We start from the raw sequence: 234,105 nt of genomic DNA on the forward strand, positions 1-234,105 counted from the left end.
TGAAATCATCTGGCCAACGAACTCAGGCGAGATTTTGGTACACTTAAAGTGTATACCAAATTTGAGGTCGATTAATTAAAATTTACTCAAGTTATCGTCGAGACAACTTTTTTGTCTACAGACATACAGACATACATACATACATACATACATACATACAGACAAACATTTGTTTAAAACCTATTTTTTTGGCATCAGGATGTCTTGAAACGTGGAGATTCACAAGAATTAGATATTGGTCAAAATCGGGCAAATGTAATACTTTCTCATTATGATGAGAATGTAAAAACAAATTTTTAATTAAAAAAATTCAAAAAAAAAAAAAAAAAATAAAATTCGAAATATTATGAGTAAGTTACTTTAATTTATGTTAATTGAAGGTGGTTTAAAGAGAAATAATACATATTTGAACACATTTTTTCAAAATAAAGTGATTTTGCTCTGCATTTTACCCATTTTTCATAGGTTTTTGTCATTTTTTGTCTTTTTTTAAAAAAGTGGTATAACTTTTTTGTTTTAATCGCTATTAAAAATTGTCAAAAGAAAAAAGTGTTTATTTTTAGTCGTAATTTTCGAAAAAAAATTAAAAAAATTTTTTTTTTGAAAAATGTGAATTTTTGAAATTTTTAAAAACTCAAAATTTGAATAATTTTGTTGATTTTTGATGAAATCATCTGGCCAACGAACTCAGGCGAGATTTTGGTACACTTAAAGTGTATACCAAATTTGAGGTCGATTAATTAAAATTTACTCAAGTTATCGTCGAGACAACTTTTTTGTCTACAGACATACAGACATACATACATACATACATACATACATACAGACAAACATTTGTTTAAAACCTATTTTTTTGGCATCAGGATGTCTTGAAACGTGGAGATTCACAAGAATTAGATATTGGTCAAAATCGGGCAAATGTAATACTTTCTCATTATGATGAGAATGTAAAAACAAATTTTTAATTAAAAAAATTCAAAAAAAAAAAAAAAAAATAAAATTCGAAATATTATGAGTAAGTTACTTTAATTTATGTTAATTGAAGGTGGTTTAAAGAGAAATAATACATATTTGAACACATTTTTTCAAAATAAAGTGATTTTGCTCTGCATTTTACCCATTTTTCATAGGTTTTTGTCATTTTTTGTCTTTTTTTAAAAAAGTGGTATAACTTTTTTGTTTTAATCGCTATTAAAAATTGTCAAAAGAAAAAAGTGTTTATTTTTAGTCGTAATTTTCGAAAAAAAATTAAAAAAATTTTTTTTTTGAAAAATGTGAATTTTTGAAATTTTTAAAAACTCAAAATTTGAATAATTTTGTTGATTTTTGATGAAATCATCTGGCCAACGAACTCAGGCGAGATTTTGGTACACTTAAAGTGTATACCAAATTTGAGGTCGATTAATTAAAATTTACTCAAGTTATCGTCGAGACAACTTTTTTGTCTACAGACATACAGACATACATACATACATACATACATACATACAGACAAACATTTGTTTAAAACCTATTTTTTTGGCATCAGGATGTCTTGAAACGTGGAGATTCACAAGAATTAGATATTGGTCAAAATCGGGCAAATGTAATACTTTCTCATTATGATGAGAATGTAAAAACAAATTTTTAATTAAAAAAATTCAAAAAAAAAAAAAATAAAATAAAATTCGAAATATTATGAGTAAGTTACTTTAATTTATGTTAATTGAAGGTGGTTTAAAGAGAAATAATACATATTTGAACACATTTTTTCAAAATAAAGTGATTTTGCTCTGCATTTTACCCATTTTTCATCGGTTTTTGTCATTTTTTGTCTTTTTTTAAAAAAGTGGTATAACTTTTTTGTTTTAATCGCTATTAAAAATTGTCAAAAGAAAAAAGTGTTTATTTTTAGTCGTAATTTTCGAAAAAAAATTAAAAAAATTTTTTTTTTGAAAAATGTGAATTTTTGAAATTTTTAAAAACTCAAAATTTGAATAATTTTGTTGATTTTTGATGAAATCATCTGGCCAACGAACTCAGGCGAGATTTTGGTACACTTAAAGTGTATACCAAATTTGAGGTCGATTAATTAAAATTTACTCAAGTTATCGTCGAGACAACTTTTTTGTCTACAGACATACAGACATACATACATACATACATACATACATACAGACAAACATTTGTTTAAAACCTATTTTTTTGGCATCAGGATGTCTTGAAACGTGGAGATTCACAAGAATTAGATATTGGTCAAAATCGGGCAAATGTAATACTTTCTCATTATGATGAGAATGTAAAAACAAATTTTTAATTAAAAAAATTCAAAAAAAAAAAAAAAAAAATAAAATTCGAAATATTATGAGTAAGTTACTTTAATTTATGTTAATTGAAGGTGGTTTAAAGAGAAATAATACATATTTGAACACATTTTTTCAAAATAAAGTGATTTTGCTCTGCATTTTACCCATTTTTCATAGGTTTTTGTCATTTTTTGTCTTTTTTTAAAAAAGTGGTATAACTTTTTTGTTTTAATCGCTATTAAAAATTGTCAAAAGAAAAAAGTGTTTATTTTTAGTCGTAATTTTCGAAAAAAAATTAAAAAAATTTTTTTTTTGAAAAATGTGAATTTTTGAAATTTTTAAAAACTCAAAATTTGAATAATTTTGTTGATTTTTGATGAAATCATCTGGCCAACGAACTCAGGCGAGATTTTGGTACACTTAAAGTGTATACCAAATTTGAGGTCGATTAATTAAAATTTACTCAAGTTATCGTCGAGACAACTTTTTTGTCTACAGACATACAGACATACATACATACATACATACATACATACAGACAAACATTTGTTTAAAACCTATTTTTTTGGCATCAGGATGTCTTGAAACGTGGAGATTCACAAGAATTAGATATTGGTCAAAATCGGGCAAATGTAATACTTTCTCATTATGATGAGAATGTAAAAACAAATTTTTAATTAAAAAAATTCAAAAAAAAAAAAAAAAAATAAAATTCGAAATATTATGAGTAAGTTACTTTAATTTATGTTAATTGAAGGTGGTTTAAAGAGAAATAATACATATTTGAACACATTTTTTCAAAATAAAGTGATTTTGCTCTGCATTTTACCCATTTTTCATAGGTTTTTGTCATTTTTTGTCTTTTTTTAAAAAAGTGGTATAACTTTTTTGTTTTAATCGCTATTAAAAATTGTCAAAAGAAAAAAGTGTTTATTTTTAGTCGTAATTTTCGAAAAAAAATTAAAAAAATTTTTTTTTTGAAAAATGTGAATTTTTGAAATTTTTAAAAACTCAAAATTTGAATAATTTTGTTGATTTTTGATGAAATCATCTGGCCAACGAACTCAGGCGAGATTTTGGTACACTTAAAGTGTATACCAAATTTGAGGTCGATTAATTAAAATTTACTCAAGTTATCGTCGAGACAACTTTTTTGTCTACAGACATACAGACATACATACATACATACATACATACATACAGACAAACATTTGTTTAAAACCTATTTTTTTGGCATCAGGATGTCTTGAAACGTGGAGATTCACAAGAATTAGATATTGGTCAAAATCGGGCAAATGTAATACTTTCTCATTATGATGAGAATGTAAAAACAAATTTTTAATTAAAAAAATTCAAAAAAAAAAAAAAAAAATAAAATTCGAAATATTATGAGTAAGTTACTTTAATTTATGTTAATTGAAGGTGGTTTAAAGAGAAATAATACATATTTGAACACATTTTTTCAAAATAAAGTGATTTTGCTCTGCATTTTACCCATTTTTCATAGGTTTTTGTCATTTTTTGTCTTTTTTTAAAAAAGTGGTATAACTTTTTTGTTTTAATCGCTATTAAAAATTGTCAAAAGAAAAAAGTGTTTATTTTTAGTCGTAATTTTCGAAAAAAAATTAAAAAAATTTTTTTTTTGAAAAATGTGAATTTTTGAAATTTTTAAAAACTCAAAATTTGAATAATTTTGTTGATTTTTGATGAAATCATCTGGCCAACGAACTCAGGCGAGATTTTGGTACACTTAAAGTGTATACCAAATTTGAGGTCGATTAATTAAAATTTACTCAAGTTATCGTCGAGACAACTTTTTTGTCTACAGACATACAGACATACATACATACATACATACATACATACAGACAAACATTTGTTTAAAACCTATTTTTTTGGCATCAGGATGTCTTGAAACGTGGAGATTCACAAGAATTAGATATTGGTCAAAATCGGGCAAATGTAATACTTTCTCATTATGATGAGAATGTAAAAACAAATTTTTAATTAAAAAAATTCAAAAAAAAAAAAAAAAAATAAAATTCGAAATATTATGAGTAAGTTACTTTAATTTATGTTAATTGAAGGTGGTTTAAAGAGAAATAATACATATTTGAACACATTTTTTCAAAATAAAGTGATTTTGCTCTGCATTTTACCCATTTTTCATAGGTTTTTGTCATTTTTTGTCTTTTTTTAAAAAAGTGGTATAACTTTTTTGTTTTAATCGCTATTAAAAATTGTCAAAAGAAAAAAGTGTTTATTTTTAGTCGTAATTTTCGAAAAAAAATTAAAAAAATTTTTTTTTTGAAAAATGTGAATTTTTGAAATTTTTAAAAACTCAAAATTTGAATAATTTTGTTGATTTTTGATGAAATCATCTGGCCAACGAACTCAGGCGAGATTTTGGTACACTTAAAGTGTATACCAAATTTGAGGTCGATTAATTAAAATTTACTCAAGTTATCGTCGAGACAACTTTTTTGTCTACAGACATACAGACATACATACATACATACATACATACATACAGACAAACATTTGTTTAAAACCTATTTTTTTGGCATCAGGATGTCTTGAAACGTGGAGATTCACAAGAATTAGATATTGGTCAAAATCGGGCAAATGTAATACTTTCTCATTATGATGAGAATGTAAAAACAAATTTTTAATTAAAAAAATTCAAAAAAAAAAAAAAAAAATAAAATTCGAAATATTATGAGTAAGTTACTTTAATTTATGTTAATTGAAGGTGGTTTAAAGAGAAATAATACATATTTGAACACATTTTTTCAAAATAAAGTGATTTTGCTCTGCATTTTACCCATTTTTCATAGGTTTTTGTCATTTTTTGTCTTTTTTTAAAAAAGTGGTATAACTTTTTTGTTTTAATCGCTATTAAAAATTGTCAAAAGAAAAAAGTGTTTATTTTTAGTCGTAATTTTCGAAAAAAAATTAAAAAAATTTTTTTTTTGAAAAATGTGAATTTTTGAAATTTTTAAAAACTCAAAATTTGAATAATTTTGTTGATTTTTGATGAAATCATCTGGCCAACGAACTCAGGCGAGATTTTGGTACACTTAAAGTGTATACCAAATTTGAGGTCGATTAATTAAAATTTACTCAAGTTATCGTCGAGACAACTTTTTTGTCTACAGACATACAGACATACATACATACATACATACATACATACAGACAAACATTTGTTTAAAACCTATTTTTTTGGCATCAGGATGTCTTGAAACGTGGAGATTCACAAGAATTAGATATTGGTCAAAATCGGGCAAATGTAATACTTTCTCATTATGATGAGAATGTAAAAACAAATTTTTAATTAAAAAAATTCAAAAAAAAAAAAAAAAAAATAAAATTCGAAATATTATGAGTAAGTTACTTTAATTTATGTTAATTGAAGGTGGTTTAAAGAGAAATAATACATATTTGAACACATTTTTTCAAAATAAAGTGATTTTGCTCTGCATTTTACCCATTTTTCATAGGTTTTTGTCATTTTTTGTCTTTTTTTAAAAAAGTGGTATAACTTTTTTGTTTTAATCGCTATTAAAAATTGTCAAAAGAAAAAAGTGTTTATTTTTAGTCGTAATTTTCGAAAAAAAATTAAAAAAATTTTTTTTTTGAAAAATGTGAATTTTTGAAATTTTTAAAAACTCAAAATTTGAATAATTTTGTTGATTTTTGATGAAATCATCTGGCCAACGAACTCAGGCGAGATTTTGGTACACTTAAAGTGTATACCAAATTTGAGGTCGATTAATTAAAATTTACTCAAGTTATCGTCGAGACAACTTTTTTGTCTACAGACATACAGACATACATACATACATACATACATACATACAGACAAACATTTGTTTAAAACCTATTTTTTTGGCATCAGGATGTCTTGAAACGTGGAGATTCACAAGAATTAGATATTGGTCAAAATCGGGCAAATGTAATACTTTCTCATTATGATGAGAATGTAAAAACAAATTTTTAATTAAAAAAATTCAAAAAAAAAAAAAAAAAAATAAAATTCGAAATATTATGAGTAAGTTACTTTAATTTATGTTAATTGAAGGTGGTTTAAAGAGAAATAATACATATTTGAACACATTTTTTCAAAATAAAGTGATTTTGCTCTGCATTTTACCCATTTTTCATAGGTTTTTGTCATTTTTTGTCTTTTTTTAAAAAAGTGGTATAACTTTTTTGTTTTAATCGCTATTAAAAATTGTCAAAAGAAAAAAGTGTTTATTTTTAGTCGTAATTTTCGAAAAAAAATTAAAAAAATTTTTTTTTTGAAAAATGTGAATTTTTGAAATTTTTAAAAACTCAAAATTTGAATAATTTTGTTGATTTTTGATGAAATCATCTGGCCAACGAACTCAGGCGAGATTTTGGTACACTTAAAGTGTATACCAAATTTGAGGTCGATTAATTAAAATTTACTCAAGTTATCGTCGAGACAACTTTTTTGTCTACAGACATACAGACATACATACATACATACATACATACATACAGACAAACATTTGTTTAAAACCTATTTTTTTGGCATCAGGATGTCTTGAAACGTGGAGATTCACAAGAATTAGATATTGGTCAAAATCGGGCAAATGTAATACTTTCTCATTATGATGAGAATGTAAAAACAAATTTTTAATTAAAAAAATTCAAAAAAAAAAAAAAAAAATAAAATTCGAAATATTATGAGTAAGTTACTTTAATTTATGTTAATTGAAGGTGGTTTAAAGAGAAATAATACATATTTGAACACATTTTTTCAAAATAAAGTGATTTTGCTCTGCATTTTACCCATTTTTCATAGGTTTTTGTCATTTTTTGTCTTTTTTTAAAAAAGTGGTATAACTTTTTTGTTTTAATCGCTATTAAAAATTGTCAAAAGAAAAAAGTGTTTATTTTTAGTCGTAATTTTCGAAAAAAAATTAAAAAAATTTTTTTTTTGAAAAATGTGAATTTTTGAAATTTTTAAAAACTCAAAATTTGAATAATTTTGTTGATTTTTGATGAAATCATCTGGCCAACGAACTCAGGCGAGATTTTGGTACACTTAAAGTGTATACCAAATTTGAGGTCGATTAATTAAAATTTACTCAAGTTATCGTCGAGACAACTTTTTTGTCTACAGACATACAGACATACATACATACATACATACATACATACAGACAAACATTTGTTTAAAACCTATTTTTTTGGCATCAGGATGTCTTGAAACGTGGAGATTCACAAGAATTAGATATTGGTCAAAATCGGGCAAATGTAATACTTTCTCATTATGATGAGAATGTAAAAACAAATTTTTAATTAAAAAAATTCAAAAAAAAAAAAAAAAAAATAAAATTCGAAATATTATGAGTAAGTTACTTTAATTTATGTTAATTGAAGGTGGTTTAAAGAGAAATAATACATATTTGAACACATTTTTTCAAAATAAAGTGATTTTGCTCTGCATTTTACCCATTTTTCATAGGTTTTTGTCATTTTTTGTCTTTTTTTAAAAAAGTGGTATAACTTTTTTGTTTTAATCGCTATTAAAAATTGTCAAAAGAAAAAAGTGTTTATTTTTAGTCGTAATTTTCGAAAAAAAATTAAAAAAATTTTTTTTTTGAAAAATGTGAATTTTTGAAATTTTTAAAAACTCAAAATTTGAATAATTTTGTTGATTTTTGATGAAATCATCTGGCCAACGAACTCAGGCGAGATTTTGGTACACTTAAAGTGTATACCAAATTTGAGGTCGATTAATTAAAATTTACTCAAGTTATCGTCGAGACAACTTTTTTGTCTACAGACATACAGACATACATACATACATACATACATACATACAGACAAACATTTGTTTAAAACCTATTTTTTTGGCATCAGGATGTCTTGAAACGTGGAGATTCACAAGAATTAGATATTGGTCAAAATCGGGCAAATGTAATACTTTCTCATTATGATGAGAATGTAAAAACAAATTTTTAATTAAAAAAATTCAAAAAAAAAAAAAATAAAATAAAATTCGAAATATTATGAGTAAGTTACTTTAATTTATGTTAATTGAAGGTGGTTTAAAGAGAAATAATACATATTTGAACACATTTTTTCAAAATAAAGTGATTTTGCTCTGCATTTTACCCATTTTTCATCGGTTTTTGTCATTTTTTGTCTTTTTTTAAAAAAGTGGTATAACTTTTTTGTTTTAATCGCTATTAAAAATTGTCAAAAGAAAAAAGTGTTTATTTTTAGTCGTAATTTTCGAAAAAAAATTAAAAAAATTTTTTTTTTGAAAAATGTGAATTTTTGAAATTTTTAAAAACTCAAAATTTGAATAATTTTGTTGATTTTTGATGAAATCATCTGGCCAACGAACTCAGGCGAGATTTTGGTACACTTAAAGTGTATACCAAATTTGAGGTCGATTAATTAAAATTTACTCAAGTTATCGTCGAGACAACTTTTTTGTCTACAGACATACAGACATACATACATACATACATACATACATACAGACAAACATTTGTTTAAAACCTATTTTTTTGGCATCAGGATGTCTTGAAACGTGGAGATTCACAAGAATTAGATATTGGTCAAAATCGGGCAAATGTAATACTTTCTCATTATGATGAGAATGTAAAAACAAATTTTTAATTAAAAAAATTCAAAAAAAAAAAAAAAAAATAAAATTCGAAATATTATGAGTAAGTTACTTTAATTTATGTTAATTGAAGGTGGTTTAAAGAGAAATAATACATATTTGAACACATTTTTTCAAAATAAAGTGATTTTGCTCTGCATTTTACCCATTTTTCATAGGTTTTTGTCATTTTTTGTCTTTTTTTAAAAAAGTGGTATAACTTTTTTGTTTTAATCGCTATTAAAAATTGTCAAAAGAAAAAAGTGTTTATTTTTAGTCGTAATTTTCGAAAAAAAATTAAAAAAATTTTTTTTTTGAAAAATGTGAATTTTTGAAATTTTTAAAAACTCAAAATTTGAATAATTTTGTTGATTTTTGATGAAATCATCTGGCCAACGAACTCAGGCGAGATTTTGGTACACTTAAAGTGTATACCAAATTTGAGGTCGATTAATTAAAATTTACTCAAGTTATCGTCGAGACAACTTTTTTGTCTACAGACATACAGACATACATACATACATACATACATACATACAGACAAACATTTGTTTAAAACCTATTTTTTTGGCATCAGGATGTCTTGAAACGTGGAGATTCACAAGAATTAGATATTGGTCAAAATCGGGCAAATGTAATACTTTCTCATTATGATGAGAATGTAAAAACAAATTTTTAATTAAAAAAATTCAAAAAAAAAAAAATAAAATTCGAAATATTATGAGTAAGTTACTTTAATTTATGTTAATTGAAGGTGGTTTAAAGAGAAATAATACATATTTGAACACATTTTTTCAAAATAAAGTGATTTTGCTCTGCATTTTACCCATTTTTCATAGGTTTTTGTCATTTTTTGTCTTTTTTTAAAAAAGTGGTATAACTTTTTTGTTTTAATCGCTATTAAAAATTGTCAAAAGAAAAAAGTGTTTATTTTTAGTCGTAATTTTCGAAAAAAAATTAAAAAAATTTTTTTTTTGAAAAATGTGAATTTTTGAAATTTTTAAAAACTCAAAATTTGAATAATTTTGTTGATTTTTGATGAAATCATCTGGCCAACGAACTCAGGCGAGATTTTGGTACACTTAAAGTGTATACCAAATTTGAGGTCGATTAATTAAAATTTACTCAAGTTATCGTCGAGACAACTTTTTTGTCTACAGACATACAGACATACATACATACATACATACATACATACAGACAAACATTTGTTTAAAACCTATTTTTTTGGCATCAGGATGTCTTGAAACGTGGAGATTCACAAGAATTAGATATTGGTCAAAATCGGGCAAATGTAATACTTTCTCATTATGATGAGAATGTAATTAATTAACCCACTCTATTTAACAATATCTAGTTATTCAATGCTATTAATGTCGACAGAATTACCTGTATTGTCAAACTTCTTGGTGTTTAAAAGCATTTATTTTTTCTTTGGTCCTGAAATTCTTTTCTTCTACTGCAAAAAGGTGGGGAACATCAATGATTGTTGAATTAAAAATTGTTTAAAAAAATTTGTTGAAGCGACACAGATCCTTCTTCTAAGACGTCCAAGTTGGAACTGATTGTGCACGGAGGGGAGGTTTAACTTTTATACTTCGACTTTGTCTGCGAGTGACTCTGCCGTGCGCTGATTGGACCGGGCATTCACTGCGATAGACTGGTGGGGGGCTCTTGCCGCCAACGTCTATAAATATAGGTTGTTTTTTTTCAAGCGCTTCAGTAAGCAGTTGACTCTTCACGATATAGGATCTGTGCTGCTTAAAAAAAAATACTGGCTCAAACTTGTTCTCTTAATAACAGATGGCGCAACTAGTTTACTATAGCGTTATCTGTATATTTGTAATCTACTTGAAAGATTATTAATTATGAATAATATATTATTAAAGTGTTTGGAAATTTCAGGATACTTCAAACTATTTAATACTGACAGATTTTTTTTAATAATAACGAAGTGAATATTATTCATTGTTTTTCGTGTTAATTAATAAATTTGAACAATTAAGCTATAAATTCCCTTCCAATTGTCGTTATGTTCATTGTCAAAGTTTCGGAAGCATAGTGCTTATCGTGTGTGCGGATTAAATTGAGTTTTCTTTAAACTTGTTTAATTATCGAGTTCTTTATGAAATAGTGATGTGTGAATATATTTGTGAATGTTAAAATATATTATGATAAATAATAATATTTGTGAAATTTTAAAGATATTGATTATTAATATTCGATTAACCGTCATATTCGAGTATTTCCCCCACTCAGATGCCCTGAGCGCTCTTTCTGAGGTTCTAGCGCTGAGCCAATCAGGCCCAGTCGAGTCTAAACCACGGCGACTGTAGCGCCTCAGTTGCTGACTGGCAGTCGGAATGGTAGGTTGTAAATGTAAATGAGAGCTACAAAACTAATATTTGGTATTACTGGTACAAATTTGTTTGTTCTCTTAATAACAAATGGCGCAACTAGTTTACTATAGCGTTATTTAATTATATAATGTAAAGAAAATTATTAAAGTGTTTGGAAATTTCACTTAAAATTATTTAATATTTTAAGAATTGAGCTTCAATACCCTTCCGATTGTCGTTTATTGTTTTTCTCGAGTTGTTCCTTGCGAAATAGTGATGTGAATAAATTTCTGCAATTAAAATTATTGTCATGCGGATGTTTTTCAATTTTTTGAGTGATAATTACAATATCGTTTAGATCGCTTCAGTTTGATGTTTAAAATTTACGGGAAATATATTCTTAATTTTCGTAGTGTTAATTGAAGTGTGTGTGTGATATGAACAATGGATAAGGACATCCCAGGGACCCACGATTACTACATTGAAGCTTAGAAGGAGGGATAGCGGCTATGGTTTCGCGATAAGGAAGCAATCGGTGAGTTGTTTTTAACTAAACCCTTTTTTTATTTTAAGTACTATAGTGAGTTAAATTTTTTTTTTAATCCTCAATTAAGAGGGTTAATTAATATTTATTGTTTCGTGGCCCTGAATCGAAATCCTTTTATAAAGTTTTTTGACATCCGTTTACCGTTCATTGCTCCTAAATCGAAGTAGGTTTAGTTTAGCTTTGAGGAAGGTTTTTCACCTTAAAATGTAAAATAATATTTTTTTATTAAACTAATAATTATATTAAATTAAATATTAATTTTTATTATTAATAAATAATAATTTAATTAAATATAACAATTCAATTATTTTAATAAAAAAATAAATACTAACAAATTAAGTTTTTTTTACAACTTTTAATTATTTTTTTTTTAATTATTATTTGATTTGAATGTACACCATTGTCTGAGGAAAACATAAATGAACAATGATGTACACTCACAGAAAATAACTTTATTTACTATCAGTAAATGAACATCATATGCCAGTAAAATAGAAATTTACTATATCCTAAGAGATTTCTTTATCATTCGATGGTGAATTTTTTTTTAAAAATTCTTTTTTTAATTTATAATTGAAATTCAAATATCACAAATACTTTATAATAATTTGCTGTAAATTACATATTATTTAACATTTTCAAAAATTTTTACTTTTTTGAATAATTTTATTAAATTAAATATTAATTAAAATAAAATAAAAGGAGGGGTAAAATAAACATAATACATAAACGGCAATAACAATGATTTATTTATTTATATTTTTTAAAATAATAAGCTTTACATATAATTTGTCACGATCTGAAAAGTGACATAACAAATAATTTCCAATCTTATCAACATATTTTTTTTTATTTTCAACAATAACAACAAAAAATCGACCCACTCTTGTAATTATTAATATATTGTACAAATCTTCAATATCTTATTCGAAGTCTTACTTTCACAAAATATCTCTTGCTTTTTACATATACATTGGAAATTTTCTTTATACAATTTCAGTAAAACATTTTTAAATTGATTTTATTAAAAAAACATTATTATGTATTTCTTTTAAAATAAAAAATTTATTATTTTAAAAAAGAGAAAAAGGAATGATTGTATAATTAATTATTGGTAAAAATATTTAATGAGCTTACTTATTCTATAGTTGATTTTAAAAAATATTTAATTAATTTATTTATTTTTCAATGAAACCTAATTATTTATACAAAGTGCAGTCTATATTTTTAAAGCGAACACCTTCAAAGCTTTTATTTACTTATCTAGACGTCTATATATATAGGTATAGATATGCATTATGCAGTGTATATTTTTATTCTATAATTTTTCGTCTATCTATACTATATTTGGTAAAATGTAGTTATAGTGATATTAGAAATCCAAAGTTTATAGCACTATATCTAGTATCATTTTTTTTTAAATTTATAAAAGTATACCTACTTATAAGATTTCAAATTATTATTTTTTTTTCTTTACATTTAAAAGAGTTAAGACATTCAACACTAAGAAACAATATTTAAATAAATTTCTTTTTTGAATTTACATTTATAAATTTTTGGCTCAAAAGTAATATATATAAAGACGATTAATTTTTCAAAGAAATTAAAAATTTTTTTGAATATAATGATTGGAAATATAGTTATTGTAAATAATTAATTGAAATTTAGTGTAACTAGATACAGCAGCTGAGAACGTGGTACCTGCAATGCGCCAATCTAATTTCCACCTCACCCCACTTTCCGCGAGATACAATTTCGTTCTGCCTTTTTCACGGTCAAGTCTATGATCACATATAATAATTGAATTTTTAAATTTCTCTTGACAGTGTTGGACTGTGACAAAGGTCAATATATTTTAATTTACAAAATTTGTCACGAATTTTTTTTGTAGATTTATTTAATAAAATAAACATTTTTTATTTTAAAAATTTGTTAATTTTTAGTTGAATGTCTTTCTCTTAATTTTCTGAAAATGTATACACACACAAAAAAAATTAAAAGATAATATAAAAAAAATAATTTTTACAACATAATTTTATTATTAATTTTGTTGTAACTGAAATTTTGAAAGTTTAATATTTTTCACATAAAATATAAATTTATCAGAATTAGATAAAAAGAATTTGGGAGAATTTTTGTTTTATATCACACTAAAAATAACCTTTTTTTTCACGAACTATCAGAGAAATTATCTCATTTACATAGTTCGCTACATTTTACTAATCTACTTTCTGTATCACACGTGTCTTTCGCATAAGGAAATTTAATAGAGATTTATCTCTATATTTGCTTATTAATTTGCGCTTTTTTTTTTTAAATAAATATTTCCTACATTTTCATTCGGAGATGAGATAATTTTTAACATTTTTTTTTCCATATACTTAAAATCTATTTTATTAAAAATGATAAAATTATAGTTATATACTAATATTTAAAATAGTTATGAATTTACATATTTGACTTATTTCTTTTAACATTTTGTGATTGAGAATAATAATTAAAGATAAATTAAATTTTTTTCTCTCTATACTTATACATATATGTCAAAGTGATCCTTATTGGATAGATGAAAATTTGCTCTCAATAGTTTTTGATCTAGTGATTTGTCTTTTTGATCTATATATATTATACAATAAAAAAGCTCGATGGCTGCTTTTAATAAGCACATTTAAAATATTTTTCTAATGATTTCTGAATGCAAGCATCATATAGAGAATTAAATTTCAAACTTTTTAATATTATAGAATTTAATTAAAAAGAATTTTTTCTTTCATAATTTTGGATAATTTTTTTTTTTTTAATATTAAAAATATGTTTCAATAAATGCGCTATATCAAAATTTTTATAATAATTTGATTTTAACATAGATTATATATGAATTTCTAAAAAAATTAATTAGGTAACAAGTGTAATAAAATGATTGTTCTTTTTAATTATTTATTATATTTGTTTAATGAAAATTTTATTCTATGTATAGACGGCACTGCCAAAAAATTAGCAATCTTAAATATTTTTTAAAATTATTTTAAAGCATCAAGCACTTTTTACCTCATTTTTTTTTTTTTTTTTTATGCAAATTTTAAAATTTTTCTCTAAAATTATTCGTATAGTTTTTATTTATTATTACTATTATAAATTTTTTATGTGAAACTGATATTTCATTAACTGTGGTGCAAAATGTTTCGAGAAAAGTGTTTATTGAGCAAAATGTTAGACAAGAAAATTTTCCGTTTTATTGCAAAATGTTGTTTTTTTGCGTTATTCTTTTTGCCAACTAAAATATGAAAAAATATTTACTTCATTTCATTCGCTTCATGCATATCCTTATATAGTAATAAAGATATAAAATATCTCACTATTTTTTTTTTTTTATGTATTTACATATGCATATATGATTCGCGTTTTATTTTACGCTTTTCGGACTACGTATATGATATATATTTAAAAAAAAAGAAAATTTAAAAACTTATTTAGAATATAATCATTTTTTATATCTCTCTATATAATGGGTAAAATTTACTATCAGTCTAATTTCTAACACCCAGAATAACATAATCTCATATTGAGAGGAAAATAATTTTTCGTATATAGTTTTGAGCAATTAAACTTTTCCAAATGATTACATATATGTTTTATTCATTAAAATTTTTTTAATTAAAATTAGTTTTATAGCAAAAATTCTATTTTTGAATTAATGTATGCTTTTATATAATATTAATGGAAGTTTATTGAATTAGAACAATAATTACTTCTAGGCACTTTTCAATTTTGCCAAAGCTATGGGTTATAATAGGTTTTTATAGTTTTATATTTGAAAATTCAATAATCTGTTGAATTATATAAATATATTATATTAATAATTATTAAATAAAAATTTTTTTTACACAACATTTTTATAAAGAAAATCTATTTTTTATGCGGTATAAGAAAATTAATATTTTAATTAACTTTAATATAATATTGGAAATTAAAATTAATAAAAATGATTATATTTTAATAATAGGTTACAAAATAAAAAAAAATTTTTTCATGATTTTGCACCACTTACTTTATAAATTTTTAAATTATAAGTTTATGACCACTTAAGCTTATATTAATGATTTAAGCAAACATTAACTTAATCATATTACATTTTTTTATAATATAATATCGTTCGCATTAATATATATATAAATTTTAATACAAAGTTACGAGGCACCGCGTTTAAATTAAATTATTTTATGTGAATTGATATACATTTTATATATAGTATCATTTACCGAAAAAATGTTATCTAATTATTATTTTTTTTTTTTTTTGCATACATTTATTGATGTACAAAAAATATTTACTTAATTTCAATATTATTGTTATAGTCACTCTGAATAATCGGTAAATATATGTATATATAACTGTATATCAAAATTCACCACACTGATAACTACTCGTGTTAATTAATATTTGCTATTTATGGCCTTGGCACTCGTAGAATGCAGAAGCAAAGGCTCAGCACAATTATTTTTGGCAATTATTTTTAAACTTTTTTTTTTATCACCATTTTTGACGTTTAATGTCGTTTAATTTCGTTCCTATTTGATTTATACGAATATATATATTCAAATTGGAATTCATGTTCTTTCATAATTTTATAAATTTGTGCGCATATTTGAAAGCAATACAATTATGTTCGAATTAATAATGTGCCATATTTTAGTTGAGAATGTAAATTTTTTAATTGTAGCTAAGTTTTCAACTATATCAAAAGAAGAAATTTAAATATTAAATATATAAAAAATTTATTTCATTCAAAAAAATCGACTATTATCAAATAAATTTGCTTCAATATAAGAAATAATGATTATACAATATTGAAGTAATTAATTACAAAATTAACTATGTAAATTAAATAATTATAATTACATTGTTTTTAATCGTGTCTTTAAAACTATATCAGTCTTATGTGAAAAGTCTAAGAAAATAAATTCATAGTTGGAATAAAATTAAAATAAATTTTTTTTTTTAGAGATTGTGAGATATTGATTGTAATATTAATTGTGCGATCTTAAAAAAAAGATTTCAAATTAATGCCGAGCAATAATCATTATTAATTTTTAGATAGTAATTATAATTATTTAGTTGATCATTTACATGATATTAGTTTACATATTATATATATACATTATATAACATTCGTGAGCAGCTTTTATCGTGATAATGTTTCTGATTGTAGCCTCGCCTGCTGAGCTTATTAGTTAAAACTATTTTATACATCAGCCTAAACACGCGATAAGCAGTGATTCGTTTTTTTTTTTTTTGTATATCACGATTTTCGTTGATAGAAATAGTAAGGGAAAAATTTCTTATTATATATTTACACTGCTTTTTCTTATCCGCAACGCAAGTCAAATTTGCTTCATTTAAATTATATGTTTTAGAAGCGTGTGTGCCAGATGTAATATATATATATATATATATATATTTAGAAAATGGATTAACTTTTTTTATGATTGTAAGGAATAAATTATTATGCCAAATTGATATTATAAGTAAAATTTATGTTTAAAAAGAATTGTGATTTATCTTTTGTAATTTTTTATCAGGCTTGATGAATATTAATATTTTTTTTTTCATTCTTTATATTTCAAGTAAATATATACTGTAAAATTAATCTGATTTCCATTTTCGCATATATTATCTGGCCAATATTTTCCCAAATTTGATTTCAGTCTCAGAGGAACGAGAGAATCGAAGAAGAGTTAAGAATATTTTTTGAAGTTATCTCTTATATGGGATTTTAAGACTCGAAAGGTTCGAGTATAAGGCTCCATTTTATCACTTCGATTCTGAAGGCAGAATCATTTAGAGTATGTATCTCACGGTAATGAGACTTTATTATATAGGTAGTTTCAAGTTTCGACAATCCAATGCGATTTTAATGACAATTTTCTATATACTCAATTCCCATATAAACCACAAAATAGAGATCATTTTATACAATCATATTTCTATAAAGTTCTAAACTTTCCTCCGCATTTATACCACTTTTTATTATCATTCTCGTTATGCATTATATATAGAGAAATTCTTTTTAAAAAATAGAGAAATGAGTTTATTGTCTTTTAAATTTATAAGTAAACAAAAGAGGCGCATGATTTTTCCCAAAAAATTAAAAAATTCGAAATTTTAATTGATCGAATTACTTTAAGTCGATATTTTATTTGACCGAAATTCTAAATGATCGATATTTAAAGTGGTCGACATTTTATTTGGTCGATATTTTGTTTATTCGAAATTCTAAATAATCAATATATATAAAGTGGTCAACAATTTATTTAGTCGATATTTTATTTGGTCGAAATTTTAAATGATCGACATTTAAAGTGGTCGAAATTTTATTAGTTTGATATTTTGTTTGGTCGATATTCTAAATGAACGACATTTAAAGTGGTCGATATTTTATTTGTTCGATATTCTTAATGATAGAAATTTAGAAGCATCGAATTTTATATCAATCGAAATTTAATTTGGTCGATATTTTAAAAGCTTGACATTTTTTTTAGCTATACGAGTTTCCTCTCTATATGTTGTTATTATGATTTACATCAATAATTTCAAATTTCTCGCAAAATTTCAATGTACTTTACCGACAATCTACATAGAAAGGAAACTCGTATAGCTATAAAAAAAAGTGTCGAGCTTTTAAAATATCGACCAAATGAAATTTCGATGGATATAAAATTCGATGCTTCTAAATTTTTATCATTTAGAATATCGAACAAATAAAATATCGACCACTTTAAATGTCGTTCATTTTGAAATATTTACCAAACAAAATATCTAACTAATACAATTTCGACCACTTTAAATGTCGATCATTTTAGAATTTCGACAAAATAAAATGTCGACCACTTTAAATATCGACCATTTAGATTTTCAATCAAATAAAATATCGACTAAATAAAATGTCGACCTTTATAAATGTCGGTTATTTAGAATTTCGACCGAATAAAATGTCGACCTTCAATAAATGTCTATCATTTAGAATTTCGATAAAATAAAATATTGACTTAATAAAATATCGGCCACTTTAAATATCGATCATTTAGAATTTCGAATAAATAAAATATCGACCAAATAAAGGGACTCTCACACTTTTTTGGCTGCCTGCCTGCAGGTTACCATGGCAACGCACGAGTGTGAGTAAGACAGAAAATTTGAATATTCAAATTTTTAAATTTTCTGTTGCACTCACTCTCATGCGTTGCCATGGTAACCTGCAGGCAGCCAAAAAGGTGTGAGAGTGCCTTAAAATGTTGATCATTTTAAATATCGATCATTTAGAATTTCGTTCAAATAAAATATCGACTTAATGTAATTCGATCAATTAAATTTTCGACCTTTTTAATTTTTGGGAAAAATCATGGGCCTCAAACAAAAGAATTGAATATTGTCTTTTGTCAGATATTAAAGAAATACTGATTTTAAATTATCCAATATTGTGATTGTTAATTAATTATTATTGTGTGGTTCTTTGATTGTTTCTTTTTATTTCTGATTGTCTATAGTTTTGATGAAAATTTGTCATCTTCGATTGTTCTGTTTTAGATTATAAACCAATATTTTAATGAATTTTGAATTCTTCTTCAAGGGTTTGTTTGTTCATAGAATGATCATTTTTCTCTTTTTTTTTTTTTTTTTTATCACATTACCGTGAGATTATTCAGTAAATTCATCGTTGCTCGTCCCGTTGCGTGCAGACGCAGAAAAGGCAGTTTGGTTGACTGTATTATTGTGTACTTGCACTACTGTTACTACTTGAGGACATTTCTGATATTGGGGTCTCACTTTGTTGACGAATTCTTGATGGTGGAGGTAGGGGTAAATTGGCACTTTCAGGTAATGGGGGTAAAATATTTCGTTGAAATTGTCCTGAAATATTTCCAACTGGTTGATAGTTAGCAACAACAATTATTTTACCGCTCCTACTCCTTGCCTTTCCAACACCAAAGAGTCGGCTGCTGGCCCAGATCAGCTGCGTGAAATGACCTGCGCACAGGAGAACATTGGATCAGGAGACCATAATATGATAGAAAGAGAAATATATTATATGCATGTTGAGATTATGGGGAAAATCTATAGAAATTACAATGTGATTAATAGATTTTTTATAATTTTGATAATAATATAAAGATCGAATTTCTTCGTTTAGGAGATGAATATGGCTATGTTACATTAATTTTGTTTACATTCCCTGTTCCTTTTTTTTACAAAACTAAATTTTAAAACTTGAAAAGTACGTGTGAACAATATTAAAAAATATTTTCTGGATATTTTGTCTTTTCAGTTTTTTCCTGTTTAGGATTTGATTATTCTTTTTAATGATTAATTTAATATTCAAATATTTCACTTCTTTATAGTTAAATTTTAACATATTGATAACAATTTTTTTTTACAATACTGCAGAGATATTTTAAATTCAATTGACTTATCATTCTCACGAAAAAAAGGTCAGGGACATATCAATAACATAAACACAAAAGATTCAATATTTCGAAGTAGAAGGTTTTTTTTCACTTTGATGTTCTATAATAAAAATTTAAATTCATAAAATAAATGATATAGAAAAAACTATACATAAAATTCTGAAACTGAAAAAAAAAATTTATTTGAAATAATTCGTTATACTTGACTATTTATCAAATAAATATTTATTTGTATTAAATAATAATTTGATCTTAAATGATATATTTGAAGAAATTATTTTTTCAAATACAGTTTATTGAATTTAAATAAAAATTATTTGATTCAGTAAATATTTATTTGATACAATCAAATTTTTTTCAGTGTATAATAATTAGTTGTAATAAATCGACGTGTCAAAAAAAATTAATAAAATCGTAATAGGTTGATAAAATTGTTCCAAATTTAAAAAAAAAAATGGGCTCGTCCGGGATTTGAACCCGGGACCTCTCGCACCCAAAGCGAGAATCATACCCCTAGACCAACGAGCCGTTGTTATATATATTTTTTTAAATACTCATCCAATTCTTAATGATACATAAGCGAATGTCAATTTGTAATATTGCTATTTTTTAAATCTTTCTAAAATTCTCATTAAATTTATATTTCCACATTATTTAAAAGAGAAATTTTGCTTCTTAAGTTTCTTTTTAATATTTTGTAAAATAAAGTTTACCTGCATTTACGTTTGCATTTACGGGTTCCTTTAAGAAATCGTATTGTTTAACAGCAGAATACCAATAAGCTGCAACCTCTTGTCCTGCAACATCACAAGGCACACCTCCACCCGGTCGACAATATAAATTTTGTCCAACTTCACGTTCGTTACGATAATAAAATGTATTTGTATGAGCTAGATGATTCGCCCACGTTTGAGCATATTCACAGAGCTGTAACATTTATATTTACAAAATTAAAAGTGAAAATATTTTCTCGCTTTTGATTCTTCAAATGGTGAATAATAATTTTTTTTTTGATTATTATTATTATTTCTTAAAAAATTTTAATTTGACTATTATTACGTTTAGAATTTATTAATTCAAAAATTAATAGTTATTGAAAGAGCATTAAAATTTAATATTTGATTTGTCATTTTTCCGCTTGTTGTAAACTGTTTTTGTTTTCATTTGTTTTTGTGATTTGAAAGTGACAAACGTTGGGGGAAAAAAAACAAATGTTCACACGGTAAATATAGAATTTCAGTAGAGGTAAACATAATTTACGTTTATGACATTAACACTCTCTCTTTCTCTCTCTGACACTATATGTATATACATATAGGTGATGTCGTTTGTTAACGAGGAATGTTAACAGTAAATTCAAGAGTGCAGGTTTGATATCTGCAGTTGACATATGCTTTATATTGTATTATATATATTTTACCTGCGGTGACATTGTTAATGGTACAGCGTTATGTCGTTGTCGATAAACATTATGCCAGCACAAACATTCAGTTATAAATTCACTATCTCGCCAATTCGTTTCCAAATCGCTACTATCGTATGATATGCTCATTGGTCTATTACTCAAGATCTGCAACAAAAATTAGGACATATTTTCAAAAAGCAATTCATTTGTTTTAATCATTTATATTATATAATACATAGAGTAAAGTAACCGATAATTTGAATCAAATATTTTTTTTAAGGGGGGCTCCTACTTTATTCTCTAAATCTGAATTAGTAGTTTTCTACTACACTGAAAAAAAAATTCATTTCATTCAAATACCGGTATATTTGGTTATTATCAAATAAATATTTACTTGAATCAAATATTTCAGTATTTGAAGCAAATACCATTTATTTGATTCAAATAAGAAATATTTCATTCAAGTAAATATTTATTTGATAATAACCAAATACACCGGTATTTGAATCAAATAAATTTTTTTTTTCAGTGTAATAAAAGAGTGCGGATTCGTTTACCAATTAAATTAATAACAGTTTTGACTCTTTTTTAGTAGAAAACTACTAGTAAACGTAAATCGGCTTACTAATTTAAAATAGTAAAAAATACGATTTACTCCATTAATTAGTAGTTTTCTACTAAAAAAAAGAGTCAAAACTGTTACTAATTCAATTGTTAAACGAATCCGCACTCTTTCATTGGTAGAAAACTACTAAGTCAAGTTTAGAGAGTACAATGAAAATAATTTATTTGATTCAAATATACTCGATTACTTGCTCTCTTAATTTGAATCAGTGAAATTTCACTGGTGAAATAGCTAGAAGTCGGTTACTGAAATCATTTAGTAAAATTTTCACTGAAAATCAGTCATATATCACTGATTTCCAATGAAAATTTTACTAAATGAATCAGTCAATCTGTTTTACCCATTACCGATAATACAGATTGACTGATTCATTTAATGAAATTTTCACTGGACATCAGTGATATATGACTGATTTTCAGTGAAAATTTCATTAAATGATTCAGTAACCGACTTCTAGCTATTTCACCAGTGAAATTTCACTGATTCAAATTAAGAGAGTGACTATAATCAAATAAATATTTACATGAACCAAATAATTTTTATTTCAATCAATTAAATTTGTATTTGTTTTAAATATACATAAATTATTGATTCAAATATACAGTTTATTTAATGCAAATAAAAATTATTTGGTTCAAGTAAATATTTATTTGATAATAGTCAAGTAATCAAGTAATTGAATCAAATAATATTTTTTTTTAGTGTAGAAGGTCAAAAAATCACAGAAAAAATCTAGTCTCATTTTTGTTGCAACTCAAAATGAGTCAATGCTAAACGACATAGAAAGTGGCGCCACCAACCCGACTCATTTTTGTTGCACATCAAAATGAGCGGCCTACGACTCATTCTGAGTTTAGTTTTTTTTTTTGTGATGTGTATAAATTTTATAGTAATTTTTTGTCCCTCTATAAAGTTGGCGCCCCCTTTAATATATAGGAAATATTATTATAATTGCAGCAGCAAATTCCATGTATTTAATCTCACATATATTATTTTTCATCGATTTTTCGATTCTTCTTAATTTTAAACAGAACTTGTATCAAATATATAGTTTTTGAGGATTATTATATAAATGACAAAGTGTAGCTTATATGACATTTTGCATTTCGTGACCTGATCAAAACTCTAGTACTTCTTGAAAGGGGTCTTTCAATAAACTTTGACGTGACACGTTTAAAGTTTCCTTTGTTATATATCTATTCAATTCATTTCCGTTATATTGACTAAAATATATACAATTTTCACTATTGAGAAATGTTATAAGGGTACGCGTGTATATTTCTTGAAACGTTTCGCTAAAATAATTACAGTGGAACCTCGATTATCCGAACTAATCTATAGGCAAGGCCGTGTTCGGATAATCGAAAATTCGGATAATAGAGATTTTAATTTTTTTTTATAATTAAAGTAAAAAAATGTACAGTTGAACTATATATTTAACTTAATACATATGGTTTTAAATATACATAAGTATATACATATATGTGAATATATATTAATTAATAATATGTATATTAAAAACTCAGAAAATTCGTAAATTTTTAAGATTTTTTTGGCATAAATTTGCCAAAATCTCCCGCGAAAATATGAATGATAAAATAAATAGAGAAAACAAAATTTAAAATTCGGGAGACCAAAAAATAGTTCGGATAATAGAAGTTCGGATAATAGAGGGTTCGGATAATAGAGGTTCGGATAATCGAGGTTCCACTGTATTATTGTATACATTGAAAAAAGAAATTCTGGTTTTCTTGAGTTAACTTTAAATTCGGATAAATTGGTTCGGAAACAAATTTCGGTATGAAAAAAATATTTTCATTTATTTTTCTTCATTATGATTTCTTTAATTAATCAAGTTATTATTGAACTGTTTTTTTCAGTGCCGTTAGGAAGTGAATTAAAAAACAAAGATGACTGTAGTGAAAAGATAAAGTTATTGATGCAAATAAGTGCATTTGCACCGAATAATTGAAAATGTCACGTTTATCAGAATCCAATAAAATAATATTGTATCAGTAGAGAAAGTGTTGAAGCGGAAAGTATATATAATTTATTAATAAAAGTAATAATTAATTGCTTATCAATTTTTCACTAGAGGAAAATATTTATAAAAATTCATTTGAGCTATATTAGTTTCTTGAAAGGTGGGCTTCAAATCTATCAAGATCCATTTAAAGTGGAAGTTGTGTGAATTTATAATTATATGCAAACAGTTTGCATGTGAGATGGATTTTAAATGAATAGAGAAAATTACGTTTTGGTGAATTTTCCAGTTAAAATGACCCAGATAAAATATTTCAAAAAATTGTCTTCATTTTTCATCTTCACTATTTTGACATCAAAATATATTGTTCTCATTTTTAGCGCATATAAGATTTTGTTTTTTTTGGGTTTTTGTTTAGTTAAAGAAATTAAGGAAAAATTTATTTTTTTTTTAGTATTTTTATTATCATGATATGGTTTTTCAGACTAAATGTCACCTTATATATACCTATAAAAGGCAGGAGTTTCTTTCATAAAGAAGACTTGAGTTTCATGAATAGAAAAGTAGTCGTCATTAAGGCTTCTTTTTTCGGAAAAGTACTTTACACTTGACAATATATATGTATATAAAGTAAAGCTGTCTTAGACAATATGTTCTCTCTGGTGCTTTTTTTAAAATCAAGGATGATTATTATGTGACTGTATTTTTTTCCTTTTTTAAGGATTATTTTTTCAAGTCCTTTGAATTTTTATTTATCAAAGATAATTCACCTTCCTAAAATTTGGAAAATAAAAAGAAATTTTTCTATTTTCAGTAGAATTTGTGTGATAATGAAAAGGAAGCATTTATATGCAAATGTGACTGGACTATTCTAAAGTGTATTAATGGTTCTTTCATATAGATGAGAGGATATTATATATACCTTTGATATTAATGCGAAGAGAGATTGTTGTTGAGCTTTTTAAAATATTTCGTTTATTTTTATTAATTTTTTTGAAATATAATTGTTCTGTCAGAGTATATATATTAAAAAAAAGAGAAAGAGTTAATTCCCTCTTATATATCATTCTTTATTTATTTCATGAGCTAAATTTTTATTGTTCCCTCTTATATATACTATAAAAAAAGATTATATCAAAGCTCACGGGATTAAAGTTCATTGCAAAAAAAAAATAATGATAAAAAATGAAGAAAAATGTTCGCCGTGTCATTTTTTAAGTGTTTAATTCGACACTGTTTTAAAATTCTTTATTTTAAGAACGATTATTACATATAGTAAAGTATCAAAAAATTATTTTAATCTTTTATTTATGTATGAAATATTAATAATAGATAAATATGAATTGAATTATTAATTTTTTTTAAACGAAACATTTGTCTTTTACGCACACTTTCCCCTTCCATCACAGCAATTTAGTCGAGTTTTTGACTTTTAAGAACTATATTTTGATATAATCTTTTATTGCAGAACGAAAAGTTCAGTTAATTTCATTAAATTGAATTTTGTTGCGCACAAACATTTTTTTTTCTCGCACACAGTGAGTAGGGATTTCTAGTTCAAGTATATACATATATTCGTATATATATGTGACTTTAGGGAGAACGTAAAAAAACAGCAATTTTCTTTTATGACAAGAAATGCTCCATGCGCGACTTTTATTTTCGTGTCTTCTTTTTTTTTCTCTCTTACGAATCGTAAAAATTGATCAGTAAATGTGTTTTTACTTTATAATGACGTAAAAAAAAAAAAGTTTCGAAATTAAAATTTTTATGTATAAAAACATTTTAGTTTTTATGAATTGAAATAAATGTGTGTTGTTTTCGTTTAAATTTTAAAGGTTATCTTATTTAAATTAAAAATTCTTTTTGATCTATTATTATCTATAAAATTGTATTTAAATTTTATCGGTGAATTTAATTTTTAGAACAAATTTTTTCAAATTTGTTATTAGCACAAGTGTGTCATTGTTTTAAAAATATTTTCAATTAAAAATTTTTTACAATTTTTGGTTAAATAAAAATTCATCAAATTAATTATTCAATGATAATCGTATTATTATTATTTCTTTTTTTTTATTATCATACTTATCTATGCAATAGAAAATTATTTATTATTAATTTAAATAACAGTAGATTTAATTAAAATTCTATTATCCAATTTCTATATATAAAGCGTGTAATTTGCTTCAATTTTATAATTAGATCACACTAAGCATCATCAATTACGTTGTATATAAGGAAAATTCAAAATTAAAAAATGGCTAAAATGTTTTTATTGATATTTACAATTACCATAATTGTTGGCAGCAATGCTGATGTAAGTGTTAAAAAAAACATTAAACAATTTTATCTATAATTATTACAATTTATTTGTTTACATGAAATTTATTTTTTAGTCTCAAGTGGAAAGAGCAGTAAATTTTTTATTAATAAAATGCGGTGAAATTGAACATTTTATAGAACCAGTTAAAACTGATATTAAAAGACGTAGAGAAAATGTGGTAATTTATTTAAGTTAAATTGACATTAATAATAATAATAATAATAATAATAATAATAATAATAATAATAATCAGAAAATCATACAATTATTTAATAAATATAAATTCTCTGTTAAGGCTTTAGATGCTAATAAAGGTCACAATTTAAATAGGGAGTGTGTACAGGCGATAAAAGAAAACAATGATAGAATTAATCATCTTCTTAATGACAAAACGCTAAAAATTTCTGAATTGGAAAGATATGTTAGTGAAATTCGAACATATGTTGAAGATGTAAAAAATGTGAGTTTTTAATAATATAGGAATAATGAAGCAGAAAGTAGAATTTTTTTATTTTTTTAAATAATTTAAAAACATTAAAAATATTTTTTATATCTTTTTTAATAGAGTCATGAAAGATATGTAAAGCAACATAAAGAAGCAATACTTCAAACAATCCATGGAAAACAAAATGAAATAATCAATAAACTAAATTTTGCAAAAAGATTGAATATTAGATTTGTTACTGATTTGGCAACTCCACATCAACAGTTTGTCTTTATTCAAAATTGTTATAATAATTGAAGGAAATGGGAATATTTCTTTTATTATATAATTAACTATATAATATAATAATAATAATAATAATAATAATTTCCTATTATAAAATAATAATTATTTTAATACAAATATTTTTATAATAACTTTATAATAACAAATAAAAATAATGTTTTCTATTAAATATAATATAGTTTAGAAAAATAAATTGCTTTTATTTTAAAGATTCTATATATTTTCCGTTTTTTATCCCGATTTTTTAATCTGAGCTTTGGGTGTGTTTGGATTTCATTTTATATTAGGTTTATAGATTTTTTTTAGCAGATCTATGTTGGAAGAGAGTTAAAAAAATAATCTTGTTCAACAAATTTGTTGATTTGCGAATAGAAACTAAATATCCTTGTTCTATTTTATTTTAATGACAATTTTTATTTTCTGTTCGATCATCTCGCCATGCTTTTTTTTTATTGGCAGCGAATAAAATTTAAGTGTAAGATATATAACTTTGATTCCCATATATCCTGCGATGCCTTTGTATTCTCGTTTTATATACTCTATTTATCATTGCGATAATATATATTTTTATCGTTACGATATTTTTGCGTAAAGAGTTAATTTTTAATTTCATTTGTGAATTATTGGTAAAAAGGCATTTTTATAATAAAAAGCTTTTGACCAAAAAAAATTAAATTTTAACTTTTTTTTTTGGATGAAATAGAATTACAAAAATTACCAAAATTTATACACGAGTGGAAAAAATTCTTTTTTCACTTGAAATCCCTAAAAAGAATTTGAATTCCATGCAAACTTGATATATGTAATATATAAATTTTGAGCTCTCTGAGATAACAGATAAATTTGATATATAGATTATTGTAACAATGCATATATATGGAGAGACTGTATAATTCTGTTTCTGGCTCATGAAACAGGTTTTTCAAAGTTTATTACAGTAGCAAAAATTTTATTCAAAATTATCTCTTATTTTTTTTTTTTTAAAGAAAAATTTCCCACATATAGTAGATAAATGGAAAATAATCTTGTTTTGCAACAATAAAAACTTGTATAACTTTTGTCTCTTTTTCTCTTGCGAGAAACTTTGATCCTTTATATATATGTATTCCTAAATAGAGATATATAATGCTAAGCTTCTTATAAAAATTTACATAGAATATAAAAAAGAGAAAAATAAACGAAAGTGTTACCTAAAACAATATAATTGAAATTTTTAATTCTACATTTATTATAAAAATTTATTAAAATTTTTAGAAGTAGAAACAAAGTTTTCAAAACTTTTTTCAGCCTTGATAGTTTTTTTTCTAATTAAAGAATTAGATGTTTATTTTTTTTAAATTGTTCGTTAAATAATCCAAAAAAAAAGATATTACGGGAATTGTTTGATAGAGCCAAATAGAGAAAGAGAGAGACAGAGAGCGACAATTTGGGTCGATACTTTGGGTTCAGGTGCGGCTCTTTTGAATGTCTACCCCTTGAATATCCGCATTGCTGATGTTTTTTTTTTCAAAAAAATTTTTTAAAAAACGCTAAAATATGCGATTTATTAATTTAATGGCAGAAATGTTGACAAAATTTTGAATTAATTGGTTCTTTTTTGTTCCTCTGGATTAGGTCATCTTTTTTTTAAAAAAATTAGAATATATAAAATTGCGTAGGAAATTAAGATTTTTTTTATCCTTAAATTGTCTTTCTTCAAATTTTTTTTTTTTTGCATTATTTTGCTTTTTTTGTATTACTGATACATATATATACATCCATATAGTCTCGAAAATGGTTAAGAATGCCGAGTGTTGATAATAGTTGTTGTTGTTGGCTATCGTAAATTTTCCAATATTGGAAACGTCAAATACACACATATACCCCATTTATCGATGTTATACTCCTACCAAATATTGATATGAACTTTTCAATCATTTCCTCTTTTTTTTCATTTTAAAAAGTAAATTATAAACTTTAAATGAAAAAAAAGAAAAATTAATTAGTTGAGCATGTGGAAAATTTGCCATTAATTTTCCGCTAATTCCCAGTGACACTTATTTGCAGAACATGCTACACAGATCCAAAGTCATTAAATGTCCCATTCTGTCGGAAGCTGAGCCTGCGGTGTGTAGCTAATTTCTCGTTCAAGAGAGAACGAGTCAAACCTGAGCCTTAATTGTTCCGATTAAATTGCATACCTTTGTCGAATTTTCTGCTATGTGTCTTTTAAGTTACAAACGTTCAAATGAATAAAAAAAATTATTAAATTGTATCAATATTTTTGAAATTTTAGAAACAAAATTCTTTTTGAAAAAAAAATATAAACTGGATAGAAAATTAATATTCATTTGTAAAAAAAAAGGAATAACCTATTTGGCTTCATTTCAAATCAGAATGGTGCAGAAAACATGATTATTTTTCTTGTTTTATTTAATCTATATATTGACCAAGTATATAGGTACCAAAGGTTCGTTTAGAGAATGGGAAGAAGAGTATTTTTATAATTTATTATATTTTGATGATAAAATAGCAAGTCCTCACGCTACTGGAAAGATTCCAGGAAACAATATTTATTCGCGGTATATACATTTATAAAATCTGCTGGATTTTGGATATAATCCAAAAAGAAAAAAAAAATTGCAAACTTTTTCAATGTCACCAAGTTATATATTCGTAATGCTGCTTAAATTTTAAGTTTCTTTTTTTGATTTAGAAATAGAATTTTTTTTATATATCTTTTTGTATGCCAAAAGAATTAAAATTCTATTTTGTCAGCAATAATTTTTCTTTTTCTTTTGTTTCGAATTTTCTTTTCGCAAGGTTTTTAAATTTTTATATATAAATTATTTAAAAAAAAAAAAATTTCTATCCATTTCTTTTTAATGATCGTCATCATAATAATTTCCATGTTAATATTCACATATTCATCTGGTAAAAGAGAAAACTTGAGAAGTTCTCCAAAATACCTATAAAAAGTCGTTTTAACATTTCAAATTAAAAACATTTTTTATACGGATTAATTCGCTTGGAATATGTCGAATATAGGAAAATTATCATATATATTCGTGTTCACCTGACGTGAAAAGAATTTCTCTAAATGGGATGCAAATATAATTATAAATACATTAAACAGATATAAATGAGAATCTGCACAAAATAATGTTTTGGCCATGGAAAGCTCACGAGTTCTAAAGCTTTTCTAAAATTAATGCCGGAGCTTTCTCTCTCTTCTGACCAAATATCCATTAAAGCCAGTAAAATTAATGGTTTACTACGGAATGATAAGAAGTACGGATTTTTTTTTTGTGCTTCAGATGAATGTAACTCGTTTGCTTTTTTCAATAATTTATATTTAAATGCAATTTATATAAAATGATCTATTCTACACTGGAAAAAAAATTTTCAAATAATCGTTTACTTGAATATATTACCAAATAAATATTTACTTGAACCAAATAATTTTTATTTGAATTAAATAAATTGTATATATTTGAACCAATTTTGTCAAAAAAAAAAAAAAAAGCTTAAAAATATTGCGTGCGTTTTTATTTCTTGTATAAAGGCTAATCATAATTGCGTCATTCATACACACACATGTGCTAGTTTCATAAATATTCATAAGGCAATTTCAAAGTCACGAGACATCTGATTTTCGGGATAGACTTTACACAAACCTTCTCACCCTCGTTTCCATTAATTGCAATCTGATTTAAATTTAAGGTCAAGTAATAATCCACCGCACAGAATGTTGACTCAACTTGAGCACGTTCAAATTCCTTCATATGCGCAATTCCTATATCCATATCATATCAATTTTTTTTTATCTTTGAATTTTTATTAAAAAGCAAAACATAGACTGGAAAAAATTTTTATTTGATTCAAATAATATCAAATAAATATTTATTTGTATTGAATAATTATTTATTTGTATTAAATATAATATTATTATAATATTAAATTTGTATTTGTTTGAAATACAGAAATTATTGGTCAAGTATTCTCTAAATCTTAATTAGCACTCTCTAAATCTGAATTAGTAAAAATGTTTACTAATTTAAATTAGTGACTCACTTTTTGCTTTAGAATTAGTAAAATTTTACTAATTGTTAGTAAAAGTTACTAATAATTAGTAAAATTTTACTAATTCAGAAGCAAAAAGTGAGTCACTAATTCAAATTAGTAAACATTTTTTACTAATTCAGATTTAGAGAGTAGTTTTCTATAGAAAAACTACTAATTCACAGAAAATTAAAAGGCATTAAAATAAGCTGCAACGCTTATTATTTTAATCCAATTTTGCTTATTTTAATACCAAAATGGATTAAAATAAGCAAAATTGAATTAAAATAATAAGCGTTGCAGCTTATTTTAATGCCTTTTAATTTTATGTGTTCAGATTTAGAAAGTAACCGATTATTTGAGTAAAATAAATTTTTCATTCTGTGTAAATTAAATTTATTTATTTAATTACAATTTTGTAGAAAAAGAAAAACTATCATAAACACTCGTTAAATATTTAAAAAGTTGTTTTTATGAAATGTAAAATATTTTAAAAAAAATATAACTAAATTGATATACATATAGTTTTTGTAAAATACAAACTTTTTGAAGTTTCAACTAAAATATTAATATATATATAACTTGAACCGCACTCGGTGGATAGAGATTAAAAATTTAATGGCTTTCCTCGTAAATATTTTTACGATGCACGTGTTCATGCAAAGATCATTGATAAATATTAAAGTATTTAAACTCATTAATTATTAAGTTGCACATCTATTTTTAGTGAAAATTTTAGCTAATTCTGGAATTTTTTTTTCTTTCTACGATGATAAATTAGAAGCAATAAAAAAGATTTTTTTTAAAAAAAAATTGTAAAATATCTTCAAATCAGATGAACTTTAATAATAATGAGCTTTGCGTGAACATCTATATATCTTTGAGATTTTAACGAGGTAAAATATAAACCTCAAGTTGTCTTATCGATCAGTTCGAAGGGCGTTTGTATCTACTCTCGAATAAATTGTGGAAATGTTCCTTTAGATGTATAGGTCAAGGTCTATTATAACAAAACGATAGAAAAAAAATTTTTTCTTTTTTTGGTCCTAATCTGTATTGTGTATTGAAAATAGTGGGGGAAAAAAAATTCTCATATATATATTTTTTTTTCAAAAGAATTTAATTCTAATTTGCATTGATAGTAGATCGACCTTTATAATCTGACACGCACCACCTGAGAAAGGCTAGAAAATATTAATATAATAAAAATCGATGCTCGGTGGAAAAAAAAAATAATAAAAAAAAAGTCGAGCAATCACCTCTTTTAATCTTAAAATGTATATTATACATTACTCTATTTTATAACAACGACAAGGTACTCGTTTTAAAAACATGTTCATTGAAATATTTTCACATTTATTATTATATATATTCTCTTATATATACTGAAAAAAAATTGATTTGATTCAAATACTCGATTACTTGACTATTATCAAATAAATATTTATTTGTATCAAATAATAATTTTTTGAATCAATTAAATGGTATTTATCCCAAATACAGAAATTATTGGTTCAAATACAATTTTTTTTTATTAATTTAAATAAAAATTATTTGATACAAATAAATATTTATTTGATAATAGTCGAAAGTAATAAAATAAATTTTTTTTTCAGTGTACGGAATTAAAAAGTTTTGATTTAATTTTATCTCATCTTTTTTAAATTTGTTTTTGGAATTCAAATTTTTTCCAATCGATAATAATTGAGTTTCAATTCTGCTGTAGATATTCATTTGTTTCGGGTTTTGGTTGTCAGTGTGTGAGCAGAAAAAATATGGATGTTTCGAAAATATCAACTGTTATCTAGAATACAAAATACTGAATGGAATTTTTAATTACCCTCATATTTCTCACTGTTTGACATATTCGAGGTATAAAATATTAAATACAATTATGTTTCTTTTTTCACACACACACACATATATATGTAAATTTAAACTCATATGCGTGAATATTTTGCTGTTTTGTAGGAATGAATTTTTTTTCACCCCTTGTGACAAGAAAAATAATAATAAACAATTTTTGCAAATTTATATTAAAAACATGGGTGACGAGTGTAATATTATAAGTCATAGAATTGAAGATTTAGAAAATTTTCCACTCAAAGAATTAATAAAGAACGAGAAAGAAATTCATGTGAAAAGACATGTTCGCGAATGCCCATCTGGTGAACCAGGTGATGAGGAACTTCAAATTCCAAATGATATCAAAGATTTCCCAGAGGTATATAAAAAAAAAAAAAACTTGTCGAACATTATTAAAATTGCTAAAATGAAATCAATATTCTTTTCATATATTGATGAAATAATTAATATCAAAATGAAAATATGAATAATTTTTAAAATAGAATAAATAATGAAAAAATTGAAAATTAATTAACGTTTTGAAAAAATTAATTTCCTTAATTAATAATGTAATTAATAATGTATCTTTTTTTCACATGAAACAAAATTACAGTAAACATTCTATTTTTCATTAAATTTTAAATTGTTTATTTATTAACTGATTTTATAGATTCGTATTAACTGTCAATATTTCAAAGTGTATTTGCATTAGCGAAACTGAAAATTTAATTACATTGAATTGCATTACTTATTATGTTGGAACAGAATTTTAGTGCTTTATATATATATATATATAATAATAATTATATGGTACGTTAATTAATTTAATTGTAAATTGTTCACGATTCTCAATATAAAGTCGAATAATTTTCACATCAGTTTAAAATAATAATAGAGATTTTAATGTTTCAATATCGTGAGAAAAGCATCATTAAATATTTATTTCTTGTCACATTTATCTCTTTCGGAGTAAAAAAAAAAGAATTAAAGTTATATTTTATAAAAATAGAAATTATTTTTTTCATTATCATTATTCATTGTTTTCATTTTAAATTATCATAAACAATTATAATAAAATAATTATAAATATATTTATAATTGTAATAATATATTTACTATTATAAATAAATAATATAATAAAAAAAATTTCAAATCAAAATTTGAAAAGGTAAACGAGGCACATTCTCAAGAAAACGAAGTTTGTTCTAACGAAAAATTGAAATCCAATTCTCTAACATTTACACCAGAATTTATCGTTGAACGAGAAGAAACAACAAAAGCTAAAGTTTGCTTTGAGAATGTTGATTTAAAATCTCAGGATGATCAACTAAAAGAAATAATTAATCCACAACGTCTTAAGAAACCCTTTAGTTTTTCGTTTAATCCCATATTTAAAAAAAATATTCCCAAAGTTCAAAACACGGTAATAATATATATTTTAATTCAATTAAAATAACAAATTTTGTTGATATTGATAAATTTTTTTCTTTCTTTTATTTAAAAATATTTTATAATAGTAATTTCTTATGAAATGAAGTAACTCTTTAAAAAAATTAATCAAAGAGCTTGTATTTGCTTTTTAAAGAAAAAAAAAATGAATTTATAGACTTCTGAAGATGCGGTGATATCAATTCCGACAAATGAGCCATCAATGAGAGAAGAAATGGTGGAAAATCAACCAATTCAATCTCAAAATTTCTCCATTAATTTTTTCATACGAAATAGAACTCAAATTGCTGTTATCATTGCCAGCTTTGTCATTTGTACTGTTCTTATTGTTTACGTTTACCTTTAGTTTTTTTTTTTTTTTTTTTGTTTTTCTTTTCATTGACTTATAAAACAAAATATCAAAATTATTAATAAAATATAATACATATTTTTAGATTATTTAATTAACAAATTTTGCAAAAAAAATATGGTTTTAGATGAAAATTTGGAAAAAAAGTATTTTTTTTTTTACAAGAGAAATCATTTAGAATTTGATTATAATAGTTTACCTTGAGCCAAGTTCAAGTTTTCTTTCATTTTTCCTTGTGGAAAGAAAAACGCAAGATGGCACACAAGAATTTTAAATTTAAAACTTCGCGGTGCTGTGAATCGTTTTTTTTTTTCTCAAAAGAAAAATTTAACTGGAAAACCAACGCAGTGTGTGTATGTGTGTGTGTGAAAACTGGGTCTCGGTCGTATATATTTTATATGCCTTGGGGATGAAAATTTCTCTCGCCATTACGAGAAAATGTAGTAAACTTTCGAAGCGCGAGAAATTCTAGTAATAATAGATATCCAAAAAAAAAAAAAAAAAAAAAAAAAAAAAAAAAAAAAAACGCGAATGGGACAAAGATATTTGAAAATTTACATGATGTATATAAAATTGCCAATGTAGGAAAAATTGTTACATTTTCCAAATATAAATCTGCTTTTCTCGCAAAATGATTTCGCGTTTAAAAATATTTAAAAATTTGTTTTTTTTATTTAAGGAAAAATAGAAAAATTAAACAAAAAATTTAAATATATTTCTTTCTATAAGAAGATAATGGAGTTTCAATTAAATTTTGATTTTTTTCAATCTACTACACCGTCCGACAAAATTCAACTTTTTTTTTACCAATAAAAAAATCCAACATTTTTGGAAATTAGGACCCAAAAAAAAAAAAATACCCGTGTCTGACCGTTTTCCTAGATCAAGTCATTTGTGGTTTTTAGGGATGAAAACAGCCCCTAAATAAAAAGTAACAAGATATCTTTTAAAAATGATTAATATTTTATAAAACTTGGTATCTGGGGGTTTTCGGGGTCGCTGATTATTAATCTGATGTCAGATTTTCAAAATTCAAAATGGCGGTCAAAATTTTAAAAAGTTATTAAATTTTTTTTAAACCTTGATATCTAGGGGTTTTTTGGGTCGCTGATGACGAATCTGATGTTAAATTTTCAAAATGGCGGATATAAAATAAAAAATTAATAACTTTTTAAAATTTTGATCGCCATTTTGAATTTTGAAAATCTGACATCAGATTAATAATCAGCGACCCGGAAAACCCCCAGATACCAAGTTTTATAAAATATTAATAATTTTTAAAAGATATCTTGTCACTTTTCATTTAGGGATTGTTTTCATCTCTAAAAACCACAAACGACTTGATCTAGGCAAAACGGCCAGATACGGGTATTTTTTTTTTGGGTCCTAGTTTCCGAAAATGTGAAATTTGTTTGTGGGTCAAAAATTGTGTTGGACAGTGCTATATATCTTAGGGCTGAAAATTAAAACTTTGTTTTCTGTAAAAAGAAGATGTTTGGAATTGTTTTCTTTATTTTTATTTTCTTTTACAAAAGTTGATAAATTTTTTTTCAGAAAAAAAATTTTATTAACATAAAGTACTTAATGGATATACCACAGTAGTTTTCAGAAGTATAGAGATTTAAGATCTTATGATAATATAGGTTGTAAAATTCCTTGAGTGTAGTTTCTGTAGTCTCTGTGCACTTCATCTGATAAAAACAAACTTTTAAAGGTGCGAGATTTATGAGAAACCTCAATGGTATATTCCAGTTCTTCTATATACTCTTATAAATCTGAGTGTATCACAAGTTTTTATTAACAAATTTGCATTAATACTCGATATAGATTTGTTTTTTTGAGTCTGTGTTTTTTTTATAAATATTTCTTCAATATAGTTTGTTGCTTAACTTTCATTAATTTTCCCAAAGTTTGTATTTTCCCTCGAAGAATAAATTTAATTAGAATTGAAAAATACTCCCAATTTCTTTTTTTTTTTATTTTCTTCAAAATAAAATTTCTTTTCTATTTTAACGAAATTGAACCTTTGTAAATAAATGAAAAGAACAAATTGTCAGAAAAGCAAAGTTCCTTTGATTAACTGACAATGTGTTTAATTAGAAATGAATTCATGGGATACTTAGGAGTGAACTTTTAACTCAAATTGACTTTGTGAAAAGTTTTAAAGTTTTTGAATTTGTCGTTACCTCTGCGAACTTTATTGTATTCTTAGAAATATTTTTTGTTTTATTATTTGAATTTTCAATTTATTTCTATAATTTAGGAAATAGAAAATATTACCATTAAAAATTATTTTAAAATTTATTTATTTTTACTATATTTTATTATTATTTAATTAATTTTAACTTCGCAATAAAAAATTGTGTTTTTGTTTCGTTACAATTTAATTAGAAATAAATATCATATATTTACCATTCGTATTTTTATTTTTTCATTAAAGCATTAAAAAAGAAGTAAAAAAAATAAACCAATTTATCTATAAAAGTTATTTAAAATGGTATTAAAACTTTTTTTATTGCATATAGTTTTATAATTAACTTTTGATTGCAATTTGATAATTTTTTTTTTTCTTTCAAAAATGTGTATATTTTTTTTTCACCTATTAAAAGTTGAATTAATTTATTTTTTCAAATTAAATTTTTACACTCTATGATAAATTTGTTTACTTCTTTGGACAAAATTGAGAATTTTTTCGCAGAAATAACATCGCGAGAGAGAGAGAGAGAGTTTTAAATCGTTTCTGCTGTTCAGGAAATGATGTTTTCAATCATTGCAAAAATAAAATAAAACACTTTTCGTGTCGAACAAACTGAATAAAAATTTCTCTAGTTTGAAAAGTATTTATGCGTTGATAATAAAATTTAATTTTTTTTTTTTGAAAATGAAAAAATTTAAAAACGAAATTAAAATTTATGTTTCGCGTGCGGAGGAGGAAATAATGAAACGAAATTAAATTTTGATATTACTCAATAAAAGAATGAAAGATTCCCAAAAGCGATTTACGTCAATTTTATAAATGCTATAGACAACTAGACATTATTCCCTTTTATATATATATATATATATATATATATATATACCAAACTCTGGTTATCTGCATGATTTATAGACACTGAAAACCTCTTCTTTCCGGCAAGTTAGCGAGAGATGACTATGAAGTTTTTGGATAGATGCCAGCAAATCGATTGGCATCAACGTATCACGTCAATCTTTTGGCATTATATCAATTTGTTGGTGTATAATCGTGGAAAAAAATCTTTAGCTAAATTTCCATTTAACCGAATATTTTCATTTTATAAGAACTGTATTTAACTGAAATTTTTTATTTCATTTTTTTTTATTTATTTATTATAAATTCTTTTATTTTTAACAAATATTTAACTGACTCAAAAATTATTTGATTTCTATTAAATATTTATTTGATAATAAAGTAATTGATTATTTGAATGAAATAAATTTTTTTTCAGTTTATTATAAATAAAATTTGTTAAAGGGAAATTAAATGAAAATTTTGGTATACTTTAACTCTCTCCAAACAATCATAAATATACTCTCTAAATCTGAATTAGTAAAAATGTTTACTAATTTGAATTAGTGACTCACTTTTTGCTTCTCAATTAGTAAAATTCTACTAATTATTAGTAACTTTTACTAACAATTAGTAAAATTTTACTAATTCAGAAGCAAAAAGTGAGTCACTAATTCAAATTAGTAAACATTTTTACTAATTCCGATTTAGAAAGTAATCTATATAATTTTTTTTCTTTACTTTCACTAGAAAATTTTTTTTTTTTTTATCAAATCTGAAATAATATCACAATTTAGATGTTTTACTCGAAAAAAATTTATATTTTGTCAATATATAAAAAAATAATTTCGTATGTAAATGAATTTATCGGGGAAAAATTTGTGTATATAGAAAGTGATAATCTCGTGACTAGAGTGCATTAAAGTGCAAGAACCTCGTATCCACAGACACATAGAGTGCATTTCGTGGCAAGTTTCAAGAGTTTTAGACTCGCCAGTTGAATCAGGGTCAAGGTTATTTATATATACATTGAGATGCTCATATCTTTCATATATATATGTAATTTCCATTCTGGACCGGAAGTGCATGCGCGTCGTGATTGTGAACACAAAAAAAAAGTTGCGGCGAAAAAAATTTTGACATTTATATATAATTATTTTGTCCTAAATGTGAAGTTTATATTTAATGCTACCACGAAAACCCTTTTTTTTAAAAACCCTCTTCTTCTTTATCATTATCGTTTTTTTGAGGAAAAATTTGAAGATGACCTTTCAAACAAATTAAACCTCAACGATCGATAATTTCATACACGTGTCTATATATATGAGATACATCTCTGATATGTCAAAAAAAAAAAAAAAAATATTCCAAAGGCCAGAACATGGAACTACGAAGTTGATATTTATTTATATTTCATATATTGCAAATTTGATTGTTAAAGAGAAAAAATAGAATTGAAGGTGAATATAATTCAAGAAAATTTCTATTGTTCTTGACTTTTTTCCTTATTTATATATAGAAAAAGGAAATACAAAAAAAGCCGCTTATATTTATAAATATTTCCTAAAAGTCATTTATTTTCAATAAGTTTATATAGAATTAGTAAATAAAATATAATTGAATCTTAAAATTTTCAACTATCTTTTTTTTACTTTTATAACCCCTTTGAAAGAAAGGAAAAAAAGTACAGTATTAGCATTGTTTTATCATGTTACAAAAACATTAAGTTTTTCACAGTGCTAGGGTTTTGAAGATATTTTCCAGAAAGTAGAAAATAAAAAGTCGAAACGAGAAAAGTCTTGAGTCATGTATCACTGTTCACGTGAACGTGTGCTATATATATATATATATACTTTTTTCTTCCGGAAGAGACGCCCTGACCTTGTTCAATGGGCAACGTTAAGGTGGGTCGGACTTACTTTCCTGGTTATAGGGATGAGAGAAAATACATATAGGAAGACGAAGGTTGTATGGATGTGAAAAACGAGGCCACCCACGTGTACCATTCGAAAACGTGAATATTATATAAGCTTTACTTTCAGGTGTTCGCATCTCACACTTTCAAGGAAATTACTATTTTATTTTTATTGTCCTTCATCGAGAAATTTGTTTCATTTCAAAATATTTCAATTATTTTCTCATTTAAAGAAAAATTTTTCAGACAGTGTGTAAATTAAAGTTACATTCCCGAGGCGAAATTTAAGCCCTAATTTACAAGGAGTAAAGTAGAGTTAAACAGACCCTCTTTAGCTTCCTCAACTAGTCGCAAATTTCCCTTTCTTCCACGTTTGGATTTAAAGTAGGGTCTAAAAATTGATTAAAATATTGAAAATTTTGAAATTGCTCTAATTCTATTAATTTTTTGAAAACGCTTCAAAATATGTTAATTCCAGTTTTTAAAGGGTAATTAAAGAAATATTGTGTGAAGAAAAAATTCATTTTGCTTTAATCAAAATAATTAAAAGAGTTTTTTTTTTTGCATTTTTTTGTACTTTTTTAATCGAACTAGACCCTCTTTAGCTTCCTCAACCAGTCGCAAATTTACCTTTCTTCCACGTTTGGATTCAAAGGAGGGCCTACGGGAGTCTACAAGATTGTAAAGAGGGCCTATTTAGGTTCTAAGGGAAGCTAAAGAGGATTCAAATTTCGCCTCGGGTTTGTTTTTACTAACAATAACTAATTTTTATTTTCACAGTGCGTTACCTTTTTTGTCAAAAATGTTGATAGATTTATTCTTTTGATATTTAGAAAAATATCTTATAATTTTATGATATATTTTTTGTTTGAATTTGAAATAATAGAAACTTTTTAGAGGGAATTATATTTTTATGGATATAAATATACAGGGACAAATTGAAGTTACATGGGGGGTGGAAACAGTTTCTCCTTTCTCTTTAGTAAAGCTTTGTGTCTTCTTTAACAGCATCCATACACTTCCGTTTCGAGTATGGAACTCGGACTTGGCTATACCTATTTTGCATAATTAACTCATTTATCTTCTAGACACCCTGCGATACAAGTTCTCTTATGCTCCTCAGTTACTGAATTTCTATGGTAATCACATACCTACACTATACCCAATTCAAAATTTAGGTCATTCTCTTCAATTCCAGTTGTTACAACTGCAATACCGTACATATTACATCTGGTTCATTATAAATCTCTTGGTTTTTATTTATTTTTTTTAAATTTATATAATTATTTTATTATTCTAAACTTACACAGAAAATTAAAAAAAATAATGACGCTGAAGTTACCAACGTTGATTCGACGAATCGACGAACGAATTTTTTGTTTTCAGATTAGTTTAAAGGCCAAGAACCAATTTTTTTTAATTGAAACTTCTTTATTTTGGTCCCGAATACATCTTTAAATACTAAAAATCTTCAATTAAGGCGGGGAAATATTCAATCTTAGGAAAAAGAAAATTCTTTTCGTCAATTCAACGTTGGTAACTTCAGTGTCATAAAAAATAAGCGTTGCAGCTTATTTTAATGCCTTTTAATTTTCTGTGTATTTAATAAGATTGTAATATAGAAAAATTATTATCAGAATAATTTTGCACGCAAGGGGAATCGAACCCAGGATCCTTGGGACGTGAGCCGTGTACTTTGATCGCAAAGTCACAGATTCTATAATTAATAAGAAATATTTTCATTGAAATCACAGAAAATTAAATGGCATTAAAATAAGCTGCAACGTTTATTATTTTAATCCAATTTTGCTTATTTTAATCCATTTTGGTATTAAAATAAGCAAAATTAGATTAAAATAATAAGCGTTTCAACTTATTTTAATATCTTATAATTTTCTGTGATATTATTGAAAAATAAAAAGCAAAATTAATTATTATTTTCATTTGTCAATTTTATATTTAATTATTAATTTTTTGTATTTTCTGTTTGTGCATTTTTAAATTTTGTCTGTTAAAAAATTTTATTATATTAATAATAATTTTTTTGCTTTTGTTTCAGGTGAGTTCGAAATATATTTTATATCCAAAAAGTTGCGGTCTCAATAACAATTTGTAAGTTACTTTTAATTATATATTTTTAGGTTTTAACCTTACAAAGAATTTTCAATTAAGACATTAATTTTATCAAGCCCAAGTATAAAATCTCTAAATCTGAATTAGTATAAAAGTTTACTAATTTGAATTAGTGACTCATTTTTTGCTTCTTAATTTGTTAAATTTTACTAAAATTATTTGTAACTTTTACTAACAATTAGTAAAAATTTAACTAATTCTAAAGCAAAAAGTGAGTCACTAATTTAAATTAGTAAATTGAAATTTTTTCCTGATAATTTATACTAATTTATTATAAATCATTTTTAATTAATTAATTATACAAATATTTATACTTAATTTATTTTAAATATTTATAATTTATTTATTATAAATCATTTATAATTTATTTGTTTATTATAAATCATTTATAATTTATTCATTTATAACATAAATTATTTATAATTTATTTATTTTATTATAAATATTTATAAAACAAATAATATTATCCCATTAAAACTTAAACGCTTGACTCTCTTCTTGGTCTGACTAAAAACTGATTTGTACTACTGAGAATCTCACTATGACGAGAAGTAAAATACTGTAGCCATATTCTTATTGTTAATTACTATATAGAAAATAATTCTTATAAAATGTGAATGCTTGTTAATAATTATAGAAAATAATTTTGATGAAATTTTCTCGATTGTTAAAAATTTATAGTGTCTTTTTTAAATTGAGTTTTATATTTCATTCCCGGAGGAAATGTGAAATAATTCATTAGCTACTTTACGAATCAGCATCTCAATTAATCTTCGATAATACATTGAAGTTTCTCTCACTGTTTTAGCCGCGAATCTAATAGGGATTAAATTGAATATAATTGAATTTGAACAATTCGAGTTTTTTTTTTTTTTTTTTTTTTTTGAGGAAGAATTATTGTATAAATAAATATTATTTATTTATAATTAATTAATTATAATTAATTAAATAAAAAATAATGTTAATTTTTTTTTATTATTAAAATTACTTGAATATTATTAGCATTAGAATGTATATAATTTTAGGTGTGCATAAATTATATAGTATATATATATATATATATATATATATATTTTGTGAATAATAATTAATCCCCCTCGTAATGTTAAAATTAAGTTTAACTCACTTTCTTCCAAAGTTTCGGTCGATTGTCAAGTTCTTGAAGTTGTTCGGTATTCAACGCAACTGATGTTGAAGCCAATCCTCCTGCATCCATCACTGGATTAACTTTGCACAATTTTGATTGTTCCACTCTTTTTCTCAAATTCTCGAGTGCCTGTGCTTCCTCACGTTTTCGAGATGGAGGCCAATTTGGCCCGGAAATTTGAATAAAACTTATACTCGCACATGGATCTTCCTGCAAAATATGCATATAAAAATTGCATTCAATTTCTATTTTTTTCATTAGATATAAATTAAACTAATTAACATTATTAAAATATTAACTCAATTAGTAATAATTATTAATATTATAACTATTTATAATATAGTGAATAATAATAATAATAATAATAATAATAATAACTAAAACATTTATTAATTATATAAATAAATAAATGTTTTCTTAAATTAGGAATAAAAATATAATAATAGTATAATAATAAAAAGATGATGTAATGAGAGACCTTTTGATTGGTGTTTGAGGAACTTTGTTCTGCTTGAAATGCAGCTTGATTGAGCAATCGTCGACTGGCACTCGTTCGATTTCGATTAATTATTTCCTTTTGAATGGCATATTCAATAAAATAACTTTCAATTTCTTCATCGCGTTGAGATGCCGGTAGGAGCTCCGCTGTTTCATCGACGTCCGTCGCGACATTCATCTCGCGAAGCTCCATCGCAGCGGACTGAATTTAGAATCAGAGAGAGAGTAAAACGCTCAGCAACTTACACGCAACCCCCACCGTTTCCAAAACACCCCCTTTTCGTTTTTCACAATAACGACTGTTCGCCACCTCTTCCATTTTCCAAACTCCCTCTCTCTCTCTCTTAATCTTGTTTGCTTTTTTTTGTCGCCTGAGAAATTGACTTTTACTCTTTTTTTTCTTTTTTTTTTTTTATATAAAATGAAAATAAATTTTTTAAAGAATAGTGAAAATTTTATTGAATAACAGTAAATAAATGGTAAATTAAAAGAAAAAAATTTATTTGATTCAAATAATAATTTCAAATAAATATTTACTTGAATCAAATAATTTTTATTTGAAACATAATAATTTCAAATAAAAATTTAATTGAATCAAATAAATTTTATTTGAAACAATATAATTTCTGTATTTGAAATAAATTGACTCAAATAATAATTATTTAATACAAATAAATAATTAACCGATTATTATTTGAATTAAATTTTTTTTTTCAGTGTTAGTAGATTTTTTTTTTAAATTAAATTAAAAGATTTTGCTTTAAATTCTATAAATAAAGTTGTGTATTGTACTTTTAAATGAAATGGAATTTTTCTGTAACATGAAAGTGCACTTTCTTATATTATATAGACTTTTTTTCAACTTCAACACTATAACCTTTGATAAAAATTAAATCATTTCTTGAAAGGAAAAAAAGCCGTGGATAGTATTTTTGTTGTTGTTATTTGTTTTTTAAATTCGAATCAATTTAATTTCTTTCATTATAAAATTTAATAAAAAAAATGGTAATTTTGTAAAAATATTAATATTTTATATAATATTTTTATAATATTACTAAAATTTAATTAATTAATATTTAGAATAATTAAAAAAACGTTTTATACATATAGTAAGTTTTTATAATAATATAATAAAGAGAATTTTATTATAAAATTAAAAAAAGTTTATAATAAAATTTAAAAAATTATTATGTACAATATAATTAATTTTTAACTTGAGGAAAATTTTATTTTAACATTTGTGTAATGAAATTGTTTTAAATTTCAAATTATTTCCATTGCATGCAACGGGAAATACCAATTTGTACGACTTTAAAAATAAATTTATTATATTTCTTATATATATATATATATATATATATATATGTATAAAACGTTTTTCCTTCATGTTTTATTATTTCCTATTTAAAAGTTTATTTTAATTCTTTTATTCTAATAAATATTTATAAAATTCATAAATAATTAATTAATTATAATTCATTTATTATTATAATTATTTGTTATTATTTATTAATTATTTTATCAACCTAAAAGCAATCTTGTTTTTTCATTGGTGATAGATTATTTTTCCAAAAATCCATACGCTCTTTTAAAAAATTTCTTTTAAGTGTCACAGACGGTTCAGTGGCTTTGCCAATTTGCAAATAACTTTTATTTTTCACGTACGATACCCATAAATTGGATGGTTTTAAATTCTTCGATTTTGGTTTTCTGAAAAAAAAAATTTATTTTTACAATTCCGACTCTTGGAAATTTTTTTTTTTTTGATTATTTTTGTACCCATTTATAGCGAAACTAGTCCATAGATCCACCATTGTATCAATCATTGTTTCATCATTTTTACTATAATTTAAATTTGGTAAATAAAAACTTGATGGTGTTGCAGGAAATAAATAAGTTAGCTCATCTGTGTGACAAACGCCAATATTTAAATTGTTCTTTAATACATTTGAAGTGAAACTAAATGTTCCTCGATATTCAAAAGAATAAATATAAAATGGACTTTTAATATTATTCTCTAGAATTTCGAGTAAATTCGATTGTGGATAGAAGAAAAATGCATCGCTTATAAATTTAGTGATTCCTGAAATAAACTAGAAAAAAAAAGAGAAAAATTATTGAAAAATATTAACTTTCCCCAATAATAATTTTTAATAATAATAAATTTTTTTATATTAACACACTTACATCTTGCTTGGAACACAAAAATGTGCCATTAAAATAAAAATTTTTTATAAGAATTTTACATCTTTGAACATTTTTACATCCAAAATAATATTTTGATAAAAATTCGAAAAATTCATTTATTATTATTCTGATATAAAAATACCAATACATTTTTGAGTAAAGAACTGTAAATTAAAAATTTATATAATAAAAAAAAATTATTAAAGAAACAAATAAATATTACATATGAATATTATAATAATAATAATGATAAAATAATAACTTACATTGAGAAGCAATTAGACCTTCATCTTTCACTGTTCCGGAAATGAAGGGATAATCTTTAATTTTTCCATTTTCAATTAAATTTCGAGGAGTATCTGTAAGAAATGCTCCTTCTATTTTTGTTTCTTCTGTTGGTGTCCATGTTATTAAAGCATATCTAGCAAAATTTTCATAATTATGACTATCGTATAATAAATTGTCAATTTCTTTAAATCTTAAACATTTCACTATTTCAATGGTGGATGTTGTTGGACAAAACATTGTCATACCCAATGTTTTAATACATGTTTTTTTTAAATTTCTCGCTTGAAATCCCCATGGTAGTAGAGCATTTCCACTTTGCATAATGTACTGATGAAAAAGTCCTGGAAAAAAAAAATTTAATTTTTATCCTATAATTTCCATGAAATCAAATTTTTTAATTTTAAAATTTTTATTTTTAACAAAATTTCGCTATTATATATGAAAATTTGGTATGTTAAATTAATTCTTTTTTTATTATTTAGAAAATTTTATTCTTTTTAATGAAAATTAATTTTTAATTTACCATTTGATGTTTCTGATAATGCATGAAGATGAACACTAACAGCACCAGCACTTTCGCCAAAAATTGTCACTCTTTTAGAATCACCACCAAAATTATGAATATTTTTTTGTATCCATTTTAATGCAAGTTGTTGATCTTTTAAACCATAATTTCCCGATGATGCTGAATCGTCAGATTTTAAAAAACCCAATATTCCCAATCGATAATTCATACAAACATAAACAATATCCTTGTCTAATAAATAATTACCACTAAATGTTATGGTACTACAATTTCCGTTTATAAAATCACCACCATGAATCCATGCCATGACGGGAAGTAATTTTCCATTATTTGAATAATTCACCTATAGATGGAATTTTCACTATAATTTTTTTTTATTTATTTATTTAAAAAAACTATTTATTTACAAAAAAATTGAAAAAAATATTTTTATTTTTAATAATTTTTTTTTTTTACCATTGAATTAAATTCTAGTAAAGGTGTATAAACATTTAAAAATAAACAATCTTCTTTGCCAACATATTTTTTTGAATAATCCGTAAATTGTGGACATTGACTTCCATCTGTGGTGGCATTTCGAATCCCTTCCCACGGTTTAGCTGGTAAAGGATTTCGAAATCTATTTTGATAAAATATCGATTCAATATTTTTTTACATTTTCTCAAAAAAAGAATATTTTTTACACAATTAATTACTATTATTATATTTTTATTCTCAATTTAAGAAAACATTTATTTATTTATATAATTAATAAATGTTTAATTAATATTACCTCAATTCTCCAATGGGAGGTTGTGCATAAGGAATTCCTAAAAAATTAGAAATTTTTCTTCCCCTTCTTGTAATTTGAACACTTCCTTTTAAAAATCCCTCAGATATTTTAACTAATTGATCATCAGCAATTAACCACGAAATACACAATAAAAAATGAAAAAGAAACAATAATATTTTTATCAGTTTCATATAAAACATATTTAATTTCTTTTACAATTTTTTCTCCATTCGAGAAGCAAAAAAAATATTTAATAAAAATTCAACTTTTAAATTGATATCAAATATGTATTCTAAACAAAAATAAATAAAAACTAGATATTTTTTAAATAATATCGTTTACATAATTATAGATATTTAGTATTTAATTAAAAATGGCATTTGTAAAAAAATTTCTTGATGTTATGCAACAGAGTATAGTATAAAAGCGGTGCACTTTTTTTTATAATGCATTTTTTTTATTTTTTATTATTATTATGACAACACACATTAACTTGTTTATATAGAGAAAAAGAAATTTTTACTTTAAAAAAATATAATTGTTTCAAAATATAATATAATTTGCTATTTTATTGTCTAGAAAAAAAATGCAAAGCCAAAAAAAGAAAAATTATTTCACTATACTGACATTTGTAAATTTGTGTTAATGTCAATTCACATATACTATAAAAAAAATTAGTAATTAGTTTTCTATGTATTTTATGAACTATCGCACAATCAACTTATTTTCTGTCTTGGTCGTTTTTACAGCTGATAGTATAAAGTAATCTTGACATTTATAATACTTTAATAATATAGTTGAAAACAATTATTTAGAAATAATAATACTTGAAAAATTCATAAGAATTTTTTAAGCTCAAAATATTTTCAAAAAAAAAAAAAAACTTAGTCAATATCATTTTTATGAGTACATAATTCATTTTTATTGAATTATAGATTTAAAATACAATTTACTTTGATAAGAAATTGTGTAAAGGAAAAAAAAAAACATTTTTTGTATGTTCTCATAATTTTTTTCATTTCGATAATAATTTTATTCTTGAGGAAAAATTTTTGTTTGCATTTTAATTTTTTAATTATTTTCTTTTTTTTTTAACAAATATTTCGTAACATGAACAATTCAGAAATATTTATTTCTTTGTTGTCAAAAATTAAATAGGAAATTTAGTTTGCCAAAAATTCATTCGCTTTGGATAGAAAGAATTTGAAAGTGTGATTTTTGAATCGGTGTTATTATTAATATTTCCAATTTGAAGATGACTATTTTTTTCTATATTATACGGTTTCCAAATGTCAGGTGGATTCAATTTTTTTGATATTGGTTTTCTGGAAAAAACAATTTTCAAAAAGAGAATTAATATTAAATTTTTGAATTATCTCTATATCTGAATTATAGTAAAAAATTTTATCTGCGTATTTAAAAAAAAAAATAGATTTAAACAATGAAAAATTTGATACCCATTCGAAGCAAAGGAAGTCCATAGTTCCACCATTATTTCGCTCATTTGTAAATTTACATTTGAAAATGGAAATAAATAATCCACTTCAGAGCCATGAGCAACGCCATTATTTTGTGGTGAAAATGCAAAACCAAATGAATATAAATAATTAGAATTTCGCATTTTTGGTGTTGTTTTTTGTAGCATTCTCAATTCTGGATAAATAAATCCACCATCACTAAATGTGTCCGTTAGACCCTTCAAAAACTGAAATATATTTCTACAAATTATTGATAAATAATCACAAAAAATCGAAATTTATTAACTAGATTATGTAAAATAATAAGTTAATTAAGAAATATAAAAATTTATTATAATCACCTCAGTCTTTCCAGAGGAATTAAATGAATTATTAAAATAAAAATTTTCTATTTCTTCTACAAATACTTTGGTATTATTTAAATCAAGAAAAAAATCACCAACAAATGATAATAATTGTTCTAAATTATTTCTCATTAATTTATAAATTGTTTCATTTGCGTATAAACCTGAAAGTGAAAAGTCAAATAATTATGAATTTATAGAAGTTTTTCATTTCAATTATATATTTACTATTAGTAATTAATAATCCTTCATCACTGACAATTCCACTCATAAATGGTAAATCTTTCATTTGATTTTTTTCTATTAAATTTTTTGGACTGTCAATTAAAAATGCATCTTTCTCATCAGGTTCTATTGTTGGTGTCCATTGTACTGGTGCAAAACCTAAATTATTATTAAATGCCGAGCCTGTATTTAACAAAATTTCCGCATTTTTACCTCGTAAACAATTAACAAGAATTTGAGAACTATTATAGGGACAATTAACCATTTTTGCAATTTTTACCACTGGCTCTTTAAATTTTTCACTTTTTTGACATGACCAAGGACTCAGAGAGCTACCACTTTGAATAATGTACTGCTGAAAAAGTCCTGAAAATCATTGAAAATTTTGCTATTAAATAATATTTTATTTTTAATAATTAAAAATTATTAAATAAAAATATAACTTTACCATTATTTGCCTTTGAAATAGCGTGAAGACTGACACTTGCACCACCTGCACTTTCACCAAATAAAGTCACTTTATTTGGATTTCCACCAAATGCTTTGATATTTTTTTGAACCCATTTTAATGCAAGAACTTGATCTTTTAAACCAAAATTTCCTGATACTGTTGTATCGCCTAATGTAAAAAAGCCAAAAATTCCCAAACGATAATTAACAGTTACTAAAATAATGTCCTTATCTAAAAGATAATTTCCACTAAATATATTGCTTGTTCCTCCAATGAAACTACCACCATGAATCCAAATCATTACTGGTAATAAATTTTTCCTTCTTGTTCTTAATGGAGCGTAAACATTTAAAAATAAACAATCTTCATTTCCAATAGAACCATTAATAGACGGCTGTAGACATATATTTCGATAAAATGTTGCATCTCGATAATTACTCCAATTGCCAGCTGGTAAAGGATTTCGAAATCTGAAATTTTATTTTATTTTTTTAATTCTGAGAAATGGAAAAAAATATATATATTTTTTTTTACCTTAAATTTCCTATTGGAGGCTGAGCGTAGGGAAGACCAAGATATGCCGAATATCTTCTACCATTTCTCGATTTTAAAAAAGTACCTTTCAATTTCCCTTGAGAAATTTGTAATCGTGGTTCTGCATTTAATAATAAAGTGCACATAATATGTACAAGTAGTAATGAAATAAATTTTTTCATTTTAATTCTTTTTTTGGATTACAAAATTTAAACTTTATACCGGAGAGGAAAATAACTTCCTATTTGTAAGTAAAGTTACATATTTCACTAACGAATGAATTTATTTATTTATTTTTTTTAATAATGTTTCTTTATATCAACTCTTAATTGTCACAGACGTGCGACGTGTTTTTTAAAAAAGAAAACAACTGCAACTTTCCTGTGGTGTCTGTGAAAACAATTTTTTCATGCACGTAATCTTTTTTTATCTCATTGTTAAATAAGAAAATAGTTTATTGTCATTGTATGTATGCGGGTGTTTTTCATTTTTCTATTACACACTCTTAATAGCAATTAGTAGCGCAGATAATTGCAATTTGTCATAATTTTTTTTTAGATCATAAAAAAAAAATATTTTTATCTAATTGGGTTATGAAAAGTGAATTTAAAAAAAAATATTAATTAAAATAGTATCACGGAACTAGTTTCCTATAATAAATAATATTCAAAATGATTTATTAAAATTTTTGTATATTTATATTAAATATATATTTTTTTTGTAACATAGGATAATAATTACGTAACGTATAGCAAATGAGCTATAAATTTTCTATATAGGTAACAAATTTATTAATTTTACTCTATAAGGCAAACATGCGCGAGTAATAAATAATTAAATAGTAAATTTTTTTTTTTATAAATACTGTAAACGCGACAAAAGTACATAAATTTGTTGTATCTTATTTTCTTTTTTTAAATACTGAGAATAAAATATTCAATTAATAATTTATTATAAAATAATTAATCATTATTTAATAATAATTTGTATGACAAATTTTGTCAACAATGTTTTTTTAAATTGTTCGGTTCTTTTTATGATTAATTCAAAATTTTCTTAAATAATACCCATTAGAAAAAATATAAAATTTTGTGACTGTTTAAAAACACACGTGAAGTATTTCTTCATTATAATTAAATTAATTTAAAATTATGTCACTTAAAAACACTGATTAATTTTTTTCATTAAATATAATCGCACAAGTCAAAGATTTTTTTCATATACGTCACACATGAGTATTTAAAATATTCAATTTTTTTTTTGAGAGAGAGAAAGAGTTGATAAATTTTTTATATAAAAAATTACTTATTTATATTAATATATTAGAACTATTTTGTTATTTAAAAATATAAAAAGTTTTTCTGTTTAGAAAATAGATGATATTCTATTTAACAGATTATTGATAGAAAACTCTTTCACTCAGCCACCTTTTTATTAGAAAGGTATTTTTAATTTTAGATTATTATTATTATCTTGCGTCAGGTTTAGAAAATGGTTGAAGAGAACCCGGTTGAACCCAAGAAAATCCAATTGCTTTATTATCACCTTCCTGAATAAAGAGGAATTTATTTAATAATATAATTATTTTTTTAAAATAATTATTAAATTTCGAATTAATTGTAATATTTAATTCATTAATTATTGCGACTTTTTTCGAAGTAGTTTCTTTCGATGAAAATTTTGGTTTCAATAATAATAATAATGAAAATCTAACCTTTGGTTTATAGATATCTTGTCTAATTGGTCCATGAAGTTCTTTATCATAAGGACTAAAAGTTATATAATGTGGATCTTCACTTGTTGGTGAATTATAAACTTGATTAAGACTTTCTTTCACACAATTCTTGGCGCGTTCTCGAAATTCTTCGAAATTTGTTTCTAATCTGTAAAAATAAAACTATTTTCTCAAGAAGCAATTAAGCTTTCAAATTTTCAAGTATAAAATAATTTTTTTTTTTCTACTTACAAAAGAGATGCTTCTTCATTAATTGGCGTCATTTTGGAATCAACTTTCGTTAGGACTTTGGTAATATATTGAATTAATTGCCAAACACGATTATTTCTTCTATATTCGTCAAAACCCCAAATTGTATTTAATTCACCAGTTTCACTATTTATAAGTGGATGAAAGATTTTTGTTTGAAAAATAACGATCTGTAAATGATTTTTATTAAATAGAAAATAGAAAATAGAAAAAAAAAATGATATTCAACTCTCAAATAAAATTTAATTTTCTTTTTCTTACCGGACATCCTCCTTCGGGAAAATTTGACGGCAATGTTAATGTAAATCTAAAAACTCCTCCTTGATAAATACCTTGCCTTATAAATTGAACACCAAACCAAACTGAAAATTATTTTTTTTATAAATTATATAGAAAAAAATTTTTAATTGTTTTTTAAAATAAAACTCACTGAATGGATTTTTAGCGGACGGTATCACATAAATTCCTTTTAAATCTTGACTTCGTAGCAAATTACTAAAATGTAGGGAAAAAATATATTAATTAATACAAAAAAAGGACTTTTTACATTTAATAAAATTTATAAAAAAAAAAATAATTCCAACATGTATAAGTAATTTTATTTTAATAAAATTTATTAAGACTTACTATTCAGAAAGAATATTATATTCCTGAAGGAAAGCAGCATATTCTTTATTATTTTGAGATAAATTAGATTGATCAATTCTTTTCATTCCCAATTCTTCATTATTAGTATTTCCAGGTACAAGTTTTCTGTAAGATTCTTGTCTTGAAAAATGATCTTCACCATCATTTTCATTCTGTAATAATTGTATGTGACAATTATTTTCCATGAATTATATATAAATTTCTTTAGAAATCAATTCTTATTTAAGAAAAAAATCTTTTGTTATGTAAAAAAAAAACAGTAGTAATTATATAGAAAAATTTGAAACGCACATAAAATATAACCTCACTTTTTTTTAAGTTTATCAAAAAAAAACCCATATTTAATTTTAATTCATTACTCCAAATTACGGTTTATTTTTCAAATAAAAACTCATTTTCTTACCTTAATTCCGGACATTTTTTTTTTTTGAAAAAGTCTTGTAGATTTCCAAAATCACGAAAATAGATTAATCATTTTTTTTTCGACAATATTATATAATTGTGTAAAATCCGTTCTCTATATTCCACAATAGTTTTTATTAATAATAATCGTAATTGTTTTTTAATTGATTGTTTAAAACTAATAAAAATGTAATTTTTTTAGTCACAAACAAAAGTGACATTTAAAACATGTTATTTTTGACAATTCACTTTATATGTATATGTGAAGCAATTTGATTTTGTGTGAGTGTGATGGTAATAGTGGAAAATTCATTATCGACTCTAATTTATTATTATTTTATCATTTAAAACCACTTTAATTTAATAGTAAACATTTACCATTCAATGTGGTTATTATTATTATTACCAAGTTATTTATAAAGTATAGTTTAAAATCTGACAAAGAATTAAAAAAAAAAATTTTTATCCTAATTTTTAAATTAATCAAGATATTAAATTATTTACAAACATTTTTATAATAAAAATATGTCTAATATTATTGATAAAAATAATAAAATTTAAATTCTGATTAAAATCTACCTTTATTTCATATAAAATAATATTTTATGTAATAAAAATTTAATTTAATACTTTTTGTTCGATTTAATTTTTTTCTTTTTTTGAAATTTTATACGGAAAAATGTTTTAATAAAACATGGAGTATAGAATGTTCGACAATTTATTAAAAACAAAAACATTTAATGCTTTATGTAGAATTATTCATATGGTAGATATTAAAGATTCTTTCTAAAGTTTCAATTCGCTAACGTGTATAACTATGAAGTTTTTTTTTTCTTTAAGTTTTACTTCTCACAATTTTTATCATTATTATTATCATTATTATTATTATTATTATTATTATTATTATTATTATTATTATTATTATTATTATTATTATTATTATTATTATTATTATTATTATTATTATGACCATAAATGAAAATACTGTTAACTTTTATAAAGTCATCATTTATGGATATTTATTTTGATATGATTATAATAAAAAATCAACATGGTGTCATTTAAACAAGATATCCCCCTCAATTAGGCCCAATCATGTTTGATGTAAATTTTTGTTTTTATATATAATAATAATAATAAGGGTATTTATATTATATATGCATTTTATATATTACTGTTTGTAATTATTTTAATATATATATACAAATGCCCAGGTGTTCCCAATAAAGAGAAAGGAAAAACGTCTAATTAAAATGTTCGCGATTCTATTTCATATATATATATATATAATTATGTGTGTAGCATGGAAATACAATTAAAAGGACACAGATCTCATGATCTGTGTTTATTATATCGGATACTTCTTTGAATTACAAGTTTGGCTTTTAAAAAAAAATTTCTATTCGCTCTGATTAATATTGTAAAATTCTTATTAATGAACCATTCACGATGGGACCTTGCGGTTCGATTCTTGTAGTACACCAAGGAATTATATAGTATATATATATATATACTCTAAAAACTGGACGCCTATACAATTTTTTTTTTTTTTTTTTTTTAATGTATCAATAACACAATTTTTATTGGACACGAGCAACAACAAGATCCTAACAAATATCGGAAAATCACAAAATATTTTTCTCTGTTAAAATTTTTGAAATGAAAATTTTAAAAATCATAAAATTAAATTTAAAAAAAAATGTAAAAGAAAAATTTGATTAATTCAAATTTTATTTAATTAATTAATGTTTTTTTGTTCTCATCTGCATTAAAATTAGAAAAATTGTGATTTTCCGCCATAATTTTTCTTTCTTTTTTTTTTTTTAGCAGATTCTTATAATTTTCAAAAAAAAAAAAAAGAAACACGAGCGACATTGAATTTTTCCAGACATCATTAAATGGATTTTTAATATCCAAAAAAGAATTAATAGACATTCTTAAAACATTCATTTAAAACACATCACAATTCGCGTTATTTATTTGTTGTTGTTTTTCTTTTTTTTTTTTTTCTTAATCTCCTTTTGCAAATAGTGAATCTACAATCTATTGTTTTTCTTTCATTCAAATCAAAAAATGGAGAAACTTATATATAAATACATTATGAAGTTTTACTTTTGCAAATTTTTGCAATATTTGCCATTTAGAAAATGGAACATTCTATACAACATTCATTCTTTCATATATAGCATTTACATTATGCTTACCCAAAAAGTCCACAGTTTAAAAAAAAAGGACAAAATTTTTTGCTTGCATTTTTTTAGTGTAAATAATATATATATATATAATATTTATATATATATATATTTTTTTTTTGTATATGCATTAGTGTAAACTGTTAACGCGATAAATGACCTATATACAGACAAAAAATGGCCTAACAAGAGCAAGAGTCTTTGCCTCCTTGTTGTTCACTGTTCACTTGTAAATTATTGCGACCTGGTTGACTTGGATTATGTTGAACTCCAGATTCCGCAGCGTTCAAGTCCAATCTGTAATTGCAAAAATATTTTCACTATATTCGTAATAATAATTAATAATAACAGTAATAATAATAATACTTTAATTTAAAAAATTGCAAATTTTTCAAAACAAAAAGTTTAATTTAAATTTGAAAGCTAAAATTTGACAGCTTTTTAAAAATAAATTGACTTAGATTAATAAAAATGTGATTTATTAAAAATTATGTTTTGTTTAAAAAAATATATACTTTTATAATTAGACCGTGTTAAGTGACGATTGTTGTTAATCGCAAACAAAAAAAAAATAAGATTAATCTATTTCTGATAAATGGAAAGATATTCGAAAATTATCTTTTCCTTTTTTTTTTTTTTGCCAAATAATTAAAATTTACCTTCCATTAAAGAATCGTAGAAACAATAAATGTTTTCAACGATACTAAATCGAAGATAATAATTCAGTTTCTCGAAATAATAATTTTCATTAACGAACCTTCCATCAGCTATGCTTTGGAAAATTTTCTTTGCTGTTTCCAAGAATGCCTCTTCAACATTGTGTCCACTGAAAGTAAATAGTTTTTGATTTTACGATTAAATTAATAATATATAAATATATTCACAAAATAATACAATTATTAATATTATTTATAAAAATTTATCATCTGCAAATACTAACGTTTTTGCACTGGCTTCAACAAACATAAGACCATTTTCATCGGCAAATTGTTTCGCCTCCTCATAAGTCACGTCTCTTTGATCTTCTAGATCGCTTTTGTTTCCAATCATAAATATCACCTGTGAAATTAAACACAAAAATTATTTAATTAACTGATTCATTAATTAATTTTTGCAATTTTTTCGCATTTTCAACCAAAAGAATTTGATTTTCCATTTTTTGAAATTTTCTTTCGTTGACTAGAGAAGTGAAATTTGATTTTAAAAAAAATAAAGAAAGAAAGTATCCTTACAGTACTAGGGTTAGTGAGATTTCTAGTATCAGTAAGCCAGCTACTCAGGTGATTATAAGTGGAGCGACGAGTAGTGTCATATACCATCAGTGCACCTGCCGCGCCACGATAATATGACCTGAAAAAAAATATCATTTTATTTGTAAAGAATTTATTCACCTTTACTTTGCATTTTTTCAAAAAAAAAAAAAAAAATTTCTGTCAATCCATAAAACTGAGATTTACAATTTATTTAATCATATAAACAGATGAATAACCTCGTAACTGCTCGAAATCTTTCCTGTCCTGCAGTATCCCAAATCTGTAATTTTATTTTTTGTCCCGCTACTTCAATAATTCTAGTTCCAAATTCAACACCAATTGTATGTGGACAATCAGCCATAACTAAAATAAATTAATTTTAATTTATCTCTATAAAATCTATTTTTAAAATTTTATTTTTAATAATTTTTTTTTATCTCTTTTACTATTAAAAAAAAAATTAACTTACACTTTTTTTCCGTAAATTGATGAAGTAAACATGATTTTCCTACTCCCATATCACCTATGATGATATATTTGAAAATATATGAATAATTATAGGGACCCGCCGACATTTTGCACCTAAAATAATTAAGAGAAAAAAAATTTATTAATTTCTCTCTTTTAATTAAAAAATTTAATGTGAGTTATTTTTGTTCAACTCTTTAACTGGGTTTAGTGAAATATCAGAAAGATTAATTACTGACGAAATACGTAATCAATGCGATAATTAATCTGAGTGGTCCATTTTATTAAAATAATTAAATTTACATTAAAATTATATTAATGAGAAAAAATAATTAAATAAAATAACTAATTTAGAAGAATTTTTTTTTCAAAATGAATAAATAAAACAAAATTAATGTTATTTTAATGTTAAAATCAATTTCTTATCAATATGAATGTTAAAAACGTCATACGTATCAATATTTCATTATTATAAAAACCCGTGAATCATATTTAAAAAAAAATATTGACCAGAAGTTGTTTTAAAAACTATGTACTAATAAAGTACACAATATCAGTAGTATTTATTTATAAATAAGTGAGGCGCTATTTAATAAAAATTTAATTAAGAGGCAAAAAATCAATAATGTAATAACACTTTTAAATTAAAAAAAAATTTATAATTCTTTTTTTAAACGAACATATTTAGCGGCATATCCAATAATGAATTTACTAATGAATAATCAATTGAAATTAAATATTTCTTAGTAAATATGTAAACAATTATTAAAAAAAAAAAAGAAAGCAACTTGTAAAGAACAGTTAAACTTTCAAGAAAAGAAAATATTTCCAAAAGACATTATTTAATTATTCTATGACTAAAATTGTGACTCATTGCTGATTCTCTCTCTACAATTGCGAAGTAGATAATTATTATGAAGACACAATGAGAATTTGATTTTATGCTATACACATAACAAGAAATTAAATTCCAAATGATTGTAAATAAAAAAAAAAAGTATTGACAATAAATAATTTAAATAATAATAAATATTTTCACCGCGGAAAAATGTTTATATCCAGTTTTTCAAATTGATTCGTTATTTATCCTGTTATTAGAAATATAAATGAAAAACTGGCACACAGGATGACGGAAAGTGTAGATTCCTTACCTTTGTTTTCAAGGTCCCAGAAATATTGATATAAATCCTGTCCTTACGACTGGAAGTGATTGACAAATTAATTTTTACTTCATAAACACTTGATTTTATTCATCGACCGCACGATTATTAGCTGAATAATTTTTTAATAAAATTGAAATTTTTCAACAATCTTGAATAATATGGATACAATATGGCAGAACAAGTTAACATACACACACACTTGTTATATAGACACCCACGATGGCGACGGTGAAACGTCAAAACAACTGTCAAAAATTCGAACAATATACACGAAAAAGTATTTTTCACTGAATGCGGTTTTGCTTTAGCTTAGATAAACACTTGAAAGTAAAACAATATAATTCAATTTTAATAAATCTTCACTTTGCCGATAGATTATTTAATATATTCGTAAATTTTTATGAAAAAAAAATACAATACATATAACAACATAAGCAACTTACACTGTACGGCAATATCTGTCACTAATTTTCGGGTTCTAAAACACTTAATTGGTAAAAAATTCAGAAATCTATCAAGTCGTTTATTATTAATTGTTATCAAAGATAATTTTTAGCACAAAAAAACTATAATTTTATTTATAAAATTTTGCAATAAATTTTCTGTCTTGTTTATAAACATAACCTTAAAATTTGTTGTCCGAAATGGTATTATATGATTGGTTGTAGAAATGGAACCAATGAGAGATTAGGCAATAAGTAAACAGAGATTTCTATTGGTCAAATTGATTTGGACACGTGGCGGCGAAGATTTTGGTTTTTTATTTTAGGTTGGCAATAGTTGTGTGTCTTCTTCGTGTTCTGTGTTGACGCGGCAGACAATTTTGCAAATGTGCATTAAATAACATTTTTCTAAAAAAAAGTTTTGTTTTATAATAAAAAAAAAAAAATGAAGTGGTTTAGTGTGGGACTTTTTTTAATTGCATGGTGTAGTTACACGAATGCATATTTCATCCAGGTGGACGCACACGCGGAAGAATGCTTTTTCGAAAGAGTAGAATATGGAACCAAAATGGGTTAGTTTTCTCTTTTTACAATTTTATTGTTAAACATTGTTTCTTTTACTTTTAAATTTATTTCCAAAAATAACATTTGTAATTATGTTTATTACAAATTTTTTATATTATTTATTTTCGCCTAAATTTTCCAATTCATTTTTATTATTAATTTCGTCTTGGTTTTTATGTTCTTCGAAAAACTTTTCCGTTCTTTATTTCATTTTTATTTGAAATTGATTTTTTTTAGAAAAAGGAAAAAAAAATTGCAATATATTTAGGTGTGTGTTAATTCTTGTCTTAGGTTTATATATAATTAAAAATAGTTGATTAAATGTGGAAATTTTAAATCTCAGGTTTGATCTTTGAGATAGCGGAGGGTGGATTTTTGGATATTGATATGACAATAGTTGGTCCTGATGGAAAAGTTGTTCATCATGTTGAACAAGAGACAAGTGGAAAATATTCATTTTCGGCACAATTACCTGGAGTTTATACATATTGTTTCAGTAATATGAAAAGTACATTAACACCTAAGATTGTTATGTTCAATATGGAAGTTGGAGATCCACCAAAAGCACCAGGATTAGACACACATGCCGATGGTGTCGATGGAAATCATGTTAAATTAGATAAAATGGTCAGTGATCTCAGCAGAAGTTTATGGGGAGTTAAAAATGAACAAGAATATATGGAGGTATAAAAAAAAATTGATAAACAATATTTGGAATAAAATTGTATAGATAATTAATCTATTTTTTGAAATTAATGTTTTTTTTTTAAGGTTCGAGACAGAAATCACAGGGCAATAAATGAGAGTACAAATTTCCGAGTTGTTGTCTGGTCATTTTTCGAAGCGTCTGTTCTAGTTTGTATGTCTCTAGGTCAAGTTTATTATTTAAAGAGGTTTTTCGAAGTTAGAAGAGTTGTATAATATAATGTTTTTTTTTTTTTTTTTTTGTTATTTTAAGAGAATTAATTTATATAGTTTTGCGAATGTCGCAAAGTGTTTTTCTTTTTAGTTTAAAAAAGAATAATAGTTGGAAAAATCCTCAACTATTATTAATTTTTCCATTTGTAAGAGTGTGTATTACTTTTGTCATAGACTTTTTTTGGTGAAAAAAAAAAAACAACGCACGATTGATTTTCTCTGAAACATCTTGTATATATATTTCTAATAATTGAAAAATATTCTTATAAAACAAAACTTTTTTTTTTCATTTAGAACGAAAGTTTATATTAAAAAAAAATAATAAGATTGAAATAAAACAATTTGTAATTAACTTATCATAAACATTTGTTCTTTTTAATGGTTTGCGTTTAGACTTATTAACAAAAGAAAAAGTGATCTTTAAAATACATAGAAACAACAAAATGACATTGCTTTGAAATAAAAGCATAAAAATAATTTCTCGAAAAATTTCTATTGATATGTAATTTTTAAATTTTCTCACTAAGTAATAATAATAATAATAATAATAATAATAATAATTAAATGACGCTTTATAATTGAAGTTTATAATAAGTAAAAACGCAATCCAAAGAACTAAGTAACTTTTATCAAACCGTTGATTAGTTAATATCGTTTGATGAATAAAAAATTGGTTTTTCTTTAAGTTATATAATTTTTGTTCGCACCAGGGGGTTTTAAGTTTTCTGAATTATCACCTATATATAGTCAGCCTCAAGGTGTTTCTCATTCAATGAGCAAATTTTTCATATTTACTATAATACTTCTTCTTTTTTTTGAATTAATAATTCGAATTCTTTTCAATCATCTTCGGATGAACTGCTGAAGCCTTCATTGAAATTTAAATTTGCAGCTTCTCCATCTAAAATTACAAATAATTTTCATTTTTTTTCTTTTATTATTATTAATTTAAATTTAATTTTAAAATTACTTACCAATTGCTGCATCCAATGGACCAAAACGTTGTCCTTGCATTCGTAATATTCGAAGTAACCAAGCGGGAAAACCATTTTGTAAAACATAAATATCATTTTCATTTTCTCTATCATTTGCAAGTACATGAATCAACGGTTGAAGATCATCATTATCATTATCTTCAACAGCAATCATATTATTTCCCTCATCATCACGATTATTATTCGCTAAATCGCCATTTTCTAATTCTAATTCAAAAAATCCTTGCCTCGGTGCTTCTTCATTAATTGGCGATTCAGAATCAGAAATTCTATCATCATCTTCATCATCCTCATCCTCATCATCATCATCATCATCATTCTCAATACTTGGTGATTTAGAATTAGAAATTCTATCTTGTTCAATACTTGGTAAATCATATTCGGGTGTCATATCGTGTGCCGATGCAGAATTTGGATAACCAGAATCCATTATTTCAGGTGATGAACTATTTGGTGGTGTATCTAATATTATCTCCGATTCTGTTATTTCTGCTAAATCTAAAACTTTGGAAATATTTGAATTATCTCGACATTTTGCAAACATTTTTTCAAATTCCGGATAATCGCGAATTATTTCCATTTCCTGTATCACAGATTTAATTTCATTAGTATCGTTCGATTTTGAATTTATATTTTTTTTGGAAGACCCTTGTAATAAATCACTTGTATTATCTAATAACAATTTTCTATTCACTGAATCGGCAGTGTTATCATCTAATTTGCTTGTTTCATTTAATTTTAAAGCTATTGGTGTTGATTTGTACATTTCATCAATGGATGTCGACGATGTTGAGACATTATTAAAATTTGGTGGGGAAATTTGACTACTACTTTCAGAGAAATCTCGACTAACTGATTCTGGTGTTTCTAATCCTGTAAAAAAAAACAAAATTTTTAATACATTAAATTTATGACAAAAAAAGAAAAATTTGTTTACCTTCCCAAAGATCAGATTCATTTAAAATGTCTTCGCCTTTTAAATTCTTGCTCTTTAGATATTTTCTTCGTAATTCATCTTCAATTTCTTGAACAGTTCGAAATTGTATTGATGAAAAATTATCATCAACTCTTGGCTTCTTTGGTGGGAAATTCTCTTCACTATTTAATGATAAATTCTCATCTAATTTCGAACAATTTACCGAAGACGTGGCCGATAGTGTACTCTCAAAAGAGAGATTACTTAAATCTTGAAAACATGTTTTTGAATTATCATTACGCGATGATTCCAAATAAATACTGCATAAACTTCCTAATTCTTTTAAAGCAGTCCCTGATGTGTTGGGAGATTTTATTTGCTTACGATATGTTTTACGTGGTAATTTTTCATTTATCTCTGATTGATTTTCATAATCTAAATGCAAAAGTTTTTGATGTGCCAATTCTGTTGTGTTATCTAGTACATTTTTAAAATTAAAACAAAGAGAACTAGAACTAGAATTTATTGGATTTATCGATTGGGAAGAAATATTTTCTTCATTTCCAATACTAGTGGAAGATTCATTAGTTTCTTTTGAACAACTAGGCATTTCATTACAATTATTTTGTTCATTTAAAGTTTCAACTTCCACTTCTTCGTTTTGAATAACTGATGCAACGTCATTCCAATTTTCTTGTAAAAGTGAATCTCCTGTAATTTGTGAAGGAGGACCTGGTTCTAAATCCCAATCGTCTTCAATGTTTTCTTGATCGTTCCATGAAAATTCCAAATCATCCCAATTTTCACCGGAACTATTGTCAGAATCCGATCGTTCGGGTATTAAAACAACGTCTCCTTTTTCACGTGCAATAATTCTCCATCCATTTTGTTCCAAAAGTTCCTTTAAATATTCAACAGTGACACTATATTTTTTCAATGGATTCAATAATTTTTCCAATGGAATCTCCTCGGCATATTCCAAACAATACATGGCATAATTTCTTATATAATAAACAGTGTCATCTAAAATTTTTTGCTCATCTGAACGATTATCAACGTGATAGGGATATTCTTGAATAGTTATTATTTTAAATAGTCCCTCAACACCCGGATATTTAATTTCATTTGTTGTTGTTGTTAATCGTCGATGAAAAACTGCCATTTGAGAACAACATCCAAGATTTTCAGAACCTGCTGGACCTTCACAAATTCCACTGAATGACACTTCATAGTCTGGATATTGTAAAACAATATTCTCTGCCCTGAAATTAAAATTATTTTTTATTCTCTTTATTGAAAGAAAGAAAAGAAAACTAATTTCTATAATTTTTACCAATCTTGAAATTGTTCCCTCGTCCATTCGAATTTGTGATCGTAATGACGAAAACCGGGTTTATTGAATAATACATTAAAATCGGCATTTGGTGTTGTCATGATAGCAACTTGTGGTTTAATATAACCGAAAATATTATACGGTAAATCAGTCAATGTTTCGGGATATAAATGCTCTATTCTGAAAATTGAAAAAAAAAGTCACGAATTAATAAATTAATTAATAATAACAAAAATAATAGATTTACTTACAATTCTATACATATTACAGCGTCGGTTTTCTCAAGAAGTTTATCATTGTGCGTTACACTTCCTTCAATAACGCTTATTGTTAATGGTTTATCGCGTGTATGTAAATAATCAACATGAAGGGGATGTGCTTTCTTTTGACTCCATTCTAAAACTTCTTTATCAACATCAACACATAATATTTCTTCCACTCCAGGTGTATTTTTTAAATACACCATAAATCCAAGTTCCGAACATCCAAAATCGACGACCTTTTTGAAAAGAAAATTAAAAAAAAATAAAATAAACCTTAATTTATCAGATATTAAAAACTATTTTTAATATTCCAAAATTAGTTTAAGTCAAAAAAAAAAATAAATAAACGTAACTTCGCAATAAATCACGCTTTCTAACCTCAAAATTGTAAAAGTTTTTGCAAAATATCAATTTGAAATAAAATAATGCTATTGTAATAATAATAAAAGGCATTTTGTCTATAATTTTAAAAGAAGAAAATATAATTTTTAATTCAATATTTCATACCTTACGTATTTTTCCCTTATAACGAGCTTCCTCAAGGACTTTTTGTACCGAGACATATCTTTGAATATATGCTGGTGGAAAAAATTTAATACAATTTTCCATATCTTTTTCATCGTCCGATGTATCACCCGGTGGTTGGGCTAATCTACCTATTTCTTGATTTCGATCTCGAAATGATAAATTCATATTTGCATAAGGACATAATTCTTTGTCAACAATGTCGTGAGTTTGTTTACGACTTTTATATCGTGTATAAATTAATTTTCCAAATAAATATAGAACTTGAAATAGTACAATAATCATGACAATATAATTGTAAACACAATTTCACATTTCAGTTAAGTAATAAATAAAAATTTGACCAAAAAATTTTCCGGCTTCGTTTCTTGTTGTGCTTTTACTATTATTATTGTTTTCTTTCTGGCGGCAAATGTCACTTTAACTTGATTGGTAAATATCCTTTAAATCATCGTTCCAATCAGAAACGAATTTTATTTTGGTTCACCAATCAGAGACTTATTATTTTCAATAACATGGGAAATAATTATCCATTGGTTAATATTTCTCGGCGGGAATTTAAACGTTTTTTTTTTAAATTTAAGAGAATATTTTTATTTTTATTATTAAAAATAAGAATTTAATTAACAATTAAATTTTTCTTTTATATTTTCGGAAAATTCTAAAATATTTACAATTTTGATGGTTTTTTAGCGGAATGAACAATACCAGAAGAAATAAATTCATTAATTTCTTTAGAATTATAACCAAGTTGAGAAAGAATTTCAATAGAATGTTCTCCCTGCTCTGGAATTGCATTACGAATAACCGATGATATTCCAGGTGTTCTTGACAATTTTGGAGCAGGATTTGGAATTAAAGTATCATTATTGTTATGGAAAAAAGTTCCTCTTGCTTTATTATGCTGATGATTTTTCACTGTTTCTAATGTTAAAACAGGTGTGCAACAAGCATCAGAACCATCAAATATTTCACACCATTCTTTTTGTGTTTTTTCTTTAAAAATTTTTCCAAATTTCTCTTTTCCTTTCTCAAAATCATAAAAATGAGGACAATCATTTTCATTAAGATTTAATTTTTCTAATAAAATTGCATAAAATTTTGGTTCTATTGCACCAATAGACATATATTGTCCATCTTTTGTTTCATAAGTATTGTAAAAATGTGCTCCTGTATCTAGTCTAAAGATAAAAAATTCCTATGAAAAAATTATATAGACTTTTTTTTTTTAGTTTTTATATAATTAGAAAAAAAAACTTACACATTTTTCCCTCTAGGCTCTCCCCATAATGTGGGAACATTTTGTGATCTAAATATCCAACTTCCTAAATATGCTGTACCTTCAACCATATTTGCATCGATAATTTGTCCCATTTCAGTTTTTGTTCGTTCAAAAAGTGATAAAATTATTCCTAATGCACACATTAAACCTCCTCCTCCAAAATCACTTACCAAATTTACAGGTGGTATTGGCTTTTCATTGTAACGACCAATTAGCGAAAGAAGTCCTATTGAAAAAAAAAAAAAAAATTCATAAATTAATATTAACAAAAAAAAGAGTAGGCAAAATTAATAATGAGAATTTAATTGTATATTTATAGAAAAATAATTAAATAATGTGGAAAATAAAACTTTACCAGACAAGCTTAAATAATTGATATCGTGTCCAGCACAATCAGCAAAAGGCCCATTTTGTCCATAACCGGTTAATCGAGCGTAAATTAATTTCTTATTAAATGACATTAAATCATTAGGTCCAATTTTTAGTTTTTCCATTACTCCTTTTCTAAATGGATCTATAATCACATCACTTTCCATACTCAATTTTTTTACTATTTCAATTCCCTTTTCTTTTTTTAAATCCAAGGATATAGATTTTTTACCATTACTTAAACAATCAGATACAATAGATGTCCCAATCTGAAAAAAACAATGCTTTTAGTCTCCTTTAAAAAAATTTTAATTGTGGAAACAATTTATTAGAATAATAAAATTAAATTAGTCTTTTTTTCTTATAAAAAAAGAAAAATTAATTAAACTTACACGTTCAATTTTAATGACTGTTGCTCCAAAATCTGCTAAAATCATTCCACAAAATGGACCAGGAGCCAAACCTGCCATTTCTAAAACTTTTATTCCTTTTAAAGGCATTTTATTTATCTATTAAGTAGAATGAATTTAAAAACAATTTAATTTTCTTATTAAATAACAATTTTATTCCTTCTATTAAATTATTTTTCCCAAGAGTTGTAATAATTTTAGTACGACATTACTTGCAATTTATTGTACATTTGAGAGAACATTTAAAATTACATTATAAATTATTTATGATTCTTTAGTGATTTTATACAAAAGGTTAACAAATATACATAAATATAGGTTATGTTCATTTTCATTAATCTCCATGAGTGTTTTTCGACGGTCACTCGGTGTCAGTAGCCGGTGTCAACAGTCGTGCTCAATCTTGTGCTAAATGTAAATTTTTACCAGGTAAAAATTTGTAATTTAATGCTATTGAGCACGACTGTTGACACAGTGCAACACAGTACAAAGTGCGATTATTAAAAAAAGAACCAATTTATTTTTAATAGATAAACGAGTATTTTCAATTGAACAATTCAGTTTTCATTAAAAAAAAATAAAAAAAAAATTATTTAATGCTCAATAAAAGATAAAAATGCACCAACTTCATTCCCGCCTTTTTAAAATAAAATTCAAAAAATTCTTATAGCTTTTTAATTTGTTAATTGAATTTTTAATTTAAATGCAAATATCAAATAAATTAGAGTAAATTACTTTATTTACATTTATTTACAAATATTTTTCATCAGTAAAAAATAAAACATTTTTTTTTTTTTAACGATTAACAATATCTTGATCTAAACAATACAATCCTAATTCACCATATCGAAATGCTTTAATAAATAGTTCAGCAGCATACAAATAATTTGGTTTGACAATGATTTTATTTTCAAAATTTTTCAATTTTATCGTTTTATTTAAATTAATAGCTATTTGGCCAAGTACTTCCATTATATTATCATTTGGTTCAAGTAAATTAAATTTTTCCACATATTCAAATCGTCCTTGTTTATTTAACCAATATAATAAATAGTCTGCCATTTTTTCTGGACCAACTAAATGATCAAGTATACAGCCAGCCAATGATAATTTTAATCCACCTTCAATGTCTCTTATTTCGGGTGATAAAATTCCAGGCGTATCAATAAGATAAACATCATCGGTTATTTTTATTCTTGTCATAATTGAACGTGTTATACCGGCAACTGCGCCAACTGCCGCAGCATTTCGCTTTTTAAGATGATTATTACGTAAACGATTAATTAGCGATGATTTTCCAACATTTGGAATACCAACAATCATTATTGTAAATTCACTTTCATTCTCACGATTATAACGTTCTGAATTATTGATAAGTTTCATTGTTAATGGAAGGAGAGATTTCATACCTTTACATGTTTGATCTTTAAAATTAGTTAAAACAATATTTTCCATGCCTTCTTTTTTTAATTTTTCAATTGCCATATTTGTATATTGCATGTCGGTTAAATCTATTTTATTTAATACATAAATATGAGGTTTTATACCACTTAAAGTTGATTTTAATTCACGACAACGACCAGATAGAGGTACTCTTGCATCGGTTACTTCTATTATTAAATCAATATTTTTTAATTTTTGTTGCATTTTCCGTAAACTTTTGCCCATATGACCAGGAAACCATTGTAAAAAATCACCTTTCTCAGTTAAAAATGACTTTCGAAAACCTAACGTTACTTTATTTCTTATTATCGATGCCATTTTTTTTTTTTTTTTTTTTTTTTTTGTCTGAAAAAAGTATTTGTATTAAAAAAATATTATTAATTAATGATTTGCGTAAAATAAGTAAATGCCGAATGTATAAATATATAACCTTTTGTATATATTTAATCACTGTTTTTTTTTATAAATATATTTACTAGGCACTTTTAGATAACATCTTTTTTCAATTATTTTACTTTCATAGGTAAACAGAATGTAAATTATAAATTATAAATAATCACGTGTAATTTTGTATATACAAAATGACAAGTAAAACCTAACCTTAAAATATTTAAGGCCACCTGGTGGAAAATATTCTAACCTCAACTATTTGTAGATAAAGAAGAAATCTATTGGTAATTTAAGTCGATAAAAATGTAATTGATAGAGAGGTAAATTTGAAATATAACTTTCTTACGTGGGGTTTTTTTTTTTTAAAAAAACAACAAAAATTTATTTTCATAAGTGTTTATTCGCCATTCACTCGTAAACAGTTTTTTTTTTACATTGTCGTGAGAGCCGCGACCTTAATAACTGTCAATAGTTTAATAATTTTCTTAAATTCTGATAATATTTTATTATTAATTATTATAATAGGTACGATGGTTGCGTATTTTACATATTACATTTAATTCAATCGAAGGGAGTTGCGGGTGCGTCTGACTAATAAGCAACGTGATTAGTTTTTTTTTTTTTTTTTTTAAATTGTGCGCTCTCGATTCTTAAAAATTCTAATCTCGACACACATGGCACTGTAATGAATTTGAGCTCGCCAATAAAACAAAAATAATAACAATTTTTCGCAAAAAAAAGGTAAATATAATTTATTGTTAAACACTTACTCCAGTTGTTTAAAAAACCTAGGTTTTATTTTTTTTTTGCAGTTTTAGTGGCAGCTCAAAAAAAAAAACGAGTCTATTTGACACTTGACTGGCGAACGAATTATTAATAGAATACAATATATATATATATATATATATATTAATTAGGTTTTTTATTTTCACAACTTTATATCACTTACGTAATACAATTTCGAAATTTAATTCACTAACGAACCATTGGAGAAAAAATAATTCTTCCAACAGGAGATATATTTTTTTTTTCATTCTTTCTTCGCCTTTTTCTTTCGTTTTTCTTTTCTCTTTTCTCTCATCATCATCATCATCTTCTTCTTTTTTTTTTTTTTTTTGTTAAATAATCACAGACGTGTGCCAAACGTAGTAGGCTTTCAAAAATCTAACATTAAACACTATATATATGCATTTTACAATCTCGGATCATAATATTTAACAGACTTATTATCCGAATTGTATATTTATCAACTGGAGGGAAAAAATATGTCATCTCGAATTTTATTCAGAAACAGGAAGACATAATTTTGCCACTTTATATTCAGAGTCAGTTATAATTATTATAATTATTATTATTATTATTAATATTAGTATTAGAGAAATTAAAAAAAAAAATTGCAAGCACTTTTTAATTTCGACGAATTAATCTTAATTACAAAAAAAAAACTTATCTTAAAAATATTAAAATTAATTAGTGAACTAGAAAAGAAACGTTTTAAACGCACATTATATAATTTCCCTATAGAGACTACAAATTTTTCATTAATCTCCACACAATGATAAAATAAATTTTAAGGAACAAAAATAGAAAATATAATAAAAAAAAGAAAATAATTTCAAATACGCGTACAATGGTCATAACCTTGTACATAATTACATTAAACAAATTTTTTAATAGTGTTAAATATCAATAATTGTTTCAATCACTTAATCTTAAGGTCGGTTTATATATATATAGCATATAATATTAATATATATATTTTTTTTTTTCATATAAATATCTCACAAGCATTCTCTATTTACAAAAAATTACTTTCTCATCGTCAGTCTCTCTTTCTCTTACACTTTTCGAATTTTGCACTTTTTCAAAAATTAATTAATTTAATAGGAAAAAAAATTTTTAATTTCTAAAAATGATTTAAGATTAATTTTTAAAATACTCAATGATAAAAATAAACGATGTGTAGATATTTAACATATGAGAATTTTTTTTTTTGTCTCCTACACACATTTTTTAAAAAGATTAATAAGCGATTTGGACAATGGATTAACATGATTTTTTTCATGGTCACATTGGGTTCATGGACCCTAAAAAAAAAAACTACAGTCGAGACATTCAAAGAGTTAGTGTAAATATACGTCCCACGCATGATATATGCCAATTATAAAGGCATTTTTTGACGCGACCAGCTAAAAAAGAAAAATATTGAAAATAGAATCAAAAAAATTAATCTAAACGAAAAAAATCATTAAAGTTGATATTATATTTAATATACTAAAATTTCAATTTCCAACTTTATATAAATAAAGCAAGTGCCAGCACTTACATTTTGCCACATATTTACTATAAATCTTTTTTTCCCCCTTTTTTTTTTACATTATTTTGACCAACAATTGATTTTTATATTTCTAATAAAAAGAAAAAAGTGCAAAATTCGAAGTGTTTTCATGCCTCCAGTCTTTGAAAAAAAGAAATTAATTAAATTTGTTTATCAATATTCAAATTTAGGAAATAAAGCTTTTAAAAAAATGCCCAATATTAAAAAAGAAAGAAAATAGTGAGTAATATAAAAATAATTAGATACTCTTATTGAAAAATAATAATAAAGAGGCACATTCATTCGTTCATTTATACGTTAGCAAAGAAAGCCCTGTACATAATTATTTATATATATATATATAGGTATTTTTACAGACGTGACACGGTCCGAATGTGTATGTGTTATTTAAAAAGGCACTAACTCTCAATGATTCGAACTCAAGAAATGTACAAAACGAATCATCGAACACGCCGTCACGTCACCAGTAATATACCTACAGGGATCGTTTCATTTACAAATTCGATTTAAACGGTGTTTCTTTTTTTTTTTTTTTTAATTTCTGGGACGCAATATTCGATGCCTAACAATTTCATTTTTTTTTTTAAATTGCATAATTGGCATTTTGGCAGTCAAAAAGTTTAAATTCAATCTAATCTTAATTTGGCAACGCATGGCAGATGAGAATTATTTCCAATCATGTATACTGTAAAACACCATTTTTTTTTCTTCTTCTTTTTCTAAATACACACAGTTTTAAAATCTATTTCCCTCGGATAAATTTTTTTTAATATTAAAAAAAGCATATTCTTAATGCTCAGTAACATTTTTTTTTTGAAGCATTAAGTTTCATTCATTTAAAAAAAATAAATAAATAAATAAATTTGTTTTTTAAAAAAATATTCCAAAAAAAAAAAATTTTTTTTTGATTAAAATTACGTCCATTTTTTTTCAAAATAAATAGGTCTATTTGTCATTTTAAACGGTCCCTGAGTAGATACCATTCTAAAAGTTTATATATTTTACATGTATATGTAAATATATATATATATAAAGAAACTATCAATATTTTACGAATACACATTCTTTTTGTCACGGTATGCAACAAAAAAAGAATTTATTCAATTTTTCTCTGCATTGTTTTATAATTTTGAAAGAGAAAATTCAAATGATCATCCTTTCTTTGCGTTCGTTGACCGCGACTATACAGATCGACTCTCTTTCTCTCTCATTCTCTCTCTCTCTCTCTCTCTTTCATCTCGCGAATGTTGGCTCAAGAATCTTTGAGAATCCTTTCCCATCAAGTTGCACCGACCGTTCGAGGATTCGTCCTGCTTCTTCTTTTGCTTCTTTATATATATATACATATATAGTTAATGTCGAAAATTAAGCCGCTAGCGAGATGCAGAAAGTGGCCAATGCAATGACCGATACCGATATTATCGTCGAATCGGATGCTTTTGGTGTTTCTCCATTGCCATTACGATTTACATCTTGTGTTGGATCTACGAGAATTAAATTCCAATAAATTTAAAAATTATTTATAAAATTATTAAATTAATATTAATATTTTTAAATATTATAATATAAATTAATATTTTATTACATTTAAAAAATTTAATTTATTATATTTAAAAATAATTGTTTCATAAAAAAGTATTTCATAAAAAATAATGGATAAAAAAATATTTATACATAATGTAGTTGGACCCATTCCTGAGCCGGAAGACTCGTGTCCATCTTCATCATCACCCGCGTTGTCTTCATCTTCGTTATCACTATCGTCCGTATCGCGATCTCGTCCCGTCAATGTCCAACCTGCTCCACTGCCTGATCCATCAAAAGCCTCGTCAGCCAAAGGCATTCCAATATCAGGTGCAAGAGATAACTGTGATTGAACCACCTGTAAAGAAAAAAAAAAAAAAAAAACATCAAATTTTTATTCCCCTTTTTTTTGCCAATGGAAAAATCTTTTTAATCTATTTTCTTTTCTGTACCAATTACGGCGCGTTCATAAGAAATAACTATTATATTTAATATAACAGTTGCAAAATGATTAAAAAAAATTATTTTAATTTTTTTTTTATACAATTACTTATCATTTAAACAATTATTAATTTAATTAATTTGAGATCAAATTTTTTCCCTCGCTGTAATTGAAACATTTTTAAAATTTACATTGGCTTCAATTACAGAGGGCAAAGTATCTTCAAAATACACGTAATTTTTGGTCATCGAAACTGACACGAACGCGCCGTAATAGAAAATTAGTTTTAATTTCTCATATTTGTTTAAATAATCAATTTCTATAAAGTTAAATATTTTTTTTTAATATCTAAATAACATAAGCTTTTAGTTTAATAAGTCTTCAATTAACTTTATACAATAGAAATGTCAAATTTTCTATTTCAAAGGAATTTTGACTCGAATCGCGCCGTAATTAGTACATTTACCCTAAAAAAATTAAAATCCGTACAGAAAATCACAGTAAAAATAAAATTATAATTTATATAATTAATTCATTAATTGTATAATTAACTATAAAACTATAACTAAATTATATTATAATTAGAAAAATTGAAAAAAAAATTAAAAATTAATTATTAATATTATTATTTATTATTAATTAAAAATTAAATTTTTTTTTAAATAAAATAAAATAGAAAAAAATATTTATTTGATAATAGTCAAGGAAATAAAAAATTATTCTTAAAAATTTTAACACATTTTTTTAAATATAAAATTTGACAGATTGTCATTCATATATATATATAGGGCAACAATTTACCAATGTTTAAGAATATTTAAAAACTTTGATTTTTGGTACATTTGAGTAAGAATGCCCCATATACAATAGTTGAATGTCTGATTCGTAGCGCGTGGGAGATGTCTATACCTAATCGTCTGTTTTTGAGCTTGTCAATATATTGGTGTATAATTACATATGAAAAAAAAAAAATTCGAATGTGGGAAGCGTGAATCATTTATTTCTCATCTTGATATGGCAATATACAATAAACAAAAGTCAGAGACAATTTGTTCTGATCCAAAGTGCCTATAAGATGAATATCTCAAATTACTCTTTTGTAGATTTTATGACTTTTTAGCTAATACCATCCATATACGATATATGCTAATTTAGCCTCGACACCAAGCCAAGAAGTGCCACTTTATACTCTGTATATAATTCATTAGCATCGTCTCATAAAAGGTGTTAATTTTCTATATATGAAAAAAAAAAAAATTTTTTTTCTTCAATGTTCTATTAAAATTCTTTTCACTAATATTTAATTATTTATAGTTTTTTTTTTTATATAAAACTATTTAATATTTTTCAGACAATTATTTTTTAAACGAATTTTCATTTTTCGAATGAATTTTGAATTTCATTTTGACGAAATTTTTTTTTTTAATTTTACTAATTTTTAGGCACAAAATTTTTATTTATAAGGAATTCTAATTTAATTGAATTTTAATTAAGCATAACTCTCATTTAGAATTTGTTTCGAATTTTTAAATGCAAGAATTTCCAAATTCACCGAATCTTATAATTTGTACGAATTTTTATTTTTTATGAATTTTTATTTCAGACAAATGAAGAATCGTCGTTTTAAGAATTTCTGTAAATAAAAATTCAAACAAATAAAGTTACGGCGAATTAGAAATTTTTACGAATTTAAAATTTGTATCACTTAAAATTTTGTTGAATGAGAATAATGATAAATTAAAATTCTTTTGGGTAAAAAGAAAATTCAGTGAAATAAAAAATCGTCTAAAAAATAATTGTAAATAAAATTTTGTTAAATAAAATAAAAAAAAAAATAATAATAATAATAATAAACAAACCTGATTAATATGCCTTAATTGATCAATTAAAACACTGGTGTTGCCATTGTTATTGCCATGTTTGCTTAATCCAACGACTGCACTATTTAATGATGCTGATAACGTGAATTCTGGATTGTACTTCTGAGCAAGAAGACTTGAGTCGACGACGGTCTTTACGTACCTAAAATCATAAATTATGATAACAATTTTAGAATTATTTTTTATTCAAATGATAAATAACTAAATTTAGTTTTTTTTTCTTTAAGAAATTCCTTTAAGGATAAAGAATTCCATATAAAATAATTTGTTAATAACAATTACTATTTATTATTAAATTATTAAATTATTATTATTATTATTATTATTATTAAATTAAATTATTTGTAATAGTAAAGACATAAATTAATTACCTAACTGAATATTTAATGTAATTTTAATAATAATTTAAATAATTATTATACACCCAGAAATAATATTTGTTAATTAAAAATGAAAAAACTTTTGAATGAAAAAAATTTAAGCAAAAAAAATTAAAAGAAAATGATTTTTTTAAATCAACAAAAACTTTTTTTTCTCAGTGTATATGTTTGTAATTATATATAAAAATAGTGGCGATGAAAAAAATTAACTGCTCGAGTTTTGAATAGATTTAATCATGGGGAAAGCATGTTATTAAAGATCACTTGTAATTGAAACGACAATATATAAAAGTTCAGGTGTTGCGGCATCATTCTCCTATGTCACGGTCGCGCATCATCTTGTAATTATAGATTTTCATCTAATATAATACCACTCTTGAATGTACATATCCTTTCAATCAATTTATGGTTCACTTGAATGTACCACAAGAAACTTACATCGATCGTCAAATTAAATAAGCCGGCAAGGCACATCAGGTGCTGGTATAATTATTAACGTAATACTTGTTTTTTGTAATAATAAAAAAAAAAAAAAAACAAATTCAAAATAAATAGCCGCTGTTTTTGTTATATATAAAAATTTCTCATAGAATTTTAAAATATATAAAATAAATAAAAAAAGTTAACCTATATTAAAAAAGGAAAATAAATTTTTTTTAAATACAAACTTTTTGGAATTTGATCCAATATAAAGAAATCAGTACAAAGTAGCTAATCTACTTTTTTTTTTTTTTTTTTTCTTAATGTTTGATTTCATCTGATACATAAGGTGATTGACGTATGAAGGTTGAAAGGGTGTCTGGGGTCCAAAGAATACACAAGATCACGTCCAACTAGTTTTTGTCAAAGTCTTTATATATATATATATTTTCTGTCTCTTGTGCGGTCAATACTTTCAATCTCTCTTTCACGGCTATAGAACAAGAGTCCAATGGAGCAAATTACTTGTTAACAAGGAACGGAAGGTCGTCAACAAACGTTGTGAATAGCTCGTATTTAGTCTCTTCTTATATCCATCAAGTTAACGCCTCATATCTACATATATACATCAAAAATTTAATATTTTCTATCGTATTTGTTTTATTATTTTATTTAATTTTAAATTTGTATATGGAAAAAAAGAAGTTTATTATAAAATATATATATGAAATAATTTTTTAGTACAAGAAAAATTGTAAGAGGATTTTATTTAGCATATATGTAATTAAAATTTCATTTTTCTTTAAAAAGATATATAATTTATTTTGATGAATGTTCAGTATATTTTAGTAAAAAAAAAAAGAAAGATATCTTGAAGGATGTCGATTGACACCAAGAACGTCGCGAAAGCGTTTTCTATAAACGAGAAACAGGTTCCCAATATACTGAAATATATAACTACAGGTTATGAAATTTATTAAACCACTAGACTTTTTTTTTTTTTTTGAAAAATAGAGAAAATGTCCTTGTTGCAAGTATCGAGTTAGTTTATCAAATACTTTATTATAAACTAGATCCAATAAACTTATGATGTCAATCTTTTTTTCCGTTTTTACAAATTTAGAAAGAAAAAATGTTTTCGTTTTCAATTCGTTATGTTATTAATAATAATTCGCATTTCAAGGGACTGGAAAAAAATCCGATGTAAGCGTGAATGCGAATTATGCGGGTCCGATATACGTGGGTTTCTTTGTATTAAATTAAGTTTTAATCCTTAAAATAGCAGTTTTTTACCAAGTTTACAAAATCGAATTTCATTTGCGAGCGCTTTGTAATCATTAGTATTATTTCACATTAGGGTAAACATTTTTGAAAAATGAAAACATAAAAAATTACCGACATAAAAATCTACATTACCGACTGATGGTAAAACAGGAAAAACGAACATATCAAAAATTATCGACATAGAAATTTACATTACCGACAGGTGATAAAACAGGAAAAAATGAAAATATAAAAAATTACCGACATAGAAATCTACCATACCATCAGTCGGTAAAGTAAACTTCTATGTCAGTAATTTTTATATTTTCATTTTCCAAAAAACCGTTGTGCCATCAGTCGGTAAGGTAGATTCATGTGTCGGTAATTTTTTATATTTTCTTTTTCCAAAAAAAAGGTTTTTTTACCATCGGTCGGTAAGGTAGATTTCTATGTCAGTAATTTTTTTTGTATTTATATTTTTCAAAAAACTGTTTTGCCATCAATCGGTAAGCTAGATTTCTATGTGGGTAATTTTTTATATCATAATTTTCCTGTTTTACGGAAACGTGGATTTCACTGTAATATTAAAATGCAAAAAAGTGGAAAAAAAATAAAAAATTAAACCGTGGGACGGCCGTGTGGCTACTGTACTCGGTGATACTGACCCGAGTTCGATTCTTTCCGGATTTTTTTCGGAATTTAATTTTCGAATACATTTAAAAAATATTGAATTGTCTATGCTAATCGTATATTTTATTTGAAAAGACAGGTTTATGGGAGCAGAAGAAATGTTAATTTAAAAAAAAAAACATATAGTTATAAACAAAAAAAAAAAGGATCAAAGTACAAAGGTCAAGAAGAAAGAATATTTGAAAAGACATGATCACTGCGTGTGGAGAGAAACGACCCTTCCAAGTCCATGATTATTAATCAACGACAAGCGTGTCGGCACTTTCAAACGTAACATATATAACACATAGTGAATCTTTGGGAGTGATATATACAGGGCCGCAGCTGGGGGCCATGAAAACGAACCACATGAGACCAATCGACACCCTTTCGCCTCTATTTCTTTCTCTCTCTCTCTCTCTCTCTCTCTCTCTCTCTCAATTTCGATGACTCGCTTCTTTTATTATGATGAGATTATAAACTCTTTTTCACGGTTAAGCCGCGGATTTTTTTTAATTCTATTCATAAGATTACCACATGAATTAAATTTTATAGAAAAGTATTCATAATTTTTCGCGTTTATTACATAACAACAACAAAAATTATCTACTTCAATTAATTAATTAATCGATATATTTATACATAATCGATATATGATCAATATATCTAATTGTATAATCGATATATGATTGATATATTTATGGATAATCGATATATAATTGATGCAAAATAGATATATCGATAAATAATCGATACGTAATCGATGTGTAATCGAAATATTGTGTATTCGATACACAATCGGTACTACATCGATATACAATCGATGTAAAATCGATAGGTCGATAAATAATCGATGTAAAATCGATAAATAATTAATGTAACATCGATAAATGATCAATACAAAATCGATGTGTAACCAAAATATTGTTTATTCGATACATTATAATAATCGATTATTTTATTTGTGATTGAAACAAATACCATTTATAATTAAATCAAATAATAATTTTTTGCTGTTATAATATTAAATATATATATTTAATCAAATAACCGTTTATTTGAATCATTACAGTAAAATATATGAATTATTCGATTTTTTAAAACATATTTAGAAATGTCTAAATATATATATGAAAATTTGATTTAATGGAAATTCCGCTTAAATGGAAATTTAATCACATGAAAGTTGAAGCACATAAAATAAATTGAGAATTGTAAATTTATTTAAGTGAAAACTGTGATTTAATAATAATTTGATTATAAATGGATATTTTAAATGAATTATACTATCTCGCAGTTTTATGCACCTTGAGAAATTTTTTTGAAAAAATCGAGGAAAAAATTTCCTCTCAAAATAAATTTTTTTTATATTCTGCATGTGAAAAAATATATAATATATATAATTATTAATAAAAAATTACTAATAATTTTATTTTATTTTATTAATAAAATATTATTAATAAGAAATTAAAGATTATATAATTGTTTGATTCAATTTTTGAATGACAAGGATAACATAGAAATGTATACCCCTCAAAGTGTATACGTATATATATGAATTATTAGACGCTCATTGAAGCAATGAGACAGGACATTCAAGCGGCGGGGCAATTATTTGCGAACGTCGCTCGTAAAGGACTTAAATATTTGCCAGAGACGGTTTTGCATCGCTCGTTAATGCGCAAACACACAAAGGCCCTTTAAACAAACCTCGTTTATTCGTTGGGTATTTCGGTCAACATATATATATATATACATATATATTTAAAAGGACCGTGTTAAGCAACTTGTGAGACGATAAATCTTTGTCTATAAATCCTTCTTACTAATCGCTTATTATTTTATCTACATAATAAACTTGTTGACATTTTTTTTTTATTCTTTTTTTATTTTTATAAAAATCTCTTCTTGATTAAATTTTATTTAATTCAAAAGAAAGCAAACCAAAAAAATAAAAATTTTAATTTAAAAAAAGGAACATTTATTTAAATATATATATTATTTTTTGAATTTAAGATATATATGTAAAGTTTATTTTAGTTGATATAATAATGTTATATCTATGAAGAATATATTGGATTTCGCAGAAAATGCAAATTGCTCGACTGAGAAAATACGTGGCTGAAAAATGTTTCGATATATATATATATATATAGTTAACTTATATTGAGATTTATATATTTTGTGACACAACTTTAGTGAGAGTTCATTTCTTTTTTGCCTATGTGAAGTGGTATGAAAAGACTCCTGTATACGACTGAGAATAGGTTTTTATATACTCACGATAGAGGGAATAAATATACACATAAGTATGCCACTCGCGTGCCTCTTTCAAGTGCCAAAGCTTCCGCAAGGATATAGAAATCTTATTTAGTTGAATTCTCATATAATGAGATTCTATATATCCTTTTAATGTCCATTCAAAAATATGTTCATTCACTCTCTAAATCTGAATTAGTAAAAATGTTTACTAATTTGAATTAGTGACTCACTTTTTGCTTCTGAATTAGTAAAATTTTATTAATTATTAGTAAATTTGACTAACAATTAGTAAAATTTAACTAATTCAGAAGCAAAAAGTGAGTAACTAATTCAAATTAGTAAACATTTTTTACTAATTCAAATTTAGAGAGCACGTCTTTTTTTAAAAAAAAAAAAAAATTTTCCACCCTATGGTGTGCTAAAATGAAAAAAAAAATTATTTTTATTATTTGAATAAAAGTTTTTGTTGATTTAAAGAAATCTGTTTCCTTAATTTATTTTGCTTCGTAATCATTAGTATTATTTCACATTAGGGTAAACATTTTTGAAAAATGAAAATATAAAAAATTACTGACATAAAAATCTACATTAATGACTGATGGTAAAATAGGAAAAATGAACATACAAAAAATTACCGACATCGAAATTTATATTACCGACTGGTGATAAAACAGGAAAAATGAAAATATAAAAATTATCGACATAGAAATCTTTTTTTTTTAAAAAAGTCTTTTAAAAAAAAAAAAAAATTTCCACCCTATCGTGTGCTGAAATGAAAAAAAAATTTATTTTTATTATTTGAATAAAAGTTTTTGTTGATTTAAAGAAATCTGTTTCCTTAATTTATTTTGTTTCATTTAAAATAAAAACAGATATATATATATATATATATATATATATATATATATATATATATATATATATATATATATATTCATTGAGAATATAATTTTTGTTATTTGCTATGTGTGGGCCATAAATGATATTGATTTCTTTTTTAAAAATAATTAACTAATTAATATCCGGCCCTTTATACCTCGAAATAATAACACAGTATTTATATAATTAGACTGAAACATATATATATATATATATATATAAACGTCGAGTTAGGATATTTAAAATTGTAAATAGCCAACGTTTAACCTTTCTTTCTTCTTGTTCTCTTTTTTTTATTAATAACCAGAGAACTGCAATTTCTCTGGAATTTCAAATGTCAGTCGTAACGGAAATCATGAAAGTTGATCATTTCCGGGCTAATATTGCGATTGAAAGAGCAATTATCTCTGCAGTTTTCTATATAACTACGGCCCTTTAATCTCGCGTATTTTAGAGGATTTTATAAGACTTATATAGCGATGTGAAGCGTAATATTTAGGTTAGCATTATATCGTATTTTATCATCATATATGGTCAATATACCAAATAATTTATATCTTCGATCATTTATCTACTTTTAAAAAAGTGGGTTGAATTTATTAGAATTTTACTTCTTTTTCAACTTTTACTATAATTTCCTCTCATTTTAAGAATACTGATTTGACACTAAATTTCCATTAGCATAATATATTCAAGGTTGTAATATTCCTCTCATCGTTTTAAAAAAGGAATTATTATTCAGATATAATTATGAAGAATAATTTTTTCATTGATTTCTGAATATTTTGTGTTTTTCTTTTTAGATTCCTGTTTTTTTTTTTTTTTTGTTTCACTCATTTTTCATCGAGATTTCACATCACGTTCTGATACATGAATGAATATATATATAATATATATATATATATATATATATATATATATATATATGAGTTTTCTTTTTGCAGACTCACGATTCCTCATTCTCTTCCATTTCAACTGTCCTAATTTTCCAATGTTCTGGTATACTCGGTTCTTTCTGAAGAGATCTCATCGTAAAAATACAAAGAATGACGCAACAATTCAAGAAAATCTATATAACATTAACGAAATGTGCAGAGAGAAAAAGAAACAAAATAATATCATTTCAGAAAAAATATCATATCTAAAAGGACTAAAAATTTGCGAAATTTTCAATAATCGAGATAGGAGTAGGATAGAAATAGAAGAGTTATCCCCAGAAAGATACAAAAAATTTATGGAGCAATTTTTGATATTATCTATACAGCATCCAAGTCAAAAAAAAAAAAAAATACTTTTTGATAGAATACAACCAACTACAATGGAACAAAAATAACAATAACTACAAAATAAATTAAAGAATAAAATTTTATGTCTGAATGTTTAGGCACAATATATGTATATATATATATATATATGTGTGTGTCTTTGATCAATCATCGGAGGAAGCAGTGCGTTCATGTAACTTTACAAACAAGATGCAATCGATTATTTGTAATTATTAGCGGCGCCAAAGCGAATATAGCAATTTATCACTTGAATCGATCTATAGGCGATATATTGGATATATACATGCATATATACGATCAGAATTTATTGGTGTCAGCGCATTTACATTCGTTTCATATTACTTTATTACTGACAGTTGTGCGTTCTCGTAAATATTATAGATTCACAGGAAGTTATTAAACAAAAAATTTTTCCCAGTAATTAACAATATATAATGCTTGTTAATTACAAGTGAATTAAAAGTTTCACAAAATATTTCCGATTAAATATATAAATATCATAAATAATATATTCATTGAAATATTCTCTAAGGGACCTTAGATTCCAACAAATTTTAGGTTATGTTTAGTTTTACCTTGATTTTTTTTACTATTATTTTGTTAAATTTTACTAATTCAAAAGCAAAAACTGAGTCACTTAAATTAATTAAAATTTTTACTAATACAGATTTAGAGAGAAATTGTATGTTTCGATTTTGTATAATATATATATATATCATCTGGAACAAGCTTTTACTTGTGCGCGCTTCTGCCAGACAGCGTTGAGCGTGGAATAAAAAAATAGACAATAAATTAAAGAAGATTAGATAGTGACTATTCGCAACTAGCACATATATATATATATATATATATATAAATGAAGTAATATTCATACGTCCTCAAATAATGTTTATAAACTAAAAAGAAGAAATAAAATTGTGTTCTAATAATAGAAAGTGAGTGAGAGAGAGAGATAGTGGATGAGGTGAATAACAACAAAAATTGTCATCGTGACCTCGTCGCGAATATAATATAAAGAGATTTGGCTGCGTTTGCACTACGCAGCATCCAACGTCATGTATCTATATAGTCGAGTCTCGTCTGCGACACCGCGGCGCCCCCGAGGCCGCACCCGTAGATTTTACGTTTGCCAGACTCTTTGGCGGCTATGGACTGTGCCAATCCGTTCTTCCGATTAAATTTCTCCTCCACCTACTTCCATCTCTTATATTTGCCACTATCCGTTTATTCTTCTTCTTCTTCATACATCTCTCTCCTCTTTTCTCATATCATATCGTCACTTTTTTTCTTCTAGAGAAAGTGTTTCCTATTATTGCCAATTCTTTTTTTTTTTCTACTCTTCAACTACTTGTCAGTTTAGACATCAATTTTCAATTGATTCGAACTATTCTCGTAACTTAGATATATTACAGTACGATAAGACAATTATCTTATCAATATATAATTGATAATTTCCATTACTGGAATTATTTTCGTTTTAAAGTATATATAAATTCGGAATTTTTTTTTTTCCGAATTTATATTATTTTTATCTAAATCTTTTCACAAACAGGAGAAAAAATAGCAGTGATTTTTTTTTTGAAGAATTTTTAGACACTGAATTTTTATTTAATAGAATTCTTAAAACGTTGAATTTTTATTTGTCCGAAATTGCAAATGACCGAACAAAAAATCGACAGAAAGATTTCGGCGCTATTTTTAAAATCCATCAATCATGATTTTCTTGACAATATCATTTGTTTGGTGAATTTTAAAGCCGAACTTTTTCTCTCGATTGTTTCTTCGTCCATTTGCAATTTTGCGGACAAATAAAAATTCGATGTTTTAAGAATTCTGTAAAATAAAAATTCATCTAAAAAATAATTCTATATCTAATAAACCCACTTGAAAAGATTCCCCGGAAAGTACCCCCTGGAGGTTCTATTAGAATTCCGCCGGAAGTTCCAACGTAATTCCGTCGGAATTCCATCGGAGTTCCAAAGAATTTCCTATGGGATTCCGACAGAATTAGGACTCTAAAAATTTTGAAGAAAATAATCTGAATTCCGTCGGAAAGTGCCCCCTGGAGGTTCTATCAGAATTCCGCCGGAAGTTCCAACGTAATTCCGTCGGAATTCCATCGGAGTTCCAAAGAATTTCCTATAGGATTCCAACGGAATTAGGACTCTAAAAATTTTGAAAAAAATTAATCGGAATTCCGTCGGAATCCCGTCGAAAATTCTTTGGAACTCCAATGAAATTCCGACGGAATTACGTTGGAACTTCCGGCGGAATTCAGATTATTTTTTTCAAAATTTTTAGAGTCCTAATTCCGTTGGAATCCTATAGGAAATTCTTTGGAACTCCGATGGAATTCCGACGGAATTACGTTGGAACTTCCGGCGGAATTCTGATAAAACCTCCAGGGGGCACTTTCCGACGGAATTCAGATTATTTTCTTCAAAATTTTTAGAGTCCTAATTCTGTCGGAATCCCATAGGAAATTCTTTGGAACTCCGATGGAATTCCGACGGAATTACGTTGGAACTTCCGGCGGAATTCTGATAGAACCTCCAGGGGGCACTTTCCGACGGAATCTTTCCAAGTGGGAAAATTCTTTAAAATGAAAATTTTTAACTAATAATTTTTATAGGATAATTATGCGACCCCTCCTAAAAGAAATGATTAAACATCAATCGGAAACATTTGTCACGGATGAAAGTAATTTTAAAATAAATAAAGAAAACAATTTGGAAAAAAAGGGAGTGCATAAAATCTTTAACGATCACTCGATCAACAATGAATTATCCGTATTGGACACGTTTCGCTCGTTATAATTCCTGACACGTACGCGCGAATAGAAAGAACGCATTGAAGGAGAATATATATATATATATATATATATATATCGAAAAGAAATGTTTAATATAACGTCGTGCCATATCGACATTACAGGCAATAACGTATATAAACATTTCGAATATATTCCAAGAAGATGTCTGATTCATTCTTTCTTTTTCTCAATTTTCCACTTTCTGGAGTGAATTCACATAAAAAAGGGCAAAAAAAAAATGTGAATAATAATAATATTTGTAAAATAACACTTACTCTCCAACACGTTCTCCATTCCAACATTTTTCATCAGGATATTCCTCGCAAATGTTATCAGCCAGCGTCCCGTAAAAAGAGCGTGATCTAACGACACTCGCCAAAAAATTACCAAGCTGTGCGTGTAATTGTGTGGACCATGATGTTCGATGAGATGAAGAAAATGATTGTGGATGATTCGTTGCAATATTTACATGCTGCTCCAACATTGATGATGACGATCTTCCTGTTTTTATTATCGACGTAGTGGAACTTGATGGGAAATCTTTCATCGGTTGAAATTCCGGTCGACCACATGCCTTACGCACCTGAAAACAAAAATTTTTTTTTTCAAATTAATTAATTAATTCCATAATTACGTGTTTATTAATATTAAAAAAAACTGCGTTTTAAAAAAATAAATGTTAAAAATTATCTTGTTTGTGCATTGTATCACAATAATTTTAGATTTTAAAGGAAGGTTTAAAGAAATACAATCTTCTTCTTATCTACAGGACACGTGGCAAGTTTACACATTTATTCATTGCTGATAAAATGGGACGTGAGAATATGCCGTAAGAAAAAAAGGATTTCTTTTTAAACTTCATTATTTTCACACATTTTATAATAATTTAGTAAAATCTTGACTGTTTCATTTATCAATAAAAACGTGCGATCGAATTTTGTCTACACAAATTGTAAATTTTATTTTAAAAAAATCGAAAACGATAACATTATATAAAGTAGAAAGTTATATTAAAAAATTACCAACACAGAAATCTACCTCACCGACTGATGGTAAAACAGTTTTTTTTTTTGAAAAAAATAAAAATACAAAAAAAATTGCCGACATAGAAATCTACCTTGCCGACTGATGGAAAAACAGGATTTTGGAAAAAATTACAGTATAAAAAATTACCGACATATAAATCTACCTTACCGACTGACGGTAACGGAAATTTAAAAAATGAAAATATAAAAACCTACCGACTTAGAAATTTACCTTAATAATTGATAATAAAGAGCGTTTTTGTTGAAATTTTATCAACTTTTTGAAAACTGTTTGCCAACAGTCGGTAATTACAATTATTCGGTAAGGTAGATTTCTGCGTCGGTAATTTTTATATTTTTATTTCGAAGAAAATTACTATAATGTAGATTTCTGTGTTGGTAATTTTTATATTTTCAAAATTTTTCTTTACCAGCAGTCGGTAAGATAGATTTCTGTGTCGGTAATTTTTTATATTTCCATTTTTTAAAAAAAAACTTCTTTACCATCAGTCGGTAAGGTAAATTTCTAGGTCGGTAATTTTTTATATTTTTATTTTTCAAAGTTTTTTACCATCTTGTTAATTTTTTAACCATCTATGTATTTAAATATATTGTTAATATTTATTGATATTATCCAAAGTCGTTGGAAAATAACTCGACTGTTTTGCTTCTTATGCAACTCAAGGAAAAAGGGAATAACTGAGAGAGGGAGAGAGAGAGAGAGAGTGAGACAAGGGAATTAAGAGAGAAGATGGAAAGCGCAAGGGAATTAAGTCTCATTTACCTTACTAAGCACATAATCCTTAAAGTTTAAGGCATAAACAGTAAACCGGTGGTTAGACCCTCGACGTCTAATTAAGACAGTGAGCGTGGGCGTGCAACCACTGACGTGGGTCGTCTTGGTCGCAGATTTTATTTCTGATTTTTTTTTATTTCTACAACTCTCTCTCTCTCTCTCTCTTGCACTCTTTCGCGATGTCGTCTACCTCCGTGAAACAAGACGAACTAAAAGAAATTAAAAAAGAAAAGAGTCAACTCTGCAAGAGTTTCGCAGTGGTGGGATAAAGAAAAAGATAAAGATAGACGATACTGCGTGAGCGAGTTCGGAGAGCGCTGACAGGCGCAAGTGTTGATTCCACTTGAAAATTAATCAATGCAGAAATTTTATCGTTTTTCACGTCATTTGCTATATCGTTTTAACGCAAATTTTTCTTATAATCCAGAAAGTTGTTATTATTATTTTTTTTAAATTCACATACCTAAAACAAGCTATCAGTACAGGATATATGTTCTAATATAAAAAGTATAAAAAAAAACAAAAAAATTCCTATATCATGTGAAAGGAATTTTACACGAATAAAATAATATATTTATATACTTAATATCAATCTACTGGAATTATAATTTTATAAGCAAATGTACACATACTTAATTATGCTATAGCTAATGCATTTTCTGGTTTTTGCATCTTATTATCTTAAATGCATCTTTGATATAACATTATAAACTTTCTGTGTAACATGATTTTTAATTTATTTCTAGATAGAAGTTTATTTAGATAAAAAGTTAATGAGTAGACAAAAAAAAAAAATGATTGTCATATTGAAACTTTTCTATTTCTAATTATCGCAAAACTTGAGTATATAAAATAAATCAAAAACAAACGTCAACTTAATAAATGAAATGAAAAAATGAAATGAAATTTATGCAAAAAAAAAAAAAAGATTTAAAAAAATATAATATAGTGTAAATGGAAAACTTTTTACGAATTCTATATAATATACTCAAAGATCTTTTTGATAGAAAAAAAGTAGCTGAAGCGTCATCAAGAACTCATTAGAGAGCATTGAAAGAAAAGTGGTGTGTGCTTGAAAACGTTAAGCTTGAGGGGTATTACGAATTACTCGGTGGGGGGGTGAGAAAAAATGAAAAAAAAATCTGTTAAAATTACGTCAACTTTCATTTTTTTTTTCGGAAAATTTAAAGTGTAATCAATCAAGGTTTTTCCTGTTTAATCTTCTTTTATATCAGATAAAGTAATTATATTACTAACTTTAATAATATAATATTTAATTTGTGATAATTTCCCAAAAGACTTATTTCCTTCTTCCAAAAATTTTTTTTTCCTAAATATAATCTTTTTTTTCAATTTCACAACCCTAAAGATCGTAATATCATTTGATATATTGAATTTTCTACTATAGGAAATTTATTTTCCTCTAAATCAAATTCCCCGAAATAAATCAACTGGCTGATTCCTTTACTGCAAATGGGATTTGGCAATATGTTGAAGGGAGAATCTAAAACGTTCTTTGACGTTATATGTGTGTGTTACTTTTTTTCCGGTCCCTTGCTTTTTTCGCAAAAAAAAAAAAAAAAAAAAAATTGCTACAAATACTATCAAATTAGTACTGTTCTCCGTTACTAAATATATATGCGAATACTGACAAAATAATACAGGTTGCCAGTACAGAGCCAGTATTAAACTACTACTGCTCAACAGTACTAATTGGCAGCCAGTACTGGACCGGTATTGAATATTTATCCATTATTCAGACAATGTAGAATAAATACTGAACTTTGCCGATATTGAGCCAGTATATAGCCAGTATTTGTAGTAAACCAGTACCTGGCCCATACTGAATCAAGACTGTACTTCGCCAACTCTGAGCCAATACATAGCCAGGATTGAATCCATACGAGTACTTTGCTTGATTCTTCAACCAATAGTTGTCAGTACTTTATCTGAACTGAACTTGTAGTGAGCCAATGCAGACAGTATTTAATCCCTACTGATTGCCAGTTATACGCTAGTAAACAGCCAGCATTGAAACTATATTGTTCAACAGTAATTGTTGATCAGTCAATATGTGTTAAAATTTTTCCAGAATTAAAAAAATAATAAACCAATATAGAGACAGTATTTAATCCAAAGTGGTTGCCTCTTTTGCGCCAGGACTCAGCCAGTATTGCATCAAGTCTAATTTAGTAAAAGGGGAATTTTTTTTTGTTTTTATTCGTAAATCAAGAAACTTTGCACGAAAATTGTACATATTCATCTCACTTGGAAAGATTCCCCGGAAAGTGTCCCCTGGAGGTTCTATCAGAATTCCGCCGGAACTTCCAACGCAATTCCGTCGGAATTCCATCGGAGTTCCAAAGAATTTCCGCGATGGGATTCCGACGGAGTTCCGACGGAATTAGGACTCTAAAAATTTTGAAAAAAATTAATCGGAATTCCGTTGTAATCCCATCGGAAATTCTTTGGAACTCCGATGGAATTCCGACGGAATTACGTTGGAAGTTCCGGCGGAATTCTGATAGAACCTCCAGGGGGCACTTTCCGGGGAATCTTTCCAAGTGGGATATAACATTGCGTAAATGTGAATACTTTTGCAATGTGAATTTGTAAATTCAAAAAAAAAAAAAAAAAAAAGAAAAAAGGATTTGACGAAAGGTTGTGGATGCATTTAAGTTATCATCGCTTACGAAGGCCAACGCAATGCGGTGAACGAACGATAAGTGTCTCGGGGAGGATAAGAAAAAGCTCATTGCACGTGTAATATGATTCTTACTATTGTAACACTAATCACAGTGTGCTTCAAAGCAAGAATGTCCATTTATAATCTAAAAAAAAATTTTGCACGAGTGATACAATTTCTTTCTTTCTTTTTTTAAAGAATTGTTATTTAAAAATAAAATTTCTAATCTACATTCGGATGTATGTAGGCAAAAATAACACACTCCTCTTCTTTCTTTTTATATTATTATTTCCGTTTTAAAGTGTAAGGCAATCAGAATTTTTATGAGCTTTTTTATTAGTCTTTTTCTACTTTAAATTGCCTACGTCGCGAACGTATTATATATACAGCAGGGCATTTTCATATATATATATATATATACGTTAAACTGTAACATAACACAGGAGCTTTACAACTTACAAGGAAACTTTGTGTGAGGCAGTAAATTTCTCAGTATACCGTTCAAGCCCTATTTTTCATTCATGTACAAGTCATCGACCGCGAATAACTTAACTGAATGGCGAACATATACAGTGTATATTTGTGACCCGTTTAGTTTTTAAATAAATAAGTCATACGGATTTTATTGGTACAATAATATTTTTCCTATACTGATTTGTTGACTTCAGTTAAACATAATTAACATGTCAATAGAGTCCTCACGACAAAAAAGTTCAAAGGTTCAAACAAATGACATACATATATACATTAACTGAAACAAACGATAATTATTAAATTACTATTTAGATTTTGCAATTAACCAAATTTTTATTTGACCTAACTATTATTTAACCATTGTTATTGTTAAATCCAAATTTGATAGAACCAGTACTGAGTAAATATACAGACAGTATTTAATCCCTACTGGCTGCCAGTTTAACACCCAGCCAGTATTGAATCTGGTATTAATTAAATTACCATTTAACCGAATTTGCATTCAACGAAATTTTCTATGAGAAATTTTGTTATAAAATTCCAGTTGACTGAAGTTTCTATAGCTAATATAAGATATTTTGTTAATTTTTTTTGTCTGTGTCCCACCTGCCATTATTATGCACTTCTAAAACGGTTTCTAATAAACATGATGAATGATAGGATAACAGCCTATATATGTACACAATCTCTTGAATCTCCTGAACAAAAGTCTCTATTTGAAACCACACCCCTTGGTGAAGACAAAAAAAAAAATCCCCCGAAGCGCATACTGCGCCTTATCTTTTTCAAAAATCAAGTAACGATCTTGTTTTCAGACGCGCAAGAGGAGAATCCGGAACAAATGCGGTGGCCCCTAATCTCGACACTTTACATCACTCGATTATCAAGATACATGCGCGATGTAAAAAAAAAAAGGAAAAACGAGAGGAGAGTCATCGAGAGTAGTGTGGATAAGGGAAATCCTACAATATGTAAGTAGTTTGTTGTACATATAGCATATATGTAACCGGATCCTCTTCACTCTTTTATTCTTTCTCTCTCCCTCATTTGCACCCAGCTGATTGTGAGTCACACACACACACACAACCCTATAGAGTTATTATGAAAAAAGACAATCAGAACGGAAATCGGATCCTAATTTTTCCTGTGTGATGTTAAATTCGTGATTGGTGATTAGAATTAGATATACCTATATATTCACAGAAAATTAAATGGCATTAAAATAAGCTGCAACGCTTATTATTTTAATCCAATTTTGCTTATTTTAATCCATTTTGGTATTAAAATAAGCAAAATTGGATTAAAATAATAAGCGTTGCAGCTTATTTTAATGCCTTTTAATTTTCTGTGGTGGCATTAGTTACTGTGGCATTAGTTACTGCGACATTAGTTACTGCGGCATTAGTTACTGTGGCATTAGTTACTGTGGCATTAGTTATTACGGCATTAGTTACTGTGGCATTAGTTATTACGGCATTAGTTACTGCGGCATTAGTTATTGTGGCATTAGTTACTATGGCATTAGTTATTATCACAGAAAATTAAAAGGCATTAAAATAAGCTGCAACGCTTATTATTTTAATCCAATTTTGCTTATTTTAATCCATTTTGGTATTAAAATAAGCCAAGTAAAAATTAAATTCGGTAAAGAATAGGCCAAGGAAGAATTAGAAAAAATTAAGAGTAGAATAATAATCGGAACAGATAACAAATTAGACCAAATAAGAATTTTCTTAAAAAGAGATTAGGTAACAAGAATGAGGCTAAATAAAGATTAATCCTAATAGGAATTAGCTCAAGTAAGCATTAGAAAATGTAAAGTTTGGTATAAGAATTAGAAAAGATAAAGATTAGAACAAATAAGAATTAGACCGAATGGAGTTTAGGACAAATAAAAATTATATTATGTAATAAATTATGTAAAATTAAGTTTAAACCAGATAGAGAATCAGATCAAGCGTAACGATTAGAAGTAAGAATTAGATTAAATACAGAACAGACTAAGTGAAAATTATCCCATATAATTCAGCGAAAATTAGATTGGGTAAATATTAAATCATATCAAAATTAGGCTAAGTACGAATTAGGGCAAATAAAAATCAGACAAATATAACACAAAAAGTAAATATTAGGATTAGAATTAGGACAGATAAAGATTAAGCCTAATAAGAATTAGCAATTTCTCTAAACCCTTTAAGTGTGTGCAGTTTGCAAAGTAGGGTTTCTCGCAAATTTCAAAAGAAAATTACGAAATATTTCTCCATGACAAGAAAAAAAAACTGAAACAGCTGATTGTAATAAAAAAAAAAAAAAAAAAAAGATTGCGAATTATTGTTTCCATAGATGGTAAACGATGAGTTAAGAGAAAAAGAAAGACAATGAAGAGGAAGCGAAGAAAGGGCAAAAGTCCAGTTTTAACAGAGGGATAGTTTTCATGAGACACAAGGCCAAATGCAATGGAGAAAGAGAGAAAGAAAGAAAGAGAGAGAGAGAGATGGAATCTGTGGAGTGTTGGCGATATGGGATGAGTTGGTTTGGTCCATGCAAGGGAATGGTGAAAGGGAGACGAAGAAGAAGGCACACCATCACCACCCCATGGCGCGCCCATCGCATTCCTCGCATCCTTTTGCCACTGCTGCTTTGACTCTGCCGCTCTACTTCGGTTATTCCCTCCTCTTGCTTGCAACCTTTCGTTGGGAGTCAAGAATCAAACCTGATCGTATAGGTATTTGCAGGGTTCGACGGGCTCGTGCGGTCCTTGATCGGCTTCCGCTCAAAACTCAAGGGAACCTAAAACCCAGGGAGCAGACACTGTCTACCTCTCTCTCTCTCTCTCTCTCTCTTCCTCTCTCTACACCTTTATATATATATTCTTGTCAGACAAAAAGCCGCGTGCCAATTACTAGAACTCGAAATAGTTCCATTGATTTTATCAACTTTTAATTATTTTTTCTTAAAAAAAAAAAAAACCAGATTTATTTTAACCTTAAATTTATCCCAATTCTGATTGACAATATAACAATCATTACATTGACGTCATGTGTGGCTAAATTGATTGAACTCTGAACACCCTGAGTATATAATCGTTCATTCTCAATAATGTCGAACAGAGATATAATTTAATAAAAATCTAGCAGAGTCTAATATAAAAGTATGGTGTACACCTATTTTTAAAATACGAGAAGGATCTTTTGATGTTGGTTTATTTATTTTTATTTTTGTTGCATCGGCCCAGTTCGCGAGTCGAATTCACGCCAAGATAAACATAGCGGAAAACAAGTCGACTGGAAAATAATATATATATATATATATATATATATACTAGAAAGAAGAAGGAAATTTTCTGTGTGCGGTGAAAAAGAAACACCCCAAAACCATAATATTGAGAGTCACAATAAAAGGGAGTCTGCTTTTGCCCCTATATATCTATAAAAATATTTGGATTTTCCCTTTTCGAGAAAGTGTTTTTTTACCATAATTAATATGTCCCTAAATAGAAGAACTTTTTTTCGATTATTATTTATTAAAGGACATTAAGAAAAATGGTTATTGAAACAAATCAATTATATATGTTGACCTTAATTCCTTCGATAATAATTTGTCATCATTTTAATTTTTCGAAAAGAATAAACGTAATAAAACAAATTTTTATAGTTTCGTGAGTATATAGGGCAAATTTTTTTTTTTTTTTTTGGTCCAATATCTAGGCCAAAACAGAAAAATAGATCACGAAACATTATTTAAGATAAAGATAAAAACTAAGAGGATTACAATCCTAATTCATTGAGAGAGGATATAAATATATAAAGATCTTAAGGGGGGATTAAGAAAAATTATATCTTATCCATACGTGAATCTCTTCAATAAAATTGTGTTAATCGAATCAAAAACTTTTACTAACTCTGGAGATGACAGAGGGATACTATATATATATATATATATATATATATTAAAAAAAATAAAGAAAGAAAAACAATTGTTTTTCTTCTTCTTTTCTTATTGCATATATATATACATACATATTCCGTATACATTATTCTAGGTTGACGTGGAGAAATTGCATGTCGAGTGGCAAAACGTAACTCACTTCTGTCAGAAAGATATATCATATAAAATGATAAGAAAAGTAAATAACGCGATATATATAGAAATAGTGTATATTTAAAAAAAAAAAATAAATAATGTTAAAATGTGAAATTTTTTTTCAACAATTTTTTTTTTAAAGAAATGATAGAAAGAATTGAGATTCGAGTGTAGGTGAAATGCAATATCAACTTTTGCCCTGTCTTCCAATAATAGACCGATAACCTACATTTTTCTCCTCTTTATACACTTTTCTCCTTCCTCTAATATATATATATATATACATATATATATATATATATATATGACGCATCGCAAAGGAAGGGACCTTAAACGCAAAAAATTATAGGTTATGTTTTTTTTTTTAAAGTGAAAATATATCAAGTCTTAATACAAACCAATAATGTTAATGTATTCATTATATTTAAAATAATCAATAAAAACTGATTTATAGATATTATAGAAACAAAAAGAAACTTTTAATCGAGGTAAAACTATCGTAATCATAACCTATAATTCGTTTGGTTCTAAGGTCCCTTTCTTCGATATGTGACAATCCACAGTGAATGGAACCTTAGTTTCAAATGAATTTTAGGTTATGTTTAGTGATTGTTTTACCACGATTAAACGTTAATTTCTAATTATTAAAATCATTAATACTCTCTAAATCTGAATTAGTAAAAATGTTTACTAATTTGAATTAGTGACTTACTTTTTGCTTTTGAATTAGTTAAATTTTAATAATTGTTAGTAAAAGTTACTAAGGTGTCATTCATAAAGCATGTGATACTTTAGGGAGTAGGGAGGGGGGTCAGCAAAATATCACACTCCATATTAATCGGTATTGGAAAAAGCATCACAAGGGGGAGGGGGGGGGTGTTAAAATTCTGAAAAAATGTATCACATGCTTTATGGATGACCCCTTAATAATTAGTAAAATTTTACTAATTCAGAAGCAAGTTTATCGCATAAAAAAATCACTTTAAAAAATACAAACATAACCTAAAATTTGGTAGGAGCTAAGGTCCTAACAATTTTTAGGTTATGTTTATATTTTTTTAAAGTTAAAATTAAAAAGAAAAGTTAATATTAAAATTAAATAGACAAAAATTTGTTAGGACCTTAGCTCCTACCAAATTTTAGGTTATGTTTGTATTTTTTAATGTGATTTTTTTATGCGACAACGTTTACTTGATATTTGCGAATCTATAAAGAAAAAAGAAACAGAGATCCTATTTTCAAAACCTGTTTATCTCTCTCTCTCTCTTTCTTATCGAAGATTACCCTTTTAGCTTCTGTTACCCATTTCTTTCTTTCTTTCTTTCTTACCAACCTTGTTCTCTTTCTCACGCTAATGAATGGTCACGTTTACTCTCCGCAACTTATATATATGGTTTAAAGCGAAACAAGCCAATTCGTGCGACTACAAATACCAATAATGACTCTCGCGGTGTACATGTATACATATATATATATATAAAAGAGAGAAATAATTTGAGAATGGAAAAAGAGACAAAAAACAGGAAAGAAGAACAGGAAATAACAAAAGAGCAGTAAATGAAAAATGGAAAAAGATCCATTGAGAGATAGAGAGAGAAGTCTATTGTATAATATATATATGCATATACATGAGTTTGCAGGTCCGATTGGCTGGAAAAATAGTGGTTTGAAGCGTCAGTCACATGGCAACAGCAATCGCTCGTTCAAAGCTAACTCGTCCCTTCCCATTTGGTTACATATATATATATACTCCATCGCGGTCCAGCGATATATATTGACTGCACTCTAAAGCTGGTCAAATTCTCTAAAGAATCTGAAGAAAGAGATAGAAAAGTGAAGAAAGAGAGAAGGAAGAAGAAAAGGTATAGAGAAAAAGAAAAGAAGCAAATTTGAGAGAAAGGGAAAGACGGAAAAGAAGATTGCAAGTGAGGAAAAGAGATGAGAGGAAAAGAAAAAGAGAGAGAGAGAGAGAGCTCGATCACGGTACGTGCGAGTTCTTTCAGGTATAACAGGTTCGCCTGGCCTCCCTTTTTAAGAAAGCATCCCTCCCTGCCGCCCTCGCGTGCCAAACCCGACAACATTAAGGTTCGCTATATACGCAATTCAATGTGCTTTAGAAAAATTCCCCAACTTTTCAATCTTTTAATTATACGCATATTTTATTTATAAAAATTAATTAATTTCTAAGACTCACAGCACGAAAATTTTAATTCAAATTTTTTTTCAACCCCATGGGGAATCGAAACCCAGACGATGTAATACCTATTCTAAGCGCTTTAGCGACTACGACTACAGTAGACTATTGACTTCATGAACTGTAATTTGGAAAAATTTTAATATTTTCATTAGAATAAGATATTTTATTATATATGTTTAGTAAAAAATGCTTTTGATGTTAAATAATCAAAAATAAATCTTTAATAAAGCAAAAACTATCATGAACATAACCTAAAATTTTAAGCAGCTAAGCACCCTTTCACCGTGGAGCGTCACACATATTTATAAGATATAAATAAAAATAAATTTCCTTTTTATCCAAAGTAGAAAAATATTGTTTCTAAGTGCCATATATTGCATATAGAGAAAATATCAATGACAATATGAAAAGAAATCTGTGACAAGAAGAGGAGATGTTTCTAATGAGGACAAGAATAATAGATGAGAAAATAGATAATAAAAACATTGGAATGTTATATAGGAAAATAGAAGAAATATCTATATATTGTTGTAAAGAGAAAGAGAGAGAAAGAGAGAAACATATGAGGTGGCAGCTCGTACAAACTGCAAAACTATCCTGTTACATATATTCTCTTCTATTATCTCCTCTCTCTCTCTCTCTTTCTCTTCTACCTCCTTCTCTTTGGTTCAAGAGTCCTTTATTTCATTTTTCCCCCTAGTTTCGTACACTGTGCATTCTCTCTCGTCTTGCGTTCAATGCCCATCGGCTGAAGCGAGAGCCAGTCAGCCAGGCAACACGAGATATAAATCGCCCCACCACATGAAGGATATGCAGTTTCATGTTTTTTTTTTTTTTTTTGATAATGAACGATTCTCTCCTTTATGTTCCGATACAACCAAGAGAGAGAGAGAGAGAGAGAGAGAGAGAGAGAGAGAGAGAGAGAGAGGCAGAAAGAGGCGTTGCAATAGAACTAGGATCCTCCACCGGAAATTATTCTTCACAATTTCGTCTCATCCACGATTAGCCATCGCAAAATTTAAAAATCGATTTAACAAAGGGGAAGAATAAATTCAACTTATATACTTTAACCTTATATATATATATATATATATATTCGCGCCAACATCCATTATTTTTCACTGTAATTCTTAATTTTTTAAAGACTTGCAAGTATTAAAATTATTAAAACTTTATCTAAATTTTGAGGTTATGTTCAAGTCAAATGTCTACTTTCACGGCGCGAGGAGGACGTGACTTTAGCCAAAGGGTTATTTTCACGCCGCGGAAGAGACGTGACTTTAGCCAAATATCTATTTCCACGTCATAAAAATGACGTGACTTTAGCCAAAGGGTTATTTCCACGTCGTAAAATTGACGTGACTATAGCCAAAAGTCTATTTCCACGTCGTAAAAATGACGTGACTTTAGCCAAAAGTCTATTTCCACGTCATAAAAATGACGTGACTTTAGCCAAAAGTCTATTTTCACGCCGCGAAAGAGACGTGACTTTAGCCAGTACTTAACCAATAATAGCTGTTAGTATTAAAAAAAAGATTAACAGTTTTTGACCAATAATGGTATTGTCCGATTCTGCGAAAAAATATTTGCTTTCTCACATAACTATAAACTCTGTTAAAATATTTCTCATGTAAAAATGAGTAACAGAGCAATTAATTTAACCGAAAAAAAAGAAACTAAAAATTATGAAATACACTGGAGAAAGAAGAAGTGATCGTGAGCTCAATGTGCAAAATTTGTGATTTGCCTGCTGCTGTTGCTACTGTCAGACCAGCAGGCGCGAATAGCAACGACATTATTTCTCGCGCAGTCATGCCAAGAAACGTACATTATAAGAAATACCAAAAATACCATATAGAAAGCACAGCTGTTTTATATTAGCCGGTTTTAAGTAAGAAATAAAAAATCTCAATTATATAATCGCAATTCATTTTTTCAGTCTCCTATCAGTAACAAATTGCGAAATTTTTTTTTCTCTTATATAGAAAATTTAAAAAACAGAAAATACTAACAAGAATTTTTTTTTTTTATTTAATTCAAATAAATTATCAATTTGATTCGAATAAAAAAAATTTTCCCTTAGTGTATATATATATATATATAAAACTAAGTGCTGAGACTTTCCTTCGTTGCTTTTAAAAAATATGAAAAAGTTATCAAGATAGCTTGCCCGAAGCCCTTCAATTACACTAAATCATGAAAGCGTCAAGAATTTTGCTCAAGTTTACGTTCTATTGTCGATAAGGTAGGTAGAAGAAGACGAAGAAGAAAAAGTTATACAGCAAAAGAAAAAAAGAACCTAACCACTCAATATTATTTTTAAAAATGTGTTTTTTTTTGTAAAAGACTTTTACGTGTTTAATAAATTACAATTTTTTTCCCCATTTCTTCTTTTCATAAAGACAAATATCATATATTTAATTTAAATTTGAAAGCATATATTTATAAAATGCAAATATGATGCAATATAAAAAAATATGCGAGAAAAAAAAGTGACTTCAACTTTACAGAATTTTGAGGATTATCTCAGTAAATTTGTCACCGACTATTTTTACATAGCACTTTTTTTTATAAATTTTATATTATTGTTTTTTTTTTATTTTAATAGAAAAAAATACTACGACATTAATCTACCAGTAATAAGAATGAGTAATTTTAAAAACAAGTTTCTCTTTTTTATTTCTCTTTTTACCTATATATATATACGAAAGATTTATCAATTGTCTGTATAGATTAATAAATCCATTGGACACTTGATAAATTGAGAAATATCGAGAAAAAATATACGTATATGCATTTTGTTGATCGTCTAAGACGGAAATGAATTGATAGATGTTTTTATAGAAATACATATATGCTAATATAAAAAAATATAAAAAAGTTTCTCTTTTTTAAAAAAAAATTTTTTTTTTTTTTGCCTTGACAATATATAGATAAATTAATGGAAAAAACCTCCTCCCACCGCGAAAAGAAAAAAAGATAAAAAATAAAAACAAAGTAGAAATTAACGTTATAAAACTGTGCACGTAATTAAAGAGACTTTCCATTTAAATGGTATTTTTTGAAGTATATAATATGAGCGCGGTATTTGTATCAATGAAAAGAATTGGTTCAAGTTTTCAAAAGCATTCAAATTCAAATCAAGTCTTTTGAGATTTTTTGAGAAGCCTTGAACAAGGTCAGTGAGAGAAAAAAAAAAAAATTAAAAAACTTCTGTCCAAGAGGCAATTATTCTTCTCTTTTCAAATTGAAAAACGTGGGAATTTATTTTTACACGAATTCTTTTACGAGGCTTTTTAAATTCCATCATCGTGACTTGTGTATATATGTATGTTAAAAATCGAGTGTACACCTAAATTTTAAATAGAGCTCCAACTGGGACCTTACTATAGTTTTTCTAAATTCAAAAAAAAAATGTGTAAAATAAATTAACTAAAAAATTTCTTTTGTATTAAATAAAGTTGTTAACTAAGTAGAATTATTACTATTTTGCCTATCTTAAAATACCGACCTTAAAATAGGGCTCTAGTCAGGGCCAGTTTTCCTAGTTTGAGAAAAAAAAATTTAAATTAAGTTTTTATTATTTTTTAATTTATTGAAAAACTAAAAAGGTCCTTTCCAGTTTTTTTTTCTAAGTAAGGCAGAGGGCATCTTATTGGGCGCTGGTCAGTTTTTCCAACAAGGGCCACATCACATAATAGCGTAATTTATAGGAAAACTGATAAGGCTTAAACTAGTTTTTCCCTAAGTAGAGGGAATTAATTCAAAACAGTTAAATAAGTTGTCAGTTTTCCTGACTAGGGCGATACGGAAAACTGGAGAGTACCTCATTCCGTGTAGAAATTTTGAAAGGGCTCTGGCAGGGCTCACGTGGGGAAGCTTCAAATCCGCATGAAACAGGGAACCCGATTGGGACCACAGAAGAGCGCCCTACTTCAACCCGATTAAAATCGATTAAAACAGAAGCCCGATCAGGGCCTGGTTTGACCCCGGTCAGGTTCCCTGTTTTAGCCAGGTCAGGGCCAGGTTGGCGAATTTTTGCACAGGATATTTTAATTTCAACACGGGTACAAAAATTCTTTGTACTAGATTTTCAATACTTTTTTTTATGCCACATAATAGCATAATTTATAGGAAAACTATCAAGGCGCTATCGTGGCGCTGGATAGTTTCTCTATCAATAGGGAAAACTATCGAGAACCCTATATCAACTTTTCCACAAAAATTTGCTAAAAAAAAATTGTCAGATTCGCTAGAAATTCGTTACTTGGGGTATTTTAAAATCTATTTCAAATGAGATGATAGTATAACAATTGACGATAATTACAATTCTATAGTGAAAGTCCATATACGATCAAGGCGGTTGTTCGTGGATCTAGAATCAATGAATAATTGCATTTTGGAAATGTGGAATGAGCTCGAAGCAAAAGGTATGAATATATATATATATATATATAGTATCAGTATGAGGAAACCTCGATTCGCATCGTCGACTTTGCCACCCTCACCGGATACTTCTCGCGGTATATAAACCTCACGTGTTATGTGTGTGTTTAGCTCTCTCTTTCTCTCTCTGACTTTTCTGGCGGTGCTCCAGCCTCCTACGCGCGGTCGATATAATCATCGTCCAACATCGCCAACCGACTGCACCACGTTAGAGAGAGAGAGAGAGATAAATAGAGTGAGAGAGACTGTGGCAAACGCGAGGTGTGTTTGGACGATCTCAAAATCTCTCGACGTGAGCGAGAAACACCAGGAAAATAGAAAGAAAAAGAAAAACTGAGAGAGAGAGAGAGAGAGATTGGCACTGTGCCGTCTAGAATCAATGACCCGCGCCATTGGTATTTTGGTACTTAGAATCGCTGATGATATACCAAAAGCGCTTTACGTCGCATCCTCAGCATTCGCGCAATATTCAAAAAGCTGATGATGAGAATTACAGACGAAAAGGTGAAGAACACGCCTCTCAGTCTACCAGAATCGTCTCTCTAATTTTCTAATTTAAGACTCAAATTAGGCTAAATCATCGCCTAAGGCGCACGCTTCTTTCTTAGGCTCAATTTCGAGTAAGATAAATTTTTTTCAACCATTTTTTTTATTTGAAATTTAAATCAAATTTGTCATTTGTATACGAGAGAAAAAACAACAATTGAAACAAACTGACAACATAGATCTAATATACGAAATGGAATGGCATTGTCTATTTTGATTGTTACAGTGAAATTGTTCGCAAAATTTTAACTAGTCACAATGCGCCATATAAATCCGAGAAACGTATATATATGAAGAGAGAGAACACATTATTCGAGAATAATGACTTAACAGACCGAGTGTGCCGCCGACACGTGAGAAACTTGTTGCGAAATTCAATACTCAAACGCTTGATTCGATTTTTTTTTTTTTTTTTTGCATCTGATTCGCCGTCTGGAATTTTATATTCAAAGCGTCGCCACACAAGAAATCTGATAAAATTCTTCAAAGAAGATAATAATAATTAAATAAACTAAGATAAAGAGAAATATTAATTAATGTTAAATTTTATTTAAATCAATAATTTTAGAATGAAAAAAACATACATTTTTTTTTCTATCCTTAAAGTATAAAGCAATAAAACAAGCCTTTTTTTTTAAGGTGATAAATAAAATTGCGAATGAAAACGTTTAAAACTTTAAATGGAAGCTCAATACGAAAATGGAGAGCGCATCAAAAAAAGAAGAAAATACAATCAATTCAATAAAATAAAATTCAAGCAGTAAAATGTTTGATGGAAAACGTACAGTTAAAAAAAAATCTAAAAAAAATTTAATTTATTTAACTATTTTGCATAAAATATAAATCTTTTACATTATACGCAAATTCGATTGAATTCAAAAATTCTACAAAATATACGCGGCCTTCTTCATCCTTTCTTATAATACTTATTTTTATATTTTTTCCCTCATTTTTGATTCTCCTTCTTATTCTTCTACTCACGCGGTAGTCTACCTACTTCGGCGTCTATTCTTCTCTATATACTCTTTCTCTCTCTATATATATATCTCTCGTTGGCTTTTATGTAGCCCGTCTGGTCGTAATCTCTATATAGATCGACTGAATCTCTGTAAATTGGTTGTTCGGCATTTACCATTCTTAGAACGTTGCAGTTCGAGCGAGAAAAAAAATACACATTGTAAGAGACAACCCAAAAGAAAATTGTATTCTTATCAATTTTTCATATATATAATAATAGTTTTCAAACAAAATCGCAATTCAATTATTAATACACCAAGTTTGACCTATTTAACATAGGTATCTGTTCAGGGCCTCGTTAGTTTTCCTAGTTTGTAGAAAAAAAATGTAAATGAACGAGTCATATATTTGAAATATGAATTAATTCACAAAATAGGGTATTTTATAGGAATACTGACAAGGCTCTGGCTAGTTTTCCCTAAGTAGGGCATTGATTTGATTTTAGGGCACTAACAAGTTTTTCTGACTAGGTCCATACCAGAAACTGGACAACACTCTAGGGAACCCACATTTTAATATATAAAAACTGACTAGGCCTTGCATAGTTTTCCCTAAGTTTAGTAGGGCGCTACCTAGCTTTACTGACTAAAGATGGAGGAAAAAACAGCACCCCACAGGGCCTATATTTCAATTTCAAAACTAACTAGGCCCTGGACAGTTTTTCCTAAGTAGGACATTGATTTGATTTTAGAGCGCTAACTAGTTTTTCAGACTAGGGCCATACCAGAAACTGGACAACACTCTAGGGAACCCACATTTTAATATATAAAAACTGACTAGGCCTTGCATAGTTTTCCCTAAGTTTAGTAGAGCGCTACCTAGCTTTACTGACTAAAGATGGAGGAAAAAACAGCACCCCACAGGGCCTATATTTCAATTTCAAAACTAACTAGGCCTAGCCATTTTTTCCTAAGTAGGACATTGATTTGATTTTAGGGCGCTAACTAGTTTTTCAGACTAGGGCCATACCAGAAACTGGACAACACTCTAGGAAACCCACATTTTAATATATAAAAACTGACTAGGCCTTGCATAGTTTTCCCTAAGTTTAGTAGGGCGCTACCTAGCTTTACTGACTAAAGATGGAGGAAAAAACAGCACCCCACAGGGCCTATATTTCCATTTCAAAACTAACTCGGCCCTGGATAGTTTTTCCTAAGTAGGGCATTGATTGGAAATAGCATTACAGTTTTGTAGGGCGTTATCTAGTTTTTATATAGAAAAACTGACAAGGTTCCATAAAATATTTACAGGAAAATTCAATGTTTTTCTTCTATAATTGAATTTGAAATTTCTCTCTTTATATATTATTCTAAAAAGATAATGTGTTCATACGACTTTATATATTATTGTTGTTTTTCGAAAGAGAAAAAAAAGAGGACTGTTAAACGTTCTAACGAGAGTCAGAGTGTTATATATGAAAACTTTAACACAATCCCACGCGTTCGTTTTTACACAAAAAGTGAAGCGACAAAAGTTTGCCCAATGGGAAAACATGTACAGGCCCAAAGTGTAACTAGAGACATAAGTTTCACTTCCTGTATTCCCAGTTGTACTTCCGTGAGCCTCTGGAGGGTTCAACACACACACGCCAGTATAATTGTATATATAAAACGAACAAATATATAAGCCGTTATCTCGTGTTCTTTCACCGTACGCGAAAATTACTATCTCTCTTCTTCTCTTTCTCACTTTTATTATCACTCTCATCCATCTATTCTTATAGGTGCTTCTATATCTTCTATTTTTTTCTCTCCCATCCGCGTGAGAATTATAATAATGTCTTATTATTATTCTCGAGCCTCCTTGCATTTCTCTCTTTATATTGCATTCATCGCCATACATACAAAGACTTCTACTCTCTTTTTCTCTATATCTATATATTTATCCTTATTCAAACGGAAGTGAAGGAGCCTCTTAATCTACGGATTTGCGTCAATGAGTTTTCGTCTTAGCTTTTTTATTGTATATTTACATTGTAAATACTGTTTTAAAATAAAAATTCTTTATAAAATACGAATGCAATTAAAAAATTTGGATTTAACTGACAGTTTATAATAAACCCACAAAGTTCTCTTTATATTAGAAAAATACCTTTGCAAAGTAAATTCCAGGGAACAATCAAGACATATAATATATCGAGTATCAGATTTAAAGGCACACCGCTAGATCGATCTTTTCATCTATAGAAGACTATATAATATATGTAACCAGAGATTGGCTCTATAACGAATTGAATATGTCAGCTTTACAAAGTCTAATCCGCAAAAATGTTATATGCTTTAAAGTATTCCGCACTTGTCTGTCTTGTGGTGTTTAGAGATGTGTCTTATGGAAAATAAACGAGGCGCCGCTTCTCACTGATGTTCAACAATTTTTTAAGGTGAAAAAGAAACCACAATTCTTTATATATATATGAGGCAACACAGGTGCGCGGGTGTCTACTCTCGAAACTTTCAAAGGTATACACACATACAGACACAAACTAAGTGAGAGCTGTGTATCAATGGAGAGCAAGCGCCCATTGACATTTCTTCAGAGGAGAATTTCACGGTATGTATACGACCCCACATTTGCGGCGCCTGGGATCCCCCGTTATACACTCCACAGGTAGAGTATAGATATATATATTGAGAGACCCACAGGTATTGTCCTGGACCACACACCATTCAAAAAGAATAAAAAGAAACCAATTATATTATACATATACAGACAACCATATGTCGAGTGCAAACCAAAGTGTTTTCCTGATTCAGAATTTTCTTGAAAAATTTAGTTTCAATTCATTGGATAGAATTTTCAGAAGTGACAAATCCTGGCAGAATTTTCATTCAACAGAATATGAGCAATTCAAACAGAATGACAGAATTTGTCGCAAGTACTTTATAATTTTAAGAATATGGTTCTGTACAATCAACGTTCTGCCGTACTAATATTTTACCTATATATATTGAAAATTCTATCAAAATTTCTGTTGCAGATTTCTGTTATACACTGAAAAAAAAATTCTGGTTAGGCTATATTTAACATTACTTTCTAGTTATGTTAACCAGAATTCTAGTTGAATTAACTAGAATTCTCGTTAAAATAACCAGAATTCTGGTTAACCTAACCAGAATCAAAATGTTAAATATACCCTAACCAGAATTCTGGTTATTCTAACTAGAATTTTTTTTCAGTGTAGATGAAAATTTTGTTTAATCGAAGTTTTGTCCAGCGAAAAGTTTGGTACTTTCACCAAATTCTGTTCTCATATATTCTATTGAATGAAAAATTCTGCCAGGTAAGATTTGACACTTCTGAAAATTCTATCCAAAGAAAAATCCAGATCTGTCGGACGGAAATTTAGTACTCATAGAAATTAATATCTTCTGTTTTACTGTGTATATGATTTGTCATTATCATGAATCCTCAATAAGAGAATTCTGATCTATCGAAGCATTAAATAAATAGAATTCTAATTCTACGATTCGCTGAAATCCTAAAAAAAAAATAGAATTCTGAATCGAGAGAATCCTCAACATAGAGGAATAGGGAGCTTATATATATATATATATATATATATATATATATATATATATATATATATATATATATATATATATATATATATGAGAGCTACCTTAACGTCGTTAACGATCTACCTCAATCGTTGTTGCGTCCAAAGGAGCAAAGGCCAAGAGGAATGCAGACACGTAATGCACGCAGAATGTTGTCCGACCGCGAGAGGAATTATTAGAGGAATTGTGGGTCCCGAGAGACCCCCTGGCGGGCCCACCATCAATGCTCTCGCAGGTTCCGACAGGTCCAACCAGGTCCTAACAGGTAAGAAATTAAGTACCAAAAGAAGATCGAAATAGAAAAAAAAAATAAAGAGATGCCTGCCAAAAAACTAGCTTCAAAGTTTTCTCTGAACTTTCCGAAATTGTCTCTCCACCTCCCCCCCCTCCATTTTTTATGTCTTCGATTTCAAAATTTATAGTATTCTCTTCATCGGAAATACAAAATGTTTCCTTCCTAGTTGCCTCTCTGTCTCTTTCATTATTTTTTTTATCATATAGGAGATTAGAACAGAAATTTAAATCTTAAAACTGCAATAACTGTCTCTCAGACCGGATTATTTTTCCCTAGTTTTCTCATCTGCATATACAATTTCACACAAATGTTTGAAATACCGAAAACGTAGCTCTCTCTCTCTCTCTCTAACAACACCTAATTAGTCTCATTTTGTCACTTTCGAACAACAGAAGCCATTTGCTTCAAGTTTACAACTTTGAACGTTATCTCTAACAATAAGTCTAGATTATAATCTCTCTGTCTGTTACATTTAGAATATGTCTCAGAAGATGTTTCAAATCCTCAAAGATAAGGATTTGAGAAACAGTCAATGGAAATTTAATTAATTCATGTTGGAAAAATTAAAGAAATAGACTTGAAGTCTATGCCCTCACTGTCTGACTATTAATAACTTTACCTACTAAGATCACAGAAAATTAAAAGGCCTTAAAATAAGCTGCAACGCTTATTATTTTAATCCAATTTTGCTTATTTTAATAACAAAATGGATTAAAATAAGTAAAATTGGATTAAAATAATAAGCGTTGCAGCTTATTTTAATGCCTTTTAATTTTCTGTGGTGGCATTAGTTACTGTGGCATTAGTTACTGTGGCATTAGTTACTGCGGCATTAGTTACTGCGGCATTAGTTACTGTGGCATTAGTTACTGTGGCATTAGTTACTGTGGCATTAGTTACTGTGGCATTAGTTACTGTGGCATTAGTTACTGTGGCATTAGTTGCTGTGGCATTAGTTGCTGTGGCATTAATTGCTGTGGCATTAATTGCTGTGGCATTAGTTACTGTGGCATTAGTTCTTGTGGCATTAGTTACTGTGGCATTAGTTACTGTGGCATTAGTTACTGTGGCATTAGTTACTGTGGCATTAGTTACTGTGGCATTAGTTACTGTGGCATTAGTTACTGTGGCATTAGTTACTGTGGCATTAGTTACTGTGGCATTAGTTACTGTGGCATTAGTTACTGTGGAATTAGTTACTGTGGCAACAGTTACTATGGTAACAGTTAGTTACTATGGCATTAGTTATTATAGGAAAAAAGTCATTTTCTCTACTTTATTTGGAAACTGCTAACAGAAATCATTGTCCATTTAATATAAATTCCTTTTTTTTTGATAAAACAAAAATTGAGACATTCATAGTAAAAAAACATTTTTAGAAAATAAAATATTCGCCAAGTGAGAGGAGAATAAATTTTTTAATGTAAAATTTAAATAGCCGTGTATATAATGAGATCCAACGTCAAAATCATATGGTATGACAGTTTTATACCGACATATATCGTTTTGAGAGGTGGTAGGTACAAGAGGTGGATGCGAAAGGATTAAGTGGAAGTCTTTTACCTCCTCGCCCACAACGTTTTTCGCTGCGTCACTCAATATTGGCATTCCAACATTGAAGAGTATATATATACGTGCAGTAAATATATATATACAGGGTAATCATTAAGTTCCGCACTAGTAAAAAAAATTTTTATAGAAAAATCTAGAACTTAATTATTACCCTGTATAATAAATAATAATAATAATAATAATAATAATAAATATAATTGATACATCTATTTTATCAGCAATAAATTAATTTTGATATCGAAAAAGAATTCCACGATTTTTATGGTCGGATTACGGGGGTAACTTTTAATAACTAAAAATAACGAATGGAAAATACGCTCGTTTTCAAACTTCCGGTCCAATAATCCGACGTCACTTTGGTATACGAATCAATTTACGATAATAATCATTCTGAGAAAATTATTCATTATCACTCTCTCTCTCTGTCTCTTCTTCCAAAAGCTCATTTTCCTCTTCAATTATTAATTTCATCCGAAATATTGAACTTTTCTTTTCTATGATCAATTTCAATTTTCAAGCAAGAATCGTTTAAAAAAAAATAATTAATTTTGCAAAAAAAGAAATATTTTTTCCTTCTGAATGAATAAAATTATCACTAGTGCGCCAGTCTACGAAATATTTACTACTTTTCAAAGCACCCTCACCGCGATTTGATTTGGCAATATTTTTGTTAGTCTAAAGTTTCAGATAATCAACTTTTTTTGAAGTAAAACAATTATTTATATAAAATAAATTTTTGAAACGTATATTTGTTTATATAGACGAAAATATAAATAGATGATCGTTTGGTATATAGACACAATGTAATTTAGGCTTGGCAATTTTTAGCTGATTCAGAGAGAGAGAGAGAGAGAGAAAGAGAGTTGTTTTTTTGTTTGTTTTTCGACTGACCTTTTCCTCGAGTGCGGGCCCATTCTCCATTGCGTGCATAATGGCATCCGAAATGCGGGTGTCCAGCTGTCTGACCGCCTTTTCGGCGTTCAAGCCGAGAGGATCGCTAACACCGTCGACAGCAATAACCAGTCTTTCAACCGTTTCCACGTAACCGGACCACGCTAAATCGAGCTCCGATGCTGGTTCCGTCAGACAACCCCTGTCAAAGAATAATGTTCTTCAATTATATTCACAATTCTATACAAAAATATTCCATTTCAAAATCAAATTTCAGGGCAAAATTTCGTTTAAATCAAATGAAAATTCAAACAATTAGAATTAATAATCAAATGGAATTTCGGATAAATAATTCGACTAAATTTTAATTTTGTTAAATAAAACATTAATAGGAAATAAACACATTTCCACACTGAGAAAAATATGCTATTGAATCAACAGCATTTTTGCTAAAGGCATAAAAATCATTCTAAAGTATATGCTATAGAATTTGTAAAATATTATATAGATTTTATAGCATATGATTTTGAATCAATAATTTTTATGCCTTTGGTAGAAATGCTGTTGATTCAATAGCATATATTTTTCTCAGTGCATATATAAAAATAATATGCAGAAAAAATATGTACTCACCTAACAACATTTGTACAAAATCCTTTACACGGTCTAACAGACGATGAAATCCCTTTACACTTTGGACAATGTGTCATTCTTAATAATGCTCTATAGCAATTCGATTGATGATGACTAGTTCCTGAAAATAGTACACTATCGGTTTTATCCAATACTGTTTTACCAAGTGTCAATGCCTGTACAAGAACACGAGTTGCTTCTAAACTTTTTGCAACTGAACGTGAAATTTGCTTTGGTATATCGCCAAATGGTTGTATTTCATCCATTGTTTTATAAAGGCAATCCTTAAATTTTGATGTAAAATCCTGTTGACTTGGATTTACTGTACGATGATAGGCAATTGGAAAGAGTTGCATAAAAAATTCAGTAAAACGTTCTTGAAGCATATCACGTGACAATGGTTGTTGCAATGTATCAGGTGTATTTTTTGGCGAGACATAATCAACCATTGCTTGATAGAGTCCTATTATCGATGGTCTACTCAATACAGCTATTGATCGATAAACCTGATCAAAGAGAATCAATGTTTTATTCTCTGATTGACGAGCCAGCGCCATTACTGTTTCTGAAACAATACAAACATTTTATTCAGTTAAATAAATGTATTTATCATTTTTTTATTTCTTATATTTAATACAGAAAACAAGAAATATTAAATTTATTTATCCGGTTTAGTATTAAAAGAGTCTAAGAAAAACAATTTTGTATAATTCGTAAACTAAAGAATCATTAAAATCAAGTAGTATCATTAAAAATAGTTAGAGCATTAAAAAATATATCTGAAAATGGTAGGAAACATTTCAAGATGTTTGAATGGTGGCATTAAATGATTTTACAGCACTAATGATAGGCTTCAAAGATTGCAGCATGAGATGATATTAACGGATGATAAAATCATTATCAAATGGTACGTAGCAAAAGATGCAGAATATCTAAAAAAGAAATACTAAATTAATTTGGTATCACTAAATGATTCTATTATTGAAAAATGATAGCATATTAAAAGATGATAGTATTAAAGGATGGTGTAATTAGATGATAGGATTAGAAGACGCGGCATTATTAGAAAATACTATCATCAAAAGCAATAGTGAATCATTAAGTACTACTTTAGTACTATCAGAAGCTACTAATCAATTTGATTAGTAGTATTATGGTATACTATTAAAACCTGATGATATTAAATTTAACAACACTAAATGATAGTAGCATATTAAAAATAGTAGCATTAAAAGATGTTCATACTAAATGATTTTAAAATTATTAAACCCACATTAAATGGTAGAACCGTATTAAAAATTAATGTTCCTAATCTTTTTGAAATTAACGAATATCAACAAAAGATTCAAACATTAATTTGATTTTTAAACTTTGGAGATTTAATTATTTTTCAGAATGAATTTTGTTTTGCCTCTCACGGAGGCAGTGATTCGCCTTTTCGAGTTGTGCACTCGGGCAGATTATCGACATAACCACCCACTCGAGTGAGAGAGTTGCTCGAAAATACAATAAAGGAGGAAAGTCAACCGCATTCTTGAGTCTGCGATTCTGAATAGGCCATTGTCAAACGGGGGGGGAGCATTTCGTACTGCTGGTTTGGCGCATAATATAAAATAAGCACACGCACGTTGTTCATGTGCTTCAATCTTAAGATTCTGAGATCGCGATTCCTCTCTCTCTCTCTCTCTTTCTTTTAGAGACCCTTATATACTTCTGGAGCCTCTTCCATGATCTTGAATCTTGCTGTGTGGACAAGTCCGAGTTTCGAGTGCGAGAAAGAGAACTGACTTCCACCAAATGTGGGGGGGAAAGTGGACAAGAAAAAGAAAGGTCGAGAGCAAGATTCTTACGTGGGATTTTTATTGCTTCATTTGTCGCTACCTATCACATAAAACTAAACCAGAAGATTACACTTGTGTGTGCAGGGAAGATCCCGCATTCCTTTTTGGCTTCAACTTCTTAAAAATCCTTCAAGGACCATCAGATTTCTCTCCCAATAAAATTTCAACTCGATTTTTATATTTTAAATCCATTTGTTGGACAATCATAAATATTTTTGGTACAAATATTTTGAAATTAATATTTTTGATCGCATTAGTGATTGTTTAAAAGCGTCATAACCAAAGAACGCGAAAACCTGCGGCATCAGCTTCTCTGTTGCGGTCCCTGCGTCTCAGCGTGGTACAGTTCCCACGTACCTTTTACACCCCCCTTTTGGCCCTGTTTGACCAACACCAAACTAGAATTGGTATACATATACATATATATATATATAAAGAGAGACGGATTCACGAATGTGCAGCAGCATCTCTCTTTCTTTATCGCTCGTGCGATTCTCTCCCACACACGGTGGCGCTAAAATAAAATGACCAACGTGGAATGCCGAAGCTCCATGGCCCCGCCTGCTTGGGCTATGAAAGAAGAAGAACAAGAAGAAGATGGGTCCAACAAGAGAGCGAGAAAAAGAGAAAGGGAACCCGACGAGGACAACCTGTGAAAGAATACCGACACGATGAGAGAGAATAAGGAGAGATACACAGAATATAAAAGGGGGCGAGAAACGATGCTGTAACCAGAGAAAGAGATTGGTATTTGGCCTTAAGAGAAATAAGGGACTAGGGGCTAATTAAAAGGAACCTCTCTCTCACTCTCCAGATCCAAAAAATTTATTTTGCTTCACATTTTCATTATTTGAAAATCATTTATTTACCGAAAAATTTGCTTTTTGGAACAATATGGATTTTTTTAGTAATAAAATTTTCATCATAGAGAAAGAGAGAGGCAATAAAAAAAAAAACGATAAGATAGAAATCAAAGTATAAAGTGGCAAAAAGAGATAAATTTTAAGGCGGTCGAATCGATCGCGAAAGGCATAATTCTTCTCTCTGCTGCGCTCATTCTCTATTTTTCATTCTCTTCCCTTCTCTTTGATTCTTTCACACTTGGTTATTCTCTGGCTTCGATACGCTATAGCAACACCTTCTCTTCTCGATAACGAGTCTCGGTTTTTAGGGACCTCTTTAAAGGCCCCGCGGGAAATGTGTGCAGATAACATCGCACAGCGAGAGATCATCTTGTATGTGTATATATATATATATATATATATGCAGGCGAAATTGGAAAAACGTGGGAATATATATATAAATGACCAACAAAAATTTTGAACGCATGCGAGAAAAGGATGAATGGACCGTCGGACTGCTATTTAATTGGCCATGAATAATTGCGCCACTCTCTCGTTTCGTTCCAATTCGATTCATTTTATTAACAATATACCTTTTCATGATGTGAAACATCAACTTGAATATTATAAAATTCCCAATAAATATGATACTATTGTGTCAAACAATTCAATCAGAATAAAAAAAAAAAATTAATTTTACTAATGGAATACATTACAATTTTATTATATTTTTAAAAAATAATATGCTATTATTTTTAATGATATAGCATTAGGAAAGGTATAATGAAATTAGCACTAAAAAAGATGGAATTCAAAAATAAAAAGATGGTAGTATCATTAAAAGATAGTATTAAGAATAATATAACAGTAAAATGACAACAGAATTAAAGTGTCCTCTACTATTATAAAAGATTTTCATATACGTATAATTATCAAAGTCTAAAAGTCTTTACTATAATTTTCAAAGTTAAATGTGTCTCAGCGGCATATTAAAAATGTCCTGGAATCCTACCAAATCTCCTACAAAGTCTCATTTACCACAATTCTCCCGAGCTAACGCAAAAGCTCTTGAAATCTTTAATACTCCCTGCTTTAAACCATAAATCTCCTTAAATCACAGTTCCATTAACTTCTATTATTTCTGTCCTGTTTTAAGATTCTACATTTTCTCCATTCTTTATTTGATAGAACATAATTTTCAATCAGAATTGAAACTCTGCGGAGAAAGTCTGGAAATCAATTTTATACTATATAGTATATATGTATCAATTTTGATTCTTGTTCGCGAGTTACAAGTGGTTGGCAGAAAGCATTGCTTACATCCAATCAACGATAAGATACCAACTGGCGAAATTGCAGCTTCCCTTCGAAACTATACTATTAGTCTCAAGTACTTTTTGTGTGAGTGGCACTTGAATTAAAAAAAAAAAAAAAAAAAAAAAAATGAAAGTCACTCAAGATAAGATATAGAGATATATTACGTGTGTGACAAAGATGGAATAACTTGAGACCGAATCAACTTTGACGAAAGGTATATAATGATGAAATCAAAATTACGAAATTGAATAATACGAATTGAAACAACTATATTGGTATAATAATAAAAAAAAATTTAAATAAGGAATTTTTTTAAACGACATGTCCTCTTAATTAGCCTTTCGATTATAGGACTCGTGTTAAGACCAATAAAGCAAGAAGTTAATCCCAAGAAGGGAAAGCTTACTCGTGAGAAATATTCAAGTATATAATGTAATATGTATTTTATATATATATATATGTATACACATGCTGGCTGCGTGCGAAAATTATGGCTTCCGATCCTGAATCGCTTGTCGCGAGGGTTTCGCGTGGGATTAAGAGATTCCCGACTATCGTCGGAAGGTGACATGAACCAACTGTACAAGAATATGCTTTAAAGAATATTTCACTCAAGAATGATACTCTTTTTTTTTATATTAAAATACTTACAAAATTCTCACTAAAGTTTCTGTTATATATTTTTTTTTAATTACAAAAAAAGTTTCTGAGATTAAATACTAGAGATCGAGAGAAATATTAAAAAAAAAAAAAACAAGAAGCAAAATTTTTATTCAAAAAGAAACTCTTGGCAAGCATTGTACTGTTTTCTTTGATATAAACCATATCCCGAGGACTTTGCTTATACCACATTCTTTGGAAATCTGAACATTTCTCAAGTTTTGAAGATCAGAAGTTGCTTTCAAAGTTTTTTGAAGTAAAATTTAGAGCACATGTGCTAAATTATGCACTACAGTTTCTAATAAAATTCCTAAAGTGTTAAAACTATAGCAAAAGTAGAAAGAGAAGTAAAAGCAGAAGTAAAAACAGAAGAAAAAGCAGAAGTTAAAACAAAAGTAAAAGCAGAATCAGAAGTAGTAGGAAAATTAGAAAAAAAGAATCAGAAATAGTAGCAGAAGGAGAATCGGAAGGATTAGTAAAATTAGGAGGAGGAGGGACAGAAGTAACAGCAAAAACAAAAGGAGAAGTAGAAAAAATAGCAGCAGATAGAGAAGTAGAAACGGAAGTTAAAGCATAAGCAGCAACATAAGAAAAAGAAGAAACAAAATTAAAAGCATCAGAAGCAGTAGTAAAAGAAGAATGAAAAGCAGGAGGATTAGAAGCATTAGTAAAATTAAGAGGAACAGAATTAACAGCAGAAATAGAAGAATATTAAAATAGAAGCATAATTAAAAGCAGAAGACTCAAAATAAAAAGCAACAGCAGAAAACAGAAGCTGAAGTACCAATTTCTTTTTTTCCAGAACTAATATAGTACTTTCCATAAAAACCCACTATTAAAATGAGTCACCGCATGTCTCGCGCGTATTATATTATACCTTTTATTGATTCAGAAATGATGGCATGAAATTAAAATCATATTCAGAAAAGCATGACTCACGCATTGCGTTTCAAAAAAAAAAAATTGAAAGAAGAAAAAAAATAAAATTGTAGAAGATATGAAGAAGCCTCTCATTTACTTTATAGCTTTTTTTTGCTAATGATTCTCCACCCCAAGCGCTATATACACTGGAATCGACCGACCGTAACTTGCCATACACTCTTCGTAATTGTCTTGCATTCGAACCTAAAGAGCTATCTTCTCAAGTTAAGCGCGAAGGATAATCGATAAAACGAGCTCCACAAGCATATTCCATATAACGATATCCATACAGCCCGCGTATGAGAGAGAGAGAGAGAGGAAGTTAGAGAGTTCAAGTCAGAGTTATGCTCAGCTTATTGGCCCAACTTTAGAGTCGAGAGAGAGAGAGAGAGAGAGAGAAAATACATATAGATATTTCCTAGCCTAAAGCCGATTTGGAGTTCACTTGTTGAATTTTATTTCATCTCGATATAATTTTCACTCTGTCAAGGGTATTTACAACAATGTATTAGAGGGGGCGTGGAAAGGAAATGTCTCCTGGGGGATCAGGAAACAATTTCTCATAATATATTCTCTAAATTTGAATCAGCGATAAGTATACCACTGGTACCAATCAGCGGATATACGCTGAAAAATCAGTGAAATTCCACTAATTCATCAGTGCATATAAGCTGATTAGAATCAGTGGTATATACTTATAGCTGAGAATTAGCAAGATTCCGCTGATTCAAATTTAGAGAGTATCTTCTACGATTGGAATAAATTTGAATAGGCAGAAAAATTATCAATCATCAAAACCTTTTTGACAATACGAACTGTTTTTATCTGAGTCTAATTAAGAGGTTTATTCATTCTTTTTCTGATTTTTATCCTCACGTGTGTCTACATTAATGCCGTCATCTGGGGAAATGACGTACACGAGCCTAGAGGACCAATTGGATGCTGTTGTTGCACGTGTCGTTACCGAGGCAACCTGCTGGCTATGTGGGCGCACTTGTTCATACACGGAGGGTCTATTTTTGAAGTATTGCGGAAAATGTACTTCCTCTTTGCTTTCTTTCAATATTATTTTGACAAATATGTCAGATAATAGAAAATAAAAAATTCCACCGATTTTTTCTTCTCCAAAATAGCAATTATTGTATTCACAAATATAAATTGTTATTAAAGAGTAGAATTGTTAAATGAGGAACATGATTGGAAGAATTGGAATAAAATAACAGATAAAGAGAGAGAGAGAGATGACATTATGGACGTGAAACAGTTATTTTAATGGTCCATTCGACGTCCTGAATAGAATTTCTGGTCAACGAAATCACACGTAGACTTGTGTGCGGTTAGAAATGATCGACACTATAAATCCCCTTTGGGGTCGAAATTGTCACCACGTGACTATTATTTCTCAATCGTCTTACGAAACGTTTCTATTTCACATAAATCACACGAAATTCTTTTAAGTACAAAAAATTCAATGGAAAAATTTTAAATAAAATTATTAGTTATATATTATGTATCAAACATTTTTTGCTACAAGTTTTTTTAAAATAATTATTATTATAATATGCAAATATTATAACATCGAAAAGCTTTATAATAGCAGTGAGTAATAAACGGCGTTAATTTAACACTTAAAACTATGAGATAATACTTTGTAAGGAGACAAACTAATAAGAATATGTTATATGAACATGTGTATATGGCAACCAGCAGCACGCGAGATGAATGTGGGGCATTCGTTGATCCCCGAGAGTAGGAAACAAGCTATCTGTTAAATCGATTTCGCTTAATTACTCAGCTCTTTCTCTCGTGTCTTAATTTGACATAATAAATTTAAACGACTGATTAAAATCAACGACACCTGACATCTAATTTCAAATAACATAATTATTTTTACTACTAAAATATTAAATTACATCAATATAAATAATTCAAAATTATTTCTAATATAGAACTTTTTTATAAATATTTATATTTTAATAAATTAAAGTGTCATAATCAAGACCTTTGAATTGTCGATATGATTGAAAAATGTGACAAGATTGATAATAAACGCGAATGGAAATATGTGTTTATGTCATTGATGATTGAAGAAACAAATTCGTTTTATTTTCAATGTGACACAAACGGTTGCAGCTGTTGAATGGTCGTTTCTTTTGACTTATATATATGATATGGACTTTACCAACAATTGACTAATAATTGATGGTGTCATTGTTAGAAATTCGAGGCAGGATATTGTCAATGCAAATTAATAAAAGCCTATATACTTGATATTTCTTTTTTTTAATATTATTTTGATCCTCTCTGCATTTGATGACCTTAGATTGACCCAATTTCGCAAAAATATTATTTTACGCTAACATATAATAAAAAAAAAAAAACTGTGTTGCATTGAAGTCATTGATTTTTTTCTCCTATTCAAAAGAACTTTTTTAAAACTCGTCTAGACTAAAATGCAATTTTGCTCTGTCATTTATACCATCGACCTACTTTTATATTTATATCGAAAATAATAATTATGATATTGAATTTCAAATTTAAATGAATTTTAATCGAGTTCTTAAATTAGGATTGTTATTTGGAATTGAAAATTTCGACGATATATTTCTAATAATTTCTAATGTATACCTAAACTATGACGACTGTTTAGAACGATCGGTTAATTTAATAGTCAAAGTTGATAAATTCATTGGGAATAGATAACGATAAAATCTTAGGAAATCAAGTTTAATGGTTTTGGGTTTGCTAGAGATATATATATATATATATAACAACTTGAAACTCTTCCCGGGGGTGGTTTCGCGATATTCCAGTCAGGCAAACGCTCTTAACTGCCCCTAACCCTTCTTCGGTTACAACCCTGATTAGCACGAATCGATGTTAACTTTACCAATACAAAAGCTGTAGAGAGGGCAATTGGTTAAGTTTCTCCGCAGAGTATCCAAAACATAATCCATGTCATCGACAGTTTGTGAATTCCAAAATGCAAAGGATAAATAGGAACTATATATAAGCATTGTGAAAAAAATAAGCAAAAGTAGAAGCAGTAAAAATAGCACAATTAAAAGAAGCAGAAGTAGCAGCAGCAATAGAAATTGAAGAAGTTGCAGTAAAAGTATTAAAAGAAACAGAAGCGAAAACAAAAGTAGAAGCATTAGAAGTAGTAGCAAAATTAAGAATAGCAGAAGAAGAAGAAGCAGTTGTAAAAGTATTAGAAGAAGAAATATAAGTATCAGCAGAAACAAAAATAGAAGTATAGAAATAAAAGTCGAAGTAGCGACAAAATCAAAAATAGAAGCCAGAACAAAAACAAGTACAGTAAATTTAGAAGAAAAAAAAGAACGAAAATATAATCTAATTTGTCAAAAATTAGTTTCCATTAAGAAATAAGCCAACTTAAGTACCTACTAATTCTCACTGTATACAAAAAAATCCTTCCAAGAGATTATAAGTATAAGCATCTAAAACGAAGGGACAGATGTACCGAGCAAGAAAAATCGTAGGTGTGACTCTTGAAGCATATATGTCAACCTCTTTATCTTTTTATCTCAACACTACGCATATTTTGAGAAGAAAATTAAAAATAACAATGACGATGACCCACTTTATATATACAAAATTTTTATATTTTTGAAATTAAAAAACAGTACAAAATAACACTAGCCAAAGTAATTTATCGTAAAGAAACATGAATTCAAAAAAAAGCAAAACGAGTATATGAAAAGCAATCAAAGATGAATCGCATTTGTTTTTGTTATGAGTGAAACACGTGAGTGCATCACGTCGAGGCGAGAAAACACTCTCAAGAATCTTGTCACGAACTCGTTCGCAGGGACTAGGTATACGAGATGCGTATTTATCGATCATCGAACACGCAGAAACAAATCTCTTTTATAATATGTATATGTATATGCACTTATACTAGAAACCGACCATCAAGATAGCAAATGAAATCATGTGCTTTATATCTCGATGTATAATGATGATGATCATCATCGGGGAGAGAAGATCCTATATGTAATTCGTTTAACCCTTTATGAGCCTTAAGCAATTGTGAATCGCGTCTTTGAGGCGCCAGTGATTCTTTCACCCCTCTTTCTTTCTCTCTCTCTCTCTCTCTCTCTCTTTTTTTACTAACAATAATAATATATAATTGCTATATACTTGTAAATCAAATTTCCCTAACGCAAACTCTAATAACAATTTTACGACTTTTCTATATACTGTTTATCATATATACAATATATATTAATGAGAGCAATGTGTTCAGACTTTGACCTCTTTTAAAATATAATGTATCGGAAAAAGTTTTGTTTTCTTCATTTTTAAACGAAAAATAATGATGAAAATTTATATAATTGAGCTCGAAGATCATTTCATTGAACTAATTTTTTTTTCCCCCTTCTAAAATACCGTTAAAAATAAAATATTATTTCAATTTATTAAAATGTTTAATTATTAGTTTTCTATTAGAAAATTCTGTCTGGTGATCTAATTCATATCACAGAAAAAAAATTAACTTAGCAATATTTATATAATTTAAAATCATCAATTTTATAAAGAAATAGAAAATATTAAATAGATCGAGATATATGTGTCACAGTATTGAAAAATTAATTCCTTTTTTAATGAAAAGAAATGTAGATATTTCACATTTATATATAAAATGCGATAAATTTTGAAAAATATAAGTATAAAAATACATAACAATATTACATACATTGTTACTGAATATTTAAAATAAATCACATTTTAAAAAATGTTTAATTTTTAAATAATTATATAATGTAAAATATATTTAAATTTTTAAAAATTATTTTCTCATTTCTAGCCGTAATTCTTTATTTTTAAATTATATAATTCTATATTCCAAGCACGTTATTTTTAGTCCTTAATTAATATTTTAGTTTTTTATAAACAAAAGAAAAAAAATTGACTTTCTTTTTGAATTGCATTGCACGGACGCTCAATATGACGTAATTTAAAACAGCTTTTACTGTTTAGACATACACGTTAAAAAAAAATATATATATATATATATATATATAGTGTGTAAGTTTAAATGTATCTCTGTAACACTAACAGAGATTCTAAAATTAAATGAAACTAAATTTATAAAAGCACACACCAAGATACAATAATAATCATTCAAAATAAATTTCAATAAAATCAAAAATTTATATATTTTATATTTGAAAAAATTATTAAAAATTTTAATTACAAATAATGAGTATAAAATTTCTCATAAATATTTCTGTTAGAAAACTATTTTAGTGAATATTATTCAATAAAGCTCGACTTCTTGAAATATATATCTTAAATTTACTCTTTTAATAATTTCCACATTTCTAGGTATAATAAGTATAATGTTATAGTTTGTAAGTAAGTAAGTATATATGTTTAACCCCGAACATCTTAAATTCTCAGTAAGTGAATGTTGAAAATTGCTCTTGATTAAGGAGAGAGAGAGAGAGAGAGAAAGAGAGAAATGGTAGATCGATCGTTGCTTGAGGGATTTGAAAGAATTGGGGCAATTGGCACATGAAGTATAGTAACGTTGTTAAACGCCATTAAAGAATAACTGTCATTTTTATTTTATAATTTTTTAAATAGTTTTTTATGTATATTTTATTAAAACATTTTCTTTTATATAAAAGATAAAGATATAACTGGCCTTGATTTTAATTTTACTATTTATATGCAACTATAGTAATAATTATTCATTATTGCCATAGTTTATATGTAATTCAAATAAATTATATATTTGGTTCGAAAAAGGAACAATCTTTATCTACTCTCTAAATGTGAATTAGTAAAAATGTTTACTAATTTGAATTAGTGACTCACTTTTTGCTTCTAAATTAGTGAAAGCGTTAAAGCGCTTACTTTATAGATAATACGTTCGGTGTTCGATCCCCATCTAGGGTTAAAAAAAATTTTATTCTCAGATCTCAATGCAGAACGTATTGAATTTTAGAAATTATTTAAGGTAAATATTTTACAAAAATGATAAAGTAAAGAAATAAATTTTACATTAAAGCTAACCATCATAACTCTAGTGAAGTAAAAGCTGATTTGATTGGAATTTTAGCGTGTGGAGAATTGAGTAAAGTAGCAGAAAAGAGAAAACTCAGAGTTAGACGAGCTGATAGCAATGCAGCTATAGAATAATGCACACAGACATATAAACGAGTGAAGCTCTCGTGATATCGTCCCGCTAGCGTAGGTGTTTCGTTTCGGATTCAACATTCACGTCTCCTTTCCTTCTATATATACGTATTTACATATATACATGTATATGTATGATGCGGTTCGCGTGCCATCGAGAAACCGTCATGCTCGTTTCTAACATGTCCGGAGGGTGCACGACATCATGAGAGTACATCCCACACGAGATGAGAAATGCTTGATGGTCCATGAGAACGAGAAGATATACGACGTGTAAAATGAGATCTTCCCGTTCACGACAATAAGCAAGTTTATTATTTGCTCACTTTCAAGTATTATTACTATCCCATGCGAAAAGAAGAATTTTCCTTTCTATTTTTTTTTTTTTATGTCTTTCAGGATATTTCAGAAAGAAAATTTTTTTTTTTTCTTTGTATAACACCTACAAAAAAAACGCCTCTTTAATTTAAATGCAGCATTAGGTTGTTTATTTTTACGTTATGAAACTTTGCAGAAAAGTATACTTTCCTGCACTGGTTTTTTTTCAAACATTGCTGCTTCCTAAGCGGGAAAGTAAACTTTTCTGCACTATATTTTATAACTGTGCTGCATACCGTACAGAAAAGTATACTTTTTTAATTCTTTATTGTTTGCAACAGTTACTTTTCTGCCTCAAAGTTATATATAAAAAAATAGTGCAGAAAAATATACTTTTCTGCACAGTATATGCAGTTATAAAAACCAGTGCGGAAAAGTAAACTTTTTTTTGGACAGTATGCTTCAAAATTGTAAAATATAGTGCAGAAAAGTATTCTTTCCTTCGTAGTAAGCAAAGGGAGCGTTCACAAATTACGTAACGTTTTTTTTTAAATTTTGACCCCCCCCTCCCCATGTAACACGTTATTGAATACATTAGCGCCATTTTTTCTGCTGTCCGTAACAAAGTGCTTGACCCCCCCCCCTCCCCCAAAAAATGTTACGTAATTTTTGAACGCTCCCAAAGCTAAAAAAACAGTGCGGAAAAGTATACTTTTCTGCACAGTGTGTATTAGTTGAATAATTTTTAGTTATAAAAACAGTACAGCATTCTGTGCAAAAAAAATACTTTTCTGCACTGTTTTTATATAATTTAGAATTTTTTAAAAAAACATACTGTACAGAAAATTATAGTTTCCCGCACTGTTTTTTTTAAACTTTGCTTACTACGAAGGAAAGAATACTTTTCTACACTATATTTTATAATTTTAAAGCATATTATACAGAAAAGTTTACTTTTCCGCAATGGTTTTCATAACTGCATACTGTACAGAAAATTATACTTTCCCGCACTGTTTTTTTTAAACTTTGCTTACTACGAAGGAAAGAATACTTTTCTACACTATATTTTATAATTTTGAAGCATACTGTACAGAAAATTATACTTTCCCGCACTGTTTTTTAAACTATGCTTACTACGAAGGAAAGAATACTTTTCTGCACTATATTTTATAATTTTAAAGCATACTGTACAGAAAATTATACTTTCCCGCGCTGTTTTTTTAAACTTTGCTTACTACGAAGGAAAGAATACTTTTCTACACTATATTTTATAATTTTAAAGCATATTATACAAAAAAGTTTACTTTTCCGCACTGTTTTTTTTAAACTTTGCTTACTACGAAGGAAAGAATACTTTTCTACACTATATTTTATAATTTTAAAGCATACTGTACAGAAAATTATACTTTCCCGCACTGTTTTTTTTAAACTTTGCTTACTACGAAGGAAAGAATACTTTTCTGCACTATATTTTATAATTTTAAAGCATATTATATAGAAAAGTTTACTTTTCCGCACTGGTTTTCATAACTGCATATACTGTGCAGAAAAGTATATTTTTCTGCACTATTTTTTATAACTTTGACGCATACTGTGCAGTAAAGTACCTCTGCTGCAAAATAACGCAGAAAAAAAACATATAAGTTTCTTCATTAAGGCAACATAATTTTACATTTATTCTCTAAAATGGCGTTTTTTCTAAACAGATCTTACACAAAGTATATATAAATATAATTTTTACAAATGAAGATTATAACAGAGACAATATATGTTAGATGAGAGAAAAAAAAATGTAGAGAAATAAAAGTGAGATGAATTAATTGAGAGTGCTGGTTTTAGTTCTGGTCGGAAATCAGTCCTTGTAAAGAGGCGAATGGGGCTATTCGTGATGCCGTCACGCTGACTGCAAGAGAGCTATATAGGAAGGGGGATGTGCAATGGTGTGCAGGTTTGCTTTCTCGCAAGAGAAAAAGAGAGAAACAGTGAAAGAGAAAGAGAGAGAGAGAGACTCAACTCTCGACTAGCCCTATATGGTCTGGTCGCACAATGCAAGCTGCTTCGAAACCTGCGAACGCGAATTCGAATCGCGGTCCGATCAAATATCGCAATTAAGGGGCCCCGCGGTATCGTTATAACCTTTACATCAAAAAAACAAAATAAAGAACTACTACCAGCATACTAAAATTCTTTTTACAATTATTATTATTATACATTCCTTTCTCTAAACGTCTACAAAAAAAAAAAAAAAAAAAAAACAGTCGATCAATTGTTATTTAATATAATAAAACGCCCGTATGTTTTTTTTTTAGAAAAAAATTCATAAATTCTATTTAGTAAGAAAACTTGTATATAGCAAAAAACAAAATTCAAAAATATCAACAAAAATTGAAAAAGTCTTTTTGACTTTTATTTTGCGTATAAAAACATTTGAAACAAAATATCACGGAAATTTCTCACCGGAGCCTCAGTGGGCGATTTATACATTAAGAACGCCTACTTCTTGATTCATTACATGAAATTAAAATAAATAACTAAGTGCGAAGCGACATTTTAAAACCCTTGGTGGGTAGTTGAGAAAAAAAAAATTAAGAAACATATTTATTAAAAAAAAAAAAAAAAAACATTTACTTTACATTTTAACTTCGCTAAGAAAAACTTCATTTAGAAGCAAATATCGCAAGAATTCTAAAAGGAAAATAATATATATAGTAAAAAATAAAATTAAAAAACTATATTTGCAAAGTTGTTTCAAATAGAAAAAGAATAAACCTATATTTGTATAGAGAAAGAGAGAGAGAAGCGGGAGTAAAAAAGGAAGAATTAAAACGGATGTAATAAGCCATTAGATTCTCATTATATAGCTTTGAGCGGTAGTTTGCGAACAATTTCAATAAATTCTGGTTAATAGCAACAGCTGTATGTTTTTGTAAGAGTAATTTTCGAGAGTAAAGTGAAAGACTGCCACCTGAGTGTGGCAGCACCCTAAGTTATATGTTACTATACTTTTTTTTTTACAAACAGCAAGAGCGAAACAAGTCCGCCTTCACGCGCAGATCAACTCCTATATATATATATATATACATACTCTCAAGACACCCGGAAAGACTTCATTTTTTAAAATTATAATTTTCTCTAAATATATTACTTATCATTAAATTATTAGTTTTATTAATTTCCTATGTACAAGTTGTTCTATATAATCAATCTAAATTATGTCTAATCCACGCATTAACGTGTTATTTCCATGAAATTTAAATTTTCTCCATTTCTGTAATTTTTTTTTTCTTATTTTTGTATTTATTTATTATTTATACATTATTTTTATTATTTATTATTATATTTATTATTCATTATATTTTATTATTTTATATTTATTATTTTTGTATAATATATTAACACGTTCGAAATTAAACTACAAGTGTTAAATTAAAATTTAAAACCGAGAGGAATCGAACCCCAAACACATGACATAATGTAACACCTATATATAAGCGCTTTAACGACTACGACTATCGCCGATTGGAGAATTTAAAATATTCGAACTGTCTACAATAAAACTAAAAATGTTTTTACAATTAAATAATTATTAAAAATTAATTAAAAGTAATAATAAAAAATTAATTATTAATAATTAAATAATATTAAATAATTTTTTATGTATAGTTTCAAATTTAATAATCTAACTCTCTAAATCTGAATTAGTATTAAAAATGTTTACTAATTGAAATTAGTGACTCACTTTTTGCTTCTGAATTAGTAAAATTTTACTAATTATTATGAGTAACTTTTACTAACAATTAGTAAAATTTAACTAATTCTAAAGCAAAAAGTGAGTCACTAATTTCAATTAGTAAACATTTTTACTAATTCAGATTTAGAGAGAAATAAAGAATTAAAATTAAATTTAAAAAATTGCAGATAAGAAATATATGTAAATTTTTTTTTCAATTTACGTAAATCTGAAATTTATGTAAAATGCATATGTCGAAAAATGCGCGCTTCGATTTTCGATTCGTGTGCGCGAATGCAATTGGTTACTTAAAAATTCTACAATCATATATATATATATATATATACAGCGAAGACTTTTAGTATTCTAAGACGACTGCACACTGTCGTCAGCATTGGAAAAATTAAAATTTTTCACAATCGGTACATATCTCTCTTGAATTTATAAAAGCAAAAGTGAGATCAGCGGAAAATTTTTTCCTATACAATATATACTTATATATATATACGTTATATATATACATTATAAAAATATTTTAAAATCAGAACGATTTGATTTAAACAGTTTTCCTTTTTTCTCTATCTGGTAAGAAAAAAATTACGTGATCGAAATTCAAAATTTTCATTTGAATTTCTTATCTTTATTTCTATATATTCAATATTTCTTCTTTATCATATTTTATATCATTTTATTATATTTATATTTATTTTTAAAATAATTTATAATATTAGGTAAATTATTATTATATTATACCAAAATATAAATTTAATTATAATTTAAAAATTATTATAAAAAAAAAATGTAATAAAAAAAAAATAATGAGATTTCTTATATCAAAAGAACGTATTTCTAATATTGATTATATAAAAAATTGACGTGTCTTGAACATGAAATTAAACTGACCTCTGACGATAATGAAAATTCCTTGTGACATTTAATTTTTTTTTTTTTTTTTTATTTTAATTCTGCTCGGTGATTAAACTCTATATTTATCGCGCACTTTTTGTAAGTGAAACTCTCTTTGCAGTGTCAATTTTTTTTATTTTTAAATCAAACGAAAAAAGAGCTTGCAACATTTCCCAAATTAGTGACAATTTATTTTTAAAATGCTTTCTCTAGTTCGACGACCTCAACAACACATTACATTCGCAAATTTCGAGTCCTCTCTTGTCAATCAGAACTCTCGACTCTATTTATCTCAATCTCTCTCTCTCTCTATCTCATTCTTTTCGGTTACTTTTTTTATGTCGGCTCGATTAAACCCCCGAGGTTCAAAGTCTATACTCTAATTTAAAAAAGAATAGAATTTATTTTCCAGTACATGTGACCGTATAACAAAAAAAAATCCTCTCCATAAATCTCTCTAGAATGTCACGAAAAAGAAATGAAATTAAAAAAATTAAAAATAGAAATTTTGAAAACTAAAATATTTTTGCGAGAATTTTTAATTTTCAGAAAAGTAGGTAAATATATTCCCATAGCAATAAAAATTTATTTTCTATCATTTAAATTGATAATTTATTTATAAGAAAATAAATAAATTATTCAGAAGATTGAAAAAAAAACACCTTCTTAGAATGGGTGGGGGATAAATAAATTTTCCATAATGTTACTTTTATCTTGTGTGAGAGAAGAAGAAGAGAATAAATCAGGCAATTACTCTTGAAACTTCCCTAGCAACCCAACGACCTGATTTCACTTCCGTCAACTATTCTCAGAAAAGTGTATTTGCCTTAAAAATTCACGATTCTAATCCTGTGAAGTGATCTTTTTTTAAAAATTTTTTTTTATAAACAAAAACTCGATATCGATAAAATCGAAAAAATAATTTATTAAATAATTGTGGAAAAATAAACTAAATATTAAAAACTCGATATATAAAAATTATTATTAATTAAAAAGCAATTATATAAATTATATTTCAAAAAAAAAAAACATCCCCTTCTGTATGACCTAATTTTTTTCATTAAAATTTAAAAAAAAAACAAATCTACATAGCCTACGAACTTTTGACCTTACACAACAATCCAAAACAAATCGATATAAAAAATAAGAAACTATGTCAATTTTATATTTTCAGGTCAGTTAAATAAGTTTTTAAAAAGAAGTATATTTTTTTTAAAACTTTTCGACAAAAATTTGAAACAAATAATAGTCTTTGATGTACTTCATCTTTTTCGAGTGATCTTATTGTAAATTCTAATATATTTTCTTTAGTCGTACAAAAGGTAATTTTGTCTCTAAGGTGAGGTTTTTTTTTATTGCGTTTGGTAAGCTCTCGTCTTTTAAAGGTACTTTAGTAAAAAAAAAAAAACGGAAAAAAAGTTAGCTTTCGGCCATTTTGGTTCACTCTCTAATACCAAGCTTTTCATATACTATATATATATATAAGATGACATTGTGACATAGAAGACTCACCCCTTAAGGCATCCGCTGTGGTTGCCAAAAGACCCTGGAGACTTCGACTATGATGATGGATCAGGTTGTGAAAATCCGCTCTCGCCTGATGTTGAAGATGCTCCTCTGCCTCTCGATTGCAGCATTGTCCATTGCAGATTGCTGAAAGAAAAAAAAAACCCCCAAAAATTAGCAACAATTTATAATTTTTATTAAATTATTAAGCTAATAATGAAAAAAAAAAAGAGAGAGAAAAAAAAAGTTCGAACAATAAAATAGATTGTATTTCCGGCTTGCATATACAAGAGTTTGAAAAGAGGATTGAGAGAGAATTCGCATTCGCAATAAGGGAATAAAGTAGCGTCTCATTTCGCATTTTCAAGACGAGGTTTCAATTCAGATTCGCATTACAACGCTTCCTTTCCATCGTGTCAAAGTATTATCCGCACGAACAGTATCCATTTGCCTTCGTGTAATATTCATTCATTCTATTGCACGGTCATTCGTCCATTCATCGCTTTCTCGACTGGCCTCCTCTCTCTCTATTCACATATATATATATATATATATATATGATTCATTTTTATTTTTATTTTTTCTTTTATTCTCTCTTTTTCTTTACTTTTATCACGTTTGATACCGGACGATGATACAACATTTGAATATGCAATATCAGCTTTTAAAATAATCCTTAAAAAATAATCACACTATTTTATTTATATTCTTTTATATAAAAATCATTATTAAAAGATTAAAGTAGTTCAATAACTTAAACTTAAACTGAAGAAAGAAAAATTTATTTTGTCTCAAAATTCTGGTCGATATTTCAAGCAATCGAATATAAAAAAAAATTTTTTGATGTTTTTAACATATATAAACAACTAGCTGTCGCACCCGTCTTCGACGGTTATAATATTTAGATTTAATAAATTTTGAAATTTATAATTACATCCAACTATACGTGTTCTCCTGTATTAAAATATCTTTTTATAAATTTTTAATTATTATTTATTCAATTCAATTTAATTTTTTCACTGCTTTCATATATAAAATTTAATTATTTTCATTTTATTTAAAAGAAATTTTTCTATTAAAAATTTATTCTTCAAATAATTTTTAAAGTTTTTTGAAATTTTAATTTAAATTGTCTTGATTCAAATAATTTATATTTTCAATACTATAAAATTAAATACAATTTTAAATTATTTTCATTTTATTCTTCTAATTTTTAAACGATTTTAATTTTTTTAAATTTTAATTATAATAATAAAAATATTAATTTATTTTAATTATTCAAATAATTATAAGTATATATTTAAATTAAAATAATTTATTATAAATAGAAATTTTATAATAAATATTTAAAAAATTATTTTATTATTTTTATTCTTACATTTTTAAAAGAAATGCTCAATTTCAATACATTTTTCAATTACGATAATTTAAAAATTATGGTTATGGAATTTTTTAAATTGAAGACAATTTCACTCTTAATAACATCATTCATTTATAATTTTGACAGATTGAAGCATCTTCAAAAACAATATTTGAATTTTGTCGAAACAATAATAATACTATTCAATAATAATAATAATAATAATAATAATTTAAATATAATAATTATTAATTTCAAAGAGTAAAAAAGTAATTTTCGATTTTTTATTTTTACAATATCTGATTTCATATTCAGATTTGCAATTATTAATTTTAAAATTCTGATAAAATTCTTAAATTAAAATTCTTAAAATTTCTTGCTAAAAGCATACTTAATTGGTCACAAAATTTTAAATAAAGAACGTTTAGTAAAGAATTATCAAAAAATAAAAAATGTTAAATTTTAAAAATTTTTTGAAAGTGTCATATTTTTGTTTAAATTAATATTTTTCATTGGTGTGCAGCTAAGATTGCGTTTAATACCCAACAGACTAAAAACATTGTTTTACTTATAAAAAGTTGAACATAACGAATTCTTATATTACAATGTTATTAAAAAAATGGAAATTCAAAAATTTGATTTAGACTTTTAAATTCAGACTATTTACTTAATTTAATAAAAAAATTGATTGTATTTATGTGAAAAAATTAGGTACAAATAGTTTCAAATCAATCTGACAAAAAATAAAAAATTTGCATTTTTTTGATTTTTTTAAATTTTATGAAAAAATGTCATAACTTTCGTTCATGTTTATATTTTTTAATCAAATATGGCTAAGATTTTAAGTTACGTTAAGACTGAATATACTGCCAAGTTTCACCTCAATCGGTTGAGCCGTTTTAAAGTTGTGCCGGTACAAAATATTGACGACAGACAGACAGACAGACAGACAGAATTTTTATTTATGGCATATTTGTTATCTTTACTACTTAAAATGATAAACTATGCAAGAAAAAATTAATTTGGAGCAATGTACAGACAAAAGTCTGATTTTATTAATATAGATTATTATTAAATATTATTATTTGACAAGATAAATATAATTTTTTAAAATATTGTGTACATCTTTAAATTAGTAGTAAAATTTTATGTTTGCGGTTGGAAAATCAATTTTTAGTTTCAGTTTAAGTTATTGAATAAAAAGAAAAGAGATAAGGTAGAATAAATTTTTTAATTTTACAAAAAAAAAAAAAAAAAACTGTTGGTTTGATCAATCAAACATTTTTGTTGACCTATAACAAAAAAAAATTTGGTTGAGCTAACCAAACATTTTTGGTATGCCAACAAAAAGAATTCAACCAAATTTTCTGGTTGACTCAAACAAAAGTTTGGTTGCTTAAATACCAACAAAATTTTTTTATTGGCCCAACCAAATTTTGGTTGCTCTGACTAAACATTTTTCTCAGTGCGAAATTAATTAAAGTTTACAATTTGCGTGCGTAAATTATTACTAAAATAACATCTCTTACACAACAATGAGATAATTCTTCTCGCAATATTTTTAATTAAATTCAATTATTATTAAAATAAAAGAAGAAAATTACATGAAAAGGTTAATTTTTTTTTTTGTTTGTAGGTCAAATTAAACTTTTATTGGATGATTAAAGTTTTATTTGTCGCGTCACTTTTTGAGGTTAATTGCTAATTAGTATAGATAATTTATAATTGAATTATTATTAAAAAAATAGTTGTTTTTTTTTTGAATAATATCATGCAGATTCCAATCAGTTTAGTCATATTGTTAGGTGCGATTTTCTGATGGTTATTATTATTATTATCGAGGGATAATTGTATGTATAAGAACCCCTCGTTGAGCATGGGTTTCTACATCCTGAATAATTATCCTCATATATATATATATATATATATATATCATATACATCTATACTTCGCGTGATATGCTTTTGCAAATTCCAGGAAGGATTAATTTCTCGCGTGACATGCCTTTCATCCAATTGGCAGATCGTCGACTTTACACCAAAAGTCACGCACACTAGAAAAGTGAATTTTTGATTCTTTTACAAGTTCACTACCCATTTCTCTGTTTTTATCTTTTTTTTTTTCAAAATCTGAAACTTTGTTTTTTGTTTTACAATTTTTCTCCGTAAAAGCTTCTCACAATAAAAAGGAATCGTGACTTCTTTCCTTTTATCAAGAAAATAAAAATTATTCTTTTCAAATATAGCTTTAGTGTCTATGAATCAGAATTTTTTTTTTTTTTTTTTTTTGTTTAAAAAAATGTCAAAAAATTTATATTGAATGATTCGCAGTTATTTTTTTAAAAAAAGATACTTGAATATATATAAAACATTTCACAGTAAATTTACAAATGTGAGGTTTTAAAAAAGCTATTCTCTTTATATATTTCTCATGAAATCCAACAAAAATAAATTTGATTTGCCTGATGTCAAACTCGTAAAAAATTTTATTTGAATCGCAAAAATCTTTTTATATTGCGCACGCAAAGAAAGAAAAATTTATTTTGTCTCAAAATTCTGGTCGATATTTCAAGCAATTGATTTTTCAAGCAATTTATTTCATTATTTATTTATCAATTTAACATTGAATTTATATTTATCCAATTGAAATATTTATGGACTTTCACTGAAAAAAAAAATTCTGGTTATATTTAACATTACTTTCTAGTTATGTTAACCAGAATTCTAGTTGAATTAACTAGAATTCTCGTTAAAATAACCAGAATTCTGGTTAACCTAACTAGAATCAAAATGTTAAATATACCCTAACCAGAATTCTGGTTATTCTAACTAGAATTTTTTTTCAGTGTTGAAAAATCTCTCTGGGATCGAACCTCTGTTTTAAAACTGAAAGTCGGGAGCTCTGACCACTGGACTATACCCATATCCTTGTGAGAGATATAAAACTGTTCTCTTATAAGCTATGAGCTGAGAGCGAATCAAACTATTTGGTTGTCGCAACCAAATTTTGGTTAGAACAACAAACGATCATTTGGTTTCTTAGACCAAACTATTTTGTTGTGTTAACCAAGTTATTTTATTGTCGTAACTAAATTTTGGTTGGAATTTAAAAATGTTCAAATAATTTTGTTGGCCTAACCAAATGTTTGGTTGAGATAACCCTATGACTTTGTTTTAACCAACCAAAATTTGGTTACAAGAACCAAAATTGTCTAACCAAACAATTTTGTTGCAAACACTAAATTTTTTTTTCGCAGTGCGAAAGTATTTTTTTCATAATATAAAAAGAGGCTAAATATAGAAACTTGATGATAACGAATAGTAAATTAAAGATTTCTAATTGCAATGATTCACGATTCACCTAAAATCTCGTGGCCATGTAATACTCGGATTTTGCGGGTCAAAGGTCATGGATAGGTCTCGAACTATATATTCTATATAAGAGTCTCGCTAATGCGACCCTCGAGACATTCAAACATTTCTATATCTTCTCCTTCTTCATTTTCTTCATCACTATATACAATCTACTAAATTACAAACCGACCTATTTTAAATCTTTTGCCCTTTTACACTTGCATCCACCTATTTATACTATCTTTTTTTTTTATTTTTTTTTTCTTTTTGACGTGACGTCTAAGAAGTCAGTCAGAAAAATTGCTAAAATTTTGCACTGGAATAATATCCATCACAATAATTGATCAGAGTAAATCAATGATCTCTCTCCGAACTAATAAAAATGTTTACTAATTTGAATAAGTGACTCACTTTTTGCTTTAGAATTAGTTAAATTTTACTAATTGTTAGTAAAAGTTACTAATAATAATAATTAGTAGTAAAATTTTACTAATTCAGAAGCAAAAAGTGAGTCACTAATTCAAATTAGTGAACATATTTACTAACTCAGATTTAGAGAGTAATTGTTTTTGGATAAATCATTGACAATTTATTCTAATTTTATGCACTGAAAAAAAATTTATTTGATTCAAATACACTCGATTATACTTGACTATTATCAAATAAATATTTATTTGTATCAAATAATTATTATTTGAATCAATTAAATGGCATTTATTTCAAATACAGAAATTATTATACAATTTATTTAATTCAAATAAAAATTTATTTGGTTCAAGTAAATATTTATTTATAATAGACAAGTAATTAAACCGATTTTTTTTTCAGTGTAAGTACAAAATAAATAATAAAAATCTTATAAAATTTATTTTAATTCAAAAAAATGGTTGTCACGATCAAAATTCTCCGTCCGTGTAATAAATACAGAACCCTCACTTTAATTTTTATTTTAATACTATGGGCGCCAGTGCGCAAGCATTAATTAGAATTTTGATTTGAAAGAATTTTATTAGATATATAATTATATTTTAGACGAATTTTCATTTTTCGAATTAGAATTTGACACAATTTCTCTTTACACAAATTTTTATTGTACAAAATTTTTAAAACGCCGAATTTTTATTTATCCGAAATTGCAAATGGCCGAATAAACAATCAACAGAAATATTTCGGCGTACTTTTTTAAAATTGACCAATCACGATTTTCTTGATAATTTCTGATTGGTCAATTTTAAAAAAAGCGCAGTAATTTTTCTGATGATTGTTTGTTCGGCCATTTGCAATTTCGGACAAATAAAAATTCGGCGTTTTAAGAATTCTGTACAATAAAAATTCGTTTAAAGAAAAATTGTGTCGAATTACAATTCAAAAAATGAAAATTCACCTAAAAAATAATTATATCAATAAATTTCTTTCAAATCAAAATTCTATAACTAATGATTTTTATGGGATAAAGCGCCACCTAAATTTAAATTACTAACTAATTTTTAGTAAAATACTACACTAATTGAAAAAGATTTTAGTTACTAAAATTATATAGTAAAATGTTAAATGTAAATGTGGAACCGATGGCATAACAATAGAATATAATTTTACGCCGTAGCTGTACTCGACGTTTGTTAAAACCGATAAAGAACACTAGGAGCGCCACTTTTGTGTGTCACGTGACTCGCTAATTTGAATTACTTAGTAAAAATTGGCGCCATAAAAAAAATTCTTTCTAATTTTAATAAATTATTATTTTTGCATAAACATTCTATTATTAGTGAAAATTTATAAATATTATAATTATTTATAGTAGCAAAATATAAGAATTAGTTAATTAAACTGATTCTTTTTTCTCACGATTCAATTATAATTGAAAAAAACTGAATCACTTTAAATAATAAAAATATGTGCGAAAAATTATAACCCGCATTGTTAAATATAAAAAATTAATTTTTCCCTTTTTAAACATGAAAATAAATTAATATATTTTTTTTTATATATAAACAACGCGTAACGCTAATGAAGGTAATTACAACCTTTAATATTCTTTTCACGCAAAGAGTGTATATAAGAAACACTTCTTTTGCCTGATGCTTGTTTCATTGACGATGAGAACAGAATTCAAAAGTGCCTGCTTCTGTACTTATTTATTAGGCGTGAAATGTGCTTAAACGAGTTAAGTATGGTTATATGAGCCAGATAAAAATCTTAATTCGGTTTAACTAAATGATGTCGACCTTGAAAATCACGCAACATAATTTTAGGTGTCACTTTTAATTTTTATTTAAAATGATGATTTCTTATATTCCATCTCAAAAAAAAAAAGAAAAAATTGAATTTGTCTCCTCTCTTTTTTTGCAATAAGATTTTTTTTTACTTATACTTAAAAGAAGAGGGGAATTTAGAACAATGACATTTTACAATTTAAGTTGGAAAATCACGTCAGCATAATATATAAGTTTGCAAAACGTTTAAATTTATTTATGAGAGCGACCTATTTATTTGACTCATCAATTTACTTTAACTTGATGCAATTTACTTTAAATTTCGAAACGCGCGCGCAATATATATATATATATAAATATATAAACGCGCTTAAAAGTCAGGGTGCCATAATGAAGGGAGACGACAACGGGATGTTGGGAAGGTAAATGCTCCAAATTAAAACCGGCAATTGTCTGCACTTAAGTTCTGATGCGCGCAGCATCCCTCTCGGGTAATAATGTTACTACAACTTCCTTCTCATCTCTAATATCACTTCCCTTGGTCTTGATTCATCGAATTCGTTTTCATTCGTTAATTTCTCCTTCACTTAATCTTTTTCCCCTCTTATCTTCTTAAAAACAATTCACAATAATAATAATTGCAAAAAAAAAAAATTATTATTTTAAACATTTTTATAATAATTATTAGAATTAAACTCAATTTAATGATTAATTAATAGAAAAAAACACATTTTCCCATATTAGGTCACGTGGGAGGTTCCCACATACCCTTAAACAAATTTTTATTGTACAGAATTTTTAAAACGCCGAATTTTTATTTATCCGAAATTGCAAATGGCCGAATAAACAATTTCGGCGCGCTTTTTTAAAATTGACCATAATCACGATTTTCTTGATAATTTTTGATTGGTCAATTTTAAAAAAAGCGCCGTAATTTTTCTGATGATTGTTTGTTCGGCCATTTGCAATTTCGGACAAATAAAAATTCGGCGTTTTAAGAATTCTGTACAATAAAAATTCGTTTAAAGAAAAATTGTGTCGAATTACAATTTAAAAATTGAAAATTCATCTAAAAAATAATTATATCAATAAATTTCTTTCAAATCAAAATTCTATAACTAATTATTTTTATGGGATAATCATGAGGCCCCCTAAATTTAAATTACTAATTAATTTTTAGTAAAATACTACACTAATTGAAAAAGATTTTAGTTACTAAAATTATATAGTAGAATGTTAAATGTAAATGTGGAATCGATGGCATAACAATAGATTATAATTTTACGCCGTAGCTGTACTTGACGTTTGTTAAAACCGATAAAGAACACTAGGGGCGCCACTTTTGTGTGTCACGTGACTCACTAATTTGAATTAGTAAAAATTGGCGCCATAAAAAAAATTCTTTCTAATTTTAATAAATTATTATTTTTGCATAAACATTCTATTATTAGTGAAAAATTTATAAATATTATTATTATACTAATTAAGAAATCATAATTAAATTTTTTAAAAAACTGCTATTATTATATATTTGATGACATTGTCTCCAAAAGCGCCTTCTAGGAACGGTTTAGGAGAGAAAATTTTTTTTTGAAAAAATTGGAATCTTTGAATCATGCAAATTGGCGCTATTGCCCCGCGTATATAGAGTCGACATTCATATGCCTCGATACCTAACTTTTACCCTTGCTTAACCAAACCGAATGGAAGGTTTGCAAAAAAAAAAAAAAAACAAAAAAAAAAGAAGAGGTGGAAGAAAAAAAAATGAGAGGAAAGAACGAAAGGAAACGAGGGGTCGGTCAAACACTTTACGATGCGTCAGGACTGCGGGTGTGGCAAAGGATCTCATATATGTATATATAAGTCGCCCAACGTTGCCCTTTTCTCACGGTGTACCTCACAAGAACTTCATATATATATATACATATACATACATAGCGAGAATACAACGACTTTATGGGAATCTTTGATGGCAGTAAAGGCAAAAAATCGAACACTTTAAATTTTTTAAAATTTTAATCCTCAAAATTCGTCTATATTAAACTATGTTATTTATTACCTTTTTTATTTCCACCCCGCGTAAAATCTCTACAATTTCTGAGAAAGGCTAAGAAATTTTTTTTTCTTTCTCGTACTTTCGAAAGTTTAAAAAAAAATTTCCTTCCATTATGCCGAAAATAAAAAAAATGTATTAATTAAAAAAATTTTTTTAAAAATAAATTTAATATTATATATTAGAGTAAATTGCATCAAGAAAATTAAAAGTAAAAAAAAATTGTCTATATTCCTTTTTTGGTAATAATATATATTACATAATATATCAATTTTCTTTAAGAGTGAAAACTGGAGCACATCCAAAATTTATAAGGTTGTGTCATTTTTTTTTTTTTTTTTTTTTTTGCGATCGTTTGCCATTTTTAATGCTTGCGTCACCAAAATAAATCAGAAAATTTTTTACTTTCGTTAATACCAAATGTACATTGAATTAAATGAAACTAAACGAGAACCTGAGGATTTAATAGCCGGAAAGAGAGGAGACAGTATTTAGTGCGGATGTATCGTAAAAAGCCCTTTTTTTAAAAAAAAAAAAAGAAAAAAATATTTGAAACTGATACCAAAAGTAATAGTCTAAAAGAGAAGAGAAAATAAACGTTTAAAAAAAAACCCCATTTTTTTCACTTGAAAAAATCGAAAAAAATAAAATATAAAATAATACAAATCAATTAATTATTTGCATTATAAACACCAAATAGTGACAAAATGTTTTTTTTGTGACACCAAAAAAAATAGTTATTAAAACCGCGCGCGCGGTGATACTTTTCTTTCATTATTAGAAAAAAAGGGGGTAATTGTCAACAACTATTATCCCTATTGAAATTCCTAAAAGTAAACGACGATTGAATTTTTATTCGGTGTATATATATTTTCAAGGACAACCATTTAACTTCAGAAAGCCGAAAGAATTCGACCCTGAAAGAACTCGGAAAGAAAGAATGAAAGAAAGAGGCGCGAAACGTGAGAGAAACTCGCGCAGTCCAGAGAAACAATGCCGACACAAGATGAAAAAATAAAAAAAAAAAAAGGCAAAATAACAATGAAATACTCACTGTCTGCATTCCCAAGTGGTTCATCAAGCGTTATTATAGTTATATTTTGACTATCAAAAAATGTTTTAACACTATGACAATTATCAAACACACTGTCATTAATTTGTTTAATCGTTCGTCGAAAACGTGTGAATCCCACGATATTATTGCACAAACACAAAATAATCACCAGTAAAAATGGAATCGATATCACGAATTTCTTAAACATTTTGATGTTTTTTTTTTTTACAAAGTATTTAAAAAAGGGGAAAAGGGTGGTTTAAAGAGGTTAGTTCCTCCACCGGCACCGTGAATTCTTCTCGAGTGTCATTAACTATTTTTTTTTTTTTTTTTTTTGTTACGCCGGTTATCCTTTCGGTGATGCTGTCAAACAATAATTTGAATACGAGACATTAAACGCGAGATTGACATTTGAAGATGAAATTGTTATGCACACATACTGTTTAATCACTAAAACACTGACAACTCGCGAAATTTCCTTTCGCGGGCAAAAGGCACCTTCGCACACGAAGACACATGCACGCACGCATGCACGCACGTCGCGCGTCTTCGGATAACTCAATGCAACTGTGTGTCACCCTGGAACGAGTGAATTGAGGAACCCTCGGTTTATGAAACAGAAAATCACCGGGCTGAGGGAGAGAACATCTCAAAAACAATAAATAAACTAACTCAGTGCGACATCTCGTGTGATTCTTGAGAACTAACACTGTTGGTAAAATCGCAATCTACTTTATCAGTTGTCAAATTTTATTATATTTAATTTATCAAATCTTAATTAATTTCATAATTATTAAAATAGTAATTAATAATTAACTATAAATTTAAAAAATTATTTAAAATGTAACGTTTTTTTAATTTTCAAATTAAATTTTTTTTTTCAATTGTTTTTATTTAAAATTATTTATTTATCAATTTTATTAATAAGGAGTAAATTAAAAAATATTTTAAATGTCATTTTTTTATTTCGATTTATGCGAGGTTTTTGATAACGATGTTTACGTTGAAAAAAAAATAATCGAAGTAGTGTCAATAAATTGTAAAACAATGAAATTTCGTGACATAAATTCCCTTTTTACTGGCGTCATTAAAAAATCATTCAATTGTCAATAATTGTAACGAAGAAATCATGAAAAATTGTTTCTCAATTCACTCAAGTCAAAAATGAAAATTTGAACTAAATTGATGAAAATTTATAAAAATAGAAAAAAAAATTAATTAAATAATAGAAAAAAAATATTCTCTACCTTTTTTTTTGTTTTCTTACTACAAGAATGTGATTTTCGTTCTTGCTTGATTGACCTGGAAAATCCCAAGACTTTCATATTCTTCAATAACATCATTAATTTGATTACGATCAAATCCTTTGTTGGTACATCTTTCCATAATTTTCGAGACCTTAACTTCTTTATCAGTAGCAAGTTCTTTTATTAAATCATAAATTCTTTTAGTTGTTGTCGTTTGTGCATCTCTTGGTCCAATATTTTGTTCCGTACAATTAATTGAATGTTTTGACATTGCCAATAATCTATTTGCCTCTTCAACATCATCTTTATCAACTTCTTCAGATAATCGAAGACGAGCTAATGCTATTGCCAAACGTAATATACCCAAAAGATTTCTTGCCGATGTAAATGTTTTGTCTTTTTTATTACGAGCTTCTGATCGCATATCAACATAGCTTCCTGTAATTAAAAAAAAAATTAATTTTCTAATAATCAACAAAAAAGGCATAAATTATTTCATTCAATGAGAAAACAAAAGATGATTCTAACCAACAATAAAATCTGTTAAATCTTCAGGCACTGTTGGCGATATTTTTTTACACATTGCAATATATTTTCTCATTATACTCATGTCCAATGCTTCAACTTCTGTCACTGGTTGAGCAGAATGACGATGCACATATGTTATATGTTCAGCTAATCTGAAAATAAATAATATACAAAATTAAAGAATAGTAAAAAATAAATAAATAGTAAAAAAAGAAAAAAATTCTTTACTTGAGATCATTGTCGCGATCAGCACGATCTAAAATAAGCCAAAGTAAATCAAAACGTGACAATAGTGCAGGTGGAAGTTGAATATTTTGTTCAATTGTTCTTTTTGTATTGTAACGTCCATATGCTGGATTTGCTGCCGCTAAAATTGATACACGGGCATTTAAACGTGTCATTATTCCCGCTTTTGCAATAGATATTGTCTGTTGTTCCATAACTTCGTGAATTGATGTTCTATCGGCGTCAGCCATTTTATCAAATTCATCAATACAACAAACGCCTTGATCGGCCAATACAAGTGCACCACCTTCCAACATCATTTGACCAGTCAATGGATCTTTCATTACAGCTGCTGTTAAACCAACTCCCGATGAACCACGTCCCGTTGTATACTGTGATCTTGGCGATAATCTCGTTATAAACGACAATAATTGAGATTTTGCCACACCTGGATCTCCCATTAAACAAATATTTATATTTCCTGTTAACAAAAAAAATTTTAATTAAATATATTTATAAATTATTATTTTATTTATTTTTAATGAAAATCTTTTACTAAATTTTTTTTATCCATACCTCTGATTTTAATGTCACCTTTCTTCTTATCAGTTCCTCCAACGAGAAGTAAGAGAAGAGCTTTTTTCACATCTTCCATGCCATAAATTTCCGGCGCAATCGAACTTGCTAATTTATCATAAAAATCAGAACCTCTAAGCACAGCTAATTCTTCTGGCGTTAATACAGAATCCGAGTCATCTTTTGTTTCGGCATTACTCAAACAAACTACACTCTGGAAATTTATACAAAGAAAACATTTTTTTTATATTCTAAGAAACAAGAAAAAAAAAAGTTTCAAGTAAATTTAAAAAAAAAGGAAAACAAATATTTTAAATTATCTTTCTCACATGAGCATCGATGAAAGTTTCGCTGAGAAGTCCCGCTGCATTTCTTGCAGTAAAACCACTTTTGGTGAGAGGAAGAAATATTCCGGTGACAAGAACATGATCTCCTGGTTGACAGCATCTTGTGGTTTCTCCACGACAATAAATTGTCACCGATCTAGGAATATGACCAACTGGTACTTGATCGCTCTACAAAGAAGACAAATTATTAGAAAAAAAAAAATTTTAATCTCAAATTTTTCTAAATAAAAAAAAAAAATAGAAGAAAATTTCTCACATGTTCCTGCATTTTTACTTCTTGAAATTTGACAAACTTTGAACCTTTAGTTTGCATAACGAGTCTTCCACCTGATTTATTCACACGACAATCCTCAGTTGGACACGATTTAAGTGGCATAAAAGTCATAGAATTTATCTGTCAATTAACATTAATTATTATAATAACTTGAAAAAAAAATGCTAATTAAATTAGTTTAAAAAAATTTAATCAATGTTTTATCAAATTAAAATTATTAGAAATTCACTGTTTTAAACGATTATTTTAATAAAATGAAACTTCGATTTTTAAAAACGTAAAATTCTTACGCATTGATAAGTTTCAGCACCGCATTGATCACAAGTGTAAGTTGCAACAACAACCATTGGTTTCACTTCTGTACATCTGGTAATAATTCCTCGAACTGTTACAAGTTTACCAATTTGCTCGGCTTTTACATCACGAACCGATTGACCTTTTTCATTACCGAAATTTTTAAAGTAGACTTCACTGAAATAAAAAAAAAATTTATTTTCACTACTCTCTACATGTAAAATAATTCAAAACAAATGAATTTATAATAAACGATAGAAAAATTATATTAAAAATTAAAAAAAAAAACCTACAATCGACGCATAAGTTCTGGTGCATATCTATTCCTTGGATCTCTCTGTTCTCCAGGATGTTGATTACGTGCTTCCATAAGCATACGATGTTCAATATAAACATCTAAAGCATCCTTGGCAGGAACAGGTCTTTCTTTAAAATCAGGAAGTATATCTTGAATGAGCTGTTTGAAAAAAAAAAGTATTATTTTATAAAAATTATCAACCAATTTAAACATAAATCAATTTATTTAAAAGTTGAAATTAAAATTCCACCTCAAGAAGCATGTTGACGTATCTTCTTGTATTTGCAGCAACAATCGCAGCGAGATCATCATCAAATTCTTGAAGATCATCCAAATCAATTGTAAATGCAGTTTCTTCACGATGAGCAATTTTTGTAAGTTGCTCTCGATATTTAAATCTCTTGTCTCCAGTTTTGTCGTCCATTTTCATGAACTCTGTTAAAAAGAGTCTGAAGGTTTCTAAAAAATAAAAATTCGAGAAAATTAATTTACAAATTCTTTAAATATTCTAAAAAAAGAAAATTGTCTCATTTTAATTAAATTAAAAGAGGTTATTCTTTTGATATAGTCAAAAACTTGGAAATTATATTAAATAATTAATAATTAATTATACTTGTAAATTAAAATTTTTTTATAGGTTAAGTTTGAGTTCTTAAAATTCTACTCATTTTTAAGTAGAAATAAATATTTTTCTCTATTAAAATGATTAAAATTCAACAATTATTTATGAAATCAAATAACCTACAAATGTAATATTTTTGTAAACGACAAATTATTTGCAGGGAAATAATAAATCTCTCTTTTACGAATGCTAAAAAGTATCAAGAAAACAAAATTTTTGCAATTTTTTAATAAAATCAATTGTTTTCATATTATTCAGTATAAGAATGAAATATAATCGCTCTTTTTACATAAAATTTTCAGAGGGAATTTCTTTAGAAACATAAAAAAATAACTTACCTTTATCTTTATCAAAGTCTCGTAAAGTTCTTGGCGCCATGATGAATGTTAATACTTTGTTAGTTGTAAAATTAAAGTACAAAACAATTGAAAATTAATTCTAAATAAATAAACAGCACGTCTTTCAACAGTTTTTTCACTTCTTTGCCCTCAGCGTCTCTCCATTACTGTTTTCCACTGGCTTTTCCCGCTTAATTCGTCTCACTACTGCCAACATAAGCAGCGCGCGAAAACTGCTGATTTTGAAAAAAAAAAATATATTTTATAAAGTTACATTAAAAAAATAAGTAAATTTATATTAAAAATAGATAATAATGATAAATAGTGAAAAAATCTACAACAATAAATAAAAAAAAACCTTCGATTTTTTGGAAATTATTTATAATAAATTTTTTAGTGTTAATTTTTCAAGGTTGGCAATAAAGATAGCATTTCTCCGGAAATAGAGGCGCTACGAATCTCTAATTTCCTGTGTGAATTCAGATTAGACTGGGTTAAATTTTCCCCACGTGTTTTTATTTTGCAATTGTTTTGACATTTAATAATTATTAAAATCAAAAATAAAAATGGGAAAAGCAAAGAAAATTAAAGTATCGAAAGGAGACAAAAATATACCAAAACTTGGACTTGCTGAACAAATTGAAGATGATAAAGCAGTAAAAATGAAAAATAGAAAAAAAGTCAGAATTCGTAATGATGAAGACGAAGAGGTTAGAATATTTTCGATTTTTTTTTAAATTCATTTTTTTCTTTCTTTAAAAAACAATGATAAAAAATTAAATAAATTCACAGGTTGTTGATTCAGCGTTAACACAAAGAATTCTTTCACAAGCACGTAGACAACAAATGGAAATAGAAGAAGAACACGGTTTGGGAAATAGTTCGAAAAAAACAACAAAACGAATAACAAAACTTGGCGATGATCTTAGCGATTCAAATGATGAATTAAGTGATAATGATGAATTTCATAATAATGAATATTATGAGGATATTGTTATTAATGAAGAAGATGAGAAGGCATTACAAATGTTTATGGATCGTGATCGTGCACCAGCGCGAACACTTGCTGATATTATAATGGAAAAATTAACTGAGAAAAAAACTGAAATTGATACACAATTTTCTGATATTGGTTCAATGCAAATGCAAGATTTAGATCCACGTGTTGTAACAATGTATGAGGGTGTACGCGATGTACTTGCAAATTATCGTTCAGGTAAATTACCAAAGGCATTTAAAGTAATACCAAATTTACGTAATTGGGAACAAATTCTTTATATTACTGATCCATCAAAATGGTCAGCGGCTGCAATGTATCAAGCATCAAGAATATTTGCATCAAATATGAAAGATAATATGGCACAAAAATTTTATAATTTAGTTCTATTGCCACGTATACGTGATGATATTGAAGAATATAAAAGATTAAATTTTCATTTATATCAAGCGCTAATGAAGGCATTATATAAACCCGGTGCATTTATGAAGGGTTTTTTGGTTCCTTTATTGGAATCAGGAAATTGTACATTACGAGAAGCTGTTCTTATTGGTTCGGTAATTACAAAAAGATCGATACCAATTCTTCATTCAGCTGCGGCTATTTTAAAAATTGCCGAAATGGATTATACCGGGGCAAATAGTATATTTTTGAGAATATTTTTCGATAAAAAATACGCACTACCTTATCGTGTTGTCGATGGTGCTGTTTTTCATTTTCTCAGGTTAGTAAAACAAAAAAATTTATAAAAATAGAAAATAAAATTAAAAAATACCTTCACTTTTTTTTTTTGCAGATTTAGAAACGATCGACGTGTGTTACCCGTTTTGTGGCATCAAGCACTTTTAACGTTTGTTCAACGTTACAAAAGCGATATAAGCACCGAGCAAAAAGAATCCTTACTCGAATTATTAAAACATCAATCACATCCTGTAATTACACCCGAAGTACGTCGAGAATTGCAACATGCAAAATGTCGAGATTCCGAAATATCGGAACCTATTCCCGAACCAATGGCAGAATAATTTTTTTTTTTCAAAAAAAAAAAAAAATTCCTAAAACAAATGATTACAATGTTATTTTATTTTCATAATGAAAAATAAAAGCGAAAAAAAAAAATTCGATGCATTTTTATGATTAAGTATATTATAATACACGTACAAGTTTGACATATTTTCATTGTACATTAAATACGATTGAATAATAACACATCAAACACGCTCTCATTTACACTATGTGTTTTTTTTTCTTATGAAATTGAATCGTGTTTGCTCGAAAGATTTTTCGCTTATTTAAATAATTATAACGAAGAACAAAGTTTTCTTTTCTTTTTTTTGTAAAAAATAATATATGTCAGTTATTTTATGTACTTATGTATGTACAAATTTGAAACGAATAAATTAGGAAAAAAAACTACTTAACATAAATTACTACTTTATAAAATGGATGAAATTTTTGTTTTCAATACTTTATGATTAAAAGATAAAAAAATAAAAAAGGAAACAATACCTAGAATTTATAAGTATGTCATAAAATTTATATGATGGAAAAATAAAAAAAAACAGATGTGAATTTTGTGCAATGGCCAGAATTTTCACTACTACTATTTTTATAAAATACGTTTATCGATTTTTTTTTGTTCTCTCTAAGATATAGTTTGCAATATAACAGGATTTTTAACAGTTACTGTAATTTTTAAAATTACCTTTAAAATCAATACAATCTTGGGCAACAAATATTATCTCTTGTAAAAATAAAAATCTGTGAGTTGAATAGAAATTAAAAAAAAAAGAATATGGTGATTAAAAAAAAATTATACATTAATATACTTACTACGTTTTTTTTTGTTTTAAAATCCTCTTATAATTTTTCCTTATCGCGAGGTTATGCATTTTTTTCGAGGGGAGATCTCTTAAAAGTATATGCTTAAGTTTCGAGATTTTTTAACAACATTCATAGAAACATAGATGATGCATCGTCCACTATTTTTTTTTCTTTTTTTTTTTTTTTTTTTTTTTTTTTTTAAGTGCGACTAAAAAACTGAAATATTCTTATTGAGCATTTTACAAACCATTATGTTTAGCGTGCTCATTTTTTCTTGAAAAAGCTTGTAATACTTTTAGAACCCGCTGCCGCTTTTTGTCGTGCCAATTCTTTTTTCGATGGCGGCGGAGTCTTGAGAGGCTGCAAAAAAAAAAAAAAAGATTATTTTAATTGTTTAAAAAAAATAAATATTCAAGATAAAAGAAAAATTTATACTTTTTCAGGCTTTGTTAAATCAAGTGCTCCATTTCGTGGTAGTGATTCAGATTCTTGTGTATCTTTCTTGTGTCGTTTCTCATCAATCGAATCCTTTGGACTTGATAATTTTCGTTTCTTTTGTTCTAATTCATCGGGTAAATTAAGATGTTGTGCTAATTTTTTAGCAAGATCCTCAGCAAGATATTCCGATACAATACCGTGTGCGTATTTTAAATATTCTTGAAAAATTAGAATAAAGAAATTTTTATTAAAATTTATACAAATTTTTATTTTGAAAAGGAAATTTAAAAAAGAAAAAAAATTACCAGCTGTAGTTCCAGTATCATGTTTACTGCTCTTGACAAAATTTGCACTCACTGCACCCTGTGAAACGTGAATACCCTTTTGTTTTAAAATTTCAGCTACCCTATCGACTTTTTTCTGTAGCCATTCCATTGTCTTCTCTTCGTTAAATTTATAAGCTAATAACGATTCGTCACCCTTACGATCAGCCACCAATGTAAGTTTTAAATTGTGACATCGCGCTAAACGTGAAGTTTCTGGATAGTCTTCGTCTCGTAAAATTTGATCTAATGGCATTACTTGCTGTGACTAAAAAAGATAATTTTTTTTTTCGCTTAATTGAAAAAAATAATAATGTTAATTATAAATAAAAAAAAAAATTATTCTAATTTTACCTTTCTCAAATATGGAAGTACGAGAAAAATTGGATCTATAGGAGTTGATAAATGCATTTTTCCATCTGATTTAACGTGTTCATCAATAAACCATGATCTTTTGTTTTCATCAAACGTTATTACTTCCTGAATTGTTGTATCACCAGGACCAAATACAAACATTGCTGATTGATTTGATGATGGATGTCTCAATTTTACCATATCGGGTTGCTTACCATCTGCATTTTCCATTCCATCTGTAAAAATTAACAGAAAACTTTTTTTTTTACATCTATAAACATAAAATCATAAATAATTTCCACTTGAAAAAATGTTTATTATTGAAATTCACATTTGTTTTGATCATTTTTTTCTCTCTATTCAAATTATTTCATAAATAGTGAAATATTTTGTAATAAAAAAAAAATTATTGATATTTATATTAATAATTTTTTTGTTTTGTTTACATACCTTTCATAAGAAAAACCCAAGTATTAGCTCCTGGATGTGAATTCGCGGTTTTGACGCACTTTTTCGGAGACGCTTTAACGCGCGGCATCTTATAAAGAATATTATTGTTTTTCTTTATATCAAACTTATGAAATTCACTTTGCAAAATATATTTTAATTTTGCAAACACAACAGGATTTTGTTATAACTTTTCCAGGTAGAAATATATATTATAATCAATCTAGTCAGCCATTTTTGGCAACAAGAACCGGGCGCGGATGTTATAACAGCGTCTATTTTACAGTGGAAACTAAAAAACTTTTAATAAAAATATCTAACCGGCATCACATTCTCTTGAGACACTTGCAAGCTCCATAAAAATATTGTCACAGTCAATTATTGCACATAGACAAAAGTTTTTGTCAATTTGAAAATACAATGAATCTTTTCCTTTTAGTTGTGAGAGAGAATATTATAATATTATTTTCTTACAAGATTTCTGAATATCGAGCTCTGGCGTAAAAGATTGCAACTAAGGAGAAAGATAGTTTTTTTTTTCCTTTGAAAATTGCTTCAATAAATGAAAGCGTTATAGCGCAAGTCAAGATAGAAAATATTTCATATTCTTTATTATATGTATATCTATATTGTAAACGTGAGTCTTGATTTTTCAGTATTATCAATGAGAGAATAATTAGAAAATGAAGCTTTAAGTTTGTATTTTCATTTTTATTTTATGAAAATACAGGAGAATTTTATATTAAAAGTACTGTGCAACAATAAACTTGACAGCTGAAGCGTTATGATTGTTATTTATTTTTTTTTTTTGAGGTTATATAAAATCATGAATCCGGGAATCACCAGTGATGTACATACTAATTAGGAAAACCGGGATATTATTTTCCCCTCAATTTTTTTGCAATTACAAAGAAACAGAATTTGGACATTTAGCAAATCTTCTAGAAACAAATTCAATCAATTTTTTTAAACAATTTTTTACTATTGTAATAAATTAATTATGTTTTTTAAAATTTTTAAATCTATATCACATGGGAAATTATTTTTTCTCTATACACTCCTGTTTATCAGGAACAAAAGCGCCAAATGTATCAAGTGTCAGTTTGAAGAACTAATCTGCTGTTTCCATCGAACGATTTATTGTGATTATTATTGAAAAATTAAATAAAAAATTCTGTAATTAAAATTAAATCTCTTTCAATGACGTAGAAAGTGAATATAAAGTGAAAATAAAGTTTATTAAAAGAAATATTGCTTTTCATCGTAAACAATTTTTCTTTAACAAAGGTAAAATATTGATAATAGACGTTTGTTTTTATTATAACCTAAACTGTCAATAAGTGATTATTGTCGTCTTTTAGATATATTAAAAAAGTGAGTGTATATGTAATTTTTATGCACAATTTTTATTTAATAAAAGGCAGTTTTCATTGTGTTGGATAAATAATAATTTTGTTTATAAATTCATTACGTAACTTTATTAGTATACTTTGAGGGAGACTTTATACCTTATCAATTTGATTTACCTTTCAGATAGAATTTTTTTTTTCTTCCAACGCAAGAATACGATTACACACAAGAAAAAAAAAACAAATTATTCGTGTGCTTTGAAATATAATCGATCCAGTTTATTGTTCAGTAGAAAGAAACGTGTCTTATACAAAATAATTAAATATTAGCAGAAAAAATTTATATTAAAAGCACAGTGAAGTAAGTACTATTTGCATAAAAATAGTTCCTTTTTTTTGAAAGTTATTAATTTAATTTTGTAATAAAAAAAAAAAATAAACAAATTCTTGGAATTTAGAAATTATTTTTAATATAAAAGTTGCAGATATGTTGCAATGGACATACGAAGGTGTAAACAGTTCAATACCACGAAATCAAGGGCCAGAATGCGCCAATTATTTGAGTACGAAGAGAAAAATAATTGAAACATTTTTTGTATCGTTATTTATAATATTTTGCCTATCATGGGGTTTGAAACGTATGAAATTACCTAAACGAATACCTTATGTTAATCAAGATAGAACTGGTAAACATATTTTATTATTTGTCATGTCCCTTGTATTGGGAATGGAAATAGGATTTAAATTGACTAGTCGAACATTTATTTATTTTATGAATCCATGTCATATGCACACATTGGTTCAGGTAAGAGACAAATTTTTTATAGAATTATTTTTTAATTTATTTTTACTATTTTTTTTAAAATCAAATTATTAAATTTTACAGATATATTTATTAGCAGCGCCACCAAGTCCAATTGTAACGGCTGTATTTAGGGTACAAATTTATTATCTAAATGGGCCTTTATTAGCATTCTTATTCCCAGAGACTGAATCTCGATATGTGAGTTATTTTTTTTAATCAATGTTTAATGAAATTTAATATATCTAAAATGTCCTTTGTTTCAGATATTTGCTGATAAAGCGTGTTATTACATACAACATGGATTAATGATTGTGATTCCTTATTATTTATTAAGGCTAGGAGGTAATTTTTAAAATAAAAAATAATATATTTCTATTAGTAATTTAAATTTATTTATTTATATTTTTAGGAGTTTATAATGTTGAACCTCTCACTGATATGAGTTGGCCAATATTCAGTTATGGTCTCAATCTTGTTTATCATTTTTGGATTCTTCAACCGGCTGCTTTGGTAATATTTATTTTAAATAGTTTGAAAAAATTATAATTTCTTTTTTTTTTAAAATAATCGAATTTTTTATTTAAATATTATTTTCAGCCAGTGCAAGTAAATTTAAATCATATGCTGTGTCCAGCAGTTTTAGATCCATTTGAAGGTCAATATTATCGTCTTTGGGCAACAACACATCAAGCTCTATTGTGTCCAATTTTAGGCAAAATATTTTGCCTATTTGCAAACTTTCTTTTAACTAAATTCCCAGTGACAAAAGTGAAACCAACACTCGATTATCCAATGACGCGAAAAGAGGAGGATTTTACAAAAAGTGAATCTCAATTAACGAGTGATAGCGACATTAATGGACGCACTCATAGTGATTAAATTTTCAAATTCACAAAAAGGAATTTATAATATAATTGCATATAACTCTTATATATATATATATATATATATATATATATATATATATATATATATCAATTTTCAATCTTCTGTGATTTTTAAGTCTATAAATCACAACACAAAACCATGATGATTAGAATTCGCTAGTTCATTGCTATTATATAAAAAAAGTATTTTTTTAAATGTATCTTCGTGGAAAAAAAGTGAATCTCTTTAACAGTAATTCCAAAAAAAAAACATCTACATTTCTTGCTTTTTTGTTCAATATTTTAGCTAGTCAATATTGTTGTAAATAATTGAAAATTAAATGGTAAATTGATGTAAAAAAAAGCCAGTATACACAAAGAACCTTTTTTAAAATGAGAATATAAAAAATTAATCTTATAGATCTAAGATTAAATTAGATGCAATTAATATTAAAAACAAAAAAAAATATATATATATATCATCTTTCCGAGAAATTGAGTTTCTGGAAACAGAAAAAATGTACCTTGAAAAACATTATTTTTTCAAACTCCTAGTTATATATACGTATATAAAAAAAAGGATTATTTTCTCGTCCGAAAGTTTATATATTAGAATCAAGTAATTTCAGGGAACAACGATAAGTTATTAATAAAATAATTATTCTAATTTGCATGTTTAAAACAAACAAAAAAAAATTATTTTAAATTGCAAATTTCTTTTTTAATTTACTCCACATTTATGTATTGATTTTATCTTGCCAGTTTCTAAACTTAATATAGTAATATAAAGAAATCTTCCATACAAAGAAAAAATGAAAAAAAAAACCAAGTGTCAAGAATAATCAATATTTCATACTCACTCGCTGTCTCTATTTCTCTCTTTATCTCTATATGTATATGTATACGTATTATATTTATATATATAATTAATATACATATAATGTTACCGATTATTTATCTTTTTTTTTTTTTTTGTAATAGTAGCTATTTTTTTCGCTTTGAGAGCAAAGAAAAAGCCAAGTCATGTGATATTGTTTCGAATTTAATTGAAATTATCATGAATTCTCAGATTTTAATTGTTTAACAAAAAATGTATTTTAGTTTTAAGATATATGTATATTTATGTATAAATTACACATGTGAAATTTATTTTAAATGTTTCAAATTGTTATTAAACGCAATCATTAAATCATATATTATATATACTAGAAATTGAGAACGAATAAATGAATAATATTTAAAATATTTCTTTTATTTACCCGTTTGTTTCTTTTTTATTTAATTTCAAAAAAAAAAAAAAAAAAATATCAAGGATTTTTAGATAGAGAAATAATCCCATTTTATGAAACAAGCTTTATTTTTTAGAAATATCACTATGTACATTGTTCTGTACAAAAGTTTGTTTTTTTCTCTTCTTTTCTTTTAGAAAAATTAAATCGCTGAATTCTACATGAGAGAAATACAATTATTACATTATCGGAAAAATGTATGTACATTAAAATGTTATATTAATGTTCGAATTTTCTTTCTTTTTTCTTTTTATAAGGTAATATCTTATAAAAACAAAAAAATCGTGTCAAATTGTAACGTACAATTTGTCCTATATATAAACACTACTCCAAAATTAAAAAAAAAGTTTTTCTCAATAAGAGATAGGAAGAACTTAATTTTAAAAAATATGAAAAACAACGAGAGATATATAAAATCTCATTTGCAGAAGAATAATTCAACTTATTTACGTCAAGTAAGAATTTTCTTACTCTACATCTTTGAATATCGTTTTCATTAAGTTATCATGCCTTAAGATAGACATCTTTAATTTACACGAATAATAATAATAATACCCTATTGTGGATTGTAAACTAAATATGTCTCAGTCTATTTACAAAAAGTCAATCACACTTTCAAATTCAATTAAAGTGACTTTGGAATCTTGTTTTTCTAAAAAAAAAACTTCGGGAATCACTTTTTTTTTTGAATAATGAACCATTTAAAAATTTGAATTTAAATTCAAAAATGTTACCCATCCAGAGGAGGACCTAAATATACCATTGAAACTTCTGTATTTCCATAAACAGCCGAAATTGAAGGGTATAATTTTTTATCTGGAAGTCCTGGAAAAATTTTACAATTTAAATTAAATTATTTACCCCGAAAAAAATTAAAAATATCTTTTTTCTAATTTTTTTTTTTACCTCTGAATGCTACGCCTAAAAATTCATAATTTCTCTCAAAGGACAATGTATTATCCTCACAATCTAAAATTACTCTAATTCTCTCGCCGATCTGTAGATAAAAATTATTTGTTTATCTTCTTTAATACAAAAAAAAAATTGTAATTTTTTTTTTTTTGTGAATTTTACCTGATACTTGGGAGCATTGTTGAGTGAAGGATAATTTCCTAATGCATCACCATTATGTAAAAGATGATTGTCAACAATATTCCAACCCCATGAATGCTCATCGGAGCCAAGAAGTGAAACATAACCGTGACATAAAAGAGATGCCTCTTTTGTTGCTATTCCAATAACTGCAACTGTTCCCAATGGTCCTTCCCAAATTACTTCCCATGCATGTCTTCCATGTCGAAAACCTATTTTACCTCTTCCTGCATCTGTACTTTGTGCCACGGGATTTCTACAAAACGAAAAGAAAAACAAATTAAAATAAATAATAATTTTAAAACAAAATTATTTATACTCTTATTTAATTAATAGAGAAAGAAATATAAGACCTTATAAAGAATAAAATTAATTTCGGTGGTAAAATTAAAGAAATAACATTTTGTTTAGAATTGTAATGAAAACGAAAATAATCAATAAGACAACATAACCTCAAATGTCAAAAAACTCCATCACAATTAGAAAAAAAAACTATTAAACATTCTAATTAGAAATCAAAACTAATAAATAACAATTAATTCTACTTGTTAATATATAAATCAAGCATAATTTTCAATGAGAAATATGAGTTTTTGCGCAAAGTAATGAAGAGAGAAAAATACTCACCTATGCAATGTAAATCCATTTGATTTAATGAAAATATTTCTTGAACAATCATTTGGATTCCATGCATGACGAAATGCTCTTAATTTTGATTTATAAGTAGGTACAGATGATAATAATCCTGAACTTAATACTTCCTGGCCCAATTCACGTATACAATGTAATCGCCAAATGTCATTATTCTCATCACAAAGTATTCTACACCAATTTTTACACACTAATGAACAATTTCTCAATGATGGAAGATTTAAAAATGAAAATATCAATTCTAAAACAGTATCTGGCAAATGAGATATATCATCCATTTTGCCGGTCATCCCGACGACAACGATAATAAAAAACTTGTCAAAAAAAATGTCATTTTGATGGCACCGCCAGGAACTGATGTTTCAAATGGAATTTAACAGATGTCACCATAACAAAACGGTAATGTCATTTACTAAATAACCTACAAAATTTATAACTGTCATTTTTTTTTCAAATTTAATAACTGTTTTATTAATATCTTTTTTATATTGAAATATAAAAGTAATATGAATGAAATTTTAATAATAATAAATTTAAATTTAGTGTTTTCAAAACTATTTTTAGTATTTACTTAATATAAATAAAGGGTAAATATTAATTATTATTGATTTATATAAGGTTAGTAATTTTTTTTTTTTAAATTCTATTTTTATTTTAAGTGTCAGGAGTAAAAATCTCTAAAAATATTTTTGCAATTATAATCATTTATTTATTTCTTTTTTTTTCTTTTTTAAAGAAGTTACAAACTCCAAAAAGACATTATGTACACGCGGCCTTAAATCACTATACATGAATTTCTGCTAAAAGGAAGAAATTTAAAAACGAAAGCAGTTTGATATTAAAAAGCTTTTGCTAGATTTTTTCATGAATAGTATAAATATACAAGATTATTATATTTTTTTTTCTACATAAACCTCGAGTATATTAAATATTTTTAATGCATTTTAATCTCATTGCTTTCGTTTTGCACTGCTCTCTTGGACATTTATATATTTGCGCGTTAATTTATTTTTGCCAAAAAAAAAAAATAAAGGAGGGAATAAACTTCTGATCTAATGAAAAAATTTGTTTATTCTCATATATGTATATATGATACTGATACATGACTCATTCATTCATTTTGTACATAGTACGAAAAAATTCATTTAAAAAAAGGTGAAGCGTTTCTTTTTCATCGATGTATTGAAAACCAATTCGCTTCTATTATATACTCTTCATACAAGACACATTCTCACAAATAAAACTGCTTATATATATATATATTGAATTACACGTAAAGAACATACAAAACAAAAAAATAAATTAACGATATTGGTGGAGTCTTATATGAAAGGAGTTTCTTTTTTTTTTTTTTTTTTTTATCCTCGCTATGTTCCGAAGACTTTGAGGCTCTCTGCGAACTTTATATTACGAGCAGTGATTCTTTTTTTTTTAATCAAACATTTCCTTGTACAGCAAATACAATACAGAGTAATACAGATCATCACAGCCGTAAAATAACGGGATTATTTGTGACGCGAGAATATTTAATCGTTTAACGCGTCGGTCAAGCGCTCATTAAAAATAAAAAAATAGTTATGAGCGCGACACACAAAACACGATATTAAAAAAAAGTATTAATCTCTCTAAAGCATTTGCCTATAAGGGAAGTGGGATTTCAGTCTAGACGTGCGTCACGAATCAAAGTTCGTTATCAGCGTATGATTATAATTCATCCTTGAGATCATCTTCCTCACCACCTGTTGGTGGTGGTGGTGCACCACCTGCACCTTGATATAATTTCGCAATAATTGGCTGTGCAATATCAGTGAGTTCTTTCTTTTGTGTTTTATATTCTTCTGGATCTGTATCTTGATTTTCTTCTAACCATTTAATTTTCTCATCAATAACCTCTTCTAATTTTGCCTTATCAGTGTCACTTATTTTTGAACCAAGTTTCTCTTTATCGGCAAGTTGATTTTTTAACGAATATGCATACGATTCAAGATCATTGCGCGCTTCAACGCGTTCCTTTTGTTTTTTATCCTCCTCAGAGAATTTCTCAGCTTCCTTAATCATTCTTTCAATATCGTCAGGTGTCAAACGATTTTGATCATTTGTAATGACAATTTTTTCACGATTACCCGTTCCCTTATCTTCGGCAGATACTTGTAAAATACCATTGGCATCAATTTCAAATGTCACTTCAATTTGTGGTATTCCACGTTGTGCGGGTGGTATTCCAGTAAGATCGAATTTACCAAGAAGATGATTGTCCTTTGTCATTGGTCGTTCACCTTCATAAACTTGAATTGTCACTGTGTGTTGATTATCCGATGCTGTTGAGAAGATTTGAGATTTTTTCGTCGGGATAACGGTGTTTCTGCAAAAGAAGACAATAAAAATTTAGTTAAAAAAAAAAAAAAATGTTAAAAAATGGAGAAAAAGAGAGTATTTTTACCTTGGGATGAGTTTTGTCATGACACCACCAACGGTTTCAATACCCATGGTAAGTGGATTAACGTCAAGAAGAACAATTGCGTCAGTGTCTTGTTCACCGGATAAAACACCAGCTTGAACGGCAGCTCCATAGGCAACGGCTTCATCGGGATTAATACCACGCGATGGTTCTTTGCCACCGAAGAAATCCTTGACGAATTGTTGAACTTTTGGAATTCTAGTTGATCCACCAACGAGAACAATTTCATGTACATCTTTTTTACTCATATCAGCGTCTTCCAAAACTTTTTGCACCGGTTTTAATGTACTTCTAAATAAATCCAAATTCAATTCCTCAAATTTGGCTCTTGTGAGTGTTTCCGAAAAATCTTCACCATCGTAGAATGATTCAATTTCAATTCTCACCTATAGAAAACAAAATTTTAGTTTTCGTTTCAAGGGACAAAAAAGAAAAATACATTAAATATTTTTTTATTAATTTACCTGATGACTGGCGCTGAGTGCTCTCTTTGCTTTCTCGACTTCACGACGTAATTTTTGCACAGCACGATTGTCCTTACGAATGTCCTTGCCCTTCTTTTTCTTATACAATTTAATAAAATGATCCATAACTCTTTGATCAAAATCTTCACCACCCAAATGTGTGTCACCATTTGTGGCAACAACTTCAAAGACACCATTGTCAATTGTCAAGAGACTCACGTCGAATGTACCACCGCCCAAATCGAAGACCAAAACATTTTTCTCACCGTCTTTTTTATCTAATCCATAAGCAATAGCAGCTGCCGTTGGCTCGTTAATAATTCTCATCACATTCAAACCGGAAATAGTACCAGCGTCTTTCGTTGCCTAGAGGAAAAAAAAAAATTCATTTAGATATCTTATTAACAATTTTTAATATTTTTTTATAGATTTTATTTCTTACCTGTCGTTGAGCGTCATTGAAATAAGCGGGAACAGTAACAACGGCATGAGTGACTTTTTTGCCCAAATAAGCTTCAGCGGTTTCTTTCATTTTACCAAGTACCATAGCTGATATTTCCTCTGGTGCAAATACTTTTTCGCCTTGTTGTGTATCAACTTGAATGTGTGGTTTACTATTTTTATTCACAACTTTAAATGGGAATAATTTCATATCTTGTTGAACAGTACTGTCCGACCAATCACGACCAATAAGACGTTTTGCATCGAAAACAGTATTCTCAGGATTTGTCGTCAATTGATTTTTTGCAGCATCACCAATGAGACGTTCACCGTCTGCTGTGAATGCCACATAAGATGGTGTAATACGATTTCCTTGATCGTTTGCAATTATTTCAACTCGTCCATTTTTATAAACACCAACACTGGAAAATTACATTTATTATTATTTATAAAGAAATGTAACTTAAATTACATTTAAAATTCTAAATAAAAATTAAAAATCCAAATACTTTTCTTATATTCAGTTATCAAAATATGTAAAAAAAAGTCGAATATTGAAAAATTAACCTCCAACAGAAAATAAACGAAAATCATTTCTTAGGAAGCATAAAAAAAAAAGAAAAAATAGAAAAATCTTACCAAGAGTAAGTTGTTCCTAAATCAATTCCAATAACAGTTCCAATTTCTTCTTTCTCCTTTTTCTCTTCTTTGGATGCTGCTAACGCCAGCAACCCAAATAATACAAGGGCTACTATTCCCTTCATTTTCTAATTCTTCTTATATTCTAACCTGAAATTAAAAATGTCAAAACGTTACAATATTTACTATTCTTTAAATAATTATTAAATCTGCTAGTAAAGATTTCCATATTGTTAATTTCAAAAACAGATTTCGAATTTCTAGAAATTAATAAATTTTCCATATAAATAACAAATTATAAAATTAATTATTCACGTTTAATGAAGTTTAAAACAAAAATATAAAAGCCACGTCATCATAATCGATAATTAAAAATATCAGTAAAATTAAAAAGAAACGGAATTAGAAATTAAAATTCTAAAATTATCAATGATCTTTAAAATGGTGCATAATACACCCAAAAATTCTTTCTATACTCCCAAATGTCGAAGTGTAAAAACGTGTATGGTCAATAAAATTACAAAATTGTAAAATTAACACTTTCATTAAATTCTAATTTACAATGCAAAAAAAAGGAAAAACAAATATATTTATAATAAATTACAAAAGTGAATGTAGAAATCAAGAAAATTTATCCAAATTAATAAAAAGAAAATTATGCCGGTATTTAAAAAAAAAAAAACTATTTTTATTAAATAAAAATTCAATTACTCACCAAACAGTAAAAAAAAATTATTGAAAAATCTTGTATCCAACACTGAATTATTCTCTTTTTCAACTAAATGATATATTCTTAAACAACTCTTCACTGATGACTGACTGCCGACTGAATGGAACACCGGGATATTAACGGGAAATTTTCGTCGTGTCTCACTATTATTGGTAGAAGTTAAATTTTGTCACATCAAATGTTCTTTTTGATTGGTGAACGTGTCTACAGTTGGCTTCTCACTATTGGCCCACGTTAACAAACGTCATCAATTTTCAAGAAGATTCGAGAAGACACGAGATTGGTCGACTATTTTGAAAGGAGCGTAATCAGAAGAAATTTAAATTGGGGTTATTTTTCCCCCTTTTCGCTGTGAAAAATATATACACACACAACAGAGATAATTAATAATTTTCTCCTGATAAGATTTTATAATAATCAGAGTTCAATTTTATTTTTAAATATTAGCAAAAACAAAAAATAAAAACATTATAACCTTGAGCCGCAAAATTTGATGGTCTTTTATAATTTTTAATTTAAAAAGATCCTATTTAAAAAATTTTAATAATTAGATAAAAATTAGAATTAAAAAAATCAATAAATATATTTATTGGAAAAATTTTAACATGAAAAATACTTTAGAAAGAAATAAAAAATTACATAAAACTTATTTTTTAAATATTGAAAAATATGATTTATTTTGAAAATTTGATTAAAATAGGATATAATTTTAAAATTTTTGGTAAAAAAAGAAGAAAAAATTATATCTCTGTACTAACTAAAATTCTCTTTCTAAAATCACGGCCCTGAAAATTTTTCTCTCACACACACACGTGTTTCTTTGATCCACGTAATCTTTCTTGCATTTTAAAATAACGGGACAAGGAGAGAGGTGTGTTACATTCATTTCTTTTATACACAGGATTTCAATCAGGCATTTATCATCCTCCACAAAAAAAAATTACGTGGCACAAATATCCACCTACGAAAATTATTCTACATTCTTCGCAACAAAATGAAACTATCTCCTGTAAAAAAAACATATATTTACAAAAAATATATTTAAATTCCTTTTCTCTTTATCTACAATTTGTATATATACTTCATTTTATATCAATAAATTAAAATTGATAATATTAAAATAACGTAATATTTTTTTGTTTTATAAAATTTATTTTCTTGGATAACGAATCATTTAGTATTTACTTTTTGGTTGTAGTAAATCAAGAAGCATTGGTGTAAAATAAGTAATAATACAATCCGCTCCAGCTCTTCTCATTGATAATAAAATTTCTAAAAGTACAGATTCCAAATTAATTGCTCCATTATTTGCTCCATGTAATAGCATTGCATATTCACCAGATACTTGATAAATAAATAAAGGATATTCAGGATGATTGTCTTTTACTTGTTTCACAATATCCAAATAAGCTAATCCAGGTTTAACCATTAAAAAATCAGCACCTTCATCAACATCTCTGGCCTTTAAAAATTAATAGAATTTCAATTTAAACTAATTAAAAATAAAGTTAATTTTTAAAAAAGACAATTATTTTTCTTACTGCAGCCCTTTTGGCGAGTCCTTTACTTCCTGATGGTAATTGATAACATTTTCTATCACCAAATTTAGGTGCAGAATTTGCAGCATCTCTAAATGGTCCATAAAATCCTGATGAAAATTTAACAGCATATGAAAGAACTGAGACTTTATTTGATAAATTTGCTTTAACTAGACTTTTTTTAATTGGACCTATTCTTCCATCCATCATATCCGAGGGGGCAACAATGTCAGCACCTATTAGTGGAAAAAAAAAGAAAATTTATTTGAGTGAAAAAGAAAGGATTGAGAACAATTTCTTTTTTTTTAACACTCACCACATTTCGCATATGACAGAGCAATTTCAGCAATTCTTTTGATACTTGCTTCATTATTAATGCTACCATTTTCATTTAAAATTCCACAATGTCCATGCATTGTGTAAGGACATAAACACACATCACAGGCAATTATTAAATTAGGAAACCATTTTTTTAATAATGGCAATGCTTGAATTACTGGATTTTGAACGCTATCAGCATTAGATGCTTTTTCATCCTTAAAATATAATTTAAATAAAAATATTTCGACATTTTTTTTTGAAACTCTTTAGAAATGGAATAAAATAATATTAATTACCTTCCTTAAATTGTTCGCAACACCAAATAATAAAATAGATTTTAATCCTTTCGATACTAATGGATCTAATGTTAATTTTAAATGATTAATTCCATAACGAAAAACACCCGGCATACTATTAATTGTATCCTTAGCATCAGGATCATCTCTGTAATGATTTTAAAAAAATATTTTTTTAATAAAAACATTGATTCTTTTTTTTCTTGAATAATAAAAATTGTTTATGCGAATTAGAAATAAAATATTTTTAGAAACAAAATTAATATTTATAAAATTATTTAAACAAATAATAATTTTTTAAGGTTATGTACTCACAGTAGAAAAATTGGATACATCAAATTATTCACTGTTATTTCAACATTTGGTGATTGCCAACTTCGCAAAAGTGGATGAAAATATCCACTATGTAAAATATGTTTCTCTTTCATTTCTTGCATGTTTTTTTAATTGAAAAAAACTTATTAAAAACGACACTTAAAAAAAAAAATTAGGATTAAATCCCACTGTCATCAAAACAAATTATGTAATTGGAGCTACAATAGAAATTGAAGAAATATGATTGGTCGAATTATTTCCCTCCACTGCTTTTAAATTTATGGCGGAAATTTTTCAAAATCGAACCTATGTATAATAATAAAATGTATATATATAACAAAAAAACGCTTACAAGTTTTAGGTACAGAAAACTTGTTAGGTGTACAAAGGCCTTTAAAGGAACATGAGAGCTACTACTTCTACTGAGTTTGAAAAAGTGATTAAAGTTAGATTGAAATTTTAATTTATATAAATGAAATTCACGATTTTTGTTGACAACAACGGAGACAACAAATTTTTTAGGTTAGTTTTATTCTATTACAATTGAATAATTTTAAACGTTTTGTATAATGACAAAATCAGCAAAATTAACTTATTTTTAGTATCATATTTAATATCTTATATTGCCACAAGTCACGTGACTTTCGAAAAATTTATTTTGCGAAAATTGAAAAAAGAATTTCAAAAATCTTTAAAATTTACTAAAATATAATCTTAAAATAAGAATACAAATAATTAGCAAAGTAAATTGAAATTTTCTTTAATGTGAAAAATATTTATTTTTTTCTTGCATAATTTTTTTTTACTAAAATTATAATTTTAGCTCATAATTATTGATATAATTATCAATAAACTATTTATATATATATATATATATATATACTTACATTAACTATTTGTTCGATAAAAATAAAATTGAATATAATAATTATTCACTTCAACAAAATTGAAATAAACATTAAAAATACGAGGTTTCTTTTTTTTCTTAGACATTCGTATAAATTTTCTGCTTTAAATTGAAATATTCTATTCTTTATTTTAATCACTTTGTATCTATTTATTAGATGAAAAATATTAAAGTGCTCTTTTTTTTATGATGGAGAAAAAAATGAAAATTAACTGCAAATGAAATAGTTTTTAGCTGTACATAATAAATAGTTCTAAAACAGCCTCATTAATAATATTAACCTCTATATATATACATCACTTGTGCGTCTAATTTTCAAAAATTTACACAATAAAATTTTTCTGCGCACTCTATATTTATAGTCATTTAGAGTTTGATTAACTCAAGGCACAAAAATATAATGAGAAACATCATTAGTATCTTCCATTACTTTTGACTGTAAAAGTTTGATTTCAAGTCTCAATTTTTCTTTTTTCAATTTTATCATTTCAGTTTCATGAAATAATTTTTCTTCTTCCGCTTTAAGAACAGCTAATTTTTGATGTATCAAAAGTGGTTCTCTTTCGTCCGCTATCATAATTTCACGAATATTATTTGTTTCTTGATTTATTATATTTGTTTTTACACCATTTGCTTCACTTTCGGCTCCGCTATCGGCTTCTGTATCCAATGTTGTACCCTCTTTAACAACCCAAATTTTCTCTGAATCATGAAGTGGATGATTTGGTGATGATCTATTTGATAGAATTTTTTGCACAAAATGTGTCGACGACGATGGCGATGAACTGGGATTAATTCTCTTTATTTTCTCATCATCCATTTGTGTTGTAATTGTTTCTGGAGACAGGACTGTAAAAAAATAATTTCAATTTTATTTAAATATTACCAATTTAATTTTTTTTGTCATTACCTTCACGATTTGGAGATTGACTATCATGTACACTGGAAGATAATGGATAGGTATTGAATTCTCTCTCGTCAACAAATACCGAACCATCGGCATTAACAATTGACTCGACTATAACAGAAGGATCCCCGTCTTCCATCACTAATTCACCGACAATTTCTCCATTAACACTTATCATATCCGTATCTCTTGTGGCACTAACCAATTGACTTTCTCCATTGCTTATTTCATCAACTGACTCTTCTTGCATTAGAGGATCACAATAAGTATCATCAACGTCATTTCCTTCACTCGTTTCTAATTCCACCGATAAACTCTACAATAAAAAAAAACAAATCTCAATTAACAATAATTTTAATATTATTATAATTTAAAAGAATATTTAAAAATACGTACATTTTGAGCCCAACATGGCGTATCCTTTTCGGTTTTCATTCTTTTAATTGTATGTGTCATTTCATCCTCGGATTCGATAAATTCTTTTTTTTGTATATTTTCAATATCATGAATTTTTTTAAATAATTGATAAGCACGTTCGGGTGTAATTTCTTTTTTATGTTTATTTGCAGCGGCAATATTAAATAAATCCTTTGAGCGTAATATTTTATTTGTTCGCAATCGTACATATTCCTTTAAACGTTTTCTATCTATATGAAGTTGCATTAAATCTTGAACCTCCTGTTTTATTTCACCGCAAAGTTTTCTCTCTTGTGGCAAATTTTTAAATAATTCCTGTAAAATATTAACATATTAAATTTCTTTAAAAATTATCAATTTTTTTTTTTTTTTTTTCATTTTACCTCCGAAATTTCATGATTGTGCTCATTATTTACACTCGTTACTTCCAATTTTGTCCCATCTTTAGAAGCTCTCAGCATAATATGAGCCTGACAATTAGTTCTAATAGATCTGAAAAAAAAAATTATTATTTTTTGTTTTTGACGAAATCAAATTTTGCAAACGTACTGAGATTGTCTTCTTCCAGCTCCTCGTGGAAGAAATTTTTGTCCTCCATAAATACATGCATATTTAACAGAATAATATTTTAATCTTGCACTTATTGGACGTGCTGTTTTCATATGAGCACCATTTACCGTTCTACTGTCTCGTCTCCAATAATGTACAAGACTTTGTCTTGAAAATTTTTCCAATTTTTGTTCAAGTTCTTCATAACTCTCAAATAATTCCCCAAGACGAAAGGATATATCCTCATCATCAGTAGCATTGTCCATTGTTGGAAATTCTAGTAATTAACTAAAAAAAAAAAAAAAGATAAAATTGTCAAATTTTACAAAAAATGAAAATTCAATTCTCTGAATTAGAAAATTGTTTTTGTCAAATTTTAATAATATTAATATTGAATTACAAATTGAATAACTTTTATAAATCTATCTAACCTTATTACTATTACTATATTAATACCTAAAAAATTAAATTCATTTCGTAATAATTAAACAGGTACAATAAAACATTTTCAGAATGTTTTTTTATAAGTCAAAACATTTTAGGTTAGAATTACATTTCAAATATTTAAATTTCCTTAACGAAAACAAAAAAAACAATTCTAATCAATTTGTGAAAATATAGAATAAAAAAATTGCAAATTTATTAACTAAATTTTGTAAAATTTGACGAAAGAATATTTTTCTATTTTTTTTTTTTTTTAAGGTTATGTTTTAATTTTGATTGGCGTGGCAGAAGCCAAGATGGTTGAAAAACTGCGCCCGTGAAGTAATCACTGTTTTCTCGAGAGACGGGCAAATAATGGAGGGCAATTTGTTGTGTTTCTTTTCAATTTTTGTGTGATTTCAAAGTTTAAATATATAAATTTTAAAAGCAATATAATGTGAATAATAAAATAACAACAAAAAATGATAGAGAAATAGAAAACACATCTTACCTTAAGTTTTACGCAATGACGCACTAGAGAAAAATTACTCATCTGCGGCGCAACTGTACGTTCATTTTCAAATATTCCTTTTGTTATTATTATTGTATCTTATATCATAAAAACAAAATTACCATTATTTTCTTTTGTATATACACTATATTTATCACTATTTCATTATTATTATTTATCATTAATTTCAATCTACTCTATTTTCTAAAATTCTACATTTTTATAATCAAAATTTAATTTATTTAAAAATTATATATTAAAATTGTTTATTTTAATTGTTTATAAAAAAACATTTATCTTTTTAATTAGAAAATTGTGGAATAAGTCGTATAGAGAGTAAAACATTTTTATATTTTTGAGGTTATGAATTCAAAATTTAAAAGGAATTTAAAAAATTTATATCATTTTTTAGAATAAAAAATTATCTTTATGTTTGGTTTCATAAAGTTTATGAGAATATAATTATAAAATGTTCAGTTCGTTTCAAGTATGCAAATCACATGTAAAGTTTTTTTTTATAAACTTTTCTTCTCACTTAATATACATATAATTTTTTTTAATTTATTAATATTAATTGTCACTCCATTCAGTTTCATTATTTGAATCTATTGGTGGAATCGGTGGTGGTATATTATCAAATTCTGGAGCAATCTAAAAAAAAATTTAGATAAAATGAATGAATTATTTTCATATTCGTTAAAATATTTGCTAATGAAAATTAAAACTTTAAAAATATAAATAATATGGGCAAATACATTAGCAAAATTAATTATTTTATTATTATTAATTAACTCTGTAGGAGTTTGAGTTTTGTTTATATTACCTGAATGAAATCATTGAAACTCGTTTCGGAATTTAATTTTAAATTAGATTGATTATCCTTCACTTGTTCATTATTATCTTCCCTCAAAGATAATCTTTCTGTTTCGTTTTCTTTTTTATTAATTTCCCTTTTACTACTCGATTCTTCTTCAATTTTATCATTTAGTACTTTTAAAGTAATATCCTGTACAAAAAGAATATTGTTCTATTCTAATTTTTCTATTCAATATAAATTAGAAATATTTCTAAATTAAAAATATTTCTTACCCTTAACGTAGAAGCAATTGTTTCCTTAATAAAGTTAGTTGAATAATTGTCTTCGGTAAATTTCGATAATAATGTATGATACGTATTATTCATTATTAATTTAACTTCTTTATTTTTATCACTTTTCTGGGAAAAAAAACTAAATTATAAACTTTTTCTATTATTGCATTAAACACTTATTAAATTAAAAAAAGGGGAAAAAACTTACAGAAGAGGAGTTTGTTTGCTTTGTGCTTGCAGCAATTTCTAATGATTTACAATTAGATTGAAGTTGTAAAATTTCCCTCTCAAGAGTAGAATTTTTCTTTTGATAATCATTAAAATTTTCTTTAATTGTTTCATGAATTGAATGTAAATTTTCGTATTCAAGTTCTTTTTTTTCGAGTTTCGTTTCTAAATTTGTTATCTTCTCTCTTAATTCATGATTCACTTCATCTACATTTCTTTTCTCTTCTTTCAATTTCATTACTTCATGATTAGCATTATTTATTAATTCTGAAAATAATTTATAAAATGAGAAAAATTAATTTGTCTTAATTAATTAATTTTACGGATGGAATTATTAATTTAATTGCAAATACCTTTTATTGTCGTTAATTCTTCTTCTTTGGCTAAAATCGTTTCTTGCAGTTGAGTTATTAAACTATCATTTTTTTCTTCAACATTACAACTTTGTTTAGTTGATAAATTTGAAATATTTTTCACTTCCATCTGATTCATTGAAAGAATCATTTTTAATGTATTTTCCATTGTTCTATCGTTGTTTGGCGACGAAGCATTTTGAAGTTCCAAGACATGAAACTAAAATGATTCAATATTAATGTAATTAAATAATAGATATTATTTAATTATTATTAATTTCAAAAGAAATTACTTTATCTAACAATCGTTGAATATTGTCGGATATTTTTGACATTCCCATTCGAATTTCGGCATTTTGTGTTCTTGTCTCAGTCAAAAATAGATTTAAATTTGGATCCAAAGTTGCGGGTATTGTTTGTGTAACAAATTGTTGAGCCATGGGAAATGTTTGACCATCAACTGTCATATATTGTGGCTGTGGAAAAATTATTTTAAAATTTATTGTTTTGTAAAATTTTTGAATTTGTTAATTTTTCTGTTACCTGAATTTGAGTTGGAGACCATTGTGGAGTATAAACAACGGGAATTAATGATTGTTGTGTATTAGAAGCCGATGGTGGTTTTGTTCTTGTAACTTTATGAAAATTACCACTTGTTTCTGGAAATTCTTGAGAAGATTGAAATTGTTTTTTAGATGGACTCGACTCTGGCAATTCTCCCTGATAAATAATAATTTTCATTTAAACAATTAGTTTACATATAAAATTAATTTTTTTTAGTTTCTTTTACGTGAACATTTTTCTCACCTTTTTGTGTCGTACTGTTCGATCTTTTTTTATTTCATCCTGAAATTTTGATACAATTAAAATTCGATTTGAATTTTCAATTTTTTAATTTTAATAAAAAAAAAAACAAACCTCAGTGTCATCGGAATCGGTAGTCGTTGAAATTGACGTTTTTGGAAGAATTGATTGTCCCATTTTTGCCATTCTTGATATAATTGCAGCTTTACTTGATGAAATTGGTGATTTTGTATCGGGAATTTTCATTTCCTCTTCCCTCTGTATATTTATTATTTCAATTTCAAGAACAATATCTCTTTCCTTAGGAAAACCAGGACCTAGACTAATCTATTAATGAAAAATTTTTATTTATAATTTTACAATTTGTGAAATTTACTCTAAAAAACAAAAAAAAAAAAGTATAACCTGTTTACTAGGCGGTAAAATTAATAATCGTCTTAAATTTTTCATTGTTCCCAATAATATTCTTTCCCAATTATCATCGGTAGAAATTTCCACTGTCATTGATAATTCCGCAGTTGAATTATTTTTCAATGGTTGAATTATTTCTGTGGTAATAATATATTTTACGGAAATTTGATCACCCTCTTTTGCTGTAATTGTTTTTTCAATAGGCGCATTTAAATCTTGATAAATTAATGAATTATTATTTATTTTTTCTCCTCGACGTGAAAGATATCGTGATAAGCAAATTTCTCTTGCAAATGAAATACATTCATTGCTAGTTTCAAAATGTATTGACCAATTTTCTTGTCGATTATCATAATATGTTGAATAATTATTTGCTTGAACAATATAGGAAAAATCGTGAGTTATTGAAACTATTGATATATGTTCTTGTTTACTTCGATAGAGAATTAATTGATAAGATTTTGTTGAAACATTTCCCACTAAAGCGAGGCCCAATTTTCCTATTGATGTATATTGTCCATTTTGTCTGGAAATTTTTTAATTAAAAATTATTATAGAAAACAAAAATTAATAAAAGCTGTAAAATCACAAAATTGAATGAATTTTCTAATAATAGAACAAAAAATTGACTTACAATTTATAAGCGTTTACAGCTTTTGCAATAACAACTTCGGTTTTTGATTCTTGAGTTGATGCAACATTTGTAATTTGTTTTGTTGTTGGTAAAATTTGAGGAGGAGTATTTATATTGTTTGGTGGTTTATTTGTATTCATACCAAATATTGAAGCTAATCTGGAACTGAATTAATAATTTTTATATATATAAAATAATTTGTTTTGAAAAATAATCTTATAGGTTATGTTCGTTCAAAATTCCCATTAAACATTAATCCTTTATTGAAAATGAAATATAATATTAATTTAAAGTATTTATTAAGAAAAAAATGATATTAAAATATTACAACTTTTATAAAAACAATAATAATCTCACCCTCCGGATGGTAAAAATCCATCATCGTCTTCTTCACGAAATATTTTGTCAAGATCCGGTAATTGATTTTTACTACTCATATTTATAGAAATAAAAATATATTTGATAAAAATTTACAATTATTTAGTTGCAAAATGAAATGAGAGACAAAAAAAAAGTAAAGAATTTTATATGTTTATATCTTGTTTGACAGGTAACCTAACACTTCAGACATTCTGCATAACAGTTTTCTTATTTACCGATAGAACACATTTTTCTTAATTCAAGTAATCGAAATTATTTAATTAATCAAAATCAAAAACTATAAGGAATATATTTAATCACGTAAAAAACTATTAAACATTTATTTTCTATATATTTTTCATAGAATATTTATTTAACTACTATTCAATGTTAACAAAATGATTTTTCATTTTTGGTAATTAAATTATTTATAATAAATTTTTAGATTACTTATTTAGCTGATTCAAATGTATAATGCTTGACACCTTCTTTTGGCCATTGTTTCTCCATCTGAAATTTAATTTATTTCATAAATAATAAAGAAACATTTATAATTTTCGTTATTGAATTTTTTTTTATTAATTTTATTAAATAATTATTAATATTAATTAATTAATATTAAATAATATTTTTTTTTAATTATAAACAATACTCACCACAGATGGAAACCATTTGTAATCATCTACCAACAAAATAAGAATAGAATATATAGCCACATATGCGAAAAATATACACACACCCTGGAAATTAGTAAATTTTTCTCTTTTTCCCATTTCGTCATTTTTGTCTGGACCTAACAAATCATAATCCTCGTGAACCTATATAAATTAAAAAAAAAAGACATTAATTTATTATTCATTAACTATTGTCTATAGAAACTTACAGTCTCCATGTGATTTCTTCTTTCGCCTGGCAGATCCCATGGATAATATGGATCTTTTACAGCATGACCAATTGTTGGAATATTTGGATAATCTCCTCTGTTCATTCCCCATTTATCATTATCAGGAAATGGTATATATTCATCCGGATGGAGATTATATTTTCTAGCTGCTTTACGTCTTTCTTCTTCATTTTTAGGAAATTCACCTGGCATCCAATCTCTCATATTTACTGTTAAAATAAATATTAATTAAAATATTAATTTCAATGACAAAACTTCAATATTTATATAATATAAGTAAATATTTTCAGTGAAAATTAATTTTTATAAATTTTCATTATTTTACAAAAAAAAAGAAAGTAATTGTGGATTCATTTATTAAAAATATAGTTCTTTTTTAAATTTTTGCCATTTATAAAGAATATATATTATTTTACATTAAAAATATATAGATTTTGTTAAAAAATAAATTTTTAATAACAAAACGGACAATTACGTAACATAACCTCAAAAAAATATGGAAAGTAAAGAAATTAAAGGGTTTAGTTGGAAAATTGTAAAATAAATCGAATATTTAAAGAATAGCGAATGTAAAAATTTACCTGCAGTTCGAACACTATTAATAAAATTCGGATTTATTGGTTTAATAGATAATTGTTTTGAAAGTTGAATTAATTTCGTGATTGACGCCATTTTGCATCTGAATACTGTTGTCAAATTTACACACACATACATACACACACGATAAAAGGCAGTATTGATCAATGTTTTATTTATTTATTATTTTGGTGAACAAATTGATTACATTACTAATGAATAAATATATTTTACAATATTCCCATTTTCAAGGAAAAACAATTTTCTCCAATTTGTCGAATTCGGAAAACTTATTAATCAACTATTTTTATTATTTTACACTGTTTAATTGTTTGTTTTTATTGTCGTAGCAATAATAATAAAAAATAAGATAATAAGTTGATAAATTATTTGTTTTCTTTAGGTAAAAAGTAAAATTGTTGTAATTAGTTTAAAATTAGCGGTTAAATTGACGCGTCGCGCGCGCATGCGCATGTGTTCAGAAAGAAAATGGCCGGTAGCGTGTGTGTTTAGAGGTGTTGTTTGACGTGTTCGTTTTTCTAATTATTTGACAAAAGAACAATAAATTATTCGCATGGATAATAAACATTTATGACAAGTGTATTCTCCGGCGTGTTTATCACTAAAATAATACGGTAAGGTTTTCATTTTAATCCTTAAAATTGACTATTCTGCTGCCTCATGTTCAATGATTGAAGGCTTCCCATAGCAAAGTAAAAAGTAATTTATTCTTCTTTTTCATTAATTACTGGCAATTATTTATTGAAAACTATTATTTCTACTTTATTTGGAATCCCTTTAATTGCATTATTTGTCATTAGTGATTTCAGCGTTGTGTAAAGTGTTGAATTTCACACGAATACACTCACACAAATATCATCACATATATACATAACCCTAAAAGTGTTTGCGTGTGTTTGGCGATCTTTATAGATATACATATATCATTTTTGGAGTCTAATCGGGATAATGAATAAAAAAAAAGTGTTTTTAATTAGTGAAAAAAGTGTGAAATAATTGGTGAAATATAATTATTTAGATATTAATACTTAGAAATGAGAAGTTTCAGTGAATACAGATTGAATAATTATATTCCTTTTTTCTACGTTAAAGATTGAACAAAAGTTTAATAATTAATTATAATAGCAAGAAATTCTTTCAGTATTAATAAAATTAATATTAAATTTTGGATTATTAATTTTTTTTTGTTTAATGTAGCAGGAATTAGATTTGAATAATATGGCGAGTCCCTCGCCTCAATCATCGCCGATGCCGCCTCCACAAGCACCGAGTCCAATGGGTCCACCACAACAATCTCCATCGCCTTCGAATCCACAAGGAAGTCCAATGGGACCACCTCAACATCATCCTCAGAGTCCTACTCAAGGTTATCAGCCGCCTCCGCCACCACCTGGAGGACCTTCAATGCCACAATCACAACAATCGGGCCCACCACAACAAAATTATCCGCCCCATCCACAACAAATGCCTCCAAATATGGGACCTCAGGTATATTTCAATTATTTTCAAAATTATTAATTATTTTCCATTTATTTATTTAGTAAGAAAGAAAGAAATTTTTATTCAATATTTACAAATATACACAATATATTGAAAAAAAAAATGAGAAGAATTTAAGAAAGATATTTATTGGTCTCACGTAAATCAGCTTCTTCAAAAAGAGTTACAAGCTGATTTGCAATTTGTTGATTACACGCTGCAATTACTCGAGGAACCATAAGATCTAATTCTTTTCCTATTGGAACAAAAAAAAAATTATTTTTCATTATTAAATTTAATTTTTCTTAAATTATCAAAAACTAAATTATATTCTATTATTTTAATTTTCAAAATTAGATAAAATCTGAGGGCAATAAATAAAAAGAATTTTCGAAAAATATTAAATTATTCGAATCTTTAAATTAAAATTATTTTAATTTAACGATAATATATCGATGGACGTTAAATTAAAATAATTTTAACTTTAATCATTCGATTTAAATTCAAAAAATTGCTCTTTACTAAAATTCTTCTTCAATAATTAATTTTTTCACTGCATGTTGGTGGTAATAATTTTTAATTATTTAAAATTAATAAAATAAAATAATTACCGGACGTATCGAGAATAATTCCTCCAGCTTCTTCGATAATTAATTTTCCCGCTGCAACATCCCATGCTTCGATACTTTCCACGTGATATGCTTCCACTGCTCCCATTGCAACATAACATAACGTCAAAGCTGCGGTTCCCAATGTTCTTATTCTGTAAAATATTTTATTTTCACTAATGCTAAGAAATTTTTTTTTCTCTTTAAAAAAAAGAAAAATTTAACTAAATAAATACCCATGGGTTCCTTGAATCAGTGAATGCATTCTTCTGTAAATACTAACTAAATATTCCTTGTCTTTTGCTATCCAGGGTTCCATTGCTACTAACGCTTGTGATAATTCTAAAAAAAAATTGTCTCGATGCTTCATTTTGGTCGCTTTTATTAAATTAATTAATTAATTATACACTTCAATTTGATTTTTAATATTTTCAGACCTTTCACCGAAGATGTTTTAATTTGTTTTCCATTTAAAAAAGCACCTTTGCCTCTTCTTGCTGAGAAATATTGATTGATAATAGGATTATAAACGACGCCAATTTCAGTTCTCTTATTAATCAACAGAGCTATTGAAATACACGTGTGCGGAAAACGATGAACAAAATTTGTCGTTCCATCAATTGGATCAATTATCCATGTTGGATCGTCTGTTAATTCTGGCAAATGTCCTTCCTTTGCCACTGTTTCCTCGCCAATGAACCTTGAATTAAAATTATTCTTTCAAAAAAAAAAAAAAAAAATCGATATCGATTTATAAAAAGCAAAAAAAAAATATATAACCTTCGCAGAAACCATTTCTGAATAAAATTTAAATTATCTAAAAAAAAATTTTCTAAACTCACTTGTGATGAGGGAATTGTGTCAATAATTGTTGAACTAATGTTTCTTCCACTTGTCGATCATATTCGGTCACTAAATCCCAATCAATACCTTTACTCTCAGCATTTTTTTCTTTATCAATTGCCTCGATTATTACCTAAATGGAAAGAAAAATTTTTTTCTTCGTTATTTTATTTTACCAATATTTTTTAAAATATTTTTTAATTAAATTCATTTTAAATTGAAGAATTATTAATTATTTGAATAATTAATTATTCACGGCACTCTAATAACACGATTTGTATCAAGTTATGCGAATGTATTCATAATTACTCTAAACAATCTCATTTTCACCTTCGTTTCATAGCCTTGACTCTATTCTTTCATTTTCTATAACTACCATAAATTTTTATATTTTAATAAAATAATAATAATAATAATTTTAATGTTAAATTATATAGAAAATCAAACCTCTCCCGCGTTTAAAACAAGTTTCTCGAGAATTTTTGAGCACTCGTCCAAATTTTCCACATGTGCCATGATTTATTATTTTCTTCTTCTTCTTCTTGTTCTTCTTCGATTGTGACAAGGACAAGACAAGTATATGCGTGAACTGGACGGTGACTCGCGTTTGAAACTGAAACGAGAGCCTTCTTTTCTTTAATACTTAAAGAATGAGACACGTTAATTGGTGGGGGTTATAAACTCTAGTCAGATTCCCAAAGTAATTTCCCGTACCACTCGAGAGGTGAATAAATAATTATAAAATTATTCGAATTGAATTTTTTTTTATTTGAAAAAAATTATCGTCTTTGTGATGATGATGATAACGTCATAAATATGGAATTTCCTTGGGACTTGGTTTTAGTTTCTCTCTTTTTTCCGTATTTGAAAATTTCCTTTGGCGCAATTGACGTAAAACTTCTTGTTTTAGATTTCAGGATAATTAGTCGACAATCATTAATTAGATTGATTAATTGAATTGGAATATTTATTGTCTCATATGATGATAATATGTAAATTGAAAATTTGGAAACATTGTTAAGGGAACTAAAATAATTATATTTTTCATTAATAATTTAATTAATATTAAATTATATTATTTTAAATAATAATATTTAAATAGAAAATAAATATATAAAAAATTGAAAAACCAAAATAAACTAAATTGAAATTAATTTTCGTCATTAATTGAATAAATTTACAATTAGTTGAATTTAATTTAAACAGTATTTTTTTATTGATAATTTTGTTTATTAATTTATTGAACGCATTAAATTTTAATCAATAAAGTGATGGGGATTCAAAATCATATATTAATTTTATATTTTGAGTCGTTTATTTAAAATTAATAATTACGAGCTAATAATATATTTAAAAGCTTACAATTATTATTATTTTTATTATTAATTATTATGAATAATTATGAATTACTTAAAGATTGTATTTTCAAATAGTATTCGAAATAATTATAGATGTAAAATTTTAAATTTTCTTCTCTACATTTCTGTCGGCTTCACGAATAATATTGAATATATCATATGCAATTTTTTCATTGCAAGCACCAATTGCCTGTGGTTTCATAATATTGATCTTCTTTCCTGTTTAATGAAATTTAATTGTTTAGAAAATTTCGATTCGAATATTTTCAACAATAATTATTAATTTTATTCAAATAATTTTCAAATTTTAATTTGATTCAAGTTTTATTTGATTTTAAATCGATTTATATATTTATTTGAAATTATAATATTGAATTACCAGTTTCTCTGTCTAATACGACACCACCTGCTTCAGTAATAATTAATGAAGCTGCAGCTATGTCCCAGGTTGAAATTCCAGGTCCTTCAATGTGATATGCTTCGACAACTCCCAATGCAACATAGCATAGAGTTAATGCAGCTACTCCAAGAGTTCGAATTCTGAGAGTGAAAAAAATTCGTTAATTTGATGATGTTCATTCTTTTAAATAATTTACTTCCAATTTGTTATCTATTTTTTTTTTTTGGAGGAAAAAAATCTTACCCCTGCGCTTCTTTAATTATTGCTTTGAGTCTCTCGGTTGTTAATTCTCTCATACTCTCAAGTTTCATGAAACCCAATTCCAAACAAACCAAAGCCCTCGATAGATCTTTTATTATAGGAATATTAAACATTTATTTATTTTTTTTGAAGATAAAAATTTAAATTAATTGTTTGCATATTGTATTATCGTTATATTTATAATGAGAAACAAAAGGAAAATGTTTTACCTTGAATTTTTGACGTTCTAATAGGAGTTCCATTCAAAAAGGCACCTTGACCTTTTCTTGCTGTGAATAGTTGTTCCAATACTGGATTATAAACGATACCAATAACCATTTCTTTTTTAACTGCAATTCCAATCACAACGCAAGTGTGAGGAAAGCAATGAACATAATTTAATGTACCATCGATTGGATCAATGATCCAAGTTGGATCATCAGTCAATTCGGGTAAATTTTTTCCAGTTGATTCTTCAGCTATAAATCTGTTTAATTGTTAAATTTATTTATTTTTGATTAATTAATTTTTAATGAACATTTTTTTATTCGTTTTATTAAAAAAAAAAAAAACGGAAAATTTAGATTCTCATTGATTAATATTCTCAATTTTGATAATTTTAAAGGACATTTCTTTTACTTACTTGTGATTAGGATATTCTTTTTTTACTCTTCCAATTATTGTGTCTTCAATTTTTTGATCGTATTCCGTAACAAGATCCCAATTTGATAATTTTTCTTTGACTGTTTTTCTTCCATTAATTGATTCTCGTAATATCTGAATAATTTAACACTTTTTTTTTTTTATTATTATTGGACTAATTTTCTCAGAATATTGTATCTGTTATTTTTAATTAGTAGGAGATAGAGAGATGAGATGAATCATACATCCTCCTTTATTTACATACACGCGGTAATTGAAATCCAAGAACGGCAATTGCTTCTTATTTTATATACATATGCAATTATACAAAGTCGAGAATAATTGTGTTAATGAATATTTTTTAATTGTATATATATATATATATATTTCTTTTTTTTATAACGTTTGTTTAAATTAAAATCTTCTTTCTCATAATGTATATGTCAAGGTTTTTATAGAATTATTGTTATTTTCTTTTGCAAAGTTCTATTTTTTAATTTGGAGGTAAATTTAATTAATTTTTTTTATTTTTATTTGGAGAAAATTAGAAGTTTTAACTGATATTCGTTGAGTTGAATTTATGATTTAATTTATAATTCAAATTTTTTATAATGCTTTTAATTTTAATAATAAATTAATTCGCAATTTAAATAATTTATTTGTTTAAATAATTTTTCATTTTGACAATTATTTCTTATTTTCTTTAAAACTTTTACAAATTTATTGGAAAGTTTAAAATTTAAATTTCTCTTCCGGTGACTCGTCAAAAATGTTAAATTATTTTCTATAAATATATAAAAAATAATTTTATTAAATAATTTGAAAGAAAGTAATTTAATTTATTTAATCAGATGCTCTTTAATATATTAATTTAATTTGATATTTGTTAGTTTGACAAATTTAATTAATTTTCTGTTAATTTTTATAAATTAAATTATTAATTAATTAATTTGAATTTAAGTAAATATTTTCAAAATTTATTCTATTAAAAATTTTTTAAATGTTATGTAAATATTGTAAACTGCGAATAATTTTTTTTTTTTATAGTTTCCAATAATTATATGTTTAAAAAAAAAGGAATATAGGTATTCATTAAAAAAGATGCATAGACAGAAAATTTTATTATCCTCTGTATAATATTTAATGAGACTTACTTGCCCTGCATCTCGAACAATATTCATAGCCAATTCATAATATAAATCTAAATCGGTTTTCGACATTTTTGTCTCGCTCTGATAAGGATCTCAAGATCCTGTATGAAATAAATATATATGATCGCAGAAAACCGAACAATTCTCAACTGAAGTTATAACTTTTCTTTTCTCGCCTTTTAACTTGAATCGCTTTGTTTCATGTTAACAACATTATATAAAAATATCCCGCTCAGTTTATTTTTTACTTCATAGAGAGAGGTGTTGATATTTTTTCTTCTTTTATTGATTAATTTTTCAATGACTTTTAACTGACAAATTTGTATATTGTCGACGTTGAATTTTACATAATTAAATATTAATATTTAAATAATAATTATTATAACAATTGTTTATTTAATGAAAAAAAAATTATTTTTATTGAATTTGACATTCCTTCATGATAAGAAAGCAATTTTTTTTATTTTCTAATTAAAATAAAAAAAAAATCGTCCCGCATAATTGATTTATTTAACAGAAAACAATTAGAAAAACACGTTTAGCAATTATCTATTAATCGTAATGATTATTTGGGTAATTAAAGATATGAAATATTTTTTCTCCTTTTTCTATACGATTTAAAACTAGTTTTTTTTTATTATTTTCTTATTTGAATAGGCAAAGAGAACATAAAATTTAATTACGTTGAAATAATTTTTAATTATAATTACAAAACAAAGGAACGATATTAAGATAATAATTTAAAAAAATTGAAGCTAAATAAATTACTGATATAAATATTAGGAAAAAATTAAAGCTCCAAAAGTTATTAATATTTATGTTTGATTTTTTTTTCAATTCTTATTCGTAATTATTTTTGTTAAACGTTTGTAAGAATATTGCTTATATAAATCAAAACTTGAATGGCTCTCACGTGTATAAAACATTCGTATCAGATTTGCTCTATATTTTGTATATCTTGCACCGTTAATATAATATAATTTTTAAATTGATAATATGGACACACCCCACAAATGTCGTATGTGTCATTTACATAATTGTTTTATAATTACAACATGCGTTATTTATGAAATGAACGTTTATAAAGTGATATTTATATTTATTTAAGTCAATTTTATTCAAAAAGAAAAAAAAATAGAGAGAAAGACACGTGACAATGATGAAGGAAAATTAATTAATATATTTTGTTGAAATTAACTTTTTTGCTTCATTGTAATTTAACGATATTAATATTTACTATTAATATTTAAGAATAAATTAGTTAAAAACAAAATTATTTTTTAAAAAAAGCAAGAAAATAATAATAACAATAAAAATAATAATCGTAAGAAATATCTAAAATGATTTTTCACTGAGAGTAATTCATGTTAATCTATTCAGTTCCGTGAGGCGTTAATTCAAAGTAATTTTACAATTTTTTTTTCCTCTGTATTTTTTTGTGGTGTTACTGTTCATTTTACACACCTCCATTCGGTTGACATTATACTTTGAACAATTTTGAAATAATTAATTTCACGTGAGAATAACTCATTTGAAACTGATGACAATAGTAACCTTGTTTGTAATTATTATTATATTGTTACGCGCCAGGAAACATAACTATAAAACAAAATTTTAAAAACAGTTCATAAAATATATATTTACTTATAATAATAATAAAATATAAAATTAATTAATAAAAAAATAAAATTGAGAAATAAATAAAAAAAATTTTAATTTAAATTAGGATGAAGTAAATAAAAATCAAAGAAAAATAATGCAAAATATGGGGTTTTAATTTTTTTTTTTTTTTTTTCTAAAATATAATTAATAATTCAACTAATTTAATTTTCTAATACATTATTGTATGGTGTTTTTTCTTTGATTACAAAATTAGTTACAATTTTGTTATAATTTGTAATTAATGTGGAAGATATTTATAGGGATTTTAATTTTTATGTTCTTTTGAGCCTTTTTCGTTGTGTTTGTAGATCAGTGTCAATTATTAATTTTATTGTTTTCTCGTGAAGTTGATAATTTGATGTAGCAAGTATTCCTTGTTGCGATTGCATTATATTGAAAGGTTGACCTATATAAAAAAAAATTTTTCCCCTTAAATTTTTTGAAATAATGAAATCTTTTGTGACTAGTTTGATTTTCAAGGATATATTCTAGAAGTGATTGTATCAGGTTTATGATATTCATATAGTCGTTGATTATATTAAAAATAGTTTAATATTTCAATTGTCGGAGAATATTCATTAGCAATTTATTTAGTAGATATTTTTTTTATTTATTAACATTATTCATAATTATTTAGTAATATTATTTTATATTTATAAAATTGATTAATTATTTAATTAATTCTTTAACAATTGAATATTTAACTAAAAATTTTCCCATTTGAATTAAAGTAAAATTGAGAAAAACATTTTTTTTTACCTTTTGCGTCAGTTAAAACACCTCCAGCTTCTTGTACAATTAATGTACCTGCTGCTACGTCCCAAGGTTTTAAAAGTTGCATTTGATAAATATCGATAATCCCTCTGGCAACATATGATAATGATAAAGCAGCAGATCCATTGGATCTGATTCTGTAATTTAAAAAATACAAAAATTTTTCTCTTAATTTATTAATTTAATGAATAAATTAATAAATTTATTAATTAATAAAATTAATTAAATAAAAACCCAATTAATTAGTTAGACTATTAATTAAATTACCCATGAGTTGTTGTTGCAAATGCTTTTAATCTCTCAACAAATAAATCTCTATTTTTTAATCCATCGTGAAACAAACCAGGATCAGTTGACACTAGGGATGTTTTTAATTCTGAAAATAATTATTTCTAGCAATAATAATATTATTGATGTTATTATTTGTTAATATAATTTTTTTCTTTATTATTATTATTTCTAAGATGAAATTTTTATTTATCCTATCGAAATTAAAATAATTAAATTTACCAGTTGAAGGAGAGGTTTTTATTTTAATTCCATTTAGAAATGAACCTTCGTTCTTTTTGGCAGTGTAGAGATCACCATTGACAGGATTATAAATTATTCCAATGACTAATTCTTTGCAAATTGTTAAGGCTAGAGAAATACAGGATTCAGGATATGAATGAATAAAATTAGTTGTACCATCTATTGGATCAATTATCCATGTTGGATCATCTGTTAATTCAGGAATTTGATCGTCCACTGATTCTTCACCAATAAATCTATTTAAAAAAAATATTTATTAACTATTATAATTGACTGATAAATTTTTATTATTAATTATTAATTAATAAATAAAATAATTATTAATTTACTTTCATTTTTCGTTGTTTTTTGTATTAATTAAAATTTCTTACTTGTGATTAGGAAATTTTTTTGACAATTCACCAATGAGTATGTTTTCTACTTTTTTATCATATTCAGTAATTAAGTCATTGATCCTTGTTTTTAATTGAAATGATTTTTCCACATTGAAGGCAATTTTTATTACCTTGAAAAAAAGCGTGTTAATTTCATGATAATATTATTATTGAAAGGTGATATACATGATAATTAGTAAATGATAATTTTATGCATATAATAACTGCAGCAATTGATAAATAATAATTTATATAGTTTATGTAATTCATATTAATTATTTTCTCATACGAATTTGATAAATTTGATTTATTACTTTTTTTTTAAAATAATAAAATAAATAAAAATAATTAATAGTCAATAAATAAATTATTATTATTTTTTTTAATGCAAAAAAAAAATGATTTATTTTCTAATTAGTGCTTTTTTGAATATTGACAATTTTAATTGCTATATTAAAGAATATTTTATGGCGCAAACAAGAAAAAAAAATGACTCATTTTTTTTTTTAATTATTTTATTTTTTATTTACCTCGCCAGCTTTCAATGTTAATTCCTTAGCGATTTCAAAATATTCTTTAATATCTTTGGCTTCTGACATTGTGTTCAAACTAAAATAAGTGTTAAAAGACACTGATGAATCTGAAAGAATATATTCTGTCCTGTTTTTGCTTATCACTGATATAAAAGATAAAATGTTGCGCGTAAGAGTTTTCATCATCAGACAATGTGACTGTAAAGGTTAAGCTTATTATATTTACACATGGCAAATATACTCATGTATGATTGTAGATATATTCTCTTGGTGGCAAACTTGGTTTATTTTTTTAATTTTCAATTGTTATTTTCTTAAATTAATTTTTTTTTTGAAATTAATATTCGATTTTTTTATTATATAATAAAGAACATCATTCCTAATATAATTAATAATAATTATAATAATAATAATAATGAATTTTAATTATTCATTATATTAGGAATAATGTTCTAATGGAATCATATCATTAAAAAATTTATAGGTGATTATTAAAAATTAAATTCTAGCAATTGAATCTAAAAAAATATTGATTAATTATATACTGGTGAAAGTAAAAATTTATTTACAAAATACAAGTGTACATTTAAATTTTTAATATAATACCGTAAAATTTAATTAAAATTATTTTCTATTACATTTTGTACTAATGTTGCAAACAAATACATATTAAAATCAGTCACAAATTGAAATTACCTCATAATAATTTATTACTTATTTTTTTTCGTTTTTGATTGTCATTTAAATTCGTTATAAAATTTAATTTATAATTAGATTAACGTTGACAGTTTCTTTTCGGAATTTGCAAAATTTTAATTTTTTAAATTTTCGTAATAAAATTATTAAATTGTAAGACTAGAATTTTTTTTTTGTAATTAATGCATCACTATGATGTGCATACTTTTGTACTAATATTATTTTTGTGCATTTGACAGTCGTTTTTGATATGTTTTAGAGTCGGCATTTTTAATTAATTCCACTAAGTCTTGAGCTAATTTATTATTACCAGCTGCCAATACTTTTGGTTTCATTAAATTAAAATCTCCACCTGTTTAAAAGAGAAAAAAGAGTTTTTTGTATTTTTTTGAAATTTTTTTTTATAATTACTTAAAAATTAATTAACTTAATTATAGGATAATATAAGTTATGTTTTTTAAAATTTTTTTTTCCAATTTGTATAAAAATTGAAATTTTTCGATTTTTAATAATTGTTGAAATTTTCTTTACCTGCAGTATCAATTACAACTCCGCCAGCTTCATTTATAATAAGTACACCAGCCGCGACATCCCAAGGCATTAAATTATCGGTATGATAGGCTTCTGCAGCTCCCATTGCAACATGACATAAAGTTAAAGCCGCCGATCCTAATGTTCGTATTCCATGTGCAATTGTAACAAAAGCTTCAAGTCTTCCAAGAATAATATCTCTGATATCTTCTATTGTTGCATATGAGGCTTCGATGCATATCAAAGATTGTGCAACTTCTACAATTTCATTACAAAAAAAAAAAGAAACAAATATTTATTTTTTCCATTCGGATTCAATTTAATATTTTTTTTGTGCTATTCAACTTTTAAACTCCAAAAAGAATTTTTTTTTTTACAAAATTATAGAAAATTGTTTACATTTATTTGAAAGGACAAATTTAAAATATATTTTTTTGGATCCTTACAATAAATTATTTTAAAATAAATGTGCAAAAAAAATTAATTATTATAATTTAATTAAATTAGGTATTAAATTTTTTATATTTCCTTAAATTGCTTCTGGATAAAAGAAAAAATAATATTTATTTGGAATTATAACCTTGGACTTTGGAACTTTTAATACGTTTGCCATTTAGGAATGCTCCTTGACCACGTCTTGCTGTGAACATTTGTTCCAAAACTGGATTATAAACAATTCCAATTTCAAGTTTTTTATTGACAGCTAATGCCACGGAAATACAAGTATGTGGAAATGAATGAACAAAGTTTGTTGTTCCATCAATTGGATCAATAATCCATGTTGGTGCATTTGTTAATTCTGGCAAATTATTTGTCAATGAAACCGTTTCTTCTCCGATAAATCTGAAATTATTTTAATATAAATTAGCTCAAAAAAAAAAATAAATAATTGAAAATTATAAATAGAATCAATTTTTCTAAATTCGATTTAGATTTCTAAATTAACTTCTAAATTGTTTAATTTTTTTTAATCTTCTTACTTGTGATGGGGAAATTCTTTTGTTAGTCCCGATATAAGAATATCCTCGACTTTTCTATCAAATTGTGTCACCAAATCCCAATCTCCTGCCTTTGTCTCAATACATTTTCCTCCTTGAATCGCTTCACGAATTATCTGTAATTCGATTTTTTTTTACATTTTTATCTTTTTGGGAATATTTAATTAAAAATATTGGAAATATTTATTATAGAAATATCCCAAGAATGTTTAAATGAAAATTATTTTTTCTTTGGAATATTATAGGATAATTATATCTAGATATTGGAGAAATATTTTCTTGTGGAATATTGTAAGGATATTTTAATGGAAAAATCATAGAAAATTAATTTGAAATTAAATTATTTAAATGAAATAATTAATTAAAAAAATTTTGTGCCTAAAAATCAGAATTGGTCATTTAAAGTGTATGAAAACAAAATGAAAAAGAATTTTTTTTACCTCTGCTGATTGAATGATTAATTCCATGACGATGTCATAACAATTATTTAATTCTTCCTGAGAGGTCATTGTCACTGTTATGAGTTGAAGACTCTTGAAAACTTGAACTTGATTGTAATCGCGTGCAGCCTTGATCGAGACCAAGAAAAGTCTTAGTAAAAAGTTGTCGATAAAATAGCTGCTCTTTGAATGAAGTACCGTACTTATGGTATAAATCATGTCCCCCCACTACAATTGACAGTTTATTATTATTTTTTTTTCTATCTTTTGTATTATTTTTCTCCATTGTTTATTTTTATTTATTCATTTTTTTTGTGAAAATTATTTTATTATTTGTTCCCTACGACAAATGGTTAAAATTACTTAAATTTATTCAAATTAATTAATTTATATAAAATTAATTTTTCTATGAAAATTTATTTATTTATTTTTTTTTGTTAGTTTTCAATGTTTTTGTTTGAAGATAAATTTTTTTTTTAAGTCGCTCTTAACAAAAAGAGAGAAATTTAAAAATTAAATATTTTTGTGAGTGTTAAAAAAAACACGTGGTTGTCGTGTGTCATTCAACAATAGAAATTAAACCATTCAGCTTTTATTCGTAGAAATATTTGCGACTTGCATGCCTCTCACACGCTTGTGAATATTGTGTGTCACGTTTCTAAGGCATGTTCTAAAGCAGCCCTTTATGACTGGACAGGAAGAATGTTTGTCACTTATCAGTAAACATAAATAATCTCATTTTTTTTCTACAATTTTTCATTTTCTTTTTCAATAAATATTACATCTTTTGTATTCACTTTATTAATTCGAGATAATTAATTTCAAAAGAAGATCCATTCTTAAACAAATATTATTATAATTTATTTATAATTTTTATTCGAATGAATAAAACTAAAAATAGGTTTTATGAAAAAAAAATAATTTTTGGCAAATCTATTTTTATTGTAAAGTTGATGAAAAATTGTGATATTTTTTTTGGGGGGAATTTTCATTGTTCAACTGTCAATTTTTCAATAATTCACTTTAAATATATTATTTATTTACAAAAGGCTATCACGCAATAATGTCGTGGCGCGATGGGCATTGATTTCAGTATTATATATTATGCATTGTTTACCATTAATTGTTCTATTCAATTACATTGCATGTTAATTTTTTTTTTAAAATAATTTAACATTTATCGAATTTCATAATATTTTGATAAAAATTCTCTTATGTTTGGAAAATAATTTATTTCAAATAATCAACAATTGTTAATGCAAATTTATTTAACATATTTGAATTATTATTAATATAGTAATTGATTTTTTAATTTACTTTTTTTTTTATTTGATTAGTTAGAAATTTTTAAAAAGAATTATTAATTGAGGATTTATAGATAACATTTTATTGATTAGTAAAGCTTTTCACTTTTTTAAACAACATTATTTGTTTTGATGTTATGCAATTTAAATCTTTTGTCAATATTAATATTAATGACAATTTCCTAGTTAGATTAAATTGAAACTATCTGAGGGAATTAGGTTTAATTGATAAAATATTATTTAACTTTTTTGAAAAGTTGTATTTTTAAAATAAATATATAATTTAATATCGTGAATAAAATATAAAAAATTTAATATTTAAATAAATTGCAAATTTGAGATTAAAGAGAGATAAATTTAATTTTTTCAGGGTCAAGGAGGACCTGGTCCTGGACCTGGACAACCAGGACCTGGAGGACCAATGGGCCCAGGAGGACAAATGGGTCCGGGATGTCCCATAAATTCACAAATGGGACCTGGAGGACCACAAAATACACAAATGGTAATGTAACAAAAAATTAGTATTGTGTCTTGTATTTTTTAATTTTTATTTATTATTAATTATTTTTTTAATTTAGGGTCAAGGAGGTCCAGGATCTCAACAAGGACCAATGGGTCCAAATCAAATGGGCCCTAATGGACCACAAGGTGGACATCATATGGTACCAGGCGGTCCTGGACAAAATCCACCTGGACAAATGGGACCTGGAGGTCCACCAGGTTAGTAAATTATTTCCATATAAAAAAGTTGTCATTATTTTTCATAATATAATTTATTAGATTTATTATTATGGTTTTTTTTTTAAATATAAATTTTTTATTAAAATATTTTCGTTTCTGTAGGTCATCAATATTCTGGAGGAATGGGGCCAGGCTCACAGCAAGGACCAATGGGTCCAGGACAAATGGGACACTCTGGACCGCAAGGAGTGCCTCATATGGTACAACAAGGTGGTCCAGGACAAATGGGATCTTCAAATCAAAGTGGTTCACCAGTTCAAATGGGACAGAGCGGTCCACCTGGACATCAATTTACAAATTTAGGACCAGGATCTCAACAAGGACCAATGCCACCGGGACAAATGGGGCCAAATGGTCCTCAAGGTGGACATCACATGGGTGGTCCCGGACAAATGGGCTCTGGAAATCAAGGAGGACCAGGACAAATGGGTCCTGGCGCTCCACCCGGTATGTTTATTAAATTATTTCATTTATTTATTTTTATTATTGTATTTTTCCAAAATTTATCATTCCGTAGCATTAAGTAAATAATTTTGTCTATTTTTATTATTATTTTAATAATAAATAATTATTTATAAAATATTATTTTTTTTCATATTAGATTAGATTTATTTTCTCCTTTGTGTACTTAGAAAGTTTTACAATTTTACAAAATATTTTATTTTTAAGGAGGAATGGGTCCAGGTTCACAGCAAGGACCCATGGCTCCTGGACAAATGGGACCTAATGGTCCGCAAGGTGGACATCACATGGGCGGTCCTGGTCAAATGGGCTCTGGAAATCAAGGAGGTCCTGGACAAATGGGACCCGGTGGTCCACCAGCAGGTACTGTTTTATTTTTAATTTTTTATTTGAAATTAAATTTTTTCACATTATATTTTTTTTCATCTATTAATGTTATTGTAGATTTTCTAATGACATTTCTGACAGAAAATTAAAAAAAAAAATTTCTTTAAGTTACTAATATTCTAAATATCTTTTTAATTACTTAAAATTATATTTTGTAATTGTTTAGTATTACTATTATTTTGTTTATTTATTTCTTTTTTAAATAGTTTTTTTCAAAATAAAATCTATTTTCATTGTCGACGACTTAAATTTACAATTACAATTTAAAATTCAATTTCATTGAAACTTCTATGTTGATGTAAAAGAAAAGGACATTGGAAATTAATACATAATAATGTCAATATAGCTTTGTCATTTGTTCTTGTAAGTTCAAAACTTAAATATTTATCGCTTTAGTCAGTCTTGTGACATTATTGTATCATTACAAAACAATTTCTCAAAGCAAGAAACTTAATTTTCGTATAGTAAATATAATTTTAAATAACAATTGTTTTTTTCATGTTCTACTTTTTATAAGGTGTTGGCTGTTTAACTATATTTTATAACGTTTTTTTAACGAGAAAAATGTCATTAATAATGACAGATGTAATTTGAACAAATATTTTCTATTATGGTTCGATTTAAAAAAAATACAATTTTTTAAATATAATTTTTTTTTTTGCAAAACAAATTTTAGATATAAAAAAAAATGGAAGAATTAAAACGTATCAAACGCAGAGACTTTTATGGACGATAATAAATGTTGTGTTGTCTATTTTTTTTTGTTTTTCTTTTTTAATGTAAAATTATCGTCTGTAAAGTTTGATATTTTTTAATTTTTCTTGTTAGGTTATCAATTTTCATCCTTAGGCGGAATGGGTTCAGGATCACAAGGTCCAATAGGTCCAGGTCAAATGGGACCTAATGCACCACAAGGCGGACATCATATGGGCGGTTCAGGACAAATGGGCTCCGGTAATCAAGGTGGTCCAGGACAAATGGGACCCGGTGCTCCACAAGGTTAGCTATTAATAATTATATTAATAATTAATATTTATCAAATTAAAATTAAATAATTATAAAATTAAATTTTTTTTCTAATATGGAAGTATTTTCGAGAAAAAATGTCAGGTTTCGAAACACCAAAACTTTTTTACTTTTTTGATACTTTTTTTTATGTAGGGTTACTTTTTTTTTAATAATTTTGACCAAAAGCTACTAAATGCTTTATTTTTTTTAAAATATGTAAAAAATTTGCCGGAATTGTGTAGTTTTTACATCTATTAATTGATAATTAATTAAGATAATTTTTTTTACAATAATTATGAGCTTTGTAATTTTATTTAAATGCATTATTTTTTTTTTTGATTAGGTCATCAAATGTCGTTCCCTGGTAGTATGGGACCAGCATCCCAACAAGGACCGATGGGTCCAAATCAAATGGGTCCCAATGGACCGCAAGGAATGCCACATATGGTTCAAAGTGGACCAGGACAAATGGGTTCTTCAAATCAAAGCGGACCACCGAGTCAAATGGGCCCTGGTGCACCACCTGGTTAGTAATAATTTATTTTAATTTTTCTAATTGTCTAAACAAATAGTATATTTTAAATAGAATATTTTTTTTAAATTTAGTTTTTAAATAGAATATTTTGTTTAGATTTAGTTTTTAAATAGTATAATTTTTTTAAAAAATAGTACAATAATTTAAATGATTTTGTTTAGGTGCACCAAATCCAATGCCACCGCAAATGGGTCCAGGAGGTGGTGGTCCAGTTGGTCAACAAGGTGCACCAGGTCAAATGGGACCAGGTGGTAGTGGACCAATTATTCCCGGTGGTCCCGGCGGTCAAATGAATCAAAATGCACCGGGACAAATGCCAGGTGCCCCACCACCTGGACCACCGCCAGGTCCTCCTGGTTCGGGACAGGAAAATTTAAATGCCCTACAAAAAGCAATTGACTCAATGGAAGAGAAAGGTCTTCAGGAAGATCCACGTTATTCCCAACTTATTGCACTAAGAGCACGTCAAGGAAATAATATGGGAGATAAACAAACATTTAGCTCACAACAATTGCAACAACTTCGGTATGAAATTTTTTATTTCCTCTTTTCTTTTGAAAAAAAAAAAATATTGCATATTTAAAATAAAAAAAATTGTTTTAAATTGAAAATTTACATGAAATCTAAATTTATGTTTTTTTAAATAGTTTAGATAAATTAACGAGTCATGTGAATAAAATTTGCATTTACTATTTTTTTGTGAATATAATTTTCACTGATAAGTGAGCTTCTAACAATTATATATACTTAGTTTACTGTATTTTTATATTTTACAGTATGCAGATAATGGCTTATCGATTATTAGCACGAAATCAACCTTTGTCACAGCAATTGGCACTCGCTCTTCAAGGTAAGTTTTTTCTTTTTTAGTTGAAAAAAAAAGATTTTTCTTTCATTTTTGGGTGACTACTCTATTTTTTGTTTATTGTGTTTGTTTTCATTTTATTTGTATTTTTTAGTGTTTATTATTTTGAAACGCATGATTTTTACTTGTAGAGTGTAGATAATTATTTTTCCCTTTTCTTTTTTAAATATGTATTTATTTTAAAAAATAGTAATGAGAAAGAAATGTAGAATGTAGAATATTTTTTTTTTTAGTGTTTGTATTGTAAACAGCAAAAAAGTAGAGTAGAATGATCCCGGAACAAATGTTGATTAGTCGAAATAAATTTAACCAGGTGGAGGTCCTCCTCCAGGTATCGTTCAAAGACCAATTGATCCATCACAAGGTCCGACTTCGGGTTCACAAGCACCTGGTGCAAATGCAATGGGTCCTGCAGGAGCGCCAAGACCTGGATCACAAACACCGCAACAACAGCAGCAACAACAACCACAACCTGGAGCTAAAACCAATAGAGTGACAAGTCTCGCGAAACCTGCAGGTCTTGATCCTCTTTTAATTCTCCAGGAACGCGAAAATAGGTAAATTGATTCTTTTTAATTTACTTTCAATTTAATAATATTTTATTCATTCATTTTTATTTCTCTTTAAAAAGAAATTATTTAAGTTTTTTTTTTGGCTAGTATTAATTTAATTTATATAAAATTTGAAACTATTTACGATTTTTATAAATTTTAATTTAATTATTGTTAATCGGAAGTTCGTTCGAAACCAAAAGGTATGAACTGTGAATAAATAACAATATAAAATTTGAATTTGCAGAGTCGCTGCTCGTATTGCACTTAGAATGGAGCAACTTAGCAATTTGCCAACTAATATGCCGGAAGATCTTCGTATTCAGGCGCAAATTGAATTGAGAATGTTGAGAGTTTTGAATTTCCAACGACAACTCAGATCTGAGGTAAGTAAAAATTCATTCATTCATTAAAAATATTAATAAAGTAAATTTTGCCTACAAATAGAAAAATTAAATATTTTTGAAGAGAAATATTTTTTAACCCCGGACAGAAATGTTTCAATAAATTATAATTTTGCAAAAAACAAATAATTTGATTAAGCGATTTTAAATATTAATTTTTTCCCCATTTAGATTATTGCCTGCACTCGTAAGGATACAACTTTGGAAACTGCAATTAATGTTAAAGGCTATAAACGAACCAAAAGGCAAGGTTTACGTGAAGCGCGTGCCACTGAGAAATTGGAGAAACAACAGAAACTTGAAGCAGAACGTAAACGCAGACAAAAACATCAGGTATGTATTTTTCTTTTTTATAATTGTTATCTATTTTGAATTATATATTTATTGATTGGAAATTATTATTTTCTTTTCTTTTTTTTTAGGAATTCCTCAGTTCGGTTCTGCAACATGGCAAAGATTTTAAGGAATTCCATCGTAATAATCTTGCAAAAATGTCACGTCTCAATAAAGCGGTGCTTAATTATCATGCGAATGCAGAACGAGAACAAAAGAAGGAACAAGAGAGAATTGAAAAGGAACGTATGCGTCGTCTTATGGCAGAGGACGAAGAGGGTTATCGTAAGCTTATCGATCAAAAGAAAGACAAACGTCTCGCATTTCTTCTTTCACAAACTGACGAATATATTTGCAATCTCACTGAAATGGTTAAACAACATAAAATGGAACAAAGAAGAAAGCAAGTTGAAGAACAAAAACGTAGAAAGGTAATTTTCAAAATTGTAAACTTTGTTTTTTGATTGTTAATTTTTATATAAATCTAATTCAATTTTTTGCAATTTATTTTTATTCTAATTTTTTTATTTACCTTTTTTACATTTGTTTTTGTTTATTATTAGAAGAGGAAGAGGGACGGTGAAGTTGGAGAAGATGGCACTGTGGAAGATGTGCGAGTTTCTGTTATTGAACTTTCTACTGGTCGCACTTTAACTGGCGATGATGCTCCCATGATGAGTCAACTTCAAGCCTTTATGGAATCACATCCCGGATGGGAAGTGATTGAAACTGAAAGTGATGAAGACAGCGAAGAAGAAGGCGAAGAGGAAGACGAGAAAAAACGTAAGTTTTCGTTTTGGAAAAAGTTTTCCGAAAAAATGTTTAGCCAATAAATAAATAAAGCAAAAAATATTTTTTTTTTTCGTTAAATTCATTAAAATTGTATAATTTAGAATAAGGTTAATAATTATTTTCTTTGCAGATAAAGAAAAGAGTGCAGAAGAAGATGAAGACATGGATGAACATAATAAGGTGAAGAAAACAGTAAATAAGGCAAAAGTTGAGGACGACGAATACAAAACGGAGGAACAAACTTATTACAGTATTGCCCACACTGTTCATGAAAGTGTTACTGAACAGGCTTCAATTTTAGTTAATGGCAAATTGAAAGAATACCAAGTTAAGGTATATATTTTATATTTTTTATAATTTGTAATTTATGATTTATAATTTTGTACAATTTTTGTTATATTAAATAATTTATAAACAATTTTCAGGGTTTGGAATGGTTGGTCTCTCTTTTCAATAATAATCTAAACGGCATTCTCGCTGACGAGATGGGTCTCGGTAAAACAATTCAAACAATTGGCCTTGTCACTTATCTGATGGAGAAGAAAAAAGTCAACGGACCATTTTTAATCATCGTTCCCTTATCGTAAGATAAATTTTCTATTTTTTTCTGCAAAATCTTGAATATTTTTTAACTAAAAAAATATTTGTAGGATTTTTTTTTACAAAATCTTGAATACTGTTTAACCAAAAAAAAATAAATAAAAAATGATTGTAGGACACTGTCAAATTGGGTTTTGGAATTTGAAAAATGGGCACCTAGCGTTGTTGTTGTATCGTATAAAGGATCGCCAGCTGGTAGACGTGCAATTCAATCACAAATGAGAGCAACTAAATTCAATGTTCTCCTAACAACTTATGAATATGTTATTAAAGATAAAAGTGTTTTGGCAAAACTTCAATGGAAATACATGATTATTGACGAAGGTCATAGAATGAAGAATCATCATTGTAAATTGACGCAAGTACTTAATACACATTATCTTGCGCCACATCGTCTTCTTCTCACTGGTACACCATTGCAAAATAAATTACCCGAACTTTGGGCGTTACTCAATTTTCTATTGCCATCAATCTTTAAATCTTGCAGTACTTTTGAGCAATGGTTTAATGCTCCATTTGCAACGACTGGTGAAAAAGTGAGTCTGTTTATTCTAATAAATAATATTTATTTACTATTTGAAATTAATAATAAATTTTGTATTAGGTTGAATTGAACGAGGAAGAAACTATTTTAATTATTCGTCGTTTGCACAAAGTATTGCGACCTTTCCTCTTGAGACGTTTGAAGAAAGAAGTAGAATCACAACTTCCTGATAAGGTTGAATATATAGTTAAATGTGACATGTCTGGATTACAGAAAGTGCTTTATAAGTAAGTATCTTTTATATATTTTAGAATTTTTTTTTTTTTTTTTAATTAATAGTCAATATTTAGAAAATTTGTATTCAAAAAAACTTTGTTTTTCAATACTATTGAAAATGATAAATTTTTATTAATTAGGCACATGCAGAGTAAAGGAGTTCTGTTGACCGACGGTTCAGAGAAAGGAAAACAGGGTAAAGGTGGTGCAAAGGCTTTGATGAATACAATTGTTCAATTGAGAAAACTTTGCAATCATCCATTTATGTTCCAAGCAATCGAAGAAAAATATTGCGAACACGTTGGTACACAAGGTGGAATTGTTGCCGGGTAAGTAATTTTTATTTGATAACTTTTTTTCTATTTAGAAAAGAATTTTTTATAAAATTCAGTGTGTCCAACGGGACTTGAAATCCTTGAAATGTCCTAGAATTATTTTGAACCTTGAAATTTTATAACAAAATCTTGAATTATTAAAATTTATTTATTTACTTTGAAACTAATTAGAAATTTTTCCTTCAAATTCTCCTTTTATTATAGGAATTGTTATTAGTTATTTATCATTTGATTTTTTAATTCTTAAAATGTTAAATGCAAACTAATTTGTTTAATCAAATTTAAAAATATATACAATTTTTAATAATAATAATTTTTTTATTAGTAATAATTAAAGTAATCAGGTATTTTTTTCTCGTGAAAAACGATTATTAGATTCAACAAATTTTTTTTTCATAAAAAAAGGACCTTGAATTTTTTTTCTTTAAATTAATGGACGCACTGTAAAATAAAAATTCAATTTTTATAAATAAGAAAGAAAATCAAAAATATTTATCAAATTTTTAGACCCGATTTGTTTCGAGCGTCGGGAAAATTCGAATTATTGGATCGAATTTTACCAAAATTAAAAGCCACAAACCATAGAGTATTATTGTTTTGTCAAATGACACAATTAATGACAATTATGGAGGACTATTTAACGTGGCGAGGTTTTAAATATCTAAGATTGGACGGTACAACAAAAGCCGAAGATAGAGGTGATTTATTGAAAAAATTCAACGATCCAGGATCGGATTATTTCCTCTTTTTACTGTCAACAAGAGCCGGTGGTCTAGGTTTAAATTTACAAGCCGCTGACACTGTCGTTATTTTCGACTCCGATTGGAATCCTCATCAGGTGAGATTTTTTTTTTTATTTATTCTCTCAAATAATTTTTGAAAAAAAGAAACTAAAATAGAGAAAATTTTTTATTTCAGGATCTACAAGCTCAAGACAGAGCGCATAGAATTGGTCAAAAAAATGAAGTGCGCGTTCTACGTTTAATGACAGTGAATTCAGTTGAGGAGAGAATTTTAGCTGCAGCGCGTTATAAATTAAATATGGATGAGAAAGTCATTCAAGCGGGAATGTTTGATCAAAAATCAACAGGTTCAGAGAGACAGCAATTTTTACAAAGTATTTTACATCAAGACGATGCCGATGATGAAGAGGAAAATGAAGTGCCCGATGATGAGACTGTGAATCAAATGATAGCAAGAAGTGAAGGTGAATTTGAATCATTTCAAAAGTTTGATCTTGAACGAAGACGTGAGGAGGCAAAATTGGGATCACAACGAAAGCCACGTTTACTTGAGGAATCGGAATTGCCCGATTGGCTTGTGAAAGATGATGATGAAGTGGAAAGATGGGCCTATGAGGAAGATGAGGATAGATTTTTGGGACGTGGCTCACGGCAACGTAAGGAAGTTGATTATACATTTAGTCTCACTGATAAGGAATGGATGAAGGCAATTGATGAGGAAGGTGTTGAATATGATGATGAGGAGGAGGATGATAAAAAGAAGAAGAAAACGAGAAAAAGGAGAAAAAAGGGCGAGGAGGACGATGAGCCAATGCCAAAGAAACGAAGAGGCGTTTCTTCGATTCATCCAAAATTAAAGCGTACAATGAAGAAAATTATTGCCGAAGTTGTTGATTATACGCACGGCGCTGATGGACGATTACTTAGTGAACCATTTATGAAATTACCATCGCGACGAGAGTTGCCTGATTATTATGATATTATTAAAAAACCACTTACTATTAATAAACTACTTACGAAAATTGAGGAAGGAAAGGTGAGTTTACTCTATTTTGAAAAAAGAAATTCGGAAATAATTTTAATGTTCGTTTGGAAGAATTTCTTAATTTTTTTTTTTCCTTTTTTTTATTTAGTATTTTGATCTGGATGAATTGGAAAAGGACTTTATGCAGTTGTGCAGAAATGCGCAAATTTATAACGAGGAAGCGTCGCTGATTCATGAAGATTCAATCACCTTACAGACTGTCTTTACGGACGCACGACGAAAATTAGAAATTGAAATGACTATTTCCGAGGACGATAAAGGTAATAAAATAAAAAAATTTGTACAAAATTTCTATTAAAAAATACTTAAATTTTAGTATAATTTTGAAATTTACAAAAAAAAAAAGCAACGAAATTATTGGCAATAAAATGAAATTAATTTACAGACCCCGATGATGGTTCGGATGGTGATTCCAGTGTAAAAATGAAAATCAAGTTGAAACAGAAGAAAACGGAAGGACGCGTGGGAAGGAGAAAGAAATCGACTAAAAAATACATCTCGGATGATGACGATGATGGTGATGATAATTAAAGAGGGAGAGAAGAATTTTTTTTCATTGTTTTTTTTGAGTCCAAAGCAGCTTCTTCGCGGTAAGAATTTTGTGATTTTTTTTTTTTTTAATTAAACAACTTGACATTTAAAAATGCCGATTATTTTTTTCTTTAAAAAAAAAAAATTCTTAAAATAATGAATTACAAAAATTGAATATTTAGCAAACTTTTTTTTTCATCTTACATTCGTTTGATTACAAATGTATAATCACATTTGTCTAGAAATTCCTGATTTAAAAAAAATTCAATTAGCTAAATATTAATTTAATTTTTATCTTTCTTCTTTTTTTTAAATAGAGGAAAGATTTTTTTGTTGTTTGTTTTTGAATTCTAATTCTTTTTCAAACAATAAGTTATTTTTTATAGTAATTTTTGATTAGTTTTTTTGAAAAAGAAAATATTCTCAATTCTTAAATATAATTTATTTATAAACGGCACGACGGAGAAACTCCAAAAATTCATTGTAAGGAGTTTTTTTTAAAAAAAAAAATACAATTAGAATTATGTATTTAATTTTTGGGCCAATTAATTTTTGTTCATATAGAGATAAAATAATTAATCTCTAAATTGTCAAATTTGAACATTAATTTTTTTTACGAATGAATTGAATGATTTTTGATGAATTATAAATATGGGCAATACATTACAGAATCATCGAATCACTGGTTTATAACAAGTGAATGATTGAGTCTTTCATTTAATGAATGAAAGAAAAAAAATAAAAAAACAAGTTTGAATTGTAATTTTTACTACGCTTCTATCTGCGTTTAATTATATATATATTTCTTTTTTTTTTTGAAATTATGCTCATTTTTTTTTATAATGGGCATTTAATTTCAGATATAAAATTAATTTCAAATTATTAGAAAGATTAAATGTTTTTATAATTTAATCTCTGATCGACGTAAAAGAGGATATATATATAACATTGTAGTTTTTTCTGATACTACGAATATTTTTCGTTGTAGCGTATTATTATATAATCTTCGTAATTATGTTTAAGGGAATAAAAAGAAAAAAGTGGTCGGAAGTGATGGATTTTTTGCTTTTATGATCCATTTTCTTTTCCTGAGATAGAAACAAAAAAAAAAAATCTATCAATATCCTAAAAGTTTGGAAAAATATTTTATTTTTTGATTAAAACGATTTTTTTTAAGTGGATTTGGTGAAATTAAAGTGTTCCTACTTTAACGGGGCAAATATTTACATAATGGAAAATAAGCTAAAATTCAGCTTCATTGTAACTATAATATGATGATCCTTTCTTCTGACCACAGGACCAGGGGTAGCAAAAGAGAGAAAAAGAAAAACGACAGAGAGTTAAAAAAAAAAGCTGTGTTAGTCGACTCCATAAATTTCATTCCGTCGCGTTAATTTCCTGTGCGCGTATTCCGAAATTCCTGTGTCGTTTCTGCGTCAGCTTGCTCTGCGGAATCACGCATGAGTTGTGCACCGAGAGCTTATCCGTACTCTCTCGTAGTTCGCCCGAAAAGATTATTCGAGCTGAAAACACCCACGTTAATTTAGAGAGAGAGAGAAAAAAAAAAGTTTTCTCTCACCTGCAAAATATCTCGTGATTTTTCGTATTATACATGTATATATATAATTCTCGCTGACTTGCCACCAATTTTCAAATGTTTTTTTTTTTTTGCATTCATTATTTGCACTCGAGTATATTTTTTATCTCATTTTAGAAATAAAAATGGTTCGTTTATTTCGAAATAATATATATTTTTCTTCCTCTTGTTTCTCTTTAAAAATATTTTTCAATTTCTCTTCATATTCGTTCTGTTAGTTTACATTCTTTTTATATACTTATTACTTTTTTTTGAGACAGGAATTTTTATTTAGCTGAAAAAATATATTTTTTTGCAAAATATTCTCTCTCCCTTTTCTTTTGCCGTGATTTCTTTTTTTTTTGGCGAAAAGATAAACTTTCTCAAAGCTCGCTGGGGGATCGTTTCTGAGTGTCTCGAAAAGTAAATCGGGCTTGTAGATATGTGTCCTCTCATGCCAGACCTTTAACTGAATCTCGACTATTTGCAGGCGGGTACACCCACTGAGAATCAATTACCAGCATCCATGGAACGCGAGTAACAACGTCCCGTATTCCTAAAGTGTAAATAATCCCCCTTATGATCTCGAATTCTGTTTCAATTGTCGGAATATAGTTATATATATATAAAGAGAAAAGCAAGGATTTTTCTCTATAAACATCTAAAGTTAACTTAGCGAAACAAAAAAAAAGTATTCTCGTCTTGAAATTTGTTTTTCCTTTCGGTAAATTTATTTTTTATCTAAAATAAAAATTTCCTCAAAAAAAAAAAAAAAAAACTCAGTTCTAATATTCAGTGGATCGAATTTTATTGAATTATATTAAAATAGCAAAGAATTTTTAAATAATTGAATTTTTCATTTAATTTGGAATTTTCATTTTACAGATTTTAATAGAATTTTGAATAAAAATTTGATTTTTAATCAAATAATAATTCTGTGATTATAAAATTTCAAATTGAGTGAATAATTTCAATCTTAATGAAATTCAATTCAGTGGAAAGTTGAACTAATGAGTTTTTGGATATACATATAATCCTGGGATTCGTTGTTAATTATATTTTAACTTTAATTTTGTTTCTTGCAATAACTGTATTTGCCTATAAAGCAGATGATAAAGTTTCTTGTGCTTCTGGATTTTGTGGTCACGTCTCTAAAGGATATTGTAGTTAAATATTCTTGCGCACCTGGAGTCATGTTTAATTTTTTTTTCCACAATTCTGAATTAAATGTTACGGATTAAATCTAGAAATTCACTATATATAAAAAAAAACTTTTAATATAGAAACATATTTTTCCAAATTTTTATCTATTAATCTCAATTTATTTTCAGAAATTACGCACGTGGGGATATTTTTTTTTTTTCAAAAATTATACTGTAAATAAATTATTTGATTCAAGTAATTTTTATTTGAATCAAAAAAATTTCTTGAACGAATTACTTTGAATTTAAATTAAATAGCGTTTTGTCTAATAATTATTATACAAATAAATTTTTGTTTGACAATAATCGGATTATTTGAATTAAATAATTTGTTTACAGTGTATAAGTATTTAAAAATCATTTATTATTATTCAATTTTATTTTTTTCCTGTACTTTCAGATTCGTATTTTGAAATAAGAAATAAGTAAATTATTTTAATGATTTTAAACCTTGAACCTGGTTACAGATCGATCTCTTCGATTCGGAACGAAGATATGAAGTTCAAATACAAAACGAAGAAAACTACTTAGTGATGAAAAATTTCCCCGGATTAGTTGAAAAAGTGTTTTCTTTTTTTTTTTTTGAAAAACCCAAAGAAATTCGAAATTCGAATTTTGAAATATTGAAAGAGACGAAAGTTGTTTCGGACTTATTTGAAACTAGACGGATTTTGATATTTAAATTCTTTATTCACGTAAGTATGAAAAAAAAATCGATTATAATTTTAATTTAGAGAAAATAAAATCGAAAATTAATGTTCTCGTTTAGGATTGACATCATTTCCCAGTGGAGAAGAAAATAATTTCCATCAATGAATAAGACGAAGTGGTGACAAAATAGAATCAAAATGTGAATTTCAAAATTAAAAGGTCAGTAAAAGAATTAAAAAAAAAAAAATTAATTTCGAAAATCTTGGAAGCAGAAAAAGAAAATTAATATGAAAAAATTTAGGAATTTTGAAAATTCAATTTGGAAAAAATTTTAAACATAGAAGAAGGTTTGGGAAATTTAATTTTGAAAATACACGGCGTGTCCTTTTTTTTTTTTTTGTCTTCATCACGTAAATGTTTCACGAGGCACGTCACGTTGACATACAAGTGTTTTACTGTCTGGCCATTTGAATAAAAGAGGGTCATAGGTGCCAGAAGGGTTCACACGAAACGCGCGGGCTTTTATAGCAGCTCTCTTCTGATCCGCAAGCTCTATATACGCCCGCCACGGGCCACGAAATCTCCACCGGACTGGATAGTTTCCCTTTCCCTATAATATTATACGTATGTCCTGAGTCTAGTCACTCACGTGCACTGGCTCTTGCGCCTGCTGATGGCAATTTCGGTCCTGTTTTGAATTTAGATGGAATTTAGTCCAAGCTGTTACAGAATCCCCTTGATCGTGGACCACGTAGATATATATATATATATATATATATATATATATATATACTCACACTCTAAAAAGACACAATCGTACGCGATACACTTGCATATTACGTTTGCATATAATATTACACTCTCTCACGATACCAACACAAATATTATAAGTTCAATTTAAAAAAAATCATTTTTATTTTCAAAAGAAAATTCGAAATACTTTTTTGCTTTTTTCGAATTTTTTACAAAATTTAATTTCAAAATTCTCTATTAAATTAAAATCCAGTTAAATAGAAATTGTCTTGGATTAAAATTCGACTAAATAAATATTCGGTTGAATAAAATTTTTATTATATTGGTAAAATTCGATTAAATGGAAATTTAGTTAAATTAAAATTCTGCTAAATAAATATTCGGCTGAATAAAATTTGTGGTAAATTAAAATTTGGTTAAATGAAAATGCAGTTAAATTAAAATTCTAGTAAACAAATATTCGGTTAAATTGAAATTCTGCTAAGTAAATATTTGGTTAAATAAAATTTATATTAAATTAAAATTGAATTAATGGAAATTAAGTAAAATATAAATTCTGTTAATAATTAAAATGCAGTTAAATCTAAATTCTTCTAAATAAATATTCAGTTCAATAAAATTTATATTAAATTAAAATTTGGTTAAATAAAAATGCAGTTATAACCCGTGTGGAAAAGTGATGTGGGCCCCCAGCGGGGGCCCTTATGGATCGCCCTCATGCCATGAGGGCCGCATATGGATGATCCATAGGGGCCCCTCATGGAAACGACATGCTCATCGATGAGGGCGCCCGCATGGGCGATCCATGAGGGTGCCCCTACGGGCGCCCTTATGGGCCCTCACGTTTGCCCTCATCTTGCCCTCAAGTTTGCCATAATGTTTTTTAATCAATAATATTAATAATAAAAGTTAATTAATAATAAATAAGCTTAAGTTATGAATAAATAACATATTTATTTAATAATTATTCAATTTTAAATTAAATTCTTACTCAAATTCAATTTATTAATTAACGTTCTAATTAATTAACTGTCGGATATAATTAAAAGTAATAATAAATTAATTAATTAAAAAATTAAAAAATATTTAATTTATGCATACTATTAACGGATATTTTCATTTTTCAATTAATTCATACATAGAATTAATGATTAAACGCAAACCTGAGAAATAAATAAATCTAACGCATGGGGGGAATCGAACCTACGACCTACGGACTATGAGTCTAACGCTTTACCAACTACGCTACGTACGCTACTTCAAAACGAATGCTAACTTCTTGATGCTATTTAAACTTCAAAAATACCTAACAAAGAAAAGTGCTTAACATCATTTAGTTAAAGTTAAGATATTAAATTATATTTTCCAATCAAATGCAATTTATAAAATATAATTAATTATATGCTTTATGATTATTATCATGAATCATCTCAGGCGAATTTTCAAAAAAGTGTAAATATATTTTTATTAAAAACGCGTTTTTCGTTGTTTTAAATCATTGGAAACATTCATTTTTTGTTGATAAAAAAATATTTGATTTTTGGACTTAGAAAATTTTGCTAATCGATCATGAGGGCGATCCATGCGGGCCCCTACGGTGGCCCTCATCTATTTTGCCATAAGTGTGAGTGTTATTTTCAAAAAAGTGTAAATATATTTTTATTAAAAACGCGTTTTTCGTGGTTCTGAATCATTATAAACATTAATTTTTTGGTGATAAAAAAATATTTGATTTTTGGACTTAGAAAATTTTGCTAATCGATCATGAGGGCGATCCATGCGGGGCCCCTACGGTGCCCCTCATGGATTCGCCATAAGTGTGAGTGTTATTTTCAAAAAAAGTGAAAATATATTTTAATTAAAAACGCGTTTTTCATTGTTGTGAATCATTATAAACATTAATTTTTTGGTGATAAAAAAATATTTGATTTTTGGACTTAGAAAATTTTGCTAATCGATCATGAGGGCGATCCATGCGGGGCCCCTACGGTGCCCCTCATGGATTCGCCATATGGATCAGCCCTCATGGGCCCCCGCCGGGGGCCCCGAACTCTTGAGGGCAAGATCGTGGCTTTTTCCACACGGGAAATATAAATTCTATTTAATAATAATTAATTTTATAAAATAGAATCAAAATTGAACTAAAATATAGATTTTTATGAAATATAAATTTTACAAAATTTTCATGAAACAATTATTGAAAAAATAATCAATATGTGAATATTGAATTTGTTATTGAAAATTTATTTAATTTTTCAATTTACAAAGGCAATTTGCAAAAAAATTCAGAATATTTAGTTTCACAAAATATTGTATAATATATTATTTTTTATAAATAGTATAGTCGGAGAGGATAATTAATTTTTCATAAAAAATTTCTAAAGGAAAATGACTGCAAATAATATATTTCTGCACAATAGATTTATTTTGAACACCGATTTTAATTTATTTATTTGCAAATAATGCAGTTCATAAAATATGTTACTCACTGCCAATTAAATTGAAATGAATAAAAGTCAATAATAATATTTCAATGTGAATTTTCAAATGAAAATTTAATGAAATTTACTTATTAATAAACATTGAATGTTTTTTGAAATTCAGTAAATTTTCATATTATTTTCGTTTTATATCTGCTTAAAATAAATAAAAATATATTTTTTGTATTATTATTCAATTAAAAAGTAATTTAATTAAAATTGTATTAAAAAGATAAAATTAATTTATTAAATCGGATATTCACTTTTTATCACAGTGAAAATTAGTTTTAAATTTTGTTTTATTAAAAGAAAAAAAAACTGTTGCATTTAATTTTGTTTTATATACGAAAAAAAAGAAAAAAAAATCACTGTGATAAACGCCCTCATAAGTCGTCTTTGATACGTATCGTATCTATAGCTTTGGTGTGGAATAAAGATTCTTGGAGAGAATAACATATAACATCTCAGTGGATAAAACGACATAGATTGATTGCTATCGTTAAAGATATAGACTTGAATAATATAAATTTGTTCAATATTTTCTCTTTTCTCAAAAAGAATAAAAATCTTCTCTCATTTCATTTTTAGATTGTTCAAATCTGCCAAATAAATTTTGTCAAATATAATTTTTTTTTTTTAAAAAAGTCACTCGAAAAATATTATTTACGATCCAATAAAATTGATTGACGAGAGTTACAAAATTTTATCAAGAAAAAAAAAAGTTGAATTTTTATGTTATAAATTTTTGAACAGAATTTTTATTTAACATTTTATTTTATTTCGGATAATTTGCTAAATTTTGAGTCTAATAATTTTGCCAAATAAGAATTAGATTAAATATTCATTAGGCTAAATAAATTATGGGTTTAATTAATATTAAAGCAAATAATAATTAGGTTCAATATAAGAATTGTAAATAGAAATTGGATTAAAAATAAATATTAGGTCAATATGAATTGAATTAAATAAAAATTAGTCGAAATAAAAAGTGGGAATTTTGTTTTTTTTTTTGTTTTTTTTTTTTGTGAAAATATTTTGTATCAGATGAAAATTTAATAATAGATGTAATTAATTCCTTACAAGTGGAAAATCATAAAGGGGATGGCGTAAAATGTTATATGAAGAGAATTGCAAATTCGCGCGGGGCTTTCAACGGCGCTATATTGTCCGGTCAGGTTACCAAGTCTGATTTTAATCGTCGGCGATTAGCGTTCCTGTTTCTAGCTTTGGCATTGTGCAAATGCATGCATTCTGAACAGGAAATGTGCTGATGAGAGAGGATGAGAGCATTAGTTCAGCCACAAGCTGTAACCTCTCCTCTCTGCAATATCAGAGAGGGATAGAGATAAACTACTACTATTATTATATTGCACACTTCATATTATGGAATCTATTTATATATATATATATTATTACACTGCGCTCTTGTCCAAATTTTACAGTCAAACAAAAACTTTTCAACTTTATATATATTATATGCAATTCTCGTGGCCTTTTGTTGGATTATGTTTAGTTATCGGCGTTCTAGTAGCCCATTTGCTTTTGTTATCTTTATATATACATAATTCGAGTTGAATTTATATTATCGAAGTGTGGTAAAATCAGTTTTGATAGATCAAATAATTTTGTTTTAATTTAATTTTTTTTTTATCTGAAAAAAAAATTATTAATTTAAAGAAAATATTTTTTTCATTTTGAAAAATGAATTTCTAATAATACTGAATTTTACTCCAAAATAATTTAAAAAAAAGAAAGCAATATTCTCGGGGCAAAAAAAATATTTTGAAATAATTGTATTTTTTTCTCTGAAAAAAAAATTATTAAAGAAAATATTATTTTTTAATATTTAAAAAATTATTTTTTTCATTTTGAAAAATGAATTTCTAATAATATTGAATTTTACTCCAAAATAATTTACAAAAAAGAAAGCAATATTCTCGGGGCAAATAAAAATATTTTGAAACAATTGTATTTCTTTCTCTGAAAAAAAAATTATTAAAGAAAATATATTTTTTTAATATTTAAAAAATTATTTTTTTCATTTTGAAAAATGAATTTCTAATAATATTGAATTTTACTCCAAAATAATTCACAAAAAAGAAAGCAATTCTCGGGACAAAAAAAATATTTTGAAATTATTTGTATTTCTTTCTCTGAAAAAAATTATTAATTTAAAAAATTATTTTTTTCATTTTGAAAAATGAATTTCTAATAATATTGAATTTTACTCCAAAATAATTTACAAAAAAGAAAGCAATATTCTCGGGGCAAAAAAAATATTTTGAAATAATTGTATTTTTTTCTTTGAAAAAAAAAATTATTAAAGAAAATATTATTTTTTAATATTTAAAAAATTATTTTTTTCATTTTGAAAAATGAATTTCTAATAATATTGAATTTTACTCCAAAATAATTTACAAAAAAGAAAGCAATATTCTCGGGGCAAAAAAAATATTTTGAAACAATTGTATTTCTTTCTCTGAAAAAAAAAAATTATTAATGAAAATATTTTTTTTTAATATTTAAAAAATTATTTTTTTCATTTTGAAAAATGAATTTCTAATAATATTGAATTTTATACTCCAAAATAATTCACAAAAAAGAAAGCAATTCTCGGGGGAAAAAAAAAATATTTTAAAATTATTTGTATTTCTTTCTCTGAAAAAAAATTATTAATTTAAAAAATTATTTTTTTCATTTTGAAAAATGAATTTCTAATAATATTGAAATTTAGTCCAAAATAATTTACAAAAAAGAAAGCAATATTCTCGGGGCAAAAAAAATATTTTGAAATAATTGTATTTTTTTCTCTGAAAAAAAATTATTAAAGAAAATATTATTTTTTAATATTTAAAAAATTATTTTTTTCATTTTGAAAAATGAATTTCTAATAATATTGAATTTTACTCCAAAATAATTTACAAAAAAGAAAGCAATATTCTCGGGGCAAAAAAAATATTTTGAAATAATTGTATTTTTTTCTCTGAAAAAAAAAATTATTAAAGAAAATATTATTTTTTAATATTTAAAAAATTATTTTTTTCATTTTGAAAAATGAATTTCTAATAATATTGAATTTTACTCCAAAATAATTTACAAAAAAGAAAGCAATATTCTCGGGGAAAAAAAAAATATTTTGAAACAATTGTATTTCTTTCTCTGAAAAAAAAATTATTAATGAAAATATTTTTTTTTAATATTTAAAAAATTATTTTTTTCATTTTGAAAAATGAATTTCTAATAATATTGAATTTTATACTCCAAAATTAATCACAAAAAAGTAAAAACAATAATTTTTTTCTAATTTTATTTCATTTTCTCTGAAAAAAATATATCAATTTAAATAAAATTATTTTTTAATTTATTTCTTTTTTCATTATTTGAAAAATGCATTTCTAATAATTGAATTTACTCCAAAAGAAAGATAAGGGTAAAAAAAACAAGGAAGCATATTCTTATTTTCAAAACATTACCCACAATTTATTTTTCCATAAAATCATAATACAAAAGATGCATTGCAGATGGAATATGAGGTATTTTTTACTTCACCATCCCTTCATAAAAATTGCATATCCCTTTTTTATTATACGCATAAAAATGAGAAAAAAAGGAGAAGAAAGAAAAAAAAAATGCACAAGAGATGAGAAACATTGCGAGGAATTTTCTTTTTTTTTTATGATTTTTTTTTCCTTTTCTTTTTTTTTTTTTTAGCAAACATTATAGAGGGTGAAAAATTTTTCAAATAATTTTCTGAGTGGTTAGTGATGGTTATGGGGGAAAATTTAATGGCTTGAATGTGTGACAAGATATGCTTATAGGAAGTCGCTCGTATAGGAAGAATATTAGGTTGAAAGCGATAAACTTTAGGTCGTTTCTCGTTACTCGCGGCGACAACGATGTCGACAACGAACGGATGGCGAGCGATACGGGAAAAGATTTTCAAATATGGTGCAAAGAGTCACGTGCAAATTGCTGCACGACGTCGACGACTCGACGACACATATATACATATATATATATATAATGCAACACACCATAAATGAAAATCGTTTCCTCGTTTTCGCATTTGAAACAGCCGGATATTTCGTCGCGACACCATTCAATAATCCAATATGTCATTTAATCGAATTTATTTTAAATTTAATATTTATTTAGCCGAATTTTCATTTCGAGAAATTTTTTATTTAACCGAATTGTTCTTTGACTAAAATTTCATTTTTTCCAATTTGCAATTTTAATTTTGCATTTTTTTTTTAAATTGTCAATTCAGTTAAAAAAAAATTTGAATAATTGAAATTTAAATAAAAAAAACCTTTTATTAAACCATGGGAATTCGATTATAAAACAATTTTTGAATATATTTTTGAAAAATATATTTTTGAAATAGAAAAAAAAAAAAATTTCTTAAAAATTGAAAAATATCATATTTCCATAAGAATTTTTTTTTCATTCAATATTTTTTCTTTAACAAAAATTTTTTAGTTTTTAAAATAAAAATTAAGAATGAAAAATGATTTAAAGAAATATGCGGGAAATATAACTTTCTTTGAAAATTGATGACACGAATATGGTAGTATATTATATTTATTCTCGAAAATGTCTGATCGTCTGGACAATAAATTGTGTTGCACGATGCCATTTAGAGTTTTGATACAGCTACGTATGTTTCGTATTCAGTTTATGATTGATAACCGGAAATGTTTTCAATTTCAACAAAATTCATTTGTTGCAAACCTTGACAAGTGCATTATATTCTGCGCACACTATATTCAAAGAAATGACATTCTAATTAAAACTTCTCAAACGCACGTGTGACTTAATTTTCAAAAAAAATATTTCCAACGTTCCATAAAAAAATGTAAATATTCTAATTTTTTTTTTTTTTATAAAAATTTTTAATTCCACGAAAATTTTCTTAAGCGTATAAAATTTTTTTTTCTTAAAAGTATATTTCAAGAATAGAATTATGTCTTTTTGAAAAAAATATTTATTTTACAAAAAAAATTCATTTTAAAAATATATTTTTTGAATTATAAAAAATATAATAGTCATTATTTTCAAAAATATATTTTCTAACTCCACATTAAGTTTTTTAAATTTAAATTTATTTTCCATAATTCAAAAGTTTTTTTACAAAAAAATATTAAAACAAAATTTTTTTTTCAAAAATATATTTTCTAACTCCACATTAAGTTTTTCAAATTTAAATTTATTTTCCATAATTCAAAAGTTTTTTTTACAAAAAAATATTTAAAAAAAATTTTTTATTAAAACATTAACTTTTTTAAATATTTTTTTGTAATTTAATTTTTTTGCTATTAAGTGTAAAATACGGAATCATTTATTTTGATAAATTTTTTTTTATATAAATAATTTTATTATTTTTTTATAATAATTTAATAATTTTATTATTATTTTTTTTTTTATTTAATTTTTTTTTGCTATTAGGTGTAAAATACAAAATCAATTATTTGGATAAATTTTTATTTTCATTTTATATAAATAATTATTTTGGGAAATTCTTCAATTTAAAACCTATTCGCCTAAGAATTTAATCCCATAGAAATTTCCTCTCGCGCTTTTACTATACAAGGGATTTTGTATATATGTAGCGTGATTGTATTAATATATTGTTGTGGCTGGGAAAGTCGACGATTCACCAACGTACACTTATTGCAATTCGAGCGAAAAGGAATGCAATTTTCTCAGCAATCGCGATTTTTCCTGGTTTTATTTTATCTCACGTATATATATATATATAGATCTATAGATCTTATAAACTCTTTGTCGCGTTTCTAAATGTTTCGATATTTCAAGATTTTTTTTCATGCATTTAATATTAATTTTTTTCCATTTAATTTTGATTGAAATCAAAAAAAATATTTAGGTGTAAAAATAATTTCCTGTATAAGAAATTATTTTTTTTTTTTTTTGTCAAATTCATCAGAAATAATTATTTTCTATTGAAAATTGAAATAATTATTTTTTATTTTGAAAAAATTGCATTAAAAGTAATTCAAAATTTCCCTCTGAAAATAAACGGACCAATCAGGCGCGTTCGATATATCGATATATCGAAAGCGACATAACCTCAATTTTCACTGTGTGATGATGGTGTCATGACGTCTTTGTGCGTGTCTGAAAACAAAAAAAAAACTTCGAATGGAGTTTATTTATTGTTATTTGTTATAATAATTCAATTTTAAAATAAAGTTTCATGCACATTAAGAAAAACTTCGATTGATACGTAAAAAATAGTGAAATCATGAACGACACACAAAAGAGGTAAAATTTTTTTTTTATCCAGAACGTCGCTATATAATATTTTAAAATAATCTATCCAGTGTTAAAATAAAGTAAATTGAATTTCATCATTAAATTTTAGGAGAAATGTTTACTTTTAATATCGAAAATTATGAAACTATTATTAACATTATATCGCGTTGGAAAACAAGGTCGAGCGTATAGTTGATTAATGAATTTTCGGAAAATTCTCTCTTCTCGTTGAGAGACATTTTCCCAGTTTGTGGTAAACATACTTGTATTGTCAGTACAATAGAATGTTAATTAGATACAAATAATTGATTTCAAATTTATTATAATTTTTAAAATCTTTTATTTAATGGAGGTTGTTAATTTGCAAAAAAAAAAAAAAAAAAATGAAAGGAAAGGAAAAAAATCATATCGCATATATTTTTCTAGAAAAATGATCTCTCGGGGAGAAGAATTCAGACTTATAAGTATAACCGTTTCTGGCCAGCAAGGAATCATAAAAACTTTCCTAATATAAACTTCGTCTATCAGCTTGGTATATATGGGTGGGGGGGGGATGGATTTTATTTCTGATATTATATGAGACACGTATACTAAAGTACTGAGCGTGTCTAACGTCATTACGTGCAAAACCATAATAAGCATGCAACTTTTGTATATATACGAAATTATAAAAAGGATCCGGTCATAAATTTCTAATTTTTTTTTCCAGTTATTAGCAGTGTAAAATAATTTTTAAACATTCACAGCTTTATTTTAATAATTAACTTTGTATTTATTGTTTGAATTGTAGTTTTATTCGACAAATAGTAAATAGATTTGTTTAAAGATAAATATTTTCTTGTAAAGAAATTGTTAATTGAAATAATTTAAAATTTTTTAAAGAATTGAATGAAAAGTAATTTTAAATTTCCCTCTGAAAATAAACGGACCAATCAGGCGCGAGCGATATATCGAACGCGTGAAAGATCGACATAACCTCAATTTTCACTTGCGCTGCAACTTCAGCATATTTGTGTGTCATTTTATTTGAAAAAACAGATAAATACGTGAACATTTATTCTCTTCATTATGTATATTCATGATTTTGAGTTTAATATTTCAATTTTTTAATGAAATTTATCGAATTTTGATAAAAATTTGCTTTTGATATGTGGAATAGTGTAAAATCGAAATTTACTGACAAACACTTTGTACATCACAAAACAGGTAAAAATTCTTTCTTTGTTTAGAATTTCTAAAGAATATTTCTTTATTTGGGTATAAAAAAGTTGTCTGCTTTTGATAATATTTAATTCGTCCAATGAATAACATTTTTTTGTTTTATAAAATTTTAATGCAGCTGCACACATTTTTTAGTGCGAGCAATTGAAAAATATTCTTAAAAATTTTTTTTCTCTGTTAATAATAAAATAATAATAAATTAATTAATAATTAATTATTTAATTTATTAATATTGATAATTTTAAAATTTTTTTATTACTTTTTCCTGAATTTAAATTTTTTCTTTAAATATATCAAAAAAATGATCGATTATTATACAATAAAAAATTTTTTAATTTTTACGAATATCTCCATTTTATATGAGAAATAATAGCCTATTGAAACTTTGATGAACAATAAATTTAATCAGAAATGAGAAAGTTGGAGACACTGAAACACGATCGTGACTAAGTGGAAAAAAGTTCAGTACTAGTTTCCATTGGTTCACCGCGAATATTCTTCATCGGTGATTAAAATTTACGAGAACATTTGCTTCAGTTTTTTTTTCTTTTTATTTTATTTCAAAAAAAAAAAAAAAAAAAAATATGCCTAAAAATAATATTAATTATTTTGAAGAAAATTAGAGGTTTTAGAAAAATTTTTGAAATATCTTTCTTCTTCATCTTTAAATATTTGAAATATTTTCAAAACTTTTGTCATAGTAATTATAATTTTAAATTTAAATATTTTACGTGGAATTCCAAAAATTCGTTTGAAATTTATTTTTTGACAATTTAAAATTTTTTTTATTTTATTTATAATAAATAGTAATAATGAAGAAATATATTATTTCAAAAATTTGGAATTGTCAAAAGTTTTTAAATATAAAGAATTTTTGAAATTTTCTCATAAAGTATGTTTGCAAAATTTTCCTACATTGTATTACTTTTTCATATTTTATTTTTATTATATATATATATTTTTTTTTGTAGAAAAAAATAAGGAATTTCGAGGAGCTTAATATTACATAAAAGAGAGGTGGTTTAAAGGGAAGAAGAAATATAGATGATGAGTAACGCCATTCTCCATCAGGGATACAAGGTGCACAGGCTTCAATGCCTGCGCGTAGTTTTCCACACGATTTTCACAGAAGGGCGGATAAAACTCCTTGGAAAGAGGATAGAAGCCTGAACCAAGGTAATACATCCCATCAGAGATTCTTCTCGCGACTGGCAATCATTCAAGAATGTCATAAGCTGCCGCCATAATGCGTTTATAACATATACGAGTGATCGTAACGTGTTTTTTTTTCATTTTTTTTTTTTTTTTTTTTTTTTTTTTTAAACCATCAAACGTTTTTATTACACAATGTTCATCGTGTTTAGAAATTAAAATCGTTTATTATTTCTCGCTTCATTTATTTTGACGAATTAAATAATAAACAATTATTTAAAGTAAATGAAAATTATAAAAATATGGTAAATAATAATTATTTTAATACACTGAAATTTTTTTTGATTTACGTAATCGGTTACTTGAATTAAATAAATTTCCCTTCAGTGTAATAATACAGTAATATACTATATTTATTTTAATTATTTTCATTAAAATATGGTAATTTTATTATGAATTTTTGATATTGTCAAATATTGTTGGGATAGCAATTATTTTTTCACAAAAGAAAATTATTTCTTTGAAGTATTATAATAATATTGAAATTAGAAAATAGAAATAAAATTAAAAAAAAAAAATTACATCAAAGTAAATAAGCGAGATATAATGGAGAAAAAGAGAGCGAGAGAGAGAGAGAGAGGGAAGGGAAGGGATTTCGGAAATATTTGTAAAGGATGGCGTATACGATAGTAATATCACGCGCAACAAAACAGATTGTACTCTCGGTTGAGCTTCGTTCCTTAGATCGTGCTTTCTCTTCTTTTTACACAAAATTCCAAGCTCTTCAGCAAAGGTATTTCCTTATGAAGATCATAACCTATTGCATCTTGTGTGGCAAATCATATATAATCGAAGTAGCCAACACATTATAAACAAATTTTATTCCGCTCCCTCTTGTTATAAAAAAAAACCCGATTCTTTTATAAATTTAGAAAAAAAATTATGTCTCAAAAAGTAATGGAAAATTTTCATAATTTCAGATTATAGTTTTATATATTTTTATTTATATTTATTATTTATTATTTATTTATTGAACAAATCCAACAGTCAATTATGTTTATTTTAAAGTAATAATTTCATGATTATCACTATGATTTATAATTATATTAATAAATAAAGGAATAAATAAAATATATAACAAAATAATAATAATAATAAAATATAATTAAAAAATAAATTTATAAAAACACATTGAAAATTACTAATAGACTTGAATTGATTTCAGCTGTTAAACTATTCTTTTGATTACTACTACATATTCCACTGCTAATCAAGAATTGGAATTATTGGTTGTTCTTAACAATGAAAAAAAGTGACGCGGTACAAGTCGACAGCATCAGGAAAAAGAAATTCACAGCGAATAGGAAGTATGTAAGTTTTTATTGTATCATTATAATATTTGTTAACATATAATTTACCCAAAAAAAAAAACTGTTTTATTAAAATAGAGAAATTGATTAAGATTTTTATTGAAAAATTTTACAATTTAGAGAAAAAGTGCAAAAATGTGATAGAAATAAATAATTATTATTTGATACAAATAAATATTTATTTGATAATAGTCAAGTAACCGATTATTTTAATCAAATAATTTTCTTTTTTCATTCTTTAGAATAATTTGTGAATTTAAAAAAAAAAAAATTATTAAACATTTTATAAAATAAATTTCTCATGCTTCCAATTATTAAATATTATTACTAAATACAAAATTACTAAAAAATAATTATTCTCTAAATTTTAAAATTATTCGAATAAAATTTTAATCATTCTTTCTCTCTCTCTCTCTCTAAAAGGAAAGTGAAATTTCAATTATTAATCTTACACTGATAAAAAAAATAAAAATATTGTACGATTTTCATACCGCATATTTAATTTCACACACATTTCATTAAATATTCTTATATATTTAATGAATATAAAATTATCAGTTTTTCTCTTGTTAAATGCAATTTAATTAAATGACGCGCACATATAATATTAATGTAAATCGCAGATAACATCGAGAGATTTACTAATGGGATTTGGAATATTATTCTGAAAATATGATTAGATGTTGGCTTTAATTGAAATGTCGGTTTTGTGGGATAGAGTAGTGAGTGAGTGAGTGAGAGAGAGAGAGATTGAAGAGACCTGGGGGGTAAAAAGGGGTGTAGGAGAAGCACTTAGCTTCTATACGCAGAATAACGAGAATAGATCATACGGTTCTGAATTTCGTGTAGCTGAGACCCTTTACTGAAAGCACAATAGGAGAGGAGAGATAGTGCTGATCGATGGGCCAGTTCATTAATGGATAAAGTGGCGTGCTCTCGCAATCTTGCTTCCCTTCCTCCATATCACCCTTTTCTCTTTTCCCCTTTGCCCGTACGGCCGTTTCTCTTCCTATATATATATACACCTCATTCTCTATTCGCTTTTCTACATTCGTCTTTCATTCCGACAGTCGCCTGAGCATTCACTGGGCCATATCTCCCTTCCAGCTCGTTTCCAAATCGGTTTTGCAAACCCCTCGAAAAGCCTTTAGCACACGATAATGGTACAATATGCTCTCGGTAGAAACACAATTCGGGATACTATATACATAGAATTGAGCATTAATCCCTAGACCTCCTATTATTATAAATACGCTCGAAAAACAAGATCGTAAAAAATTACAAGGACAAATTGTAAAAATTTACAATACCAGATCGTAAAAAACTACAATACCAGATCGTAAAAGAAATTACAATGATAAATTGTAGAAAATCGTAAATACAGTGGAACTTCTATTATCCAAACCTACCTCGAACCCAGCAGGTAGAATCGGGTTCGGATAAGATGTTTTACGGTTCTAATAACAGAGATTTTGGATAATAATCGAGGTTTCATTTTATTAAAATACTGATTTTGTTAATTGAGGCTTCGAAACTTAAAATACGCTCAAATTTGCGTCACAAGTATTGGCTCCTAATGTTAAAATTTTCAAATTGTTCAATGACAAATTTTAACAGGATTTCTATAGGAATTTGATATTAAAATTTTTTTACATTTAAAATCAGGGGCGACACTTGTGACGTAAATTCAATCTCTCTTTTAAGATCCGGAATTTTGATTTCTAAAGGACCCCGCACTTTTTACATTGAAAATGGCTTTTAGCAAAATCTTTTGAAACTCTATAGTTTTGCAGTTTAAGGCTTCCTGAACAAAAAATCCTTACGCCAAAATTCAATCCTATGAGTAGTTTTTTAGCTACAGCACTTTAAAGTTAAAAAATAATGTATATTTATGAATGTTTTCTTTTTCACAAATGAATAAAAATCGCTCAAAATCTGTTAATCGGGCACAGAAAATTATAAGATATAAAAATAAGCTGCAACGCTTATTAATTTAATCCAATTTTTGCTTATTTTAATACCAAAATGGATTAAAATAAGCAAAATTGGATTAAAATAATAAGCGTTGCAGCTTATATTAATACCTTTTAATTTTCTGTGAGGGTTTCGGGGTCGCTGAGTACGAATCTGTGCTCAGAATTTCGGAATTCAAAATGGCGGATCCAATATTCACTTGAGGTGAATTCAAGTTATTTTTCGAAAGCGCGTCTGCCATATTGGATCCGCCATTTTGAATTCCGAAATTCTGAGCACAGATTCGTACTCAGCGACCCCGCAAAACCCCGATTAACAGATTTTGAGGTGAATTCAAGTGATTTTTCGAAAGCGTGTCCGCCATTTTGAATTCCGAAATTCTGAGCACAGATTCGTACGCAGCGACCCCGAAAACCCCCGATTAACAGATTTTGATTCATTTGTGAAAAAGAAAACATTCATAAATAGGTACATTATTTTTACGCGTTATTATTTTTTAACTTTAAAGTGCTGTAGCTAAAAAACTACTCATAGGATTGAATTTCGGCCTAAGAATTTTTTGTACAGAAAGCATTAAACTACAAAACTACAGAATTTCAAAAGATTTGTCTGAATACCATTTTCAATGTAAAAAGTGCAGGGTCCTTTGAATCAGTGAGATTACACTGAAGAAATATGCTGGAATGCAACAATTCCTTAATTTCCACTGAAATTCAGTCTCATTTCACTGAAAATCAGTCGAATTATTAGGGCTCTATCACATGGAGCAGATTAGATTTTAACCAATCAAAATGTAGTCACGCCAAATATTACCTTGCCTAAATTTTGATTGGTTAAAATCAAATCTCCATGTGACAGAGCCCTTACTAATTTAAACACTCAAATCTGCATTATCATTAATCGGTAAAACAGATTTAACCATTTCAATTAGTAACGAATTCCACTAATTTTCAGTGAAATATCACTGAATTTCAGTAGAAATCTTACTAAAAGTAATTCAGTTCCTAAATCCTATCAGTGAAATCTCACTTATTCAAATTTAGAGTCTGCTAATCAGTTGTATAATGATTTAATTGAATCGAAATTCGCATATCGAAGGAATAGAGGGATAGAGCGAGAGAGAGAGAGAGAGAGAGAGTAGAGAGGGAGGTTAGTCGCGTATTTACTACCAGAAGGAATTCTCACTAACGAGAGTTTAGGGTGAACTTTGACTGGACCGTTATACATCACATGGACAAAAATGTTTCCAATGTACCATACAAGTCTTACGTGCCAAAACTGTACCAAAACAGTTTCCAGTGTGTATCTGGCCGTATAAACTGTAATCCGAGTGAAATCGACCGTACCGAACCTTGACAATATCGTAAATTGCCCGTTTCTCACGTACTTGCTACTTTAAGTAATGAAGCTAAACTTTGCCGAGTAAAGGGAAACTCTGTGTATACATATATAGATGCAGTGACCCTCCACTTAGGCAAATTAAGATAGAACGTTGGAAAACAATTGAGCTTTTATAATAATAGTTATATTTATGTTCTACCGGTTACTCAAAATTTTATTTAATCATTTTCTAATTAATTTTAATAAATTAGCAAAAACACGCTGTTTTATTAATTGTGACGCGCTCTAAAGAAAGGGACCTTAGAAGCAAAAAAAAAAAAATTATAGGTTATGTTTTGAAATGAAAATACACAGAGGATTAGCTTTCAATACAAAGTCTATTACATTTAAAATAAAAACTGATTTTTATTTTATCTAAATAAAAATAAACTTATCAAGGTAAAACTACCGTAAACATAACCTATAATTCGTTTGCTTCTACCCTTTCTTCAGAGCACGTCACAATTATAGTCAATTTTATAAAAAAAAGTCCAGTTTTCTAGAACTAAAATATAGGTTGGAAATTATCCCGCATTAATGATAATTTAATGCTAGTATTCTATACTTTATCTATAGACATATTTATACATGTGAAATTGAATTTTTTTTCCCTCCCCCACCATCGAATTATTTGTTGTGTTTGGATTCGCTTGAATTGCTTTTCTCTACGGTCGCGCATTGCAGAAACGCAAGCACGTAAACCGAATTGTCATTACAACAGTTGCCAGCGTAGCACGCGATGGAATAATAACATTTGCATTGGAACCAAACGGTCCGTTAAAATTACTGCTCCGTGCTTCTCTACAGCACTCATTGTGCACGATATTTCTGCCCCAAAACTTTTTTTTTCTTTCTTTACGAAATCTTAAATTAAAAGTATCTTTGAAATTTAATTTTGTCATATATGACACTTTTTTTTTATTTATTTAAATTTTCGTTTTAAATTAAATTATAAAAAAAATTGGTTTAATGGAGAAATGATTAATATAAACAATGTTGGTCCATTTTATATAATTAAATGTTTAATGTTCATTTTATACATAAATCACGCGAAGTTGGTAATTTGTTTTTGTAATTTCCTATATATAATTATACTCGTCACATTTTATAAACTTAATTTTAGTATTTATAAAATATTCGTAAATTATTATTAGTCGTATAAAATTTCGAAGCAACTTCTCAATTTTTTTTGAGCACTTTTTTTTTTTAATAAAGGAACACTCGCATATTTTTCACTGTCCAACTGTAACAAACAAGTATTTAACATTAGGAAAAAATTAATTTTATAATGTAATAATATCAAAACAATTCTTAATTTTGACTCAGATAGAAAAAAATTGTCAAAAACTGAATTTTATTTAAAATATTAATTAGTAAGATTTAAGCTGAAAATTCTATTTCTTATTTATTATTAGATTTTTTTGAATTGTAAATTTAAAATGAAAAAAAAAATAGTTGTACCTCTTATTTGATACTAAGGATTGTTTCTGACATCTTGAACGATTCTTCTGGCATTGCATGGATTACAAAGATAAATTAAAAATATGCTTCCACTTAGAATAACAATGACAATAGCGGCAAATGTTGACCATGTAATTGATGTAACTTTGCCAGTTGTTAATTTTTTCACTGATGGTAAATCAGCAATTTCTTCAACATTAATTCCCATTCTTTTTGCCCTTGCTATAAGAATTTTCAGCCTCTTTGAGGCCTTTTCACAAGTCATTTTTTTTTTTTTTTTTTTTTAATAAACAAAAAATATATGTCTCTTTAAGTCCTTGTAATCATGTTTGTCACTTGAATCAAAAATCTGATGCTTAAAATCTTTTTGCTTCCAAATTTGATGTTTATCTATATGTTCATCGTACTCGCCAAAGTTGAAGTTGCACGAAATTATCTTCCCTTGATCCGAAACTCCACCCCTTCATCCATAAGTCTCTTTCATCTTTGTCAGGAAACATCGCGTTTTATACGATTTTAAAACTTTTCTATTCTTCCATTAATGTCATCTGCAACAAAAATTTATTTGCATTATTTCTAAATTAATTTTTAAATTTGTGAATTTTTTTTTCTTTGGTTGAGATTATTAAAATTAAAAGAATTAAATTGGGATTAGTGTAAATTCAATTGATTGTTATTTATATAGTGCGATATGTAATCATCGAACAAAGTCAATTATAACAGTTTTCATTTTGTATATATATATATATATAAAATCTCCCATCAATTCTAAAATTTAATCAAGATCTGTTGAATGGTTTAAACGTGAGTGACGATTGCAAATAACAATTACGAAACGTTTGCCTGTCACTATTTGGAAACGTTTTCGAAGGTTTTAGAATTGTTTGCTTAGTACGATTATATGGTAAACTACTTAGAGAATTCATTCAATATGTGAAGTACTGTGCGTTTGATATGTTGAAACAAATTTTAATTCTATTTTTTGTTTTAAAGAACTAAATGAATTTTAATTATATATAATTATATTATCAGTATATAGTACCAAAAAAAAGGGGACATTCTACGTGAAGCGGACAACCCCGAACTTTGTTTATTTTTCAATATTCATCAACGTCAGGACTTTTTCTAACCTCAAAAAACATGTCTAATCAAACAATTAACTCAAAATTCTTGTGATGTTAGATTATAGGGGTTTTTGGGGTCTGATCTGATTTATAAAATTCAAAATAGCGGATGCATTTTTTTTTAAATTGTCCTCCATATTGTATCCGCCATTTTGAATTTTGAAAATCTTACATCGGATTTGTAATCAGCGACACCTAGAACCCAAGCCCACAAGAATTTTGAATTACTTGTTTGATTAGACATGTTTTTTGAGGTTAGAAAAAAATTTTGACGTGATGGAGCAAATCAAACTTCAGATTCGTGTTCAGCGCATCAAAATACGTCATAAAATCATATTTCGGTTTGCCTTCGAAAAAGTTCGGTTTTTTTTTCTGGTCCCGTGTAATAATTAATGCAACATTTAATTAAATATTAAATTCTGGATATTTTCAAGGGTCTTAATTATAATCCATATAAGTTGTTAATGCATAAAAATTGTCATATTTAAAAGTACAGTCCGCTTTACGTAGAATACCCTAAATCCTAAATTATCAACACAAAATATAATAAATAATAGTAAAATAATTACTACAATTGAACAATATAACAAAAGACTCGAAATATATAATAATTAAGGAAACGAATTAAAATTAATTAAATTATTATCTTTTGTTATAATTTTGCACCAATGACGGGAATTTATTTGCGCATTAAGGAACGGCGATCTCTTTCGTCAGTTTAATTCTCGTGCCTCTTCTATTTTTTTTTTTAACACTTCTTCCTTCCGCTTGCTTTTTGTGCAGCGAACCAACGTACCATCGACGGGATAATTACGTCGCTTAATTGCCGAGAATTTTCGTGCTTCTGTGTCGACAGTAATAAGGAATGTAGAAAGCTTCATAGAATATCTATTTAGTATTATTTAGTTTTTTTTTACTATTGTTTGAACAAGTTATATTTATTTAAAAAAAACAAAATATTTTATTTCGAATAATAAATGTAAATTCTTATCTCATCTTGAAAGATAATTATTATAAATGTTTGAAAGCTTGTGGCGCAAGTTTCATGAAGTTCCTAATAACATTTAATCTTGCCACGCGGTATAGTATATTAGTTATTATACGCAAAGCCGCGCGTGAATGCAATTTAAACTTCTTCGAGAGATTTCGGACTTTTCGAATCACTTTTTGGCAAAAGCTAACAATTTTCAAGTTCTATAACTTTTGATATTTCTTAACAATTTGTTTAAATTGTTTTGCGATTTAAATTTTTTGTTCGGAAGGTCAAAAACTTTTTTTTTGTTTGACATAATTTTTATTTATATGAATTTTTAATTGATAAAATTTTTAAGATTCCGTATTTTCATTTGTCCGAAATTACAAATGTTCGAAATGACATTTTATTCGAATAAAAAGAAAATCTGCATTGTTAAAGAGTAAATATTTTTAACCAGTCAGTATCGATTAACTACTTGATGAAGTTTAGAAAAATTTTTTTTACACCTTGTTGAGAATTTTTAAACAGGATCGAAAAGTTTTTATCCGACCGCGGGAAATTTTAACTATACTGCGTTACATATATAAGTATATATATATTCTTGGTTTTTTTTTTCATTCCCGTCCTTCTCTTCTTAAACCGCCCCACACTTCTATCTATGTTCCAAGCAGATCCCCCGGTCTCTTTTAAACCAGTTGAGACTGAATTATTCATTACTTTTGGAATTACAATTTCTACTAGCCACCTTGCTCTCTCTCTCTCTCTCTCTCTCTTTGCCAAAAGGGAATATCAAAAGAATTTTCTGACGTCTGTCTTATACAGAATGTAACTATGTTAGGCGCCAGATGTAACGAACGTGACGAAACTGACTCGGGAACTTTCACATTGAGAACAGACTGATCTTTTAATATTAGATTTCTTCCGATTTTATATCAATGACTATGCAATTCTGATTTCCCACTTTTTCTCGATTTAATATAATAAGTTATTGAAAAATGTAATTATATTCATGTTATAATGTTCATAATTCATGTTATATATTATAATTGGGAAATAAAATTACCGACATTATTATATTTTGGAAGAATACTCTCTAAATTTGAATCAGTGAAAAAGTCACTGGTCTCAAATCAGTCGCTAAATTATAGCTATTTGAATCAGTAACATTTCACTGATTTTCAGTCAAAGTAATTGATTCTCCAGTGAAATATCACTAACTGTCAGTGAAAACCACTGATTCAAATAGCTAGAATTTAGCGACTGATTTGAGACCAGTGACTTTTTCACTGATTCATATTTAGAGAGTAATTGTCAATTTTTTTTTTCAATTTTCAGGTGTTCATTTCTAGAAGGATGGGTGTTTGTTGCGGAGCAGCTCCTGGAGGAGATCTGGCATAGCTGAGTCGCAGTTCAATGTAAGTAGATTTTAATTTTTTTTTCTATTTTTTGATTATGATATTGATGTACTTGACATTTATCGTAATATTTATAAAATTTTTGCATTTTATGCAGAACAAAAATAAAACAATGCGGAAAAGTAGAATTTTCTGTATAGCATACAGAAAAGTTAGAACAGTGCAGAAAAGTACACCTTTTTGTATAGTAGGCATAAGAGTTATAAAAAACAGTGCAGAAAAGTAGAATTTATGGTATAGAATGTAGCACAATTACAAGACAGTGTGGAAAAATAGAATTTTACGCAAACAGTTTAGAAAAGTATATTTTTTTACATAGTATACGGAAAAGTTATAAAAACAATGCAGAAAAGTAAAATTTTCTAGATAATAAACGGTAAAGTTATAAAATAGTACGGAAAATTATAGTTTTGTGTATATAGTATGTAATACAGTTACGAAGCAGTGCAGAAAACTAGAATTTTGTGAATAGTGTGCAGAAAAGTTAAAAAATAGTGCGAAAAAGTAGAATTTTGTGAATAATGTGCAGGAAAGTTACAAAATAGTGCGGAAAAGTAGAAATTTGTGTATAGTATGTAGCACAATTACGAAACAGTACGAAAAAGTAGAATTTTTTGTATAGTATGTAATATAATTACGAAATAGTGCAGAAAAGTAGAATTTAGTGAATAGTATGTAGCATAATTACGAAGCAGTGCAGAAAAGTAGAATTTTGTGAATAATGTGCAGCAAAGTTACAAAATAGTGCGGAAAAGTAGAAATTGGTGTATAGTATGTAGCACAAATACGAAACAGTACGAAAAAGTAGAATTTTTTGTATAGTATGTAATATAATTACGAAATAGTGCAGAAAAGTAGAATTTTGTTAATAGTGTGCAGAAAAGTTAAAAAATAGTGTGGAAAAGTAGAATTTTGTGAATAGTGTGCAACAATTTTAAGAATAGTTCAGAAAAGTATATTTTTCTACATAGTACACAGAAAAGTTATAAAAACAGTGCAAAAAAGTAGAATTTTCTGCATAGTAAACAGTAAAGTTGCAGAACAGTGCGGAAAAGTAGAATTTTGTGTATAGTATGTAGTACAGTTACAAAACAATGCGGAAAAATATTATTTTTTGTATAATTTGCAATAAAGTTAAAGACAGTTTAGAAAAATATATTTTTCTTCATATATTATACACCAAAGTTACAAAAAACAGTGCAGAAAAGTATACTTTTCAGCATAGTATGCAGCAAAGTTAGGAATAATTCAGAAAAGTATATTTTTCTACTTAGTGTACAGAAAAGCTACTAAAACAGTGAAGAAAAGTAGAATTTTCTGCATAGTAAACAGTAAAGTTAGAAAACAGTGCGGAAAAGTGGAAATTTGTGAACAGTAATAATTTTGTCAGAATAAATAAATATTTTGAAAATTGTAAAAATTTTTCAGGCAGTTGGTCTATAGAAGAAGGAAAATTTCTTGAAAGAGAGGATTATTGTTTGCTGTCATCGTTTGCTCTACCACAACAAAACGATTTTCTAAAAGGTAAATCTTATTCTATCATTGCGTTTATAATTTTACATAAATTAAAAAATTCAATTTCTTTTCAGAAAATAACATTCACAGAATGAGGAAAATTGATTTGTTCAAAGAGATAATTATTTGCTGTCATCGTTGTTCTACTACAATTATAAAATCTGTTAAAGGTAAGTCAGAGTGTTTATAATTTTATATAAAATTTAAAATTCAATTTTTTGCAGAAAATAATTGTATAATTTAATTTTTTAATTTTATTTTTTCAGTGCATTCCAATCAAATAACAATTTGAAGGACAGGAAGGATGTGGAAGAAGAAAAGTGGTCCCTGCATAATATTTTTTTTGTAAAATTTTTTTTTTTCTTTACTTTTTTTATAATATTTTTTTTGAGCTCCCGGCCTCACGCAGAAGTGCGAGCAAGAAAGAGGGATCTTCGGGAGCTGGCCCAGAAGCGCTCGTGATGTGGCGATGTCACTATTGCCCCGACGAGGGATTCGCCGATCGGTGAGTCGTTTTTTATTTAACACCTTCCCTGTTTTGTGTCAATTTTCATTTTTTAAAGTCAATTAAAGTAAATTAATTTTTAAATTGAATTTTTTAAATATAATTTATATTATTATAATATAATATGATTTGTATAATTATATATAATTTTGTAAAAAAAAAAAAATAAATGTATTGTTCTTGCTGAAGTATTGAGTAAAAATTTTAAAACAGGGTAGGAATCCTGACAACATAGTGACAACATTGACAAAATATATTATTTTGTAGTATATTTTAAGGGTCATTCACAAAGCATATGATGTACATTTTCAGAAATTTACCCCTCCCCAAAAAAATTGTAGACCCCCTTTTTTACATCCTAAATTATCACTTGCTTTATGAATGACACTTTATTACTATTTAAATTAATATATTATTGTTAATGGTTTTAATGGTGTATGTATATGTAACATGTTCTAAAGAAAGGGATCTTAAAAGCAAAAAATTATAGGTTATGTTTATGATAGTTTTACCTTAATGAATAAAGTTCCTTATTTAAATTACGTATAAAAATCAGTTTTTATTTTGAATTTAATAGACTTAATTGCTTTGTATTGAAAGTTAATGTACTTTCACTCCAAACTATGATAAACATAACCTATCATTTTTTTTTGCATATTTTGTTCCTTTCTTCAGAACTAGTCACATGTCATTTGTTCAATATTTAAATGTTTTGTAATTTTTGTTATCAAAGTAATTTTTTCTTGTAAAGTAATTGAAATTTTTAACATTTTATTATAATTTTAAACAATTTATTTATTGAAACAATATAGATTTTTCAATTTTGTTTATTAAACTTTATATTGATATAAATTTAAAAGTTAATGCATGTGAAATTTTAAAATTAAATTTTTTTTTGCTAATTTCATATTAAAATACTAATTTAAAATTTTCTTTTCAGAAAATAAGACCGTTCAGGTGACGGTTAAGTCCCGGGACATTAGCCCTAGTGTAGGTCATTTTGCACCTGGGCGGTAAATTCGTTACGTTTTAAATATACAATTCGTAGGTAGGGAAAACGGGAAAAGTAGAAAAGAAATAATTTTCGTTTTAAATATAGCTGTAGGTAGGAAAATCGCGGAAAAAGTATAGGAAATTTTGTTTTTCCGTTTTAAATATAGCTGTAGGTAGGGAAATCGGGAATAGTGAAAAAATGTAAGTAAAAAAGTAACTGGAGTACCAGTGAAAAAATATACAATTTTCTTATGACATTTTTATTTTTTTTTGTCACTATGTTGTCTATAAAATTTTACTTTATATAAAATTATTGTCATTGCATGTATAATATTGTTTATGTCTTTGTTTAATTGTTAATTATTTTCAGTAAATACATCGCGGTAAGCGATGATATTTTTATTTTTTAATTTACGGAAAAAAAATTTTATCTGGAACAGAGAAAGGTTTTTACTAGAAAATAGAATTTACTAGAACTTAATTGCAACAATTAAAACTTTTGCTATTCTAGTGAAACCTTTTACTGTTACAGAAAAAATACTTTTTTACGATATTCTATTAATCATTCATTTTTTCAGAAATAGTTTTAAAAAATATTTATCATATTCTTAATTAATTTATTATTAATTAATTAATTATTTATTTATCTATTTATTTTATTAATTTTTGCCCTGTAAAAAAGTAGCAAATTAATCCCTTACGCGAAACAATTTTTTAATTTTATTTATTACACGAAAAAAAAAATTTATTTGATTCAAATATTTCAATTATTTAATTGAAATAAAAATTATTTGGTTCAAGTAAGTATTTATTTGATAATAGTCAACCGATTATTTGAATCAAATAAATTTTTTTTTCAGTGTATTGTCTAATTTTTATAAGACAAAATTCATAAACAAAAAATGAAAAAAATTACATTTTCTTACTTTTTAAAAATATGGTTCTGCAGAAAATATTCTCGAAAATATTGCACTTTGAAAAACAGTTAAAATATCCACTTAATAAAAATTATTATACACTGTAAAATTATAAAAATATTAAAACATTTTAATCGTAAAATGTGTTGTATATAATGAAAAATGTATTTATTGTTTATTTGTTACAAATCGCCAGCAAAAAAGTAAATTTTTTTTTTTTATTTATATTATGAATTGAATGAAAGAGAAATTAATAAAATGGAATATTTTCTTTTTTTTTATAAAAAATAAGAAATTGAAATAAATTTGAGAAAAATGTCCACGTGGTTATTGGAGTAGGAAAGTAAAGAGTGAAAGATACATTCTCAATAGACGTCGCGACGTTTACTGCGAATGCATTCCTTCGATGCGACGCTTTATGGACAATTCTCTCCCCACTCGGTGAGCATTATGACTCCGCGCATCGCGGCGCGTTCTAATAACACCTCGAGATAACCATTTGATACCTGTCGAAACCTTATACAGTATTCATTGAATTTTCATTTTATAAAGGGATTTTTATTTATTTATTTAAAATTTTCTATTTATTTTTTAATTTAAAATTCTATGTTTATATATATATATAAAAAAATTCTGTATTTTTTAATTTAAATTTCTATGTTTATATATAAATATTCTTTATTTATTTATTGGATTAAAATTATTATTGGATTAAAATAATAAGCGTTGCAGCTTATTTTAATACCTTATAATTTTCTGTGATTAGTAGTAAAAGTCAGTTTTAGTAAGACACACTTTTAAATTTTTATTTCATTTTTATGTCAGTTTGTGACAGAAAGAATTTTTGAAATTTCAAAATCAGTAGTATAAATCTACTTTAGTCCGACTTCCAAATTTTTAGCACTTTGATATTAGTAGTAAAATTCTGTTTGGGTCAGACAATGAAATTTTCGAATTTTTTATATTAGTAGTAAAGATCAGTTTCTGCCAGGTAGAAAAAATTTTGTAATTTCAAAATCAGTAGTATAAATTAGCTTTAGTCCGTCTTCCAATTTTTTAGTACTTTGATGCTAGTAGTAAAATTCTATTTGAGTCAGACAACGGAATTTCCGAATTTCTTATATTAGTAGTAAAAGTCGGTTTTTGACAGACAGAAATTTTTTTCGAATTTTTTATACAATTATATTTATTTATTTAATATATTTTGTTTATATTTTTTATATAAGTAGTAAAAGTCTGTTTTAGTCAGACCTTTTGATATTAGTGATAAATGACAGTTTGAGGAAAACAAAATTTTCTTATCGTAATTTGTATATCGCAGTAGTAAAAGTAGTTTTGAGTCAGACCTTCACAGATTCTTGTATCCAGATATTAGTAGTTAAAGTCAAGTTTGAGTCAGACAACTTTGTAAATTCTTGTATTTTTTTAATATTAGTAGTAAAAGTATTTTTCTGTTAGACATTTAAAATTTTCACACATTTTTTTTACATAGTGTCAGTATATTTTTCGAATTATTAAAATTTTAGTGTCAGTGTACTATCTTCAAAAATATTTAAAGAGAATTTTGAGCACTTTTTGCATATATTTTCTGTATCGGACAAAAAAATGCTTTAAAGTTGTTTACGCTTTTTTTAAAAACTATTTCCCTTTCATACAAAAGACCGTAATTCGTTTAATGGCTGACAGATATTGTCTACTCGTCTATATATATATATATATATATATATATATATATATAAAAGTAAAAGATCGAAAAGCAGTCCTTGAGCTGTGGTCACTGGACGCTGCAAAACTTTTCCTAAATTGCAAAACTTCTTTTTCTATTATTTTCAGACCAATCATCTCTTGTCGGTACATAACTTGCAATAAAATTCTATTGAGCAAAAACTTTTTAAAGTGTGCAGTGCGAAAATAAAAGAAAAGTGTTGCGTTCCCACGCGATGATTTTTAATTTATGTCTCATTTTCATTTTTAGTTTTTTTATGAAAAAAAAAAATTATTTTGATTCAAATAATCGTTTACTTAACTCAAATAAATATTTACCAGTGTTAAGTAATTATATTCTTTGATTCAATTAAATGGTATTTGTTTCAAGTACAGAAATAATATTTATATATATATTATTTATATTTAAATTAATTGTATTTATATCAAATTTATTTAAATATAAAAATTGTTTGGTTCAAGTTAATTTAATAACTGTCAAGTAATTGATAATTTGAATGAAATAAATTTTTTTCCACTGTATTTTTCGTAATTTTTGCATTTATTTCATTTTTTTTTATTCTTATACGAATTTTTTTTTTTTATCGAGAATTTAAATATTTGTATCGTTTAAATCGATTTTATATTAATATTATGGAGATTTTTTTTATCAAAGATTGATTCAGCTTTACTTTGAATAGTTCTTGGAGTGGTTTGCTCTCTCTCTCCCTCCCCCCCCTCTCTCTCTCTCTTTCTTTTTTTTTTTTGAACGATATCGCTCTGAAGTGAAGGCCGATGCTTCTTAGTATCCGAAAGGAGTTCTTTTATAACTTTTGGATTGTGAAACCTTCTTTTTATCCCATTCTACTATTTCCTTCTCACTTTTCGCTTCCTGGTTCATTTCGGACTTTGGAGGAAGAGTCGTGCCAACTTAGCAGACGTAAATCTTTAATTAAATAATACTATTCAGCACAACCGATCCATCTTCCAACCCACTGCCTCTGGAATCGTAACTCCATCCCCCACTTTTTTTTTCTTTTCTTATATTGCCTTCTTTTTCTTTTATCTCGCCCTTATTTTAAGCTCAATCCAAACTCAAACTATATATATTTATATATATCAGTTTAAAAATTAAATGTTTTTTTTTAAATTTTATCTCGAGATTTTATTTATTTAATAATAATAAAATAATAATAATATTAAAAATCTAATAATATAAAAATAATAACAATAATAATAATAAGAGAAAATAAGAGGGGAAAAGTTTGTCGAGGAGGAAAATTTCATGACGTAATTGCGTATGAAGCTATAGGTCCAATCAGACTCTGCAAACAGGAGAACATTTTCGATGGTTATATATATAATATATATAGGAAGGGGGAATGAAATTCCATAACGAACAGCGATTTCAGTTCAAGGGTGAAATTTTACCGACAAGCAACATTTCTTTATAAGATGATTGGCACGTTTCCAATATTAAATGATTGCTACTTTAGAATTGGTAAATTAAATTTTAAAAGGTAACAAATTTTTATATTAAAGAAAACAAATATTTCAAAAAAAAAATATTGAAAGGAACAAAAGTTTCTTTTTATGTTATTTATAAAATTTTTGTAATTTTATCAATAGTACTATTTTTTTAGTAGATCAATTTGGTTTTATAGTCAGACATGATGATTTAAAAATCAGTAGTACAAGTAAATATTTATTTGTACAAAGTTAAATTTTGATATAGTAGTATATAATAAGTCAATAATTAGTCAGTTTTTCTATACATTTTGTATATAGAATTTTATTAGTAGTATAAAACGCTTTTAGTCAGACATTTTACCAGTAGTACAAGTAAATATTTAGTCAGACTTTCTTATATTCTGTATTTTTAGTAGGTTAAATAGGTTTTAGTCAGACATACTAAATAAAATAAAAATCAGTAGTACAAGTAAATATTTATTCAGACATACATACATTTTGTTTCTTTGTTAACGCAGTACAAAATTTGTACTGATTTGATTTAATCAATAATATTTATTCGCAGATTTTATACATTTTGTTTATACAATTTTATGAGTAGTATAAATCGGTTTCAGTCAGACCTAATATCGTAGAATGTAAACACTAGTATGAGTAAATATATAGTCAGATTTTTTAAATTTTAATTTACCAGTAGTATAAGTAAATATTTATCCAAACATTTTAATTTTTTTTATTATTTTACAAGTAGTATAAACCAGTAGTACAGATAAAGATTTAGTCAGACTTTTAATTTGCTAGTAGAACAAGTAAATATTTAGTCAGAACCAATAACTAAATTAAAAATCAGTAGTACAAGTAAAGATTTAGTCAGACATTTTAATTTTTTAAGTTATTGCCAGTAGAACAAGTAAATATTTCGTCAGGCTTTTTAAGTTTTTACTTTATCAGTAGTACAGATAAAGATTTAGTCAGACTTTTAATTTGCTAGTAGAACAAGTAAATATTTAGTCAGAACCAATAACTAAATTTAAAATCAGTAGTACAAGTATAAATTTAGTCAGACTTTAATTTTTTGTAATTTTCTCAAAGATGATACTTCTGTTTATCATGACATAATAATTATAAACATTACTGAAAGCACTGAAGTATTATTATTATTATTATTATTATTATTATTATTATTATTTTTATTTTAATTTTAATTTTACATTACAAACAAAATCAGAGTGGAATTAAATAATTCAATTAATATATTTGAAGCCTGTCACCTATTTTAATTAAGTTGCATCAAACCCTTATTATTGTATATATGATATGAATGATGGCCTTTGAGAATTTTCTGTCATCCTGTCAAATGCTTGCATATTCCATGAATATATTATAGTACATATATTGATGATTATTATCTCTAACATTAATTAATTAGGGACAAATATGTTGTGAAATTATTAAAAAAAAAAAAAAATTTAACCAATTTGATTCCTGTAGATTAGAACAATATCGATCTGGATGGTGTATTATTATTATACATTAGATATACCTTAATTAAGACACATACCAGAAATTACCAGAGTTAACTACTTAGTCAATTTTTGATAGGGCATCTGTTATTGTTGTATTTATTTATAATACTAAAGAAAAATTGTTTTTGTAAATATATATGACTTGTAAAAAATCTCGTGAGAAACAGTTACCCAGGCAACCAAATCTGTTCATTAGCATTCCGCAGTTAACAGGGACTTCAAAACAGGGGTATGGCAATTAATTACGAAGGCAGTGATATAGTGTAATCTAATATCATAAATAATAGCGACTCCCTGGCTGCCGTGCAGTCGAGTCATTATTTATTCGCAGCAAATTCTCATACCAGTCACAGTTTAGTCGCCTCTCTGTCCCTATCCGTTGCGCTCTTCTTCCATATACATACAACTAACTCCCTTCCCTTCTTGCAATTCTGATAACTGTACATATAACACCCTCTTCAACATATACATACTCTCAAAATGGGGAGAAGTGTGAAATCATTGCAAAATTTAATAATGAAATCTAATGGGTAAAGCACCAAGTATTAATTGGTACAAACACTTTGGATCGCGTTTCTCCTATTTTCGCGCTAATCAAGCGTGTATGTTTGTGTGTGTGTGTGTAGTAATTATTGTTATATAATTCGCAAGAGCCAGAAATTAGTTCAAATTTTCGTACAAATAGGAATTTTCTTTGTTGAAAATAGAAAAAAATAAGTCCCCCAAATTCTGAATTAATTCTGATCGAAATTTATATTAAGTCAACGTATTAAATGATTGACATTTAATATAGTAGAAACTTCAACTAGTCGAAATTTCTAATTGGTCGAACTTTTATTTGATCGACACTTTCAAATAATCGAAATTTAAAATGTTAGACTCTTTTTTTATTGTAAGAGTTTTGTTTCCTTTTCCTTTCTATGAAAACAACAAACTTTTACACCTAAAAAGTGTCTACTATTAAAAATTTTGACTATTTGAAGTATCGATCAAATAAAATGTTGACCATTTAGAATGTCGACCTTGGAGTTTCTATCGGTTAAAATTTCGAACATTTAGTAATAGACTTTAATAAACAATCATTTGATATGTCAACTTTTTAGAAATGAAAAATGTATTTTTTGTAAAAAAAAGAAAGTTACCGAAGGAATCTAATTTTATTAATTAATTTTTTGTTGCCAAAAGAACGGTCATCACAAAAGTAGAGAGAGAGAGAGAGAGATTTAATTGAACAAACATTATAGACGCTGTCAGAGCGAGTAGGGGCACTTTCGTTCAAGTGCAACATCTACAAACAAGGCGCGCGCGATGCGATAGTGAGGTTACGAAAAGGAAGATCAAGAGTAAACCGAGGGGGTATATATGTTGGTTTGGTTTGGTTTGCTTGCTTGCTTACTCTTGGTTTGGGTTGCATTAAATAAGAGGAGAGGCTGTTTGCGCCAACTCGACGTATACCAAGTACCACTGACTCTTAAGTGCAACTTGATTTGCATATTTAACTCTTTACTCACTTGTATACACTGCTTCCTTCGTTCACAGATGTGGATACGATTTACTGATAATTAACATTAGAAATTAAATACCACTTTTATTATTTAATTACTTTAAAACTATTTTTCTTTATAAATTTCTCAATAATTTGGAGAAAAAAAAATGTAAATGATTCCATTGGGGCATTAGATTTCTGTATAGGAAATTAGAAATTCGTTGTGATGGTATAAAAGTAGAGGATTTAAATAAAATCTATAGAAAGAAGAGACTCATTGACATGGTGATGTCTGACATGTAATTTCCTAGAAGGTCCTCTCTCTTACTATATGCAATAGCTTAGAGGAATCTCGCCACGGTTTAGTGTATTCACGAATACTCAACATCACCAACTACCGAGAATTTGTATGCGTTCCTCAAATACACTGACACATGTTTAAATTTGCTGACATTCCAGTTCACTCAACCTAAAAGCGAATTCCACTGCCACAACAATTTCTAATCAGTTCCCCTATCTCAAAGGTTAAATAATAAGGATCATCTTTCAAGAAATTTCCCATTGTATATAAATTCTCAAAAGATTTTGTTATCAGACAAAGAGCTTATTTGCTTTGCTGTTTCAAAATTTCTATTAATAAATCTTTAAAAAAAGCTTCAGAAAAAATAAATTAATGTCAATTTTTAGGAGGTCCGGAACATAAAAATCACCCTGTATAAGTACCTAGGTATAGTCACTTTTAAGATATTCTTAAAAATGTTATCAAAAACATCTTAATGCATAACTTTTTACACTGAAAGACTTTTTGTTTCAAAAATTAATATAATTTGTTTCAAAATGAGGATAACTGTATTTTTGTACTATTTAGTCGTATGAACGTACTAGTTTCTAACCAAATAATACCAAAAATTAGTATGGTCCATACTAATTTTTGGTATTATTTGGTTAGAAACTAGTACGTTCATACGACTAAATAGTACAAAAATACAGTTATTCTCATTTTGAAACAAATGATATTAATTTTTGAAACAAAAAGTCTTTCAGTGTAAGATGTAGCAACATAAGTTGCTTTAAACGTTTTAAAATAAGTTATACAATGTATTTTAAGACATTTTCTTTCGTAGTATTGACTTATTTTCTAGTTTAAAATCCGCTTATTTTAAAACAAAAAATATATTGGATTTGCATGTCAAAGGAAAAGAAGAATGTACAGCAATTATTCCTAATTAATCACAGGGTGTCGGTATAAATTTTGCCGTATGACAAAGATGTACAACCATGTTTTTGAACGTATGATATGTTTTATACTCACATATATACATATACTAGAGGTCAGTAAAGGAAAATAGCACTAAAAAAAATGTCCCTTCGATGAAAAAAAGGGTGGGTTTTTTTTTAGTGGAGAAAGGTAGAGAGTGACAAGAGGGTGAAGGAGGGATGGCAGAGACAAGGGTTGAACACACATTGGCGAGTACAGGATATTGGGATGGTGAATAACATTGTGTAAAACCGTCCATCTTTGTGAATGATAGTAGTAGTATGGCCATTGCATCATCCATATAGCGGTTTAAATTCGCATGTTGAACCAATTTTGCCAGAAAATTGATTACCCTTCGATGTTTCTTCTCTCTCTCTCTCTCGCACGTCGTTAAACAATTAACGATCTTTGATCATAAACTTATTCTAAAATCAAAACTATCTCGCAGTATAGATATTTAAAACTATTATTTTGGTCATGATCATTCTAAATAATTTAGGTGCACTTGATAGTTTCCACATAGTTGAAATATCTAGAAACTAGATAGTTTTCATATAGTTCAAATATCTAGAAACTAGATAGTTTCAACATAGTTTAATTATCTAGAATAACTAAATAGTTCCCAAGCAGTTTAAGTATCTAATATCTAGATAGTTTCAATATAGTTTGAGTATCTAAAAACTAGACAGTTTTCATACAGTTTATGTACATAGAAACTAGATAGTTTCTGCATAGTTTAAGTACTTTGATACTAGGCAGTTTTAATATAGTTTTAGTATCTAGAAACTATATAGTTTCCTTACAGTTAAAATGTCTAGAAACTATAGATAGTTTCAACATAGTTTAATTATCTATTGAAATTGAACTGTTACCAAGCAATTTAAGTATCCAATATCTAGATAGTTTCAATAAAATTTGAGTGTCTAGAAACTAGACAGTTTTCATACAGTTTATGTACATAGAAACTAGATAGTTTCTGCATAGTTTAAGTACTTTGATACTAGGCAGTTTTAATATAGTTGTAGTATCTAGAAACTGAATAGTTCCTACATAGTTAATCTGTCTAGGAACTATAGATACTTTCAACATAGTTTAATTATCTAGAAATTGAACTGTTCCCAAGCAGTTTAAGTATCCAATATCTAGATAGTTTCAATAAAATTTGAGTGTCTAGAAACTAGACAGTTTTCATAGTTTATGTACATAGAAACTAGATAGTTTTCAAATAGTTTAAGTACCTCAAAACTAGGCAGTTTCATTATAGTTTTGGTACCTAGAAACTGAATAGTTCCCACATAGTTAATCTATCTAGAAACTAGATTGTATTTATATAGTTCGAGTTATTAATATTAAATGTTTTCTTATTATTAATTGTTATTTTGTATTATTTTGATATTAATATTTTTATTCTCCAAATTAATAATCGTGGTAGATTTTATATAATGATATAATATTAGAAACAATGGAGAATACAATATATTGAAATTATAGAAGTTATTAGAGAAATCTCGTGATTCTCTCGTTTGTCAGATAACAGGGAGTGATAATAGTAAGATTAGTAATTCTCCGAATTGGATATTGTACAATGCTGTCAAGCATATCTTCATATCGGCCAATTGGATGAGCTCAATCGAAAGGAGCTTTAGTATGGAAATGAATATCGTTGAGACAATATCAATGTGGTTCCATATACTTTGATTCCATTTACATATACTTATTGTTTTTTAAAATTATTATTTATTATTATTATTATTATTACTTCTTGTCTATAAATTTTGATTTTTGGTATATACAATTATTAAATTTAATAAAAAAAAAGAGGAGGCAATTAAGTTGCTCAATTTGCTTCAATTTTTAGAGGTTCCAAAGTTAAATGTATATGTAGAAACTGTCACACAGATTTAAAGCTAGAAGTATATATATATATATATATATATATAGTGCCATTTCGATGAAAATGAGAGAAACAAGTAAAAGCAAAAAAGAATCGTGCTGCCTACCTGATGGACACTCCATTTTAGAACTCGAATTAAATTTAGAATTTGGTACCGCAATGGAGTAATGCAATTTATTTATTTTTTTCTTCTTTTTTCTGCTACATAACCCCACGGTAGTAAATCCGCTTATACGTGACGTCAACTTGATTAGCGACCAAGAGAATCTGTGAACCTTTTTCTCTAACACCTGTTTTGTCTGTGAATACATTTTTTTTCATATCTGTATTCTGCGTTTGTTATTAGAAATTTTGTCTAATTTTAATATTTTATATTTAATTATTAAGAATTGAAATATTTCATTAAATGTATTTCATTTTTCTCAAAAGATGAAAATGAAGAACTAATGGGAAAAAAATCTTTACCTGGAACAGCGATAATTTCCACTAGAACAGCGATATGTTTCACTGAAACAGCGAAAGTTTTCGCTATTCTAGAGAAACATATCGCTCTTCCTGATAAATATTTTTTTCCGTGTAATAATAATAATAAGAAGAAGAAGAAATAAAATAATAATAATGATAATAGTAATAATAATAGTTCAACATAAAAGAAGTCAAAATTGTAAGTTTACAAAAGAATTTCGTCTGACATTTTGATTTTTATTCTTCTTCATTTTTATAAATGTATATATAGGTGTATATTCCTTTTACATTTTTCTTTCTATCGTTCTTGTTTCTTTCTTTTTATGTTTGTCAGGGATTTTAAAATCTTGCTCCGAAAAGAGTAGGTAAAGATTAAAATCTGGTGAAGCATGTGACATATCATCTTGTTGTTTGGAAATGAGAAAAAAGCCTGCTGAAAGATGAAAGGAACATAAAAATAGTGTCATGATTTTTTCTTTTTTTTAATCAATTTTAGTAATAATTTTTTTTTTGTAATTAGAATATTATTGATTAGACAATTTTTTTAAAATAGTTTTTTACGTATTTTATATTATATATATATAAAATTCGCTCTAGCATAATTTTAGGTAACAGCTCGGTAATTTCAAAATCAACGTGTGTATCATAAATACAAAACGAATAAACGAGCACCGACGTTTATTAATGAATAAACTTGTTCATACCGTGTATATATATATGCATTAGTAAATTTATTCCAGACGAATAACACATTTCATTGTCGGAGGAAATGAGACGTATGAAAATTGGCCAAACATGTATATGTATAGATAAAGAGTTGGATACTGATGAAATTTTTTTATTCAAAATCAACTAGACGCAATTTGTCATTTATTAAAATTTTATATTTCAAAAAAAATAAGTTAGAAATTTTATACTAAAAAACGATTTTTCTAATCCGTTTCTTCAGATTTAGCTCGTCTTATCTTTGTTCTTATTTCATACAAGGTTTACTTCACCGCGAAATTCCCGAGAGGTAAAGAGAGCTTCACTAATTGAATGGTAGCTACCTGAGAGAAACTTCTTTAACAGTTTATTTTTGAGAGTTCTTACACTGAAAGACTTTTCGTTTCAAAAATTAATATGATATGTTTGAAAATGAGGATAATTCAGTTTTTATGCGATTTAGTCGTATGAATGTAACAATTTTTAACCAAATAATACTGAAAATTAATATGACCATACTAATTTTCGGTATAATTTGGTTTAAAAACTGATACATTCATACGACTAAATCGCATAAAAACTGAATTATCCTCATTTTCAAACATATCATATTAATTTTTGAAACGAAAAGTCTTTCAGTGTAGTTGTTCTGAAACAATAATACATGTTTAAACCTCACATTTATTTACAAATTAGAAAAAAAAATTTAGTGCTCTAAACTATAAATTCTATTCTATTTTTTATATAAAAAAAATATTTTTTTCAAATAATGTCTATTATTAAATAAATATTTACTTGAACCAATAATTTCTCTATTTAAAACAAATACAATTTAATTAACTCAAAAATTATTTGGTTCAAGTAACCGATTATTTGAATCAAATAATTTTTTTTTAATAATTCTATATTTTTATGATCGTTCTTTTTCTGGATATTAGATAATTTGATTGTATAAGTATTATTGCACCTGTCATTAAATTTTTTTTTTTTTTATTCCTGCATATAACGTAGTGAAGCAGAAATTCGCGAATTCTATAATATAATCCACTAGTCCGTAATAACGAGTTGGTAACTGGTTAACGAATAGCTAGAAGAAATTAAACAGCTCGAAAATAATTGAGTTTCGAAAACACTCGAGTTATTCTCCAACAATCTGCACCTCATTCTCATCGAATTAAAAGTACTTTCTTCTCTTATATTGAAAATCAAGTTAAAATAATTAGCAACGTACAGCACTCTCCAACTTTCTAAAAATCCTGACATTAATTTTTTACATCTTTTTTTTCGTTCTTATTAATTGTTCGTTTCTATATGTGGCTCTCGAATAAAAGTTCATGTAACTTTACTTATTCTCAGAAGAAATTCGATTTTATTAAATA

At 26.6% G+C, this 234,105-nt stretch overlaps 26 protein-coding genes and 1 non-coding gene across 45 annotated transcripts; 6 read left to right on the forward strand and 21 right to left on the reverse strand.

The window, feature by feature from the left end:
* Positions 1 to 12,559: 12,559 nt before the first annotated feature.
* On the reverse strand, positions 12,560 to 43,973 carry LOC127285143 (uncharacterized). The gene is made up of 5 exons (XM_051310980.1): positions 43,738 to 43,973; positions 43,239 to 43,469; positions 21,706 to 21,855; positions 20,999 to 21,212; positions 12,560 to 19,848 (listed from the first exon to the last, which is right to left on the reverse strand). The coding sequence occupies exons 1-5, from the start codon at positions 43,948 to 43,950 to the stop codon at positions 19,589 to 19,591; spliced, it is 1,068 nt and encodes a 355-aa protein (XP_051166937.1). The 5' UTR covers positions 43,951 to 43,973; the 3' UTR covers positions 12,560 to 19,588.
* Trnap-ugg (transfer RNA proline (anticodon UGG)) lies at positions 20,742 to 20,813 on the reverse strand. Its single transcript has one exon. It is a non-coding gene; the product is annotated as a tRNA-Pro (tRNA).
* Positions 26,500 to 27,545, forward strand: LOC127285152 (uncharacterized). 2 transcript variants are annotated; one of them, XM_051310990.1, is made up of 4 exons: positions 26,500 to 26,616; positions 26,696 to 26,800; positions 26,918 to 27,082; positions 27,188 to 27,545. In XM_051310990.1, exons 1-4 carry the CDS (start codon positions 26,557 to 26,559, stop codon positions 27,362 to 27,364), a joined length of 507 nt encoding a protein of 168 aa, XP_051166947.1. In that variant the 5' UTR covers positions 26,500 to 26,556; the 3' UTR covers positions 27,365 to 27,545. The 2 variants fall into 2 exon arrangements, with proteins under 2 accessions (XP_051166947.1, XP_051166949.1); XM_051310992.1 differs by having other exon boundaries at positions 26,696 to 26,797.
* On the forward strand, positions 33,140 to 35,114 carry LOC127285150 (uncharacterized). The gene is made up of 4 exons (XM_051310988.1): positions 33,140 to 33,265; positions 33,365 to 33,617; positions 34,407 to 34,661; positions 34,845 to 35,114. The coding sequence occupies exons 2-4, from the start codon at positions 33,438 to 33,440 to the stop codon at positions 35,031 to 35,033; spliced, it is 624 nt and encodes a 207-aa protein (XP_051166945.1). The 5' UTR covers positions 33,140 to 33,265; positions 33,365 to 33,437; the 3' UTR covers positions 35,034 to 35,114.
* Positions 43,974 to 45,188: 1,215 nt separating the features above from the next.
* On the reverse strand, positions 45,189 to 47,837 carry LOC127285138 (esterase E4-like). Its single transcript, XM_051310975.1, has 7 exons — positions 47,531 to 47,837; positions 47,215 to 47,377; positions 46,756 to 47,101; positions 46,211 to 46,573; positions 45,945 to 46,108; positions 45,537 to 45,850; positions 45,189 to 45,467 (listed from the first exon to the last, which is right to left on the reverse strand). Exons 1-7 carry the CDS (start codon positions 47,728 to 47,730, stop codon positions 45,284 to 45,286), a joined length of 1,734 nt encoding a protein of 577 aa, XP_051166932.1. The 5' UTR covers positions 47,731 to 47,837; the 3' UTR covers positions 45,189 to 45,283.
* A 630-nt stretch (positions 47,838 to 48,467) lies between these two features.
* Positions 48,468 to 51,002, reverse strand: LOC127285140 (venom carboxylesterase-6-like). The gene is made up of 6 exons (XM_051310976.1): positions 50,563 to 51,002; positions 50,026 to 50,498; positions 49,581 to 49,943; positions 49,350 to 49,516; positions 48,988 to 49,235; positions 48,468 to 48,855 (listed from the first exon to the last, which is right to left on the reverse strand). Exons 1-6 carry the CDS (start codon positions 50,742 to 50,744, stop codon positions 48,681 to 48,683), a joined length of 1,608 nt encoding a protein of 535 aa, XP_051166933.1. The 5' UTR covers positions 50,745 to 51,002; the 3' UTR covers positions 48,468 to 48,680.
* Positions 51,003 to 51,419: 417 nt separating this feature from the next.
* LOC127285147 (protein crossbronx homolog) lies at positions 51,420 to 53,865 on the reverse strand. Its single transcript, XM_051310986.1, has 7 exons — positions 53,598 to 53,865; positions 53,174 to 53,346; positions 52,977 to 53,041; positions 52,808 to 52,908; positions 52,529 to 52,716; positions 52,277 to 52,445; positions 51,420 to 52,111 (listed from the first exon to the last, which is right to left on the reverse strand). The coding sequence occupies exons 1-7, from the start codon at positions 53,610 to 53,612 to the stop codon at positions 52,031 to 52,033; spliced, it is 792 nt and encodes a 263-aa protein (XP_051166943.1). The 5' UTR covers positions 53,613 to 53,865; the 3' UTR covers positions 51,420 to 52,030.
* A 431-nt stretch (positions 53,866 to 54,296) lies between these two features.
* LOC127285148 (ras-related protein Rab-14) lies at positions 54,297 to 59,290 on the reverse strand. Its single transcript, XM_051310987.1, has 7 exons — positions 58,661 to 59,290; positions 57,511 to 57,623; positions 57,278 to 57,404; positions 57,021 to 57,138; positions 56,729 to 56,847; positions 56,546 to 56,614; positions 54,297 to 56,085 (listed from the first exon to the last, which is right to left on the reverse strand). Exons 2-7 carry the CDS (start codon positions 57,614 to 57,616, stop codon positions 55,971 to 55,973), a joined length of 654 nt encoding a protein of 217 aa, XP_051166944.1. The 5' UTR covers positions 57,617 to 57,623; positions 58,661 to 59,290; the 3' UTR covers positions 54,297 to 55,970.
* Positions 59,291 to 59,444: 154 nt separating this feature from the next.
* Positions 59,445 to 60,949, forward strand: LOC127285151 (transmembrane emp24 domain-containing protein 2-like). Its single transcript, XM_051310989.1, has 3 exons — positions 59,445 to 59,687; positions 60,023 to 60,363; positions 60,451 to 60,949. Exons 1-3 carry the CDS (start codon positions 59,561 to 59,563, stop codon positions 60,598 to 60,600), a joined length of 618 nt encoding a protein of 205 aa, XP_051166946.1. The 5' UTR covers positions 59,445 to 59,560; the 3' UTR covers positions 60,601 to 60,949.
* Positions 60,536 to 65,032, reverse strand: LOC127285135 (protein PFC0760c). The gene is made up of 6 exons (XM_051310972.1): positions 64,612 to 65,032; positions 64,093 to 64,340; positions 63,842 to 64,021; positions 62,530 to 63,770; positions 61,572 to 62,465; positions 60,536 to 61,498 (listed from the first exon to the last, which is right to left on the reverse strand). Exons 1-6 carry the CDS (start codon positions 64,912 to 64,914, stop codon positions 61,437 to 61,439), a joined length of 2,928 nt encoding a protein of 975 aa, XP_051166929.1. The 5' UTR covers positions 64,915 to 65,032; the 3' UTR covers positions 60,536 to 61,436.
* Positions 65,033 to 65,194: 162 nt separating this feature from the next.
* Positions 65,195 to 66,986, reverse strand: LOC127285142 (alpha-methylacyl-CoA racemase). Its single transcript, XM_051310978.1, has 4 exons — positions 66,673 to 66,986; positions 66,267 to 66,549; positions 65,891 to 66,137; positions 65,195 to 65,810 (listed from the first exon to the last, which is right to left on the reverse strand). The coding sequence occupies exons 1-4, from the start codon at positions 66,778 to 66,780 to the stop codon at positions 65,300 to 65,302; spliced, it is 1,149 nt and encodes a 382-aa protein (XP_051166935.1). The 5' UTR covers positions 66,781 to 66,986; the 3' UTR covers positions 65,195 to 65,299.
* A 425-nt stretch (positions 66,987 to 67,411) lies between these two features.
* On the reverse strand, positions 67,412 to 68,733 carry LOC127285144 (mitochondrial GTPase 1). Its single transcript, XM_051310981.1, has 2 exons — positions 68,564 to 68,733; positions 67,412 to 68,478 (listed from the first exon to the last, which is right to left on the reverse strand). Exon 2 carries the CDS (start codon positions 68,449 to 68,451, stop codon positions 67,486 to 67,488), a length of 966 nt encoding a protein of 321 aa, XP_051166938.1. The 5' UTR covers positions 68,452 to 68,478; positions 68,564 to 68,733; the 3' UTR covers positions 67,412 to 67,485.
* Positions 68,734 to 68,903: 170 nt separating this feature from the next.
* Positions 68,904 to 137,739, reverse strand: LOC127285137 (division abnormally delayed protein). Its single transcript, XM_051310974.1, has 8 exons — positions 137,142 to 137,739; positions 127,115 to 127,255; positions 108,900 to 109,464; positions 108,267 to 108,468; positions 84,954 to 85,261; positions 74,687 to 74,849; positions 72,536 to 72,743; positions 68,904 to 72,345 (listed from the first exon to the last, which is right to left on the reverse strand). Exons 1-8 carry the CDS (start codon positions 137,347 to 137,349, stop codon positions 72,227 to 72,229), a joined length of 1,914 nt encoding a protein of 637 aa, XP_051166931.1. The 5' UTR covers positions 137,350 to 137,739; the 3' UTR covers positions 68,904 to 72,226.
* A 347-nt stretch (positions 137,740 to 138,086) lies between these two features.
* Positions 138,087 to 142,073, reverse strand: LOC127285136 (DNA replication licensing factor Mcm7). The gene is made up of 10 exons (XM_051310973.1): positions 141,891 to 142,073; positions 141,181 to 141,389; positions 140,926 to 141,089; positions 140,629 to 140,809; positions 140,321 to 140,458; positions 140,047 to 140,232; positions 139,718 to 139,931; positions 139,145 to 139,622; positions 138,917 to 139,068; positions 138,087 to 138,826 (listed from the first exon to the last, which is right to left on the reverse strand). The coding sequence occupies exons 1-10, from the start codon at positions 141,928 to 141,930 to the stop codon at positions 138,408 to 138,410; spliced, it is 2,181 nt and encodes a 726-aa protein (XP_051166930.1). The 5' UTR covers positions 141,931 to 142,073; the 3' UTR covers positions 138,087 to 138,407.
* Positions 142,074 to 142,358: 285 nt separating this feature from the next.
* Positions 142,359 to 144,303, forward strand: LOC127285141 (bystin). The gene is made up of 3 exons (XM_051310977.1): positions 142,359 to 142,600; positions 142,683 to 143,611; positions 143,684 to 144,303. The coding sequence occupies exons 1-3, from the start codon at positions 142,457 to 142,459 to the stop codon at positions 143,910 to 143,912; spliced, it is 1,302 nt and encodes a 433-aa protein (XP_051166934.1). The 5' UTR covers positions 142,359 to 142,456; the 3' UTR covers positions 143,913 to 144,303.
* Positions 144,012 to 146,802, reverse strand: LOC127285145 (ribonuclease H2 subunit B). The gene is made up of 5 exons (XM_051310982.1): positions 146,277 to 146,802; positions 145,827 to 146,062; positions 145,455 to 145,740; positions 145,147 to 145,367; positions 144,012 to 145,071 (listed from the first exon to the last, which is right to left on the reverse strand). The coding sequence occupies exons 1-5, from the start codon at positions 146,362 to 146,364 to the stop codon at positions 144,976 to 144,978; spliced, it is 927 nt and encodes a 308-aa protein (XP_051166939.1). The 5' UTR covers positions 146,365 to 146,802; the 3' UTR covers positions 144,012 to 144,975.
* Positions 146,803 to 147,174: 372 nt separating this feature from the next.
* LOC127285146 (transmembrane protein 164) lies at positions 147,175 to 150,536 on the forward strand. 3 transcript variants are annotated; one of them, XM_051310985.1, is made up of 7 exons: positions 147,175 to 147,560; positions 147,807 to 147,983; positions 148,108 to 148,427; positions 148,509 to 148,625; positions 148,691 to 148,769; positions 148,837 to 148,937; positions 149,025 to 150,536. In XM_051310985.1, exons 3-7 carry the CDS (start codon positions 148,110 to 148,112, stop codon positions 149,304 to 149,306), a joined length of 897 nt encoding a protein of 298 aa, XP_051166942.1. In that variant the 5' UTR covers positions 147,175 to 147,560; positions 147,807 to 147,983; positions 148,108 to 148,109; the 3' UTR covers positions 149,307 to 150,536. The 3 variants fall into 3 exon arrangements, with proteins under 3 accessions (XP_051166942.1, XP_051166941.1, XP_051166940.1); XM_051310984.1 differs by having other exon boundaries at positions 147,182 to 147,647; positions 148,102 to 148,427; XM_051310983.1 differs by having other exon boundaries at positions 147,182 to 147,560; positions 148,102 to 148,427.
* Positions 150,537 to 150,638: 102 nt separating this feature from the next.
* On the reverse strand, positions 150,639 to 152,666 carry LOC127285153 (F-box/SPRY domain-containing protein 1). The gene is made up of 4 exons (XM_051310993.1): positions 152,302 to 152,666; positions 151,657 to 151,930; positions 151,489 to 151,579; positions 150,639 to 151,407 (listed from the first exon to the last, which is right to left on the reverse strand). The coding sequence occupies exons 1-4, from the start codon at positions 152,613 to 152,615 to the stop codon at positions 151,313 to 151,315; spliced, it is 774 nt and encodes a 257-aa protein (XP_051166950.1). The 5' UTR covers positions 152,616 to 152,666; the 3' UTR covers positions 150,639 to 151,312.
* A 712-nt stretch (positions 152,667 to 153,378) lies between these two features.
* On the reverse strand, positions 153,379 to 159,751 carry LOC127285157 (endoplasmic reticulum chaperone BiP). 3 transcript variants are annotated; one of them, XM_051311003.1, is made up of 10 exons: positions 159,528 to 159,723; positions 159,213 to 159,360; positions 158,912 to 159,131; positions 158,599 to 158,831; positions 158,284 to 158,519; positions 156,328 to 156,408; positions 155,690 to 156,110; positions 155,248 to 155,613; positions 154,766 to 155,169; positions 153,379 to 154,687 (listed from the first exon to the last, which is right to left on the reverse strand). In XM_051311003.1, the coding sequence occupies exons 1-10, from the start codon at positions 159,647 to 159,649 to the stop codon at positions 154,030 to 154,032; spliced, it is 2,889 nt and encodes a 962-aa protein (XP_051166960.1). In that variant the 5' UTR covers positions 159,650 to 159,723; the 3' UTR covers positions 153,379 to 154,029. The 3 variants fall into 3 exon arrangements, 2 of the variants coding, with proteins under 2 accessions (XP_051166960.1, XP_051166959.1); XR_007843568.1 differs by lacking the exons at positions 153,379 to 154,687; positions 154,766 to 155,169; positions 155,248 to 155,613; positions 155,690 to 156,110; positions 156,328 to 156,408 and adding exons at positions 157,038 to 157,406; positions 157,816 to 158,064 and having other exon boundaries at positions 158,243 to 158,519; positions 159,528 to 159,751; XM_051311002.1 differs by lacking the exons at positions 158,284 to 158,519; positions 158,599 to 158,831; positions 158,912 to 159,131; positions 159,213 to 159,360; positions 159,528 to 159,723 and adding an exon at positions 157,043 to 157,209 and having other exon boundaries at positions 156,328 to 156,477.
* Positions 159,752 to 159,894: 143 nt separating this feature from the next.
* LOC127285154 (ATP-dependent helicase brm) lies at positions 159,895 to 194,327 on the forward strand. 7 transcript variants are annotated; one of them, XM_051310998.1, is made up of 24 exons: positions 159,895 to 160,049; positions 169,819 to 170,109; positions 183,556 to 183,687; positions 183,764 to 183,905; positions 184,029 to 184,373; positions 184,596 to 184,751; positions 185,604 to 185,774; positions 186,127 to 186,309; positions 186,480 to 186,843; positions 187,095 to 187,168; positions 187,497 to 187,740; positions 187,982 to 188,120; positions 188,310 to 188,471; positions 188,561 to 188,902; positions 189,035 to 189,254; positions 189,394 to 189,596; positions 189,689 to 189,846; positions 189,979 to 190,399; positions 190,468 to 190,634; positions 190,764 to 190,952; positions 191,466 to 191,796; positions 191,877 to 192,737; positions 192,835 to 193,006; positions 193,132 to 194,327. In XM_051310998.1, exons 2-24 carry the CDS (start codon positions 169,840 to 169,842, stop codon positions 193,275 to 193,277), a joined length of 5,592 nt encoding a protein of 1,863 aa, XP_051166955.1. In that variant the 5' UTR covers positions 159,895 to 160,049; positions 169,819 to 169,839; the 3' UTR covers positions 193,278 to 194,327. The 7 variants fall into 7 exon arrangements, with proteins under 7 accessions (XP_051166955.1, XP_051166953.1, XP_051166954.1 ...); XM_051310996.1 differs by lacking the exon at positions 159,895 to 160,049 and adding an exon at positions 163,149 to 163,296; XM_051310997.1 differs by lacking the exon at positions 159,895 to 160,049 and adding an exon at positions 163,150 to 163,296 and having other exon boundaries at positions 169,822 to 170,109.
* LOC127285158 (uncharacterized) lies at positions 160,544 to 163,380 on the reverse strand. Of its 8 annotated transcripts, none has more exons than XM_051311009.1 (6): positions 163,242 to 163,380; positions 162,436 to 162,595; positions 162,142 to 162,250; positions 161,738 to 162,073; positions 161,345 to 161,657; positions 160,544 to 161,283 (listed from the first exon to the last, which is right to left on the reverse strand). In XM_051311009.1, the coding sequence occupies exons 2-6, from the start codon at positions 162,564 to 162,566 to the stop codon at positions 160,817 to 160,819; spliced, it is 1,356 nt and encodes a 451-aa protein (XP_051166966.1). In that variant the 5' UTR covers positions 162,567 to 162,595; positions 163,242 to 163,380; the 3' UTR covers positions 160,544 to 160,816. The 8 variants fall into 8 exon arrangements, with proteins under 8 accessions (XP_051166966.1, XP_051166962.1, XP_051166967.1 ...); XM_051311005.1 differs by having other exon boundaries at positions 162,308 to 162,595; XM_051311010.1 differs by lacking the exon at positions 163,242 to 163,380 and adding an exon at positions 162,955 to 163,047.
* Positions 163,738 to 167,345, reverse strand: LOC127285156 (FK506-binding protein 15). The gene is made up of 12 exons (XM_051311001.1): positions 167,118 to 167,345; positions 166,761 to 166,925; positions 166,121 to 166,652; positions 165,830 to 166,042; positions 165,719 to 165,757; positions 165,455 to 165,631; positions 165,205 to 165,387; positions 164,912 to 165,131; positions 164,539 to 164,825; positions 164,331 to 164,456; positions 164,065 to 164,247; positions 163,738 to 163,892 (listed from the first exon to the last, which is right to left on the reverse strand). Exons 1-12 carry the CDS (start codon positions 167,195 to 167,197, stop codon positions 163,812 to 163,814), a joined length of 2,286 nt encoding a protein of 761 aa, XP_051166958.1. The 5' UTR covers positions 167,198 to 167,345; the 3' UTR covers positions 163,738 to 163,811.
* LOC127285164 (NADH dehydrogenase [ubiquinone] 1 beta subcomplex subunit 8, mitochondrial) lies at positions 167,460 to 168,773 on the reverse strand. Its single transcript, XM_051311018.1, has 4 exons — positions 168,606 to 168,773; positions 168,004 to 168,233; positions 167,777 to 167,938; positions 167,460 to 167,630 (listed from the first exon to the last, which is right to left on the reverse strand). The coding sequence occupies exons 1-4, from the start codon at positions 168,736 to 168,738 to the stop codon at positions 167,571 to 167,573; spliced, it is 585 nt and encodes a 194-aa protein (XP_051166975.1). The 5' UTR covers positions 168,739 to 168,773; the 3' UTR covers positions 167,460 to 167,570.
* LOC127285162 (uncharacterized) lies at positions 170,133 to 172,181 on the reverse strand. Its single transcript, XM_051311015.1, has 6 exons — positions 171,999 to 172,181; positions 171,551 to 171,684; positions 171,146 to 171,408; positions 170,945 to 171,050; positions 170,712 to 170,863; positions 170,133 to 170,356 (listed from the first exon to the last, which is right to left on the reverse strand). Exons 1-6 carry the CDS (start codon positions 172,065 to 172,067, stop codon positions 170,235 to 170,237), a joined length of 846 nt encoding a protein of 281 aa, XP_051166972.1. The 5' UTR covers positions 172,068 to 172,181; the 3' UTR covers positions 170,133 to 170,234.
* On the reverse strand, positions 172,854 to 175,659 carry LOC127285163 (uncharacterized). Its single transcript, XM_051311016.1, has 6 exons — positions 175,346 to 175,659; positions 174,193 to 174,326; positions 173,780 to 174,036; positions 173,553 to 173,658; positions 173,289 to 173,449; positions 172,854 to 173,128 (listed from the first exon to the last, which is right to left on the reverse strand). Exons 1-6 carry the CDS (start codon positions 175,409 to 175,411, stop codon positions 173,013 to 173,015), a joined length of 840 nt encoding a protein of 279 aa, XP_051166973.1. The 5' UTR covers positions 175,412 to 175,659; the 3' UTR covers positions 172,854 to 173,012.
* LOC127285161 (uncharacterized) lies at positions 177,165 to 179,377 on the reverse strand. Its single transcript, XM_051311014.1, has 6 exons — positions 179,214 to 179,377; positions 178,681 to 178,814; positions 178,289 to 178,545; positions 178,046 to 178,154; positions 177,764 to 177,915; positions 177,165 to 177,410 (listed from the first exon to the last, which is right to left on the reverse strand). Exons 1-6 carry the CDS (start codon positions 179,280 to 179,282, stop codon positions 177,277 to 177,279), a joined length of 855 nt encoding a protein of 284 aa, XP_051166971.1. The 5' UTR covers positions 179,283 to 179,377; the 3' UTR covers positions 177,165 to 177,276.
* LOC127285159 (inositol monophosphatase 1-like) lies at positions 179,746 to 182,115 on the reverse strand. Its single transcript, XM_051311013.1, has 5 exons — positions 181,882 to 182,115; positions 181,424 to 181,557; positions 181,024 to 181,286; positions 180,444 to 180,701; positions 179,746 to 180,264 (listed from the first exon to the last, which is right to left on the reverse strand). The coding sequence occupies exons 1-5, from the start codon at positions 182,098 to 182,100 to the stop codon at positions 180,131 to 180,133; spliced, it is 1,008 nt and encodes a 335-aa protein (XP_051166970.1). The 5' UTR covers positions 182,101 to 182,115; the 3' UTR covers positions 179,746 to 180,130.
* Positions 194,328 to 234,105: the final 39,778 nt, after the last annotated feature.

Source organism: Leptopilina boulardi, unplaced genomic scaffold (assembly GCF_019393585.1).
Source record: "Leptopilina boulardi isolate dan_hultmark-lab unplaced genomic scaffold, ZJU_Lbou_2.1 LbouV2_330, whole genome shotgun sequence".
Lineage (NCBI taxonomy): Eukaryota > Metazoa > Arthropoda > Insecta > Hymenoptera > Figitidae > Leptopilina > Leptopilina boulardi.

Coding starts and splice junctions, on each gene's coding strand:
- LOC127285154 (XM_051310998.1), top strand. CDS start 169,840: ATGGCGAGTCCCTCGCCTCAATCATCGCCGATGCCGCCTCCACAAGCA. Junction 183,688..183,763: donor GACCACAAAATACACAAATG/GTAATGTAACAA, acceptor TTTTTAATTTAG/GGTCAAGGAGGTCCAGGATC. Junction 183,906..184,028: donor GGGACCTGGAGGTCCACCAG/GTTAGTAAATTA, acceptor TCGTTTCTGTAG/GTCATCAATATTCTGGAGGA.
- LOC127285136 (XM_051310973.1), bottom strand. CDS start 141,930: ATGGCGCCAAGAACTTTACGAGACTTTGATAAAGATAAAG. Junction 141,090..141,180: donor ACGTCAACATGCTTCTTGAG/GTGGAATTTTAA, acceptor TTTTTCAAACAG/CTCATTCAAGATATACTTCC. Junction 140,459..140,628: donor GTGCTGAAACTTATCAATGC/GTAAGAATTTTA, acceptor GTTAATTGACAG/ATAAATTCTATGACTTTTAT.
- LOC127285153 (XM_051310993.1), bottom strand. CDS start 152,615: ATGACCGGCAAAATGGATGATATATCTCATTTGCCAGATACTGTTTTA. Junction 151,580..151,656: donor ACAATGCTCCCAAGTATCAG/GTAAAATTCACA, acceptor TTTTATCTACAG/ATCGGCGAGAGAATTAGAGT. Junction 151,408..151,488: donor TTTAGGCGTAGCATTCAGAG/GTAAAAAAAAAA, acceptor AAATTTTTCCAG/GACTTCCAGATAAAAAATTA.
- LOC127285138 (XM_051310975.1), bottom strand. CDS start 47,730: ATGTTTTATATGAAACTGATAAAAATATTATTGTTTCTTTTTCATTTT. Junction 46,574..46,755: donor ATTATCAGAAACATCAAATG/GTAAATTAAAAA, acceptor TTTTTTTTCCAG/GACTTTTTCATCAGTACATT. Junction 46,109..46,210: donor AGGTCTAATTGCTTCTCAAT/GTAAGTTATTAT, acceptor TTTAATTTACAG/TTCTTTACTCAAAAATGTAT.
- LOC127285146 (XM_051310985.1), top strand. CDS start 148,110: ATGTTGCAATGGACATACGAAGGTGTAAACAGTTCAATACCACGAAAT. Junction 148,770..148,836: donor TTATTTATTAAGGCTAGGAG/GTAATTTTTAAA, acceptor TTATATTTTTAG/GAGTTTATAATGTTGAACCT. Junction 148,938..149,024: donor TTCTTCAACCGGCTGCTTTG/GTAATATTTATT, acceptor TATTATTTTCAG/CCAGTGCAAGTAAATTTAAA.
- LOC127285150 (XM_051310988.1), top strand. CDS start 33,438: ATGGGTGACGAGTGTAATATTATAAGTCATAGAATTGAAGATTTAGAA. Junction 33,618..34,406: donor ATATCAAAGATTTCCCAGAG/GTATATAAAAAA, acceptor AAATTTGAAAAG/GTAAACGAGGCACATTCTCA. Junction 34,662..34,844: donor TTCCCAAAGTTCAAAACACG/GTAATAATATAT, acceptor ATGAATTTATAG/ACTTCTGAAGATGCGGTGAT.
- LOC127285157 (XM_051311003.1), bottom strand. CDS start 159,649: ATGCAAGAAATGAAAGAGAAACATATTTTACATAGTGGATATTTTCAT. Junction 159,361..159,527: donor ATGTATCCAATTTTTCTACT/GTGAGTACATAA, acceptor AAATCATTACAG/AGATGATCCTGATGCTAAGG. Junction 158,520..158,598: donor GACTCGCCAAAAGGGCTGCA/GTAAGAAAAATA, acceptor TAATTTTTAAAG/GCCAGAGATGTTGATGAAGG.
- LOC127285135 (XM_051310972.1), bottom strand. CDS start 64,914: ATGATTATTGTACTATTTCAAGTTCTATATTTATTTGGAAAATTAATT. Junction 64,022..64,092: donor GCTGTAATATGTATAGAATT/GTAAGTAAATCT, acceptor TTCAATTTTCAG/AATAGAGCATTTATATCCCG. Junction 63,771..63,841: donor AGGGAACAATTTCAAGATTG/GTAAAAATTATA, acceptor TTTTAATTTCAG/GGCAGAGAATATTGTTTTAC.
- LOC127285164 (XM_051311018.1), bottom strand. CDS start 168,738: ATGTATGTGTGTGTAAATTTGACAACAGTATTCAGATGCAAAATGGCG. Junction 168,234..168,605: donor TAATAGTGTTCGAACTGCAG/GTAAATTTTTAC, acceptor TTATTTTAACAG/TAAATATGAGAGATTGGATG. Junction 167,939..168,003: donor GAAGAAATCACATGGAGACT/GTAAGTTTCTAT, acceptor TAATTTATATAG/GTTCACGAGGATTATGATTT.
- LOC127285152 (XM_051310990.1), top strand. CDS start 26,557: ATGGCTAAAATGTTTTTATTGATATTTACAATTACCATAATTGTTGGC. Junction 26,801..26,917: donor AAAGACGTAGAGAAAATGTG/GTAATTTATTTA, acceptor TTCTCTGTTAAG/GCTTTAGATGCTAATAAAGG. Junction 27,083..27,187: donor ATGTTGAAGATGTAAAAAAT/GTGAGTTTTTAA, acceptor CTTTTTTAATAG/AGTCATGAAAGATATGTAAA.
- LOC127285148 (XM_051310987.1), bottom strand. CDS start 57,616: ATGTCGGCGGGTCCCTATAATTATTCATATATTTTCAAATATATCATC. Junction 57,405..57,510: donor TCAATTTACGGAAAAAAAGT/GTAAGTTAATTT, acceptor AATTTATTTTAG/TTATGGCTGATTGTCCACAT. Junction 57,139..57,277: donor AGATTTCGAGCAGTTACGAG/GTTATTCATCTG, acceptor ATTTTTTTTCAG/GTCATATTATCGTGGCGCGG.
- LOC127285161 (XM_051311014.1), bottom strand. CDS start 179,282: ATGTCAGAAGCCAAAGATATTAAAGAATATTTTGAAATCGCTAAGGAA. Junction 178,546..178,680: donor AAAAAATTTCCTAATCACAA/GTAAGAAATTTT, acceptor TTTTTTAAATAG/ATTTATTGGTGAAGAATCAG. Junction 178,155..178,288: donor AAAAACCTCTCCTTCAACTG/GTAAATTTAATT, acceptor AATTATTTTCAG/AATTAAAAACATCCCTAGTG.
- LOC127285140 (XM_051310976.1), bottom strand. CDS start 50,744: ATGAAAAAATTTATTTCATTACTACTTGTACATATTATGTGCACTTTA. Junction 49,236..49,349: donor ATTCCTCTGGAAAGACTGAG/GTGATTATAATA, acceptor AATATATTTCAG/TTTTTGAAGGGTCTAACGGA. Junction 48,856..48,987: donor ACTTCCTTTGCTTCGAATGG/GTATCAAATTTT, acceptor TGTTTTTTCCAG/AAAACCAATATCAAAAAAAT.
- LOC127285137 (XM_051310974.1), bottom strand. CDS start 137,349: ATGTTTAAGAAATTCGTGATATCGATTCCATTTTTACTGGTGATTATT. Junction 127,256..137,141: donor ACCACTTGGGAATGCAGACA/GTGAGTATTTCA, acceptor TTTTTCTTTCAG/CAATCTGCAATGGACAATGC. Junction 72,744..74,686: donor AATTAAGGCATATTAATCAG/GTTTGTTTATTA, acceptor TTTTCTTTACAG/GTGGTTCAATCACAGTTATC.
- LOC127285151 (XM_051310989.1), top strand. CDS start 59,561: ATGAAGTGGTTTAGTGTGGGACTTTTTTTAATTGCATGGTGTAGTTAC. Junction 59,688..60,022: donor AGAATATGGAACCAAAATGG/GTTAGTTTTCTC, acceptor TTTAAATCTCAG/GTTTGATCTTTGAGATAGCG. Junction 60,364..60,450: donor ATGAACAAGAATATATGGAG/GTATAAAAAAAA, acceptor TTTTTTTTTAAG/GTTCGAGACAGAAATCACAG.
- LOC127285156 (XM_051311001.1), bottom strand. CDS start 167,197: ATGAGTAGTAAAAATCAATTACCGGATCTTGACAAAATATTTCGTGAA. Junction 164,248..164,330: donor CAATTGCTTCTACGTTAAGG/GTAAGAAATATT, acceptor CTTTTTGTACAG/GATATTACTTTAAAAGTACT. Junction 163,893..164,064: donor GTTTCAATGATTTCATTCAG/GTAATATAAACA, acceptor ATTTTTTTTTAG/ATTGCTCCAGAATTTGATAA.
- LOC127285142 (XM_051310978.1), bottom strand. CDS start 66,780: ATGCCTTTAAAAGGAATAAAAGTTTTAGAAATGGCAGGTTTGGCTCCT. Junction 66,138..66,266: donor CAATTATTTAAGCTTGTCTG/GTAAAGTTTTAT, acceptor TTTTTTCAATAG/GACTTCTTTCGCTAATTGGT. Junction 65,811..65,890: donor GAGCCTAGAGGGAAAAATGT/GTAAGTTTTTTT, acceptor TTTTATCTTTAG/ACTAGATACAGGAGCACATT.
- LOC127285159 (XM_051311013.1), bottom strand. CDS start 182,100: ATGATTTATACCATAAGTACGGTACTTCATTCAAAGAGCAGCTATTTT. Junction 181,558..181,881: donor TAATCATTCAATCAGCAGAG/GTAAAAAAAATT, acceptor ATCGAATTACAG/ATAATTCGTGAAGCGATTCA. Junction 180,702..181,023: donor TAAAAGTTCCAAAGTCCAAG/GTTATAATTCCA, acceptor ATGAAATTGTAG/AAGTTGCACAATCTTTGATA.
- LOC127285163 (XM_051311016.1), bottom strand. CDS start 175,411: ATGTCGAAAACCGATTTAGATTTATATTATGAATTGGCTATGAATATT. Junction 174,327..175,345: donor TTGTTCGAGATGCAGGGCAA/GTAAGTCTCATT, acceptor TAAATTATTCAG/ATATTACGAGAATCAATTAA. Junction 173,450..173,552: donor ATAATTAAAGAAGCGCAGGG/GTAAGATTTTTT, acceptor TTTCACTCTCAG/AATTCGAACTCTTGGAGTAG.
- LOC127285145 (XM_051310982.1), bottom strand. CDS start 146,364: ATGCCGCGCGTTAAAGCGTCTCCGAAAAAGTGCGTCAAAACCGCGAAT. Junction 145,741..145,826: donor TACTTCCATATTTGAGAAAG/GTAAAATTAGAA, acceptor TATCTTTTTTAG/TCACAGCAAGTAATGCCATT. Junction 145,072..145,146: donor ATTTAACAAAGCCTGAAAAA/GTATAAATTTTT, acceptor TTTTTTTTGCAG/CCTCTCAAGACTCCGCCGCC.
- LOC127285143 (XM_051310980.1), bottom strand. CDS start 43,950: ATGGAGCTTCGCGAGATGAATGTCGCGACGGACGTCGATGAAACAGCG. Junction 43,470..43,737: donor CCTCAAACACCAATCAAAAG/GTCTCTCATTAC, acceptor CATATTTTGCAG/GAAGATCCATGTGCGAGTAT. Junction 19,849..20,998: donor AAATGCAAACGTAAATGCAG/GTAAACTTTATT, acceptor TCCTGTGCGCAG/GTCATTTCACGCAGCTGATC.
- LOC127285147 (XM_051310986.1), bottom strand. Junction 53,042..53,173: donor TATAATATTCTTTCTGAATA/GTAAGTCTTAAT, acceptor CCTACATTTTAG/TAATTTGCTACGAAGTCAAG. Junction 52,446..52,528: donor AATGAAGAAGCATCTCTTTT/GTAAGTAGAAAA, acceptor TTATTTTTACAG/ATTAGAAACAAATTTCGAAG.
- LOC127285144 (XM_051310981.1), bottom strand. CDS start 68,451: ATGGCATCGATAATAAGAAATAAAGTAACGTTAGGTTTTCGAAAGTCA.
- LOC127285141 (XM_051310977.1), top strand. CDS start 142,457: ATGGGAAAAGCAAAGAAAATTAAAGTATCGAAAGGAGACAAAAATATA. Junction 142,601..142,682: donor GTAATGATGAAGACGAAGAG/GTTAGAATATTT, acceptor ATAAATTCACAG/GTTGTTGATTCAGCGTTAAC. Junction 143,612..143,683: donor GCTGTTTTTCATTTTCTCAG/GTTAGTAAAACA, acceptor TTTTTTTTGCAG/ATTTAGAAACGATCGACGTG.
- LOC127285158 (XM_051311005.1), bottom strand. CDS start 162,573: ATGGACAATGCTACTGATGATGAGGATATATCCTTTCGTCTTGGGGAA. Junction 162,251..162,307: donor GCTGGAAGAAGACAATCTCA/GTACGTTTGCAA, acceptor TTTTTTTTTCAG/ATCTATTAGAACTAATTGTC. Junction 161,658..161,737: donor CGCCATGTTGGGCTCAAAAT/GTACGTATTTTT, acceptor TTTTTATTGTAG/AGTTTATCGGTGGAATTAGA.
- LOC127285162 (XM_051311015.1), bottom strand. CDS start 172,067: ATGGCACATGTGGAAAATTTGGACGAGTGCTCAAAAATTCTCGAGAAA. Junction 171,409..171,550: donor ACACAATTCCCTCATCACAA/GTGAGTTTAGAA, acceptor TTTTAATTCAAG/GTTCATTGGCGAGGAAACAG. Junction 170,357..170,711: donor AATTATTCTCGATACGTCCG/GTAATTATTTTA, acceptor TTGTTCCAATAG/GAAAAGAATTAGATCTTATG.